Here is a 253,927-nt window from a genome sequence, read left to right as displayed (position 1 = left end):
TCAAAACTGCATGATGCTCGAAAGCTCTACGCTTTCTATGTCATATTAAATGTCACTAAAATTGTCCGTGTAGTAATTATAGTCGATGAGCCCAAGGTGAGTTAAAATAGGTGATCTAGTTTTCACAGTTTGTAGAACAGAAGTGCGCGGAACGATTGGTTAGCAACCATCGACGTTGTTTATACATTCAACAGTTTCCGCATTGAAAATTTCGGCGATCGTCAAGGGTAACCCAGCGGGGGTGAAAAACAAATTTGAAAGTCAGAAAACCTCTCTTGACTAACCTTGGATGAGCCAGACCGGACCGGACCAGTGTCTATACGAGCATGGAAAAACCAGTAAATGGAAGAAATTCCAAGAGATTTGTCGGGTTTTCCCATGTCAGTGGACTCTTCCTTTCATCGCATATTGCTAAGTAACTCATTATGAAAGATATTTGATTTTTTTGTGACGTAATTTTTTGTTAACCTTTACATCTCTTATCAAACTCTAACCCTACCCTACCGACTGGTTTGTCTTGAAAGCATATTTTAACAGTAAATAGAAAATTGTACTTGGTACGTGTGCCAATCCTTTTTTGGGTAACTAAAAGACTATTTTAAACCGTTTGCTATAGTACGGATTTAAATTAAAAAAAAAAAATGCGATTCAAAAGCCGTTCCGACTGCGCTCCGGGCATTTAATAGTATTAAGTCAGTAAATTGTGCAGCCAAAGTGGACTAGGTTTCAGAAATACATTGTTTGGTTTAGTTAAAGTGGACCATCTACACATACTAAGTCATGTCATAAACCGCTTTTATTAGATTTTAAAACACTAAATACAAGACTTTGTTAAGGCGTAACTAAAATTACAGAGCTTGAAAGTTTGAATACGGTTTAGTTTCAACCAGAAATATGTATGTCACTTGGTCCGTTCTGTTTTGACTTAACACCCACCAAATACGACATGTTTACTATTATTTATTACAATGAATCAACTCTTAGTAGTTAGTAAGATATTCCAAGCGAAAGACACGATAATATCGGAGCGTGCCTGCTAATATTTATGAACTGGAAAATGATTTTCCGTGTAAATTCGATGATATCATCATATTTTACGATAATTATTGTCGAGTTGACTAAATGGTTGTCAAGTTTGTTCTTGGCACACAACGTCGTTTTTCGTTTTAATGTACGAGACTTCTAACCGAATGGAGCGTCACCCCGAATGCAATCAAGGATCGGAATAACCCCCATTAACAAGTGAAAGTGTAAAAGTACCGCCTGGATAAGTCCTACCATCTGATGGCATAAGAGCGTACTGTCAGAATGTGCGAGGTCTAAGGACTAAAGTACGACCTGTTCCTTGCATCTAATGACTGCAGCTATGGCCTAACCATGTTAACTGAAACCGGATTAGATGGCTGCATCAATTCCCTTCAGCTGTTTGGATCCGCCTTCAAAGTTTATTGATCTGATCGTAGCTCGAAGAATAGTCACAAAAGCTATTCTGGGTGGCGTATTAATTGCCGTTGCTCAACAGTTGCCTAGTTCGATGGTCGATCTAAACCATGGAAGCTGTCTCGTACAAGTTTGCGTTTCTGCTGTTGTCGGAGGCACGAAGTTTTTGCTTGTAAGAGTTTACATCCCTCCCGACAGAAGCAAGACAGTCAGGTTCATAGACGTGCATATTCTCTGGATCCCTGAGAAAGAGGCTTCTGATCAAAGGATGGAGTACACTACAGGCTGGTAAACGGCTGAATATTGCGTACCGTCGGTGCCTTGTGCACGTGTAGGCATAAAATAGACCCTACAGTGGTTCATAGCCTCTTATTCAGCAACTACTATTCCTACCTCCTCGTGGTACCAGCCGGGATACGAGCAACCTTGGTGGAGATCGGGTAACTAACCCCGGTGGAAGCCAAGGTCGTATGCTGACAGGAAAGGAGGGTTCTTTCGAGCTTCGTTGGTCCTCCGGCGAAACAGGGGGTTGAACGAAGAACAAATAAATTCTCACTGGAACAATCGGAATAGACCAACGCGACTAAAAAGGACTATGGATTGGAAACTCGGGACGAGGAACTGCCGATCTCTCAACTTCCAATGGAGCACTCGAGTGCTCTCCGACGTATTGAAGAGCCGCTAGTTCGACGTCGTAGCGCTGCAGAAGGTGTGCTGGAAGAGCTCAACGGTACGTACGTTCAGAGATGGACATACCATCTACCAGAGCTGCGGTAACACACACGAGCTACACACACGGGTACAGCTTTCATAGTGATGGGCGAGATGCGGAAACGGGTGATTGGGTGGTGGCCAATCAATCCTCGAATGTGCAGGTTGAGAATCAAGGGCCGATTGTTCAATATAAGCATCATCAACGTGCACAGCCTTCACCTCAGAAGTACCGATGCCAGAAGTACCGATGAGTTACGCGCAGTTGAAGAGTGAATACGACCGTTGCCCGAAACATGATATCAAGATCGTCATCGGGGATTTCAATGCTCAGGTCGGCCAGGAGGACGAATACAAACCGGTGATTGGTAGGTTCAGTGCACACCCACGGACCAATGAAATGGGCCTAAGACTTATCGACTTTGCCGCCTCCAAGAATATGGCCGTACGTAGTACCTTTTTCCAGCACAGAATCCATCACAAGTACACCTGGAGGTCACCAAATCAGACAGAATCACAGATCGACCACGTTTTGATCGACAGTCGGCACTTCTCAGACATTATCGACGTCAGATCCTATCGAAGCGCTAACGTTGACTCGGACCACTACCTAGTGATGGTTAAGATGCGCCCAAGACTCTCCGTTGTGAACAACATTCGGTACCGACGCCAGCCTCGGTTAGATCTCGCGCGGCTGAAGCAGTCAGACGTCGCCGCAAACTACGCGCATTCACTCGAAGCTGCACTGCCGGAAGAGGACGAGCTGGACGAAGCCCCTCTCGAGGACTGTTGGAACACTATAAAAACAGCCACTAGCAGTGTAGCGGAGAGCTCCATCGGGCATGTGGCCGGAATCAGCGGAACGATTGGTTTGACGATGAATGTAAGAGGGTGATGGATGAGGAGAACGCTGCGCGGGCGGCCAAGATGCGCAGTGCCACACGACAGAACGTGGAAAGACACAAACAGAAGAAGATGCAGCGAAACCACATCTTTCGGGAAAAAAGCGCTACCTGGAAGAGCAGGAATATGCAGAGTTGGAGCAGCTGCATCGTTCTCAGGAAACGCGAAAGTTCTACCAGAAACTGAACGGATCCCGCAAAGGCTTTGTGCCGCGAGCCGAAATGTGTCGGGATAAGACTGGCAGTATTCTGACGGACGATCGTGAGGTGACCGATAGGTGGAAGCAGCACTCCGACGAACACCTGAATGGCGCCCAGGCGGAGTGCCATGGCGGCGGGGAAAGCGATTTCGACGGTGCAACAAACGGGGAAGAGGTGCCAGCCCCAACGATAGGCGAAGTTAAGGAGGCCATCATGTAGCTAAAGAACAACTAGTTAGCTGGAAAAGATGGCATCGGAGCGGAGCTTTTTAAAATGGGACCAGAAAAGCTGGCCGTTTGTCTACACCGACTAATTGTTAGAATTTGGGATACGGAACAGCTACCGGAGGAGTGGAAAGATGGGGTTATCTGCCCGATCTATAAAAAGGGCGACAAGTTGGACTGTGAGAACTGTCGAGCGATCACTGTTCTCAATGCCGCCTATAAAGTGCTGTCCCAAATCATTTTCCGCCGTCTATCACCAATTGCGACTAGATTTGTGGGAACTTATCAAGCCGGCTTCGTCAAAGGTCGGTCTACAGCGGATCAAATATTTACACTGCGGCAAATCCTCCAAAAGGGCCGTGAATACAGAGTTCCCACGCATCATTTACTCGTTGACTTCAAAGCCGCATATGATACCATCGACCGGAAAGAGCTATAGAAAATCATGTACGAGAACAGCTTCCCCAGGAAGCTCATCAAACTGATTAAATCTACGATGGATGGTACACAGTGCTGTGTTCGGATTTCGGGTGGATTGTCAAGTTCATTCGAATCACACAGAGGGCTTCGTCAAGGTGATGGTCTTTCATGCCTGCTTTTCAACATAGCGCTACAAGGTGTTATGAACCGAGCGGATATCAACACGCGGGGCACGATATTCAACAAATCTAGTCAATTCGTCTGCTTTGCCGATGACATGGATATTATCGGCAGAACATCTGTGGCGGTGGCTGAACAGTACACCAGACTAAAGCGCGAAGCAGAAAAGATTGGGTTAAAGGTAAATAAGTCTAAAACAAAGTACATGCTGGCCAGCGGAACCGAGGCCGAACGACACCGCTTGGGCAGTAGTATATTGATCGACGGCGATGAGTTTGAGGTAGTCGATGAATTTGTCTACCTTGGCTCAATGGTAACGGCGAACAATGATACCAGCCGTGAGATTCGGAGGCGTATCATCAGCGGAAGTCGTGCTTACTATGGGCTCCACAAGCAATTGCGGTCGAGCAGACTAAGTCCCCGTACAAAGTGCACCCTGTACAAGACGCTTATTAGACCGGTTGTTCTCTACGGGCATGAAACATGGACAAAGCTCGAGGAGGAGCTGCGGGTGCTAGGAATTTTCGAACGACGAGTGCTAAGAACGATCTTCGGTGGCGTACAGGAAAACGGAGTATGGAGGCGGAGGATGAACCATGAACTCGCGCAGCTCTATGGCGAACCCAGTATCCAAAAGGTGGCTAAAGCTGGACGGATACGATGGGCAGGGCATGTTGCAAGAATGCCGGACAACTACCCTGCAAAGATGGTGTTCGCCTCAAGTCCGGTAGGTCCAAGACGACCAGGAGCGCAGCGAGCAAGATGGTTAGACCAGGTGGAGCGAGATCTGGCGGAGAGTACTCGGTGTCCGAGGAATTGGAGAGCGGTAGCCTTCAACCGAGTTACATGGAGAAACTTTGTTCAACAGGCTTTGACTTAGGACGGCAAGCCACCTAAGTAAGTAAGTACACTAGGACAATTTCCTCCTGCTTTCTACTGCTAGTGCTGCTGAGGTTGATGGATTCGAATTCCAAAACTTAAAACAAGTAAGCCCACTGAGTAATTACCTTGGACGAACAGTCGACCTCATTTCTTGCCTTCCTGATCAAGAGATCTCTGTGATTTGGGTAATACCTCTACTGCTTACCGTCGATCCTCACCATCCTCCACTGGATTTGTTTTTGCCTGTAGTGATACCAATGTCGGAATGGCACCTCTAAATTATCGTCGTATAAACTCTGAGGCACTTGATGAATACCTTTCTTCCCTGGACTGGGTCGCATTGCTGAGCGAGACGGACGTGGATGATATGACATTACAGTTTTGCGATACTGTCTGCACTTGGCTGAATGGAAGTCTACCTAGAGTAAAGCCTCCTTTAAACCCTGCCTGGAATAACAGTTAGCTGCGCAGCAGTGTTGCGAAGCCCACACTCACTCGTGTGGTCTAAGTTTCTCACACACGCGTACTCATTCTAACGAACACGCCGCCATAAGCATCCCTTTAAAACTCCCACTTTTATTTCTTCGTGCACTTGCGGGCTGATAAAATATAGGTGATCACCTCACCTCATTCCTTGAGGAAGTGCCCACTTTTGCCTTTTTTCCCTATTTTAACATTTTTTACCCTTATTGTACTAAACCAAACAAGGCTTTAAGAAAACAAAACTTAAAAACCTAATAATTTTGTGTAAAGGATTTATCTCATAGGATTTATCTCATTTAGTTTAGAGAATATTAATTTTTTTAGTTAAGTTCTCGTTACCAAACGGACCATACCAAACGGGAACTCAACCAGCAAAAATATTGTACTTTAAACTAAGCGAGATAAATCCTATTCGACTCTACGGACCTCTTTACATGCGGATTCTCCGGAAAATTTTACATAATATCACCTATATTTTATCAGCATGCAGGCCGTATCTCAATTGCGTTCGTTTTTGGCTCATTTCTGTCTATAGTGCAATGATGTGGAGTGAGTTTATCACCTATGAACCGACACGACACGGGCGGGCCGGTATTTCTTTGAATATTTCACAAGCAGATGGCTAAAAAGTACTTTTGACACTAGTCTTTCCTACGTGCTTCTAGTCAGTTTTTACCATTGCCTGTCGGTCACGTAGTCAGTGAATAACATTCTGCCGAAACCGTTTTCTACTTTTCCAAGAAAAATGACGTTCAACGTATCGCAATTACAGAAACAAAATACTCTAAAAAAGCGCTATCGTTCCTAAAAAGCTTATTTTAGATTGAATCGTTTCGGTGTGTCCGGCGGATTTATTGCTTGGCATATAAAGAAAAAGTATACCGAAGATACCGAAACGATTCAATCTAAAATAGCTTCTTTATGAGCAACTAGCTGATTGCCCGATCTTACTCGGGACCTTTTGTCTCTCAACCAGTTATACATCTGTTATTGTAACGAAAATTCTCTTAAATTTCTACCATTTGTCAGCTCCTCCCTCCTGTTGTCCCCCAGCCACTTATAAATCTGTCATCTTTTCGGAAATCCCTATAATGCGAGATAAAACCTTTTTTTCAGGTTTGGAATTTTCCTCTTGTCAATGATCACCCTATTCCCCCTTTCAGAGGTACCCTCTAATAATGCAGCCTCTTGTACAACTACTACCGTTCCTAATACAAGACAGACGCACCTCTTTACCCCATTTGAAACTTCTTCCTCCCCCAAGATACCACTCATGTACCCCCAAGATCATGTGTACTCATGACTGCGACCAGTATCTTTGATCTATTGTGATATCACCCGGGTGTTTGCTGTATGACCCGCACCGCATTTCTTTTTGCCATAATCGCTATTGAGTAAACGATATGCTTATTAAATTTTATGCGTGCTTGTGTGTACTGGGGTTTACCCTTCCTCTAAAGTTTGCTCTTCTTTACCCACTCGTTCCTCGCTCTCAGTACTATCCCATATTATAGCCGTCCCTGCCGAGGACTCATTCGTTCCTCTGACCAGTACACGTAACCATAGAAGGGACCTTTGCACTGTCAAGAGGCTTCATCGAGGTAATATAGAATTCTGCATGAAGGAAGGGTAAATCAGGGGCCTGAGAATAAGCCCATGATAAAGTCACTTGACATCGAATGGTTTGATTCTACTAAGATTCGAACCCACGATCGTTGTCAAATGTCAAATTAATGTCCAAACACATACGTGTCAAATTTGATGAAGAACCGTTCAGGGGTTCCGGAGTTATGGCGGAACATACATTCATACTCACACTCCTCGTCCACCCCGTTGGCTCCTTCCCAGGCAACTCTGCCTTCAGCCATGTAGCCAATTATGCATCTGTTTATTCTCTGAAAATCCCTATAACGGAAGAGAAACAAAGCTCGTGTTCCATATATCCTTCCTCTGGTTCCAACCCTCATTATTCCGCCTTTTGCCACCCTGCCACTTGCGCAACAACAATCGAACTAAATGCAAGAAAAAAGCGCAACATCTTTTACTTATTTGGAACTCCCTTCCTTGATTTGGACACCCCCCCCCCCCCCCTCTTTGTCAATTACTCAATGCAGAATGCCCTTATGTCAAGGAACATGCATGCCAAGTTTGGTGGAGAACGGTCAGGGCGTTCTGGAGTTGTGGCACAACATACAAATATACACTTTCACGTCCACTTGTATTCTGTATATAGATTACCATTTTGATTCACATTTTCGGACGCATGTTTTCTAAGAAAAATGTATGGAATGTCACGTCGGTTCGTCGGTGAGTTGACTAGGGGATAATAATCAGTTTCTCAGAAATCAGAAATTATCAGTTGGCAAGTAATTCAAAATGATTACAGAGTGTCGGTACACCTGTTTGAGACAGAACAAAACAACTGAGCTTTGGTTGGGATTAAAAAACTGTGGTTGTTATAAATGGAATATATGTAAGACTGCTGGTGAAATGGGTAAATTGCACATTTGAACAAATGAACAAGGAAGCGTGTGCAAGGCAATTTTTGTTCAACTAGACAAAAGGTGAAGGTATAAGTTATAGCTCTAGAAGAAATGAATCCTAACGTTTAGGTTGAATTTCAGGACGATTAGCTTATTGGCCGTGACGTATTGGAACGGCTGTGAAATGTTGGCTGGTAAAAGATTGGATAATGCGTACCGTCCATCGGTACCCTGCGCACGTGTAGACATAAAATAAACCCCATATCGGGTTTCAGCCTCTTATCGCCTCAGCGTCATAAACGGTCTTTACGTGGTCCTGAAAGTGTCAGCAACTCCTATACCTACCTCCACGTGGTACCAGCTGGGGTACGAGCAACCTTAGTGGAGATCGGGTAACCAACCCCGGTGGAAACTGAAGTCGTATGCTGATAGGGGGATTGGGGAATACTGGTATCAGTGTGGGCCGCTAAACAGAACAGCCACGATGGTCCTGACCACTACCTTTTGATGGTTAAAGTGCACCAAAGACTTTCCGTTATTACCAACATTCGGTTGCTCGCCACTACACAATCTGGAACGAATCAAGTTACCTGAAGTCACTACTGAGTACGCGCAATGCCTTGAGGCAGCGTTGTCGGGTGAGAGAAAGTTCTTCCTTTTGCCGACCCGAGTACTGCTGGGATAGCGTTAAAGCAACCATCAACAGTATAGCGCAGCGGAAGGTACCATTAGGTTCCCTGAAAGAAGTCGACTTAACGACTGGTTCGACGAGGAATGTCAGACGATGTTAGACGAAAAGAATGTTGCGCGGGCTTTAATGCTGCAGCTTCCTGCTCCTGTCAAAACGTGGAACGATATAGAAAGTAACGAAAACAGGAAAACTCAGTTTTTCCGAGATAAGAAGCGCCACCAGTAAGAAATGGAATATGATGACAAGGAAAAACTGGTGGAAACACGCAAATTCTACAAGATAATTAACGTATCCCGCAAAGGCTTTGTGCCATGAGCCGAAACATATCGGAATAAAGATGGACGGATCTTGTCGGATAAACTTGAGGTGATCGACAGGTGAAAGCAGCACTATAATGGCCAACTGAGTGATGCGAAAACTGAATATCAAGACTGCGCCAGTACGGTGGATGATGTTGATGTGCCGACCCCCACAATAGGTGAAGAGATCGAAACCATCAAGCATCAAGAAAAACAAGGCAGCTGGCATCACAGCGGAGCTTATCAAGATGGGCCCGGATAGGTTGGATACTTGTCTCTCCAGCTGATAGTTAGTAGGATCTCGGAAACAGAACAGTTATCAGAGAAGCCGAAGGAGGGAGTCATGTACCCAATAGGGCCCTATTCTGTAAGTCACGTCGAGTGTCACTTTGCTCGACTAGTCGACTTTTGGTATTATGTAAGTCAAATGCGACCCGATTTTGTCGAGTAAATCGACTGAGTCCACCGCCAAAAAGCTAGTGACTAAACGGTTAGCAAGTGACGCTTGAGCTAGCTTTGTTTTGGTCCTGCATTGAGTCGCTATGCTGCCCGTTCTTCTTGCACTCGACACTCGACAGTGACTGAGTCGAGTCGAGTTGCTCGACGTGACTTACAGAATAGGGGCCATAAGAAGGGCGAGAAGTTGGAATGTGGGAATTACCGAGCGATCACTATTCTCAATGCTATGAAATGCTATCTCAGATCATATTTCGCCATTTATCGAGGTTAGCAAGTAGTTTTGTGGGAAGTTATCAAGCCGGTTTTGCCGATGGGCGAGCGACAACGGACCAAATCTTTGTGTTCCGGCAGTTCCTCCAAAAATGTTACGAATACAATGTCCCTACGCACCACCTAATAATAGATTTCAAGGCCGCGGATGATACTACCGACAGTGCTGTTTGAAGATATCAAAGGGACTTGACACGCAGGGGACTTCAACAAAGCGATGGTATTTCCTTCCTCCTGTCCAACATCGTGCTAGCAGGTATTATGAAATGCGCGAGTTTCAACATGTGGGGCACGATCTTTAATAAATACAGTCAATTTATCGCTGACACCGTAAACATCGTCGAAAGGACGCCCAAGCTGAACCCAATAGAAGTACGAGAACATGTAACGAAGAGTGGTTAGGTTTTGCACACTTATAAAGCAAGCATTTTTCTATGGATTTTAGAGATATTTGCATCAAACGATAAGAAATTTTTCTATGCAAAGATGCATACATTGATTGATGTTGAGCATTTAAGAAGCATTTGTCAAATCACTATTAAATGAGCATAAATAACAAGCATGCTTTTACATCTCACGCCCGCGACGGTAAATCGATGGCAATGCATGTATCCTTCTAAGATTCGTCTGCAGATATCAGGTTGTGCACCCGCGGTGTCGGATTGGAGACTGCTTATCGGTCGGTTCAAACTCCGAGTACTCATCCCCATCCTTCAGTACTGTATCACTACTGGAAATAGGACGTTCACCTTCGGAATTATCTGCACTCCCGTAAAATTTCAAATAGTCCAGTACAAAAATCAGAGGGGTTGTGCACAAGACACGACCGCATAGGTCACGTAGGACCACGTAAGTCTCTTTGTAGCGATAGTAGGATGTATCAATGTATGTTATAATACGATTCTTCATGTATACAACCTACATACGTAACGTTTATCAAAGTAGTAACATTGTATACGTTCAATCCACAACCGATTTTGGAGTTATATCCATGAATTGATTGAATCTATTTTATTAAACGAAACCAAGTCACTAACTAAACCAAACAGTAAATAAATTTTTATCATCTGTTTCTACGTTGAATAGTTAATCGGTAGACGGTACACGAGAGTTTTCAAAAAGTTGAAAATTTTGCGCAACTTTTCTGCGGCTTACAAAAGAACACTGATAATAAAGCATTAACAAGCTGCAGACGTTTTGGAAGTCACAGAAAATGTGGCGCGTGACCAGAAAACTTATTTCCGTCATTTTTGTTTGATTATCATAACTCCAGCTTGCAATAAACTTGCACTAACGCACTTAACGTAATTCTCTGTTCGGTAAATAGTACCGATAACCGCTAACCAGGCACGGCTAGTTGCAACGGACCAGCCGGAAAGCCTCAGCAGCTATGCGATCAACTAAGCCGTTCGAGTATGATCCTGGATTACAATGAAATACCACTCCAAGTGGCCAACTGCAAGTGACATGGGATGCTTCTGGTCGTTTTGTTGTCGCGTGCAGCATATTTCCTGCCAATTTCAGAACTTCAGCAGCCAGATACTTCATCACGGCAGCGAAACGAGTGCTCCAGCTCCAACACACGTTCAGCCAATTAGGTCAGCATACTTTACTTGCCTCAGCAGCTGATGAACACGACCGACCGGGAACTGCAAACGTGCACGAGTCGAGCGTGACTTTCGTTTGGCCTGGCAAACGATGTTGGCAGTAGCTTAGCTAGCGTTTGAATAATGTTGTTCGCCGGCTTACCTCGTGTTATGTACCAGAGCAAGCGACAATAATCGGGCACACCTATTTTTCATGGTCCTTCATTCTATCATGTACGTAAATAAAATGGAGCATTTCAATTTCAGTTTGAACAAAAGAGCAAAGTTACCAGTGAGCCGTTCGCCTTTTGCTGCCCAAGAAAAATTACTCTACGTATTATTACTGTAGCATTTTTTTATGGGAGCCTGGACCACTGCGACCATTAGTTAGATCTATCTACTGTAGCATTGGTGATGGATAAATTTGTGTTGCTAAAGAAAACCGAGTGAAAAGCCCTAAGTTCCAAGTTTCCTAGGTTTCATCAATTACTGAAAACCGTTCTTTGAAGAACGAACAAATTCTTATATGAAGATGCAAAAGATGCTAAAACTATTTCATTTTATTAAACCCATGGTTTTATGCATTTTGACGCTTGACCGAACACATTTATTTGGAGCTGGTATATTTGTTGGCTGCTTTCCCAAGTAACAACTTGGGTTTTATTACACTATTATGATGGTATTTAAGACCAAAATTGGTCTTGAAGACCACCATAAGAGTACAATAAAACTCACATTGTTGCTTGGGTTGGTACCTTCCGAGACGGGCAACTCAACCGGCAGCAACAAGCGAACAGAAGCGCGAGTGGTGATCGGTTAAAATTATTTGATTAGAAGCGAACGATTAGAATCAATCGAATTAAATAGAATTCAAATCAGTGAGCGAAAATTCCTCAAATCTTCATGAACATTATGTTTCGTCCTTAAAAGAACATTTTGTCGACGTGACGTGATAGCCTTCTTTTCCGTCTTCTTGGGCAGCAACAAAACAGTTTGGATGTTCGGAAAAACACTTCTCTGAGTAGTGGTGACTGGTGACACCGGACAGCAATTTGTTCAACTCTTCGTTGTTGTGAATGGCCAGCTGCAAGTGACGGTAATTCTGGTAGTTTCGTTGAAGCGAGCAGCATATTTACTGCCAATTCCAGAACTTCGGCAGCCAGATATTCATCACGGCAGCAAAACTAGTGCTCCAGCTCCAACACTCGCTCAGCATACTTTCCTTTCCTCAGCAACCGATGAATACGACCGACCGGGAACTGCAGACGTGCACGACTGCGTCACCGCTCGTATTGCCGTTGGTGGTACATCTCAATAAGGAATTTTCAAGCCAATTAGCAATCAACGAGAAAGGGTAGGATTCCATTAAATTCTCTTGTAAGTTTGTTATAGTAGAATTACATGGAACTTTTCATCAACTTTCTCGGTGCATCCTGAATTGTACCAAGACTTGTTCGATAATAATTGGAAATTATTCCAACAAATCACAAAGCGACAATTTCTAATACGACCGAGTTAGAGTTATTTTAAATTTTTCAATGACGCGCATTGAAAATCAATAGTTTTCTATATTTTCAATATTTTCCAAATCGATTTTCCGATCAATTGGTGTAAATATCTTGGAAATCTATTGAAAATTGACTGAATTATAAGCCGAAGCGTGAAAACGCGTTTCTACTTTGATGACGTCATTTCCAACAACCAATCACGAAGTGAGAATTCTGGTAAAACATAGGTTCATTATTTTAAATTTTCAATAGTTCAGCATCAAGAATCAATGTGGGTCAATTCTTAGAAGATTTTCCGATCGATTGGTGTAAGGATATTGTAAATCGATTGGATAACCGCTGAGCTATTAGCGCTCAAAACCTATCATTTTTCGTGACGCTCGCATTTTTCGAGTTTTTGGAATGACATCCTATCTCAAAACTTGCCGTAAGACGTAGTCCTACGTCAAAAAGTTGATTTAAAGTTAAACGAGCACGTGAATTATCAAAACAACAACGACACAGGGTCTTGAAAACACTGCCGAGTCACCGGCAACGCAAGTGGACCAAGGCACGCTATGACTGTTATGCGTTTATTCTCGCTGATTCAATCACAAATAAACGCAAGTCAGTAAGTTCTGTAGTTTTTCTAAGTTTTGGGACAAATTTTAAGTCACTTGTGATCAAATTGCTTGTAAAAGTATTCTGTTATGTTATATTAGTGATTATGAAGGTTTTGACGATTTGCTACCAAAATCGACTCAATATTAATAAAGAAAAATTGTAGCGGGTTTTAACAGTGTTTTTTGCAGTTGCAGGTATTGCTCGATTATTTTTGGGATAAAATGACTGATTTCGTTTTAAATTCATACGCATATGTTTGTTGCAGAAAATCGTGTTAAACACACCTCTCCAATTATTATGCTTCAAACGATATATATATATAAAATTCGTGAGCTTATCTAAAGATACTTGTAGATATTATAGTTTAGCTAGTAATATGAGCCGAATCGACTCACAAAACACACTGTTCCAAAACGGTCAGATTCAAATTTAAATCAATCGAGAGTGAACTGAATTTTTCCACTGCCTCGCTTTCGGAGGGAATCTATAACACATTCTACAGAAATCATAGAGACCGCAAACATGAAACAGATAGAGGCAGGCAAAGCACCCAATCAAAACATCGTAAAAACAATCTGAACGCTGCGCTGTTGGCGACTCATCCAGAGCAGACGAACTGAACACAGTTGCTATGTGGTGAGAATGTGCCGATGGTGAGGTGAGCGCAATCAAACTGCTGCATCGGGCGAATTTTAGTACCTACCTACCTACACTAATTAAACAAGTCTTGCTGTGATATTGTTCCGGTCGCAGAAAGATTATTGTTATTTGTTTTTTTTTGTTTAACTACAGTTGATTTCATTCGATTATTTTTGCTTAGTATCAGAGTTTATTTACGGGCTCTTCTTATGGAAACGGTTGTGCCTTTTGTTTTCCGCCGGATGAGAAATCGATTTTATGCTGGTTTTTCGGTTTCGCTTTTACTATTTGTCGAGTTTTTACTGCTTTCGTAACTGCGAAGTAATAATGATGATTTCGTTTGCAGTTTGCACTTTTTTTTATGGAAAACATTGCTGGCTCTGTCGTTTTTTTGCTTATTATTTTTTTTTGTGAATGTGTCACTTAACAATGATCAACGATGTTTAGGTGTTTGAGTATTTAGTTTTAGTGTGTTTATAATCATGAGTTTCGGTTAAATGTGCTGTTTTACTTTTATTTTCCGTTTTGTGTGATTCGTCGCTTATTGAGTAGTTTTTTCCGTTTTATAGACACTACATGCATTGATGTGAAGTTTACCTATTACTCAACCGCTTAAGAATGGTGAATTTTCTAACGACTTTTTTATAATAACGACGAATAGAGTTGGTTCCATTCGGACGTGTGTAAAAATTGGATTTCGATAAGTCTGTAATAATAATCAATATCAAATTCCTTGATTTTTGTTGTTGCGTTATGTTTTAAAGAACTGACGTGTGAGATAATCATGAGAGACGCTTCCAGTTTAAAATGTTTTAGGAATTAAACGGAACTTTAAAAGTTTCAAATACAAAACTTGGTAATTGCTGTGCGGCTATCAGTTTTACGGATGATTTCCCTTTGTTGTAAAAATAAGATTCGAATATATATGACTAGAAAACTGGTTTCCGTAGAAAGTTTGTTCCTTGATTAGGTAAAAAGTGTATTACAATTTGGTTCATTCTTTCTTTGTGTAGAGATGTTATCCGTTTAATCAAATTTTGGCGGTGGATTTTATTTTTCCTTTAGTTGAAATCTTGACGGGTATTTTTAAAATTACGGGAACGAATATTAATAATGTATAAAACATAAATATAAAAACAACATAAACATTTAGAAGAAGATAGCTGCAGAAATAGTCAATGATACAGAACAGAAAAATGAATTAGAAATTATATAAAGAAATCCCTCGACGAAATGCAAAATTAGATTAGATAAATTAAACACAATAATAAATTCATAAAATAAAATATTCAATTTATTTTCCCTTATTTTGTGTGTTGCTTTGAATAGTTTGGTTTCAATTTGAATTTTGTTACAGGTTATTTTAGCATTTCTACAGTATAAATAATAAATACATTACATTTTACGCGTAAGTTGCAGATACGCTGTGTTGTTTTTTTTGACAGCCTTACCACCTAATAGCTTGTAATATTTTATAATTTTTGCTTTCTCGCCTCCGTGTGTCGTTCAGCTGCTGCATAGCTAAGATAGTGCTACATGCTCAGCATAAAACAAGCCAGATCGGTCCGCATGGTCCTCCAGTGCAGTGCGGTGCAGTAATGGGTGTCCATGGCACTTCCTTAGCTTGCTTCGCTATTTTCAAAATAAGTCTCTTCGTTAGCCAGTTCCGTTGTAAATCTTCCTTTCTTCTCAATGATTGGAATACTTTTTTTGACACTGATAATAGTTTACTGTACGGTTCTCAATATTACACGCTACACACTGAAGGAAACTGTACAGTGACATGAGCTGTATTTTCTTCAATTTTTAATCGATTGTGTAAAAACATAACTACATGTGATTTTTAGTTTTCCACTTATCAAATACACTTCTAACAAGTTTGTTTATTTAGTACAAATTCTAGAATTCTACAGTTCTTGTGTGTAGCATTTAACTACTAATCGCAGAGTCTACTTAAAATTGCTACTAGACTGCATTAAAAACGATAAATGGCCACCGCACTTCCTAGCGGAATGCAGACGAGAGTGTTTTTGCTGTTGAGTGTGTTATCGAAAATAATTAATAATTTAAGCTCACACACAAATCAAACGAAAAGCAATCCCCTCTAATAAGAGGCTACCGAAGGTAAACGAAAACGATTGATCAATAAACGCTAGGCTAATCCTATGTAATGTACAGTAAAACGAGACAATCTCTGTACCCTATCCAACCTTGGAGTTGCCTGTGGCAACTCTTTTTCGGGACGGTATCTACTAACTAATTATTGTGTTTGCTTCTCGGTTCACACCTAATAATATGCTGTTTTGTAAAATTCAAAAAACTTCTCTATTTACTGCTATATAAACAAACTATCTAACAAACAAATTTGTTGTAAAATAATTTAAACAAAAATATGAAAATATCAAACAAAAGACTCAATCGACTAAGTTTCTACTACAAGCTAGAATTTAGTTCCTGTTCATGGTGGAGCAAACTAGTTCAAAAGTTCTCACCACTGCGTCGTTATACAATATATATAAAATTTAGTAATGTATTTGATGTTTTAGTTTTGTATCTATGCTGAGATAAATGCACACGTGTAAAGTCACCCTTTTCTAGTCCTGCTGCTTTATTCATATCCATCCATCCTTTTACTTCTTCTTTTGCTGCTTCTGATCTTTTTCCGCTTTTTTCTCGGCCTTTTTAATCTGCTTCTCGCGTTCCCGCCGTTCCTTCTCGTTTTGTTTGCGTTCCTTCTCGTTGAGGCGTCGAAGCTCCTTGATGTTACGCTTCAGATGCTTCTTATCTTCGCCACCGACGGCCAAAATTTTAAAGTCCGGCTTTTCCAGCTGCAACAGAGCTCCGCCCTCGACCGAGTGCTTCACAAAGGCCGGAATGTGATGCTCGAGGCCGATTCCCAGCAGCCACTGGCAGACCTGCCGATTGAATGAGGAAATTTAGGGGTTTTACTTCGCTTTATACTGCTTGAGAAAGCAGTTGGTTAAGGTGATTTCACGTAACAAGTCTGAAGACGGACTTGATTGTTACTTTGTATATTTTGTTTTCCTAAAATTTGTCTAAACTGTCATTTGCTAAGCGTGAATTTTGTTGTCGCTTTTTAAATAAGTAGGTATATCTACAACATTTAAGTCAAATATCACTCCGTCAGTCGTAAATTTCAGTTTTTGCAATATATTTTCCATCTGCATAGGATCTGTATTTTATTCATGTTTAATGAAAATACAAAAGTTGGGAAAAATGAGCAAAATGGGATACTTTCTGACAGGGCTGGCTTGCTTTTTGTGCACCGGCTTTACTTATTTAACTGTACTACTACCTCAGCTAAGCAACATTTGAAAAAGCTATGTATGGGTCATTTATAGAGCTATGCTAAACTAAGTATTGTAAATTATTCTATCTTATGTATTTACGACGTATTCTTGGTTCAACCCCGTTGGTGCAAAAAAGAGCACTCCTTGCATTGTACTCAGTGTAAACGGGGAGTGCGCCGTAAATACCAAAGATAGAGGAATACTTAATTCAACCATTTTGTAAATAATAATAAGCTCTATAAGTGCGTGATGCAAAACTTTTCAAAATTTAGTAAGGCTGAGGTGGTACGGCCAAACGAAGTAAAAATAAGTAAAATCGGAGCACAAGGGCAGGTCAACCTTGCTTTCGGATGATAAACTGAAATGTGGTGTGATTCCACGACATTTTTCACATAAGAGCAGTTTATTTTATCAATTGACCGGCCAATTCTTAATTAAACTCGGGGTCGGGAGGGTCTCGGCACACGTTGTGATGCACGAAAGCAACTGGCGTTAGCAAATATTAGATAGCAGTTTCGGGGAATATATTTCACCGTTGAGCACTTTTGCACAAGTAGGGTCCGTTGTAGTTTGTGGTGTCGTTCGAGTGTATCTAGCTCAAGTTCCAATCGATCTGGTGCAGAGTCCAAATATTTTCAGCTTTAGGACGTACAAGTGATTAGTACAAGGCTTTCATGCAATGAGGATCTTTGAAGTCGCGTCCTATTTTGGCGATGAAAGTTGTCTACTAGCTTTAGACACGATCGCCGTACGATACCTGTCAAGTGTCAAATTTCGGTCCAATATGATACCAAGAACATTAACGTGATCAACTCTGCTTAACGCTTGCCCATTAATGGCACACTCGAAGAGAATTTGCCTTTGAGTATGGTGAAAAGTAATCACTTCACATTTAGCTGTGCTTTTAATCAAAAAATTCAGTTTACACCCTTCATAAATTTATTCAATAAAGACGGAAACCGATAGTAATCCTCGATACTATGAATCGTCAGAAAGATTTTAAAACCATCGGCGTTAATTAGTCTGAAACCATTATCTATGGCATATGCTGTCATTGAAGAATAATAATGAAAAGAAGAGCGCCAAGAATGCTACCCTGGGGTACATCTGATTTGTTTGAAAATACAGATGATAGGTCCGATCCAAGCTTGAATTGCAAAACTCTGTCACACAAGAACGATTTAAACCACACGACAAACCGGTGGGACACTGCTAGGCGTAGAATTTTCGTAAGCAGTATATTGCAGATTGCAAGAAAAATCCTCACATCGCGGTTATCTTGACTGTTGAACCAAACCATCAAAAGATCACCGCAGAGCAAATTTCTGCAATTTATTACATGAAAATCTACTAAATCAATTGTTTTTCATCAAAACCATGCTACAAAACTGTTATTTTGTAGAACTGCAAACCATAAAACCTAAATTTTAATATTGCGTTTATCTCGCGGTTATCTCCTGAGCGCGTTATCACCGCCGCTGCATGCGGATTTTTCATAACCGCCGCAATATGATGATAAATACGTCTACTTGTGCTTTACCTTCAGTTTTCAAAACGCAGTTTGATACGAAAACCAAATAGTTCGTAGTAGACACGGAATGGCCAAGGACAAATGGTGGGACACGTTCCTCCGCCTGGGTACCATACTGGACATGCAACTAAATTTGAAATTATACTTAAAATGGTACTTGAGGCTTGATCTCAAATTAAACTGGAAATCGGACTTCGAATTGAACTCCAATTGGCCTTGAATCAAGATTTAAATTGGATTTGAAATTATTTATTTATTTAACATATTTGCAGATTAAGAATACTAATATTTTTTGAAACGGTGGTTCTACAAAGGTGAGGAAGGAGGGGGGGGGGGATTATTGGTAGCTACGCTTAACAAGTTGTCGTTGAGACTCCTACCTTTTGTCCAATGCTGGAAAATGCATGGGTCGAACCAAGCTATAATCTGAGACTGAGGATTCGAACCCACAACACCCGCCAGGGCATGTGGCTCGCTGGTACTTGTACCTTTGAGCCATAGAGGCGCTGGACAAAAGGAGACTGCGCAACCCTCCTTATTACGGTAGCGACATGGGTTAGGTTATTTTAGACACAAATTGTGCCTCTTCCTCCATCTACTGTAGAACCACCGACCGAGAAGTTTAATCTTGCTTTGTGTTTATTGGCGGGACGACGGCACTACGCAGGCCCTTGGGACTTTTGTTTGTATACGACAGACTTCACAGCCAGCTGTGAGTGCAGTACAACTGCGGGACTAGCACTACGATCCTATTTGACTCTTACAGCGTCTCTCAGTCGATATTCGAACTATGCCGTTACTGGCTTGTTAGGCTAGTGTCGTACCTCGAAGCCAAGTGGGACTGCCCATAAATGACAAATTGGCTAATATGCCACCGACATGAACTTGAGAAAAATGCAATTTTATTACTTTTGTCTGTAAAAGATGTTTTACGCGGTAATGGCAACCTGTTGAATGTGCATATTACCCCTCATACACGCCGAAGCCACACCGTTGAGTTCAAACAGCGATAGATGTGGCCAAATTCCCTCCGCCGGACGTTTTTAACACAGTAGCCAGTTTTTCATTTATAAACACAAGTAGAATTTACAATTCGGGAGCAAATTTGGCTAACGTCCATACGTTGTGAATTATCTCGTGCTAGCGAGTCTACAAAATGGCTTTGAACTACCTAAAACAGTACGGAAGCACAAGTGAAGACGAAGTGGACGACGAAACAAGTAATCCGTGCACCCCGGACAAGTTTGGCAACGAAGCGTATGCTTCAAGCGCTTGAAACCAGAAGGAAGAAGCAGCTACTCCATGCCGTCATTAATGGAAGCTGCGAATCCTGGCGTCTTGATTGTAAAAAAAAAGATAAAATGTGAAAAAATAACAAGATTCGATCCAAAAACCTTGCGATTGCTAACCTTACGTCTGAAACCACCACACCACATGATCAGTTTTAATGGGTGATGGAAAAATGCGAAATAAGAAAACATCGGTTGCTGCGCATGCGGTTTGAAATCATTATGGATATTAGCCAACTTCTCATTTATTTTGGATATTAGCCGAAATTGTTTCACGTCCTGTGCCTCCAAAAATACATTTTTTTACAATCGGCTTCCGTGGGAACATTGGTTGGAGTGTAAGCTATCATGTGATATTATGATCTCAATGTTGGAAAAAATGGCATATTAGCCAATTTTTCATTTATGGGCAGGGGAGACTATTAAGGGCTCAGCAACTACTCAATTAATAGCTCTCACGCTTGCGTTATTATTTTGGTTGATTGTTCAAAAGTTCGTACGGTCATCTAACTAGTCGTAACTTCTCAGCTTTCTCACTGCTATATTCCGTTCTTCAACACACAATCCACAGAATGGCTTCTGGACCACCAAAGATAGTATTTGAGTCACATCTGGTAGCCCCAACTGCAAGTTGTTCTAGGCCTTCTTGATAATCTTGATCGAAACGTCCAAGAATACAGTACAGATTTGTTGATTTTTCGTGACTAAAACGGCCGTAAAACCTTCAAGTACCGGTTGTCCATCTGAGAAAGTCGCAACTGAGTTTCAGGCTTTTACTCATAACAGAAATTTCTAACACAGTTTTGTTGTTCTTGCCAAAGAGGTTTTCGGTCATTGGATTTCCATCAAACGGGCTTCTAAACCTTATGGATTCCCCTATGGCTATGGTTTTAACCTGATTTCGGTATTACACGGATTTTACTGGATGTTATTATTGTCTACAAATTTGTCTAACTTTTGTCGACCAAGTCCTGTCAAGTACTTCATAAATTGATCGCAAAACATGCTGACGACAACTAACCTGCTCGTTGGACCATTCCTCAACGGGGCCACTCTTCCACTGGTGTGAATCCCTGAGCCGGTCGCTCGAGAAGCTGGACGTCGACCCGGACAGATCCAGCGTGCGGCTGGGTGAATACGCTCCCGGCGAGGTGGAACCACTGCTGACGCTGGACGGCGACGGAGGGCCTTGCGAACCGGTTCCACCCTGCTGGCCGGCGGCCGTTGGTTGCTGCTGCTGCCACGGGCTGCTACTTCCTGGAGGAGACAGATTTTGTGGAAGAATGTTTTTCACTGCGAGCGTTCGAAGCAGACCGGATGAGACGAAACACGAGAAAGAAAAGAAAAACACCCAAAAGAACTACAATTATCTTTTGGCTCCTACATTCATCACGAAAGCTAAGCAAGGCACTAAGTCAAATATTTAGATGATTTTTATCATAATTAGTTATGGCACATCGCACATTCACTGAGCAATCAGGTAAAATTCAAAACACGTACCTTTTGGCTGGGCCTCATTTACTGCTTTTTTGATTTCGACTAGCAAATTCTGCGATAACGAAGCGGCTGGACTGACGTGACGTTGGTTGATTTCGGAGTAATCATCACTGGAGTCCCGTGACGAACCATCATCCAATGTTCGACGTTCGGCAAGTCGTTCCTTGAGCTGTTCTGCGAGCATGGGAGGTGTTATACCCTTTAATCCCTTAGGCCTTCTGGACGGATACATCCAGCTTTCACTCGAGACACCACTGTCCTTCAGCTTATCGGTCGAAGAACCAAGATCACTATCATATGAGGAAGCATTCAAATCGGAACCGTAACTTGAGTTCAGCTTGTTATCCGCTGAAGTATTGCGGTAGATATTTGGGATGGTAGAATGCTGTGTCTGTGCTAAATTGTGATGGTGGTCACTGCGTTCTTTGTTTACCTGTGCGTAGACAGGAAGACCTGCGTTCTCTTGGTTTCCATTTTTGATGTTGTTCAACTGTCGGTTGATGATCTGAGGAGTACTGTACAGTCCGGTGTACTCGTGGGACACCGAGGTGGAGTCGGTGATTTCCTCTTCGCTTTCGTCGAGTGCGCAATCCGATCCGCTGTTGCTGTGGCTCTTCTTACCTGGCAGACGCTTGGCCAATCCTCCACGCGCTACTAGATCACTCTTGCCCTTGTTAAGCGAATTATCCAGCAGTTCATGCTGTGGAACCGCTGTATCCAACTCGTCGTCCTTCTGAACAGGCAGTTTCCTCTCGACAGTGGCCGTCTTGCCGTCTTCGCCTTCACCATCCGGTGAGAGATCGGAGAACTCGGTATCGGACAGCTCGGTTTCGAGTTTTTGGAATACCGGTTTGGGCGGCTGTTTGCGAGTCATTTGTGGCGTCAGCTTTAAGCTGGTACTGTCATAGGGCAGAATTACCGGGAATCCAGCTTTGCGCTGGGTTTCCTGCAGTTCCTGTTCCAGGTGGATGACTCGGTCCTTCAGTTTTTTGACCAACGCGTTATACTCGGTGTCCTTCTCCTGTAGGTGCTGGAGGTAGTATTCTTGGAATTGGATCTGCAAGAAGAGAGGTTCAGTGTAAAATGCTGAAACCGATGAAAGAAAACCTACCATATCCCGCTCGCGGTGCTGATAGTCGCGCAAAATCTTCTTGACTCGACCGTACTTTTTCTCCAAAGCTGCATATTGGGTTTGACTTTGCTGGAGCATGTTTTGGTAGTTATTGGCTTCCTTCTTGATGTTGGCTAATTCCCGTTCCGTTTGTTTCATCCGTTCCGCTAGCAGTTCGGCCTCATTGCAACTCTGCTGGTACTTGATGAGCTGGTAATGTTTGTGTGCGTGTGTGTGTGTTTTTTTGGGTGGGTAGAGAGCATAACGTTAGATTTGGGGTCGTCAAACGTACCGGCTTTGTTTAAGCGTTTAGAGTAAGAAATTATAAAAATCATATTTCTGATCGCATAATCTAGCAGATTTACATGCCGTTTTTTGGGGGGGGATTTATAAGAGGTGATTTTGTCTTTTTGGGGGAAAATGAAATGCCAAAAACTGCTTAGGTGACAGGTGTTTTGGACACGGAAATTACTTACGCATTCAAACCTCATCTGAATGTGTTGTGTTCTTTATTGCTTTGTTGAAATACGGATTGTGTTTTTAACTGCTTCAATTGAACATGTGCGATTGAGTGACACGTAAAGGGACAATCACAATGTGAACAAAACGTTGTTCGGGGGTCACTGAGAGGGAATTACAGAACAAAACTAGAGCACACAACACACGTGGAATGATTGACAAGAATTTTGCAGAAGTGAGGACAGGACGCGGCACTCGGGTTTAACTTGGTTAGTATAGAAAAGCGCAACAATTTATTACCTTTAATCTGTTTGGTTAATAATTTAAATAAATAAAAATTTGGAAAACAAGACCCGGATTCATTTTAGGATAGTTCCAAAGAGAAAAACAAATTAGACGAGTACAAGTTCAAATCCCACTTACCTGTTGCTTGAGACTTAGGATATCGCCCTCATGCAGTGCAATGGTTTTAAGATTCTGGAAATTTTATATTGCAGGGTGTTTAATTTCAGTACAATCAATTATATTCAGGGTGATAAAAACATTGTAGTGAAAGAGGGATCTTTTGGGAAGATGCCGATTCTTTCTTACAGGGTAAGGGATTCATTATGAATATATCTCGGAAGATCTATGATTCAGTACAATTAGTCAAATTAGGATGAAAATACGATTACCTATAAAAGGTTTTGTTGTTACATGCATACATTTTTAGATGTAAAAATCAATCAATAAATAACTATAAGTAAAATCCATTAGCCAATAATTCAAATAAAGTCTGAAGTTTTTTATCGTTTGGTTCGAAGTGGCGTTAGCATCTTGAGTTGCTTAATACCTGATTCTTCCAAACTTCTGAACTTCTACATTGTCTCTATAGCGTACAATGTCAAACAGAAATTGTCATGCGATAAGTTGACCTAGGCCCCCAAACTCTTGATGTTTGAATCAGGAATTGTCGGAGTTCTTCCACTTCATTCAATTGTTTAGGAAACAAAAAACGTTAGTTTACGATTGCAGTTTTATGTCTATGGACCAACAGCATTGGATTTATGTTACAGCGTCAATGAATATTGTGGGCTTACAACAGTATTAGAATACTGTGTAATTATCAGGATAAGCTGCCTAATGTGCGCAAAGTATACTCATGCAAAGCCGGTAAGTTACATTGCATGAAAGAGGTAAATGGATTCTCCACCTTACCGTTCTATTTCGTAAAGTTACTGATGAGTATCCGGTTGCAATCGGCATTGTTTTATTACAGGATTACGACTCACATTCAGTGCATAACAGAGCATAAATATTTACCATGTTTACTTGAAAAATACAAAAATAAAATTCAAAAATCTACAGTCTATAAGCAGTGTAAGAAGTTCTGTTCAAGGGTCAAAACAATACGGGGTAGGTATGTATGTGGACAAAAATGTTGAGTGAAGATTTTTTTTTTGGGTGACATGTCGTGTCTACACTGAGAAACAAAACAAAAACATGCTAACAGTAAAACATAGATAAACAATAAAAACAATCAACAGTTGGTTGCAATGGAAAGCATCATGTTAAAAGGAGCAGTTCGCAGTAAAAAATGACACAATGAATGAATAAATCAATTACCGCTTTATGCTGCCAGCATTCCAATGACGAGGCGTTTAGTAGAGAACGAGAAATGAGAACAAATATGAACGAAAACTGCAGCCACAAATGGTTCAAATTCAAGCACATTGAAAAAAATTGTTCAAATCCTACTGAAACTCATTTTTTTTTTTTTGAAAACCGTTCAACTCACAACCCGTCATAATTGCTGTGATGCTTGCTTTTTATCTTTAAACATGAAAAGAACGCCTTTTTATGAATGATCATAAGCTAAGATAAAAGTTAAATAACTCTAGCTTCAACACTGAAATCGTCAAAACAGAAAGAAGGAAAATATATTTTTCGTTTTCGCTGGTAATAAGATCATTTGTTCGTACTATGTTTATACTGGGTTGATGTATGGATGAGAACTTAATGAGAGAATCAGAAGGAAACAACGCACAACTTACCTCTTGCAGAATCCTCCGCAGCGATTCTACATCGCTGGAACGTGCCGCTTCCGTTTCGAAAAGCGATTCGGCTTGCGCCGCCGTAGGACTGACCGGTCCCTCCGACACGCTAGAGTTGGCCGAGACCGGCAGTGTAGAATCTTCCGAGATCTCCGTATTACGTCGGAGGTAATCCTCCAACTGTCGCTTGACACGCTCCTCTTTCTCGCGGTCCGCTTGAAGGCTTTGCCTTATAAGTTGCGCTACTTCGGAATTTTCCGGATCACGCTCTCGTCCGATTTGGAACCGCACCAAACCGGATGTGTTACGCAGTACGGAGGCAGCGTAGGCCTGCGTAACACCGACTAGACTTTTTCCATCGACTTCAATGATCTGATCATTGACCTATGAAAGTAATGGAAACAATCATGAAATCTTCGATGTGTTCTATAGGTCTCATAAATTGACACATTACCTGTATTCTTCCATCCCGGGCAGCTGCCCCGTTGTCTGTAATAGTCTTGACGAAAATTCCAAGCTTTTCCAAACCGGCATCAGCACCCACTCCCATCCCTAGAAAAATCACAAATATTTAGTCACACCAAACTCCCACACGAGTTCCATTCAAACTTACCAATAATACTCAGCCCCAGGCCCTCGGGGCCTTTCATCAACTCGACCGGGAAAACATCCATCTTCTCGACGCGCTTTTCCAGTTCATACTCCGCAGACGCGGCCACCGGATCGACATCCTCATTCCGCCGATCGTAATCGTTAACCGAGAAGGTCGAGAATACTTGCATCGGTTTCGTGCTAAACTTCACCTTCGTACTCTTCTTGATAACCCGACAGTCCTCCTCGTCGTCGTCACGATCTGAATCCAGCAGACCGGGAACTTCCATCCAAAAGTTGCCATCTTCGTAGAAGTGTACACCGTCCTGGTTGACGAATACCTCCTTGCTCTTCACGGGCGGATACTCCGGAACAAGAAAGCCGGAATTGTTGCTTTCATCGCCGGACACATCGGCTTCGGCATCGTTCGTTTGCTGTTCTTCCTCTGGTTTATTATTGCTCAGATTGAAACTATCGGAGGTGGTTACACTTGGCATTGAGGAGTCTGCCGACACGTATGAGTCTTGTAGGATGGACGATGAATCGAGAATGGTTTGATTGAGCAAATCGGTCGTGTTGTTACCAAGGCTGGTTTCCTCGATCTGACTAGTGGAATTATTACGACTTGGCGGTACCGGTGGTTCCGGTAATGTGTTGGCGCTGCCATTCAGTTGACCATTGGTGCCATTGGTAGCAGTGGGAGCATGTGGCGGCGGCGGAGGAGGAGGCTTTTCTCGGGTTGTAGCTGTTTTGGGCGCTTCCAAAACATCCTGCAACCAGTCCGGTTCATCTGCGTTGGGTGGAGGAGCTGGAGGTACCGAATTTGCCGAATCGGGCGGGGACAACGGGGGCGTTTGTTCGTTGGTGGTATCTAGGGGAGGTGGTAGCGGCGGCGGAACTTGACGCTTCTGTTGTTTCTCTGTTTCGGCTTTGGCTTTGTTGTTGAGCAAAATCTGTTCTACTTCTCGGGCTTGTTCATCGGAAAGGAGCGGTTGTTGTCTGAGTGGGGGTAGAAGGCAACTTTCGTCAGTTGATGGTTTATTAGACGGTAATAGTTAATAAATAAGTGAAATGTGTTTTTTCGACAACTGTAGCATAATAACCAGTTTATTTATATACAATACTTATGCATTATATTTACATGAAGTGTCAAATCAGATCGGTTTCATTACGGGTTACATATTCATTTGCATTATGAACAGTTCTGCAAGATGAGCGATCTGTAAATGGGAGGCTAACAACAATACCTAATGCATAACAATACATTTTTTCCAAATTACAATAATTAAGAAACGACGCAAAACTTGCTATGAAATGGGTCATGTCGTGTGCGAATAAACCTGACGTCTCGTTGGAATCCAAGTTGACCGAGTGGTTTGTTGATACTGTTGATTAGACTAGTCCAGCGGTTCCCAAATGGGGGTTCGCCAAAACTTTAGTTCGCTGCAGAGTAGTATAGGGAAATTCGTCAGGGGGTACGCGAACCGAAAAAAGGTTGGGAACCGCTGGACTAGTCTCGTGTTTTTGTCAAGCATATAATTGATTTTTCAACGGTAGTTTAGTTCCAATCGCCGGAGGGGACGATATAGGACAGTAATGAAATAAAGGTGAATAAGTAAGACACCGCCTCTAGTTTCTGGTAAAAAAGAACAGAAGTTGGTGCTAGTGTTTTATCATGCACCATGCGTGAGAGTGTGCTTGAAACAATGTTCCCCTGTTGAATACAACAGATGTCGTTACTTTGTAACGCATATTGTACATATTGGAAACAACCCAATTTTGCGCGACAATAAATTTATTCAGCGCAGCAACAGTACTCTCTCATGCATGTCAGTTTAATTTGTGTTTATCGCTAATACCAATATAACATTCGACACTTGAGCCAATAAATAGTTGTTGAACATTGTTTATCGCGTTTATGTTGCGAAATTTAATTTCTTCGAATTGAAATGTCGCAAACATATTCAGCTCCCGGCTCTCGTACGGTATCAAAATCACTTTTCCGCATTTAAGGAAGAATGGTAGTAAGATGGTATGGAGAGGTATAGAAAAATTTGTTTTCCATCAAAATTAGGCAGAATTTATGAAAATTAAGCATAACAGAGTAACTGTACCACAGATAAAATGTGATTAGTGATAGTTTTTAAGTAGGTAAACATAGATACGTGAGAAATTTTGATTTTAATACCACTAGAAAAGCGGAAAATTAGGTAAATGAGGGTCATTGAAGCAACGCAAAAGAAGTTATGTACCGTTCCAGTTTGGGTAAAACAATGTTGCGAAGCCCGTACACGTGTGGTCTAATTTTCACACACACGCGTTCTCGTTCTTACAAACACTGCGGCGTGAGCATCTCTTTGGGACTCTTGCTCTCATTTTTTCATGCACTGTGACGAGTTTTTGCGAGTATATAGTTAGCTGTCAACCACGGTGGTCATTTTTTTATCATTGCAATTCAAGCAGCCGAGAGCTCGCACTCTCAACCATGTTTGTAAAGGAGGGTGTCAGATGAAGAAAAAAGAAGCCTCACGGGCTGCTGGCTGCTCACGATTTGCTGACCTCATGAGCAGGGATGTCACATATAATTCTGTGTTTTTGTTGGAAAAATCTAACAATCTGTACGGTGAGGAAAAATATCTGTGCAAAAATCTGTCCAATACAAAACAATGAGAGTGAAAGAGATAGAGAGTCATTTTACTGAATATTTCCGTATCTTTCACTCTTATGTAAAAGCTCAAACATCTGTTTAATCTGTGTAATTCGGCGAAAATCTGTATTCTATGCATACAGATTCTGTACAGGCGATTTCTTTTAAATATCTGTTAAACACAGAATAATCTGTGCATGTGACAACCCTGCTCATGAGTTAGCTGTGCAGAAAGACGCTACGAGGTTATACGCTCGCGAGTGTGTAGGTAGCAGAATGTACACACACAGCACCGGCGGTTGTTTGTCGTACGCTTGCGTCAATAGTGTAAGCTTTGGTTGTTATGCTTCTCCCACTCGCACGCATGTGAGTGGGCATCGTTTGTTTTTCGGTCGATAAGAGGATAAAGAGATAAAGAGGAACGAAATGCCACTTCTTAAGTGCTGCTTCAATTACCCTCCATCACCTAATTTTCTGCTCTTTCCCCTTCACGTAGGGGAGTAAGGGACAAGCTTACTGTTTGGATTCAAACAACACCTTTATTTCATTACTTTCTTCTATCGTTCCCGATCGACAACGGTCCAAATCTTTGTACAGTGACAGATCATGGAAAACGGTCGTGGTGAAGAGCTATGGAAAATTAAAAACGAACACGGCTTTCCCGGGAAGCTGGCAAGACTGAATAAAGGGCACGATGGATGGTGTTCAGTGCTGTGCGAGGATATTGGGCCAGTTATTAAGCCCGTTTAAAACAGGCAGGGGACGACTTCGACAAGGCGATGGTATTTCCTATCTTATGTTCAACATCGTGCTAGAAGGAATTGTTATGAAAAGTGCGGGTTTTAACATGCGGAGCACGATCTTCAATAAATCTAGCCAATTTATCTGTTTCGCTACCGACGTGGACAGTATCGGAAGGATGTGCAAGGTGGTTGATGAAATTGTTTACTTCGAGTTCCTGATGACGTCGTATAACAACTGCAGCAAAGAAATACGCAGAAGTATTCTTGCCGGAAATCATGTTTACTACGGACTTCATAAGACCCTAAGGTCTGCTAAGCTCCACCTCCGTATCAAATGTACCATGCACAAGACGCTATTAAGACCGGCAGTCCTCTATGCGCACGAGACTTGGACAATGCTCGACGGGAACTTGAAAGCACTGGTCGTTTTTAAACGTCGTGTGTTTAAGACCATCTTTGGCGGCGTATGTCAAAACGGTGTATGGAGAAGAAGGATGAACCACGAGCCGGCGCAGCTCTCCGCGGACCCAATATCCAGAAAGTTGCAAAAGTTGGAAGGGTTCAATGGGCGGGACATGTTGTGAAAATGCCGGACAACAACTCCGCAAAAATGGCGTTGGGCTCGGCGTCAGGTTGATGCTAGATTCAAAGGTTCGCAGTGTGCTCGATGGTTAGATCATGTGAAGCGAGACTCGGAAAGCGTGAGACATTCGAGAAATTGGAGATGGACAGCCATGGATAGAGTTTGTAGGCGGAACATTGTTGTGTTGTCGTAAAGGACATCGCACCCGGATAAGTAAGTAAGTAAAGTCTTGATGTTACATTCCGCTTTCGGAACTTGGCATTCTATTGTTATACGAAAGACTTTAATGCGATAACACCGAACTTAACGCTTATAGGTCGTGCTAGACATAATAGATCAGAAAGTCTTTAAACTAATTACATTACTAGTGAGATATTATGCACAGTTGTTCGAATTTGCAAAACTTAAACTAATCTTAACAGTAGATATAAATTCAATTGCAAAAAATTACCTTATTTTGTATTCCAAAATACTACACACACAGAGAGAGAAAAGTCAATAGCGCAGTCACAATCGAGCAGGAACAGTGAGGCAGTAAATGAGTATCATACAAGTGTGTGTGTATTGTTTGGATGTGGACAGATAGCGGTAACAGCATAGGCAGTAGGTTTCAGCAAGCATATCGGTGATGATTTGTTCATGTTGTGATATAAAACGATAGAACATAGGATACACAAGGTAGGATAGGTACATGCACGTTTTTATACGAGTACAGGAAGAACAGCGAGCATGTTGCAGGAGGGGGGTACAGGAGTCAGGCGAACGAAGAGCGCGAGAAAAGCGCATTCCGGAAATGATAAAATAAAATTAAATTAAATAGTAATTAAGTGTGAATGTGCACATTCATAACAGATGAAGAGTGATAGCTATATGACTACCTATTAAATACTAAAATTTAATTTCCACCAGTACTCTAACATTAGGACTAATAAAACCTGCTGGTAACAGAGGTTTACAGCCAAAATGCATTAGACAATTTCATACAACACCTTAATTGCACTAGCGGCTTGAAGGTACATTACACAGAAACAGAGTGTCCGCGCTTAGCATTGCCTAATAAGGAAGAAATATGTTTAAACCAAAGTCCAGTAGCTGCTCATTAGCAACCGCTAAAAATACTTCTATTCCTGGCAGTGCTTGCCGGCATACACGGGTACACAACCTAGGATTAGTGCGTCTGACTTGTATGAATATACTGATTTCGCGTACCACACTAGAATAACATACGTGTTCGACCATGCCCGCGCACTACCAGCTAAGCTAATGGTTATTTATTATATTTACTTTGCAGGAGCAGCATAAAACATGCAGTGCGCATTTCGGTCTAACCTAAACAGCACCCAGAGCGATCCCGTCGACCACTCGCCAGGCTTGTCAGGAGATTTTCCTATGAATATGTGGGGAAAATTTGCACATTACACTGGACAACAAGGGGAGAGGCAGCAGAGCTGCAGAGTGTGGCAGCATTACCGTTGGCAATGGATTCTATGTTCCGTAAGTTGACATCCCGTGCTAATTGGATAGCGAAACATTTCACTTGCTTTCGAATAATTTCTCATCATCGTCTGAATAGTGTCGCAATCAACTTTTTAATTGAAAGGGAAGTACGAAACATATATTAGTTTGCAACTTTTTGTTCGGTAGCAAAGGGATTATTAAACTAGCGTAAGCCGTGAAAATAAAACCGATAATTTAATGTAAAAGTATCATAATTTCGAAGCTCAGAAATTATTGTGTAACAATTTAGTTTCATGATTTCGACAAGGAATAAATTCAATGTTGTTCCTGGCCCACTACCAGCGTTTTTCTATCATAGTATCGAGCTATCATAGTATATATATCAAAAATATAATAGCAATGAAAACGGTAATATTCAAACAACAGGAAATTTTACAACAATAAATATAATTAATCTGATTTTTCACGCAGCGAAATTTCACTAGAGGAGGAGAGATAAATTAAGTCGGTTTCGTAAACCTGCTTAGCCTTGAAATGAAATGTATTACATTTACACGATTATGTTGCAATTTACCTCAACGGTTTATATTCCGATTATGTTTCAAACGCAAGCCGCGCCAAAAAGATAAACAACTGCAATGTTTGTTGATAAATTGTGTAAGAGCAGAGTAGGAAAGACACCCAAAGCGCCGTGAACCTAATTAATCACGTATATTAACAACGGCAGCTGTTAACGTAAACTAAATGCGCCATAAAAACCCAACAACATTGTCTTATAATGTTTTCGATCTAAACCCTATTCAAAGGTGAAAAATTATTACCTTCAGTAATGCAATATTTTTCGCGAAGGCTCTCTGTTTCTGTGATTCTTTGATACCAGCAAAAATTATTCAGGTACATAACGCCAAAGCACGGGTTCTAAGCAAAACGGGCAAGCCATGCGCGCTTTCTGGTGGAAAATTTTGTTCGACAATCTATGATACGTACCTAGAACTAAGTAGCCGTTCTGCTTCGTCCGCCGTCATCTCGTCGGGCAGTACTAAGCTGTCGTGTTCGTTGTCACTGGCATCCGCGTATTGTACATCCTGTAAGTCCAGCGGCGGCCCTTCAGGAATTGGTGGAGGACGCATGGATGCCAGCGAGGGCGGATCTGGCAGTGTTTTGTTGCTATAATCATCTTCGTACTCCGTTAATGTCGGTCGTGTCGGATCGAGAATCGTCTGCGGACTATGGTATCCTTTTTCGCCCTCACTGAGCTCGTCATAGTCTAAGATTTTAGCCTCATCTTTTTCCACGTCCATGAAAGCCAGCTCACTGCTGGTGGTAATGGTCGAGGATGAATCTCCGGATGCGGTCGGAACAATTGATGCATAGAGGGCCCGATCCGCTTCCTTCGTTGGCACATCGTCGGCCACCAGGCCTCGATTGTTGTTAGTATTATAATGAGATCGAAAATTGTTAATAGCATTCCTACTTTCTACGCTTGTACCGTGGTCTAAGTCTAACGCTGATTGATTATTAGAGATAATACTGCTGCTATTGGCACTTCGATAGTCCTCCATTTCGCCATAGATCTCGTCGCACTCCGTACCATCCGGCCGTAATCGGTACCCGAGATCGACATAGTTGAGCTGTTCTTCCTGTGTGCCTATCAGTGGCTCCACGACATCGCATATCGACTGTGGCTGCGATGCACTACCGGCCCCATTGATCGCAGCACTAGACGACCGCCGAGGAGGAGAAGCTGGCAGCTCCGGTGCAATGGAATCGAAATCGTAAGCCGGCTTTAGCTTGGCTTTGATCTCCGGTGATGGCTCGTTGAAACCACCCTCGTCGGTGGTGGTACTGCTGCTAATAATGCTTGGTGGACGGGCACCGAGACCGGCGGCCGGCATCTCGAAGCAGATGCTCGAAACTTTTTTCCGCCGGGTGACATGCTGGCCGGTATCGGTTTCTTCGGAACGGGAGGATTTTCCTGTAAGTAACAGAGATAGAATCGAGTGGTTACTTTATGACTTTGAAATTAAGTTTATAGACATCATTTACAATTCGTTTGTTTTCAATTTTTCATAGTTTTTCAATTCTAAAGAATCATTTTTATTGTGCAATGTAAGGTTACTAGTTCAGAATCGAGATTTCCATTTAATATAAGGACAGAAGACTAAATAAGTGAACCACAAGTACCATATAATGTAAAATAAAAATACACAAATATATTTGAAAAAAAATCACACAAGATTACAGAACAATTTGGACTAGTGACCGTAACGTTTGTGTTCTTCAATCTGAAGCTGCAATTTTTTGTCCAGATAGCCCAAGAGGAAAGCACGTTTCTGTTTCTCGCCGAGCTGCTGTAGCTCGTGTCCCATGGGTTTGTCAGCTATGTGAGCACGAAACTCGGCCATTAAATCCTCCAAGTACTTATTATCGCCAGGGACTGCCAACTGGACCAGTTCCTCCTGAATGGCTAGTACCATTTCTTCGGCAAAATCAATGAACTCGTCGGAATCGCGATCTTCTTGAGACATCAGCTTTTGATAAGCTTCGTCGATTTCTTTATCGAACTCAGATAGCAGCATTGGCTTTCCGCTACCCATTTCAAACCACTTGGGTTGTTCACCTTCATCAGCCACGGAAACCGCTAGATAAAGACAAACTCCCCTTCCGTTCTCAAGCTGTCGTGAACACACGTAAGTAGAAAAGTCCTTGGCGGTTCCGGGCGCCATCGCTGCAGCAGTAGCTTCAAACTCCTTCAACCACGGTGGTTCATCCATGTTGGACGGAGCAATCGTTTGTGGAAGCGGCTCCAATGGCCCATCGGTAGGTTTCGTTAGGAAAGGGTCCAACAGAACGCCCGACTGAATACACGTCACCAATTTTACCAGGTACAGGTTTCGCATCCGTTTTGCATCTATCCCACGGTACACCTCCAGGCAGAGCTTCTCGAACCAGGATTCAATAAGGGCTTGCTCCACCGGTCGGGTTTGGAATAGGTGCATACCATTGCGGGCAAAATTTAGCACGTACAGAAAATCTTCGTCCAATTTAAAATCAAGCGATGACATTTTGGTTTTGCAAAAAGGGGACGTTGAAGAATGGGGTTTAATGATGAATCAATGGTAACTTTGATTGTGTTTTAAACTCTCTCGCAAGGTGAGTTAAAATAGGTGATCTAGTTTTCACAGTTTGTAGAACAGAAGCGCGCGGAACGATTGGTTAGCAACCATCGGCGTTGTTTATACATTCAACGGTTTCCGCTTTGAAAATTTCGGTGATCGTCAAGGGTAACCCAGCGGGGGTGAAAAACAAATTTGAACATCAGAAAACCTCTCTTGACTAACCTTGCTCTCTCGGTCAATTGTAAATGGACGTTGTAGGGTAAGAAGGGGTAAGAAGGCCCGGCGGGGTAAGAGGGACCACATCGATTTCGTCAAGAAATCCTCAAATTTTCTACAAATGCCCCAGTATGTTTTGTTTATTAGCCTATCTAAACACTTTCGAGACAACCTGTGGCACTCGGCCGTATCCAACGTCAAAACTAGAATCAAAACAAACTTTTCGTTCGCAGTGTCTTCATGCGATATAATTTCAGCAGCAACAAATTTAAGGTTTTTCAGCAAAAAAAAGCTAAGTATTTTGACGTTTCTCTTACCACTGACTTTAATTGGGCAATTCTTGTTCTGCGTGTGGCGAAAAATGTATATAAAATAGTACGGATTGAGAGATAAATGCAAAATAATGTAAATTGTTAGGTAGGGGTAAGACGGGCCATTTTTCACGGGGTAAAAGGGCCATACGTCATAGTGCTCATAATTGGCTAAAGTTTTTCTGTTTAGTATCTTAATAGATTTTAGAAATATTGAATGAAAAAACCAACCTTTTTCCTGTTAAATTTGACTAACTATTTTATTATTCTGATGGATACGCATTTCGTTTACGACTTGCAGGCTTCATCAGTGTCTTTTTCGAAATAGAGTACACCTGTAATAAAAATTATCCCTGAATCTGAGATCTGTCTAACACAGAGCCTCTCACGTCAAAAGAAGCCAACAAGTGCCATTCGAATGACATAATCAATGTAAATTTGGATCTAACGAAATCAAAATTCGATGATTCCAATTCACTTAACGTTGCCTTCTTTACCTTCACCTAAAGTTAATGGTATTCGAAAAGTAAACGTCCTGCTGACAAATCAACAAAAATAACGCCAAGAAAAGAGTAAATAAAAACCAGTGGAGTAAAATAACGTCTACTCTTATTTTCAAAGTTGAACTAGTAGTAAAGTTCCTTCTTTTAGCAGGTGTCTAAATTAAACTATACCTTCTTTTAGCATGTACCTAAAAACCCCTTAAGAACTTGTTCTTACTTAGGTAATAATATTGAAATTGTGTTTACAACTCAAAGAAACCTTCAAATCTGCCATAATCCGCCTTATTCCGCCATGGTCCGTCTTACCCCTTTGGTGGTCCTTCTTACCCCGCCTGATTGTGAACGAGTAATTTTTAGACGTTTCGAAAATTGATGAAAAATCACGGAAAAATAAACTAATTAATTCTTTATATAATTTTTAATGGTAGATAAATGAATGCTTTTCCATGTGTGGAACAAGAAAATGTGAATTTTCGTACACATTTTATGCTAGCAATTTATTCGCTTAGGGGGGCCGTCTTACCCCGTCTTCCCCTATGTATATGAGGACACGCACGACTGCAAAACAATTTATTGTTCACTTTGTTTTGACATATTCTAATTATTATACAATTCCAATGTAAAATTGGCATGCATACGATTTAATGTGAACTTTTTATTACGATCTTGTATTATCTGGCTGGGTGTGACCTGGATGAAGCCCCTCTTGTGGACTGTTGGAATTCCGTGAAAACAGCCATTAACATTAGATATACCAAACCAATCATTTTGATTGGTCGTGCAATTTCAACTCAAAATTCCTGCAACAAGTAACATTTGCATTGAGAAATAATGTTATGGCTTTGGTAACTATAAATAGAGAGTACATTTTATATACCTAATGTTACTTTCTATAGATTAAAAAACATTTATACCGGTGCCAGTCAGAATGACTAAATAGCATGGTATATCCAGTGTTAATAGCATGGCGAAGAACGTCTTAGGCCGTGTGGTACCGAATCAACGTAACGAATGGTTTGACGAGGAATGCCAGCAGATATTGGCTGAGTAGAACGCAATGCGGGTACAAGTGCTGCATAGTGCCACCCGCCAGAATGTGGGGCGATACAAACAGAAGCGGACACAGGAAACTCTATCTTCCAGGAGAAGAAGCGCCACCAGGAGGAGACGGAGTGAGAAGAACTCGAGCAGCTGTACCGCTTTCACGACACACGGAAGTTCTATCAGAGACTCAACGAATCTCGCAAAGGCTTTGTGCCGCGAGCCGAAATGTGCAGAGATAAAGATGGAGGTATCTTGACTGACGACCGTGCGGTGATCGAAAGATAGAAGCAGCACTACGATGAACACCTAAATGGCGTGCAGGCGGAAGACCAGCGGAGGAAGTGATCACATTGGTGTAGCAAGCAACGAAGATGTGCCACCCCCATCGATAAGGGAAGCCATCCAGCGGCTGAAGAACAACAAAGCAGCGGGAAAGGATGGCATTGGAGCGGAAATTATTAAAAAGGACCCGGACAAGTTGGCCGGCTGTCTGCTTCAAAGATTTGGGATATGGAACGACTACCGGAGGAGTGGAAAGACGAGGTTTTCTGCCTCATCTACAAGAAAAGCAATAAGCTGGATTGGGAGAACTACCGAGCGATCACTATCCTGAATGCCACCTACAAAGTGCTGTCCCAAGTCATCTTTCATCGACTATCGACAATGACCAATAGATTTGTGAAAGGTTACCAGGCCGGCTTCATGGAGGGTCGACCAACAAAGGACCAAATCATCACCCTGCACCCACCCAGATCCTCCAGAAGCGCCACGAATTCCGAGTGCCCACGCATCATCTGTTCAACGATTTCAAAGCCGTATATGATAGTGTAAACCGACAAGAGCTATGCAAAATTTCGGACGAAAACGGCTTCGGTCAGCGGAAGTCGGGCTACTATGGACTCCACAAACACTTGCGGCCGAACAAACTGAGCCCCCGTACAAAGTGCACATTGTACAAAACGCCAATTAGACCGGTGGTCCTCTACGGGCATGAAACATGGACACTGCCAGAAAAGGACCTACGAGCACTCGGAATTTTCGAACGGTGCTAAGAACCATCTATGACAGCGTGCAAGAGAACGGTGTATGGAGACGAAGAATGAACCACGAGCTTGCGCGTATTTTGGGCAGGACATATTGCTAGAATGCCGGACAACTATCCCGCAAAAATGGGTTTCGCATCGAATCCAAGAAGAACAAGACGAAGAGGGGCACAGCGAGCGAGGTGGTAAGACCAGGTGGAGCGAGATTTGGCGAACACTGGGTGCCCGCGGAACTGGAGACCAGCTGCTATAGACCGAAATAGATTGAGAAATTATACAGCGCCTTATTATTATGGCCTTGTCATAAGACGTTAGGCCAATTAAGTAGGTAAGAAATGTCTGCCCGAGCGTATCATTACATAAAAATGCTGCCACGTGCCCAGTTTTGCCCTGCCCAGTAACTCCTACCCATACTTTCCATGGTGACAACTGGGATACGAAGATCGATTCAGCAACTCCCGCTAGAACCTTGTATGTGGAATCGTCGTCGTCCGCGTGCCAATCTGGGACGCTAAACAGTGCTGTCACAATGGTGCTTCGGCAAAACAAGTGTTGGTGTAGGGCTTACAGGGGTTGGTGTAGCGCAGCTATTAAAATACCAGTTCAGAAAGCAAAAAATGTATATACGGGTCGGTCAAATTACCTACATTCGGCACAGTTAGCCACCATGGTACAACATAGAAGGATTCGAACTACCTGAAGTCGCAAATGAGTACGCGAAAAGCCTTGACGTATTGCAGTTGGGTGAGGGAGCGCTGGCTGAAACCCTTCTCGAAGACTGTTGGAAAATCGTTAAAGCCGCTATCAGCGGCGCACCAGAAGGTACCACTAGGTGTCATGTTGAGAGAAATCAATGTAATGGTTGGATGGGCAAGGAGCGCTTTAAGACGAGAAGAGTGGTTCAATAGCTTGGGCTCATCAAGGCTTACAGCAGTACAAGCAGAAACGATTGCTATCTCCTACGTACCTACGTCATTCAGGATAAGAAACACCGCCTTAAAGAAATGGAGCAACTGCAATAGAAAATACGTAAATTCTACAAGAACCTATTAACCTATCCCGCGAAGGATTTGTGTCGTGAGCCAAAACGCTTCGCGATAAAGTTGAAGGAATCTCAATGGATGAACTTGATGTGATCGGAAGTTGGAAGCGCAGAGCCGGAATACTGGGACGGTGGAAAGAACGACTACAACAGTACGACAGATGATGCAAATATGATGATTTTTCCTATAGGAACAAGATTTTACTAACTTGATAGTATAACAAGGCCACTGGCAAAAACTCTGTTGCCGCGTCCGATATAATAGAAAAAGGACGACAAGTTGTTATGTAAGAATTACCGTGCAATCTCTATTCTTAACACAGCATGCAAAGTGGTTCCTTAAATCATCTTTCAGCATTTGTGGGAAGTTATCAAACGTGCGGAGACGAATGAATCTTATCATTTAAAGTCTCCGTTAACAAATAAAAAAACGAATGAATCAAACGTGTTTTAAAACGGGCGATCGATAACGGGCCAAATTTTTGCGTTATGGTAGATGCTTCAAAGGTCTGGCGGATCCCTACGCCTGACCTATTCGTCAATTTCAAGGCAGCTTAAGATACTATCGACCGTGAAGAGCTAAAGAATATGATGGACCAAAACGACTCTCCCAAGAATCTGACAAGACTAATTAAAGTCACGGTGGATGACGTGCAACGCTGCATGAGGGTGTCATTTTTTAAGTTGACTTGCCGTCCTAAGACAATGCCTGTTGAACAAAGTTTCTGCAATTTATTCGGTTGTGGAGTATCACTCTCCAATTGCTCTCCGCCATTTTCCGCTTTTTCTCCTCCACGCCTGGTCCCATTTTGTTTCGATGCCCTCCGCTGATTGTAAAAAAACTACCGTTATAAAAAAAATAATTAAATGCCTGACCCCATTGTAAGGTCAAGACAAAAACACCAGGTTGGTCTATAATTTTAGTGTTGAGTGAGTAAAATTTTGAAGCATTGTTTTAGACGAATTTATTAGCTAAAAAATTAGTTACAACTCAGAAAAAAGGCTTACCTTTGCAATCGATACAAAATCGTCGAATACTTAAGCACATAGCTTATCGTCCCTACTGGGACCAGCACGGAAACTGCTGGGTGCGAACCGTCTTCCAAATATAGTTTCTACGTCGGTAACTGTCCCACGACTCACTTAGAAAACATTATGCTTCCAGTTTTAGTTCACTAAATCGTTAAGAATCATGTAATTAAGGGGTATTGCTCAAACACCTCATCATCCTCACTTGATATTGCAACGATTTGCTTCTCAGTAGTAATGGCACCAAGAAATAATCACACACTTTCGTCAAAGCAAATGACTAGAGTGAACGGTTTTCGCCGAGCTGTCGGTCGTATAAATTTCACTATTAAGTGCAAATCAGATTAACATCGTATACTATTTCATGGTCGCGGTTAGTTTTAAACTGCAACTATTGGAATCACTCGCTGTTGAAACCCTGATTATTGGTAGTTTTCAATGTTAGGTCTTTTGCGAATCCAAAATGAGAAAATTAAAAAGCCCACATTAAAAATGCAGGTAATTTTTTTTCGATAAAAATTTAGTTACCTACTAAAGTGCAACTGTGTTCTTTCTTTAGCGAATGAGTGATAATTGGCAGATTTTGTATTGGAGCCAAGGAACGATTTTGACATTTGTGGTTGCATTGTAACATAAATTTTTTTTGTTATTATAATAAGTGTCCACTTTAGAAATGTTAATGTGAAAGCTGAATGAATTCAGTACCTAATAGAAGGTGATAAATCGTAAACGGTTTTGAAAATTCCCCACTTGTGGTTGATTACTCAACAAATTCTATTAATAAACAAAGAGTACATAAATCCATCGAGCCAATATGGTACGATACAAAGAGGACGCGTAAAAATAAAATAAATCTACATAACGAAACCGAATGACAAAAGTATCGCATCAAACTTTGAACTCTCAGTGCCAAATGGCTCACTAACTGCGATATTTGAAAGCGAAAACAAGTATTACTTGCAAGAAATAGTGCAATGTGACGCTTCCGCACCCAAACAAAGCATCTGACAAAAAGTCTTCATATCGGTTTTATAAATTACTCGTATGGAACAATGATTAAATTACAGAAAACCCTGATTATGGGCGACGATACAAGACGTCGAGTTTATACAACTAAACCAAATCAGTTCGATATTCTACTCGAAAGACGAACAACAATTTGCATGTGGTGTATAACCTAACTTGTGCCGAATAAGCAAATTTTGAGGAATCATGTTTCATTCAGTAGATTCGGATGTCCAAGCAGTATGGCAGCGATCGATGATGTCAACATGCCGAGAGCAAACGGCGTCTCGTCCCGTCTCGTCTGGGTTATTAATACAAACAAATTCGTCAAATGACAAACCGCACCGCGGACGCACACGTTTGCGGCGAAGAAGAGTTTATTTTTTTGTCCACAACCGCTGCCAGTTCGTTTTAATTTTTATTTAGTTCATACATATAGGTATTTTTGTATTTTGTTTTGGCAACTTTTCGGTTGGCTCAAAATGACGGGATTTCACTTTCAGCACACTGCAGCGTGACAAGACATTGGCCGTAGTCATTGTTTTAGTCGTTGTCCTACTACTGCGCTGCTGCTGGCTGGTCTGGTTACTCAGAAGCGGATTGACGTGGTCGACACTTGCGAAAATTGAGGGACACTGATAAAATCAGCGGCATGTTTTCGTTGAAGATGCTTTGAGTGTTTTGTTTGACCAAGATAATTTAGGATTCCTAATGTCAATGAATTTTACGGCCATGGAAATTGAACAGAATAAAGCTATGTGAACAAAGCTACCACAATGTTTCCAGAAGATTGTGAACATATGTAACCGGTAATCAATATCCATAACGTAATTCAATCTGTCATTTGTATACACAGGTGATGCAAGCAATGGCATGCTTTCCTTCAAGAATGCTGGTTGGATAGTATATAGAGATGAAATTAATTTATCCTACAGAGAAAATCACATATTCTTATTAATACCTTCGAGGGATTCCACGCCAAGTGACGAAAAAATAACATATTTTTTAAATAATCATTTTTGATTTAGCTGAAACTTTGCATAGCTGTTCTCCTTAAAAAATGGTGTCATTTTATCATATCAGGTATATTTTTAAGATGTCGACTGCTTTTTCAAAAGGGCCTAACCAAAAATGGTGCTAATCCATTAAATATTTTATATTCGAAAAATAGTTTAATTGATCAAAATAGTGTCTTCAGCGAAGTTGTAGATAATAAAATTGCCATTCCAAAACAAATATGTGCACTGTAAAAAAAAATTTTTTGTTGAAAAAAAAGAACATAAAACTAAAAAGTTAAATAGGTATCTAAAAAAAATGAAAAATTGAAAAAAAGAAATTTTAAAAAATGCACTTTTTTAGATATTTAACCTTTTAGTTTTATTTTTTTTCACCAAAAACACTTTTCTCTGAGCACATTATTTTTAGAAAGGCAATTTTATTATCTATACAAACAAAACAAAATTAAAATATGAAACCAGCTTGCCAGGATTGGTGGTTGCCAGGTAGTACAACAGGTATGTTCTCGCTTATTAGGTAGAAAAACTGGTAGGTTAATTTTCCACATAACTAATTATTATATACTTACTCACGCAGTATTTGACCTATACAGGTAAGGATATTTCTCATACAAGGCCGAGTTTACGATGAAGTAGTTAGTTACTTACGAGACTCGCATCCTTGTGATATCATTACGAACTAGGTGTTGATTTGACCGGTTTTTTCATCTTTGAAATTATTTCCTGGAAAGTGTTTGTAAAACTCTTCTACAACTCGTTATATTTTGGATACTCCAGAGAAAAACGAATTTGTTAGCATAGCAACACAGATGGACAACAGTGACTGTAGTGTAGAGCCTGGATGGGCCAATCAGGCCCAGGCACTAGAAGACTCCGATATGGTGCCAATTTTTGATCTGAGCTATATGCACCAGGAAGCCCCACTAGCAGACTGCAAAACTGAGCAGACGGACTTCAGCAGTCCGTTGTACGACGATTGCAGCACGGAACACGAAAATGAGCTCAAGCCGGTGCACATCTTTGATCCGAGCGATTTTTACCAGGAAGCCCAATTAGCAGAAATCAAAACTGAGCAAACAGGCTTAGGTATTCCGTTTCCGAAAAAAATTGCTCCGACCTATTTTGATCTCACGATTGCGCTGGTGCTTCCACTAAAAGATTCCGGGACAGAGCAGATGAACTTCAGCATTCCGGTGAACGACCACGAAATACCAAATGAGCTCGAGCACCTGGTAGATGCCGCGGTTGAGCCGGTGTCAATCTTTGATCCGAGTTATTTTCACCAGGAAGCCTCATTAGTAAACTCCGAGACAAAATACAGTACGGTGCAGAAGGACTACAGTATTCCGTTGCATGTAAATTGCAACGAGCAGCTTGAAGTATCAAATGAATTCAAGCCGCTGGTAGAATCTGATGAAAAACCAGTGGAAATCATTCACCAGGAATATTCCATCATCGGTACGAGAAAACGCAGGAAAGCTAATCACAGTACGGCGCATAATAGCTCGAAGCGAAGAAAACTTTTTACAGAAAAACTCGAACAATTTTGGCCATTGTGTTTAGACTAATTTAATAAATAATTGACTTGATATGTTTAAAACCTAATTTGATTTAATTTGATAATAAAATCAGTTGTTCATGAAAATTCGTCATGAGTATTTTGATTTTCAATGTGTATTGTATCCAACTTACCGCCACCAAATCCATTCTAGATCTACTGACCTCTTCAGTTGGGTCACCCCTGCGAAATGGTACTTTCCACGAAACCATTTGCCGTGAAATGGTACATCCCGCGTAAGGTTTTTCACGAAATGGTATTCTGCGAAACTCTATATTCCGTGTTATGGTAAACCCAGAATTGGTGTTCCGCAAAATGGTATTCAGCGAAATGGTTTGTAGCGATGGCGAATGTTTAAATGCTGTCCGCTTTATTTTATCAGCCTAAGCAATGTGGGGGGGGGGAGTTGTTTTCTATTTTACTGCGAGGAATATTTGTATAGTAAAATACTCATGAACTACTCAGAAACTTGCAAAACTCGAGATTGTGATAATCTGAGATTCAGGATTTATGTACAACACAATTTAATTTGTAGCAATGCAAGTTTTTCGGGTCAGCTAGTACAATATACAAACAATACAAACACCATCGTATTCCTCAGATTTTTTTTACATAAGAACTATTCAAAACCACGAGGTGTTCTTTGCCGATCCAAAGTTACAACGATTTGAAGCAATCAATCCCCAAAAAAAAGCAAAGCGTGGGTGCTAATTCCGTTATCGAAACTTGACCTTCTGTTTTTATACGACAGACTTCGCAACCAGCTGTTAGAATACATGACAGTGCGGGGTCAGTGCTGCGATCCTATTGACTCCAACAGCCTCTCCCAGCCGAGATTCGAACCTACGACCACTGGCTTATTAGACCAGCGTCTTACATCGAGTCAACTGGAAGCAAGAAATCCCCGGTTGTTCATAAATAATCAAGAGAAAAATTACATTTCATTGAAGCAGTGAGTCTTTATGCCTTGTAAAAAAATCAGAGAGGTTGTGTACAAGACACGACCGCATATATAGGTGACGCAGGACTACGTAAGTCTCTTTGTAGTGATAGTAGCATGTATTCATGCTTGTAATCATTCGATTCTTCATGTATACAAGCTGTATGCAACATATATACATGCTACATGCGTTGTATGTAACATTTATCAAAGTACAGTAGGATTTAGAATTTGGCAACAAATGCGTGTCGCCTGTGTTGCCAAAATCGAAACCGTGCCAAAATCGAGACCCTTTTTCGATATGAAAAAATTTAATGTAAATGCTTTAGAAGTTGGCTAAGTATCATTAATCAACGATTGCAACCATTTTATGTTTAAAAAGTCCGACAACGATAATAAATAGATTTTAATAGTGTTTTATTATCATTGGAGCTATCCGTCCGGTGCAAATAACTTATTGACACCCTGCGGTAAGACGTAGTCCTACGGCAATAAAAATATTGTTCGAAACCACATAATTTTTTTACATGAACATACTCAGGGCATCATTTTTTCGTCATTTAAAGCATGTATGCGGTAACTGATTGATATTTAAGCATATTTTGGGCAGAGAAATAACTTGTGTTGCCAAAAACGGATACTTTTGTTGCCAAAATCGAGGCATGCCAAAATCGAACCATGCCAAATTCGAAATCCAACTGTAGTAACATTGCATACGTTCAATTCTCAAAAGATTGTGCATTTGAAAACAATTTAACAAAATCAAGAACACAAACTATTACTTTCCTGCTACCTTACTGAAATTAAAGATTGTTTTTGGATTTGGAACCCTGGATAAGGTTTCCCACGTTGAAAGGATACCAATTCAATCCTGTTTTATCAACAGCACATCTTTTCACTACACTTCTAATGAAACGGCAAGCATGCGTATTCATACAAAGTCGTATTATAACCGAACACTACAGCTGTAGCACATTTTTCCAACACAGATATCAAATTTGCCGAGGTTTAATCGTCTCGCAGTAAAGAATTTGCGATCTGTTGTGACGGCGAACTTGTGACATTTTTTCTGGCACACTTCCCTAACACAGACATCAGATTGGACTAGGTTTACTCGCGATCGTAAGAAATCTTTTGGCACGAGGGGGTTTTGTTACTCTCTCTGGCGTACTTCCCAACCAAGGACATCAAAATGGTCTAGGTTGAACTGCGGTGTTAAGAAATCTTGTTGAAATGAGGAAACTTTGTCACTTGTTTTGGCTTACTTCCCAAGCACAGATATCAAATTGGTATAGGTTTAAATCATCGTAAAGAATCTTCCAACCAATCACGAAGCGAGGACTCTGGTAAAACATAGGTTCATTATTTTCAATTTTTCAATAGATTTTCCGATCGATTGGTGTAAGAATATTGAAAATCGATCGGAAAACCACTGAGCTATTAGCGCTCAAAACCTTTCATTTTTCGTGACGCTTGCATTTTTTGATTTTTTTGAATGACATCCTATTTCAAAACTTGCCGTAAGACATAGTCCTACGTCAAAACCCTATGCGCTACCGAGGAAGTATATATACAGTACATATAAAAACGTTTTTGTCAACATTCCATAAAAGCGTTTCAGTCGGGAACCAGTAAGGTTTCGCTGCAAATGAGTTACATACTCGTAAATAACGACTTAATCCGTATAAGACGTTCACTGAGCAATTCAAAGCAACTGCGATTTTTCAACCAAATAAGGGCAAAAGTTCCAATATTTGAAGACCTCGTGTTAGTAGTGGTCCCGTTTCAACGAAAATTACTCCTATATGGATACAGTCAAGCATAGGAAAGGGTTACCGTTCACTTTCAGGACATCACTTTGGACTAGATTCAATGATTAAAGAAAAACTCGGTTGAAAAAAGGGTTGATTTTATGCTTATTATTAACTTTTAGGACATCAAATTGAACTAGGTTAAATGTTCAAACGATAATATCGGTTGAAGAAGAGAGGCGGTTTTGCACTCTAGCATATTTCCCAAGCACAGATATCAAATTGGTATTGGTTTAAATGTCGTAAAGAATCTTCGAGCTGTTGGAACGGGGAGTTTCTGTCACAAAAAAAAACACATTCAAACTTTAATGGCGTCTTTTCCAACCAGGATGCGGTGATTTCTGGTTACTTCATTATTCTAAATTTATCTATAGTGTACACTTATGAATTAAAAGCGTTCTTCATTTGGGCCAATGCGTAGTACCATGTCAAAAAATCAAGCCATAGCTCACATGTTGGCTGCAACTATGACACCCCACAGCAGAGGGAAATACCGAGATGCTAGAGCTGCCGAAAACAGACTTGACCGTCGTCAGAAACGCCAGTACTGGGATCGCGTTCTTGCGACGGCGGAGAATTACTTCGAGAGGCACAATGCGCGAAGCTTCTTTAAAACGATCAACAGAATCAGAAACTGGACCGTGTCAATAACTGGTATGCGCAACGACAAGAAGGGGACCCTGATTACCGAAAGATCGGAGGGTAAAATAGCAGCTAGAAAGCTGAAAAATGGCGAATCAGCTGCAAAGCGAAAACAATATTTATCAGAGAACCTGTTGCCTAGTTGCTTTACCGGTACACTACCTAGTACAAGACTAGGTAACATGTTTCTCTCCCTAGTTAGGCAGATAGAATGACAAAAGTAAAAAAAACTAATCTCGTCCGTAACTAATTTACCTATTTTTTACCGATATTTGGACCATATAAATTTTACGTGAAACCGAAGTTATTTATAAAGTACCACATATTTTGAAGACTCCAGAGAGGAACAAATTAGCTACCAGGGCGACACCGATGGGCTACAGTATTCCGTTATATGTCGATTGCAGCATGGAATACGAAATACCAAATGAGCTCCAGCCACCGGTAGGCGCCGATGCAGAACTGCAGGTGCTAATCATTGATCCGAACTATTCCCAAGAGAAGGACTTCAGCAATCCGTTGTACGACGATTGCAGCACGGAATACGAAATACCAAATGAGCTCCAGCCACCGGTAGGCGCCGATGCAGAACCGGTGCTAATCATTGATCTGATCTGAACTATTCCCAAGAGAAGGACTTCAGCAATCCGTTGTACGACGATTGCAGCACGGAACACGAAATATCAAATGAGCTCAAGCCGGTGCCCATCTTTGATCCGAGCGATTTTCACCAGAAAGCCCAATTAGCAGAAATCAAAACTGAGCAAACAGGCTTAGGTATTCCGTTTTCGAAAAAAATTGCTCCGACCTATTTTGATCTCACGATTGCGCTGGTGCTTCCACTAAAAGATTCCGAGACAGAGCAGATGAACTTCAGCTTCTGCATTCCGTTGAATGCAGATTGCAACCAGCGGCTAATAGTACCAACTGAATTCTAGTCACTGACTGAAACTGAGGAAGAACTAGTGAAAACAATTCATCAAAGCAATTTTCAACAGTTGTACCGTGCCGTCCTCGGTACTCAGTACGGTACGGTATTTCCTTTATTGAATCAGGAGCGCATCTCAGCTACGGTGCAGGAGGACTGCAGTATTCCGTTGTACGTTGATTATAGCAGTCGACAGCAATTGCGCGCGAACTGATGCGCTTGGGTTAGCTGTAACTCACCGTTGGCTCACAGCGAGTCGACGCTTAGTACTGGTTGGAGTATTCCAACATACTGCCCCCCTTGGAAGCCGTAGGGTTTCAAAGTTATCCCCTTCTGCAGTATGGACCGAGGGCTTCGAGGACGGGAGCACGAATTTGATTCCGTCAACTACTATGCAGCCGGCGTCGATAAAACATGTCCGCGAACGACTCCGCGCGTCTCGCTATCCAGAAGTATCTTCCTTCTAGAGTACCACCAGGCATCGTGGAGCTGGTTTTGCAGAGGCAGTTAAACATTTGCTTGAGCTGAGTCCCCTGAGGTCGATGAAAGTGATGTCCCGGTTAGAATACTAGTTGCACGAAGCGACGTGATCGAAGTCGCTGCACATCTCACGAAGCGACGTGAGATGTGCAGCGATGCGAGATGAAATGCGATTCTGGATACAAGTTCGAAGCGATGACCAAGTCAGGTGGTACGATGTCTGCAGGCTGCGGTGCAAGTCGGAAGCGATGACGTACGGAGATAGAATGTTCAAGCCGGGCAGAACGAAACGATGAAAGGCTGTTTTGTAGAGCTGTAACGTAAGCTGAGTCTTACCGCTTTGCATACAAGAAACTACTTAGCTTTACTGGGAGGTAGGGCTGCAGTTCGGTCGCCATGGTTGAACGAAACGCGCTGCCCCTCATGCTTTGTTGCTGGGTTCTGCTTGTCACGTTTGGCGTGTAACTTACTGGAGAGGAATCGGCACAGGAGACGCTTCGGCGCTCCGCATGATAAAGTTGAACTGTGGTTGGATATTCGATGCGCAGTTTGAGATGGCGGAAGCAGGTTCCGCGAAGGCTGGCTCTGCTGGTTCTCGTAGACAGAACGTTGAGCTACTAATTGGTTGATGCGCAGTTTGAGATGGCGGAAGCAGGTTCCGCGAAGGCTGCTGGTTCTCGTAGACAGAACGTTGAGCTACTGATTGGTCGATGCGCAGCTTGAGATGGCGGAAGCAGGTTCCACGAAGGTTTACTATTGTTTTTCGTAGGTTGAACGAAGTGCTGCTGGTGAGATGTAGAATAGCTGTGCAGAATCGACTGCTTGAAGCAGGACTGAAATGGCTACCGCGTAAACTGGTTGCATTGGAAATTACATAGATGGCTACTTATCTCGAGTTGGTGGTGGGATGGCGGTTCGGTCGCCACAGTTGACCAAACGTGCCATCCCTGTTTGCTTGGGTTGCAGGAACCGCTTGGCCACGTTTGGCTTGTGGCTCGATGAAACTGGAGATGACTGAAGCAGCAAGAAACATCGTCGAGATTTGTTGTTTGAAACACTGTGCTGATTGTAACAAGGCACCGGAATGCTGGATTCGTTGAGTTGCTTCATTTAACCACACATTTGAAGACACTACAGTTGCTATTGCCTTAATTTATTCACGTACGGAAAGTAGCGTTTGGACTCATAGACGAATCGATCACCGTGAACTCTTCTCCATCTGCAACCTTTCTCCTATATAGTGGTTGAGCATGATGAAGCGTGCAAGGTGCAACTTAAACACCTGTCTCTGCTGAAGCACATTGGATTGTCAAGCGTGAAGTCGCGGTTAGTAAAGTGGGCAGAACAGAACTCATGGTCAGCTTCTATTTCGACGTGTGTTTGTTCTCTCGACGAATTGGAATGACTTCACTGAGCGGAGTAAATGCTTTTGAGTGTATTGTTCACTGTATTGTAACGGATATAAAGCAGTGAATAGTAAGATTAACGACCTTTCGCCGAGTCGTAACGAAGGGCGTACAGCGCAAGTCTTTTCATTTCACGTAGAGCAACGATCGGACTGATGGTAAGCTTAGTACATCTTATCATATGGGTGAACTTGCTGTTGCGCGCGTAGTTGCTGCGCACACACAGGTCGTAGAATGGCAGCTGATGACGCTGCTCGTCTAATTGCGGTGGTCGTCGGACGTAGAGCATGCACACAGGTCGATAACAATGTGATGACGAGAATGGTGGTTGAGTACATCGACTGTCGAATACGGTGATGATTCAGCCGTTAGAACAGCGCTTCGTCACTTTCACAGCCCATACGAGAATTTATTTCAACAAATTTACACGCAAACTGTTCTTAGGCACTTAAAGCCGTTGGGATTAAAGTCCCGGTTAGTATAACGGCTTACGCACTTCGTCTGCTCCCCAGCTTTGGCGAGAACTTGATCCATGAGATTTTAAACGATGCATGCTCCAAGGCGCTTTGGGTCGTTGGGATTGAAGTCCCGGTTGGAACAACAACCCGTACAGCATTTCACTATTCGCTGTGCGTGTTACCCGTTTCTCAGCAGCGGCGGGTTACTCCAAACAAATGCAGCCGGTCCCTGGAGTTCGACGGTTTCCGGAATTGGTAAAATCCCTATTTGATTCCCATCGTCAAAAAAAAAACTACAAGAATGCACCGTACTGCTTCCAACAAGACTCTGCACCGTCTCGCCAAGCGAAAGCTACACACGCTTGGTGCGAGCATAATTCTTCGGATTTTATTTTTTCGAAAATGGCCTGCCTCTTGCCTGATTTGATTCCTCTCGACATCTATGCATTACATGCTGGGCAAACTAGGGAGTACCAAAGGATTGACTGTGGATAACGTTTGGAGAAAATTTGGGATGAAATACCTCGAGGTATCGGGCGTGCCGGTTGTGACGCTTTTTAACATTGATTACGACTGGTAATTTTAAAGCAAAAGGAGAAAGATTTGAATTGAACTAATACGAGACAAATGTTATGGATATACTTTACACGAAATAAATTCACAATTAAAAGTTATTCAAGTGTCTAATTTTCGTGACCATTCACTTTACTGACAGTTATTCACTCTGTAAGGTCTACATCCTTTCTAACACCGAAAAATTCACTAAAAGTTTTAGTGACTTGACAACTAACGTGACACTAACAAAAACACGGGGTTTGTCTACTTCAATAAGAATTTGTTTTAACGGAAATAAATTTCCGTTACTAATTGCAGCATGATATAAACCAGTTATGTGGCAATCATTAATCGTTAGGAACAAAAAGTAAGGCTACCGTGATAATGGAATAATTGTATGTTGTATACATTAAATTGAGAATTAAAAAAAACAAATGGCAAAATGTGTTATGACCCTAATATATCTTTGACATTTGATTAGATGCACCTTAAAGAAAAATATCGCATATTTTATCAATTCTAAAAATACAATTCTGAGGCTAAAAATTAACCGAGCGTAAACCATATTTATTTACTGACATTAGTCAACGGATTGTGCTATTGATTTACATTGAGCTGAGTTAAGAGCTCCGTGCAGGACCGTGTCTGTCGATAGAAAAGCTTGGCAAACCATTTCGGTTTGTTTATCGAACAAAGACACGGTACCACAACAACTAGGAAATATTACTGATATGAGTAAAATCATTTTAAAAGATGCTTGTCCAGATTGTTGGCTCAGAATTTTCAACAAATCAAGTGAGAAATAAAAAAAAGTTTCATTCAAAGATGAGAGTATGTTGAATACATTCATTTTCGACTAAAATAGGGTGGGAGCTTATTATTTACACTTGACTAGTTTGCTTGGTAACGGAAACGCCAATTCAATTCTTTCGAATAATTCACTGAAAAAGAATTAATCATAGTAATATTCAAAAAGTTATTTGATCAAGACGAAACCAAAAATTTCATTCTTTTTACTCCTTACAGTAGGATTTCGAATTTGGCAACAAATGCGTGTCACCTATATTGCCAAAATCGAAACCGTGCCAAAATCGAGATTCTTTTTTGATGTGAAAAAATTGAATGTAAATGCTTTAGAAATTGACTAAATATCATTAATCAACAATTGAAACCATTTTATGTTTAAAAAGTCCGCCAAGAGCAATCCGTCCGGTACAAATAAGTCATTAACACCATGCGATAAGACGTAGTCCTACGGCAATAAAAAATTTATTGTTCGAAATCACATAACTTTTTTCATGAACATACTGAGGGCATCATTTTTTCGTCATTTAAAGGATGTATGCGGAAACTGATTGATATTTAAGCATATTTTTGGAATTGAAATATCTTGTGTTGCCAAAAACGAATACTTTTGTTGCCAAAATCGAACCGTGCCAAATTCGAAATCCAACTGTATTACTCTTCAATTGCAGCTTAACGAAATCACGAAACCCACTTATGGATTTAGAAATTTTTGTTTCTTGGTTGTGGTGAAAAGGATTCTACAAAACTGCCAATCTCACTGAAATCAACGCCATTAATACTGCGAACTTGAGCATATTTTTACACTTTCACATTTTCACGTAACGAGTCAACCATTTTCCCCTCGGTGACACAGGGAAAACGAATTATACTCTTTTTACTTTCGCTTCATAAAACAACTCTTCACTTCCTCAGAAGAAAAAAACGCCAGCACAAGGCGAAATTGAACATTTTCCCATTCACTCCGTCACGAATCTTCTCAGTTCTGTAAGACTTTGGCTTTCACTTGTCAGCAATTCACGCATCGTTTGTTTTCTTCTTACAGTGACTTTTCACGATCTTCCACGCCATAAAGTAAACGCTATGTTGTGGTTTATGCTGTTGTGGTTGCAAGGGAAAGCCATTTCACACAGACTCTCTCAACCGTTTCCCTCGGAAACACTTCTTCGGAAAGAGGGAATCAAAATATCGTCACACAAATGCCTGCTTTATTTTAACGAAACGCAGCAGCAGCAGCAGCACAGCCTGTCCATCACTGGAACGAAATAGTAACCCTCCTTACCGAATGCGATCGCACTTGCATTAAACATCAATCTGATTTCAATTGTAAATGTGCTTCCCCCCAATGTCGCAATGCATCGACAGAGAGGAATGTCAATCAATTTCACTGCGTCGCTTGCCACCCACGCCGAACATCCCGACGATCTCCGCACCGCTGATCTTAACTGAAAGTGATCACACACCGCAGGTTCCGGTGGCACACAAATAGTAACCGGAAAACGCTGAACCGATAGCACAGAACAAAATACACGTCCAACCGTGACCAGAGCTCAAACGCGAAAACTTCCCAATACACTTGGCGAGCGTGCTGTTCGGAGTGAATTCTTAACGTACAACAAGATCACCGACGCCTTGGAGTTCACCAACCAGACAGCAGGGGGAACTCACTACGTCGGCTTTTTGCATGCATGCATATACAGAACGAACGATCACGTTCGCGATCTCGGCGTTTGTTTTTATTCCACGCTAATGTATTGGTACGTTCTCGTCGCCAGTCTAGCCGCCTCGACACACCAGCCACCAGACTTCGAACAGTTTACTTAGCCGAATGGCAGAGGGGAGTTCGTCCGTTCGATGAAAATCGGGGGCGGGTAGAGTAGGTCGGACAAGGGAGCGATACTAATAAATTCATTCACGTACGTGCTGAACGAGACTGGATTCTCTACCCACGTCAGTCAGCAGAAAGACGATGACGGCGGCCACCGGATCATTCGCATGTGTTCTGCGTCGCCACTAACTAAAATGTTGCACGCATGCATGAAAATTTTGCCCCAATCTATAATCTTAATGATTTATTCTTGGATCCGTGCGAGTCGCCCGTAGTTCATCCAACGACGAGGCTTGCGCCCGTGGAATAATTAAACTCAAGATGCCTGTATACTGCAAAGGAATCTGGATAGGAATCTAGAGAGAAAAAATCGACTGACATACAATTTGCGATTCTAATTTGCAGAGTGTAGAGTGCTTGGGGTTCATGCACCGAAACAATTGAAGTCAATATATCGTGTGTACTTATATGCTTGTACATTTGAAAATAATAAAATGGACGAAACCAGCGTTGATTTGAGCGAACTTTCATTAAAATCAAAGTTGTTATGATTTGGAATTTGATGAAATACACATACTACTGACGTTTTCTCGCTTGAATCTCATACACAATGGGCATTATAAAATGAACACAGCTAGTGATTGTAATCCAAAATTGCGCATGCGTGTATTTTTGGGCAGTTATTCCAAGCCAAGCCAGATGGGTTCATAGGTTAGAAGTTTGCTCGGTTCAACCGCTCAATGAACAGAGGCAAATAGGAAGAACATGATAGTACTTTAAAGCCAGTGACATGTAAAACGAAGTTTTGGAAAACAAGAATAAATAAGAGGTGAAACACTTATCTTTAGAATACTAACTTCATTAACAGAGAAAGATTTGGCAACGAAGCAAAACAAACACTCAATTTCTTCTGGGGAACTCATTTTTTTTTCAAACCGGGAATGAATAATATAAGATAATACAAATGCAGAAAGACTATAATTAATTTGCGTTGGCATTTCAGGCAACGGGGACAAGAATAATTACAAGAACTTGTTCGTAAATAACGTTTTTTTAGAATCATTATAAATTATTTGCGAGCGTCGTAGTAGAATTCACAAACAAACGGGAAATTTTGGAAAAATTCCCTTTAATTCAACTACCTGACGCGATTTTGACAGATACGCGTATTTCGATTACGGTGCTACACTGGTGAAGGTTACAAGTCGGAATCGAAATATGCATATCTATGAAGATCGCATTAAGTAATAGATCTAAATTTCTCTAAATTTTTCCTATTAAGGTCCGAATCACATGGTTGGATAATGCGCATCATTAGAACCTCGTAGTCTTCGTGCCGAGGGATGAATAGTGGGGGGAGGCGGGGAGTTCAATAAACACCTAGCCGCTAACAGGACCTGTGGAATGCTGGGGCTCCCTCCACAGTAATCTGCCCTTACCGCATCATGCGGGGCTCTTTTGCGGCGGACTCTTCTTTCCCCAGCATCTCATGGGACTTATTATGGATTTCTTTAACACAAAAAATTTAAAAACTTCAGGCGCCGGCTAACAGTGGGACGGGTTTAAAAATAGTGAGACATAAGTATTAGCATCGAAACCTTAAGACATAGCATAATAATTGCTTCAGAAAAGTTTCTTCATTCAAAAAGCACTTTCTAGTGGGGAAAAAATATTCGAACTTTAGGGTGTCCCTAATCAGATACAAAAAATACTCTATTTTAAGTCAGAAATGATTGTTACCTACAGAAAAGTTGTAGCTAAACTATTTTCAAGAAACTTTGTTGAATACTGAAGATTTCTATCTCTTACATGAAAGCAGTTATAGAGCCAAACTCTTAGGGACACCCTTCAAAACAGTTTTTTCGATCTAATCTTTAATCTTTAATCTTTAATAACGCTTCGTATGCTTTTCAAATGTTCTAAGAAATTATTAATCACATTAAATTGCACATTTTCGTCGAAGACAGTAAAGCTCTATCTATTTCCCTTTAGCAGCTATCACTGGTTTTTTCATTTTTACATGCATTCTTTAAGGGGGTGTATCTCGGAGGAGAGCAGCATGAGCAGCTAGTCTCACTTATTTTTTGTGAATCAATTTATGCTGTATCCCACCATATACAACTTAGGGCGGAACACTGTGGAACATCTGAGAAAAGTTACCATGAAGGCAATCGTTTTTAAAGCTGAAAACTATGGAAACCATAGTTTTGTACCACTTTCGCATGTTCTCTGAATTAAATCAGCAAATTTTGTAATGGTAATCTGGTGACCAGATACAAAACCTGTTTAGTCAATTGTTTTTTTCGCGAAAAACTAGTGATCGTCAAAATATATAACCTACGGCAAAATGTAGGTAGAGTTTGGCTCTATAACTTCTTTCATGTAAGAGATACAAATCTTCAGTATTCAACCAAGTTTCTCGAAAATAGTTTAACTACAACTTTCCTGTAAGTAGCAATCATTTCTGACTTGAAATAGCGAAAATATTTTTTGTATCTAATTAGGGACACCCTAATGTCCGAATATTTTTTCCCCACTAGAAAGTGCTTTTTGAACGAAGAAACTTTCCTGAAGCAACTATTATGCTATGTCTTAAGATTTCGATGCTATTACTTATGTCTCACTACTTTTGAAGCTGTTTCCACTGTGCGGCCGTCCTACAATGTCTGAAAAAAAGGGAGTCACATAACTCCATTGTGCGCGATTGTGAGAAATCGCGAGCAATTGGTCAGACGAAGGAACAAGAGCTGGAGGATTCAACCTCGACAACGAATCGCAGTATGGAGAACTTTCAGTATCGTCACTGATGCTGAATTCCCCAAATGAGAAAGTAGCGAGTCATACGGGTAATCTTCCCGATTCGACGAGGCGGACAGACGGCGACGGAGCACTAAAGTGTCTCGTGTTGCGCTCAAGCGGTTCTCCAGTGTCAAAAAAGGCGATACAAGTTGTATCTCAGTGAGGGATGCCCACAGGAGAGGCCCTTCGTTCTGTTGATCAGCTAGCGGGAGCACTCGAGCAGAATAAACGACAATGTCGTGTCGCCAAATAATAGCTCAATCACAGCTGCGATCCACAGGATCTGGGACGAGAAGTCGAGTTCGAATCCGATTATAATTAACTCCCATTATAGCTTCGGTCAATCAGCGTATCCCCCAGTTTGGGTAAAGAGGAACGGTACACTTCTCAATAAGCGTTGTTTCAATGATCCTCGCTTACCTAATTTTTCGCTGTTTCCCTTTCACGTCTTGTCTCAATCTGTTTAGATACTATAACACATTTGTTATGGACGTTCCATATGAGGTGATTGAAACAGATCGCTCAATGTGGAATAACAGAGGGCCCGATCTTCCATCTGGAACTATCTGCTTTTTTACAGATGGTTCAAAAATGGGGGTCTGCACAGGCTCCGGAGTCTACGGACCCGGCATCAGGGAAACTATCTCATTAGGAAAGTGGCCCACCGTTTTTCAAGCAGAAGTATATGCAACCACATCCGCCGTGAAAGGTGAACTGATGACATGGGAAAAGCTAGAAATAGCATCCCGTTGGAATCAAACACAGGGTTGTAGACAAGCCAAACAGTTTATCTACCCAAACCCTGCAGTAACTAAAAAACTACTCCATTTAACTCGTAGCGAACTACGCACAATCACGGGACTCCTAACAGGACACAGCCCCGCTCTTTATCATTTAAAGAATATCGGCAAGGTATCATCCGACACCTGCCGCTTTTGTAACTCTGAACCTCAAAGTTCAGCGCATCTGCTCTGCTATTGCGGAGCTCTTGCATTATCAAGGCACAACTTCTTAGGAAGTTTCCTTCTTACTCCATATCAGGTATGGAGCCTAAATCCCAAAACGGTCATTAGCTTTATAAACCATGCAGTACCGAATTGGGGCACAGGATTACAACTATTCCACTCAACTCCATCAATGAGCGGGTATGAGCGGTCCGTAAACTGTGTATAGCAATCGGGGCCTGTCACATAAGACGATCATTAAGACTGTCGCAGTGGCCTTTTAACCCAATGCCCTTCTGGCATACAAAAAAATAACATATTTGTTTCTTTACTTTCATCTACCGTCCTTCCGTTGATTGTTTAAACTACCGTTATAAATATTTATTGAATGCCTGATTTTATTAAAGCTCAACGCACAAACACGAGGTTGATCTATCGCAATCACGTCAAATGATCATGCCTCAACGATACTAATGCGTAATGAAATCCTAAACTGCATTGCGGAACAGGACCCTCCAGCCATACGGCCAAAATTCAGGAGCTGTTAACTCAAGAACGGCTACGTTTCTGATTTTGTCGACGAGAAGACAGCAAGATAACAGGGGACTACGCTACCGACTATAGATGCTGCAGCTGCAGTTTAAAGCTAAAACCTTTTTTGCAACCGGGACCAGATGGGATACAATCAATCATCTTCAAGAACTGTGCAGATATGTCATGTGCACCCTTAATCGTAACTTGCAACTTAACGCTGAGTCAGTCATCCACGATGCCTGGCAGGAGTCGTTTTTGGTTCCTGTTTTCAAGAGAGGCGATTGCACGGCAGTGAAAAACTAACGAGGAATTACTTCTTTATGCGCAGGATCGAAGCTACTGGAGCTACTCTATTACAAGATGTATAGCGTCATATCTCTTGTGACTAGCATGGATTTTTTCCATACTGTATGGTCGACTGCCACAAATCACACAGAGTTCCCATCATTCTGCATCCAGAACATGGAAAATGGCACTCAAATAGATACTATTTACACAGACCTGAAGGCGGCCTTTGATCGTGTAAACCATGATGTGCTTTTTTGCCGAAGTAAAACGGATGGGTGCTGTACCGATCTTTGTAGACTGGCTGACATCATCTTTGTGTGAGACAGTATTTTTGTAACCGACCTAGTGCCCCGCAAGGTAGCAATCTTGGGCCTTTGCTGTTTTCACTATTCTTCAATGACGTATGCGCTGTGTTACCTCGAAGATGTAGACTTCTATATGCGGATCTTCTTGAGTGTAAAGAATATTGAAGGTTGTCGCGAGCTTCAAAGGCTTCTCAACACCTTCGTCGACTGGTGCAAAACGAACGAGCTCCTCAGCAGTATGCGCAAATGCACGAAGTTTCCGTTATGACCTCGGTGTACACCTGGACCCTGGACGAGAAGCTCCCGTTCCGTGAGCATTACCCGTACATAATAGCGAAGGCCAACCAAAACTTGGAATTTATCTTTCGAGTCAATTTCGGGATCCATATTGCCTGTGCGCTCTTTACTACTCTCTTGTGCGATTCATAATTGAATGCGCAGCTGTGGTATGGAGCTCTTATACAGGTATTTGGTCGTCCAGATTGGAAGTCATCCAATGCAAAGTCATTCGATACGTGCTTAAATATCGTGCAAGGAGAAACACATACAATCTGCCACCGTACCAAGACCGTTGTCGTTTGTTGCATATGGGTACTTTGGAAAGAAGACGATTAATTGAAATGGTTCTTTTCAATACAAAGGTTTTAGTTGGCGAATTGGATTGCCCTGCGATCCTGGCTCAAATCAACATCAGTGCCATACCAAGTTTTCTACGAAATAGAGAGGACTTCAGACGCACCGAATATGGCCAGTATGAACCCGTTCGTGTAATGTGTTCTTTGCTTAATAGTGTATACAATTACTTGATTTCCAGAGGTGGGCACCGCTAACCGAAATTTTAGCTTCGCTAACAGCTAGTCCGCTAATTCAAAACGTTAGCTTCGATAACCGCAAACCACTAAAGTAACCAAAAATTTAGCGGAAGCTAAAGCTAACCGCTAACCGCTAAATTGGGTAGTAGCGCAAATTTGGCAATACTTTGATAAGCGCCAATTTTGGCAAAAACGAAAATGTTCATTGCAAAAGCCTAAGATAAAGTATATATCTGGAACAACCATGAAAAAAATCGTTCGTAAAAAATGTTTTGAAGAACATTTTCACATTGAAAATAGAAGAGATAGAAAATATTTCCAAGAGACAGGCTATGGGTTTTTCGATTATTCTTTGCAGTTTTCTATCACTGTGGAATATTTTGTAAAAGATTTTTCCAAATAATATTTTATCCGGATTGTCAATGATGAAATTTGCCAATGAGTCAATGGCCACATTTGTAAATGAATGACACAAGTACAAGAACAAGAAACAATAAAAAACATTTTGGAAATTTTCCATAAGATAGAGTTTTTCCAAGTTTGCTTTGGAATTCCGCAGCCATAGAAAATTTTGTGAAAAATTGTTTTCCAGGCGTACAAAACTTTACGAAGTTTTGAGATTCGACTCAAATCTTTGCGATAATATTGATAGATAATAGTTCAATAGCAGAATTAAAAGAAAATTTTTATATTCCTCAACAATTTTCCTCCTGCTAAAAAAAAGTTAGCGGTTTATTTAGCGGTACAGAAATTTATCGGAAACTAACAAAAACGCTAACGGTTTTAAAAATTAGCGAAACCGCTAACCAAAATGTTAGCTGAGCTAATTAGCTGTTAGCGGATTAGCGGAAATGTGCCCACCTCTGTTGATTTCCATGTTTTATGTAGTAGATTCAAGAAACAACTACTTTTAAGAGCTTTTAGTTGAGGCAGGTAGTTAGTTTTTATTTACGTAGACAACGGCGTCAGATGAATTATTGAAATAAATAAACCCTCAAACGCTGCTACGAACATATACTATGAAGGACCTGGTCGAACATATACTATGAAGGTCGTGGTGCCTCAAGCGAGAGAATCCTCCGTCTGCTCCAAAATCAAAGCGTAGGCGTCTCTACATAAGAGTGGTGAGTACTTCGTCGCAGCGTGACATGGAACCTCCCGCGGAAGTTCCGCAACCTCCTGGCACGTCGGTAATGGTTGCGAAGGTTCGCATGTTCCCCGCAAGGGGGAACTGCATGAACCACCAACAAACGTCCACAAGTTAGCGGTGGTTGCAAAGATTCTGCGAACAAGGTTTTCTGTAAGGAAGCTTATCAACCACAGAATCCAACGAAGTGCTGGTCGTTGTACGATCTCCTATCGCCTGCAACCACTGAAGTCCTTAGATGTTGGAAAGCACGGTAATCAATAAAGCGTTCATGCTACTGGCTGCCGTCCACCATCGCACTGTCTTACCGCAGGGTGACATTTTAAGATTTGGATTTGGGTCGGTGTCACAAAAAATGAAAGATTTTGAAAGCTAGTAGCTCCTCCAATTCAGAACGGATTTTGATGGTTCGCATACTATTCGATTTAAGATTATTTTTCAATCGCTAGGTAGTGAAAATTAACAAAAACTTTCAGGGCCATATTTCCCCACACATTTTCTGTTTGAAAATCATGCTTCCCAAGCACGGACGACTATTACATACACCAAGCGTTTATCTGTCTGATCTGCTGCTGCTGGTTCAAGAAAAATAAAAAGAAGAAACTGATGACGATTACGTAACCCCGCCTTCTTAATATGTAGAGACTACTGAAATGTCATTCGCTGCTCGACTTCCGAGCTGTCTGTTCAACTTTTCTTTTCGATCCAGGCTTACACCAATTTGATGAAATAGGTATACTCGTTTGTAAATTTAGGGTAAGGTAAGGAACAGATTGATTTTTCTGAAACTTTTGTACGGAGGATACATTTCCTGCATTGCATTGCATTGTTACAGTCTTACAGTTTCATTAAGTCATGTTTTACCCACGAAGTTTGGTTCAACAGCAGTGAATTTTTCAAATAAACGATGTCCGAGAAAGTCGAAAAAATCAATTTGTAGTCGTAAACTTCTATCATAGATACTTATATATTTTCTGATCTTGTATCATTCGATTCAAATGATAGACCACCAAGGAAACAAACATTGATAGATGAAATATACGTCCGCCTATACTGAGCAACAAAATTAATATTGTTGGAGAATTATTTCCAAGAAGAAAGTTTACTCTGCCAATGCACAACAAGATTGCAGAAACTGCATCACGCAAACAGTAAATATAGCCAATAGCGAGGAAAATACGCTGAAACGGGGTGCGAAAATCAGTGAAAAATGATGACTATCATCGTTTCCATACTTTAAACTGGATCTGCCGGTTGCATCTATCACTTACGAACAGACGAACGGAGGTCGTCTGAACGGAATGGTACAGCAAAAAACTTATTCTGTCAACAAAGCGTTCCATTTTCTCCTTTTTTGTTACATTGTTGAATATATATTAGAGATAAAAACTGTCGGATTAATTTAATATCAACTTGTCCTATGTATTATATTTTTATCTCAATCAATCCAAATTAAGATTTCAGATTAAAGTGCCTAATCATGGTTTCAAATTTGATGTCGTTTTGCTTTCCATTCCTGCTCGAGTGATGCTGTAAACTCCGGAGCTAATCCGTCTCAACTGATCTGAAGTGAACTGTCGATTGGGTGTACTTTTCTTCCGCCAGGCCATGTGGGGTTTACATACATCAACCCAGTTCTCTCGTATACCGAACACTGCCCTGTACGGCAGTGAGCGAGCGGACGAACGACGCATGGATGTCGTCGTATGGTGGCAACAGAATGCAACTCGATATGGTGCATCTAACGCCATAAATATGGAATGAGGGACGTGACTTATGTTTGCCTTGTTTGCACGAAAGTGAACCCCTGAATTTATCCCGCTAGTGATTGAAGAGCGTGAGTGCTTTATGATGGTTGGTTCATGCTTGTTAGGTGTTGACCGTTTAATGACCTGCCCACAAGAGTTTCGAAAAATTGAATAATTTATTAGTTAAATTGCAAAGGGTTTGTTACGCACAGCAGTAGCATAGCAGTAGAAATAGCATCAAACAAGAGCGAATTTTCCAAGTTCGAACTCAATCAGTAATTTTATTTCCTAAATAAATAGGAAATGTGCCAAAGTTTAACAGCCGAATTGGCAGCTCAAATAACCCCGGCAACCGGTACAGTATTTTAGATTGAGCACGTGCCATCTGCATGCCAACATCGTAAACTATTTCTTCCGTATGAATTCGTACGATTCTCCATAGCCAGAACACTAAATAGTTTCGATTTCCGTATAGGCTGGAACTATTATGAGTATGCACTTAAGCACGTTGGGGTGTGCACTTTTTGGATGTAATTTGAGAAATTCCGGAAAGATAATGAAAATGGCAAAGAATTTAATTTCGAATGATAATATTAGTGAACTGAAAACTTTCAAAGCTTTTCTACTAACAAAATTTCCCATGAATGGAGAAGAAATTCGAAGTACAAGCGTTTTGATTGCTCAAATCATCGCTTAATCATCCCCGTAAGCAAAAGGGCGTGGCACTCGCAGGGACGTGAACGAAATAAATTGCTATTTGGCTATTGGTTTCAACCCAAGCCGGAAATAGTGATTTATGTCATCGGGTCGGAGTTCAGCTATGGTTTATCGATCAGATGAAGAAAACTTCATCAATAAAACTGAAAACTTGGCACATGCAATCCATGATAGATGAGTTGAGTTGAGTTCATGCCTTCGTAATTGTAACCAGCTGATACCAAACAGCAAATTTTTCTTAGGAATTTTAAAAATTTATCAGCTTTAGCACCGTAAGAAAGACAGGAAGTTAAAGAAGGAATTCTCCGCTCACTTGAACAAACTTGAGCATTTTTTATGTTTTCTCGGACCATGCTACTACTGGTAGAGTAACTGGTAGAGCAGCTGCTTTGAGTTGCAACATGGAACACAAAACCTTAAGTAAAATGCTTGGGCACGTACATTTTATGCCCAACTAGAGCCAAAATTGTTTGCTCGACGTTGTTTTCAAAGGTTGTAGCCTACACAAATGTCTGTTTTTATTGGGTTTTCGTTAACAACAACCAGCTCAAAAACTTTTTTTTTAATAATTACGTAATTAAAATTTCACCGGCAGACCACAACTCAAGGTTCGATTGAATTCCAAGGATAACACAAAAGAATTTCTACATTCTACCTGCACGGAATATTTCCACCGAACAGAACTGGGATGAAGCTACTCAATCAAATGCCACCAAGGTAGAACTATAGATGCCTTGGGGTTATAAATATCGCAAAACCGTGCACCAGAAATGATTGGTAAATGCAACCATGTGCTTACTATGTATGCCTGGCATGATATGAAAACATCTCAGCACAGGATGCAAGAATCGCTTACGCGGCATGTGTGCCCCGGCCCGGTGATGGTATGGAGTATATTGCGGGTGCAAGATGGAACTGAAGTAGTCTGCGCTAGATTGGCTCTATTATTCCAATTTCAAACAGACGTCCTTTTTGCTCTCCTCCTGGGATGCCTAGGAGGGATTTAAATCTATCTATACCTATAAAGAAGGATTTCTGTCTGTCTGTCTGTCTGTCTGTCTGTCTGTCTGTCTGTCTGTCTGTCTGTCCTCTGTTCCTTATAGAATCAAAAACTACTGAACCAATCGGCGTGAAAATTTGCATGTAGAGGTTTTTGGGGCCAGGAAAGGTTTTAGTGATGGTTAGAGACCCCTCCCCCCACTAAGAGGGGGGGCTCCCATACAAATGAAACACAAATTTCTGCATAACTCGAGAACTAATCAAGCAAATAGAACCAAATTTGGCATGTGGGTGTTTTCGATGACAAGAATTTATTCTAGGGTAATTTGAGACCCCTCCTCTCTTTATAAGAGGAATTATAACTCCTCTCCCCTTTAAGAGGGGGGGTTTCCATACAAATTTCCTCATAACTCGAGAACTAATCAAGCAAATGGAACCAAATTTGGCATGTGAAGGTTTTCGAGGGCAAGAAAATTTTCTATGTTGAATTAGGACCCCTCCTCACTTTAAGAGGGGGGGCTCCTGTACAAATGAAATACCAATTTCCTCATAACTCGAGAACTAATCAAGCAAATGGAACCAAATTTGGCATGTGGGTGTTTTCGGTGACAAGAATTTATTCTATGGTAAATTGAGACCCCTCCCTCTTTATAAGGGGAATTGCAACTCCTCTCCCCTTTAAGAGGGGGGGCTTCCATACAAATTTCCTCATAACTCGAGAACTAATCAAGCAAATGGAACCAACTTTGGCATGTGAAGGTTTTCGAGGGCAAGAAAATTTTCTACGGTGAATTAGGACCCCTCCCCACTCTAAGAGGGGGGGCTCCTGTACAAATGAAATACAAATTTCCTCCTAACTCGAGAACTAATCAAGCAAGTAGAACAACATTTGGCATGTGGGTGTTTTTTGTGGTGACAAGAATTTATTCTATGGTGAATTGAGACCCCTCCCCTCTTTATAAGAGGAATTATAACTCCTCTCCCCTTTAAGAGGGGGGGCTTCCATACAAATTTCCTCATAACTCGAGAATTAATCAAGCAAATGCAACCAAATTTGGCATGTGAAGGTTTTCGAGAGCAAGAAAATTTTCTATGGTGAATTAGGACCCCTCCCCACTTTAAGAGGAGGGGCTCCTGTACAAATGAAATACAAATTTCCTCATAACTCGAGAACTAATCAAGCGAATTGAACCAAATTTGGCATGTGTGTGTTTTTGGAGACAATTTTTTTTTTCAATGATGAATTGGGACCCCTCCCCACTTTAGAAGGGGGGGTCCTATACAAACGAAATACAAATTTCCTCATAACTCGAGAACTAATCCAGCAAATGGAACCAAATTTGGCGTGTAGGTGTTTTTAGAGGCAAGAATTTTTTCTGTGATGAATTAGGACCTCTTCCCACATTAGGAGGGGGGGCTCCAATACAAATGAAATACAAATTTCCCCATAACTCGAGAACTAATCAAGCAAATAGAACCAAATTCGGCATGTGGAGGTTTTTGGAGGCAAAAATATTTTCTACGGTGAATTAGGATCCTTCCACACTTCAAGAGGGGGGGCTTCTACACAAATGAAATACAAATTTCCTCATAACTCGAGAACTAATCAAGCGAATTGAACCAAATTTGGCATGTGTGTGTTTTTGGAGACAATTTTTTTTTCAATGATGAATTGGGACCCCTCCCCACTTTAGGAGGGGGGTCCTATACAAACGAAATACAAATTTCCTCATAATTCGAGAACTAATCAAGCAAATGGAACCATATTTGGCATGTGGGTGTTTTTGGAGGCAACCATTTTTCCCATAATGAATTAGGACTTCTTACCTTTTTAGGAGGGGGGGGGGGCTCCCATTCAAACGAAATACAAATTTGCTCATAACTTTAGAACTAATCAAGCAAATGGAACCAAATTTGGCATGTAGGAGATTTCTGAGTCTTGAATTTATTTTATGATAGTTAGAGACCTCTCACCCCTGTGGTAGGGGGATATGGACTCTCATACAAATAAAACAGAAATTTTTGCGAAACTCAAAAACTAATCCAACTCGAGAAATTCGAGACTCTTCCATAAAACATTAATCAATAACAAGACCACAAAAACTATCTATAGTAACACTAGATCATTCAGGACGAGCCGGTCGCGAGTGTTGCCGGTGACCCGCCGTCGGAAGCGCCGCCCACTGGGGGGCTTGCAAAACTCGAGAAGTGACAAAGATCATCCGAGATTCATGATTTATGTACAACACAGGTTAATTTGTGGCAATACGAAGTTTGTCGGGTCAGCTAGTAGAATATAAAAGAGATTGAGACAAATTTATGCCGTCGATTCTTTTGAATGTGAATATTCTCAGTTCTCAAACAATGCGATTCGACGCCAGAGTATAGGAAACAGAAAACTTGGAATACATATCTCATAGCATTACATAGCAAGAATACAGTAAGAAAAAGGAAATCTATTGCTACTTTATGTTCAAATTTTATTATATTACCCAATTTTTCTATGCTAAAATCAAATCTCGCGTAACTTTTCAAAAGGACTTATCTAACAATGAGAGATTCTCTATGTGCCTCTTTTCATCCTCTGGTCACGATGATGCAAATGTCTTGCATAAAAAGGTTGTTGGCGTCACTAATTTTAGCTAAACGTTAAGAAAATTTTCATTGAAATGCTTTTATGATTAATATTTTTTGAAACAGTAGTTCTTTTACAATTGACGAAGGGACGGTAGAAGAAAGTAAAGAAATTTAGCGTGAACGAGAAAGAGCGACAAAAACACGTGGTTGGTCTATCCCATAGGAACGAAGCCTTCAACCCGGAGATCCGCGTTGAGAATCGCGGCTAACGCGCTAACGGATGAACAATGTCACGTGCAGTGCTACGATGGTTCAACAATTGATGAAGGGACGGTAAGGGAAAGTAATGAAGGATTTTTTGGGAATGAAGGGGAAAGAGTAGGAAGGAAGGGGGGGGGTAATAGGTAGCTTAACAAGTTGTCTTTGTGACTCCTACCTTTTGTCCAATGCTGGAAGGTGCATGGGTCGAACCAAGCCAAGTCGAATCTCAGATTATAGCTTGGTTCGACCCATGCACCTTCCAGCATTGGAATAAATGTATAATTCTCGTTTGACCATAACGCCGAATATAGAGTTTCGCAGAATTCCATTTCGCGAAAAACCTTACGCGGGATGTACCATTTCACGGAAAATATTTTCATAGAAAATACCATTTCGCAGGGATGACCATCTGAAGGAAAGTAATAGAGGTCAGTAGATCTAGGAAAATAAATAAACCTAGATAGATGTGATCTTATCGGGGGGCTGTCTCCGCAGTGCTCGGCGCTTCCGACGGCAGGTCGCCGGCAAAACTCGCGGCCTGTGGCCGTCTCGCGCTGAATTATCTAATGTTACTATTGATAGTTTTTGGTGGTCTCGTTATTGATTAATGTTTTATGAAAAAGTCTAAAATTTCTCGAGTTCGATTAGTTTTTGAGTTACGCAAAAATTTCATTTGTATGAAAGTCCTACCACAAAGGTGAGGGGTCTCAAACCATCATTGAAAAAACTCCTGCCTCCAAAATCCTCCACATGCCAAATTTGGTTCCATTTGCTTGCTTAGTTCTCGAGTTTGAAATTTGTATTTCATTTGTATAGGAGCCCCCCCCCCTCTTAAAAAGGGAGAGGGGTCCTAATTTATCATAGAAAAAAATCATGCCTCCAAAAACACCCACATGCCCAATATGGTTCCATTTGAATAATTAGTTTTCGAGTAATGAGGAAATTTGTATTTCATTTGTATAGCAGCCCCCCTTCTAAAGTGAGGAGGGGTCTCAATTCACCATGGAAATAATTCTTGTCTCTAAAAACACCCACATGTAAAATTTTGTTCCATTTGTTTGATTAGTTCTCGAGTTATGCAGAAATTTATGTTTCATTTATATGGGAGCCCCCCCTCTTAGTGGGGGAGGGGTTTCTAACCATCATAAGAACCTTCCTTGGCCCCAAAAACCCCTACATGCAAATTTTCACGCCGATCAGTTCAGTAGTTTTCGATTCTATAAGGAACATACGGACAGACAGACAGACAGACAGAAATCCATTTTTATAGGTATAGATAAAGTCTTTTGCCAGGGCAAGCTATACGAGTGGTATACTTCTAGAGTGTGTCGATTGATTGAAAAGTGAATGTTATAAAGTGGACACTTGCTTTTCGACGGTTTGAGGTTAATTATTTACGAGAAATTACGAAAAACCATTTCAGTGCTAATGTTGCAAATACTCATTTTTGCAACACAACTGATAAACATCAAAATTAATGCGAATTTCAAGAGCATGGCCATGGGTAGGATCATAAGGAAGTATAGAGAAGCTTATACTGCAGAGGATTAACCGAAAACCCGACACAGAAAGGTAGACCAGTAGACCAGTAGAATAAGGAGCTTAAAATTGTTCACTTCTTAAAATCAAATTGTACGCATTCTGTTCGTAATATTACTAAAAAATTGACCTAAGCATCAAAACTGTAGCATATCTCAAGAAGCGCCATAACATCAGAACCTACAAGAAAAAATGAGCAGCCAATAGGAATCCTGCACAGCAAATTTCCTCGAAGAAAAAGACACGGTTTAGTCTTCTCCTCGAAAAGTCCGATCGATGCGTTTTGATGGACGATGAAACGTTCGTCAAATTGGACACAAGTACACCTCCGGGTGCGAAATTTTCAGCACTGTACAAGGGATAAGTGTTCCCGATGATGTACGGTACATCCAAACAGAAAAGTTTGGAAAGAATGGCTTGGTATGGCAAGAGATCCGCTCGTGTAGATTGTAAAGTTCTTCGCATATCACAATGGGCACGATTAACGGTGAGAACTACTACAGGAAGGAGTGCATTAAAAAATGACCAAAATCACACAACCCCTCCATTGTTATGGTCGGATGTAGCATCTGCTCACTATTAAAAGCAGTAGTTATTTAGTAAAACATTCGGGTACCAACCGAAAGAACATGGACAATATACCGAAATGTTCTAGTTCATCCAGTTTATCATTCTTCGCAGAATTTTGTCTATCGACTTTTTAGCAAAATGGCAAACTATAACACATATACCGTATGGGAGGGTATTTGCAGTCTACTTCTAAGTTCGGTCTATATTATTTTCCTTTCGCTAAATAAATACTTTGCCGAAATACAACTTTGATTCCAAATTCGGTAGAACAATGATGAAATTGAACAATTTATGATTTGATCTACATTTTCGCCGGTCTCAAAAAGATGCTAAAAGCTTGATGAGATATAATTCGGATTGATGAAAAGTTCCAATAAGAGTGACTGACAAAATTAACTGATCCGTAACGTAAATGTCTAAACACCTGCCCGTCTCGTTACAGAACGATGCATGCATCACTCTACCTGTAGGCGAATAAATGTGAGCAATTAACACGTACCGAACCATTCAATCAATCACGCTCGTAAACAAGTCAATAAAAGTTCTTACGGATCGTGACTGGTTGTAGTACGGTACCTACCTGCAACCCCAGCGGAATCAATCACGCTACCAGCTGGTCAGAGTAGGTTGCTAATAGTAAGTGCATGCGGAACATTGTAATCTAATAATTCAGTTGTCACCGACCGCCCCAACGTAAGTAAAGTACGACAGGTACGGTTTCAAAGTTTTCCCATGCCGGGGTGTCGTGCAGTATAGAATTACCATGTCGTTTGTTATCCACCGACTACTGGATAGACAGTAACCATTTTGAGAGGAGCGCTTACATCGGACGCCTACGACACGTCACGATTTATTACAAGCCCTGTCCACTAAGATCAGAAATCGATCAAAGTGTATTTACAGCTTTTGCACCACAAGGCTTAACCCACGTCTGATTTGTATAGTGAAATTTTCTGAAGTGGTTTTTGATTGGTGCCCCGTCGTATGAGCCAATTTTAGATAATAGTTGATCCATCGTGTGGCATACATCTAAAGCTGGAGATCACGCTTTTGTGACATTCCTTTTTTCGAATTGCGAAGCTTAATAATCTTGTTGTATTTTAATTGAACAAACGAGGGAGTAGATTTAAATTAAACGTCCGATCTTTCTACTAGCCACACCTGTCTGAAACATAGTGAATGAATCATTGATATCTCTAGGCGTTTAAGTAGACTTTCCAAATTTTTCGTATAAAATTCCAGACCCATTGACGGACAACTGAAACAATTGATAATCATTTTCGCCTAAACATTTGAAATATAAACGTGAGTAAATAAAGATTATACCCCAGGCAATGAGTTAATCGTTTTTTTTTCAACACCTTTTGTAAAACCGAACCTGTATATTAGACACATACGTCAATTTGACTTTACTCTGCTAAAAACAACGAGCGTTTCCGTATCAAAGCGCTATTAAAGTTACATAAATGATTCACACTTATATTATCGGAATGCGGCTGCGACTCGGAATGGAAAAAATATTTACAACCTAATTACTGATTACGGTTTGCAGCAGCTTCATCATTGGCTTTCGATATAGGGTGTACTCCTGTTAGTTATCACACCACACACAAATTACTAGCTTTAGTTTTCTTGATTCCGAATTAGATATTTTGATCGCTTTTCTTTAAAGTATGAACTATGAACTATAAGTACTTACTGCTTTTTTCCTCTGCCGCGACGCCTTCATCTTCGTCCAGCTTGCTGCTGTCAGCACCGGTGGTGTCAGCTGCCTTTTCCGTCGGTTCGCTTTCCTGCTTCTCGTCCTCGGTATGAATCGGAGACGATGGGCCCGAACTGGCACTGGCCCCAGGACTGGGGGACGAGCTGATGGCGTGTGCAGGCGAGGTGAGCCCGCTCGCACCGCTATCCTTTTCAGTCGATTGTCTCCGAAGGCCACCCAGTTCGGGATATTTGAACGATTTTGCCGTTGGTTGTTCGTCCAAAGTGGTTTCGAGAGATTTCTTGCGGGCGCCCTTCTCCGGTGGTTCATCCGATTTATTCCGAATTGGTGCAACCGGAGGTAATGTTGCAGTAGTGGGTACCGCTACCGGAGGAGGTTCAGCTTGGCGAGGAGGAGATTTGAGCTTTTCTGGGCTAATTTTCGTGGGGCTCAGCGAACTTGGATCGGTTGCGTGAGGAGGAACTGCAGGAGGAATTTTCGTTGGTGATGGGAATGAACTCTGACGAATGTTTCTAGGTCCCTTCTCCGGCGGTGGCGGTGGAGGAGTCTGTCTTTTTGGAGGACTAGGTGGAGGATCACTGGGTGACTGTATTCTGTGGGGTGCAGGAACCGGTGGGTGGTGAATCTCTTGTCGTTGATTGTTAGATTCTTTGGGTATTTGCACATTACTGCTTCCGTTGGTAATATGGCTTACTGAAGTACCACTGCAATTGGCCGGTGTTCCTGCACTGGCGATAATCCCTGTTCCGGGAACGGTTCGTATAATGTCACATCGATTGAAATCGCCGGAACCTTTCGTTGTTCGCGTCTTCGAAAAGTGTGATGTCCAATTTTTCTGCTTTTCGATCAACTCCCTGGAGTTGAACTTCCTTTCAGGTTTTTCGGGTTTTTCCGGCTTTTCAGACTTTAACCGTGATTGGTTCAATATTCTATTGGAATCAAGCTTGCCAATACCGTTGGTAATGGGATGATGTTTCCTTTTCGGGGAAGGAGATCGATCCTGTTCGGAACCTACCTCCGACAGATTGTCCTCTTTGCTATTGGAATGTGACATTTTAATACTGAATGGCGGAGGCCTATTGACACGTCCTTCGCCCAATTTTTCAAACAAGGCTCGAGCGTTATTAAAACGGGCTGCGTGGGACTCTGTTCGCACCACGGTCGCGGTTGGAGATGGCTGATTACCCGACAAATCCTTGCCAGGGTCCTGAGCTAGTTCCACTGGTTTGCGCTGGAACAGGTTGGCTATTTGAGAGACTTTAGGCCCCGATGGACCTCCGGATGCTGATTTGTCCATCTTGCGGCGAGATTTCACAAATTACCGAAACCTAAAAGTGAAGAGAAAAACAAACATTAGATTACGTGATTAGCTCATAAAAATGTCACTACTGATAAGCAATTACGACTGCATTCTAACCATTTTTGCAAGTGCAAACGTGTAACCGACTATATCCGAAAAATTAAAAGCAATTTGGCAAAGCCTGAATTGAACAGCAAAGCGCATAAAAGCTTCTTGTTAGCCAGCAAAACACCATTCACCTCCAATCAAATGGAATTCTCAAAAAACACTACAATCAAACTGCGGTTTTATCGCCTCTTCTTGACCACACGACGATGTCGTCGTACCGCTGCCTGCACTGGTAGCTGCCGCGTCTGAACTCTAATCACCAATCGTCGCTGGCGTCGTCGAAATAATTGGCACGGAGGGAAAGCTCGGTGATGAAATTGAAGCCGGAACTGGCAATCGGCGGACGCAAATTATCCCTAAGTGCCTCGTTTTCTTCTACTACGCTACGAGTGCCAGCCGAGCAAAATAGCATCCAGTCGGACACAGCTACACCTCATAAAACTGATAAGATATGACGAACCATTCTATTCTTATCTGAAGCCCTAGAGAAGTAGACCCCATCAATGAGCAGTGGTAGTCGTGCAGACAATGCACGTGAAACCTACGGAAAGTGCTTTTGGCTTCGTATATGTGTGAAACGCAACTATTTTCACGGGAACATTAACATTAGGATGTAATGGCTTTTTCGTAATTAGTGGCAAAAAGCCTGTAAGATTATCACAATAGCAGCAGCGGTAAAAATAACGATGTAAACCACCGTTGTTTTCGATAAGCTGACAAACTTTTTCGCGCACGTTTGAGTGGGCATATGTCGTTTGTTTCATATGTCGTGTGTGAGAGCATCGAATAGAGTAATCAGGTGCATTTATAATTTGATCATAAAAATTATCAAAATGATCATAATTTCCTACTTATTTGCACACGCATAATACAGACATTTAAGAAGCAAGAGTTTGCATTGAATTTCATTGGAATTTCCACATTTAACTTATAACATTTTCGTTTCAAGCTTTCACTAGCTTAGAAACATTTGAAGATAATATTTCTTCTGAGAAACTGAAAACAGAAAGTTGCAATCTCCTAGGTGGCCAAATGTCGAGCACCAGCTTTTCAAAACATTTTTGAGCTTGATTTTTTTTTGTTTTTAGTGGAAAGGGTGTACTGATTACTGAACATAAAAATACTGATACCTATCTATACCTACTTATTTTTCTAAGCCTAAATATGATATGGTGGTACACCACCTTTGGGCACCCCAGTGGAAAAAAATATGTGGTAAACCTTGCTGGTGCTTCCTGAACATTGGTTAAAAGGTGTTACGATAAAATTCTGTTCAAACAAGAAGGGAATTATCTCCGAAATCCAAAGTAGCTAACGTTATTGTGTTAATCCCTCTAAGGTCTACATCATTTAGGCACGGCAAAATACACTGTCCGGAACCTGAAACCGGAATGACTACTGAGAGACATGCGGTGAAAGCCAATTGTTTTTCTGTCGAGTGCTAATATGTTTTCATGTGCGACATTACGTATATTACTGATGTCGAAATGTCCCTTCATGGAAACCGGTTCCGGATTTTCCATGCCCCCGTGTTTTCGATTGGGCGGTGCTCTGGCGTGCTAGCCGCAAGTTTACCGGGTCCTTGACAAGCGAGTGTTCACCGGTTTGAATCTTAGTAAAATCAGGCCATTCGATGTTAAGTTACTTTATCATGGGTTTATTTTCAGGCCCCTATACAATCTTCCTACTGAATTTTACGTTTACTAACAATGAAGCCTCTTGACAGAGCAAGTTATAAGAATGGTTCTTGCTTGAGGTGCGAATGGAGTCTCTTGTTCAAGGGCAAATTATAAATTGTTCCACTACCTGGCTTTAGGAACGAGATTGTTAATGCAAAAGTAGTAAAGAAAAACACATGCACACATTGTGTGGACATCTGCTTTACCGATCATGACCTGACTAAAAGTAAATTTGTACGCATATAACATTCTATAACTCGGGACTGCAGTGTCGTAGAAAAACCCATAAATGACTGGATTGCAGTATTTTTATTGAGCTTTAAGTTTCACTGTAATACACCATTGCATTCCACTGGTTCTAATAAATTCTCGAACTTTTTTCTTTATAGAACTTATCATACTCGGCACAGTTGAAGATGCGACTGAATTAGCATGTTTCTTGCACTTTGAACGCATTTCTGTAGCACTGTACTCTCCCCCAGCTTCGCCGCAGTCGTTGTTTGATAATTGCCCATAATTTTTCAATGGGTCGAAACTCCGAAAAATTTGGACGGTTCATTTTTTTGGCACGAAATCGACGAAATCATTGGCTGCATACCACTCTCCAGCACCAGTTTAGAGTAATGCCAGCTAGTGAAATCAGGCCAGAATATAACGTTACGCTTATGTTTACGAATTAATTGCAAAATCCGTTTCTTCAAGAATTCAAGGTTCAGTCTTCAATCCACAGCTACATATTTCCTTGCCAGATCATGGCCTTCTTAACGAATTTATCAGCACGTAAGCTACATCGCCACGCCCAGCTTTCGTCGTCCACTGAAATACAACCGTTGAATTTCACCAAAACTTGCTCGTACAAACGCATAGCACGCTTCTTAGCTACCAAATTCTGCTTCAAGTGCCGATTCGGATGTTTACTGATACTGTAAGACCTATAGCCTTCTCGGATGAGGATATTCCACGTAGTTTGATCATCGTACCTTCTAGGCATATCCCGAATGGAGATGCCAGGATTGGACTTAAGCAGCTCAATATCTTCCCCCTCAACTTTCGGTCCATAGGTCCGGTTATCTTAGAACTCCTTTGTCGCCTTTTTACGCCTAGGTCCTCTTCATAACCTTTTAGAACATAACACACTGTTGATTTTGGCATTTTTAACACTTTCGTCAACTTTGATCCAGACCAGGTTTCGAGGTGTTTGTGCAAGATTTTTTTACGTCGTTCGAGTGCTACTTTGTACTGCTCTGCAACGTGATGGAATATTTTGACGAAACTTGCACCAGTTGTTCTTCATAAACATATAAATCACAGTGCAGTTCACTCATTGCAACGCAAACAACTACAGTCAAACAAAAATATACTCGCGCTGGGTAGATGTGCGAAAGAATGCTAGAATTAGGAAAGCGTAACAAAATCTTAATTCTAGACTACAAAGCATAAGACGCCCTGGTGGTGTAATTGGTTAAACATCACGCTCAACTAGAGAATGAGAACTGTGAGTTCGACTCTCACCTTCGCTAAGTCTATATTTTCGGCCTAATATTAAGAATTTTTCAGTTTGCCTAAATCTACATTTTGCACATTATACATTTACTCTTCCACAACATAAAAACAAAGCTATCCCAGGCAACAATTTGAGATTTATTGCAGTCTTATTGCGATTTTTATGACCAATTTGGTCAATAGAACCGTCATAAGTGTGTAATAAAACCAGCATTGTTACTTGGGTATGTTAAATGGTTCCAGTTCCTACCACAAGGGGCGTGCCGGTGACGCACGAGAGGCGTCCGAAGTTACTTTTACCTTTAGGCTTTAGCCGGGGTTAGATATAGAATGGTACTTGCTCGAGGTGCGAATGAAGCCTCTTGTCTAAGGGCAAATTATAACTACTCTCCACACTTTCTAGGTCTAGAGTGCGAGATTGGTTGAAAAGTAGTAAGAATGAAAGCATAAAAGAAAAAAAGGGGGAAAACACCGACGCCTAAACACGGATAATAAGCAGTTCGCCCACTCTATAGCGATACTGCAAAAAGAACGAAGTGCGGAATATAACACCTGGATCATATCACAATATATCAAAATGACGACCAGCATTGACACAACGAAAAAAGGCGGTTCTTGTCTTTTGGTACCACCAGCGCGTTGTTGGTGGCATATTACTTTATGGCCTTTGTTTCATAATGGTAGAGTAACAAAAAAATTCATAAATTTCCAGATTGATGGTTCCGGTTACAATCAACATTTTACTTGTCAAGCTACTGGTACAGGTAGCTTTCCAAACTCTAAGCGAACTTCGACAGTTTCATATGTTTGAACAAGTCTGTCCTTTCCGGCTGCAATAAAATACCTACAAAGCTATTTGAATTCTGCCTTGACGTAGGTGTTGTCATCCAACATCACATAATTGGACTTCATCTGCATCATCGAGCACAACTTCCAGGCTCCTGTTTTTGCCACCTTGTTTTATTTATCGCAGCTATTTGCAGTCACCTTTTCATGGTCAATCCGACCATTGTCCGACTCGTTTTTTAGCTCGATGCATGGATGTAGGCTTGTTAGCAACATCTCGGAAGGGAAGGTTGGGATTCCGGTTGAAAATACTGACCTCTCTTTTTGCCGGCGATGCGGCCTTCCTGGCTGTAGAAAACTTTTAATACATTGATGATAGTTTATTGGGAAACTTTCAAATCCTTGATGTACGAGCAGTTCAGATTTTAGCACAGAATTTGCATGCGTTGCTCCCCTTATTTGGGCGCCATTTTGATATCTGAAGAGCAAATGTAAAAATCACAATGGAGACATCAACCTGCTCATGCAGCAACTTTGCTCAAAATATGCTCAATATGTGCTCAAAACTATCGACGGGCAAAACCGTTCTCTGTTAAACGTTGTGCAATTAGACAATCCGTAAGTTACCGACAACTATGCGCGTCTGCTGGGTAAACGTCTACATTCCTCTGTGTAGCTAGATGTTTCGACTCACGAAGACAGATGAGGTAGAATAATTTGGCAAGAGGAACCACTGCAGAAGTGGAAAGAAGGTGTGACTTGAGCTCGTCCCATCTGCAAAAAGGGATATCGGTTTGATTGCTGAAATTACCGCGGCATTACGCTGATCAACTCCCGCTCCTCAAGGTCGCCCTCGTAGATCTTGTTACGTCGTCTATTCTCGAAACCAAGAAATTTCGTAAGACAGTATCTGACGGGCTTTACGGGTGCCTGCGCAACTACGGATTAAATATTCACACCACGACAATTGACAATCCAGAAATGACGGGAGTACAACATGTTCACATATTTTCATGAATTTCAGGGTAGCTTATGATATAGTCAAGCGCGCTTGACTATATCATAAGGGGATTTGATAAATAATACAAACAAGAGAACGGTTATCCGGACATACTGACGAGGTTGACCAAAGCTACCTTGGGGTACGTGGTGAGATAGGTGCGTGCTTCAGGGGAACTCTCGAGTCTCATCGAATTGCGCAGATAGTTGCGGCCAAGGAATTCTATATATTATTCAATATCGCTATTGAAGCAATGATTTAGCGAGCGGGCATTTAAACTAGAGAAACGATCTTCTGCCAAAGTAGTCAACTACTAGATTCCGCCGACTACTTTAATTTTATTACTAAAAACTTTGCGACGGCCGAGGCTATTTACTCCAGACTAAAAACAGTGGCTAGCAGAATTGGGCTACAAAATAATACGTCAAAAACTGAATAATTTTCAGAGAACACAACGTTCGCCTTCCATGGACAGTGACTATTGACGGCCATGAACTAGGGTTGGTTGATGAGTTCATATATTTGGGATCTCTGATAACCGCCGAAAATAATACGAGTAAGGAGATTCAAGCTGGATGTTGGGTCTACTTCTCCCTCCGCAAGGCGCTTCAATCAAGCAGCATGCGCCGCCATGCAGCGCTGACGATGTAAAAAACACTAATAAGCCCTGTACGGACTTGGGACTGTAACTTTACTTACTGAAGATATACGTGCATTTGCGGACTATTTTCGGCGGAGTATCAAACGGAAGGCTTTGATAAAGCGGGGTACGCTGCTGAAAAGAAAACAGCTCAAGAAAAAATCTTGCTATTTACCGAAGAAATTTTGACAACTCCAATGCAAGCAACCACCTGTCATTTTTTCTTGTGGTAATAATTGCGCCGGATATTATTCCGTACGGAAAAGTGACGTTTTAATTCACCTGCATGTAAAACTACGCCATCTGAACGTGAAATAATATTTCTTATGAAGTGCGTACTGCTTAAGAAATCGTAAACGAAATCGATTTCTTGAGCATTTTTTGTCCTATCTTTTTACCCATTACTTTTCAGCAGCGTACCCCGCTTAACCGCCGAAAATAATACGAGAATGGCGCATACGTATGAACCATGAGCTGTAGGCATTACTTAGAAAAATTCACGTCCTAAACCTGGCGAAAATTGAGAGACTACGGTGAGCCGGCCACGTCGCAAGAATGCCGGACGACTATGTATTGAAATCTGTTCTCTTCAAGAACCCCACCGGCACCAGGAATAGTGGGGCCCAACGTGCTAGATGGCTCGACCAGGCTGAAGGTGACTTGCGTGTAAACGCGAAACGCTCAAAGAATTGGCAATGAGTAACCCAGGACCGAGTGCAGTGGAGAGGGATTCTTGATACAGCAAGATCCGGCTGCTGGAAGAAGATGAAGGTTTTTTCCTGGTGGAATTGAAATAACTATTAGTTGACTCTACATTATAAGCTCACTTTTTAATATAATAGAAAGTATGAGTGAGGTAGATACCCCTTCTAATCCACCAGCAATCGAGTGCCAACGCATAGGAAAAACTGCGATATAGTGAGATAACGTTTTCGATTGCTGCGATAAAGTTGTCAGTTATCAATTTGAGCTAGTGCAATATAGCATCAATTTCCTATACTGGAGTTCTGCTGGAAATGGGAAAGCTTGTCAATAGTTTTCAATTATTCGCTGTTATAGTTTCGGCTAGCCCGCTGAGAGCTGTTGCCGTTCCATGTGATAGTATTTTCGGCTGTATTGGACAAATTAAATGTGCTCCGGACGAATACTGGGCACCGACCGCTTCCCTCGGTGGGTGTTGTCCCGGTTGTGTGAAAGGGCTTGGGCTGCAGCAGACCGGTTGTGATATGGGTAACCCTTGTGCACCAGGGTTACTATGCACCAAGGGAGGAGTTTGTCAACTAGATAGATGTGAGTATCATCAGCCTGTGTGTACTGCGGGTTTAATTACTCATAATGGTTATACTATCTCGGCACAATGTTTCAATGTATCAGAAAAATTATAGAGGCATATTGAAACGAATAAAGTACTTTCAAAAACTCAAAAAGTTAGTTGGAAAAATCACTAAGAAAATGATTGGATGCTTGACTTCCGTATACATCAAGATCACTCGTCCGTCAAATTAATATAAAAATTTTAATGTTTCGCGGCCTTTAACTATCCCGTTGATCACTAACATTACCTCCGTTGTTACGAAATACATCAAAGGCTTACTTTCACCCACGTGTTTAAAGTCAATCATTTTTGATTACCTACTAAACATCACACAGCAACCTGTTTGGCCACAAACCACATACCGCCGAAGGTCTCGTGGAAGCCCAGCTGCGATGCTGCGGGAATCTACCAGCCGAAACAGTGCCGCGGTGATCTTATGTCCGGCCGCTGTTTTTGCTACTCCTCCACCGGAAATCGAATCTTCGGCTGGGATTGGCGCGGCAAAGCCAAAGATATGACCTGTGCTTGCAGCCGTCGCCGCGCCGATCTGGAAGCAACCGGTAGGAACGATGTAACACTGCATTGCACTTCCAACGGAAACTATGAGCCGCTGCAATGCGATGGCGGTGTTTGCTGGTGTGCCGATGCGAAAACTGGCGAACCTTGGCCACGGGTACCCGGCGTATTGCCAGCAATGTGGAAGAAGCTGCCCTGTTGTTAGTTGCCTTATTCTAGCGGATGACGTTGAATGGTTAGTTTTACTTTCTTATTACAGATAACAGTTCCCTTCATGGTGATCAGTACTTGCGACAATGTGAAAGTGAGTCGTTTGCACAAAATTTAATTGAAAAAAAGTTTGCCATCCACGGGCAAATGGATGTGACCCACACGTACACAGTGTGCGACTACGATGGAACATACGGAAAATACGAAATAGAACGTGGCATGTGAGTACCCACATATGGCATGTGAGCATATGCGGATTAAAAAATTCGATTTCAGCGCATATTGCACCTGGCGTGATGGGAACCGCATTACACCGTTTCAAACGAGCAGCCTGAAACTGAATACGATGGACTGTAGTAAGTTGAAAAATAAAAAAACTGACTTTGTCTGTCCGCAGTCAGTCGCGAATGGTTAATCGCCTACAAGTATACTTTGTGCTTCACATTACAAATTGACCAATGTTTACCATTTCGAGTTCACTATCACTTTGTGTGTTTACTTAGCCATCCGTCATGTTCTTCATGTTCAAGCAAGAAACGATTTGACTTAAAGTAAACATTACCCCTCGATGCACACGCAAATACCGATGCGGTAGCGGTATATTACGTCTGCTTAGCGTCACAGTGCGTTTGCAGGTGACTTTCTTCATGAGATTGTTGATTTTGTTGATTCAACTTCGCTGCACTTTTCACACCTTTATGAATTATTATGCAGAGGTAACTTATTCGGTTTATACAAAAATAGTTTGTTTTCCACCGTAGATTGTGCCCGCGATCAGAAAATATTCGCTGCTGCCGGCATCGATATGGTTCTACTGTGCGAAGGAAGTGGAAGCTACACACCGCTGCAGGATCGTAATGGGGAGCTGTTTTGCGTTGATCGGCATGGGTTCGAGGTAGCGTCGCAGGTAACAACGGAGACCGATTGCGCCGAATACATGTTCATGTAATTTGTGACGACCGAAAACCTTGTGTAATGTATGACTGTCAACCACTGGCATTCGTTGATATATATCGTATCAAAATTTACCCTATTTTTATCTAGAATAGAGACCATAAGGAGGATGGCAAATATTTTAAAGCTTTTAACTGTTAGAGGAAACATAAAAAAGCAATAAAACTATCGCTAAAACAAGTTAAATGCTTGTTTTAATCCCAAGATTACTGACAAGCATATGCTTGGGGCACGTGCCCAATCTTCCGTTTATGCCTGGTGCTAGCTTTTTTAATACTAAGCAATATTTAACAATACATATTTAACAAATTTAAAATTAACAAAAATTTCTAAAAAACTAATTTTTTCAGACAACATTTATTTCCAAAATTTGTGAATTGCAAAAAAATTACTCAGCAATCAGTAAAACATATTAAACGAATTTTATGGGTAGTATTTTCCTAAAATACAAACAAAATGGCGAAAATTTTCATAAAGAGAAGTGCCTGCTTCAAGCTTGATAAAGCAAGTTGGAGACGAAATACACATCTGTCAACAACGCTCATCACTCACTCAAAAATACACAAAAATGAACAAATGAACGTAAGTGACATACCAATGACGTCATAATGAAATAAAAAGTGACATATATAGAATTAAAAATAACAAAAAAATGGTTCAAAAACAATACAAAATAATCATACCAAAATGATATAAATTGATCATAAAAAATAATATAAAAATAACGCAATAACGAAAAAACACAAACAGGACCAAAATATTAGCCTAAATAAATTAAATTACTCAAAATGATATGTGCAAGCATAATAGAAACAGAAACTGTCCAAATATGATGCAAAAATGGCCGAAAATATGTCTCACATTAATACAAAAATTACGAAAAAACCCGAATTAATCCACCTAGCGGCGTGACCTAGCCTTTCTACTGCCATAATAATCATTATTTAATTTCTCAGGAACGTCTATGTATAATTAACTTGACTATATTTTTAAATATCCGTTCCGTATTCCTCAAAATCCTTATTTGCCAGTAAAATTACCAACGTATTGCGTAGAATAATTAAATTTTCTTTCCTTGGGTGCGTAAATACTTGTAAAACCTTATTTAGTTTTATAATCGGTCGGCCTTAACTTTTGGGCTTCAGAGCCATATACGAAACTTGTTTTGAATTGACAATATGAAATATGTGTTCATAACAGATTTTTTGATATTTTGATATTAATACCATACGTTCAAAAGTTAGCATCTTTGAAAAACAAGAGTTCAGAAAAATTATTATTATACTTCGCTTTTGAAGACAAAGGATATCGACAACAAAATGATTAATCTCAAAATTTTACTATTAGTTTGCTTGGCTTCAATTTTGCGATATATCTGAATTAGAAAAAATAACTGAATAGAGCATTAGATATGAAAAAGAGAAATTGAACTTTTTCTTAGCTGGCGCTCCTTCAGATAATTATTTTTGCATGAAAATCAAAACTTAAGCTTCTTTTCAATGTACTTTCATGAAAAGATAGTCATTAGCTTGATCGCATCGTTTTTACAATGTTAGAGGGTTAGGAAAACAAGATGAAGTCGAAAAATAGTGCAAGCTGCGCCTTAAACATGCTTGAGAATAGGAAATATGATCGATATGATTTCCAGTGCTTGTCATTTTTGATTTATTTGTTGAAACATGATACATGACATAAGACATCTGTCCTTTAAAATGTCATTAACGAAAACAAATCTTACAAAATTACTACCGTGCAACGTTTACTTCCTATTTTTCATATAACATTTCTAAGCTCTAGTATCTATTGATTAAAAAGACCTACATGCTTAAATTAACTGCTTTTCTTCGCTGTTTGCTTTTCTTGTACAATTGTGAGTAACAGCAAGTGAAGAAAATGACAATTGAAATCTGAAATCAAAGAAAAGCAAAAGCTTTTCGATTGAATCCCACTATTTAATATTTATTTGCAACAGATACGTAGTTCGCCTACGACGTGCAGGCTTCATCAGTGTCTTATTTCAAAGCGTATACGTATCTGTCGCGAATAAATATTAAATAGTGGAATTTAGTCGGTAAAAGTTTTTTCTTATCTTTAATTTCAAATTTCGTATTCCACTAAGAGGCTTCAAAAACTTCAGACAATTGATTCAGAAAAGTGAGAAACATCTTTTCTTGAATTTCAATGCAAATTTAAAAATTGCAAATTGTCATCCCAAGTAACAATTTGAGTTTTATTACACTCTTATGATAGCATTCAAGACCACAATTGGTCATGAAAACCACCATAAGAGTACAATCAAACTCACATTGTTGCTTGGGATCACATTCACACATACATACATACATACATATATACATACATACATACATACATACATACATACATACATATATACATACATACATACATACATACATACATACATACATACATACATACATACATACATACATACATACATACATACATACATACATACATACATACATACATACATACATACATTCATACATACATACATACATACATACATACATACATACATACATACATACATACATACATACATACATACATACATACATACATACATACATACATACATACATACATACATACATACATACATACATACATACACACATACATCACACACATTAAATACAATCAACATTCGTTTTTTGATTTCACACGTTTTAACGGTTTAATATACGGTGCTTAAGTGTTAAAGTTTAAATAACTTTTGAATGAACCGTCAGATTTTAAATAACTCGGTTTCGTTTGATAGATCTCAGCAGTTATTTTCAAATAATAATAAAATGTGTGATGTTTTTCATTGAATTAATGCTTATATGTTACAAAAATATGTTTTAAATACTATTTTTTCACATTTCTTTATGTAACTTTCAAACTACAAGCCCAATCGTCATGAAATTTGGAAGTTAAGGGTTTGCAAGGCTCCTCTTTCATATGCAATCAATTTTGTTCAAATCGGTTAAGGGACCTATGAGATAATGAAGTCCCATATTTTTCATATTTTTATACATAACTTTTGAACTAAAAGTCCGATCAGTATGAAATTCAATAGCGACCAATGGGACACCTAGACCTTTCATTTGACACTAAGAACATTAAAATCGGTCCAGCCATCTCCGAGAAAAGTGAGTGAGATTAAAAGCGTCACATACACACACACACATACACACACACACACACACACACATACATACACACACACAGAAAATGCTCAGTTTTCGAAACTGAGTCGAATGGTATATGATATTCGGCCCGCAGGACCTTCTTTCCATTTTCGGTTTTCCAAGTGATTTCTATACCTTTATACTATATATTTATATAGTAGAAAGGCAAAACGATTACAAAATCTATACTTATAAAAATGAATTTCTGTCTGTCTGTATGTTCCTCATAGACTAGGAAACTACTAAACCGAGCGAAGTGAACATTGGCATGCAGGGGTTTTTGGGGCCTGGGATGGTTCTTTTGATAGGTAGAGTCCCCTCCCCCTAAAAGGGGAGGGGGGCTCTCATACAAATGAAACACAAATTTCGGCTTAACTCGAGAACTAATCAAGCAAATGGAACCAAATTTGGCATGTTAAGGTTTTTGGAGGCAAATTTTTTTCTATGATGAATTAGGACCCCTCCCCACTTTAGGAGGGGAATTATGACTCCTCCCCCCTTCAAGAGGGAGGGCAAAAATGAAATACAAATTTCCTCATAACTCGAGAACTAATCAAGCAAATGGAACCAAATTTGGCATGTTAAGGTTTTTGGAGGCAAATTTTTTTCTATGATGAATTAGGACCCCTCCCCACTTTAGATGAGGGGGCTTCCATACAAATGAAAAACAAATTTCCTCATAACTCGAGAGCTAATCAAGCAAATGGAACCAAATTTGGTATATGGGGGTTTTAGGAGGCAGAATTTTTTTCTATAACGAATTGTAACCCCTCTACTCTTTCAGAGGGGGGCTCCCATACAAATGAAATACATATTTCCCCATAACTAGAGAACTAATCAAGCAAATGGTACCATATTTGGCATGTGGGGAGTTTTGGAGGCAGGAATTTTTTTTGCCAACCTTCCATCGCATTTTGTTGTTTGAACACTATACAAAACTTATTCTAGAATCTAGATTATACGAGAAATCAAAACAAAAACAAAAAAAAATCATAAAATGGCACTAGAAATACAACAAAAATATAATTAAAATGAAAAAAATAATAATTCCAAAAGGCACAGAAATATTAGGAAAACAGACATATAATTTTATGTAATATAATGGTACAGACGTAATACAAAACAAAATTAAAACTTACAACACAAAGTTAAAAAAAGAACTAAGAGGGGAGGCTCACATACAAATGAAACACAAATTTCTGCATAACTCGAGAACTAATCAAGCAAATGGCACCAAATTTGGCATGTGAAGGTTTTTAGAGGCAAGAATTTTTTCCATGGTGAATTAGGACCCCTCCCCACTTTAGAAGGGGGACTCACATGCAAATAGAACACAAATTTCCTCATAACTCCAGAACTAATCAAGCAAATGGAACCAAATTTAGCATGTGGGTGTTTTTGAAGGCAGTTTTTTCCAATGTGAATTGAGACCCCTCCCCTAAATGGTGCTAAACATGCAACAAAAATATAGTTAAAATGACACAAAACGGGGCACAGATATAACAAGAAAACCGACACAGAAATGAAAAATGATACGAAATAATACAAAACAAACCTAATAATAATACAATGACAGAAATATAATAAATATTAATACGATTAAGAAATTACACAAAAGTAAACATGATACATACAAAACAGGCAAACATACAAAAAATATATAACGATGCCGAACAATACAAAATACATAAAATGATATAAAAATATACCCAAGTGACAAAAAATACACATGTATAACACAAATATTGGGCAAAATGTGAAAAGTCACGGAATATAGAGGTAAAATTCTAACTTAGAAAACTTATTTTTATTTTATTTTTATTTTATTTTATTCAACTTCAACGGACTGAGTCTTCTTGAAGTGTATCTGTGGGAAAAGCCGATTTGAGTTGACAACTTTAACATCATTCTCAAATCGGCATAAAAACCCAGCATTTTTTCATTCACAGTATAATAAGATTTATTAACATAAATTACAAAGATAGTCATCGTCATATACAATTACAAACATACATTGTCAACTATAAATTTCACAAACTTAACCTAGAATATCACACTGAAGTATTTTATATTTGAAGTGGTCTGATGACTGTTGAAAATCGAACAGGTGGTAAACACTATTAAATATTCTACATATTTCCTGAACTGGCTCATGCTTTCCGTACATAGTGCGGTGGAATACTGGACGAAAAAATTCTCGGGTTCTCAGAGGTCTAGGTGCAATATTTATGTTCAGCATTGATAAAATTTCTGGCGCGTCAATTTCACTTTTTAGCAGCTTGGCAGCGAAAACAGCTCTCGATGTATCCCTCCTTTTAAGCAAGGTGTCGATATTTATCAGTTTACACCTATTTTCGTACGGTGGAAGATTTGATGGATCGGACCATGGAAGGAATCGTAATGCATGCCTAACAAATCTTCGTTGCACAGCTTCAATTCTTGAAATCCAGAGACGTGTGTATGGGCTCCATACAACTGAGGCCGTGTCCAGAATGGATCGCACTAAGGAAAATTAGAGGGCGCGTAGACAGTACGGGTCACGGAAGTCCTTAGCTAAGCGCATAATAAACCCCAAGTTTCGGTTTGCTTTAGATATAATACTGGAATAGTGGTTTTGAAAGGTGAGCTTGGAATCCATTTCCACTCCCAGGTCTTTTATGTTAGCGACACGCTGAAGAAGAGATTCGTCGATCCTATAATCATACATAATTGGGGTTTTACTTCTAGTGAAGGTGATCACTGAACATTTGTTGACGCTTATAGTAAGGTTGTTCAAGCGACACCAGTCCGCGAATCGGTTAACTAGGTCTTGTAGTTGTTTGCAGTCCTCTACAGATCGTACAGCAAGGAAAATTTTCAGATCATCCGCATATAGTAGTTTGCATCCCGGTGGAATAACGACACAAACGTCATTGAAGTAAATTATGAAAAGTAATGGTCCCAAATTGCTTCCCTGTGGGACGCCGGACTTGTTGCAGAAATTGAACGATTTGGTAGAACCTAGCTTCACTGATAGGCTGCGGTTCGTCAGATATGTCTGGAGCCAGCAGATAAATTCGTTGGAAGCCCCTAGCCTGTTGAGTTTCCGTAACAGTAATTGGTGGTCGATGGGATCGAAGGCAGCCTTAAGATCAGTATATACTGTATCAATTTGAGCAGCACTCTCCATATGACGAAGACAGAACGAGCTAAACTGCAACAGGTTTGTGTTAATAGAGCGTTTTGGGAAAAAGCCATGTTGTTCCATCGAAATGTATGACTTCATTTTGCTGAATAGAAGCTCATACACAAGAATCTCCAGTAATTTAGAGCCGGCACATAGAGATGTAATTCCTTTGTAATTTTCAACGTTGCGTTTTTCTCCTTTTTTAAATACTGGAAAAATAAAAGATTTTTTCCAGCATTCTGGGAACTTATTTTGTTGAACAGACATGTTGCAAATTAGTAGCAGAGGTCTACAGAGCGCGGCAACACATTTCTTCAAAACTACTGATGGTATTCCATCAGGACCTGCGCTAGATGATGTTTTTAGCTTCGAAAGAGCAGTCATGATGTCTGATTCACAGAATTCAATAAAGCCAATGTTAATACTTATACTTATACTTATACTAAATTAAGATAAACTTCAATTAAAATTAAACTGGTTAGAAACAACTTACACATAAACGAAAAATTAAATTCAGATAAACAGTTACTAATAAAAAAATATTAAATAACATGATGGTTGAGAAAACAAAGTCCAAAAACACAAGGGAATCTGTTTGAGTCATTGAAATTAAAACAAAATTAAAGTTGTGTTGTATTAATCAATATAATTAGCAAAATGGTTCTACTGATAGTGTAATACTAAAATTTGGTGTGCCACTTTCTACCAAGGTCCGGACACGCTACAGATCATTGCCGTTTTCTGACTTGCAGAAACGTAATAAATTGGTGTTTTCCTTCTGTTATTGTCACTACAATGTTTAATGATTTTCGGTCATTTCTCACGCAAACATGGCAGTTAATTCGAAATTAATGACCGCAGACCAGTGACCCGTCGAAATGGTATACAATTTGTCCTCACGGCAAATTAATTAGCATGAAATTTGCGTGAACAACAGTTCTTATTTACATAGTGGCCATCCCATTTATGTATGTACGTTGCAGTTGTGCCCAACCAGTGCAGCAGCGACAAGATTCCTTCTATGGATGCACAGATCGTTCACCTACGTTATTCAGCGCTCAGAAAGATCTGTATCTCGCCTGGTGGCTGTGAAGTCAGTGAATTTAGGTAGTAGAATTACCTTGATTTCAAACAGCCCTGGAGGCATTCTTTCTTTCGCAAACTGAATCCTCGTTGCCTTTGTTTTAAAATGGCTAAGCAATGTTTGGAAGCATATAAAATCCAAGCTCAGAGTGTCCCATTTTGTGATATTAAAGTAACCGTTTGAGTCATCTCTTTGAAATTAAATTCTGTACCTGTGTGAAGCAACTGATTTTAACTGGTGTTATATTCGTCAGTATTGATTTTTCTTTTCCTTTATCATTTTGTCACACCTACAGTAAAGTATCAGTAAAGGCATGCAAACCACAAGCATTGGATTTTGTGTGGTATTTTAAAATTTACTGAAAACAAGAATAGTCAATTAAAAAGTACTTGCTACAATGTTCTTATCATCCGATACTTCCATCATCGAAACCACAAACCTCATCACCCAAAAAGCTTCAGTCAGTTTGGAAACATACACGGTGACAACCAGCAATGTTGCAAGTCGTGTCGTTGTCACTTGGGTTTATATTTTTCGTTGAGTTTGCATCCGGTGATTCGATCACTCCTCCACCAAGCTGTGATGGCTTTTACGGTTGCATATCGTCAATGCGCCAATCCGATTGTCCAACCGGTGAAATATTGATTTCCGGAGAATCACTAAGCGGATGTTGTCCTGGTTGCCGCGGTGGTCAACAGCACATGAAGGTCTGCAATGTGAATGTCGCCAATCGGCGGTGCGCCCCGGGGCTTAAGTGCGTCGATAGGAAGTGTCTGTACGATCGCAGTAAGTGACGGCACACGAACAGAGCAGATTGGATTGGAGGTGTATCGATAAATCATCTCTTCTCCTCCGGTAGCAACCTGTCTCCACACGATTCACATGCAAGAGGAGGATGAGTTGGCTGGTTGGTACCCACGATGCAACACCGATGGAACCTACGCCAGCAAGCAGTGCCGAGGTGATCGGCTTTCCGGACGTTGCTTTTGCTACAGCGAAGACGGTCGGCGTTTGTTCGGTTGGGATTGGTACAAAAACGCAGCCAAAATGACATGTGGTATGAAAATCTTACGTTTATTGAAAAGGTAATTAACTAAGATGTCGATTGGTGCAAATCACAGCCTGCAGTCGACGTCGTGCGAAACTGGAAGCTGAAGGTCGCAGTGGGGTTACCCTTCATTGCACCCAGAATGGTAACTACGAGCAACTACAATGTGATTCTGGAGTTTGCTGGTGTGCTGATCAGTACAGCGGTGATCCACTGGTTGGTACAACGGTAGTTCATGGAAGCCTCTGGACGCTATTACCTTGTTGTGAGTTGAAAAAAAGTTACTCTTCAAAAGCTTGCGGAAGTAGAATTGATAGCGTACATGGCGAAAAACCAAAAATAGAGGGATTTTCGCAACTGTTATCTTTGAACAGCATTAGTTTTTTTTCTGAATTTGTCACTTTTGAGTTAGTGCCTTTCGCAAGTTAGCCTTGTTTCAGCTTAATTTGATGTTTTATCTACGCACTACGTTTACATTCGACTTTTTTTTATCAGATAACAGCACCATTCACGGCAACAGCTACCTACGGCAGTGTGAAAGTGCCGCTTTTGCGCAAAAAGCGATACAGAAAAAGTTTTCCCTCCGTGGAACGATTGGCGTTACGTTCAACGAAATTCAGTGCGACTACGATGGATCGTTCGGTAGATTCAAAGTTGAAAACGGAATGTTTGTATCCCAATCTTGCGAGTTAACCGAGAGTTGCTAAACAGAATTATAAATCTTTCTTATTCCACCAGAGTTTACTGCACGTGGAGGGACGGGAAGAAAATCGGCTCCTTTCAGGTTCGATCCAGTCTGCTTTCCTCTGTAAACTGCAGTAAGTGCTTACAGTGCCTCGAGTAGAAACCGTCAGTACAAACTCATATTTTTGCTTTATTTGTGCAGATTGTGCCCGTGATACTCTCATCTATCAGGAAGCAGGAATTCCCTTTACTCTATCCTGCGGAGGCAACGGAAATTACGAATACGCCCAGGATCAAAACGGAAAACTGTTTTGCGTTGACGGTGACGGATTTGTGGTTTCCACCGATGTCCGCCCCGGCGAGAGCTGTGACAAGTATATATACAATTCAGAATTTTACGTAGAGGACTAAGTTTACTGCTCAGATCACAAAGTTGCAATGTGAATTTTGCTCTGCCATAGTATATCTGGGTCATCACCGAGAACTTGATAGGTTTCATGTTAGGCATATTTTACCGTTTCAATGTGAATTAGAAATAAAGACGAAGGGCTGAAATGTTTGTTTCAAGGGAAAACGTGTGTCATTTGTTTCACTGAAAGCAAAAATGGACAGCACTGGTTTTATATTTTGTTTTGCATGTATATTTATAGTTTAATTGAAGCATGTTCTAAACATGTGACTCAGGTGAGAACCCTTCGTGTGGGCAAACGACCGGACACCGTTTGTTGTTCTTTGTTTTTTGTTATGTTGCCAATAACAACTCAGACGGGGAAATTCATTTTACAAAAGTGAGAAATAAATAAATTATCGTTTATGTACTGATGTGTTCTGTGACTCTTGTAATATAACTGAATAGGTTAGTTTACAACGTTATATTTGGGTATACTATTTACCATTTGTCTCTTGTAATTATTAGTAACTTCTGTGAATTGACTTCTTTTGATGCAAATAACATAATGGAATGTAAACGTTTCTGTGCCCTTACGGTGGGAATATTTCATTTGTGGAACGACAAATTATTTTTCAGCTTATATACCTACTACGAGAATAGATAGAGAGTAGAGATTTTTTTCCAAACAACTAATGTTTAGGCTGGAATTGTATCGAATGATTGCAGTGCCGGATGAAAAATTGTCGACGGATCTGACTGCCGAAGACCGCTGGAAGAATACTTCATAACTGTTAACATCGCTGTGATTAGTTTCTATAAATTGACAACTATCTAGTATTTTTGGAACACAACCACCGACACAGAACTTCGAAAAATTTATTAACATTATTGCAGCTACCACTACCATTAATGACGTTTAACATTAGCGTGAAAAATTAAACGCTTTTAAGAATCGAACAAAAGGGTCTATCACTAGCATTTATAAATTAATTTTGTTCAATAACACCATCTTTTTCACCATCGCACAGTGGTCCAATCAGCGAAATACGTGATCGTTTGATATAGCGCCGAAACGTGAAGTGTTTCGCATATAGTGTCTTTAGGAACATTTCTCGGTATAATAAGCCCCTTCTTGTGAGAGAAATCTTTGAGTGATTAATTCCCTTAAAAGTGAGATACGAAATTTATTTTCTCGTATATTCGAGATACAGGTTTAGTACTTTCAGCAAAAATGTAGTAAATATCAATACAAACAACTTTGTCAAAGACACCATACTTGTATCTCTTCATGGAAATTGTCTATGAAGCGTTATTCATGGACAAACCCTTCAAAGCAGTTTTTAAACCCTGAGTTATTTTGGTCAACTTTTACGTGTTCATAGTGTTCTAGAAAGTTGTTTATCTTGCTAAAATCAACGTTTTTGTAGAACATTATAATACGTGATTTTCTGAAGTTTCGGAGATATTGAGCTTTTTTGAAGAAAAATAGTACTTCTTTGAGCTTAAATATTTCCCAAGGTGGCAAACGGTGGTAGATCAAGCTCGTACTTAAAAGTATAACAAAAAATTGTGTTGCTTATTTTATTTTTTGTTTGAGTAAGGTTAATTGTTAACTGCTTGTCAATTCGTGTTTTCCATTCATCCGAGAAAATTCGGTCTTCTGCGACTGTTATTGAAATTCGGCCATTTGGATTTCGACCATTCGTGATTCGACCATTTGTGTTTCGGCCATTTAGTACCAGCCATGAGCCAAGAGTGCGATCTTTTGAAAAGACATCAATCGAAGGTATTGAACAAAATAGGCTTAAGTCGGTTATTTGGAAGCTTTTCTCTTATTAATTGCGTCAAATAATTTTAAGTCTACATTCATTTTCGACTCGAAAATAGGCGAAGAAATTGATGGTAACGCAATTTGCTAGAAAGAGATTGTCAACATAAACAAAATGGCGTTTATTGCATCCGAAGTACATATTAATTTTTCGATACACATGACTGTGATGGATTCTTAAAACAATTGTAACTTTTGAGGATACAAACAGATACAGTCAATTGACACTTACTTTTACAGGTTTTTTATTGTACTTTTAGGTAGGAGTTGTTTGATCTGCCACCATTTGCCACCTTGGTAAATATTTAAGCTCAAAGTAGTACTATTTTTCATCAAAAATGCTCAAAATCTCCGAAACTGCAGAAAATCACTTATAATAATGTTCTACAAAAACGTTGATTTTAGCAAGATAAACAACTTTCTAGAACACTATGAACACGTAAAAGTTGGCCAGAATAAGTCAGGGTTTAAAAACTGTTTTGAAGAGTTTGTCCACGAATAACGCTTCATTGATAATTTCCATGAAGAGATACAAGTATGGTGTCTTTGACAAAGTTGTTTGCATTAATATTTACTACAACTTTGCCGAAAGTACCAAACCTATATCTCGAATGGACGAGAAAATAAATTTCTTATCTCACTTTTAAGGGAATTAATCACCCAAAAATTTCTCTCACAAGAAGATGCTTATTATACCAAGAAATGTTCCTAAAGACACAATACGCGAACAACTTCACATTTTGGCGTAACATCACACGATCACGTATTTCGCTGATTGGACCACTGTGCATCGTAGCAACTGGCCCTGCAATTGTCCTGCACTCTAACAGCTGGCTGCAAAGTCTGTCGTATAAAAACAGAAGGTCAACACCACCTTTTTATTGCTTGAATTCACACTATTTTTCAATTTCGGGTCACTTCATTTTAGCGAGTGATACCCCATTGGGCATACGGACGTTCGGCATGCAAAGGTTAGGCATAATGAACCTTAGGAATAAATACGTTTGGCATAATGGATGTTAGTCATAATGGACGATAGGTACAACGTGTGGAAGGCATAATGTATGGTAGGCATAACAGACGTTAGGCAATTAGCCGTTCGTTAGCTTGCCAGCGGTCTAATCGACTCAGTGTAAGGAGAAATGAATCGTTATTGATTCTGTAAATTTCAAAAGCAGTTTTTTTTGTTTAAAACAAAAATTCTGTTCATGAAAATATATTCTCTGTATTCAAATTGATAAGAAGTGTGCAGTGAATACATATCTAAAAGCAGAGCCCCTGTATTAGGCCCAAAAACTGCGTCTGAAATTGGGCTTTCCGACGAAAAGTTAATGAATACTCATTTCGCCTTAACTATGCATTGCATGTAGGGTGAGTCGGATTTTCTACGAATGGCTGAAACACAGATAGCCCAACCCAAAAACCCAAATGCCCGAATCACGAATGACGTATTCAAGCAGGACATCGAGTCTACTTTGCCCTTCGCAATACGGTACGATCAAGAGGCATAAGCCGCCGTACGAAGCTGACAATGTACAAACCCCCTACTAGACCGATAGTTTTTAGGGATTTAACAATGCGCGCTGAGGACATACACGCCCTTGCGGACGATATTTGGCGGAGTACAAGCTGGAAGTGAAGAGTGACGCAGGTGCATGAATCGAAGGACACTACTTGAGGAGACTACCAATGGTTTTGGCAATAGTCAGCAAGCTACGGTGAACAGGATACGTCGTAAGGAAAACGGTTATATTCAACAATCCCACCGTCACCCAGAACAGAGGGACTCAACGTGCGATATGGCTTGACGGGTCTAACCGACATTTTTTATTTTTTAAAAAGAAAAAAAATCTACAAGTTCAGAAACGCCTGCGAAATGAGCGACGAGTAACCCAAAATCAAGTTGAATGAAGCTTAAAACAGCACGAACCATCCCGACTCTAAGCTGCTGACGAGGATCGTACAACGAGCCCTGTAAATTTTCTTGTGCTCTAAACTAGGACCCGGCATAGTCGAAACAAATAAATGAAGCTGACTTTCTCTCAAATTCGCATCATACATGAAGCGACTAGTTTCATTTATTGAACAGAACGTTTCAAGCATGCTTTAGCTGAAGTTGGTGACTGTTCCAAGTGACGACAACTGAAAGTCAAGCACGAAAATTGAATATTACATGCGTGGACATATATATAGGAAATGTTACGCAAATACACTTCATTTGCGTTAAAAGTTACTGAACTTCTACTGAATATTTGATAGAAAAGTGAAAATGAAACTTTAAAACCGATCGTCATGCTGAAGTGAAACCCGTTTTACTGACACTGATTGAAGAAGCTTCATTGCTTCATTGTCGAGTGACGATTTGCAATTGAAAGTGACGTTGTCGGGTCCTCCTCTAAACTGATGGTTGTGAAATTTCAGGTTTGAAAATGTAGAACAAATTTTCTTCTGGGGGGGGGGTTTGAACCCCCAAAACCCCCCCGTCGCTACGCCCATAGTACAATGGCCTAGCTGCTACATTCCGTGCTACCTACTTAACCTACGACCGATTTTATACGACAGATTTCGCAGCCAGCTGTTAGAGTACAGAACAATTGGGGGACTAGTGCTACGATCCTATTGACTTTAACAGTCTCTGCGAGCCGAGATTCGAACATGCGACGACTGGCTTGATAGACCAGCATCATGCCTCGAGGCCAACTGGGAAAGGCCCCCCCCCCTCCGCTTCCGACTGCGGCCGTCTCGCGCTGAATCAAACGTTTGCTACTGACATGGTAAATAGATGGTGCATCTTATCTGGCGTTTTACGCGCTTTAATGGCGGACGCTATAAATTGTGTTCATAATATGCGAGCAATCTTTTTGACAACTCGACATCCATCAAATCTGGGCACTCTTCTTCTGTGTCTTCTTCTTCTTCAGTGTTGCACTTTCTATCGTTTACGAAAAGAAGGAGAGCAATAGTTTTGTTTACATTTCGCACATTTTTGCTATCCTTTCATGGCGTAAATGAAAGAAATAACATCTCTGCGGTACAGGAAAAGAGTGCCAGATTTGATGGATGCAGAGTTGTCAGAAAGATTGTTCGCATATTACGAAAACAATTTATAGCGTCTGCCATTATAGCGCGTAAAAAGCTGAATAATGAGCGTAACTCATTTGCGCTTAAGAGGTAGGAAAGATGTATCATGATCAAAGATGTATCAAAGATGAGTCATGTATGCTCTATCTTTTATACTACAAATATTTTCAGAATAAAAAATAAGGTGCACAGTATGTGCATCTGAGACTAAAAAACCAGTATTTTACGAAATACGTTTTTCCTTCATTAATATATATAGTTTCCTTGTTATTTTTCTAAAATGCATGAACATATTTTTTAAATTATTTAGATGGTAGCTTAAGCAGTTTAACGTTGACCTTAAAACATTGTTTTTATCAACAAATATTATTCAAGAAAATAGTTTTCGGAGAGATTCAGTTAAGTAGGGGTTCAGCCTTTCGTGTTTAGGTTTTTTGTAATTCAGCCAAATAGCGGTTCGGCCACTCGTGCTTCGGCCAAATAACAATTTCGGCCTTCTGAGATAGTTCTTTAAATTTGGTCATTTAGATGATTTTGGTTATTTGTTATTCGGCTATTCGGTACAAACCCGGTGGGTCGATTCGAGGCTTAGAGATAAATAATCGAAGTTTGGAAAAAAAATGTTTAACGTCCATTATGCCTAGCGTTCATTATGGCTAATGTCCGTATGCTTATCGTTCGTATGTTCGTTTTAAACAAATCATTATAATTTACAATTAGTAAGAATAAGTTTTTTACGATTGACTTTCTACGATGCCATTCTCCATGAAAGATTTGAAGAAAAAGGAAAAAATTAATTTCTACTACTCTTCGTTTCTACGGCCGAAAAGATAGATTTTTGGTCAAATTTTCCAGTTCATCCAATTAATCATTCTTCGCATCAGACAATTCCTCCCTTTCCAAAAATAGGTTACGCCATGACCGCGTATAGTCATGTGCTATACGAGCCAAAGATTGTTGTTGTCGTTATTAGTTTATTAGGACTTTTTAAACGCAATGTGTTCATTCGAGTCCTACAAGCCAAAGATGCTGATAGTCATATACAAGTAAATTTAAAAAAGTGTTAAAACACACGCGGTGGTACCGTGACGAACGTCGGTAACGCACTGCTCTGCATCATCACATTGACCAAGTAGATAACAGTCTATCTTCTCGGTGGTAAAAATAAAGAGCAGTCATACAAATATCGTCGCATGGGGAAGTATGTGATGCGTAAACAGGAATGTTATAATTGGAAGAATAAAACAAAATGAGATATTAGACTACCTAATAAAGCACGACGAGATGAACCAGCCCACGGCTGAAAATCTCGATAATAAAGAAAAAAACCTATAACCTAATAAAGCGTGTGGCGGTAGTTTAGGTAGTAAAACACTCGGGTACCAACTGAGAGAGCGTGGTTGCGAACCACACCTGCCTGTTTCCGGATATATTTTTAGTCAAAACCTGTTTTTTTTCATTTCATCCGATTAATTCTTCGTTTCGCATTCTTCGCTTCACACTCCCTACCTTTCCAAAAATAGTTTACGTCATGACCGCATATAGTCATTAGGTACTCAAGTTTTTTTTGTAAAAGAAAACCGTTTAAAAAATAACCCGCGGTAATTCTAAAAATGTTGTAGAAAAACCGCGTTAATTCAATCGTCATAAAAACCCCCGTGAATTCAAAAATAACCGAAAAACCTCTTTAAACATCGCTGAAAAAACCGCGTAATTCCAAAAACGATTTAAAAAACCGCGTTAAAGGGTGTCCCACATCAAATTGCACCACGGAAGAAATGGTGTAGAAAATTACCCATTGGGTATTTTCTCTTGAAAATTTGAGTAGAAGTAGTTTAGAGTGTATTGTTTACCCTCTATTTTTATCGCGGTCAGTTTTTCGAAAATTGGAAAAAATGGCGTCACCCGAAAAGCAACGTCGCAAATATATTTTGCGCAAGCACCTGGAAAATCCTCAACTCTCTCATCATGAATGATGAGACTTACGTCAAGGCGGACTTCCAGCAGCTTCCGAGGCTACTGTACTTCACCGTCCAGCACAAGTTTGATGTTCCGGAGGAATTAATGATGCAGAAACTTTTATCGTTTGCCAAGAAATATATGATTTGGCCAAGAAATACATCATGTGGCAAACGGAGTACGTCGTTCGTGACTACCGGGACTGTAAACGGGCAGATCTACCTCAAGGAGTATCCACAGAAGTATCTGCTTCCTCTGTCGAAGCAACACGAGGACCCTTCGATCTTCTGGCCGGATCTACCTTTGTGCCAATATTCTAAGGATGTATTGGAGTGGTACGAAGCCAACGGAGTATCTTTTGTACCCAAGGACATGAACGCCTCCAACGCACCGGATAAGGCCCATCGAAAAAAAAGCATCCCAAGGAGCTCAAGTCTGATGAAGACATGAAGACCAAGTGGATTTCCGTACAGATGAAGCTGCAGCTAGGTTGTACAAAACTTTTTGAGTAGAGTTAAGCGTAACGTGTGAGCATACGGGTATGGTATTGAAGTTGAATGAAACAAACGTTCCAAAAGCTTACTAATGGGTTATATTTTCTTGTCTGAAAGTTTGAAAAGGATCGGTCAATTCGGTAATTTTATACAGAGTTTCTTCCGTGGTGCTGATTTGATGTGGGACACCCTTTAATTCGAAAAATGATGTAAAAAAACGCATTAATTCAAAAATCGTCATAAAGAACTACGTTAATTCGAAAATCGTTAAAAAATGTGCAAAAAAAGACTTGAGTTTACAAGTAAATTTAAAAGAGGTTTAATTCGTTCTTAGGAGCATTATTTAGCATCAATCCATTATCCATTATCCATAATCCACAAAGCATTATTTAGCATTATCCAAATTATGCAACTTATGTTCTGCGGACTTTACGTTGTTTAGGAAAATCGAGTTCTCCGGCGATAACAAAAAACGCTATCTAGAAATTCTTATCACTAAAAGATTGAAAATTAACAAATTAGGAGAGTTTGGAGTTTCCACCACCGTGGAAAATTATACGTGGAAATATTTCCAGAAAACAATTTCTCACGTAGGAAATTTCATAAAATTCTAAGGCCTTCCGGCCCATTTCGTACAATAAAGCAATAAAATTAAAATAGTGCATATCAACAAAAACAAATAAAAACATGTAGTTTGCAGTACAAACCCGCTAACTTATGTGGTTTATCGTAGCCAGTTATTAGTACTCTTTGTGTCACACTGTTTGATGGTTTACGGATGGTCCAAAGCTGAAATAATTTATATATAATTTTTTTTATTCAAAATATCCAAACTGCTATCCATAATTTAGCATATTCCATTACAAAAAATAATGTATGTATGATTAAGAATAATGAATTGACAAACAATATTGGATAAAGCACCATCTATTATAAATAGAACATCACAAAAATGCCGTACAAACATTGTTTTCGTCATCTAATGGTTTGCCTTCCAGTCCGGTTGAACGGATGGGAGGATGTTTTCATTTAGTAACTCGCCAAATAACTCGGAAGCAACAAGCAAAGCTGGCGCGTTTTCAATTTCCTTTCCTTGTTAGAGACCCCGATATAGCTTTCAATCGTGACACAATGGAATCGAATCGCCAGATCAACAAAACAGCACGATGCATTCATTCATTCATTCGGCACGTTGGCGATAAGGTTCGCGTGTAAATTATTCCTCAGCACTCATACAGTGCCTGTACCATCGCATCGACTAAACGAAATCGAAAAACACAGCTATCGACAGTTTCAATTTCACTAGTTAAACTTTCACTTATCGTTGTTTTGATTCCGTCGAATAGGGATGTCCCTGTCTAATAAATTGTTCCATGCAAAATACGCAAACTCTATCGATACATTAGGCAAAGGAATTTTGACCTCGAAGAAGCGACGCGATTGAAATAACTAACGAGCTACAGAAAAGTTCACTGACTCACCATTAAATTATTGTGAGTGCAGTATGAAGTTGAGAATTATGGTGTCACAGAGAAAATTGAAAAGTAATACTACAGAAATAACGGCGTTTCATTAAACGGAGAATTATACAAATTCGTTATTAATTCCATGAAACTTTTTTGGTTTTCTTTTCTCTCGTTGTGATTTAAAAGTAAAATGCTCCAAGCCAGATGTCGTATCTTCAAGATCCTAACAAAGGAAGAAGAAAAACAATATCGTTCCGTAAAGACAAGATTTCCCTCGAGGGAATAAAGTGTCACGCCGAACAGCAGTGGATTATCTTTAGTGGATTTAATTGAAAAAACTTCACATTTTATCGAAAAAAAAATATTTTTTTGAATCATATGTTTCATAAAGTCGTGAAAAGAGGTTGTTAATAAGATTTCCAGAAATAGGATAAGTATTTCCGTAAACGAAATTTACAAAAATTGTTTGCCTTTTGCCATTCTAAAACAAAAATTGCGAAGCAAATTTTCAGCTTCAAAACATCCAACTGACCAGCGCTTTTCCTATCATTTATTATTCACAACAAGCCGGCGCCCCCAGCAACGACTCTGAGGAGGGAAGCGATATGAATATAACTACAAGTTTTTTTTGTGCAATTCAAGTCCAAAGGAAGCGGCGTATAAATGAGGCAAGATAAACCGAAGCAGAATAAACGCGGTAGTTCATCAGACAGTCTTCTCCGCTTCGAAAAAAATAGGCCATCCCAGCAGTCAGTCATCGTGGTGGAGCACGCTGGGGCTTTCTATACATGCTGGTGTCACTCGATGTGGGCTATTGACCTGCCAGAGTGCCAGAAGCTATTTCATTTAACACAGTAATCTTAAGGTACCAGTACACTGTTTGCTTTATCGTCAAATTTTCTTCCTGTCAGAATTTGGGCAAATTTTGGTATTTGACAGACATATTTGTCTTGCCCAGTACACTGTTTGTCAAATTTGATGTCAAAAATTCGATCTGAGACGTTACCCGTGTTACAAAATCAAATAAATTTTGACATATTTTGTGGGGCCAGTACACTGTTTGCAAAACAGCATGAAATTCGTGAGATTATCAAATACATTCGGCCCGAAAATGTTTGCGCCAGCAGATTTCTGTGCAGATCAAACAGAGCAAATACGCAAAAAAAAGTACGCTCGCAAAGTGAGGCAATTCATTTAACAGGAAGCTGAAAGCCATTTTAATTTTTTTAAACACGTTTTAATACAGGCATTATTATTAATTCAAAATAATTAATACAAATTACTGCGGTATGAAAAAATGCAATTTATATACACTGAAGTCGCTTTTTACGAGATTTTTTACGCGACTATTTTCACGCGGTTTTCGGAATTTACGCGGTTTTTTTTACGCGGTTTTCGGAATTTAGGCGGTTTTCTGAATTTACGCGGATGTGGTCAAAACGTCTATTTTTACACGTAGTGTTGAAATCCACAGTTTTTTTACGCGAAATTTTGTTTTTTAAGCGGAATTTACGCGGTTTTTTTACCGCGGTTTTCGGAATTTACGCGGTTTTCAGAATTTACGCGGTTTTCGGAATTTACGCGGTTTTGATTTACGCGGGAGGTATCCTTCGCGTAAAAAGCGACTTGAGTGTAAATTCAATTTCTACATTTAGTGATGTCCGGTAATTTCTCGATTAATCGATTACAGCATGGAATAATCGAATAATTTGTAATCGAATACTGCCGACACGAGTAATTCATTAAGCGAATAGTTTAAATAAGATTAAAAAAATGAGAATAATCCCCATTAATCGTTCATAATCGAAAGATTAATCGAATAATTTAACGAAATATTCGAATATTTATAGTCGAATACTACTAGCTAGTGTTCGACATCGGAACGAAAATTGAAGTCCGGGTTCCGGTTAAAAGGCGGCACGAACTTTGTTATTCCGACTATAAAGACTAATGATCCGGTCCGATTTGGCTCTGCTCAGGTTCCGGAACCGGAACCGAGCCAAATCGGACCGGAATAAAGTCGGAATAAGAAAATTCGTGCCGATTTTTACCGGACCGGAACCCGGACCTCAATTTTCGTTCCGATGTCGAACACTACTACTAGCACGAATACTGAACTAATCGACCAGTGCCTACTCGATCGATTAATCGGCAATCGAATAATTAAAAATTTCGGACATCACTAATATCAATACCAATGTCAGCCGTGTCGCTGATATTGGTATTGGAATATCAGCCGAATTGACCATTTTACGAACCATAACAACATTGCTGATATTGATTTTGCTTCACAGCTCCCAGAAATACAGATATTTGTGCATGCATAAATTTGGGACCCTACCGTTTTCTCCGGAGTATTTAATTTTCTCAATCTAATCTTTTCAATAATTGCTTATTGCTATTTAATGTGGTTTTAACCAATTGGTCATTCACCAATTCTTTTAAATAACATAAATAGTTTATGGACTACTTTAAAATTCAGGAACATTAGTAGCGCCAGGAATCACAGCAACTGAAATAATTGATGGGTCCCAAATTTATGTATGCACAAATATCTGTATTTGTGGCAGCTCTGTTTTGCTTTCCCGTGGGGCATCTGCGGATTGTCAAAGTACCAGCACAGCACAGGGAAAGCGCAACATCGATATCAGCAAGTCAGCATGTCGCTTTGTCACGTAAAATGCTCTTTTTTTTACGAGTTGGGAAATCTGCTGAGCGCCTTAGAAGATACGGTACTATCAGACACCTGAGAAGATACCTCAGGGAGTGGGGTTTAGGTATCCCGACCCCCCTAATGGGGCGTGAGGATCCAGACCCACTAAAACCCTACTCGAGTCTCCAGCCTCAATCCCCCCTGGCACCACCTTATCGGTATTACTTCAGGGAGGGGTATTGTGCTTAATGCACTCGCTTAGATAACTACTGGACTATGGTAGTTAGGCTGTTTATTCGCCGTTGATCGGCTCTCCAGTGGGTTTGTAGCTCGAGTACAATCTGGGTAGCAGCCGCATTGACCGCTCCCCAGATGTCCGAGCTGGAACACATCTTTTGGACTAAGTTATCCGGAGTAGTGTCCTGTCCGCTCACTGCCATCATGCTGCTTCTCGCGCCCGCGAAATGAGGGCATATGAAGAAAGCATGTTCTGCCGTTTCCTCAACATCCACGCATTCGGGACAACGGGGGACTCCGCATGCCCAAACTTATGCAGATACTGTCTGAAGCAACCATGCCCTGACAGAATCTGTGTCAGGTAGAAGTTGACTTCGCCGTGGCGCCTGTTGACCCACCCAGATAGTTCCGGGATAAGTCGGTGTGTCCACCGACCTTTTGTGGAATTAGACCATGCCCGCTGCCATGTGGTCATCGAGGCCGATCTTGTGGTACTCCGTATGCCTTTAGTTCCTCGTTGGTTGAAGCACTCTACGTCTTCGCTGATGATAATGCCAATAGGCATCATACCTGCTAGGACGCAGATTGCGTCATGTGAAACTGTGCGATACGCACTCGCCACTCTCAAGCACATGAGACGATAGGTGCTTTCCAGCTTGGCTAGATAGCTTTTGGTACCTAACGCCGATGACCACACCGGCCCGCCATACCTAAGTATAGACTGGACCACGTTGGCTAATAGCCTTCGTTTGCTGCCATATACCGCAGAGCTATTAGACATTATACGAGACAATGCCGAAATAGCTGTGGAAGCCTTCTTGCAGGTATAGTCGACGTGGCTCCCGAACTTGAGCTTGTCGTCGACCATGACTCCCAGAAGTTTTAAGGACCGCGTTGACGAAATAGTGCAGTCCCCGACGCTGATCTTTGCTTGCTGTACCGACTTGCGGTTGTTCACCACGATAACCTCCGTTTTATGATGCGCTAGCTCCAGTTTCCTGGATCGCATTCAATCTTCAACAATGCTTATAGAGTGGGCAGCCGTCAACTCAACCTCTCTGATAGATTCACCATAGACTTCCAGGGTGATGTCATCCGCAAAGCCGACAATCACCACCCCTACCGGGAACTTTAGCTTCAACACCTCGTCATACATGACGTTCCACAACACCGGGCCCAGTATGGAACCTTGCGGAACCCCTGCGGTGATTGGAACGCACTTCTGACCCTCCTCCGTGTTGTAGCATAGCACACGATTCTGGAAATAATTTTCCAGGATCCTGTACAGCGACACCGGCACTTGGACGTTCCGAAGCGAGTTGGCTATGGAGTCCCAGCTAGCGCTATTAAACGCATTTCTCACGTCGAGCGTGACAACTGCGCAATAACGAATACCTGTCCTCTTGGGCTGGATTGCCACCTCGGCTGTCTTAGTGACAGACAAGATGTCATCCACCGTAGATTTGCCTTTTCGGAAGCCGAATTGGTTCCTTGACAGACCGTTTGTACCCTCAGTGTACTGTACGAGTCTGTTAAGGATAACCCTTTCCAACACCTTGCCGGCAGTATCGAGCAGACAGATCGGCCTATATGACGAGGGGATACCCGGAGGTTTTCCCGGCTTCGGCAATAGGACCAGATTCTGTCGTTTCCATCTGTCCGGGAAGTTGCCAGCTTCCAGGCATCTACTCATTACTGCCCCGAATAATTCGGGGGTCTCCAGAATAGCCGCTTTAAGGGCCATATTCGGGATTCCGTCTGATCCCGGTGCCTTGCTCACCTTTAGGGATTTAGCGATCTCAATGAGTTCCTCGTTCGTAACCGTTACTTCCTCCCCGACCTCTAAACCACCGTCGCCCACGTTACTTTGGATGTTCGGCACGGAGACCGACCATCCTACGCTATGGTCTGAGATACTGGAACGTCGGCCGTGGGACGACTCAGCGGCCTGAGGCCAGGGCCTTGGCTCGTGGCGCGGAAAGAGGCCCTCAATGATCCGCTCCAGCATCTCTGGCGATCTCTCTGCGGGTGCCATCACGCCCTTGGCCTTTGCCATTACGATCCTGTAGGCATCACCCCACTGGTTCGCATTGGCACTGGCACATAACCTTTCAAAGCAGGCTCGCTTGCTAGCTATTATCCCACTCTTAAGCGCTGCGCGTGCAGAAACTAGTGCTACTCGACATTCTGCTCTGCCCTCGTCCGAACGAGCTCTTTGCATAATTCTCCTTGCACGAAAGCAGGCTCCGCGGAGTTCCGCAATTTCTTCTGTCCACCAGTAAACCGGTGACCTACCATACCTAGGTCGGCTTTTCCTAGGCATGGTGGCGTCACACGCTCGCGACAGCACCTCAACCAAATGATCAGCGTTCGGATCGGGCATATCGCGATCACCGCACTCTCTTCGGATCGCTTCCACAAATACTTCAGGATCGAAGTATGATGTCTTCCACCCACGGGTGGTTGGAGTGTTGGTTCTACCCGCCGCCTGCCGCCTCGTTATCTGACCAACACCATAGCGGACCGCCTGATGGTCACTGTGAGTGTAGCCATTGTCTACCCTCCAGTCTCCTATCAGACCAGGGCTGCCGAATGTCACGTCGATAATAGACTCTGCACCATTCCTGCTGAAGGTACTTATGGTGCCGACGTTGGCCAGGTCTACGTTGAGCTTTGCCAGAGCCTCAAGCAGAATCCGACCCCTATGGTTCGTGCGACGACTTCCCCACTCAACCGCCCAAGCGTTAAAGTCGCCCGCCACAACCACCGGCCTTAGACCAGTCAGCGCAACTGATACTTGGTCTACCATCCGCGTAAACTGCTCGATCGACCAACTCGGCGGAGCATAACAGCTGCAGTAGAACACTCCACCCATTTTGGCAACCGCAAATCCCTCGTCTGCAGTTGACACAACCTCTTGAACCGGGAACCTGCTTGTCGTCCATATAGCCGCCAACCCGGACCTATCCGAGACCCAGTTACCGTTTCCGGCAGGGATGCGGTATGGGTCCGAGATGATGGCAATGTCCGTCAACGACTCAGTAACTGCTTGGTATAACAGCTGCTGGGCCGCATGGCAGTGGTTCAAGTTTAGTTGTGTTACCTGCACTACGCCCGTGTTTTAGTCGCAGGCGCGCCTGCCGGGCACTTTGAGCCTCCTGTTGTGTGCTTAGCGTCCCGTTGGCCTGTACATATCAGGCACTTAGGCGGCGCCGAACAGTCCCTCGCTATATGGCCCGTACCGCCACATCTTCTACACAGGTGGCTTCTGTCAGGCCCCTTACAGCTCCAGGACTTGTGCCCTCGCTCAAAGCACCGGAAGCAAGCCTCCGGCTGCTGGAACACGCTCAGTGAGCATACGGACCATCCCACCTTCAGCTTGGCCGCCTTCAGGGCTGTATTCCCGTCTACCAGTGGAAGTCTTATTGTAGCTACCTGGGTTCCCGCCGGTCCCTTGCGCAGACGAACTGCTTCGGTAGTCACCACCACGTTACATTGCTCCTTGAGAGCTCGTGTCAGTTCGACCGCTTCAGTGATCTCGTCCAGGTTTTTAAGCTGGAGAGTCATCTCAGGCGTCAGTGCGCGGATCTGTATGCCATCACCAAGGACCTTTTCTGCCAGCACTTTGTAGGCAGAACCCTTCTCAGTGGCATCCTTTTTGAGCTCAAGGATCATGTCGCCGGTGCGGGAGCGGCGGATACTCCGTACATCCGCGCCAAGACCCTTCAGCTGCTCATCCCCTCTCATGGCCTTCAAAACTTCTGCATAGCTCAGCCCCTCAGTTTTGAGGATAAGGGCATCGCCTTTGCTCCTCTTTTTTCTGGCCACTTTCGGTGGAGTTCGATCCTCCTCTTTCTTCCTGGCCTTCTTCTTTTTCACTGTTTCCCACTGATTGTCGGGAGCTAACTGCGTCTTATTACCCTCGGAGGGTTTCACAGTTTGCTTAAAATGCTCTTTACATAAAGGCATTGCTTGGTATATAATAAGTTCGGCACAAACTTTTCAAAAGGTCGTAAGCAGATGCCAGATATATGCAACAAACATTTCTGTTGAATAACAGTTAATCAAGCGCTTATTACCCGGTAATCTATACCCCTACTATTCAAGAAAAATGAATACTGCGGAAAAATAATGTCCCAAATTTATGCATGCACATAAATTTGGGACATTATTTTTCCGCAGTATTTCATTTTTGCAGTCTAATTTTTGCTATAATGTACATAGTTCATGAAGTACTAGTACGTATTATAGAGATTGCTGACATTTACCGCACGCACAGTTCGCCGCGTATACGTATACGCGGTTTGTTTGCATCTCCAAATTTTTTTTCGCTGCGAAAAATTTTTCACGATGCACACAAACACTGTAACACGATGCACTGTATTAGTCGCACATTAGCAATCCTGATACCGTCCGTTATTATGGCAGATGGTGTAAAAAGCTGGATAGCGCATCACTGTGCGATTACAGCGCACTTCTTGCGACACACAAAACCAGAATAAAATTGAATGTCACACAGCTATCCACCTATTCACGTGCGTAATGACGGCTAGTGGATACAACTTTCGGAAAACGTTAGCATGCTTTTGGCTTTGTTCACGTTAAGTTAATATTTCCAGCCTTAATTGTCGTTGTAGAACTTTCAAGCATACGTGAGCGGAGTTCCCAAAAGCAAATAAACATTGTCGAAAAATGTACCCACTAGCCGCCATTAAGCGCGTGAAAAGGTGGATATGCATACAATTATTGTTCATATTTTCTAGTAAATTATCCATGTTAACAGAAACAGAATGTAGCCTTTCGATCCTGAAATGAACGTTTACATGCTGACTATTTACTAGATTTACTAGAATAATGTTTCACATATGTAGTATTATATACGTGGTAGTGCCTAATTTTAGAGGGTATTTAAGGTGAAATTAGTCGTCATCGATTCTGCCAATTTCAAAAGCAGTTTTTTTGTTTGAAACAAAAATTCTGTTAATGAAAATATATTCGCTGTGTTCAGATTGGCAAGAAGAAGGCAGTATTTATATTTTTACAACCAGACCCCAGCTATTGGGTCCAAAAACTGCTTTCGAAATTAGGCTCTCCGACGAAAAGTTAATGACTGCTATTTTCCCGTTAAACAAATCATGTTCGAAAAACAGGTCTATTAAGTGATCTCCTCATTATTCATAATCTTTTTAACTTTTCACTATTGATTTAATAATGTCCTGATTTTTTCCAGTGTCATTTCCTTTGCAAAACTCCCTTTCTGCACGATTTTTCCTGTACCAAATTCGATTTTGACAGCAGTTCAAATAATAAACATTGTGAGCTTTTTTGATAAGTTTCAAGCAAACAAACCGGCGAACAGCGCAAAATGTTACGAAAACAAATTTAATTTGATTGGCATATTACACTGTTTTACAAACCGCCAAATTTTATTGGAAAAGCTCGGCGACATTTTGAAAAATAAAATTTGTTCGAATATTTGGTTGGATCAGTACACGGGTTTTCAAATTTATTTGATGAAATAGATCAAATATTGGATGATTCAGCAAACAGTGTACTGGTACCTTTACAGTAAAGAGAACCTTTGTTCTTGTTTAATATTTATTATTTGATTTGATGACAATCTCAAATATGCATTATCAATAGCAGTGATTTTAGGAATTGAATCAGCTAAGCGAAGCAGCGAGCTAATAGAAAGTCATTAACCTCAATAAACTATTTCGATTGTTTGCCACGCGTTGGCAGTAGCGGTAATGTCATTATCGCCCGTTCATTTCATGGTGCCGCCTTATCGTCTTTGCTACATCTTTAATTTCGATCGCCTATAGGCCTCCGACCTGATTAAGCAAACCGGTTCCGTGTAGAAAGAATTGAACCCACGATCATCGGCCTGACTGCGACTCCTATCGAGCAGGCAGGAGTATCGAAGATAGGCAATTTAATGAAAATGAAAGTGAAGACATACTTGACTTTCACAGCTAGCGTCGTTTGGCATAACTTCGAAACGGCACACAGTAATCCAGAGGGGAAAATAAAGAAGAATTTCGACTTTTTGCTGAATCTGCATGAGCTAGTCTCATATAATATGAGTGAGTAATTCTCGATGAAACGGGGCCACTACTGGCGCGAGGTCTTCAAATATTAGAACTTTTGTACTTGATTGGTTGAAAATGGTTAAAAAATGAGAATTGCACTTTTAATACCTCGAAACAGTGAACCCCTGGTTCGCCGAGGGGCCACCCGACAGTTTAAAAAATGTGGATTTTTTAGCGAACTTTGAGATCTATATCATGATATTTTCTAACTAACAACTAACAAATTGCACGGTTCTGTAAAGAACAAGTACTGGCTTTTCAAATAGAGTAAAAAATTTTTGGCGGCCATCTAGGACTTGGATTTTATCGAAAAGTCGTTGTTTTCGCCATGAGCTCTTAAACCGTTTTTCTTTTTAATTGGGAAGCTGCTAAAAATACTATAGAAACATTCATAAAATTAAGTGTACATTGGCATTAACTAAATAAAACAACCAGTTATCTGTAGCAAGGTTCACAGTTTTCATATAATTATTGTGATATACCCACAATTTGCAATGAAATAAACTACAAATTTTGAAAAGGTGAAGGAAAACAGACACTGAGGAAGCCTGCAAGTCGTAGGCGAAATACGTATCTGTCGTGAATAAAATATACATAATAGAATTAAATTGGATAAGTTTTCTTCTTTTTATTTAATTTGAGGACACGGATTAGTTTAGCATGAAACGGTTGTTGTTGAAATAGATTACTTTTGTTAAGCAGATTTCGAGTTTTATTTCATCTGCTACTTATGACTTATCCCACTGCGATCTGGAATATCTCCGGGAAATCGGCTGGCTCAAAATGCATCCAAATGTCCACCCAAGAGTATTTCACCCTTGGTATTTCACAGTCGTCGTGCTGTCACAGCAGATTCCTACTTCGACTCACTCTAGCTAGCTTCTGTCGATGCGTTTATCCGCTGGTTTCTGTATGCTTTGAGCTTCAACAAAACATTTTTGATGATATTCCATACAAACATACAAATATTCTGCCGCTGATCGCACGGGTTCGATCTATGATCGTACTTGTGGATCAACTGCTACAGTCGATCTCGCTCAACTGTATCGTACACTGCTTTAAAATTGAGGAAAACATGATATACCATGATATACATACCGGAGGATCCACTGGTTAGTGCAAATTTGATTCGTAGCGGTACAAACATCCATGAGATTTTCTTCGTAATGTCGTATAATTTTTCTTAGCATCAGTGACGTTACAACCAATACTTTTGCTGGATTTGCTGAGAAATTTTGCTAGCATTTTCATGAAAAAAAATTACGATGCTTGGTTTAAGAGCTATGAATTTTTGAAATGGGCAAGAATAGTCCGACAAACTTTTCAAATATTGTTTTTGCTCACAAATTGTAGGACTCTTCGGCCCATTTACTTACTTATTAAAAATTTATATCTCACGAACCAACCATCATAGAGCAAATATTTTTATAAGAAAATATAAGTAAATTTTGTCAGCAACTCAGGAAAAATATTTATTTATTTATTCATCTAGTTGCATCATTAGTTTCACAGACTGTTTACTAAATTAATACCTTAATTCTAACTTTGTACCTAATATTAAACCTTACAAAGTTAGTACCTTACAGCCTTACTAATATTAAAATCAAATATACTTGACGTTTCACGTCAAGTGTAAAAGGTCTCCAGAACATAGCCCACGGTTCATTGTGACCATAGTTGGTACGGTGGGGACGATGCCATAGCAGAGTGTAGTTATGCAGTTGCCCGTGAGGGGCATGTATCAGGCTAAGAAGAGGACTGCAGTCAATATCGCCGCTAATTAGTCCGAAAACAAATATTCACTAAAGTAGTTTTCTCCTGGCTGACAATGTATCGATATCAATAAGCCTGCATCGTTCGACGTATGGAGGTAGATTCATTGTTCCACGGGAGGACACGTATCTTATAAAGTTCTTTTTGCTGGACTCAGTTTGAGACTGCAGGCCACTGTGTCCTAAACTATACTCGTAATGCAGGGGGTCGCGTAAGCGGTTAAATGATATAACCCAGCATTTTGAAGCATTGATTTCCATACCGTTCAATGTACACCAGTATAGAAGAGAACGAATATTTTCCTGGAGGGCGCCGCAGTCAAGTGTGGTTTTGATTTCACGATATATCTTTAAATCGTCTGCGTACATAAGCCTAGAAGAGCGCAGTTTACTGCACAGATCATTAATGAAGAGAATAAAAATTAGGGGCCCAAGATGGCTACCCTGAGGGACACCCGATGGTATCATAAAACTAAACGAGTTAACAGCGTTGATGTTGACAAAGGCTGAGCGATCAGTTAAGTAGGACAACATCCACTGAGTAACCCAGTTGGGCAATCCCAGGCATTTCCTTTTGTAAACCGCGAGCGCATGTGGAACCGTCGAAGTCCTTGCTAAAGTCATCATAAATCGCATCGACTTGGCGTCTTTTTTCGATGCTGGAAATTAGCGAGTTTACAAACACCATCAAATTAGTTGTTGTAGAGCTTTACAAAGCCGTGCTGATGCTCAGAAATTATTGGTCGGACAGCACCAATAGTTTAGTTTTAGGAAGACAGCTTAAAATGAAAATCCCACGGTAAACGGTATCAAACAGAAGTCGGACAAACCTTTGGATTTATAAAAGTTTTATCTCCCTGTTTCTTTTATCCTTGTGTGGATTCTATCATGGTCATGACGTAAACTTTTTTACGGCAGGAGCAAGAGCAGCCATGCAAAAACAATATTATCGCTGAGTAAGTTTGTGCAGAATGATGAAGTTAAAAGAGCGAAACGAAACTAGATATCAGACTACTTTATAGAGAGGTGAAGCGGTGGCGCAAAGGTTCAATTCAAGTCCAATTTCAAATCCATTTTCACATCCATTGTCAAGTCCGGTTCCAAGTAAAATTTCAAGATTAATTTTAAACCGATTTCAAATTCCGATTTTCATGTCTGATTTCAACTTTAGTTTTGAGTTCATTTCATTCAAAATCTAGTTTCAAGTGAAATACAAAATTGTACTTTATATTACTAGTAAACTTTCATGTCAAGTTTCATGCCCTAATCTAAGTCCTATTTACAGCCCAATAAGTTCATTTTAAAGAACCAATTCCATGCTTAATTTTAAGACTGATTACGATTCAATTTTATGTCAAATCGATTTCGGTTTCAAGTCTAATATTCAGTTCGTAATGTGGTAAAACTTCAGCTTAAATTAATCTAATTTCTAATCCAATATCAAGTCCAAATTTGTGTCCGTTTTGCAACTTTAGTTTAATTCCAATTTTAAGTAAAATTTTATGTCCAATTTTAATTCCGCTTTCAAATCCAATTTAAGACCAAATCCCAGTTGAGTATGTACGTACAAGCAGTAATGCTTCAAGCTCAAATTAATCTTAATTGAAGTCTAATTTCAATCTAACTTTGTGTTCGGGTTCGAGCGGAAGATACTGTAAACATCACTTGGCGGAGTACAAACTAAAAGCAGAGAGTGACGGGGACGAGTGAATCACGAGCTACATGCACTACTTGGAGAGATTCCTATCGAACGTCTGGCAAAAGTCAATAGGCAACGGTAGGCCGGGCACGTCGTAAGGATGCCGGACGAAAACGCGACGAAAACAGTTCACTTCAACAACCACACCATCACCAGGAACAGGGTAACTTAACGTGCAAAATAGTTCGACAAGGTCGAAAGTGATTTGCGACTTCTGAGATGTTTGGGAAATTAGCGAAAAGTGGCCCAAGATCGAGTTGAATAGAGATGACTGCTTAATAGTGTCACTTCGAGCCAACCCGGCTCTAGGCTACTGATGAGGACGGTTAGTCTAGGTACGTCAGAGCACATGACCGATCGATTAAATCAAGTTTTTATATGATGACTAAACTAGTAGCGAGACTTTTTGATTTAAACGCGAAGGATCCAACCATGAGGGTCCGGAGTATCACTTAACTTTTATTAACAAAAATACTCCTAACGAAAACAATGTTACAGATAATCAGAACAGTTGGTACGAGATGTCTCTGTTTTAGCCCCATGTTGATTTTAAACTGCATCTAGGTATCAATACCTTATTCATACAAGATTTATTTCGTATTATCGTCTTTGCGGCAATAATTCACAGTCGGTATGACCAATTAAAAATTTGCAATATATCTGTCTATATTAAGACAAAAGAATAATTAAAAATATCTCTATGATTGGAAATAATCAAAATTATTTTCAGGAGTCCTTTATTGTGACTTTGATGGTACTCATAATGATAAAAATAAGCATAAGATAGCTGAACTTGTAACAAAACTGCGCTGAATGATTTATTAATAAAAAAATAAAAACTAAAGACTAGAGTGCAGAATTAAAAACATAACTGTAACGCAGGTAGTAAAATTCATGAGAAATATAATCGAACTTATTACTCACCTCCCGAAATGAAGCGACCGGTGGCTGACGAGCGCAAAATGAAGTTGACAGCACTCCGGTTTGTCTGATTCCTCGTTCGATTATCCAATAAAACGGTTTCTCACCGAATCGTTTATCGACTTCGTTCGATTCTCCACAAAAGGGTCATCGTTTATCGGGACGTCATCATTGCGATTGTTCGGCACAATGTCTCCGTTGTTTTGGGGACCACTAGCTATATTACTGCACGCCAGAAACTGCACCTCCGCCGCTAGCCGGCAACAGCTGACACATCAACTGGTTGGAAAAACCCACGGCGTAAAACATTTGCTGCAGCCTTCCCCGTACGTGCACGAATCTACACACTTGGGCTCATTTTGGCCTGTTTTTCGCAGGTTCAGAAACACGAACTAGACACGCTCTTCATCGCTTAGAGGCCAAACACAACACAACAAACCACCCATTGTTTACATTATTGCAATTTTGCTGCTTCCGATATCGCTTACTTTGATTACGAAACGAGCAATGATTACAAGGCTCCGTCCTTCCTTCCGTGAGCCTGCTTTCCACGCTTACTGATTTCAACACCTCACGCGTGCTAGTTACCTGTGGAAGGAGAAAATATACGGTTGTTAAAAATTGTATGATGTTTAAAACATTAAAAGTAGGTAATTGCAAATGTACTTATACGGGTAATAACAAAGTATCAGGAAAACCGCTTGAAAAGTTTAAAAATTCAATTATATTGAAATGCGGCACAGGAAAATTGAAACTGCTAAATACTCATAAAAGTTGATAGCGTTTTACAAAATCTGATCATCTAATTTGTTCACTTGAAAACTCGGTATAGTTTTTGTTGGTATTTACAAATTGGAATTTGGATAGGAAAATGCGCGGTTTGCACCCACTAAGCTTCATTGGATTCTAAGGAGATACTTTCCACCATTACCGGTAGTGCGAAATCCGCAAATTACCGCAATGTACCTACATACCACAAACTAACGGAAAAGAAAATATATTGAAACGAAAATCGAGTCTATGGAAAATGGAAATTCATTCACAATCTATGGCCACCGGAGCACAACGGTCGACCGGTGAATCCGTGGAAAAGATTTAGCAGATTAAGTACTCCCGCATTCGCAACCCCAACGGAAATGTGCAAACGACGACCTCGTCGTAACTCGCTGTCTCTCTGTAGTGGATCTGCACATTCAGCCATAGATATCTACACACGTACCTCCTATAGGTTGAAACTCCCCCTTGGTTAAAGAGGAAAAAAATATTTAAACCATAAAATCCGTGTAAATTATTGTGTGTCTTCTACTTCTGCACTAATGACGCTTTCGTTTTACCTTCTGGGAGTGAGTCTTTGAGGGGAAACCGTTGAGCCGCATTTGGAAATCTGTGATGTAAACATGTAAGATTGGATTCCGCGTCTTGGCAAATAGCAGAAGGAATGACGTTAGGAGGAACGATGTGATAGGTACTTGGACTTATTTTTGAAATCCGATTAGCGTTGGCTTTGGAGAAAATTTCTTTTCATCTGTTGCATTGTACATTTGAGATAACACCAATGATAGTAAATTTAAGAATATAACAAATTGTTTTAATAGAGAGAAAGGTAATAAACAAAATTTATGATTGAACCAACAATGATCCATCATTTGAACACTCGAATGAAAAACTAATCAAAAAAATGTACCGATTATATACATCACCAAAAAGGGGCTACTTAAACAAACACGATAATATCATCAAGACTATCACTCAGTTACAAGTGCCCCGAGGTAATTTGATGATATAATTCCTTCCGATTACAGCAACGGATACGCAAATTTTCCTACTCAACTATCCGGCAACGATTGCAGACGCTCGAGAGAGAGCTCGGCGTGAAATTCACCAGACTGTGATTAATCAAATTTCACCAAATCGTGTTCTTCCCACCAGGATAGCGAATAGGATAGTACTGATAAGGTTTCCAAGTGGTTGCAACATTCCTGTCGTTATGTGTCTTCGGTTAAAAGTAAGCCATTAATACCACTAAGTATTATCGTAGGAAAATTGCAAATTGTCTACTAACTATAAGAGAAATTTTCAAATGAAAACAATTATACTGTACTCGTGCTAGAATTATCTATTCTTATTTTTCCTTCGTTAAATTCAAACTCAACTCTTCCCCGTCGTCCGCCGCAGCCTGAGATTTAAGCATGAAACAGATTTACATGACCAAGTCTACGAGAACGGTTTTCTCTCTGCTTCCGGATAGATTTCCGAAGAAGTGAAAGGAACAATAAACTTCCTACAAAATATAAGCTCTAATGGTTGTCGGTATGTACGTCATTCCGAGAGCACGGGACGACGCACGTACCAGCCGCCGAACTCAAGGGTGCTTTTATGCGCCGCTTTATGTATAGTGTTGAAAGCAATCCAATAGAAGAGTTCATCGGTTGAACGACGCGACGGCTGCTGGCTGGCTGACTGGCTGGCTGCCTGGCAAGGCTGGCATCGTCGGGCTGCGTCTTCAATCGGCATGATTACGTTTTCTTTGCTTGCCTGCTCGGTGGGGGCTCAGCTCGGCACAACACAGAACTTATTATTTACGTCGGCTTGATTTCCATTGTGGATCCAAAAATAGCTCATTCACGGATTTCTTTGACACACTCGATGCATGGTATTGAAAGGTCCGGATGTGACAGTTTTCATCGTATGAATGAATTCGCAGCAGTGGAATAAAAAGTAATCCCTCTGTAGGTGTTGCGACAGAGTTGCTACATTCTCTATCCCGTTCGTTGATAGCTAGTAGCTTCAGAAAGGGGAATTCGAACTCAATGAAACTGTCCCTTCAGACTATGTTTTGTTCCAACCTAAAATTGCCTTTGTTAATAGAAACAGTTCAGCAGACAGAGGAGGTTCATGATTGAAGATCAAACGAAAGTGTTTGAATTGTACGATTTTGACTTTTGAACATTACTGAACCGAAGTCTATTATGTGTTTAATATAGTCTAATTCCATATTGAACTATAACTTCTATCAATAATTTTAATCAAATCGGAGATTATCTACTAAAATTAAAACTAAAACACTAGGTGCAGTTTAGGCGCCCTTATATTAGTTTCAGCTTTGTGTAAAGCGTGTAATGAGCTGCGATTCCACGAAAACATGGCGTCCTGTCATGGGCCTCGTTTTGGTTGCAGATCCAACTTATATAATAGATTATAAAAATTTGAAATATTAGGCCGTATGAATAAAAGAGTCGGCTTTTCTTCTCCTATAAGATTTGCACAGCTGATAATGAAAAAGTTAATCTATCACTGCGGACTACAATTATCCATGAACGTAGAATGGGTGAGTAAATAACGCACAAAATCATAGAAGTATAACAGTTTTTTGGTCTTCAAAACCGAGCTATTCGCTATGTGAATCGGCAATAATAGAACCGCCGGAATAGACCAACTCCTTGCAGAACTCTATAAAAGTGGTCAAGAACCGCTAGCAACTTCACTTCACTGTAAAATTTCAAGGATTTGGGAAGAGAAGAAACTACCGGAGAAGTGGATGGAGGAAGGTGTGGTTTGCCCCATCTATAGTGCTCTCCCAGATTTTGCAACGTCGTATATCCCCAAATATCAAGAGCAGCACCAGGCGGGCTTTATGAGGGCCCGTGCTACTAGGGATCCAATTTTTACTCTCCGACAGATCTTCTAGAAATATCGATAATACAACGTACCCACGCATCATAGTTTCGTAGATTTCAAGGCAGTATACGATACAATCGAGCGCGAGAGCGATATGGCAGATAATGCGACGCGGCTGATCAAAGTTCCCCTGGATCGAGCGATGTGGAACGTGCGTGTTTCGGGGACACTCTCGAGTCCTTTCGAATCGCGCAGAAAATTGCGGCACGGGGATGGACTGTTCTATGTGTTATTTAGCATCTCTATTGAAGGTGTGATACGGCGTGTGGGCCGAGAAACGATATTCAGTAAGAGTAGTCAGCTTCTAGCCTTCGCAGACGACATCGACATTATTACTAGAAAGCTTGGGACGGCGGAAGTAATCTACGCCAGACTAAAAACGGAAACTAAGAGGATTGGATTACAAATCAATGCGTTGACAACCAAATATATGGTAGGAAGAGGCTCCAGAAAAAAACAACGGTCGCCTCCTTTCGACTATTGACGGCGATGAACTAGAAGTTATATTGTTTTATTGTCTTCTAATCACTGGAAGTGGTTACTAAGCTCATATATTTGGGATCTCTGGTAACTGCCAACAATAATACATACGAGTAAAGAGATTCAACGACGGATTCATTCAAGGAAATCGACTCTACTTTTCCCTTCGTAAGACGCTTCGATCAACGCACATACGCCGTGGCACAAAACTGACGATATACAAAACTTTAATCAGACCTGTCGCAACAATCTGTTGCAGTGCACCTTCGTCAATGGTACCCCAATCCGTTCCTAGCATCAGCTAACCTGTGGGACTAAGGAGAAACGTCACTCAAAGAATGTAAACAATGGAAAGCGTTTCGTGAGCTAGCGAAAATTGAACCTTAAAACTAGTGAATGGCAGATTACTTTACAATAAAACTATTACAATTTATACTTGGCTCACCTCTCTAATATAGATATTGTGTGCTACAAACAATACTTGCTTGGGTGAACTAATCGTTGTTTTATAAAGGTTTGCTAAAAAATATATTACCGTGAACGTACCATATTCTGCGCAGTTAAGACATTTTGATGATTCTTCCGCTAGTATAAGTATTCTGGACTTAAATTAATAACGGTGATAGCAGCAACGTGCAGTGCTACGGTCTATAGTATCTGGGAAAAAAACATGGGAATTAAAAGTCGACCAACAATTGAGAATATTTTTTGTTTTGTAAACTTATCCACGGTGCCTAATTCTGCGCACTTTCTTGCCCATGTTCCTAATTCTGCGCATGTTTGTTCCTAATTCTGCGCACCCAAAAAGTAACAATAAACACTCATACCATGTTTTTTATGTTTTTATACGCTAAAAGCACGTCAAAAATCCGGCATTAGCCATTACCATAAATAAATCTTGGTGTTCTTGTGCTGTCCAGGTGGCACAGGAATATTGTTATCATTTTGATTGGCTTATTTTAAATATTTTATTGTCGATAACATAAAGGGCGAGTTGATTCGGGTTTTCTGCATACTGAATAATACACTTTAGACAAATATTAAAAATTGTGTTTTCATGTATAAACCACTTCGCCACTGCCTGACAGCTCCATGGACATTAAAAAAATCAGAAAACATGGTTCCATAAATTGGCGCTCGTATGTTCGGACCCCGAGTCGCAACACAGGATCCTAATCAATGCAATTTAAAAGTTCTACTTGAATTTTCATGCCTCTATACGTCAGCCATTTGGCTGAGGTATTCTTTCGCGATTTCTTCGAAGGATACATTACTGCGCAGAATTTGGAACATGAATAAAAAATCTGTGCCTAAATCTGCCCACTACTGCGTCGCATTTTTCCAACGAAAGCAAGGCATGCAATCACTCTTTTTGTCTAAAACATGACTAAAACTAATTATTCTTTCTAACTATGCTGGGTAATTTGATCATTGCAAGGAATTTCGATCATAAATTTGTTAATTTTCTAGCATGACAGTTTTAGCGTTGGTGCTAACGACGTTGTTTTCTGACATATAAAATACTTTTAGTTTCAGTTTAATTTATTTCACTATCAAATATTATGGCCCTGTGTGTAATATTCAATAGGCATGTATAAAAAAATAACTCAATGGTCATAGTTATGCGCAATGTTAAAAAAAACATATACTAAGAAAAATGCGCAGAATTAGGAGCTGCACAGAATTAGGAGCGGTCTCGGTATATCTAAATACCACCTGAACAGAAACTATGCCTACAGTACGGTCTGTGAACCATTTAATACGGTCAGGATCTGTTGTTAAAACAGAATTGAGCCAACTAATGCGAATAAGGAAACTGGAAAAGCACTAAACATAAGTGTTAAGAAAAGTTATTACTCGGTCGTGAACTCAATAATACTGAAACTTAAAACAATTAAGCATATGTATGATAAATTTACTAATTATTACCTAAGTAACAATTTGGGTTGTATTAGTTTCTTACAATGGCATTCAAGACCAAAATTGGTCATGAAAACCGCCAACCCACATTGTTGCTTGGGTTCCATGTTATATACCATGTTATACCTGGTGAAAATTAGGATGCTAGGGGGGGGGGCTAGCCACGTCGCAAGGATACCGCACGACTATGCAATGAAATTCCAGAACTCCACCGGCATCAGGAATGGATGGGCCCAACGTGCTAGATGGCTCGACCACGTTAAAGCCGACTTGCGTGTGTGGAGACGCTCAACGAATTGACGCTGGATCGAGTCCCAGGATCGACTACAGACGCTCAACGAATTAGGCCCAGGATCAAGTACAGTGGAGGGCAATTCTAGATTCGGCAAAAGCCGTCAAGTGAATAGTGAATAGCCACCAAGTAAATGGTGCTTTCAACTATTTTCGAAGAAATTGCCGAGAGCAAATCAGCGCTGTAAATGATAACCCAAATTAATTGATGTTGTGTTTAACAAAAAAATGTACGTTTAATGACAAATCTATACCTATAAAAAAGGATTTCTGTCTGTCTGTCTGTCTGTCAGTCTGTCTGTCCCTATGTTCCTTTTAGAATCGAAAACTACTGAACCGATCGGAGTGAAAATTTGCATGTAGGGGTTTTTGGGGCCAGGGAAGGTTCTTATGATGGTTAGAGACCCCTCCTCCCACTAAGAGGGGGGACCTTTTTAGGAGAGGCTTCCCATACAAATGGAATGCAAATTTCCTTATAAGTCGAGAACTAATCAAGCAAATGGAACCAAATTTAGCATGTGGGTGTTTTTGCAGGCATTTTTTTCTATGGTGAATTGAAACCCCTCCCCTCTTTAGGAGGGGAATAATGACCTCTCCCTTTTAACAGGGGGGCGCTTCCATACACATGAAATACAAATTTCCGCATAACTCGAGAACTAATCAAGCAAATGGAACAAAATTTGACATGTGGGTGTTTTTGGAGACAAGAATTTTTTCTATGGTGAATTGAGACCCCTCCCCACTTTAGGAGGTGGGGGGGGGGGCTTCTATACAAATGAAATACAAATTTCCTCATAACTCGAAAACTAATTAATCAAATGGGACCATATTTGACATGTGGGTGTTTTTGGAGGCATGAATTTTTTCTATGATGAATTAGGACCCCTCTCCCTTTTTATGAGGGGGGGCTCCCATACAAATGAAATACAAATTTCCTCATAACTCGAAAAGTAATCAAGCAAATGGAACCAAATTTGGCATGTGGGGGGTTTTGGAGGCAGGAATTTTTTTAATGATGGTTTGAGACCCCTCACCCCTGTGGTAGGGGGATAAGGACTATCATACAAATAAAACAGAAATTTTCGCGTAACTCAAAAACTAATCGAACTGGAGAAATTTTAGACTCTTTCATAAAACATTAATCAATAATAAGACCACCAAAAACTATCAATAGTTACATTAGATAATTCAGCGTGAGACGGCCAGAGGCCGCGAGTGTTGCCGGCGACCTGCCGTCGGAAGCGCCGGCGACTGTGGGGTCAGTCCCCCGTAGAGATCACCTCTATCTAGGTTTATTTCTTTTCCTGGATCTACTGACCTCTATTACTTTCCTTCAGTTGGGTCACCCCTGCGAAATGGTACTTTCTACGAAACGATTTTCCGTGAAATGGTACATCCCGCGTAAGGTTTTTCGCGAAATGGTATTTTGCGAAACTCTATATTCCGCGTTATGGTCAACCGAGAATTGGTGTTCCGCAAAATGGTATTCGGCGAAATGGTTTGTAATGATGGCGAATATTTAAATCCTATCCGCTTTATTTTATCAGGCTAAGCAATGGGAGGAGTTGTTTTCTACTTTACTGTGAGGAAAATTTGTATATTAAAACACCCATGAACTCCCCAGAAACTTGCAAAACTCAAGATTGCGACAAAGGTCATCCGAGATTCACGATTTATGTACAACACAGTTTAATTTGTGGCAATACGAAGTTTGTCGGGTCAGCTAGTATTCTATAAGTTATTACTAAACTAGTTACATTGCCGTCCAAATAAAGCCACCGGTGAAAGGATCGATTCAGCCATCCACCGAGAAACAAGGACTTATTCGACTTCCTAAAACACAAAAGATTAGACGAGTTGCAAACAATCAAAGATAATAATTTAATAAAAATAAACACTAAACTATGACAATTACAGAATTACTTACAATAATTTTTGGTATATAATATTGAAACATTCAATTGTGCACGTTTCATAGCTCTATTTTCAATGTTTTAAAGTGCAAGATCAAAGTCTAACCTTAACCAGCTTCAGGTAGTACAGTTTATTGTTCGCTAATTGTCCAGTTCGGGACCGGTTTTTCATTGGTGCGGCATTAGCTGATATATTCTCCATCCAAGTATGAAACAAACCAGCATTCGGTAGCGGAATGTTTTTTGCTCTCCTTCAGCAAACCGCTATCGATAGTTTTATTTCTCGCTTTCGTTTCGCTCCACAGTCCTCTATACAGAACGGGTGTGTTGTACTGGCAGTTGAAGAAACTATACCTACAACATGTACCTGCATCCCTCGGTTCAGTATTCCACCCCCTCGCTCTCGTGACCGGACCATACCTACACCCAACGCAGACAAAGTTAGTTCAGAAACTAGTTCACCGACTCCGTTAGAATCGTCACGTCTTTGGCCTTGGTGGTGCCGTTATGCAGCACCAACATTGAATCCTGTCCAGCTCTTCAACGGAATTTGTGCCGGTTGAGATGCTATTTCAATAAAACAAGCTGTTGCTCCGGCAATGCCGTCCGTCCTACCGCGGTAATGCAATACGGAAAAGCAACTCCCCGGCATCTGTGCTCATTACCGACAGAATGATGATATTCAAGTATGATTTCAATAGGAATGTCTGACTCGAAGTTTCCGGTTTGTGGTCTGGTTTGTTTTGGAATGTCATTGAAGTGAAAATTGTTGAACTTTTTGTTTGCTAAGGGTTAAATTAAGTTCATAGTCTCATTCTTTTTACGCCAGGTTAATAATTAGACTTCTCACAAAGTTTTGTGGATTAATTGTGAAAATGCACGATTTTATAGAAAAGTTATTAGCAACAGCAGATTATCGAATCCTTTTTTTTCTCAAAGAAAAAATGAAGAAAATTCCATATTTTTTCGATATGAAAAATAACAGGCCATTATGCGCACCGTTAAACCTGATCCAGACAACGAACCAGTTGCACTAGTATAAAGAAAATAAAAGTATCAGACTAGATACTTTTATTATGAACTATCAGCATTCCAAAGTCGAGCGAGGGAATGAAAATGTTTATTGCTGATGTGGAAAGCACCTATAGTACCCAGAGGCATTTCTGAAAGTATAGGCTCATCTATATTGCTGTAAATACATAGCATCAAACTAGAACTGCAATCCATTCAACCGATGTTTTCCGCTTTCGCTACAATGCCTGTTTTTATTATCTACCAATTGGAAATACTGTATAGCTACTGAAGCTTCACCGACTGACCATCTTCATTCAGCTCCTTTGTTCCTCGTGAATCACTGGGTTCATCCTGTAACAGTTGAATGGTCGATGTCTTAACGGACAAGTTTGATCCAAATTGCTCCGCACTTCCTTCAATTTCCTTGATGGTCGTAATAACACCACTGGCGGATACTTTCAGTTTGGACCGTATTCGAAGAGTTTCGTTGGAATTCATTTTAGATGATCGAGCGGCTGCCAAAGCAACAAACTCATCTGTTTTCAACGCGCGTAATTTGGGCACATCCATATACCAATCTGCTATTACCGCCTCCTGCACGGTCCACCGAATGATGGCGTTCGGTTCCAGTAGATTGCTCACAACAGCTTTCACCTGACAGGAAAGATTCTCGCGAACCCTAGACCGAAACTTCCACTTTCTTCCCATTTGCTGTTCGTAAACCACTTTCGTGCGTCCCTTGAAGGGCATAGACTTGTTCAACATTACGTACAGCAACACTCCGAAAGCCCACATATCGGAAGCTTTCGGGTCATAGGGTTGGCCCTTCAAAATCTCTGGTGCCGCATAGTCGAACGAACCGCAGTAGGTACTACTCAGCTCAACCATGCCGTCCTTCATGACGTATCGTGAAAAACCAAAATCACTGAGCTTTACGTTAAAATTAGTGGTAATAAGAATATTTTCACACTTCAAGTCCCGATGGGCCAAACCACTTTCATGCAAATACTGCAGAGCCAGTGCCACCTGCCGGGACCAGATACGGGACTGGTTCTCGCCTATCGGCCCGTGAGCCAATATGAACGTCAGCAGATCGCCCAGTTCGGCGTATCGCATGAAAATGAAAATTTTCGAGTGACATTTCACAATCCTATGGGTTCGGACGATGTGCGGATGCTTAACCCTCAGCAGAACGGCCAATTCTCGCGGTAGAAACTTTCGTCTGAACTTTGCACTGCACGTGGCCGTATCGATCAGCTTGCAGGCCAGCTTTTCGATCGCTTTCGTGGTTTTATCGGTAAATTCGACAAGGTAAACCTGGTCAGAAGCTCAGATAAGTGTTTGTATTCGATTTCCGTTATCAACACAAAATACCTTGGAAAAAGTGCCTTCACCAAGGCGGGCCACAAACCGATAGCCTAGTGTCTTGATGTGTTCCTGTGCGGTTCGCCGTCCCGAAATGGATTCTAATTTAGAGCACATAATTTAGTAATCATGTTTGAATTTGATTGAAAATTTTTCAAAATTCACACAGAAAAAACAAAAATTTGCTGAATTTGTCAATAAACTGTTGCAAGGCGGTTTACTAGGATCAGCTTGTCAACAGAATGAAATAAATATAAATTTTATAGGTACAATGTGACGTTTACATAGCGTATGCCTCTATGTTTTAGATTATTTTTCCTAAAATCCATACCAGTTTAAAACAGTTTTTTATTGCATACCAAAATTGTAGCAGTGTAGTTTCGCTATCATCACCGTAAACCTTGGCTTATCACACATGCATTCATCAGATATCACTTACATGATTTCGGTAAATCGAGCTTTGGCTTATCGATTTTAGGAAATACGTTACATGACTTTTTCTTCATTGGGTAAATAAGAAGCCAAAACATTTTACTGGCCTTCGTCAAACATTTAAAATGACACTCAAAAATATATGTCCCATATATCCTTCGATAAATTAACCATTCATACAACAAGTCTGACACTTCCTTGCTCAACAACCCCATTTGTGATTAAAAGCTGCTGCCCATTCCGGTTCTTCGAATTCCCGAACAGTAAACCATCGGATAATGAATACTTGATGACCCACTTTAGAAACCTCTGGCTCTGGCTGGTGCCCGGCAGCATGAATGGGGAACTTGCTTCTGTGTCTACATACATCCGTCGCACCGTACCGGTCCCGGTGGTCGATGTCACCGGTTTATTTTCCTATATTGCAATAAAATAGTAAAATACCTTACTCGTTTCATACGGCGTAAAACCCAACTCGGTATTACTGTGACATCCGAACGGCATTTCAGATTTTTCCCCTCAACAACGCTCGGAGAAAGGCAATTCCAGCCAGTCAGCAAACGCGGTATCAATCTGAATTTACATTTTCTGAAGTGCAGAATGGCAAAGCTGTATAGTACTATCTAGCCTTCAGCCACAGACGACTGAACCGACTCATTCCTACTGTCAGAACCGGGAGTTGTTTACACTGCATTTACCGAAGTGTGGGATGGCTTATGCAATATCGATTTTTACCTTTTCAACCCCACGGCTGCACACCCCTTTGGTGGTTGCGATACCCTCCCGTACTCGGTTCCGGTCGAAAGGTGTCTTTTACTCTAACGTTTCACATGATGGCGAAAAGAGCTACGTGAACTTTTCCGAGAAATTCTGACTGCTAGGTAAAGTTCGCAGCGAAGAAAAAATCGAATGCCTGATATAGAATGTTCTATCATTGAGGTAATCGCTTTCCATGCAAAGACAGAATTGAATTTCTCTTGTTTATTGCATTCTGTGGGAAAACTACTACCACCATTTATCCAACAACTGTCTACGAACAATGGCGCTGTGCCGGTTACATTGTTTTATGAGGTTGTAACGAATTATTATGACTTTTCAAGGCAATTCGATTATACAAAGCAATGCGACTGTGATGTGATGAAACAATAGAAATTAATAAATAATGAAGTCATTACAAGCAGTCGACGCCGACGGTAAGAAAGCATATTTTTTGTAAATCTATTTACCTTTAATTGCAGTATGATAAAACCTTAAATTGCATCCGTGAATACTGTTGTCTCTTATCTCCTTATCGCAAAAATAGACACAGCACAAAGAGCCGTCAATTTTCGATACGCATACGTTAAGATATGAGCTTCCTAGCTAGCTAATGATTATATTTTGTTTCGAAGGTAAGGGTGACCCTGCTTCTCTTTTCATGGTGGCGGCGGAAAGTCACTAACTAATGATGACATGATCTTGCGATGTGAAATTATTTCCCACAATATCTGCGAAGGTACCCACCGTTACGACTCTAACGAATCAGAGAAGGACAGTGCTGTAGCATGAGGCACTCTTCCCATGATATACGCAATAAACTTCTACACTTTTGTGGCGTAATCACGAAATAGCAATGATAAAAACAAATTTCAGTCAAACCCAGCGCGCTGGGTCACCTGATTGGGTTGGTTGATTAAGTGAAACTGCAATAAGTCATTTACCGAATCAACTGTATGCGAGCGATGAAAATCTCAAAAATTGCAAAAAAAAATACAAACAAGCTTTAAGAGTCGGTTCTGGGATAATTTCTGGAACAAAATTGATGATCTTGATCTCACTGCTTGAAGCGGCCTTTTTAGAGTTTATGCTAGCTAGGAGGCTAATGTAATGGAGATTTAGGTCAACTCTTTCATTTTGGCAAATAAGAACAGGAAATGTAGTGGTCATCACCGAGCGTCACGAACATTAATTTTGCTGTCTCATTTACTAATTGTGTGAAACAATGTTTAACGGCCTTATCTAGAAGAAGCCTAATTACGGAGTCTACATTTATGGATTAGACATGACGGATTAGACGGATGTTAAAACCAACTTTTACGTCTCCCTGACGTCAAAAGTTACAAAACTTGCTATCACAGTTTCGGTTCTACCTCCGTTATTCCAGACGAGCGCTTTTACGAACATTCAAATTCATTTTAAAATCTGATGCTTTGAAATATTTGGGACCAAAATTGATTTGTTAAATATAGCAAGCTACGTATCAAATCATACGATTTTTCAAAAAATGCGTACAATACGTTATTATATTATAGCGTGTGGTTCAGAGCAACTCGTTAATAAAAATACGGCCTATCTTTGCATCATTAGGGTGACTATATATCCACCTACAAGGACAATGCGAACTGAGTTTTTCAAATGCGTCCAAAAATGTAGATATTTTTGCAGAACATATGTCTTTTTTAGTATTTTTTTAATTTTCCTCTCTCCCTTTCTCTGTTTCTATTTCTCTCCACCCCCCCCCCCCCTCTCTCTCTCTCTCTCTCTCTCTCTCCTCTCTCCCCCTCTCGTCTCTCTCTCCTCTCTCGTCACATAATTTCAAGTAAACCTTTAAGAAAATTTTAATAATTTTTCATTGAATGTCCGCACTGGGTACGATCTTGAAATTTAAGCTCGTTGTTCTGATGCTGTCCAATCCTTTTCCATCCCGTCCGAGCGAGTTATGTCCAAATTCACAAGCTGTTACCGCGACCGCGGAAGTAATTTACTTACTTATCCTGGAGCGGTACCTCTAGGATTTTACCTCACTTTGCACACTTTCTAGGTCTTGCTCTAACCATGAGACTGTTGTTCGGCATCCTCACAATATGTCTCGCCCATTATATCCTTCAATCTACATTCGCACCATCTCCTCGTGACTACACGCCCCATGGTGGTTAATCACACGTAGACTTGCCGGAGCAGCTGACGGCAACGCCCTGCCTGTTTCTATCGCACTGAACGAGTAAATAACAGTCAATCTTCTCGGCGGTAAAAACAAAGGGCAGTCATACAAAAATAATATAGTTGTAACACGAGTGTGTTATGCGAATGTAGAATGATAGAATTGGCAGAATAAGACAAAACTAGGTATTAGACTGCTTAATATAACGGGCAGCAGTAGTTTAGTTAGAAAAACAATCGGGTACCAACCGAAAAAGTGTGAGCACAAATCTCACCTACCATGGCACAACCTAATATATTACTGGTCTATAACAATTCGCCTCGAATCAGTAGATTCGTGGGAAGTTATCAAGCCGGTTTTGTAAACGGGCGATCGACAACGGGCCAAATCTTTGTGCTGCGACAGATCCTCCAAAAGTTTCGCGAATATCAAGTCCCTACGCATCATTTATTCATAGATTTCCAGGCCGCCCACAATACTATCGACCGTGAAGATCTATGGAAAATAATGGACGAAAACGGTTTCCCGGTAAGCTGGCAAGACCAGGGCTTCAACCGATCCTTTTTTCTACCGCAGTCACACCAACGCGCATTCAAGTTCGCACCGTCCGTTTAGTGGTGGAATACGAACGCTATGCATAACAAAACTGGCAGTTTGCTCAGTCAGAACGCAGTAGAACGAACGCGCTCTAAACCTTTTTAACATTATCGTTTCGATCAAATTGCCTTTACTGTTTGGAGCAGCGAATGACTGCAAAACAGTCAAATGACTAGCAGTCACCACGTTAACGAAAAGCAACCGCACTATCGTATGATTCGATACTACAAAAAAAAAACAACCACTACATGTGCATGGAAGGAGTCGGTCGGACTCCGTCCAATACAAACAAACATTTTGCTTGCGTCGAACCGACGTCCGGGTGACCATCTATTACTGTAAGCAGCCGATTTGAAGGCAAAAAGAGAAACGAAAAAATACGTCACCGTATGCTTCCAGTCAGTTTTCAGTTTATATTCTCAAAGCGCAAAGCAAAACGGGAGATCGACTGTTTGCTTTTGCTGAGAGGCCGCATGAATTGTAAGACGGCAGCAGCGCAAGCGGCAGATTGACTGGATTCAAAAAACAGCCAAATGATCGTTCAAAAAGCGCAGGTTGAATGAGGATAGCATACGCATTCATGGCAGTCACATTCAACTTGCGATCCCTTTTCAAGCCCTGGGTAAGACTGATTAAGGCCATGACAGATGGCATTTGGTGCTGTGTGAGGATTTCGGGTGCGGTATCAAACCCGTTTGAAACATGCAGGGGACTTCGACAAGGCGATAGTATTTCCTATCTCCTATTCAACATCATGCTAGAAGGTGTTAAAAAACGTGCGGGTTCTTCCACTAGCTTGCTTGCGAATAGTTGTTGGGCATCTTAGGATATGGTAAACAGCCGAAGCCGTAACATATTTGCTTTTTAAATGTTGTACCGTATACTTTTTGCCGAGATTTCTGTTGCAGTTCATTGAAGTGTACAACGCGCTCCCGGAATGCTTCTTGCTTCGACGCCATTTTTAGCAAAACTGGGCAAGCATAAACAAAACAAAAAATATTAACAAAAAGAGGAGAGAGAGAGCTAACACATACATACTCTCATTTCTCTCTGAGCTCGTTTGTTGTTGACCATAAGGGCCGCGAAAAAATTCCCAAATTTTAGTTGCCACCCGTTACCATATACAAAGCGAACCCAGTATCCAGAAAATTGCTAAAGCTGGAAGGGTACAATGGGCGGGACATGTTGTGAGAATGCCTGCTAATAACCCCGCAAAAATGGTTTTCGCCTTGAATTCGGTTGATACCAGACGCAGAGGTGCGCAGCGTGCTCGATGGTTAAACCAAGTGGAGCATGACCTGGAAAGTGTGGGACAGTTGAGACATTGGAAACGCACAACCATGGACCGAGTTAGTTGGCGGAACATTATATTGCAGGTGAAATCCTCAGGGACAGCGACCCAGGATAACTCTAACTCAATTAATAATTCTTCGCATCAGATACTTCTCCCTTTCCAAAAAAGAGTTTCCACATTTCAACTTGCCGCCCTTCTTATATATTGGGTATATTACCCCTTCGTTCTGCACCTCCGGTAGCTGACCTGTTTGTTAGATCCTGACTATAAACCGATGCAGACCGACAGCCAGTCTATCCTACCGCTCCTGATAAGCTCCGCTACGATGCCATCTTTGCCAGCTGCCTTTTTGTTCTTGAGCTGCTTGATGGCTTCGATGACTTACTTCACATGTTGTGCGACAAAATCCTCTTGTCTTTATCCCGATATGTTTCTGTTAGCGACACAAAGCCTTTGCGGGATACGTTCCGTAACAGCTTGTAGAATTTCTGTGTTTCCTGAGAGTGACACAGCTCTTCCAAGTCCTCGCACTCTATTGCTTCCAGGTGGCGCTTATATCTTCTTGTAGTTCCAACCAGCCCAGGTGGGAAAACTAAGCTCGATCGCAGACAGAAAAACAGGCGCTCATACGAATGCTAAGTGTTAGCGCGAGAAGGGCCTTACCAGCTATACTCGGGCTTGGGAGCGGCTCACAACAGCGTCATATCAAGAGTGGACGACCAAATTAAGAAGTGCGTTGTTTCGGTCCTTCATCACTTAATCACTTGAAAAGTTTTCTCGAAAATTCGTGAGAAAAAAACCCGTAAAGTCCGAAATTCGCGTAAAAAACCGCGTAAATTCTGAAATTCGCGTAAAAATAGTCGCGTAAAAACACACCGCGTAAAAAGTGACTTTAGCGTATTTACTTTTTAATGGGGCTTTGAACCAGTGGTTGGTTCACCACAAGTTACGAGAACAATGTAACATGTAAAATGGAAATAATAATAGAATAATAGCAAACCAAATTAATACAGAATCTACACCATATAGAGTCTCAGGTTTCAGCAAACTGAAACGAGTATCATAATGATTCGAAATCATGATCCCTCAATTGTAGGAATTTTATGATCCCTCTGCGAAAACTGCGACGATAAGTTATCTAGACAATTTTCCATAAATTTAACAACTTTTGCGTCTTTGGTGGATTGCACCAGCTGGTCTAAATTCTACGGATTGTATATTTTACATTTATTATAGTCAACAGATAGAGTATAATCCTAATGACAAATATCTAATTAAAACATATATGAACTAACCTAGCACAAACATCTTTTAAAACAACGCTTATTGTTTTCACGACACGCATTAAAATCAAACACTTCATAGCAGCTATTAAAAACCCGGCACATACTAAGTACTGGTTCGGGTAACCCATAGTTAGTTCTTGAATGTCTATTGGCGAGAAAGGCGTGCGAACGAAGATCACGTCTTCTAGTGTTCGATATTTCCTTGAAGGAGATCGCCGACGAAACACGCCTTAGCCACATTGCGCCTTCCTTCCAGCGGTTCTAAATTAATCAGCTTGCAACGGCTTTTGTAACTCGGCAGGTTACGTGGGTCACGCCAGCGTAGATGTCGCAGAGCAAACCTAATAAATTTGCGCTGAACTGCTTCAATCCGATGAATTGCATTTTGGTAAAAAGGTGACCAAACAATGGCGGGGTAATCCAGCATAGGGCGAACCAGCGAGCAATATAGAGATTTTAAGCAATATACTTTCTTGAAGCTTTTCGCAAAGCGGAACAGAAATCCTAGTTGCGAGGAAGCCCTGGATACAACGAAAGAAATGTGGTTCTTGAACGTTAGGTTCGAGTCAAGCAAGACTCCCAAATCTTTAACAGTTGTTTCGCGCTTTACGGCCGTCTCACGAAGGGCGTAATCGTGCAGATACCTGTTACGTTTGCGACCGAAGGAGATGACTGAGCGCTTGGACACATTTAGTGACATCTTGTTAATTCGGCACCATTCGTCAAAGGTCTCCAAATCCTGTTGCAAGAGATGGGCGTCATTAGGACTTTTTACTGTACAGTACATTTTCAAATCGTCAGCATACGATAATCTCGAACATTTTAGGATAATGTTCACGTCATTCATGTACAGCAGAAACCAGAACGGTCCCAAATGACTGCCTTGGGGAACGCCGGAAGTTGCTACGAAGGGTGACGATACGTAATCGCCGATTTTGACTGACATAGTTCTGCCGATGAGATAGGAGCAAAGTCAAGTCAGCAGATTGTCGTGAATGCCCAATTCGTGGTATTTAGAGATGGCTATCTCATGGTTTATACGGTCGAAAGCTGCAGAAAGGTCCGTATATATGGCGTCAACTTGATTCCTTTCTTCCATTGCACGGATGATGAACGATGTAAAGACGATTAAATTGGTTGTTGTTGAGCGCTTTGGTATAAATCCATGCTGGTCAGCAGAGATGCAGTGTGAGCAATCTGGCATCAACTTTTCCAGAACGATTAGCTCAAATAGCTTAGAGACAATGATATATCGAAAACCTTAGCTAAGGGCAATGCAAGATTATTTAGACAGTGTTTCAAGACTATGGAAGGAAATTAGTCTATTAGCCAATCTAGGGTCATGTCTGTGTCATTATGAACTTACTTACTTACTTATGTGTGCATGTCCGCCGGTCCGGCAGAACAAAGGGATGAAATCAGAGATCTCCACTGCTGACGGTTACCCGCCATGACTTTCACCTGTCGCCAGGACAGGTTCACGTCTACAGCCCGGATGTCGTTGGCTAAGCTCCGTCGCCATGAGCCTCTGGGTCTGCCTCTTCTACGCACCTACATTCACTAATTTCTGTGGCTATCGGCCGTTGATGACACCGACGATGGAGTTCCTCATTAGATATCCAGTTATCAGGCCACCAGGCACGAATGATGTATCGCAGGCACCGGTTACTGAATACCTGCAGTTTTTGCGTTGTCTCCGCTGAGACGCACCACGTTTCGCAGGCATACAGCAGTACGGATTTAACGTTTGAATTAAAGATTTGGGTTTTCGCACGTAGAGTGATCTCGTTTGAGCGCCAAATGTTTCGCAGACCTGCAAAGGCACCTCTGGCCTTCCTGATCCGTGTGGCTATATCAGGTTTGCTACCACCATCGGGCGTTGTTTGGCTCCCAAGATATTGAAAGGCGTCTACCTGCTCAACTTGTTGTCCCGCTACTGTGAAGTTGGTGGAATTGTCAGTGTTCACTACCATAGAGTTCGTTTTCACATTCACTGTGAGACCTGCTGCCTGGGAGCTCTCGGCCTGGGAGGTCATCTAACTTGCTCTGCATATCATTTCGGCGTTGTGCGAGCAAGAAAATGTCGTCGGTTAGGTCGAGGTCATTTAGCTGCTCCATTGTTAGAGGATTCCAAGGCAATCCTCGATTTGGTCTACTGTCAATTGCTCCAACTAATATCTCATCCATAACGATGAGAAACAGAAGCGGTGATAAAATGCAGCCCTGTCTCACGCCAGCAGTAACCCTTATGAAGTCGGACAAGACGCCGTCGTGCAAAACCTTGCACGAGAACGCCTCGTACTAAGCCTCGATGAAATGGACTAGCTTATCTGGAACTCCTCTACGCCTAAGTGCGCCCTAGATGTTTTCGTGGTTGAGTCGGTCGAACAGCTTTTCGAAGTCAGCGAACACCGGGTGACATTACGAATCTCGTTTCGAGTGATTTTGGTTCGAGTCGCCCATTCGTTTAACGTGTTCGAAAGGAACCAAAGTCACTCGGAACGAGAATCGCAATGTCACCCCAGCAGAAGAGAGCCCTGGAATTCGTTGATCTGCTCCAATATAATGCGGAGCGTTGTGATATGGTCATTATGAACGCTGATGAATAACATCCCAAATCCAATCGAATTTATAAAAAACAAATGCTACGACTATGTATGTTATTCATGATTAACTTTACTCTTTCCATCAATCTTAAAGATTAAAAAGTTTTACACTATTGTGAAAAAAGTGAAAACTGCATAATGAAATTTGTGAATCATACGCATTTCTTATATAGTTTTCACTTTACTTAAGTCGTAAAGTTGAAGAGCCTTCCTCGGCATTTACAAGCAGTCGTTTCAGCAACCTTCGTTTAATACATAATGTCTTTCTTATAATCAAGATGAACTCCAGTGGTTAATGAAATTGATTTAAAACCTGATTACTGCTCGAACTGTTTTGCCGGTAGAAGCATGAACTTTAGTCGATCAAAACATAAAATAACAAATAGAAAGTAGCAATCGCATCCGAACGAAACGCACCTTAATTTGCATATTCAAAGGCACTCGGGTAGGTTCCCATTTCTATCCGAGTCATCGACAGCCGTTCGTTGCATAATCTCGATTGAGTTTATCTTTTGAAAGTTCGTTAGTCCAAATACTCTTCACAGCAGTGATGCTACTTCTTTCGGATCATATTTTACCTCGCAAACAAAATTCATAAACAACTCAGTCTCATTCAAATTCATCAATTCAAATTGTTACCACAGCAGACACAATGTTTTTTTTCTCATGTTCGTTACACGTTCCACGAATTATCAATAGCACCATTTGTTAGCACAACAGGTGTTTAATTCTATCCTTTGTTTACTGCACTCGTGGATGCAACTGTATAGGTTTCTCGCGCATAATTTCACGGCACCGCACTGCACCGGCCGAAAGAAAGTGACTTCGTCCAGCGAACTTTTACTTTCCATCTGCGTCGTCAGCTGGAATAGTTAGCATGCAGCAAATGGATTTGATTTTTTCGCAATGCAGACGAGTGACGCTGAGGAATCACTCCGAATGGTGGAACGATGATGAGTTGACGCGATTAGCAGCTGCATTTAATATCCGGACTGGTCGTGTCGGCGCTGCTGCTGTCCCGAACAATCAGCTGAATGCGAAAAATCAACATCTTCTGGCAACAACACCACACAAATCAGCTACGATTGATGATTACGGCGATGGCAAACAGCGGTGAAAACAGAAAAAAATTGATGCAATCCAAATTACAACAAGAGCCGTGAGAGAGACGGTGAAGCCGGTTGTGCTGGAAGGTAGGGTACCATTCGCAGCAAAGAACAACACTGGCCGGTGCAGTAATCAATGAGATCATAAATAATTACCGCCAAACGAGAAGCCAAACACAACACCGCGAAAAATGAACGAGTTTATCGGTTTGGAGTTATAATCTTTTTTTCTTTGCTTTTTTATGGCGTCTGACGAATACCGTCAGAGGGTGAGGAGTTGGGCGAAAGTTTCGTTTGCGTTAAGATGCTAACCATTGATTTATTTTAATAAAAATGTATTCATAATCAAATCACGCAACTGTTATTTAAATTATAACACTAAAATTTAATATAACATGAAATTTAACTTATTTGGCAAAAGAATAGTTGCAAGTAACGTCCTTTACCGGTTTCTCACACTCAGGAAGAATATCTGCAAATCAGTAATGACTATTTGATGTCCGACAATTCGCCCGCGCGGAACTGCTTAAGCGTAGTTGCTTATAACCGCATCGTTGAAATCAATAAACGCTTCGTTCCGCTAATCGTTTTTTTCCTGTGCAGCTCCTTAAACAGCGATGAAACAATATTTTAAATCGCTTTTTAACTGATCATTTGAAAAAGTTTAGTTTTTACCACGCAGTCTGGCAGGGTTATTCACTAGTAGTAAAAATAAGAATGGGCTCGAAATTCCAGTACCTACTATCAAGGACAGACTAAAACTCTAGCGTTTTTTTGCCTCAGCAGTGTTTCCGCAACGACCACACATAAAACAGTGTTTTATGCTGGAAAATGCAACCTTTAACTTCGATGACGAACGACAGGTACCGAATGATGCTCATGCGCCCAAATGGAGAAGCCATTCGGAATACCCACGTATTCTGCTGTCTCTGTGAGCGATGTTTCATTGAAGCCCCAAAGCAACCCACGTATTTCCAGGCAAATGCTTGAAGCGAATAATCAATCGGCATGACGAATAATTTAAGTAGCGTAAGTGCTGCTACAGCGACAGGAGAAAAAAAACTTTGACACAAATGTTGTTTGGAGTCCCCCCTTGTGAATTCGAGGCCTTTTAAAACTATTTTTAAAACTTTTCATCGCAAATCACTGTCGTGCAAATCTGATACAAATCTACCATACAAACACGCAGTCAACTCAACAACGATACAACCGCTATTTATCTCCACGGTAAGGGAAATGATTACTCATTTGTTGGATTAAGTTCTCACAGAGGCTTAGATAGAGAAGCACAAAGGACAAGTGAAAAGCCATACAATACAGTAAACAGGTCGAACACGACAGTCTACAGGTATCTTGTTTCACCTAGCACAAAGTGTGCGGTTTAGTTAACGGATATCGTCGTTTTTGTTTCTCGCACTGCCACCACGACGGACGACCACCGACCGGAAGCTTCCGTGTCACATGCTGATGTTGTATTATCTTACTAATAGGTACGACGTCCGAACCTTCATGTTAAAATACTGTTGCTGGCAGACATCAGCTCAGCAGAATAATCAGCCTGTGAAAATTTGTGTGATTTTTCAGGTACCGGTTTATTGGCAACAAACCCAATCATGTTGATCTAGTGACATTAGGTTATACAATTTTTTTTCAGAGGAATGTTTCACTTTTTTTAAGCATTATGCAGTTAGTAACTTAGTCTCCTTTATATTACTAATGATTTTACAAGTATTCAGGTGAACAGTTTACTTGAGATGAACATCACTTATACGTCAAAGCTCTCTAACATTGTTCATTTAATGACTGTATTGTTGTTCCAGCCAAACTTGGCGTTTTCTACATCCACGGCAATATCCCGTTTTGATTTGTGCAAAGTAAGCGTGCCAAATCGAGTACCAGTCGTCGCGTTATATACTGCTTTGGAAAGACCATAGCACGATGCTCAATTTAGGAAAGTTTAGGGTGGTTCAGAAAAGTGCTCTAAAGTTAAAATTTTTAAGTTTTTACGAAAAACTGCCTTATTACATTTCTCAAATTGAGATCTAGCGTAAAAAATAAACAGAAATTATTTTAGAAAGTTTTCTATCCAATCAGGTGTGAGCCCAATTTTAGGTAACGCTGCACAGTACAACGGACTGGCGGAATTCCATACACTATTTAGTTACGAGCTAAATATTTTACGAAACCCTATTCGAAAAACGCTGCGTTAGAGTTTGCAAATAATAATGATCTTCAATGGTACGAATCGACAGTAAAGTAAACTGCACCTAATTTATATGGAGTTAGCTGCGGCATTTAAAAACTTGTAAAAAGGAATGGGCAAGGAATGCTACCCTGCGGTGCACCTGATTTGTTGGCAAAGGTAGATGGTAAATCCTATTCCAGCAAGAATTGTAATATTCTGTCATTCTGCATTAGAAGAAGGCGCGCTAGTAGACGCGATATTTAAAATTTTAAAGATTTAAAAGCCGCAGTTATTGTCGACCACGAAATATTGCTGAATCGGATGGAGAAGATTGGAATTTCTCCTGCATTCACAAGATGGTTGAGGTATTGCCGGTAAAGTAGTTTATGCGTCAAAATCGGCCTAAAAGAATCCGAATTGTTTTGCAATCTATCGACAGTTCCTCAAGGAAGCAATTTAGAACTTTTACTATTTTACATTATTCATCAACAAGCTGTCTAAAATCTCACAAACTGGATGGCACTTATTTTAAGCTGACGACGTTAAGAAATACTTGCCTATAAAAACCGTACTTAACTTGACTGCTTGAGACTACAATTAATGATCAAATGATTTGAAGCATGGTGCACGAAAAATTGCCAAGTTCCTTGCAATCAACCACGTACTTACCGTTATTAAAAAATAAAATAGGTCATTCAACCGGTCAATGCCAGTTGATTTGTATTGCCATCGTGCACCTCTGAGCCAATTTTTAAAAAAAGTTTTGAGTTACGCCCTTTTGAAGATTTAAGGAGCAGATTGCTCATACAAAGTAAATAAAAATCTTCAATGACACTTCCAAAATGAACGTAAATCACAGCCGGTATTGATTTGACGACCATTTTAGGAGTTTTACGCTGTATTGGGACTAACCGGAAATGTACCGGATTAAGTTATCGCTGTCGGAAATCATCCCAAATCACGACAGAATTTAAAAACTAGATCAATCAAAGTCAGATCAACTACCTAGCACCACGTTGGTTATATCTGGACAAGTTCCGGGGACTTCCGGGAACACTAAGACAAGTTTCATCCATGAACAAAAACTTATCGTGCGACACCTTAAATCACACTAGAATTCAATAACTAGATCAATGGAAGCTAAATCTGCTATCTAGGGTCAGGTTTGGTATATTTGGTCATATGTTTGGGGGACTCCGGAAACTCCTAGGAAATTGAAATTCCGTCGGTATTTGAGGTGTCGCATGATAAGTATTTGTTCATGTTCGATACTGGCTATTTCTCACAGCGATGACTTCATCCGGAACATTTCCTATTAGTCCCAATACAGCGTAAAACTCCTAAAATGGTTGGCAATGGGCAGGCTTGTTATTTCCTCACTCATTGTGCAAAAAGAGCAACTTTTTTGTTCAACACAATGAGCAGAACTGCTTTCAGAAATGAGAAATAAATCCACACAATGAGAAACAGATTAAACACAATGAGAAAAACTGACGGGCAGAAAAACTTCTTAATGCGCTCTTTAAATGAGCAACTTTCGGTTTTGCTCCCGGTCCTCTCGGTAGCTACAGCAGTAAACGTGAAAACAAAACAACCGGTGCGCGTACAGCAACTATAGACTCAGAGGCGTCAAGACAACCAAAAGTCGTTAAATTTTGAATCTTAGCGGGGAATTGCCTTTGTTTATAATGGGACTTTCCTGTTGGTGCGCGTCAAGAAGCAAATGTATGGGAATTCAAATGTTGCCATATCTAAATAACATTTTTCGCACTGTTGCCGTTGTGACATGCCTAACCATATGATGCAGTTGCGTTCACGGGTAGCCAAACTCAACTGAATATACTAAATGTAAGAATCATGATTCAACTGCATTAATGGATTAATATTTTTCTGATGGCAATGATGGCATTTTTCTCAACGCACTACCCATGTTAAAACTACCCGTAGTTGTCATACGTCAGCGCATCGCATCAACGTATTCAAAGTGTATTAACATTCTCCTCAATGAGTAGCACAGTGTGCGGTTGCTCATACAACTGCGTTCAGCAAGAAAGAGCACAGTTAAAATGAAACGGAGCAGAATAAATCGCGTTGAAGACTGAGCACAGTTTGAATTTTTCTCTTCTCTTTTTTTCTTCTGAGGAGGTGCCATCCCTGGCAATGGGCATATGTTGCACATAAAATCAATACCGGCTGTGATACACGTTCATTTTAGAAGTGTCATTGGAGATTTTTATTTACTTTCCTTATATTTTATTTACTTTGTATGAGTAATCTGCCCTTTAAAACTTCAAAAGGGTGTAGCTCAAAAATATGTCGATTGATTTTTTTAAAAATTTGTTCAGAGGTGCAGGATAGCAATACAAACCAACTGGCATTGGCCGTTTAAATGGCCAAATGGTCAATTTATTTTTAATAACGGTATTTTGAACACCGTGAAAACCGAACAAAATTGCTATCTAGAGTTTTTTGCTCGCGAATATTTAAAAAGACTTCTGTGTGACTAAATCATCAAATCCACTGTGGAAAAATGAGGCATTTTACACAGCAACTGAATATTCTTTATTTATACACAAATATCAAATACCCAACAGCTGCGAATACGAGGAAGTTTCTAAATACGAAAAGGCTAACTATGAAAGTATTAGACGTAGATTAAACTATGTTAATTGGCAACTTATTCTCAAAAATGAAGAAAATGTCGACGCTGCTGTAGACATGTTTTATAAAATTTTATTAGAAATAGATAATGATAAACAGCATACCGTTGAAGAAAAGAAGACGTCAAAAAAATACAAAAAGTCCGGTATGGTATAACAGCCAGATTAAGAATCTAAAAAGTCGCAAACAAAAAATCGCTAAAATTCATAAAATAAGCACCCCAGCAGTGATAATTTAGTGATATATTTGGATATATGCAACCCACTAAATTTGGCAATTAGCAAAGCATTTGAAGAGTACAATTCAAAAATTGAACTTGAAGTAACTTGAAAGGACTGAACTCCTAAAAACTTCTTTAATTACGTGAAAACAAAACTAAAATCTGACATTTTCCATCCATAATGCATTTTGATGAAAGTGTTAGTTTGGAAAAGATTTGAAATCTCTTTGCAGCATTTTATCAAGAAATCTGAACAACAACATTTTCTGAAGAAGATCGGAATTTTCTATGGATATAGGCGTCAACCAACTTCATGGTGTGGAGACCTAAAAAAATTTAGATGCCTCAAAAGGCCCTGGACCTGACGGAATCCCTCCAGTTTTCATACAAAATCTTGCAATGGAGTTTACAGCTCCTTTGTTTTGGCTTTTTAACTTTGTCACTGGAATCCGGAATCTTTCCAAAAATATGGAAATGCTCATTTCTAGTGCCTATTTTTAAATCGGACCGGAAATCTGACGTACGTAATTGTCGTGGTATTGTCAAAATCTCTTGCACTCCAAAACTTTTCGAAGCAATTATTAATGAAAAATTGAAAACAGAATGACCTACAGAAATGCAACACAGTTTCTTCACAGGACGCTCAACTACGACAAAGTTACTTGAATTCATAGACTATTCATTGAATGCAATGGATAATGGAAATTATGTAGAAGCTCTTTATACGGACTTTAGCCTGAATGGCCTGAATCGTATTTAACTAATCGCCAAAAATTAATTAAATTTAAAGGAAAGAACGCGCATCCAATTCAAGTAACTTCGGGGGTTCCTCAAGGCTCTCATTTGATGACCTCTTCTTTTAATTTTGTATGTAAATAACATTTCCTTCATTGTAAAGGAACTTAACGGGCAAATTACCAGTCATTAACTTTTCGTCGGAGAGCCCAATTCCGGAAGCAGTTTTTGGGACCAAAAGCGGGATTCTGTTTATAAAAATGTAAATACTGCATTCTTCTTGCCAATCTGAACACAGCGAATACATTTTCATGAACAAAATTTTTGTTTTGAACAAAAAACTGCTTTTGAAATTGGCAGAGTTGATGACGACTAATTTCACCTTAAAGTGCTAATATATGACGACGACATGAAGCTCTTTTTGGGAATAAGAAATGAAGCAGACATCAATGTATTCCAGAATGAATAACACATATTATACACATATAGTGGTGTAAAAAAGCCTATTAGAACTAAATGTAAAAAATGCAATCACAATCTAATATCATTTAGCAGAAAAAGAATTACTCCAGAAATCTCAAGTAGATTAAGAAAACCATGATCTAACATTATCAAACACACATTTCGTTTGGCTGATTCATACGCCGCTTTAGAGTCAACAGACAGACGATGAATCTGCGAATTGTACTCCCTGTAGTTGTCTGATACAGGGTAATCATCTGATCTGTCGTGGAGCGACCCTCACGAAAACCAGCTTGGTATTCGCCGATGAAGGACTCCACTTTAGATTCAAGTCCACCACCTTCGAGGTACGATGCTGGTCTAACAAGCCAGTCGTCGTATGTTCGAATCTCCGCTAGGTGGTGCTGCTGAATAGAATCAATAGGATTGTTGCACTAGCCCCGTAACTGTCCTGTCTTCTAACAGCTGGTTGCGAAGTCTGTCGTATAAAAACAGAAGGTCAAATTTCGATAACGGAATCAGCACTCAGGTTTTGCATTGCTTGGCTTTTTTTAGGATTGTTGCACTAGCCCCTTAACTGTTCTGTACTCTTACAGCCGACCGCGAAGTTTGTCGATAAAGAAGGCTAATGTCTAAAGACGGTTATGCCTAAGACTTTGCTTTGTTTTAGGAAAAAGAGTAAAAAGACTAGTCAACCACTGCTTCAGTACGTATTCTTTCGCCCAGATGTTGATAACGATCTGGCGGATTACTTCGTACAGCCCCTAACGCGCCATAGAAGTTCAATACGATAACATCGTTCACAGTAGTTTTGCAATTAATTACCTAATTGCTTTCTAAACCTGTGTTAGTGGCTCCCCAGCGTACCCATCACTCATAATTATTATCCTGTTCCTATTATTTTCTATGATTACTCAACAGCTCCATTCAACAGCGCCTGGAAGTGCGCGTAAGTGCAATTGTAATCTGAACAATCCTTCTGCTAATGTATTTCCCGCTTCCAGTCTGAGATCTCCACGTGCAGGGAGTTCTGTTTTGGAACTTTCTGTACACGCCAATGACACAGATGGTATTTACGTGAACTATCAGAATGTACAAGGTTTAGGGGCTAATATGATGTAGTCATACTAATTGATGGCCTTTGATGGTTGCATCGATTCCATTCAACTGTCAGTACTCACATTCAACATGTGTCGTTGCGATCATAGTTCGAGTTATAGTGACAAAAGTAGTCTTGGTGGCGTATTGACTGCCGACGCTCAACAGGTTCCTAGTTCACTGGTCAATTAAAGCCATGGAAATTGTCTCGAACAAAGCTGTGTTTCTATTATTATGAAAGGCACGAAGTTTTTGGTTGCTGCAGTTTATATCTCACCTGATAGAGGCAAGATTGTCAAGTTTAGCGACGAGCGTATCTTTTCAATCCGTGAATTACGTGACAAAGGGTCTTTGAACGAACGAATTCTCATTTGCGGTGACTATAACTACCCGTAAATTTCATGGTATAATGGGCAGCATGGAATACAGTACGACAATTCTCTCTCGCTTCCTGCTACTAGTGCTGTTATGGTCGATGGATTTGAATTACTGAACTTGAAACTTTCACCGCTATTTTCGGTTGACCTTCCGCATCCTCCACTGGATTTATTTATGCCTAAACTGGTACGTCCCATAGAAGTTCCAGCTGTTAATTACGGAGTTGAACCTCTAAACTCTCGTAGTATTAATTTTGATGCACTTGTGGAGCACCTTACTTCTTTGGATTGGGTTGTATACTCGCCGATAGTGTTTCGGCCATAGTTTTCTGTCCCCGCCGCGCCGTCGTGCTCCTAAGTCGAATTTTTGCAAAATCGTTTGAGCAACAGAAATTTCTAACGCTGTGAAAAGAATCCTACATGTTTCGTTTATTTAAAAAAGGAGAAAAGCGAGACGTAAGAGACTACAGCAGAGGCATTTTCAATTTTTCTGTCAGATCAAAGCTTTTTGAAATCAACATTAGCAGTGTAATTTCGAACAGCACCAAAAACCAGTAGATCCGCATGATTTTATGCCGGGCCGCTCTGTGGCAACTAACTTGATGCATTTCACTAGTACCTGCATCTCACAGATGGAAGCTGGAAATAATATTGACGCTGTGTATACAGATATTTAGGCCTCTTTCGTGTATCTGATAAACTGACTTCAAGGTTGGGCTCATCTTTCGGACCGTACTTTATGATTCTCGTGCATTCAGTAATACTTCTAATGTTCCACAAGGCAGTAACATGGGACCTTTGCTATTCAAAATGTATTTCAACAATATTGCCTTTCTGCTTGGTTCCGGATGCGCACTAGTATTTGCCGAGGATCTAAATATCCAACACGATGTGAAATCTATCCAGGATTGCAACGAACCGCAAGCATCGTTGGACACCATTACTAACTGGTATAACAGAAAGAAGCTTACAACAAGCATCGCTAAATGTGTGGTTTTAACACTTCAGGGTTTCGCTCTGAGACATCTTTTTGCTTTGGAGATACTAGAGAATTATCGGAGGATGCAACAAGCAACTTTTGTGATCAAGCTTCTTAATTACGAAATTGATACCCCGGCTCTGCTGTCCCGTATTGATTTTTGAGCTTCAAGCAAACAGTTTCGTTCACCGGATTTACTGACAACCAGATTTCATCGGATAAAAGCTTGATTATATTTTTTGAAACAAGCAAAGCAAAATCTAGGTGCTATATTACGATGGGACAGATTTGGAATCGGTTTTTTATGTTTGACCGACTTCACAATCAACTGTTAGTTTACAGGACAATTGCGGAGCTATAGCTCCGATCCCATTGACAGTCTCTACCAGTCGAGATTCGAATATACGACGACTGGCTCTACCATTATACATTTAGTAGAAGCTTTCCTGAATTGAACAACTGCCGCCTGCAGCTCAGCCCGATATGGGATAATGACGTAGATCTGACCGAGTAGTAAATGCAATTAACAACACTCGACAGTAGAGCGAGTGCTCACATTTTCTACTCTCGCTTGAAAAGATGCAGATCGAACAGTGGAAAACTTCAACGACGATTTATAGATATATCAGCGCTATAACACTTTACTCTCACAGAGTTTGTGAAATCTACCGTGCGAGATCAAGTAGTAAATCAATCAAGTTGTAATCAATTTGTAAGCAACTTGAGGATCAAACGATAGCAGCAAGCCGGCTTGCCGGCCTGATATGTTTTATTGAATATTACTCACTGCTGAAGTGGCTCTGAAAGATCGCACGTACAAGAGCATAGAAACGTCGTTTTATTATTTGAGGAAAAAGAAACAGGTTTTCCAACAGAAGCGTCTACACAGCTTATTACTTTAACTTATTTTTAATTTTTCAATCTACCGTACTGATTAGTACAATTATATCAAAATCGATGTTATGAATATTTTTAAACAGTCGCTAATTGACGAATACCGTATTCGACAAAGTTAATTATAAAACTATTGCTATATCGCAACTTGTTCCCACAGATGAACTAACAGCTAATGCTCCATTGATACCGGCATGTTTCGAACATATATTAAACTTCGAATCGAGTCTCCGTGGGATAGACACACACATGTCGTGGGCGTCAGCTAAACCAAATTACATTTTACACAACTTGTTGCCAGTGTTGTGTATCAACACTCGCTGCTTGCCCACGTTACTGAAAGAGGCTTATCTTCTTGCAAGATGTTAGCTTTCGGCAGCAACCTCCACCCGCACCCACCGACCCCTTGCAACGCAGCCTCCAATCTATGTTGATCTCAATGCGTTTTCAGGTTTGCTTGCATATACCAAGAGCAACTTTCAAGCTGATCTCGAGACTCAGTACGCAATTGTTGCTTGTTGATAATTAACTTTTCGGTTCGTAGCATTATCCAATGTGCCGGCAGCACGGCAGGGCACATCAATCGATGCGGGGACGGTTGCGCCCAGGTATAATAATGAATGGATAGCAGATTACACAAGTAAACTTTTCGACTTAATGAGATTACTGGTGCATGAATGGCTTTGTTTTTTGGTGCATTGCCAATTTACGAAAGCGCTTTGAAGTAGTTTAACTGGCCACACGGTGCGATATGCGTTCCGTTATGATGACCCCGTACGAGGGTAGGTGTGAATGGGTTTTCGAATGACTCTGCTGCGCTCCGGTGGGTGACGAACGACGAGAAAGTGCCGCTACTTGCTTCGCAGTCAAGTGCGTGTTCAAAGTAAGTTCAACTCAGCCGCCGGAAAGATAAAGTTCGGCTACTTTAAAGATCCGTTTGGCAGCTGGACTTATTCAATGAGCAACAACATTGTTGCACAACATTTCAAAGACGCAGATTAGATTTTTCAATGTTCTTCTGATCCAATAAGTTAATTTGCAATGACGTTTTATCAAAGCGATTTCCCTTCATTGCACAATTTCATCATAAACTACACTCGCAAATACTAGATTGCCAGCGATATGTTGCTCAACTTTCATTACCGGTCGGATGATGACGCAAATTCGAACTCACAAGTAGAGAGGCAATCACATTAGGTAGTAGTTGTCAGCTTCGCTCAACCACTGAGCTGGAAAATTTTGTTACGTTAATTATATTGATTTTGTATACTAATTTTAGCAATATTCCGCACACCGGGCGACAACTGTCGCATAGAGCAGGGCCCTACCGCGGTTGTGTTGTAATATCGAAGTCATTAAATACACAAGCCTGCTCCAAGCCATTCATTGCAATGATCGATACAAACTCATAACCTTGCCGATTGTGTCACGTTTCAGCGAATTGGAACTCATTATGCTGATTAACGATAACCCCCTTCCGTCCGTTCCAGACATGTCGATAGTAGGTACCGCTGACGCTGAGAAAATTCATTGTGAAGACAGATAAGAACGCCGGCGAAGGCGGTTGTTTCGTAATTGCAAGAAAACGCCAACTTTTGCCTTTTGCTGCCGCCGCCGCGGAGAAATAAGGGTGGTACTAATCAACCATCATCAAGCAAGAGGAGCTCCAAAAGTGGAACTCGGCTCGGCAGTCGCATGCGCGTTTTCAAGTTTTATTTTTTAACACTTGTTATTTTTTCTGCAATGGTGGTAGCGCAACGTGAAAAGCGTTTCGCACCTCCTCTACGATGCAACAACATTGCAACGGGGAGAAACTCGCCGAGATATGGTAGCGATGGTTTTCTTTTCTCCTTATTGGGGTACAGTTTTTTTCCCGCCAGCTTCCCCTGTGTGAGTGTTGAAAGGGAGATGAAAAACTGTCGTCAGACAGCTTGGCGGCTGGGAAAACAATTGAATCTGATGCTTCCTCCTGTGGGGTTGTAAGAATTACTCGTCTGTGTGCTTTAATGGCAAAACGCAAGTTTAGTTGAAACAAACCGAAAAAACAGAAAGGATTGTGTTCTACACAACGCCGCGTCGTAGTGAAACGAATGACTAATCTCAAATGCACTTCATTGACGGAGAATGTTGCGTTTACACACTATCCCTTAAATGTTCTGTAAATGTTTGTTTCCATTAGTTTTCTACATTAAAATACTAGAATAATTAGCTGCCTATATATGAAAAGACCCTATCTGTCATGCAACAGTCATTTTACAATAATCATAACAAATAAAGTTCATAAAACATAAATTTTTTTGAATGCTCAGTTTCATATTTTCTTAGCCCTTAAATGCGCACGCTGAAAAAAAATCATTTAAAAAGAAAACTTACTTATCTAAAGGCGGTAAACATAATTTACTTTGGGGATGTTTTTCACTATGGTGTTTTAAAGCAACATTGCGCATTTAGGGGTTAAAATAATAAATTTTGAGAACAGGCTTATCACATTGAAAAGCTATTTTCGACCGATTCCCCCTAGGAAAAATATACCGTTAAAGATTGCGAAGAACTAGAACAACTGTTTCGACACAATGGCAGAGACTATGATGGCCGAAAGTAGTTCTTCGATGAACACCTCGGTGGCGATAAAACAGAAGGAGGCAGAAAGGAAACCAATTTGTGGGAGGACCCACAAACGATAATGGAGTACCAGCTCTGCCTACCCGCATAGAAATGCATGACGAATATTAATGTAAAAACATTACGGTTACTATGAATTTTACTGTTTACAACACTTTATGCTGTAACTTCACTTTTCATATTAATGTAAAAACTTTTCGATTACAATGAATTTTACTGTTTACAACACTTTATGCTGTAACTTCACTGTACCGTTCTTGGAAAATTTTTCATATAATTTGGCAACAATGCAAATTGTTTCGAAGCAGGAAATAATCTCTATCTAAGGTCCAATCCTTGGCAGGTTGAGTTGTAGACACAAATTGTGTCTCTTCCTCCGTCTACTGTAGAAACCATCGATCGAGAAGATTAATCTAATTCGTTTTACTGACGGGACGACGACACTATGCAGGCGCTTGCGACTTACTTGTTCGTCTGTCAACATATTAGCCGCGATTTTTAACGCGGGTGTTCGGGGAAAGGCTCCGTTCCTATGGAATAGACCAACCTCATTCTTTTTACGTCTTGACATCGAATGAGGTGTCAGGCATATAATTAACTTTTTATAACGGTAGACTTTACAATTGACAGAGGAAACGATAGAAAACAGTAATGAAACAAAGAGTCGATAGGATCTAACAGATTGAGATAAGGCGTGAATGGGAAAGAGCGGAATTTGTTTATGTAGTTGTACTGACCTCTAATACTTTTCTAATATGAGCGATGAATGCGGATCGAAAATCATAATAGTTCGAAGCCTATCAAATTCATTGTCATCATATCTTTTCAAAAACATGAAATACCGTAATTAATCAGCCGGTTTTATTTTGTCCTAATAATCCAGAAGCCTACAATTTTTTTTGCAGAACTTACCTTAAATTTCATTGTAACTTCGTTGTAAAACAGTGTAAAACTTATAGTGAATGTACCATAAATTTTACTGTTTTTGGTTTTTATTTATATGGGAAAAAGCCGAAAAATTTAGTGTTACATCACTTAATCACCCCCTTATTCGCTGTAAAATTGGCGGTTTCCATTAAAATTTACTGTGAAAACAGCGATATTCATGGTAACTTTACAAAGATTTTCCCTGTTTCAATGTGGTTTTTCGAAGTTTTTCAATGTTTGTAACAGTGAAATTTAATGTTTTTTCGCTATACATTTTTATTCGGGTACCTATCTCGAACAGATTCGGTGGAGAATCGGACTGCTAAAGACTTATAAAGTAACCAGAAAGGGCAGAACTCTGTAAGCGTAATGAGGATCGGCACTTCATTGGATAATTTCCAGGATTTGATGGGAGTATAAACTACCGGAGAAAGGGAAAGAAAGAAATGTTTGTCCCATGTGAAAACAGGGTGATCAGCTTAATTGTAATTTTCGCAGCATAACATTGCTCATTGATCTCCACGATTTTGTTACGTCGTTGAAGCATGAATTTTTCACAGGACTGACAGAAACGTATTGCTCGAGCCACAAATACAGATACGTCGTCTATCCTATATAGCGAAAGAACTACAGGGATACCTCGATATAAGACAATTTATAATTTCAAAAAGTTGTCTTATATCGAAATTGTTTTATATCGAAACAAGATTTTTTCAAGCATTTTTGCATTATCACTCGACAATTTTGCTCTGTGTTGTGTGTTTACGTTTTTTGAACTATTTATTATTGTTTGAGCTAGTAGTTTTTTACAATTTTTAGCATTATTTAGAAATAATGAACAATTTTATGGTGAACAATTTTATGGAATCAACACCAGGAATAATGTGTTGGGTATGCTGGTGCATTGAGATCTCTAAAGCAACGTTCAAACGTCGTATTGAACGGTTTGCTCATCAGCTTCGTATACTAAACTAAATTCGTATTGCATATGCGTCGGTGCAAACGAAACTATGAACGAGTGATGAAAACAATTTTGTCGGGCTGAATTTTGTTGCTTGTCCTATGAACAGGTTGAACATGCGGACGAGTCACCACTGAGAAAATTAAATACAGTAATGTTCCGATTTTGTCGGCTCCCGATTTTGACTAGCCACGATTTTATCAGCGTTTTATCCTGATTTTGTCAGCCTATAAATTTTGTTTAACTTTTAAACATGATTTAGCTTTTAAACATGATCTATAAAACTTTTCAGTCCGCACGAAACAATTCTGAATCCCTGGGGAGAGTTTTTGAATAAAATAATGCCTTTTTTGCGAATAATTCAAGTCAAAAGGGTATTTTTGTATTAAAAGTTCTGCTGTTCCTAAACAAGCAAAGATAGGGGTACCGTCATCCGGGGCGAGATTGTGCCAAAAAAGCATATGTTTCGGGTCTTTAGCTCAGTATACACACAATTTAGGAACTAATTTGATTTCAAACCTGTCAATATATACTAAATTGTTCAATTAACAACTACCGTAGAGATAGTTTAGTTACAATGAAACCTAATTTTACTGGAAGTGCATGAACTTTGGCACAATCTCACCCCTTCTAGGGGGTGACATTGTGCCAAAAACATAAAGTTGAGCTAAAAACCTAAACAGTGAAGATTAGCATGTTTATAAACAATACACATAAATATCAGTATAAAGTAGTTCATATGGGGCCGTCCATGAGCTAAGTGGACTATTAGGGGCAGTGGGTCGGCCAAAAACAACGCTTCATGAAGAAAGTATTAACGAAAATAACCCGGAGATCTGAAATAACTAAAAATTAGTTCGCAGTCAATGGACAGCCTTTATATAGCCAGTAGTGTTTCTAGGGTTAACAAGGGGGAGATATATGAAGGGCGTGTATCCTAAGGGGCATACCTATTTGATCATCTAACAAAAGTAACCATTACTTCGTTCGAGAACCCGCAGCCGCAGAACATGTAACCCATCCCACCTCCCTCCCCCTTCCTTAAAACTGGCAGTTTATACACGGTATAATATATTCGTCTTATATTAGAGTGTTTATTCAAAGCATTTGGAATTTGCAGAGAAAAAGTACAAACTAGTTTAAATTATTTACCGACCTATGATTCTGTTTGCTCCAAAATAGATGATGCAATCTAATTTGTCAAAATATTGTGCTCAATAGTAAAGAATGTGAGTGTACTGGTGTATACTGACGTATTTTTGTTGTGTATGTGAAATCCACAAAATGGGTCGATCATTATGGCTTGGCACAATCTCACCCCCGTGAAGCTCGAAAAGTACAAAGTTTCGAAAAATATTATTTTCGTAATCAAAACTTATCCAACGTATAAAAACCTTTCAGTACATTGTAAATGATTAGTTTATATACCTTCAAAATAGCAAGTTGATGCGTTTTCTTGTTTGGGTTAGTTAATGGGAGACATTTTTTACAAGCGTTATTTCCGAGTATTTTTGATCGCGATCTTTGAAACCCTGTGTAGACTAAATAGTTTGCTAATATTATCTGTGTTCCATTCGAAATTATGAATAAATATGTTATTTTCATCATCACTTTGAATTTAAGTCACCAGTTTCTACAGATACAATAAATTTTCACAAATAAACATTTTTGGTTTTTGGCACAATCACACCCCCGTGGCACAATCTCACCCCGGATGGCGGTATACTATATTCAGCAATGTTGTGTATTTTCACTATTTGTACAACTTTGTAAAACATGAAAAAGTCATACAACAACTACAAAAACAGCTAAAATAGAAAAACTGATTTTACCGATTTTTCTTATATGAGAAATAGGATTTTTCTATCTTTGGTGAGGAGATAGAAGATTACTGTCTTCAGCAAAATTTCTGGCTACAAAATATTGCAGAAAACATCAATGTGTTATATTAAAACTAAAGAAAAATAAACTTTTTATTACCCTTTTAGGGAGATTAATAAAAATTTGAATTCCACTAGACGATAGAGTTTTTAATTTTAAGAAACTCTTCCCAAGGTTCTATAAACTTAAACCCAAATTTTCTCACTCAAAACTGCGCACCAAAAAAGGTTCTGGACCAGTGTTTTGTTCCCAGTTGATTAGATTGCGTTGAGCTTTCGATTGATCAATTGAGGGTTAAAATTTAATTTTTAGTAGATGTCTTTGACATTGCAAGGTCTTTAAAAATTCCCGATTTTGTCAGTTTTCCTATTTTGTTAGCCCAAAATTCAACATGGGGCTGACAAAATCGGAACATTACTGTATGATGGAAATGAACGATTGATTCTGGCAAAAATGAGGTTTCAAATCAATATTAATCCACAACTGTGGAATGACTGTACAAGGTATTGACACATATCATATGATACAGTCAACGGAAACAGCAGTGGCCGATAATACATGTGTGCGTATTGCAGGACAAACTGACGCGGCTCATTAAAGCTAACCCGAAACGTATGATGTGCTACGTGCGTGCTTCGGAGAAACTCTCACTCAGAGGGTTGTGACAAGAAGATGGACTATCGTGTATATTATTAACCAGAGGCACGATTTTCAACAAGAGTAACCAAATTTCAGGCTCTGTCAATTTTTTGTCTTGCCAACTTTCTGTTCTGTCAACTTTCTGTCCTGCCAAATTTTTGTCTTGCCTCTTTCTGTCTTGTCAACTTTCTATGTTGCCATTTTCTGTCTTGCCATCTTTCTGTCTTGCTAACTTTTTGTCTTGCCATCTTTCTGTCTTCCCAACTTACAGTTTTTGCAAACTTTCTGCTTTGCAAACTTTTTCTCTTGACAGTCTTGCCATTTTTCTGTCTTGCCAACTTTCTGTTTTGTCAACTTTCTGTCATGCAAATTTTTGTCTTGCCATCTTTCTGACTTCCCAAATTTCTGTCTTGCCAAATATCTGTCGTGTCATCTTTCTGTCTTGCCAATTTTCTGTCTTGCCATCTTTCTGTCTTCTTCTTCTTCTTCTTCAGCAGCATAGAGCCGGGGTGGCTCGTGCTGTTTCAAGCACTCGTCTCCGTTCAACTCGGTCTTGGGCCACTCGTCGCCAATTTCCTAGTCGTCTCAGAAGTCGCAAATCGCTCTCGACCTGGTCAAGCCATCGTGCACGTTGGGCCCCCCTTTTCCTGGTGCCGGTGGGGTTGTTGAAGACGACTATTTTCGTCGCACTATCGTCCGGTATCCTTACGACTTGTCCGGACCATCGTAGCCTGTTAACTTTCGCTAGATGTACGATGGGAGTCTCCCCAAGCAGTGACTGTAGCTCGTGATTCATACGCCTCCGCCACTCTCCGCTTTCAGTTTGTACTCCGCCAAATATCGTCCGCAGCACTTTCCGCTCAAACACGGCAAGGGCGCGTATGTCCTCCGTAAGCAGCGTCACGGCTTCAAGTCCATAAAGAACTACCGGTCTAATAATGGTTTTGTACATTGTTAGCTTCGTCCGGCGTCGTATGCTTCCTGATCGTAGCGTTTCACGAAGGACAAAGTAGGCCCGATTTCCCGCTTGGATGCGCCGCTGGATCTCCTTACTAGTGTTGTTGTCCGCGGTCACCAGCGATCCCAAATACACGAACTCCTCTACCACTTCTAGTTCGTCGCCGTCAACGGTCACCGTCCGTGGGAGGCGCGCGTTTGTTTCTTTTGAGCTTCTTCCTTTCATGTATTTGGTCTTCGACGCACTTATTTTTAGCCTAATTCTCCTAGACTCCGCTTTCAGTCTGGCGTAGATTGCCTCCGCCGTCGCAAAGTTCCTGGCAATGATATCAAAGTCATCTGCTAAGCCTAGAAGTTGGCTACTCTTGGTAAAAATCGTGCCTCTCGTTTCGATGCCCGCTCGTCGGATCACCCCCTCAAGAGCGATGTTGAACAGCATGCAGGATAAACCGTCACCTTGTTTCAACCCTCGCCGCGTCTCGAAGGGACTCGAGAGTGTCCCAGAGATGCGTACGAAACACATCACTCGATCCAAAGAAGCTCTGATCAGTCGCGTCAGTTTGTCCGGAAAACCGTATTCGTGCATTATCTGCCATAGCTTGTCTCGTTCGACTGTATCGTATTCTGCTTTGAAATCAATAGAGATGTGATGCGTGGGCACGTTGTACTCCAGACATTTCTGCAAGATCTGTCGGATAGTAAAAATGTGGTCCCTAGCTGCGCGAGCCCTCATGAAACCCGCCTAATAATTCTCTATGAAACCTTGTGCTATCGCTGACAGCCGGCGTAACAGGATCTGGGCGAGTACCTTGTAGGTGGCGTTTACCAGTGTAATACCACGATAGTTGCAGCACTCTAGCCGATCACCCTTTTTGTAGATGGGACAAACCACTCCTTCCATCCATTCCTCCGGTAGCTTGTCCTCCTCCCAAATCCTCGAAATAACCCAATGTAGAGCCTTTGCTAGCGTTTCTCCACCATGTTTATAAAGCTCTGCCGGTAGGCGATCCTTCCCAGCGGCTTTGTTGGTCTTCAGCAGCCCGATTTCTCGTTTTACTTCTTGGAGATCAGGTGCTAGGACATTACTATCTTCCATGGGCGCTCCTAGGTTAATTTCCGTTCCGCCTCCTTCTGCGACTTCGCCATTGAGGTGTTCATCGAAGAACTGCTTCCATCTGTCGACCAGCTTGCGCTCGTTTGTAATTAGACTTCCTCCCTCGTCCCTACACATGTCAGATTTCGGTGTGTAGCCCTTTCTTTCTGTCTTGCCAACTTTATATCTTGCCATCTTTCTGTCTTCCCAACTACTCTCTTGCCAACTTTCTCTCTTGCCATCTTTCTGTATACTCAACTTTCTGTCTTGCCATCTTTCTGTCTTCCGAACTTACTGTTTTGCCAACCTTTTGTCTTCCCAACTTACTGTCTTGCTATCTTTCTGTCTTACCAACTTTCTGTCTTGCCAACTTTTTTGTCTTGCGAGGACCTTATAATTTTTGAGATTGTCAATGCAACCACCGACTGTCAGCTGCTACAAAGTCATTGAAAACTTTTAAAACTTCTTCTAAAGATTACATGATTCTAGGGCGGCCATTAGCGTAGCGAAAAAGAGCGCTCTTTTTGCTACCAACTGCATTGCTGCCCTAGAGCGCCGTAAATACTATAGTGTTTTTCCAAGTTTTATGAGTGTCATTGAAACGACGTTTTGTTAGACAATTTGTTCGAAGTGTTACGTCTGTTAGTCTGTGGATATACGTTATATATGGAGTCTTTGATCCATTCAGGCGTTTTGGTCATATATTCCGGTTATCTCCGTTATAGTGAATCTAGATTATCACAGCAAAACAAGTGTTTTTAGTCAAAGTTAGAGAAAATTTGGTTAAGTACCACCGATTCTCTCTCAATTAGACGCAAGATGACGCATGTGGGCTACCGTTAGTGTCTTATACTGCCGCTACTTGCATAACATTTGCATGCATTTTTTTTGCCGAATGTACTTGATTTAACAATTCTACGTTAGTAGAGTTCTTCCTGAAAAAATCTTTACAATATGCAGAAAGATCCTGTCTGATCTGTAACATTTCTCTGAAAATTTCAACACTCAACTGGCACGAAAACAAGAAAGCTAATTTCCTGAACTGTGGAAATCCTCATTTATGTTTCCTGTTCACAAGAAAGGTTACTGCTTACGTTGAAATCACGTCTGGAGTGCCACAAGGCAACCATCTGCGTCTCCTGCTATTCGTGATCTATCTCAACGATCTGAATTTTGCACTGAAGTGCCAAAAATTGCCATATGCTGATGATTTTAAATACATAACTTCCAAGCGTAAAAGATTCCAGAGATGCTACGATTATTGGTATGGACAATTGTTAAATTACATCTCTTGAATTAGATACCGACTTTGATATTAAAATTAGTTGATGTGATTGACGTAACAGTGAAGGTATCAAAAATCCTTATGTTGTCATTAAATCTTATAAATTAGTCATTAGTTTTAGTTTAATCTGTGTATCATTTTGATTTCTGTAATCTGTTGATACAAAATTGAGCTGGCTTTTGCCAGTTTGGGAAAAATCAATTGTGGAAGACTGATATATTCAAGTCGCTCATTGATTGAGAAGTTTCGATCTGATAACCAAATCAATGTAAAACAACAAAAAATCAAACGAGCTGAATTCAAGTCAGTAAGCTTTATTTTTTATGGTCAACTAGATCCAACTAGACTAGATTTTAGATTCCGCTACACAATCAGTAGTGTTTGTTTCTCGGACGGCACTTGAAAACGCGTAATGATTGCAACGGGAATATCAATTAGTAGACTGATACGTTGTTCGGTAACATCATCATCACGCCTGCATGAGCAAGTTGCATAAATGCGTATTAATGGAACCAGCTCGAAAGGAGAAACTTCTCGCTTGTTCGGACGTATTATACCAGTACAGAAGCAGTTACGTACAGTGTGTACTTCACAGTGCCTTGTTCTGGTCAGTGACTTCGTTCGTTCGGTAGTGCAACATCATGTTCCGACAAACAGCGCGGATAATTGGGTTAAAGATCGAACATGACGACTTCATCGTGCATAGACACGAGGCAGAAAAATCAATGCAAACGAACGTACGACGGCCAGTCGTCAAGCCGTCAACCAATGCCACACACTCGTTTTCCTTCCAAGTTCAGATTGCTGCTTCCTGCAAGGCAGCAGTGCCCCACAAAAGCCCAGAACCGACCGACATACTTTCGCGATCTTACAGCACCGTGGGAACGCCTAGTGTAACCGATGAAAGCAAGAGGGCGAACTACCCGTGTAGAACGAGGAAAACAATAATTGGCCCTCAACAGTTGTACCCATACACAAAAATAATCCCACGCCACATGCACACTGTTTAAGGTTTATTGGTTTAACTACAAGCATAACCGCGCGGTCGCGCGCGTATGCAAAATCGAACCGCCGAACCGGAATGGATGCTATCCGCAGGCACAATGATTAAAAGGGCAATAAAAAAAAGAACTTCAACAAAGGGGAAAAATATAAACAGGTTATTTTTTTTCAGCTTAATTTTGCTTGGAAAGGGAAAAGTTAAAATAGTGTACAGTTAAACTGCGACTATTTTAACATCATACAGTTTAGTAAACTTAGGAAACTAAATTGTGCGTTTTTAGTGTCTCTATCTTCCGATTATTACGGCAACAAAGTTGTATATAACAGTAAATTTTCTTAAGACCGGCAACCGAATCATGCCAAGCTGATGTGGTAAAGTGCATTGGTATCCCCTTGATAACCGAAAGAGGGGATAAACGAACGACATCTTTCATTGTTACTTACGTTCTTTTGCAAAAGTATTTGAGAATTATGGTATAGAGCATATAGAACGAATAATTCTAAATTATCAGTTTCAACTCTTATATAATTTGAGTTTCTTGATTTTTTCGGTGAAATATAGACCAATATCGTGTTTTCCGCGGACGTTTCGACCTACTATTCGTAGGTCATTGACTACACCTAAAACATATAACCTTTATTGAATAATTTATGCAGTAGACATTGAACAATTTTCTTCGGCTGTTACCCACTTACGTTAACACGTATATTCCACTTTCTCGTTGTAAATTGACTGTTCTCTCGTTTCCTCTAGCTTTTATGTGAAACATTTCGGCTGCTAATCTCGTGTCTTTGTTGTTTATTTGGTCTAAAATCCGCGTTTTGCTAAAATCAAATATATGACCTTCTTGTATTGTATGTAAAGCTAACCCTGTTCTTGCTTCTGGTTTTTGAGAGTCATTTTTATGTTCTGCTTATAATTCGCTATTATGTTCAACACTTATAATTCGCTCATCAATCAGCACGAAAAGAACGAAGGTTTGAAAGCATTATCTGCTATGACAGAACAGTTTGAATAATAAAGGTATTTTAATTAACAAGCAATACAGTTAATGGACTGCCAGTCCAACGATCATCTTGCACTTTGCAAGACTGAAGACTTGCAAGGTTTGATTGCCAATAGTGAACTGGTGCAGCTAGAATTTCAATGCAAACAGCCTAACGTAAGGAATGGTTGCACACTTTACAAACACATTTTACGTTCAGGACATCATATTCATTTAGGTTGACAAGAAAGAATATAGTTCGTGAACTGTTGGAACGGGATGGCCTGGTTTTACAGAAATGGAAATGAATGCAATCGCAGGTATATATGGTTGTGGTCCCATAGTTAGGAAACAAAAATGTGCTGGCACGTAATTGGGTAATACATCAATTATAACAACGCTTGACGTTTATGCATTTATCAATCGTAAACATTCAATGTGTAGAAAGATTTCTGACCGATTGTTAATAGGCCCTTTCAAATTAATTGAGAAATTAACGAGTTATTAGCGCTCAAATGCTATAATTTTTCGTAACGTTCGACCTTTTAGATTTTTTGGAATGACACCCTACCTTCATTACTTTTCATGGAGCCGTATTTACACCATTTTTTCCCTAAAGATACAGGTAGTTATGCGTTTTGTTCAGATTTACCAGAACACCAGATCATATAATAACAAAAATTGAGCACAAATTTCTAGAAGGGCACGAAAACGCACTTAACTTTGTTTAGTAAACGATTTTCTGCCGAAAATCAATAAAAATCCTAAGCACGATTACAGCAAAGAATACGCCCCGACATATAATACCACACTACTACGACTACAAACTTACCGGAAGCTGTCTGGTCGAAAGTACAATTCCGTATATTCAACGGATCAGATCAACTATCTCAATTATCTTTATCCGCCACCTTCACTTTTAGCTACATACATGGAGAAAAAAGCGGCTTTAGGCCCATTCCACTGCAGGTTGTACAATTACGTTGGCATACACTTCGCGTACTGCAAACGATCAATGAATTTTATTATCCAACGAAGACTTAAATATGCACCAGACCAATTTGCGCAACACTGACGACGCGAACTTCTGGTTTGCCGCAAGTTCGATTCACACTCAAATTTCCTCAATCTTCATCACAATCATGTATAGTAGGTACACTTCGGCTAATTACTTTTCAATGGTTCACCAAATAAAACAGCACATATCAGAAATTAACATAAGAAACCACTCGCTTTTCCTCCATCCGCAATCGAATCGACCAACAGCGACAGCAGCATACCGCACTCACACACGCATTTCCCGACTGCGGATTTGTTGTTGTTTACATTTGCAAGGTGAAGCGCGGTGCAGAGGCAAGATGAAAATGATGTAGAGACCAACACACGCCTCCAACTAACACTTTTTTGGTTTGATTTTCTCCAGAGAAGCAAAGCGAGAGTATCTGCAAAAGTCACAATCAAAAGCGGCCGATCCGTGAGTAAATACAACTTTATATCAGAAAAGGCCCTTCACCTTTTACTTCTAGACTGGTGTTTGGCCAACCGCTGCGGCCCGAAAGAGTGCGATTTATAATGGCAGCTGCTGCGAATCTTCACTGTGTGAGTGTTCTGGCTTTGCCAACTAGGATTTTTTCTCCAGGCGAGACACTCCTTACCGAGGACGGCCCTTCGGAAAATCCGACTTTTCCAGACACGGATTCTTTCAAACAGCTTTTAACTACTGTTTTTCTACTTTTCTTCAATTAATTTTTCATTCATAAGAACAATTGGTATAGGCGCATCCTTTTCGCACAATTTCGAACTAACACTAGAGCACCTTGGTTGAAGTTTTCCTGATGCTGAATTATGTCGGTGCACATTCAATTTGAGCAAATATTTTGCACTAAACTTGTGAATAAGAAATATGTCTTCCAATAAGAACAATAAAATATCAGTACAATTTGCGGTTAGTTCTGTTATTTAACTTTATTAAATCTCGTCGTTTACGCGACGCCGATACGCCATCACCACCGTTCCGTGAAAGCAGCTCAAAAACGACTGCGAGAAAATCCGCCGTCTAGAGGCTCTTGCTTGCCAAAGCCAAAGCACACACAGTGACACAACTAGCACTAGCAATTGCACGCACACTGCCGGCGTTTCTCTCCCTACACTAAGTACGCTACACAATGTTCCGTATTATACTATACCTACGAAGTTTTCATTCATTCTGCAGTGTGCAGACATCTTAAATATCATCATATGAAAGAGTGGCATTCGTCTAACAGCTCTTGTGATCTTGTGAACGTGTTCCAATCGGCAATGGCCATATAGACTGGCAGAGAGAAAGCCATGAATTTTGCACGTTTATTCTAAAACAAATCTTAAAGGGAATTCATAAAATTACCTGGTTCAGATCGATCGGCACTCAATTGTAATCGAACTACTGTCAAAGAGTTAAAAAATCAACCGAGTGTTGGACTGGAACAAAGATAACAATATTGTTTTTGTACCAAAACACTTCAACCCATCCAACTCGCCAGAATTTCGTCCGATAGAGAAGTTTTGGGCCATTCTTCCTGACCTGACCTGAAATGTAGCAGCAGAGCTGGTTTTGAAGAAACAGTAAGTGAAAGTATCAAAAGAAGGCGATCCTATACCATTGCCCGAAACCTTATGCCCTCATCCAAAGCAGCACCACTTGTTACTTGAAGGGTTACGCAACTATAATTGAAACATTCAAATATGGTAAAAGTTCGCATCAGTTACTTTTATCGAACTGTTATGTGATTGAAAAAGCGCAAGAAGTGGAGCCTATATGCAAGCATTTGTTACACAGATGTTTTATGGAACATCAATGCGCGTTATCTATCCATTCGCGACTACGATACTAAAAGAGATTTTAAGCCTATTCACACTCACACGAAATCCTATGTCACATTGTCAAAACTTGCGACTACGATATTAAAAAAACTTCGTAACTTAATTAAAACTTCGTAATCGCGAATTATGTTTAGTGGGATCCGGGAAACGAATTTCCTCTCTGGTCTCCAAGACGAAAATTATTTACATTAATATTGCTGATTGCAACGAAAATTGTACCATCCAAAGTGCGATATCGCTCATAAAAGTGCTATTTTGCATTAAATCGTTTCGGTATCTTCGGCGCACTTTTTCGTTATATTCCAAGCAATAAGAGCGCCGAAGAGAGCGAAACGATTTAATGCAAAATAGCACTTTTATGAGCGATATCGCACTTGGGATGGTACAGTTTTCCTTGCAATTGACAATATCCTTAATGTGAAACAAAACTTAAGGTTTTTGGGCTTATTATAAGCTAATCTTCATGCCATTCAAAATTTATCGTGCAATATAATTTTGCTTTGTATTATTTGATGCGCCTCGTGAAAGTTATTAATTTATTAATTTTCAAGTTTAAAGAATTAAACCAGCCAGATTAAGAATTCGTTTACAATCGAAAAATGCGGTGTAAAATCGAACTAGATATTGTAATCAAATAATATTTTAGTAAATGCCATGGATTTCTGATGAATGTTCGTGTAATTATTGTTAAAATAAAAACATTTCTTCGTTGAAAAGTATTTTTTTCATAAAAATATGGCGGAATATGATGTTACGTTGATTGTATTTGTTTGGTTACATTTTATTTAAAAATATGTCGTAATCAACATGATGAAACATCATGTGACATTATTGTTTTGCAATGACATAATAACACGATGTTGCGATGAAGTTTCATGTTACTAGATATAGACTAATATATTTGTGGCAGCTAGTATAAGTATTGGATAACCTGAATCCAACGTATTAATAACATGAAGTTGCTTATTTGTTGCGTGTTTCAATACGGTAACCGGTGAAGTTTTTTGCAATTTAAACAAGACTTAATATCAATATGGAAGTGCTTGCAAGTGCTGCTTGGGTATAATGACCGAATAGTTAGTTAGGTTAGTTAGAATGGTTAGAAATCTAACCATAATGCAGTTTATTCCTATAAAGATTGAAGGTCATCCGGTTTGAAATAGATTTTTAGCGATCATTATACAAAGTGAGTAGTAATAAATGTTAGTCAACTAAATGGTCACAAAAATAAGACGCATAAATTTTAATTTTAAGTGTATGACGTGTAAAGTACATCCATAACATGGCTGGGTAATTTGTAGCATCGGTACCGCGCGTACCTGCAATTAAAAAATAAACCCCACAGTGGTCAATAACCTCTTATCCAGCAACTCCTCTCCCTACCTCCTCGTGGTGCCAGCCGGAATATGAGCAACTTTCGTGGAGATCGGGTAACCAACCCCGGTAGAAACTACGGTCGTATACCGAAAGAGAAGGAGGCATCTGCTGAGTGTTGGCAAACGGAACAGCCTTGCCAGTCGTGAGCGTCTGACTCCAGGTTAGGGGCGGCTCACGACGGTGATCCCACAGCACAGTGAATCGCAAAAGGAACTACAAAGGAAAGAAAAAGGACTACGATTATTGGAAACTTGGCACTTGGAATGTCAAGACTATCTATGTCGTATAATAAGCAAGACCCGGTTGTCCAACGTATTCAAATCAAAGCCAACGAGGAAGATACGACTGAACATTCGGCGGTTATCAGCGGAGGGAGTTACTGCTGAGTACTCTCGAAAAACTGATAAGCGGATCGGTGAACAACTCGGAGAGTACCTAAACGAATAGTGGAGACACATCCACGACGCGATCAGTACTATAGCGCGGGAAGTGTTGGGTACTACTGCTGCAGCTACTTCCAGTGAGTGGTTTGACGCAGAGTGCCAGCGAGTGACTGATGAAAAGAATCGAGCCAGAGGTCACATATTGGTTGCAACTGTGACACGCCAGAGCAAAGAGATACCGAGATGCTAGAGCTGCCGAAAAGTGACTTCACCGTCGTAAAAAACGTCAGCACTGGGATCGCGTTCTTGCGGAGGCGGAGAATTGCTTCGAGAGCCACGATACAAGAAGCTTCTTTAATACGATCAACGGAATCAGGAACCGGACCGTGCCAACTCCTGTTATGGGCAACGACAAGGAGGGAAACCTGATTACCGAAAGATCGGAGGTGACTAGGCGTTGGAAACAACATTTAGATGCATTTTTGAATGGTGAACAAGATGGAGCGGTCAACAGAAACAGGATAACGATTGAGGATGATGGACAAGCTGTGGATCCACCAACTTTAAACGAGGTTAGGAAAGCAGCGAGAGCTGAAAAACGGCCACGCAGCTGGCAAGGACGTTATCCCCGTCGAACTTTTGAAAGTCGGGAGCGAACAGCTGTATTGTGCAATCCATCAGGTTATACTAAAGGTATGGGCTGAGGAGGAATTACCTACACTGAGAAAACTTTTTGTATAGTTTCTATATGTCCCACGTACAGATTTTTGCAATGTGCCCAGTAAATGATCTTTATGTGCCAAACAGTTATCATTTATGTGCAAGCGAAAAATTAACACATACTATTCATATGCGTATAATTTTCACGTGTATAATTGCACATACTATTCATAGGCCTATAATTTTTATGTGTATTTCTGGGAGGATTGTGTTGACGGACTAAATGCTTACCTTGCGGCAGATCCTCGATAAATTCCGGGACTTCAACTTGCAGACTCACCATTTGCTTACAGACTTCAAGGCGGCTTACAATTCAGTTAAACGAAATGAACTGTGGCAGATTATGCTTGAACATGGTTTTCCAACAATAGATACTGATTAGGCCGATTCGTGCTACCCTTGATGGTTCAAAATCAAGCGTCAGGATAGCGGGTGAGCCATCGGACTCGTTTGTGCCGTTAGATGGTTTGAAGCAAGATGATGGACTATCGAATTTGCTGTCCAACATTGCATTGGAAGGTGCTATTCGAAGGGCAGGCGTGCAGCGAAGCGGTGCTATCTTCACGAAATCTCATATGCACTTTGGGTTCGTGGTCGACATTGATATCATCGGTGTTAACCGTATAGCTGTAGAAGAAGCGTACACGCATGTTAAGGAGGAAGCTACGAGGATAGGGCTTATTATAAATTTTACCAAAACAAAGTATATGGTAGCTGGTAGAGAGCGTGGTAGCCCTTCGGGTGTTGAACCTGCGGTGGTGACAGATGGAGATACTTTTGAATTGGTCGACGAATTTGTTTACCTTGGTACATTAGTGACATGTGACAACGATGTGAGCCGTGAAGTAAAAAGGTGGATAGCGGCTGCCAGCAGGGCCTTCTACGGATTGCGTAGCCAGCTGAGGACCCGTAACCTACAATTCCGTACAAGACTTACACTCTACAAGACGCTAATTCTCCCGGTGGTACATTACGGCCACGAAGCGTGGACGTTGAAAGAGAGTGACCGACGAACTCTTGGCGTTTTCGAACGTAAGATCCTGAGATCAATTCTTGGTGGCGTATTAGACGAAGGAGTGTGGCGCAAGTGCATGAATCATGAATTATACCAAGTATACAAAGATACGGATATTGTGAAGCGATTAAAATACTGTAGGCTACAATGGGCTAGCCACGTAGCAAGGATGCCGGATGAGATACCAACAAAAACAATATTTAACAGAAAACCCGACAGAAGCCGACGACTTCAGGACAGACCCAGTACCCGTTGGATGAGCGCTGTTGACGAGAATGCTAGAACAGCGGGTGTTAGGGGCGACTGGAGAGCGGCAGCCCAAGACCGAGTAATGTGGAGTCGGTAAGCGGATTGTCGCCGAAAAAGTAAAAGTAAGTAAATACATCCATAACATCCCAAGTAACCATAAGCATTAATCCAAAACCGTATATTGGGCATAAGTCTGCATCCCTAGTGCCAAACTTTTGTATATTAGCAATCTTAATGCTTATAAAACGTATATTAACATTGTTGATGCATAGAAGCATTAACGTAAAACAGCATTAAAGACAGCAATATATGCGCATATAACGTAACAATATGATGCATTTAGTCAATTGCATTAAAACGAGCCGTAAGTGTTGATAAATGGCTTATACTTGACTTCTTATTTTGCTATTCTATGGCCACTATTCGGGCCCTCTTCCACCTAATGGATGCCGTCTTTTTCTACCCTATTGGTAATGCAGGACAAGTAGCTATGATATGAGAGGGAATATCACCAAGATTTAAATACGACTAATTTCAACTCACTCAATCACGTCCGCTATGGTTAGGTAGCAAAGGTGCAAGGAAACGAATGAGATTGCATGACTAACTCCCGGTTCGAGCCACTGTCTAGCTAGGTGGTAACAATATTCAGTATTTCAAAAAATGCTTCTGTTTATCCTGCTCCCCTTGAGACGCTGCAAAAAAATCGCTTGCTTTAGTTTTTTTAAATCCTGAGCGAATTTATTTTCATTTTCCATAACTAGCAACGATGACGATGGGAAGCAAATGGAGCTTTAAAACATTATCGATCTAATAATTATTGTTGATTACACCAGGTACAGTAAACAACAGTGGAACCTTTAAATTTTTGGAGAAACATCCCGATAGCATCACCCTGGAAACATTGTGGAACCTTTGAACAGCCAGTTTGTCTCGAGGAATATCAGAATGATGTGCTGCATATATCCCATCATTTTATTGGTTGTGGTTCTCCTGTAGCAGAAATTTTTTTCCACAATCACCATGTGGAGTATTTTCCTAGAACCGGTTTCCTTGTATCGATAAGATGAATCTTTTGTTTATTCCTAGTGACTGCTTCTTTAAAATATCATATGGTCGAAAAAAATTGAAAGCAGAATTATCACAAATTCGAAACAAACTTGCAAACTGTTACTGTGTTGACATTTGAATACACTCTAAACGAAAAATATGCAGACACATGCAGTCAGAAAGCAAAGTTATGGGTATGAACGTCCTTAAGAACTTGACTCTTCTTTATCGACAGACTTCGCAGCCGGTTATTAGAGTACAGGACAATTACGGGGCTAATGCAGCGCTCCTACTGAGTCTATAGCAGCACCACCCAGCCGATATTTGAACATACGACGACTGGCTTGCAGGTTTGGCATGCAGTTTTTGCGTCGATTATGCTCTTTTGATAACTGCACCTCAGCCAAGCAAAATTTGAAAAAGTTGACTTGTCAAGTTAGCATCGTTCCCCGAAGTTAACAAGGCTGTTCTATCATCTCTAATAACAGAAGCTATTTTTTGAAAACTTCTCAATCGAAATAAAAGATTACCATTAAGGGCATCGTGGAGTCGAATCGGAGAGAAAAGCTGCTCTATTAAATACTCCTCTGCCATCGGCGAAGAAAATTGTGCCTGTGGAAGCCGATTATGAAGCCGAATCGTGGTCGTACATTGAAATAGATTAAAAAAAAAGTTACTTGAGTTTATTTCTAATTCCCGTCGTAGTAAAATAAGCCACTCTGATTTTCATCATTTCTTAAGTGGATTTAATTAATACCCCAAAGGTTCTTGTGCTGATTGGACTCGAACACATTTACCTTCCGATCCGTGCACGTTGAATTCACTAAAAAGCGATAAGCAAAGCATTTTATTAAAATCACGCAACTGACTTTATTTCTTAAATTCGTCGTACCGTTTTAAAATCCATCTATCAAAATTTTTCATCGTCCAAACTAAAAATCACAATAATGCTTACGAAGCTAACGCGCATGTATTTGTGTAGGACGGCATGAGAAATGTTATTCTGCAAAATTTCTGCCGGTCATGGAAGTTTTCCCGGCTGCAAAATAACGACAATGCGTTGCGTGTGTTGTTTTCATTTTATGAATGACGGAAATTGAAACGATTAGTCGACATTTTCTTTTCGTCGCACAAAAAAACGTAGGAAACGTAGAACTCAGCTCACTTTGATTGATCGCGTATGATAGCCAACAAACTAAAATATTAGGGAATAATTTTGCATTGTGTGTCATAAAAATTGCGGATATTTTTAATAATTCGTGTTGGATAGGACGAGAATAAGCAATTACGACGAAGCAGCAACATACCCTATCATATTTCTTTTTTTTTTTGTTAAGTTGTTATCGTACTCAATAAATTGTTTTGTTCGTGTCGTCTACCTGGGTTCGGCATTTTTTCTGAGGAATTCGCTATGTGCGCGAAACGGTGCTGCCACCTTCCCAAGTTTGTTCTATTTGTGAAGTCTGTGCACAGGTTTGTTAAAGAGTGAAAAGGATAGACAAAACTTTGCACCAAATCTTCACAAACTTTCCATATGGCAGTTCCATGAGAGTACAAGAGATCGATTTGTGCTTACATAGCGAATCAAGTCAAATTACTGTTTTCAATCAAGCATGTTCACTCAGCAGACACCAGTTAAACGTATTATTCGATGGGACACGAACTGTGTGGATATGTTTGCCATTATATTGCGGTTGGGTTGTTTAAAAAAGATATTGTAGTGTAACTATTTATTTGAAATTGAGTTTGTGAGTACTACGGTACTTACTTACTGAATCAGGAGCGAAGACTACAGAACTCAAGACGGTGCTTGACTGTTCGTCCATGTTGCCAAACCGGTTCGTGGCTGTTCGATCCATGTTTCCCATAGTGGCTCTCTTCACCTCGTTCCTGCTAGGCTTTTGTTGAGAACCATTTTCATACGGTTTTCGTTCGACAACTTTTCGGCACGTCCAGTCCATCGCAGCTAATCGATCTCACTCTCTTTCTCTGCGCACTGATCCTGTGTGAGTATGACCCATATTTCATGGCCGTGGAGAACTACCGGTCTCCACCGATACTAGGAATAGAGGGGCCCAACGGACGGGCTAGATGACTCGACCAGATTGAAGCCTACTTGTGGATGACTATGCTGGACTAATCTTGAAACACTGACGAACTGACATGATACATAGAAGAAAATCCTTCAAAAACCATCGTCCTACACATTTTACTTGCACACTAGCACCCTGTGTTATGCATGTTGCGGAGTAGCTTGCATTTGCAGGATTTTATCCTGTTGGATTTTTACATTTGTATGGTTTTATACTGAAAACTCGAAGCAACACTTGAGCGCTGCGGTATGGACATGTTGCGAAACACGCTTTTTTGAAAAATGAGTGGTTTTTGATTGGACGATGGGATTAACGTGAGTGTCTCGTCTGCTTGTCTGTGGTTGAAATTTGACTGACGATATTCTCCGCGAAGGTTTAAATCGAGCACCGAAGGACTGCAGGATCTCCCTCATAGTTCTAGATCGTTGTCTAGAACTATTTCTGACCTGCTGGTGCTTTCAAATATTACGTTCAATTTGTAGTCCAAAAAATTTTCGGTATGGAAAAGCTTTGGCCGAGCACTTGAAAGGCCTGGATAAACCGTGCATTTTGTAAAATTCACTTTCCAAGTCGGTTCTTTTGTTTTGTTTTTACTATGTGACTAAATTGTATGTTATACATATCATGAAGCAAAGGTACTACAATCCGTTTTCGATATTTGACCTTCTGTTTTTGTACAATCTACTTCGCAGGCAGATGTTTGAGTACAGGACAAATGTGGGGCTAATGCTACGATTCTATCAGCTCTAACAGTCTTTCCCAGTCGAGATTCATACATACGACGATTGGCTTGTAATAACTTTAATAGAAGGCACAAATCATCCATATGATTGTGAGGAACGTGCTGCTAGAGCCAAAGACACTGAAAAAGCAGTTAAACATCAATTTTGCCCAATAACTTTGCACACGATTTTGTACTGCTTTTAAATGTTCTACAAAGTTATTCAGTATCTTAAAATGCGCATTTTTACGCAGTCATGAAATATTTTTTCAACAAATAAGGCCATTACAAATATTTAAAAAAGTTTTTGTCCCTCCGGTGTTGGGCCACTGAAGGGGGGGGGGGGCGAAAAAAAAACAAAGTGAATTTTTTAATCGAGCAAAAAAAAAAAGGATTTGAGGTATTTTTATTTTAAGTTTAAACGTGAAAACCAAATCTATTCTTGCTTTTAATATATACGTTGTTAATTTCCATGCAAAAATCTACGAAAAAAGACATAAACGAAAGAAAAGTTTTTTGGCCGATTTTCGGAAATTCCACTGGTTGAATTTCCATTTCTATTTCGTGCTAGAAGCGTTAACTCAACTCGAACACTCATTTTTCAGGTTTTCAGCCCACAGGCAAATGATTTTATGAAAAAAATTAACTCATATCCTACAAATTATTTTTTTCCCCCCCGATTTTTCAAGCCAATTTCCAAGGGGGGGGGGTGACAAGAACTTTTAATATGATTTGCAATGGCCTAACGCACTATTCAATACACCATATTTTTTGGGCGCATTTTGAAAAAACTAAAATTTGTATCACTCTAACAGGGTAACGATGTAAAAAGATTTGCAATTTATTACTAGCTGATTGCCCGATATTACAGCTGCTTATAAATCACCCTTTTTTTGGTAATCGATATAAATCGAGACAACGCCTTCTTTACGTTTCTGGGCCTTCCCCTTGTTAATGGCTACCCTATTTCCCTTTTCAGAAATCCCCTCTTGTCACCCAGCACAACTGCATTTGCACAAATGCAAGAGAAACGCATTTTTTTATCCATTTGAATCTTCCTCCTCGCCTTGTAAGAGGCCACCCCCGCTACCCTACACCCTCAGGGCTGATTCTTTTGTGTCAAAAAATGTGTGCCAAGTTTGATGTGAAACAGTTCAGGTGTTCCGTAGTATGGCAGAGCATACATTCATACTCTTGTTCTTCATACCTCCTGTTGGCTCTCTCCCAATCAGCTCCCCCTTCTGTCGCGCCATGTTTTCGATGCCAACACGTAGGCGTTAGCGTAAACGAGATGTCATATCATCGCAACTCTTCACGCAAATTAGCTCTTCGACTGTCAGTGGGGCCCACGATACCTGACCCCGCAGTGATGTTAGCTCTTGTCAACGCGGAGCAAATGAGATAAAGGTGTTAGTTAGCTGATCTATTCACTTTCTGAAAATCGCTATAATGGAAGGGAAACAAAACCCTTTTTCCATATACCTTCTCGGTGGATCACCCCCTCTATTACCCCTCGCTTTCTCGTCTCCCAGTCACTTGCGTAACTCAATAGAAGTAACTGTAGGAGAAACACAGCCCCGTTTACTTATTTGGACTTTCCACCATTGTTAGGGACCACCCCTTTTTGTCAACCCTCTGCGCGATTCCCTTATGTCAAGGAACATGTGTGCCAAGTTTGGTGCAGAACGATCAAGGCGTTCTGGAGTTATGGCGGAACATACATACAAACATGACATTCACGTTGACTTTTATATATACAGATTTAAAAATTAGGCAATGGTACGCTACAGAAAACTATCGCGTTTTGCATGGTTTCGTTCCGCTGTGCATTGTACGGATATGAGGCGGCACAATCTCCACTATGAGTTATAATATAGTCATTCCGACTTTTCTTTGAAGTTTTCTAACATGGTGAAACATTATGTAAACATCTTTCCCAGCTATTTTTCTAGGTTGATGAAAAAATTTGCTTACATTGCTATAAAAAAAACTTCAAATCACACATCCATTTGTATACGAAATAGTGACGTAGGACGTAATACTTAGTTTTAGTTGTTTTCAGTTTATTTTATCAATTTACTAGAATAATTGATTCTGCAAAAATACAAATTTTTGCTATCAATTATTCAAGAAATGGTTCATAAAGTAATTTGTAGGTTGTATTAGTTGTAAATCGACATGGTTGAAGCCACGCAGATTATGCAATTCTTTTAAGCATGCTGTGTAGCTTTGAATGATTAAACAGAAACGAAATAATAACTAATAAACCCCGTTATGCATTTCTTCGAAAATTGTAAATTCAAGTTGAATATACAGTTAAGTTTTCAGGGAGAAATTTATTGTGACAATAATTTGTAAAATTTTTACTTTCTAAGTAATGCGCAAACCTGATAGCGAACTAGTGTAGACCACCATTAAGCGAATATTAATTACATCTTGTAAGTTTCCTTAATTCTGTGCCCTGTGTCAATAGTTGAGATGCGATGTTCTTGAAAGTGGGTAAACAATCACCAGCATTCAACCGGAACGATGAACCAGAATAAATGCCTACAATTATAAAATGAAAGAATAGCTTGCTCGTTTCACGAATATAGTCGTACAGTCATTTAGGTGACTGGAGACATTCAGGACCGTAAATTGTGTTCTAACCTATAAAATTTAGGTGAATTAACTGTGAGAATGGGGGCCTTGATTTTTTTTAAATAAGCGTTGTCCTAGCTAGTCGGAAATTTTTTTCTTGGGGTTTTCTGAGAAAAACCTCAAACTTTTTAAATAATGTTTTCGTTTGTTCTAAGTTGTGCCCGCAAATGAAATTTCATAGAATTCTTAGTCCCTTCGGCCCGTAAAGTTGATGGCATTCTGAAGAAAATTAAAGATGTTTCAAGACAAACCTGCACAATCACATAAGTTCAGGGTTTTATGTAAAAATGATTTGGCCCTCCCTTACCTAGGTTTCCGCTCTATCCACCCTGAGATTTTTTTTTCCTGTATGGACTCATCACTACGACCAGTATTATGGTTTGATCTATTGTGATATCCCCCGGGTGTTTGCTGTATAACCCGCACTACATTTATTTTGGCTATAATCGCTATTGAGTAAGCGATAGGCTTTTTGAATTTTATGCGTTCTTGTGTGTAATTGAGTGACCCTGAGATACTCTATAAACACCTTCTTTGTTTCATTACTTCCTTCTACCGTTGCTTCTTTCTAAGCAAAGCCAAGGGTATAAACGTCCTTCAGAACTTGATCCTTCTTCATCGACAGACTTCGCAGCCGGTTATTAGAGTACAGGAAAAGTACGGGGCTAGTGCAAAGATCCTATTAACTCTGTAGCGGCCCCGCCCAGTCGAGATTCGAATATACGACGACTGGATTGTTAGGCCAGCATCGCACCCCGGAGCTAATTGGACGAGCGCTTCGTTACGTCCTTCTACCGACTGTAAAAAACTGCCGTTTTAAAAAAATTAATTAGAATTGTTCATATGATCTACGCTTCAACGTTCAAAAAAGTAATGTAAACTGATTGTTTCAGACACATAAAAAATAATAAATGCCTGCTTTTTTGAAGAAAATATTACAAGAGATCAATTAAAAACTGATATCTAACCGAACATTTTGTTAAACAAAAACAAAATTACTAATAAAAAACGGTTGGTATGTGACTACTATAAGGAAATTGCTATCTTTACTTATATATTATAACAGCTTTCAAGAGCACATAAGGGTACTGAAAATGGACAGACACGTTCGGATATGAATGACGGGTAAATCTTGCGTTTGACGAGAAAAGTTTGCTTTCCTTAGCACAAAAGGAATTCTAATCTGCTTCCGGAAAAAACAAGTTTCATTACGTATATAACACAGAGGTACACACATTCTCTCCACAAAAATATGGACTAGTAAAAAACAGTTATATTACAAAAATAGTTTAAGAAACCACTGTTGCATTCTCATGTAACATAATAAATAGAAGTATAATTTTCCTTTGTATAAAAACGAACCGTAATCACTGTCATCAGTCTCGAGTCGGAAATTGACTCTGATGGGCTTCCCACTTAATACTTTCATCACGTTCTCCAGCTCCATTCGTTTGTGGAAGTTGAACCATGTATCGGTTCATATCGCAGTCCGGTGTCGCGGTGCCTTTTAAAAGCACCAGCACTTTGTTTTGCGGGTAGGAAGCTGGTTAGGATTCACAGAATCCAGATAAACTTCTTGTCAGCTCGCTCGTTAGGCATGCGTACAAGTTAATTAGTAAACTAGTAAAAGTACAGTCTCTTAGTTTCGACGATTTGTGTTTTGCCACAACTAATCAGTTGCGATAACTGTGTTACGATGCAATTATATAGAAAAAAGTCCCACTTGATTGCAAATTTGGAAGTCCTTTAAATTTCACCACATTCACGTTGTCGTTTCACGATTCCTCTTGTTGTCGGTTTCGGAAGGCTTTCTGCTGCTAAACGCAGACAGGGGGCAAGTTGAATTGCTTTTGAAAAGTCCAGTAATATAAGTGCAGTACAATTTATCACATTTTAATTTTTTTTACCCCGTCCGTCCGTGGTTGGTTTCGCTCCTCGTCAGCAGAGAAAGCAAAAACAAATCACCAGCTCACGATTTCTTTGGTTGTCGCACTAGTTTGGGAAAAAGTTCATCTCACTCGGTTGGGTTGTTTGTTAACCTTTATTAGATTACTAGTAAAAGTTCATAATTTAATTTTCTCTTTGCTTTTCTTGTCGATACATAATTATGCACAGTTTCTTCATATAGGGTATGTAAATATCTTAGCTTATTAGCAGTAGTAATAAATGTAGATTTGCTTTGCTTTTCATTTTTCTAAACACAATTACACAACTATTTTTATTTTTGTCGATTGTCTGTTAACACACTTTTTCGTTTAGACGTTCTTCACTGTGTTCTTGCATTTTCTGCCATTTTGTCGACAGACAATCACCATTTGTTGTATCAACTTTTCTTCTTATCATTGTGAGAATACTTCTTTTGCGTTTGCCTAAAACAGACTTGCTTATAACTTATCTGCTAGGAAAGTTCTTCCCAAACTATCTTGGCTTCTACAAAAAAAAATCCATCATTGCCACATCTAGCACTTGCTTCTAATAATACCGCACTTTTAATAAGAGCCTAAGTCCATCAAGAGGAACCGTCCAGCTTATTTGGCGCCATTCAGACGAAACTTCACTAGCACTGCGTAGCAAATGTGAACACTCGGAAACAACACTGTCTTCTTCTGCTACACAAACGACAACGACGCCAACAAAGAGATCACAAATTTCACCGCAATCCAAGTAATGGTCACTATCTGCTACAACTGCAGGTCTCTGGTTTCGAAGTAGACACCTTTCCACCGCAGTTTGATTATATCGAAGCGATGTTGATGACGATGCTATTACTGCTGCACAGTAAAGATGGATTTTCATTTTTTTTTCGTAAAATGGGCTGCATTTCTATAGTAATTGCATCTGGTTAATGAAAAACTGTCTCTCCTTGGGAATCAGCTTTTTTTTGTCAGGAAACAATAAATACGCACGACTTAGCCGGTGCAGCCTAGCGATATCTGTCTGCTAGCAGCCGGCGTGGTTGAGAACAAACTGAATGTATCGTGAAAAGAAAAAAATGGGTTTTAGTTTTTGGTATATAAAATCTCTTTAATTGCTAAAAAATGTACATTGCATAAATAGGCCGTATGAATAAAAAAGCTTTTTCTGTTTAAATCGTATGGGAGCATTTGCTCTAGCACTTTTATTCATACGGCCTAATGATTTAATTTTGGGTACTTAGCATTCTATTTGCAAACGAAATGTTTGCTTTTCCAACACAGACGCCACAATTTTAACCGTGATTTGCTGCCACTTCTACTAATAGCAGCACTGAGTAACTTGATCTCCATACGCAAACAAAACTTTAATTTGAACTAGATATACCCTATACAACTTACTACCATCAATATACCATCAATTGGATGAATTATAAACAGCAATTAGCCCACACAAATAGTTGCTATACGTATTGCAAAAATTTACTGCCAGCAAGCAACAGCTTTATTTCGATTTACTCACCTTCAAATCATCGACGATCTCGATTGTTGTAACTCCTACCTCCTCGCTGGCTGCGATCGTTTCGGTGATTTCGGTCGCGATCGCGCTGACCATCAGAACGATCATTTTTGCGACCGTGGGACGGAGCTGATGGTGGGGCTGTTGGTGGAGGAACATGATAATTCGGTAACGGTGGTGGAGGTCCTTTCATGGAGGGTAAACCAGCAGCTCCGGCAGTCGAAGTGGGTACGGCGGCCGTACCAGGAGCTCCTGGCGGTGGTTTCCACATGAAGTCATCGTACTTATCGTAACCACGGGGAGGTGGAGCTCCTGCAGCACCGGTTACGCTTCCAGGAATAGCGCCGGGTGGGAGGGGATATTCCGGAATAGGCAAACCTTCGTAATAACGTGGTGGTGGTGGTAAGCCTTCGTATGGTAGAGGCATACCAGGAAAACCTGGCGGTGGAGCATACGGCATTGGAGGCAGCTGATGCTGCATTGTGCGCATATAATCTGCAACGTACGCTTCGGCGGCGGCCGTGCTGCTGTACCGTTCCCATCCATGAAAACCGGCGGCCGATGCGGCAGCGGCTGCCGCTGCAGCTGCACGATCTACCCCAGGGTGCAATCGAGGCGCGTGACCATGGCCACGACGCATATCTTTGCGGTACGGCGGAAACATCGCCGGACGTCCGCCCTTGTTGTGAAACATCTTTCTGCGGCCACCCCGAATCGGTCCACCACCCCCAGCGCCACCACCAATACCTCCTCGTCCACGAATTACATTTGTGGGACGTGCAAAATTGGGTGGACGCCGGAATGATTTCGATGCAGCTTTCTCTTTCATTTGTTTAGAAGCTTCTTTAGATTTCTTCAAGATAGGTGTCATTTCAACAGAAGTGTCCTCCGGGAACAAACGACACAGCTCTTCAGCTACTTTCGGCTCAATTTCTTGACCATCTCGTCCAATTTTGACCGGCTTGTTTTCGTTCCATGGATTATACAGATGGGTTGTACTTGTGAAAGGTAATTCTTTTTTGCAGACCCAATCGATTTTGATTACACCTCCCAGAGCTTTAGCGGACATACCTGGAGGGAGAACCCATTCTACTGCAGGGAGATCTCGGCGTGCTTCCGCTGCCATCCGAGCAAAACCTGCAAATTTACCACTCTCTTTGACGGAAAACACTAATATAACATTGCGACTTTCACGGAAAGCCTGATTAAGATTAGCTTCATTTGGCGGCAGTGTTGACCAAACGCCTTTAGTTTTTGAAATTGTGACATTCTCGGTATTATTCGATTTGATGAGGAAGAAGCGGGTCTCCCGGAAGAGATAGTTTATTTTTGTAACATAGTCGTATGACTTGACGGAGTTTTTTACGGTACTGTTTTTAGTGCGACTACGCTTCGTATCGGTGGCCGTGGCCGTGGTGGCCGTTTGTGGACTTCGGCTGCGAGATTTTCGCTCCTTCTTGGTACTGTTATTGACCGAAGAGGCCGTTCCACCGCCATCTTTTTCCCCATCTTTCTTTGACTCTTTCTCTTCCTTCTTCTTGTTGCCTTTCTTCTTCTGCTGAGCTTTCTTGCTGGCAGAATTTCTGCGCTCGATATTCTCTTCATCGTCGTCGTCCGATGAATCCGAGCTCACATCGCTGATACTGGGATTGGTCGTCGTACTGTCCGAGCTTGCCGCTGATGCTTCACTCCGCGTATCGTAACTATTCTCCAGTTCCTCAGCGATATCCCGAGTTTCGTCGAGACCGAGATTCACTGCGTCCAGATCAGCCATCTTTTCTGTGGAAACACTTTTCTATTTCTCCCCTATATGCTGCTAAGCTATTCTTTCTTCTCTTTGTGTGTTTCTACTAGGGCAGCACGTACATTCACAAAGCAGCCTATTGCCCGGGGTACACTGTACGCACACAGCCGTAGCGCGGCGAAAAACCCGTTTTCTCTGGCTGCAGCTTACGAAATTGCAAAGCTGAACAAAGTGTTCCAAGCGACCGGTCGGTACCAGTGTTGTCAAGCGGGCGATCAATTTCTGAAAAAGAAAGAAGGAAACGTTTGATGTTGTGCATTGTGAACAGATTTAGTCATTGTCCCAAGTTGGAGATTGAATAGATTGCTTTCGAACGAACGAATAACCCAAGGTGTTAAAGTGATTATAATTTAACAAAAAAAAAAATTTTGAAGACAAATTCTTGGGGCTAAATCTCATTTTCAGAACTTGACCTTTTGCTACGATTCGACTTATTTCCCAGTCATTCCCACATCTTCTTGACCCTACACGTTATTCTCAGATTGGAATATACGACTGACTTTGTTACAAAACTGTCTCGTCTCGATGCCAAGTTGGCTGACTGTCCCGGAAAGATGATTGAATTTTTATTGTGCCTATTGAATGTTAAAATATTGAGAGAGACGACAGGTGACACAGAATTTTTCGGATAATTCTGATTCTGATGATAAGTTTTTTAAAGACTCTCAGCTTGAAAATAGGAAAATACCTACATAATTTTGTATTTGAATTAAGTCTAACAGTCTAACTTTCGTCGGAAAGCCCAATTTCAGAACCAGTTTTTGGGCCCAAACGCAGGATTCTGTTTCTAAAAATGTAAATACTGCATTCTTTTTGCCTATCTGAACACAGCGAATATATTTTCATAAACAGAAGTTTTGTTTCAAACCAAAAAAAAACTGCTTTTGAAATTGGCAGAATCAAAGACGACTAGTTTCACCAGGCTAAACATATTGTAATTGCGAAACATCTAATGATAAAGTCTTCTATTTACGATAAAAAATACTCACTTTTCAAAGAAAAAAGTAGCACTGATTCCCTTATGAGAAATACTTTTGGCAAATAAATAGTTCTTCGCCGAAATGCCGATATTATATCTACTTAATATTTTTCTTACAGAGGAAAATTTGAGATTGTGTTCAAACTTTAGCTAAAAAATACTTAGTAAAGGTTCACCACTGACGAGCTGACATGACACTTAGAAGAAAATCCTTTAAAAACCATCGTCCTGCACATTTTGCTTACACACTAGCACCCTCTGTTATGCATATTGCGGAGTAGCTTGCATTTGCAAAGTTTTATGCTGTAGGATTTTGTACTTTTGAATGGTTTTATACTGAAAACTCAAAGCAACACTCGCGCGCCGCGGTGTGGCCATGTTGCGAAACATACTTTTTAGAAAAATGAGTGGTTTTTGATTGGAAGATGGAATTATCGCGAGTGTCGCGTCTGTTTGTCTGTGGGTTCACCAAACTGTATCATTTCGTTCATTTTTATATGCCGGCCCAGCAAAAATAACTCACACAGTTTGTCTACAGGTTGGACTTCGACCCTAATGAATTGTTGGTCTTCAATAATTATTATTGTTTCCATTTAAAAAGGTAAATAAATTCTCCCTGTGTGTCACAAACTATACCAATTTTTAGACTACAAAATTTAATTGTATTTGTAACACATTACGAGCATAACGTTCATAAAATAACGCAAACAGTAAATATTTTTCCATTTTCCACCAAAAACTTATATCATGGCAGCAATATATGTACACTGAAGACGCTTTTTTGCGGCACTTTTTTCACAAATTCCGGAATTCGTGCGGTTTTTTAAGTAACTTTCGAAATTAACGCGGTTTTACGGGTTTTTACGCGAACCCGAATTTAAGCGGAACGTGTCCTTCGTGTAAAAAGCGACTTAGATGTACTGATAATAAAGGCAAATTCACTTGACTAGTTCATTTGAACAGCTTTTAAGTATGTGTAAAGTACTTCATATCTCCATTGTTACCATTAAAAATTGGTCGACTCAAAATATCAAAAATTACGGTATATCAGGAACTATTAACGCGCATATTGTTATTACTGATTCACAAACCAAATATTTCAATACAACTCATCGTCACTTCCAGCGGCAACACTTCCATTCTACTACCAGCAGACCAACACCGTAACGAACAACGAAAAAGAAAAGCGTTGCTCTTTTACTTTTTTCTTCACTGCACAAATTTCTTCTTCCCAGCTAGAGGATTGACCCACCCGACTTGAAAAAAAAATCCCATTCAATTGCTACACTTTTTTCGTCAAAACCCGAACAGTTTCACACTCACATTTTATTTACTTTTGCAGTACATGCAGTTATACTTCTATCACATTTATATTTCACGAATTTTGATCTATTTTAATAGCTTAAAAATTCACCGTAAAATCGAAGGCTTTTTCATGCGTTCAATTTGATTTCGCCAACACCGACCATCACAGAACATAGACCACGAACACGAACGATCAAACTCACACTATCACAAATCAGCGCACGAACAACGAACAAATCGACCGCATAATTTTCAATGGTGTGAGTGGATTTTGGCTTTTGGCAGTAAACAGCGGCTGATCTAGAGCAATATGTTCGGCCCATGCAGCAAACGAAATTGAAAGCTGAAAGTTTTGTTCGATCATATTTAGTTTCTTGTTTGTTCACGAAGTTGTATTTATATACGATTCGTAAGTTGACCAGATATTAGATTATCGTGAAGAAACTTGGTGCATTATAGAAATAAATTATCAGTTGTTGGAATTTTAAAAATAGAGTATGAAACGCCAGAAAAAATTTGATAGTGAAAATGGTTTCGAAGCATGGGTGAGTAACCAAAATAAAATACGCGCGGATTTTGCATAAAAATTAAACATATACACTCTAAATTTTGAATGGTTAACAAATAGGATAGGGTACAAAGCCAGACCCATCAGCAGGTTTATGATTTGGGCCTATACACTCTGTTGTCTAATGGAAAATTTATATTGTTTCAAGCCACAAGTTATATTAGTGAAAGATCGCGTCCGTCAGTGTTATTCTGACAGTTTTCCCATGGGTTTACTGTCACATTGACGCGTTGACGCAGCATTCTGCTTGGGCCTTTACCGTCCTAAGGGGCCGTGCACTAATTACGCAAGGGCTTTTTCCTCATTTTTGACCCCCCCCTTCCCCCTGCATAAGATTTTGTAAGATTTTAGCCAATTCCCCCTCCCCCCCCCCACCCCGTGAAAACTCAGTAAAGTTTTTTGAAACATTAAAATTAAGTTTCATTTAAAGTTAGACATTGGAAGTCCTCTAACCAGCATGGACTTTATTTCAGATGTATTTATATTTATATTTTTTATGCGCTTAATCTTCGCGCTTTAGTCTGGTGTGTCGCCCTTATGTCTGGTTCAGACACCGCATGATTTTTCAGTCGATGGTGTCATATGCGGCTAGCAAGGGGTTTCCAACAGCAATGTTTACTACGCACCTTCAAAAAAAGTTACTTTTGATTACTTTACTGATTACCAGTAATCAATCTTTTGTGATTACTATAAATTAATCATGATTACCAATGATTACTTAAGATTATCATTGATTACTCTACTGATTACCATTGATTACCTAATTAATTCGCAAATGATTACAAAAGTAATCTCTGATTACCACGCACTTATACGCCTTACCCCTAGGCGGCTAGTAAACGTATACAAATGGTGCATAGGAACACTGTACACTCAAAAAAATATAAACGTATATGCTATTGGGATACACTAATAAAACGGTGCAATAGATTATACCCGTTACAATTTATTATGCTACACATACAAAGTATTATTTTTTATGCATCAAATAGACAGGACGTCCAACCATGATCCTTATGTGTTCCACACATAACGCAAATATGCTTTACATTTATTAAGGATTACATAACATCTCATCACCTATCACATAAATATTTACCTTTTAATGGGTATCAAAATTAATATTACGTTTCCGTGCATATAAATACAGAATTTAATATTATAAATTATGAATTGCAACGTAATATTCAACGATTAAAATGATAAAATGTAAGTTGATAATTCATTTGCTGTATGTAATATTACATTGAATGTGATATTAAATTATATCAAAGAATAAAAATATAATTTAATAAAATATAATTATTAAATATTATTTTTTTCTTTATTTTTGAGATATTATCAATAAATTAATATATAATTTAATAAAATATAATTGAAAACATTATTTATAACAAGGCCACTCCAATGGTCCATATTGGTGGGCTGCAATCTTTTAATCAAAGCACTTCGATCAAGCTGGCCACTTTAGCTTTGATGTCCTGTTATCGCAGGGACCTGCTGAAGATTGTGCGGAGAACGCAGCGGGCAACTTTATACGAGATGTGCAGGACGTCCCGACCTCCTCGTGGTACCAGCCGGAATACGAGCAACCTTAGCGAAGATCGGGTAACCAACCCCGGTGGAAACTAAGGTCGTATACTAACCGGGAAGGAGGTATAGTGCGTCTCGGCACTATGAGATGGCAGCCCCATCGCGAGACTCGGTAGTGTTGCCCCAGTACGGCTACACACCTAAACTAAACTTAACTATCAACATTCAAGCATATTCGGAGCGGAATATTCGGCATCGACCTAGGCGACGAAATAAGGACGACGAATGGAGACTCGGGACTTGGAACTGCAGATCGCTAAATTTCGCAGGTTGCGAGCGGGTGCTGATCGAACAGCTGGAACCCCGCAAACTCGGCATCGTAGCTCTGCAGGAAATCTGTCGCAAAGGAGAGAAGGTATGGAAGATCCGTGGCGGAAAGGCCCAGTTTTACCAGAGCGGTGGCGCTACCAACGAACTGGGAACGGGCTTTGTAGTGCTGGGCGGAATGCAGGATCGCGTGATAGATTGGAAGGCGATCAACGAGAGAATGTGTGTATTGAGGATAAAGGGCCGTTTCTTCAATTATAGCATCATTAACGTGCACTGCCCGCACGAAGGTAGACCCGACGATGAGAAAGAAGCGTTCTACGCGAGGCTGGAGGCTACGTACGACAGCTGCTCGTCACGGGACATCAAGATCGTCATCGGGGATATGAACGCCCAGGTCGGTAGGGAAGAAATGTATAGACCGGTGGTAGGACCCCATAGCCTGCACACCAACACAAACGATAACGGCCAACGATGTATAAACTTCGCAGCTGGTGATCCGAAGTACCTTTTTCCCGCGCAAGGATATCCACAAAGCCACCTGGAGATCACCTGACCAACGTACAATGAACCAAATTGACCACGTTCTCATAGAGGGCCGGTTCTTCTCTAACATCACGAACGTACGCTCCCGTGATGCGGATATTGATTCTGACCATTACCTAGTAGCAGTACATGTGCGCTCAAAGCTGTCCACCGTATACCGGACACGTCAAAGCCGCCCTCCTCGGCTGAACATCAGGCAGCTAGATAACCCACAAGCTGCCGAGAACTACGCGCGAGTACTGAATGAGGCACTGCCTTCTTCCGAGGAGTTAGCTGCTTCAAACCTCGAAGACGGTTGGGGCAGAATACGCTCGGCCATCGGAGAGGCCGCTACCGCGGCACTAGGTATTGAGCCTCGGAGTACACAAAATGATTGGTTTGATGGGGAATGCCAACAAGCGGTGGAGGAGAAAAAAAACGCTTGGAAAAATTATCTAAGTATTGCCACTAGAGAGAACCTGGCCAAGTACCGACGAGCTAGGAACCAGTTGACCACGATCCTGAGGAGAAAAAAGCGCCAAAAGGAGGACAGAGATCGTGAAGAATTAGAACAACTATTCCGAGCTAATGACACGCGCAAGTTTTATGAGAAGGTGAACCAAACTCGGAAGGGCTACACACCGAAACCTGACATGTGTAGGGACGAGGGAGGGAATCTAATTACAAACGAGCGCGAGGTGGTCGACAGGTGGAAGCAGTTCTTCGATGAACACCTCAATGGCGAAGTCGCAGAAGGAGGCGGAACGGAAATTAACCTAGGAGCGCCCATGGAAGATAGTGATGTCCTAGCACCTGATCTCCAAGAAGTCAAACGAGAAATCAGGTTGCTGAAGACCAATAAAGCCGCTGGGAAGGACCGCCTACCGGCAGAGCTTTATAAACATGACGGGGAAACGCTAGCAAAGGCTCTACACTGGGTTATTTCGAGGATTTGGGAGGAGGAAAAGCTACCGGAGGAATGGATGGAAGGGGTGGTTTGTCCCATCTACAAAAAGGGTGATCGGCTAGACTGCTGCAACTATCGTGGTATTACGCTGGTAAACGCCGCCTACAAGGTACTCTCCCAGATCCTGTTACGCCGGCTGTCACCGATAGCACAAGGTTTCGTAGGGAATTATCAGGCGGGTTTCATGGGGGCTCGCGCAACTACGGACCAAATGTTTACTATCCGACAGATCTTGCAGAAATGTCGGGAGTACAACGTGCCCACGCATCACATCTTTATCGATTTCAAAGCAGCATACGATACAGTCGATCGAGCCAAGCTATGGCAGATAATGCACGAATACGGTTTTCCGGACAAACTGACGCGACTGATCAGAGCTACATTGGATCGAGTGATGTGTTTCGTACGCATCTCTGGGACACTCTCGAGTCCCTTCGAGACGCAACGAGGGTTGAGACAAGGTGACGGTCTATCCTGCATGCTGTTCAACATCGCTCTTGAGGGGGTGATCCGACGAGCGGGCATTGAAACGAGAGGCACGATTTTTACCAAGAGTAGCCAACTTCTAGGCTTTGCAGATGACTTCGATATCATAGCCAGGAACTTTGCGACGGCGGAGGCAATCTACGCCAGACTGAAAGCGGAGTCTAGGAGAATTGGGCTAAAAATAAATGCGTCGAAGACCAAATACATGAAAGGAAGTCCGCTGGTGACCGCGGACAACAACACTAGTAAGGAGATCCAGCGGCGCATCCAAGCGGGAAATCGGGCCTACTTTGCCCTTCGTAAAACGCTACGATCAGGAAGCATACGCCGCCGCACGAAGCTAACAATGTACAAAACCATTATTAGACCGGTAGTTCTTTATGGACTTGAAGCCGTGACGCTGCTTACGGAGGACATACGCGCCCTTGCCGTGTTTGAGCGGAAAGTGCTGCGGACGATATTTGGCGGAGTACAAACTGAAAGCGGAGAGTGGCGGAGGCGTATGAATCACGAGCTACAGGCACTGCTTGGGGAGACTCCCATCGTACATCTAGCGAAAGTTAGCAGGCTACGGTGGGCCGGACACGTCGTAAGGATGCCGGACGACAGTGCGACGAAAACGGTCCTCTTCAACAACCCCACCGGCACCAGGAACAGGGGGGCCCAACGTGCACGATGGCTCGACCAGGTCGAAAGCGATTTGCGACTTCTGAGACGACTAGGAAATTGGCGACGAGTGGCCCAAGACCGAGTTGAATGGAGACGAGTGCTTGAAACAGCACGAGCCACCCCGGCTCTATGCTGCTGAAGAAGAAGAAGAAGCAGGACGTCTGGCGGAAATGATACCATTGCCTTCGATTTTCCCGAAGTATCACCACATAGTTGTGGAGATGTAGCATACATTCCACCATTAAAGTTGTATTATAAGACTGTGTGAGAAAAAAGAGATCAAAATCATATATTTTCCTTCAGTCCGCCCTGCGAATGGCTGGACTTGGTGCCCAAGCCGCCTGATGATGAAGCTTGTGATAGGATTTGCTGCTAAAGTCATTAAACGACGGTTGATTCTTAATTTGCGATGCTACCGTGTTGGATTGGTATATATTATCCTATTTTCATCATGTACGTGTACTTTTTGGTCCTCTAGGAAGTTTTTCTGTACGTTCGTCAACGTGAAGTGCATTTTTGGTGCGCACACAATCAATTTTGCTGACAAATGTTAAATTTGTTTGGTTGGCACCTGTTAGCACAACGAATTGGTAATTCTATTATCTGCGGTAACGTTCCGGGAGTCCTTCAAATTTCCATGCCTGTATTACATTACTTATCCAGAGCACTAGCACCGAAGAATTGCCTCCAAGAAACATCACTTGAATCCAGAAAATGACAAAAGAATCAACTGCCATTATACTGAAAGCAGCAAGAACAACAAACCGGAAAGTCGCAGAGCACCACGAACCAAAAATGAATTTTGATTAGTTATTTTTAAATTATAATTACCTAAATCAACCTACCAGCCCGAATGCGGTTGCTGATTGATACAAGTGATGTTTTACAGACAATCCGAAACCGAAATATTAACGAGGATGTATTTTATTTTATTTACAACGCGGGGAAAAACGGAAAAGCACTGACTGTACTCGCGCTGCGCGGTCTGACTTGACAATGACGTTTTCGGTAACCCTTTAAAAAATGTGGCGACCAAATTCAGCAGAAATGGTACCAAATGAATTGTATTGGATTGGCGATAATACATTCCATAGATGGCACACATAAGATCAATATGTTTTAAACCATTGCACAGATTTGTAATGATTTGCTAATAATAGTTATAAGTTTAGTCAATTAAACTATATGCCTTCATGTAAAATGCTATTTAATACCATAGGCATTTAACTAATATGTTTTATGGCAATTGATTATTATTTGAACAAAAGAAATAACGATAATTTGTTTACCAAATGCATTCTATAAAATGAATTATTAACATATGTTTTATAGTGAAAATAAGTGAAAGTTATAGCGATGTACTAATAGGATGCATGTTTGTTTTGTTTACGTTTAATATTCATTATTACATATAATGTAAAAATCAATGTAAATAAACAGTAGTCAGTATTCTCTCAGCCTTCGAAGTGGGCGGATGCTTTTCATCGATAGTATCAGAAGCAATTGTTTAGTTATCGAAGAGTGTTGAGCGTGCATTTGCGTTTCGCAGGAGTTAAGCTCTTTTTGTTCTATACAACTCGGCATATCTCCAGTCCTAGAGCATAGTTTTAGCTAGTTTGACTTTCTTCGACAGACGTATGTCTGGAGAATCTGAGGATGACCCCTTGGAAGGATTACCCGATTTACCGGACAATGAAATCTGTGATGTGAGCATGGAGGATAGGCAATCTGGAGAAACTCAGAAGGATATGGAGACCACGGTGTCGGCCGCTGACGCCGAGTCTGCCGGCGACAAGGAAGGCAATCGTTCATCTCGTATCAGGATATACCCCGAGTCAGCCAGAGAACCATTCGTAGTGTATTTTCGCCCCATCAAGAAACCATTAAATGTGGTGCAAATTTCGAGAGATCTCACCCGCAGGTTTCCATCTGTAATGGAAATTAAAAAAGTGGAGTCCAACAAATTAAGGGTTACTGTTCGGGAAATAAAGGATGCTAATGCCATTGTTAGCTTCCAATTGTTTCGTCTTGAATACAACGTATTTATACCAGCCCGTAAGGCCGAAATCGATGGGGTAATATCTGAATACGGCCTTGATTGTAAAGTATTATTATCACAGGGGGTAGGTAGATTCAATGCGTCGAATGCGTTAAATGCGTCGAAGACCAAATACATGAAAGGAAGAGGCTCAAAGGAAACAAATGCGCGCCTCCCACGGACGGTAACCGTTGACGGCGACGAACTAGAAGTGGTAGAAGAGTTCGTGTATTTGGGATCGCTGGTGACCGCGGACAACAACACTACACACAGAAAAATTTCATGGTAAATTCTACCATTTTAGGGGTAAGCTTGACCAGAAAAGTATGGTGGTTTTCAACCGACTGGGAAAACTGGTCTAGACAACATTTTCATGGTTATTTCGACTATAAGCTTGAACAATGGACGCATGGTACGGTTGACCACGCATAGTAGGCATAACTATAATCTGTCTACCATAAAATTGTCATCATTACAATGCTTTAGTTATCTTAACCACTTTTTGTATAGTTTTACTGACAAGAAAATAGTCATCTTGGACAAAAAAATAAACGGAACTAGCTGGTTGCAGTGACAATTTTATGGTAAAAATGACCATGTATGGTTGGGACAACTATAATTTAAAACTATACAATTGTCATCATGACAATGGTTTTGTTATCATGACCAGGTTTTGTATGATATTGCTGACAAGAAAATAGTCATCTTAAACACGCAATGAACGGGACGAGTTGGTTGTCGTGACAATTTCGTGGTAAAAATGACGTTATTAACTATTGTTGAAATAACCATGAACGTAGTCATCTCAACTATAAATTTTATAGTTTTTATGATCATTTACGTTATACTTACTCCGAATGAATCAAACGAATCTTTTGCAATAAATGAATGTGGTGCACCTGCAGGTATACTTGCAGAGAAACTTTCAAGTATACTTGCAGATGCACCACATTCAATTATTGCAAAAGATTCATATGATTCTTTCGAAGTAAGCATAATGTGAACGGTAATATATAAATAAATTAGACGGATTTCTCATTATTTCACAATCCAAATAACAAACAATCGGTTATGTCTATACATATATATCGTAGATTACTATAATTTTAACAGGAATTTTACGTACGTTTTTGGTGTGGCTCTGCAGTGTAGGTTTGCTGACTGTGGTTACCTGCATTCCGAGTATAGATTCATCCGCGGCTAAAACCACAATTTGCGATGTTCAGCCTGCAGCAGAGCCGGTCAAATCTGGCATATTTAGCTGGAATATACTGAAGTGAAACCACTGGCTACCTATTAGTTTGAACTGCCTGAACATTAATCGAATGTGGCATAGACTTCACGTTATCCTATTTGGGATGAGAAGCGGTTTTAGACGTGTGCTAAACTAACACATACAAATATTTACCTCAAAGTTGTCGAGCCCGTGTAGCTACTACTCTAAAAATCCTTATCATGATGGCACATCCAATGACGATCATCGGTTATTGGGACTTCGAATAAATTGGAAACATCTCCCGGGGGCATTATGCAGCAGAATCCTGTACGGATGGGAAAATCGATAATCCTGGAAATAGTTTTCTGGACATATGCCGTATTCTTGACTGCAGACAACACGTCTAACTTAAGCCTATCCATGATGCCAATTAACTACAGGATAAGATTCTCCACCGTGCACCATGCATTGAAAATATTGTTATTTCAACTGTTATAAACGGCAAGCAAAGGTGATCTCCGTCAAGTGATTTAACAATTGGTTTCTGATCAATTTCATCAGAACAGGTTGGTACAACCGACATAATTAGCATTTTATATATGTTCGGTTCTAAGGGAAAGTCTGTCATACGGCAATCTAATTATGCCGGCTGTCTTTCGTTGTCTAATGCAGATAAAGAGTGCAATAGGTCTGAAGCAGGCAACAGTAATTCAACTAGCGGAGCATCCATAAAATCAAACTGCAGGAAATCGTTAATTCTCAGCTGAAATATCATTGTGGTCAAATCGGTACGCTAAATTTTTGGAACCAGCATCGGAAGCGTTTTACGTTCCATTCTAGTTTTTGAGATGAAGACTTTTTGCTCAACAAATCCTGGATTAACCACATAATAAATACCATCGACTGTGAGCGATGTTTTCGTTATGTCCGTTCGTAGTGTGTCAGCAACTTGAATAACAGACGACTGAAATGAACAAAATTGAATAAACATTGAAATACGACAAAAATTAAATACTCACTTCGTTCGTTCGTTGGATATGCCGTAGTTTCGGGGTAGTTTAAAGGCCGGCCGAAATCTTCCGATCAAGTAGGACGTCATAACTGCTGGTAGAAGTAGATTTTACGATTGAAATATTTCAAAGTCTCGGAGTTGCTAATTGTGACTCTGATCGGTTTTAGAAGTCTATTGTGCTCCAGTGTCTGCTGACGGAAATAGTTTGACGATGGTCTAGCTCAGTGGTGGCCACGGTACAAGCATATTGCGGGCTAAATCAGATCTCCCCAATAGATCCGCGGCCCTAAATGACTTCTGACATTAATAAATTCAACCTATAGTGTCCGTCCGCCATCTATCAAACCAGTTCGCGGGCCGCAAAGGCCAAATTCAAGAGCCGCAGTTTGGCCATCACTGGTCTAGCTGGTGTTACATAGGATGTCATTTTGAATTATTCGACTGAAGGTACCGAAAGTGTAATCCTCAATTCCCGACACGAATCAGCCATCGTTGGCAGTTCCAGAACCTGCTTTTTGTTTGTACGTGTGGCAGGATGTTCGAACTGGTTTGTCTGATCATCTGGATGCTACGCTTGTTCCGCACCTGCCACTCTACCGGTCAGGAAAAATATGTACTAACTTTTGATTCCTGTCGGTCTACTATATTGCCGCTTTCCTCTGTCGAAACGTATTTACTTCTGTTTTTTTGCTGAAATATCCAGTAAAACACTGTACCTGGAAAACAACATATTAGCCTCAACCGTTTGAAACAGTCCTAATCGAGTTCATTGCTGGTCCTAAAAAGAGTTATTATGGTGTATTTGAAGATAATAAAAGATGATTTTTCTATTTCTTTACCTAAAGCACAAATGGTGCTTCCTGTAGTCCGTACGGTATGGAGTTATGATGACGGCGATTAAAACTTTGGATTGATTCTTTTTTTTTCACTGGCCTAATAAAATAAAAAGTTTTACTGGCCTGTGGATTCCGATATAAAACATCTGTTGGTGAGCAAACCGTGATCATTGTATTGTATTTACGACGAATCAAGAAGATCTATGACGTGGATCTTGGACCCGGCAACAATACCGTTCGCACAATAGAGGCTAAATGTTGTGATTGCTGGATGGTGTTGGCTCATTCCTAGTTTTTGTAAAGAGCTGCAATCCGGTTATGTTCGATATTTCGAAAGCAAGTAACAGATGCAAATTTTCTTAAAAATATGTTGCGGAAAATATAAAGAAAAAGAAAATATTGTACCCAACAAATATTTTTGTTATATAACAGCTTATCAGGCGTTTGCTACTCGGTATTAGCTATACAATGGTTTTAATAAGGTATACTATTAAACAAAAATGTTTGTTGGGTATACAGAAAAATGAATTTTGTCTGTTCTGCATGTGCCTTATAGACTAGGAAACTATACTAAACCGATCGGAGTGAAAATTTGTATGCGGTTTTTAGGGCCAGGGAAGGTTCTTATTGTACTAGCTAGTGCTGCTAATGAAAATACGTCTGTGCCGCCCAGTGGTAAAGTTTGTACTTCCCAGTATGTATATTAAATAGCATATCCAAGAATCTATGTTTACTAGATCAACGGATAATAGAGTTTATAAATATTTTACTATACTACACAGGGTGGCTCCCATACAAATAAAACCCAAATTTTACATATCTCGAGAACCAATCAAGCAAATTGAACCAAATTTTGGATGAGGTGGGGTTTTCCCTTCTCTGGAAGGGGTTGTACTCACACAAATAAAGCGGATATTTTTGCAAAACTCAAAAACTAATTGAACTCGAGAAAAATTCTTCCATAAACATTAGTCAATATCAAGATCACTAAAAACTGCTTATATACACTAGATGATTCAGGGCGAGACGGCCGCAGGTCGCGAGTACTGCCGGCGGAAGCGCTGACCACTACGAGGGGGGGCAGTCCCCAGAGAAAACACCTCTGTCTAGGTTTATTTGTTTTCCTAGGTCTACTGCCCTCTATTACTTTCCTTCAGTTGGGTCCGAACGAGCGACGGCGGGTAAGTGAGGATAGCACCCGCGAAATAGTACTTTTCGCTAAAAGGGTTTTCGCGAAATGGTATTCCGCTAACACTATATTCCGCATTATGGTCAACTGAGAATTGGTTTTCCGCGAAAATTCGGCGAAATGTTATATAATCACGGTGAATATTTAAATACTATTAGTTTTATTTTATCTGCCGTAATAATAATGGTGGGAGCAGCCACGTAGCCAGGGGGGCCTGGCGGCCTTGGGCCATCCCCCGAAATATTTTGGCTCACATTTTTATCGCGGCACTGCAAGAGATCTGTCGCAAAGGCGAGAAGGTGTGGAGGATCCGTGGCGGTAAAGCCAAATTTTTCCAGAGCGGTGGAGCGATCGACGAGCTGGGAACGGGCTTCGTAGTATTGGGAAAAATGCAGGATCACGTAATGGACTGGAAAGCGATCAACGAGAGGATGTGTGTGTTGAGGATAAAAGGCCGTTTCTTTAACTACACCATCATAAACGAGCATTGTCCATACGAAGGTAGACCCGACGACGAGAAGGAAGCGTTCTATGTGCAGCTGCAGGCAACGTACGACAGCTGCACACGACAGGACATCAAGATCGTCATCGGCGATATGAACGCCCAGGTCGGCAGGGAAGCAATGTATAGACCGGTGATCGGGTCCCATAGCCTGCACACCGATACGAACGACAACGGCCAACGATGCATGATCACCAGCGATGGTGATCAGAAGCACTTTCTTTTCCCACAAAGATATCCAAAAAGCCACCTGGAGATCACCTGACCAATGAACTTCGAACCAAATCGACCATATTCACATCGAGGGCCGGTTTTTCTCGAATATCACCAACGTACACTCCCTACGGGGTACGGATACCGACTCGGACAATTACCTAATAGCAGTACACGTGCGCTTAAAGCTAGATGCTTCGACCCTCGAAAACGGGTGGAGTATGATACGCTCGGCCGTCAACGGGGTCGCAACCTCGGCGCTAGGAGTGGAAACCTCGAGCGGAACCAAAAAAGTGGTCTCTAGGAAACTCCGGTAATATACGTGGGAAAGGCGAGACCACACGAAGCCAGCTCCCCCTCGATCCAAAGTGTGTTCGGCTACTGGTAGTAAGAAAACTACGGCCTCCATGAGGCCAAACCTCCGGTAATTCCGTCTCTCCTAAATGCCAGTGAGCGGAAAAATCACAAAAATACAGTGCAGATAAACCTTCCACTTGCGAAAGCTGTTTCGGGCGTAATTTTCAGGAGGTTTATCGAACACGGTGTGGACCTGGCCCTGGGGTGACATTGCGATTCTCGTTTCGAGTGATTTTGGTTCGTTTCGACCACGTTAAATGAATGGGCGAAACGAACTAAAATCACTCGAAACGAAAATCGCAATACCACCCCTGATTCAAGAGCCCTGGGTCTACAAAGGAAGAATACAAGGTATTCAAACAAGAACATGTAAGTTCTTCTATGATGACAAATATGATCCTCCGAGAGCTGCTGTCTTGGCCAACGCAAACATTAATTGTTTGCCCATTACAGAGTTCATCAAACGAGACATAGTGGCGATCAGAGTTGAGGTATCAATCGCCAAGGGAAATCCGATATTATCGTAGCATCGCCCCATTTTCCTGGAGACGTTCCTAAGGTTGCAACTCAAGAGGTTGCGGCGTTCGTCAAATTCTGCATAGAAGTCAACAAAGACTGTATTATCGGCTGCGATGCCAACGCTATCGCATTTTGTGGGGAAGCACCGACCAGGGGTGTGAAATTGTCAAAATTTTGCGGACTAAACATCCATGAATGGCGACAATTTGGAACCAGCCAGCGTATCGAAAATAACAGCTAATAGTAAATTATAACTAAAAGGCTACGTTTAACTGCTTTCTAATTAATTTCAGTTGTTTTAAAACGAATCAACCTTTAAGTAGGTCCCAGCACCAAAGGTATTAAAACCAATGAGTGGGACATGGACAATGTATGTGATTTGACAGCCACACCACCTCGCTGGCACCGACATCAACAATCGAGATGAGTGTCTTTTAGAATTTCTCTCGTTAAACAATATCGACATTGCTAATAAAAACAATGAACCTACATTCATGAATGCTATGAGGCAGGAAGTCTTGGACCTGATCTTGTGAGAAGCTAAGAGGCAAAAGGTTTCGAATTTGTGGGTTTTGCTGATGATTTGGTCATCATGGTTCTTTGAAAATTCGACGACGTGATATCGGATAGAATGCAGAGGGCCTTGGTGTAGTAAAGAAGGCCTGGGCATCAATCCCTCTATAACAACAATTGTTTGTGTTGTTTCACTAGGAAGAAGAAACTGAAATTACAATCTCTACACCTTAAGGAAGAAATTAAATGTAGAGTCTCGTCTCAGGAGTAATCCTATACGCTAAACTATCTTGGCACGCACACTTAGATTTAATAATTAGCAAGGCAGACTGCCTTATGGGTATGTTCTAGACTGGTAGGAAAAAAATGGGTCCTCAAACCAAAAATGGTGATGTGGGTCTATACCGCCGTTGTGAGACCTAAGATAGCTTATGCCTCGTAGGTATGGTGGCCAAAAACTAATAAAAGCCACAGCTATTGAAAATTTGAACAAACTTCAACGATTAGCATGCATGGCCGTAACTGGAGCAATGAAAAGCACACTTTCAAAGGTTCTAGAAGCTATCCTCCACTTACTACCCCTGAACCACCATGTTCAGTTAGAGGCTAAGAAAAGTGTCCTAACACTTAAACGATTGAAGACAATACTCGACGGAGATAAAACCGGTTACTTGAGTATCCTGAATCTTCTACCTGTTTGTCGGTCCAGCTGCGGAAATGAATAGTGATTGGATGGAAGCTAGAACCAACTATGACATCCCATACACATTAAACGAACCCTCACGTTCGGTATGAGTTGGGGAGGGACCTAGCCTCCACAGTGGTTCAATCAAGTTCTATACCGACAGGTCAAAAATGGAAGTCAAAATGGGTGCTGGAGTGTACGGTCCCAGAACAAGAATATCTGTAGCTATGGGAGACTGGCCCACAGTCGTCCAGGCAGCGATAACAGCTATAATAGAATATAGGGTCAGGTGGAGCAAGACGGGTCACCTAAGGAAAGTACCCGATGCGTTTTTCTACGAATTCAATTTTAAGCAGCTTATCATTTATTTAGATAAATCACTAATAATATAAATCCAAAAATAACCAAAATAAATAAAACGAAACAAAATAAAAGTTATATCAGACAAAAAGTGAAATGTCGGAAAACTACCCTTTTGCCGCATTAACTGTTTTGAGGATAAAATATATGCCGGGCCAGCTAAAAACTTATTTAATAACAACAATAAATAAACTCAAAAATATAGATATATGGACAAACATAGAGTGCCACACAAGTCTTTTTCAGTCTAACCCATCTTGCCCCTATTGAGCTGGTAGAACAAAATACATGTTTATTTAAAACTTTGTAGTATATAACAAACTAGCTGACCCGACAAACTTCCCCCATTGCTTAGCCTGATAAAATAAAGCGGATAGCATTTAGATATTCGCCATCATTGCAAACCATTTAGCCGAATACCATTTTGCGGAACACCAATTCTCGGTTGACTATAACGCGGAATATAGAGTTTCGCAAAATACTATTTCGCGAAAAACCTTACGCGGGATGTACCATTTCACGGAAAATCTTTTCGTAGAAAGTACCATTTCGCAGGGGTGACCCAACTGAAGGAAAGTAATAGAGGTCAGTAGATCTAGGAAAATAAATAAACCTAGATAGAGGTAATCTCTACGGGGGGCTGCCCCTCACAGTGGCCGGCGCTTCCGACTGCAGGTCGCCGGCAACACTCGCGGCGTGTGGCCGTCGCACGCTGAATTATCTAATGTTACTATTGATAGTTTTTGGTGGTTAATCAATAACAAGATTAATGTTTTATGAAAGAATCTACAATTGCTCGAATTCGATTAGTTTTTGAGTTACGCAAAAATTTCTGTTTTATTTGTATGAGTCCTTATCCCCCTACCGCAGGGGTGAGGGGTCTCAAACCATCATTAAAAGAATGCTGGCTCCAAAACCCCCCCACATGCCAAATTTGGTTCCATTTGCTTGATTACTTCTCGAGTTATAAGGAAATTTGTATTTCATTTGCATGGGAGCCCCCCCCCCTCCTAAAAACCGAGAGGGGTCCAATTTCATCATAGAAAAAATTCATGCCTCCAAAAACACCCACATGCCAAATATGGTTCCATTTGGTTAACTAGTTCTCGAGTTATAAGGAAATTTGTATTTCATTTGTATAGGAGCCCCCTCTCCTGAAGCGGGGAAAGGTTTCAATTCATCATAGAAAACATTCTTGTCTCCAAAAACACCCATATGTCATATTTTGTTCCACTTGCTTGATTAGTTCACGAGTTACGAGGAAATTTGTGTTTCATTGGTATGGGAGCGGTACTAAAAGCCTTTAAAGTTTTTAAGTGCTCCTCAAAAATTGTCTGGGATTGCAATTGCTTCTTACGGCAACTAAGCCAAGTGAACTCGGTAAAATTGTACTAGGTTCCTGGTCATTGCGCTATAGAGTGGAATGAACTTGCAGACGAACCAGCCAGATGTGGATCTAACCCTCCATTCACGGTTCCAAATCCATTTCGCTGCATCCCTGACTGTGTGCTGAAAAGTGAGCTGACACAACGGGAGAGCCGAACAGGCATCGCCAATTGGATGGCCGTACAATCCCTCAAACAATCAAAAAAATTATTAACGCCGTGTATTAGGGTTACTCAAAAGTTGACATCAAGAAATCTCAGCACGCTTACCGGTCTTGTGACAGAACATTGTGCGAGTAAATACCATCTTCGGAATCTCGGTTTCGTACAAGATAACATTTGTCGCTTGTGTAATGCCGAGCGTGATACCTCGGAACACTTGCTCTGCAATTGTGGAGCACTAATAGGACGTAGAGTGCAGTATTCCAAAAATGGTCTACCAGAGCCAAGGGAGATCTGCTTTGCATCGCCGATCAAGGTAACAACGTTCAAAAACCAAGTCATCCCTGATTGGTACCTGTCTCGCTCCAGCTACGAGCCTATTACTTACTTAACAAGTGATAGGTAAGCTTGAAGCGTACAGTAAAAGAAATAAACGGGGCATAGCACAATAGTTCAAAATAATGGACGCAGTGGTAAGAGTACTCAACAGAAGAGGGAGTTTCATAACGCAATTCTTGACAGTTATTCAAGATCAGTGTTATCGCTCAGAAGTACGAAAAATCGAGCAGATATAGTATAATGGGGACATGGCAATCGTTCGCATTATTCCAATTTTTCTCGGTGACGGTAATTGCGGCTTTTAAAAGTAGAGAGTGTTGGTTATTGGGTTATTAGGTTAGGTTACATGCTATACATGAAACTAAAACTGGCGGTTGCTGAAGGACTCAACAAACCACCTACTCATGGAAGAGAAATTAATGTATCTAAAGTAATTGCTCAGATTGAGTAATTTTTATAAAAGAGAATTTGAAATCAAAGCATATTAATAGCTAATACAATAAAAACATTAAATGCATACCTGTCTGCAAGATTCTTGTGTTTCGCAACTTTTGATGCAATTTGCAATCTATGTTCAGTAATGATTCTCTGCTCAATCGCTTGCGATAGTGCTTTTCCACTCGCGCCTCCACATATTGCGATCTCTCTAAGGTCTAACTCAAGAGCATGTTTGTCGCTTAAGGATTACTCGATCTGTATAAAACATTTCAATTAAATTATGACTATTAAATTTTCAACCGTTACTCACCAGGTCATTGACTAATTCACAAGGGTATATTTTACGCTCAAGGATTGCAATTGGCAATCGTAAAGCCATAGCTTAGCCAGTACATTTCCTAAAAAAGTTATTTATCACAATTTGCTCCTAGTAGTTTACGTCTCATGTGTAGTAATCCAAATATACCTGACGAATATTAAAGAAAAGATAATACCAATAATTCATACAATCAAAAAATATCGAATACTACCTATAGATGATGGTCTGCATGCAGATAGGATATATAAATTGCCTTTATTACAGTTCCAAATATACGTTTCCAACAGTCTATCCCGCAGCTCCCTCGCCGCAGTCAAGTTAAAAGGAAATATTTGGACATCATTTCGCGTTTTATCCAAAAACACTTCACGGACACGTCTAAACCACCGATTGAACTGTTTAGAGCGGAAGTCCAGCACTATCCGCAATTAAAAAAATAAAACAGACAAGCTATAAATAACACCGATTACACCATAACAGTTTAGCAGTTTGTTTTTGTTAGTACACTACACAGTAAAATAATTCAACCTGTTTTCACGTACACAGAAAATAATTTAATACAATTTGTCACTTAAAGATTAGATTTTTTTTATTATTTGTTTTGCACTAACAAACTGTTCATAATATCAAAAAAAAAATTAATAAAAACAAAAAAACTCACAACTAAGCACATCACTCGTGACTCAAATTTTTCGTAATGGCGGTGCGGTTTCAAATGACAGAAAGAAAAAGGGCAAAATAAACATAAAATTGTCATCAAGAAACGCGTTTCCATAGTCGGTTGAAAAGCACTAAACTTATACTGTTACGATAACCCATAAAAATGTTAAAACTACCATAATATTCTTACAGTTAGTAAGTTACCAATTTTATGGTCCTGTTGACAATTCAATATTGTTATATCAAGCTGCAAAAATATTGTCATTAGAAGTATAAGAGAAAAGTCAATTTAACCACGGAAATAGTCAGCGATTTGCTTGTTGTCATAGTAGTTTTAACCACGAAACTTCTCAAGTTGACAATAATCATGGTAAGCGCTACAATATTGCAATATAGTTAAGATGACCATGCATACATGTTTCGCATTACCATGGTTTTTTTCTCAGTGTAGTAAGGAGATCCAGCGGCGCATCCAAGCGGGAAATCGGGCCTACTTTGCCCTTCGTAAAACGCTACGATCAGGAAGCATACGCCGCCGCACGAAGCTAACAATGTACAAAACCATTATTAGACCGGTAGTTCTTTATGGACTTGAAGCCGTGACGCTGCTTACGGAGGACATACGCGCCCTTGCCGTGTTTGAGCGGAAAGTGCTGCGGACGATATTTGCCGGAGTACAAACTGAAAGCGGAGAGTGGCGGAGGCGTATGAATCACGAGCTACAGGCACTGCTTGGGGAGACTCCCATCGTACATCTAGCGAAAGTTAGCAGGCTACGGTGGGCCGGACACGTCGTAAGGATGCCAGACGACAGTGCGACGAAAACGGTCCTCTTCAACAACCCCAATTGCACCAGGAACAGAGGGGCCCAACGTGCACGATGGCTCGACCAGGTCGAAAGCGATTTGCGACTTCTGAGACGACTAGGAAATTGGCGACGAGTGGCCCAAGACCGAGTTGAATGGAGACGAGTGCTTGAAACAGCACGAGCCACCCCGGCTCTATGCTGCTGAAGAAGAAAGAAGAAGAAGGTAGATTCAAACACATGGTTTCAAAAGATGTTCCTATTCTCGAGTGCAAACGATTGTTCTCAGTATCGAAAATCGGTTGTGAGACGAAACTTACAAAGCTCAGATTAGAATTACATTCGAGGGAGAGGTTCTCCCAAACTTTGTTCAAGTTGAGAAAGTGTTGATTCCGGTACGATTGTTTTACCCTCGACCGATGTATTGTTCTAAATGCAAACATTTCGAACATACAAACAAATATTACAATGGAAAAGTACGTTGTAGCAAATGTGAGAATCACGAGGATGATAACTGTGTGAGTAATGAAACTACGACGTGTATTCACTGCAATAACTCTCATTCTTCTCTTCGAGAATGCTCAGTTTATCAGGAAAAATTTAAGCAAGTTAAGAAATCAGTAACTAATCAAGCGCGAAAGTCATATGCTGAGATGGTTCGTTCAACTTCAGAAAATGTGCTCTCACAAAACATGTTTGAAGGTTTAAACGATGCAGATGAAGATGAAAGCATAGAGATCTCATCAACTCTGTTTCCCAAGTTAGGTGCTAAACGAAAGCGTGGTGCATTTTCTCCCCAGCTACCTAGAAAAAGAACAAACATCGACCTTAGTGATGATCCTGGTGAGGGACCATCTGAAGTTCAGTCCACGGACAGGGTTAGGTTCACGAATAAAGCTACTCCGCCTGGTTTTCAGCCAGCTAAACCTTTCACTGAAAAGGTTAAGAAAACAGCTGGCTCTCAAGAGACGAAAACTTGTCGCTCCGTAGCGGCTATTGTGTCGTTATCTGATTTATGTAAACTAGTGTTGGATTTACTGCCAGTATCTGAAACAGTGAAAGAGCTGGTAACCAATCTGTTACCTCTTATTAAGACCCTCGCTTACCAATTGTTGGAAAAATGGCCCCTTCTTAGTGCTTTAGTCGATCTCGATGGCTAATGAAGTAAATACCAGTGATATCTCAATAGTACAGAACTGTCGCAGTTTATTATCTAAAATGGAATCTCTACGCAAAGCTTAAGCTCATTGACAAGACCGTAGACCCCTAGAAAAATAACTCTTCTTTAATCAAAGAAAAATGACTTGTTTAATCATTTATCAAATAAAATATAAGATGAAGAGTCTTGAAACTCGAAATTACAAGATCACATTGGTATGGATCCCGCCTCATTCCTGGCAATGAAGCTGCGGATCAACTCGCCAAAGCGGGATGCAGTAGTGAAAACATGATTAACGTATTATGAGTATTACAGCTTGGCACAAAATTTAGTACTATTCAGTCTTAAACAAGGCCTCTAAGTACGCTTGATTCAGAAAATCTGATTTTAGCAGAAGCTTCATCATCATGGTTAACCGGCTGTTAACAAACCATTATGCACTAAACGCACATTTGTATAGAATTAAGGCAGTGAGCAGTAACGTTTGTCACTATAGCCAAGGCTAGCAAGATGCACATTAAATGATTTGGTTTTGCCATAAGTTTGTCGATTGTCGAAAAGAATTGCTAGAAAATATAGTCAATTTATATAGAGTCCCTAGAGTTCCTACCAGAGATATTTTAGCAGAAAAAACATGTTTGAAATCTACAAGTTTTCAAAAGAATTGATTTGCGAATTTGAATGTTGCACAGGAAAGAAGCTGGATTGGTAACCGGAAGACTCAACAGGATTTATATGTGAACTAGTTCTCTTAGTATTTTTAGATTATCTTTAAGTAGCATTTAAGTATTCTCAGCTCTGAAATGTAAATTTACGATGGAGCCCAATAAAGATTGGGCTAAAAAAAAAATAAATAGTAATATTTTTCCGGTATGCTTTGAATGTTCCGTGCATTATTGATTTCAAGAAAAATAATAATAATTGATGTGTTATGGGAATCATGATTCAAAAATATAAGGGGGATGCTTTAAATTTATATGTAGTAGGATTACGGATCAAGTAATTTGTCGGTATAAAACATCCCAAATCTTTCACATGAAAGAGATTACACGTTGTAACATGAATAAAACGTTTCGATTTTTTGAGTGTACTCACGGCCCTTTTGGAGGATGATCCATTGTAGACCGTTCTTCGAAGTAGTCGGCTTGGTAAGCTCCCACTTATCTGTTCGGCGGAAAATGATTTGCGACAGCACTTTGTAGGCGGTATTGAGAACGGTGACCGTTCGATAGTCCTCACAGTCCAACTTGTCGCAATTTTTGTAGATCAGGCAGATAACCCCATCTTTCCACTCCTCCGGTAGCTGTTCCGTATCCTAAATTCTAACAATTAACCGGTGCAACAAACGGTCAGGTTCTCTAGTCCCATTTTAATAAGGTTCGCTCCGATGTCATCTATCCCAGCTGTGTTTATCAAAGTGCTGCTGTTACATCGGTTACCTCACGATCGTCCGTCCGAGCGCAATTCTTATCCTGACACATTTCGGCTCGCAGCACAAAACCTTTAAAGGATTCGTTCAGTTTCTGTTAGAACTTTCACGTTTCCTTGCATCGCGCTTTTTTCCCCAGAAGATTTGGTTTTGCTGTATCTTCTGTTTGTGTCTTTCCACACTGAGAGGTGAGGCACTGCGCATTTTAGCCGCCCGCGCAGCGTTTTCCTTATCCATCACTCTTATCATTTATCGTAAAATCAATCGTTCTGCTGATTCCGTGCCATGGCAACGTGCCGTGGCGACGTCTGGCTACTTCAACCGCGCGAGATTTAAGCAAAGCTGGCGTCGGTACCGAATGTTCACGACAGAGACTTTTTGATGCATCTTAACCATCACTAGGTAGTGGTCAACGTTAGCACTTCGATAGGATCTGACGTCGATAATGTCTGAGAAGTGCCGACCGTCGATCAAAACGTGGTCTGTGATTCTGTTCTGTGATTTGGTGACCTTCAGGTGTACTTGTGTAGGGATCTATGCTGGAAAAAGGTACTACGTACGGCCATATTGTTGAAGGCGGCAAAGTCGATAAATCTTAGGCCCATTTCATTGGTCCGCTGGTGTGCGCTGAACCCTCCAATCACCGGTTTGTGTTTCTCCTCCTGGCCGACCTGAGAATTGAAATCCCCGATGACGATTGTAATGTCATGTTTTGGGCAGCGGTTGTATTCACTCTCCAACTGTGCGTAGAATTCATCCTTGTCGTCATCGGCATTTCTGAGCTACAGGGCTGTACACGGTGGTGATGCTTATGTTGAAGAATCGGCCCTTGATTCTCAAACTGCACATTCAAATATTGATTGGTCACCACCCAATCATCCGTTTTCATATCTCGCCCATCACTATGATGGCGGTGCGCAGGTCGTGTGTGCTGTTGCAGCTCTGGTAGATAGTATGTCCATCTCTGAACTAAATTATTTCTTAGATTTAGGTCATGAATAGAAATAAGAAGTACAAGCTTATGATGGTTAAAATTGTGCGTGACCCAGATAACCAATAAGCATTAACATAACCAGCAAATCAGCCGCTTATTGGCGTATCTGGCATTTTATACTGCACGTTGTTGTATATTAGCTTTTTGACTGCATAGGTGTTGTAAATTGGCATCCAATATTCTATTCAAATTCTTCGTCAGTAATCAGCTGCAAATGAACATTGTCAGCACTATAAGAAGGTTAGCGGTAAAGTAGCCGTATATTTTGCCAAAATAGCATTCAAAGTGACTTAAATGCTTATTGGATTGCATGTGAATAGCATTGGAAATGCTTATTGGTTACCTGGATAGGCTCCATAATATGGTACGGGTCCGTTACTGGTAAACACGCAATATAGTGGCGTTTTATCTATATGTTTGATAATTCAATAACTTGAAGTATGAAAAATATATTAAATGACTTGTTTAGCGAAATATTTTTGTTAATTCTTAGCAATAACAAGACAATTCATAAAGCAGTAATTTATTTGGAAACTTACAGGGTGATTATATGGGCGCAAAAATTTCCAAACTAGAGGAACAATTTCGCCACTCAGCAGCAAATGCAGAAGAAAAACTGACAGATCTTTTCGCTGGTATTTCGATATTTGTTAACGGCTATACAAATCCTTCTTCCGACGAACTGAAGCGTCTAATGATCCAGCACGGGGGAGTCTATCATCATTATAAACGTCCGACAACGACTTACACCATCGCATCCAATCTTCCAGATGTGAAAGTAAAATCGATTACATCCGAAATTATTATCAGTCCTCAGTGGGTGGTCGACTGTATAGAAAAAATGAGCATAGTTGATTATACAAAATATTTGTTGTACTCGAACCATAAGCCATCTCAGCCAAAGTTGATGTTTGGAAGAGTCGTTAAAACCGGTGATGTAAAAAAATCGAATGAACAAAATGACATTAGTAAGGTAGAGGTTTTGAGTTTGATGAGCAAGCTAACTGTACTAAATGAAAAATTCAAAGGATCTGATTTCAATGATAATACAACGTGTGAGCAAGATTCGATTTCGCAAAAACCGATCAATGATGCTGTCGAAAACAAAAGCTTCAGTGCTCAAGCATCAACAAGTACATCGGCTTTATCTGAAAGCAATATAGTTACAGATCATGCCATCGAAGACAAAGCCAGAATCGTTGAAGCTGCTAGTTCCTTCGATCTACCTAAACGTAATGCAGTAGAAATAGTAAATGATCAGCATATTGCAAAAATCGAACCAACGAGTGACCCGAAAAAGCCTACGAGAGCATCATTAACAGCAACTGATCCAAACTTTCTTCAAGAGTTCTTTAATAACTCTAGATTACATCACATAGCAACGCTTGGAGCTGGTTTCAAGCAACACGTGAGTGAATTACGTGAGAAGCACGATGGATTTTTTCCGGAAAGAGATATCCTACGCCAGAAGGTTAGCAATTCGGGAGAGTTCGGGACCGAAGGACCGTTTATCATGCACATCGATATGGACTGCTTCTTCGTTTCCGTTGGGCTTCGTAAGAATCCGCATCTTCGAGGGCATCCGGTTGCTGTGACGCATTCGAAGGGCTCCGAAGGCGGAAAAATGCAATCTCGTCCGGGACAGGATCGGACCAAGGAAATCGAACTGTACCAGAAACGACTTGAGGAACGTTTTAAAACGCCAGACATTCCGTACGAGTCACGATTGCTTAACATTGATGACAACAACTCAATGTCGGAGATCGCGTCTTGCAGTTACGAAGCACGCAAACTGGGTGTCAAAAATGGAATGTTCGTCGGTTCAGCTTTGAAGCTTTGTCCGAATTTGAAAACCATCCAGTATGATTTTGATGGTTACAGAGAAGTTGCCTTCACACTGTACAACACTATTGCCAAGTAAGTATGTGCTCCGAAATGATCTGTTGTATCTTTATGTTGCAGTTAAGCGTGATTGTTCTAAATTGTGGGCTTGATTGATTATTTAAAAAATAAGGTGTTCAATATATTTCTTCTATACTAGGTATACGCTGAATATAGAAGCAGTTAGCTGTGATGAAATGTTTGTGGATCTGACCGAACTGATTAACAATACGAGTGTCAATGTGATGGATTTCGTTAGCTACGTTCGAGCAGAGATTAAAGATATTACGGGCTGTCCTTGTTCGGCAGGGGTCGGTGCTAATCGTTTACAGGCACGCATGGCCACGAAAAAAGCCAAACCGGATGGACAATATTATTTAACACCCGATCACGTTGAAGAGTATATGAGGAACATACCGATTGCAGATTTGCCCGGCATCGGACCCAGCACAACTTATAGATTAAAGCAATTGTCATGGAATACTTGTGGAGACTTGCAACGGATTTCTGGTACTATTCTTCAGCGTGAGTTCGGAAAAAAATTCGGTGAAACCATATATCAAGCGTGCAGAGGCATCGATAATCGGCCTTTAGTGTATGAAAATATAAGAAAGTCTGTATCCGTCGACGTCAATTATGGTATCCGATTCAAGGACGATGCTGAAGTAAAGCGTTTCATGAAGCAGCTTTCTGAAGAGATTCATAAACGACTGAATGAAATAAAGAAACGTGGAAAATTAATCACTGTAAAATTGTTAGTCAGATCTCCAGAAGCACCAGTGGAAACTGCAAAATATATGGGGCACGGGTTATGCGATATAATAACCAAATCGGCACCGTTGAAAGAGTACACTTGTGATTTGAATGTTATTGAAAATACCGTACATTCTCTTATGAGCCAAATTGCCGCACCTCCCCATGAGCTTCGTGGCATAGGATTGCAAATTTCTAAATTCGAAGATAGTAAAAATCATGTCGAGACGAAGAATTCTTTGAAAATGATGTTTCAACGAGCTGAAGCTAAAATTGAATCTTCCAAAACTGCCCAAGAAAACAAGGGAACTAGCATTGTATCTACGTCTGAAACATCTCCGGTCAAGCCATCTGTATCCAAATTGGAGGTAACTCCTACTAAAATACTATCCATCGAACCTCCAATTGCTCCGAGTCGGGATGTATCCTCAAAGAAGAGTGACTCGAAATATAAAAATTCCGCCCAAAAAGTTGGGAAAAGTCGAGGTCGTCCACCAAAATGTCAGGTTACAAATAAACTCAAGCAAAGTAACGACATGTTGCGATTTCTCAAGGAGCCTAAGATTGAGTCTCAGCAAGAAATAATTCCAGAAGGTATTGATCCTAAGGTACTAGCTGAACTACCAGATGACATACGTGCGGAAGTCTTAAAAGACTATAAATTTAGAGCTAAACCATCCGTTGCCAGTGACAAAAAATCAAATCTACTACCCCAAGAACAATCCGTAGCATCATCATCATCGTCATCAGAATCAATATCTAATCCAGAAAAAATAACTGTTGATCTAAAGTTTCTTCAAGCTCTTCCTGCAGAATTACGACTGGAGGTCGAAAAACAAATCGAGTTGAACAAGGATACCATGATGGTAACAAGCAGTGAGCCGGAATTTAGTGAACACCTACAGGTTACTCCAGAGACAAGTCCGATAAAAGATGCATTAAAAGTATCTCCTGCAGTACCAGAAACGGAAATGGTGTCAGAGCCGGAAAACGTTTTGCTGCAGACTGACTGGCGTAAAACGCTGCAAGCTTGGGTGGATAGTTCCGAAGAACCGGAACAGGTAGATGTAGATATTATTGCGACCTGTGCGAGCGAGCTAGTCGAAGGAAAATATTTAAGTGAGCTGCATTTAGCCTTAAGATATCTTTTCAGAATTATAGAAGAACGAAAATTATGCAGCTGGCACCGCGCATACTTCCGCATTGTAAATTCAACGCAGGCTTCTATGAAAAAGCTCTATCGCGGTGAGCTAAATGTACAGGGTGACTTTGGCTGTGTCAATAAGAAATGCTCCGATTTAAACTAAGTGAAATTAAATGTTCTATAGAACACTAATCAATAAATGCAATAAACATATGGCTAAAATATTGATTTTCTCTACGAAGTATTTAGGGAAATTCCGACATACAGTCATACAGTATTGGTTGCTGGAGAGGTAAGCAACATTAATTTTCCATGTGTGGGTTGATCACTGCGACTAGTGTCGTTGATCTATCGTGATATCGTCCGGGTGTTTGCTGTCATAACAAAAATTGGTCACAAATAGTATCATAAGAGTACAATAAAACTCATATTGTTACTTGGGGGCTCATTCTTCCTTCAAATATTGCTCTACCCACTGGTTTCTCACTGCCAATATTATCGCCAATTATAGCCGTCCCTGGCGAGGACTTTTGCGTTCCGCAGACCAGTACACAGTGACAACGGTGGAGAGTACATTAATGCAGAATTCATCGCATATTGTGAGAATGCAGGTATTAGAATGGAACCAACTGTGCCTTATACGCCACAGCAGAATGACGTTGCCGAGAGGATGAATAGGACTATAATGGAACGGTCGAGAGTTATGCTAGATGATGCGGGATTCAAACGGTCGATGTGGTGTGAAGCAGTAGTGGCAGCTGTTTATACAATCAATCCTCGGGTAAACTTTCAAATAGACCTAAGTGACAACGAGAGATTCTCTTCGCGTCTCCTCTCTTCCGTCTTCCATGGCTACATAAATGCATAGAAAAGGAAATTTCCAAAACATTAAGCTAACTAGTGACTCTGGCAACCGTTTTATGCAAAGCTGATGTGTTAAAATGCATTAGGATCGCCGTAAAAAGCGGAAGAGAGGAGACGCGAAGAGAATCTCTCATTGTCACATACCTAGGTCTATTTGAAAAATTACCCGAGAATCGTAGTCCAACATCTGCACTCCCGGAAGTGAAAACACCTTACGAAATGTGGTTTGGGCACAAACCAAATGTGTCGAAATTGCGAATTTTCGGAAGCAAGGCGTTCAGTCACGTTCCAAAGGAAAAACGGTCTAAGCTTGAAGCCAAAAGCCAAGACTGCTTTTTGGTTGGTTATGGTGTTAACGGATATCGACTATGGAATCCAACTCAGCGGAAAATCGTAATTGCTCGAGACGTAATTGTTGAGGAAATTAAACCAAAGTTTACACAATGTAAGGAAATCTACATGGATGATCATTTAGTAGCAGATCAACTGCCGATGAATGGTGATGGCTTACTTGGCTTAATCAGCTCCAGGCCGTGGTTTCCTCTGCTGTACGAAGAAGTCGTCTCCATTCTACTCGGTCCATGGCCGCAATTCGCCAGCCACGTAGTCTACGTAGGGTCCGCAGGTCGCCTTCCACTTGATCGATCCATCTTGCTCGCTGCGCGCCCCGCCGTCTCGTTCCAGTCGGATCGTTATTGAGAACTTTTTTAACCGGGCAGTCGTCCGACATCCTCACGACATGCCCAGCCCATCGCAGGCGACCGATTTTTGCAGTGGCAGCGATGGGTGGTTCCCTAAGCAGCTGATGCAATTCATGGTTCATTCGCCTCCTCCACGTTCCGTCTTCCATCTGCACTCCGCCGTAGATGGTGCGCAACACCTTCCGTTCGAAAACACTAAGGGCGCGTTGGTCCTCCACGAGCATAGTCCATGTCTCATGGCCGTAAAGGACTACCGGTCTAATCAGCGTCTTGTAGATTGTTAACTTCGTGCGGTGGCGAATTTTGTTCGATCGCAGCGTCCTACGGAGTCCAAAGTAGGCACGATTTCCTGCCATAATGCGTCTTTGTATTTCTCTGCTGGTGTCGTTGTCTGCGGTAACCAGTGAGCCCAGATACACGAACTCTTCTACCACCTCGATTTCATCACCGTCTAAATGAATTCGGGGAGGGAGGTCAGCATTCACTTCTTTAGAACCTCTTCCTTTCATGTATTTTGTTTTCGATACATTAATGACAAGTCCTATCCGTTTGGCTTCAGCTTTCAGTCCGATGTACGTTTCCGCCATCCTCTCAAAGGTACGTGTAATGATGTCAACGTCGTCAGCGAAACCAAGAAGCTGGACGGACTTCGTGAATATCGTGCCACTCGTGTCTATACCCGCTCTTCTTATCACACCCTCCAAAGCGATGTTAAACAGCAAACATGAAAGCCCATCACCTTGCCGTAACCCTCTTCGAGATCCAAAGGGACTCGAGACTGCCCCTGATACTCGAACAACACACATTACTCGATCCATCGTCGCCTTGACCAATCGCGTTAGTTTATCCGGAAATCCGTAGTAGTGCATAATCTGCCATAGCTGATCTCGATCGATCGTGTCGTACGCCGATTTGAAGTCGATGAATAAATGATGCGTGGGCACGTTGTATTCGCGACATTTCGCGAATGGTGATGAGCTGAATCAAATTACCGGAAATACGCAGCAACGGTTGGAGGAAGCTGGTACTGATACTGCTGAAGAAGTGGATAGTGATACGGATCATAGTGCCGTGGAAGAAACTGTTTCTGTTTGACGTAGTCTGCGAGTTCGTGGGCCTCCCTCTCGTCTGGCTGATTATGACATGTGTGTTGCTTTCGCCCTAAATGCGGAAAACTTCGTGGAAGCGTTACCGGAAAGCATTGAAGAGTTGCAGGAACGCGATGACTGGCTGATGTGGAAAGCTGCAATCGACGAAGAAATGCGTGAATTGGAGAAAAACAAAACATGGAATTTTGTAGAACTTCCGGAAGGCAAAAGAGTAGTGCCATGTATAAGTGGGGTTTCAAAATCAAAGCAGGAGTTCCACATCCTAGATACAAAGCACGACTGGTAGCAAAAGGGTGTTTCCAGCGTTATGGTTTCGACTATCATGAAACTTACGCTCCCGTTGTGCATGTAACTACTGTTCGAACGTTGCTCTCAGTAGCGGTACAGCAAGGTCTTAGGTGCAGCAAGGTAATAAAGTGTGCAGGTCAAACAAATCACTGTATGGCCTTAAACAAGCACCTCGCAGTTGGAACGAATGATTCCACAGTTTCCTGTTAAGTCTTGGGTTCGAGCGGTCGCAGTATGATACTTGCCTGTAGCAGTGGCGACTCGTGGTGGTTTAGCTTACCTGTTCAACCAGCAAAAAATACAAATTAATACGCAGCTTTTTTTATTATCGAAATTCTATATTTTATTCATAAAACAAACATTAGGTGTATTCACGTAGCGCTTGCTATGTTGCGTAAACGGTGTATTTCGTGTATATGCCGCCGCAATTCGCATAGCAGTTCCGGTTTCTATGGAAGCAGCAGAGTAGCGGCAGTATAAATATGCAATACTCCGTATACGCAACATAACAAGCGCTACGGGAATACCCCTATTATTTAAATAACAACGGAATACGGCGGTTTACTTTACCAGCAAACCCGTCTCTGAATTTTAACTACGAACCTAAGACTTTCCGTTCAATTTACCTATTGAACCAAATTCAAAAATAACCACCACACGCACCACAAGCAATATGCGTAAGTTGTTCAATGCTAAAGATGAACGAAGTAATGAGAAAATTTTGCGAATAATGCATGCCATCCCCTTCGTACCAATACATTGTCCTGGTGCTAATCTCTAAAGCAACGTTCAAGCGTCGTATTGAACGTTTTGCTCATTAGCTTCGTAACTCGATAAAATGGAATCAAAGCGCAGGCCATAGGAATATGAGGTAGTAAGTTGTTCAATGCTGAAGATGAACAAGTAATGAGACAATAATGCGCCCGCACCTTCGAGTAAAAACTGTTTCACATTCTCTTTTTATCTCCTTCGTACCCAGAATCAACACCAGGAATAATGTGTTGGTATATGCTTGTGCATTGAGATCAAAGCAACGTTCAAACGTCGTGTTGAACGGTTTGCTCAGCAGCTTCGTAAACTAAACTAATAATTTACCGAATTATTCGTATTGCATGAGCGTCGGTTCAAACGAAATCATGAACTAGTGATGAAAAAAAATTTTGTCGGGTTGAATTTTGTTGCCTGTCCTATGAACAGGTTGAACATGCGGACGAGTCGCCACTGCCTGTACGTGAAACAGTCGAAATTTGAATTCGAAATGAAGGATATGCAGGACCTCCAGTATTTCTTTGGTTTAAAAATTGAACTGGATAGAAGCAAAGGTACGTTGTCGTTGAATCAAACCAAATACATATCCGATCTGCTCAAACGTTTTGGAATGGAGAATTGCAAATCAGCTGCTACCCCGATGGAAGTAAATTTGAAATTGAAGAAGCTTGAGGAAAACGAATCACCAACATGTCATCCTTATCGTGAACTTGTTGGGTGCCTGACGTACTTGATGCTGTCAACTCGGCCGGACATCAGTAGTGCGGTGAATATTCTCAGTCGTTTTCAAGGTGGTGCGTCGGATCTTCATTGGACTCATCTCAAACGTGTGTTATGCTATCTGCAAGGAACCAGAAACTACTCTCTGACTTATCAGCGAAGGGACGTCGTTTCACTACTTGTTGGATTTGCTGATGCTGACTGGGGAAGCGACGTGAACGGTCGACATCCGGATGTTTGTTCCAGATTTTCGGAAACACGGTTTCGTGGACGACAAGGAAGCAGACCAGTGTATCGTTGAGTTCTACAGAGGCTGAGTACATATCCATCAGTCAAGCAGCATGTGAAGCGATCTGGTTGAGGAATTTGCTGTCAGAGTTTAATGTCGTTTTGGAATCTCTCACGGTTATATTCGAAGACAGTCAATCGTGCATTTACATTGCAACCGAATCACGAGATCAAAAACGAATGAAGCATTTGGATATACGTTACAACTACAGCACTCGTTCGCTAATTGCACGAATGAGGCGATGCGATTAGCGAATTTCGTTTTTTAATTGCACGATAGTTGCCAATATTTATTGTAAAACGTGATGCGTTATCACTGTAAAGAACTCTTCACATGCATTCACACGTACGCTAAACTTTGGGAAGAACATCTAAATTTTTACAAACGAACTAAAAGCTTAATGAATATGTGTTCAATTAGTCAAAGTTTAGCCAAATTTGCATGAATTTGTTTGTAATGTATCTACGTAATGCAGAGATAGAGAGTTTGCATTCGGCAACGCTGCATTTTTGTTTATAGCAACCACCTGGAAAACCACGTGTAGTTTGACAGATAACTGTTTTTTAGTTGCACGATCGTGCAACTAGCGAACGTGCAATTAAAAGACGGTGCAGTTAGAGGACGTGCAATTAGCGCACGAGTGCTGTATATTCGCGAGTGTGTCCAGAATGGTTCTATATCGATAGAGTTTGTTTCTACTCAAAAACAGCTTGCTGATGTGTTTCCAAAAGCGCTTCCCGCAAATATCTTTAACAAACACCGTGCAGCGCTAGGTCTGAGAGGGGGTGTTGAAATACAGACCCAACATTAGTTTTGTAAACTTAGCAACCTTTGATTACGTTTACTATAAATACGACTAGCTCTGGTGTGAGTCTAAAGGCCCAAACACTGTATACGGGTTTTACTACGTTGCGGATATTAGGCAGAAAACCCATGGAAAAACTGCCAAATTGCCGCAACGTAGTAAAATTCGTATGCATTGTGTCTGGGCCTTAACTCTTTGTTAATAAACCGTCACTGCGTTAACAAGTCGTGTTTCTCTACAGAAACAAAACGAAATTTTTGTTTCTGCGTAAAATAACCATAAATATGATTGAAACTACATGTTTATTCTCCGTGAACCTATTAAAAAAAAAGTAACGTAATGTGTAGACGTTCCCTAAATTGTTTGCTTTCTGCTGCTGCAGTGGTCTCGCTTGTTCTTGCGCTTGTTATTGCTTTGTCTCTGACAAACTAAAGAAGTTGTCAAATTTAGTTCGTTAACAAAAGCAGAAGGGACGAAGGGTTTGTCAAATCAGCCAAAAAAGCGTCAATCAATTTGGCAAAAAAGCGTGAAAGTGGTTGACTGCTTTGGTTATAAGCGTTGTTTGCTGTTTCGTGAATGTTTTCAATTGGAAAGTGTTAAAGATTTAAACAAATCGACATTTTCGCGTGTCCCCATGAACTATTCGCAAGTTATGATTACTAGTGGCACTATTTGCTAAACAGGATTTTATTGTTTTGTTAGCTAATTACATAACAAATCGCAAACGGATTTTGGTGTCCCGGCGTGTTGTGTAACCTGTTGGACCAGTATGGATTTAATGTGCAATTTTTGTCTCTGCCGTAGACCAGATATATCTCTAGAGAACAAAATTCTTCGCGCAAAAGTGGATCAAGTTTTTTACTTCGAGGTAAGGCTGCTACATTTCCGATGTAAGGAATCATTTTAACAAACTAGGTTTTTGTAGATTTTTCGTCGACATGATGATACGGCAATGATTTGCACGACGTGTAAAGATACCGTCGTACAATTCTATGCCTATGCAGAGCAGGTGAACAGAAATCAACAAACTCTGCGATTAACCGGTCTTCCGTCTACGAGCGGGCATGATGCGACTCAGCGGGAAGCCGATGGCACTTTGGTTAAGCTTGAATGCTCGTTGGTAGATGACCATGAAGAATATGAAACGGAGTGGGTAGATGTGATGGAAAAACTTGAAACATCGATTCATCAGGAATCCAGCATGGAGGAAGATTCAAAGAGTCAAATCAAACGAAGACACGATTCTGATTCTGAAAGCGAAAATGAACAAGACGACGACACAACAGGTGATGGAGAGTGGGAAGCACCTGCAGTAGAAGAAGACACTGGAGAAACATCTCCAAAACCTAAGTTGAAACGAAAGTATACCAGAAGGAAGGTAACACCAGTAAGACCTTCGGTTCAGAAGAAAAATTCCACGCAGTATGCAGATGAATCGTATAGTGAAGAATCAGTTCTTCAAAATTTCAATCTTGTGTGCGATTTGTGTTCCAAACCTCTAGAAGATTTTAATGAGCTACGCGAGCACTTCAAAGAGGCTCATGGCCAGCAGGGATACATTAAATGTTGCGACAAGAAGATCTTTAAAAAATGCTGGATGATCGAGCATCTGCAGGTCCACCTGAATCCGGATACATTCCATTGTGACATTTGCAATAAGAGTTACAGTTCGAAAAGAGTGCTAAATGATCATAATAAAGAGGTTCATGCATCGGAAGAACAACGGGCTCTGAAGTGTGAAGGTTGTACCAAACGTTTTGCATCGAAACGTCACCTCAATGCGCATATGTCGATGGCCCATGGATCTTTCCCATGCCCACAATGCCCACGGACACTGGCATCGCAGGGATCACTCAAGCATCATATTCTAACAATACACGGCGAAGGAGAGCAATTCATTTGTGACATTTGTGCGCGTGTTTATCGCACCAAGCGTTGTCTGGAGACGCATGTCAAGGGTCATTTGGGAACCCGTCAAGAGGATAAAGTTCAGTGTACGGTTTGTGCTGTTTGGTTCACCAATAAGTATCAACTGACAAAGCATATGAATCGCATTCACATTTTGCCGGAGCAAATGTTGGAGTGTACCTTGTGTGGAAAGCAACTGCGCAACCGAGAGGCACTTAACGGACACATGCACCGAGCGCACACCGAAAATCGATTCGAATGTGAATTTTGTGCCAAAACATTCAAACGGCCACATCATATGAGGGTGAGTACAAGATCGTGTCGTGATTGTAAGCTCGATGTTATTCTAACGGTTTATTTTCATCAATAGGAACATGTGGCCATTCACCACACCGGAGAAGATCTTTACGGTTGTAACTACTGTGATGAACGCTTCAATTCGAAGAACAAGCAGTACACGCACAGGAAAAATGTCCATCCTGTGGAGTTTGAGGAGGAAATGCGGCGGCGTATTATGAAAGACTAAACTGTCATACGAACTTTAATCTCTTGCATTGTGTGTAAGGAGGCACGTTTCTGGAGCGCTATCTGTGTGAAAGATAGGACCTTGACATTTTTTTATACAGTACTGACCAATCCAATTTGATTTTGTTCATTCGTAAAATTTTACTGAAAAGTGACCGCATGCTTGATTTTTTTGCAAAGGTAAGGTACCGCCATTGAACCAATGAAATTATAATAAAAATAATGGTAAAGTACCCTTCTACTGAACAATTTATTCTCAGGAACCAAAGTTCTACCACCGAACTGATCATTTGCAATCTTTCACACAGGTATCTAAATAGACTTTTCACGGTTGGTTACATGTAAACCGCTTAGTTTAGCATTACATTAAGTTTTGAATAAAAAGTATGGAAAGTTCTAGCGTACACCGTTATCAGTTTTTTTTTGACGGGAAAAAAGTTTCAAGTTTCAAGCTGTATGCAAAATTGATCGAAGTTTTTCAACATTTTCTCTAAGAAGGACAAAACATCAAAACTAAATAATTTTAGAAAAATCAGTTTTGCAACTTTGAGTGCGATTTTCTCATTTTCGTGTTTTGTAACATGGGACAGATATGCTTCCAGCGGCAGTAAAGCTCACAGGTCCCCTAGTGTGACACCTGAATCATATTGACCACGTTCCGTTCCGTTCTCTACGGGGTGCGGAAATTGACGCTGTTCATCATCTAGTCATTGTCAATCGTATATCCGACACGCTAGAGATGGTCATACCATCTACCACAGCTGCGGCAATACCCACGAGTTGGGCACAGCTTTTATGGTGATGGGCGAGCTGCAGAAGCGGATGATCGTGTGGTGGCCGATCAACACCCGAATGTGCAGATTAGGAATCAAGGGCCGATTCTTTAATATTAGCGTAATTAACGTGCACAGCCCTCACCTCGGAAGTACCGATGATGACAAAGCCGAATTTTACGCGCAGTTGGAGCGTGAATACGTCCGCTGCCCAAGACATGATATCAAAATTATCATCGTGGACTGTAATGCTCAGGTTAGTCCGGAGGCGGAATTCAAACCGGTGATTGGACGGTTCAGCGCTCACCCACAAACGAACGAAAACGGCCTAAGACTTGTCGACTTCGTCGCCTCCAAGAACATGGCCATACGTAGTACCTTCTTCCTGCATAACCTCTACCACCGGTACACCTGGAGATCACCCAACCAGACAGAATTACAAATTGACCACGTTCTGATAGACGGTCGGCATTTTTCAGACATTATCGACGTCAGCTACTATTCGGGCGCTAACATTGATTTGGATCACTACCTAGTGATGGTAAGGATACGTCAAAAACTATCTGTTGTGAACAACATACGATACCACCGTCTGCCACGGTATAATCTAGCGCGACTGAAGCAACCGGAGGTCGCCGAAAACTACGCGTCATCTCTCGAAACCGCGCTGCCGGAAGAGGGTGAGCTGGATGAAGCCCCTCTTGAGGACTGTTGGGATGCCATGAAAACAGCCATTAACAGCGTAGCGGAGAACGTCCTAGGCCGTGTGGCACCGAATCGACGTAACGAATGGTTTGACGAGGAATGCCAGCAGATATTGGCTGAGAAGAACGCAGCGTGGGTCCAAATGCTGCGTAGAGCCACCCGTCAGAATGTGGAGTGATACAAACAGTAACAGAAGCGGAGGCAGCAAAACCGATTCTGCAAGGAAAAGAAGCGCCACCAAGAGAAGAAGTGCCAAGAACTCGAACAGCTGTACCGCTTTCACGACACACGGAAGTTCTAGCAGAGACGCAACGGATCTCGCAAAGGCTTCGTGCCGCGTGCCGCGTGCCGAAATGTTTCTGGTCTGTTTCTGTTTGCAGCACGAGGTGGGCCAGTTAGAACCAAGTCTGTCCAAGGCTGAGTGAAGGTGGTTGTGATAATGATAAAAGAGTCCTTGCGGACAACGCTAGCGCCATAATGCGTTGATGATGATGAATTGATGAGTACTTGACTCTATGCAGATCCGCTACAATTGTATAAGCAATAACAATGAATGTACTTATCTTGATCTTCTCCTTCCTTTTGTTTATCCACTTCTCTGTCTGTGTCAGTCTTGTCGTACCTGTATATTCGTAATAACTTAGGGCCTACGTTGACTGCACGTCGTCCGCTCCAACGTCTTCAACCTGTAGCTGATCCCTCGTTGCCCCTTACGACAACGTTAGACTCACCGTGAGTAACAACGACCGAAATCAGACAACGAAAAAGAGAAGAAAAAGAAAAGGGGGAAAATTTTAGTCAACATGTTGATTGCAATTTTCGGGTTAGTAATATCACGAGAATTCTATGTCTGTCCGTCTACCGTGATAAGCAGGATTGTGAGAACTACCGAGCGATCATCCCGAATGCCGCCTACAAAGTGCTGTCCCAATAATTCATCTTCCATCGACTGTCGCCAATAACCAATAGATTTGTGGGAAGTTACCAAGCCGGAGGGTTATGGAGGGTCAAATCTTCACCCTGTGGCAGATCCTCCAGAGGTACCGCAATTCCGAGTCCCCACGCACCACCTGTTCATCGATTTCAAAGCCGCATATGATAGCGTAAACCGACAAGAGCTATGGAAACTTTTGGACGAAAACGGCTTTCCGGGTAAGCTTATTAGACTTATCATGGCTACGATGGATGGGATCCAATGCTGTGTGAGAATCTCAGGTGGATTGTCGGACTCATTCGAATCTCGCAAAGGACTTCGACAAGGAGATGGTCTTTCCTGCCCGCTATTCAACATTGCGCTTGAAGGTGTTATCAGACGAGCGGCGATCGAAATGCGGGGCACGAGGACTTTTGAATTGACTGACGAAATTTTCGATTTTAATGAAACTACACAGCAATTTGTGACGAAACTTAAGAGATCTAGTATTATATAAATTTGACGCTAATCCATTTATTAAGAACATTGTTCAGATAAATTATTGTAATAATAAATAAATAAATAAATAAATAATAAATAAATCCAGTAAATTTATCTGCTTTGCTGACGACGTGGATGCTGTTGGCAGAACATTTGAGGCGGTGAAGATCAGTACACCAGACTAAAACGCGAAGCAGAGAAGATTGGATTGAAGATAAATACGTCTAAAACGAAGTATATGCTGGCGGGCGGGACCGAGCGCGACAGGGCCGCTTGGGCAATACCGTGGTAATCGACGGGGATTACTTCGAGGTAGTCGACGAGTTCGTATACCTTGGCTCACTGGCAACAGAGGACAACAATACCAGCCGTGAGATTAAAAGACGTATTATCAGCGGAAGTCGGGCCTACTACGGACCCCACAAACACTTGCGGTCGAACAATCTGAGCCCCCGTACAAAGTACACACTGTACAAAACGCTAATTAGACCGGTTGTCTTCTACGGGCACGAAACGTGGACACTGCTAGAAGAGGACCTACGAGTACTCGGAGTTTTCGAACGGCGGGTGCTTAGAACCATCTTTGGCGGAGTGCAAGCGAACGGTGTATGGAGGTGAAGAATGAACCACGAGCTCGCGCGTCTCTACGGCGAACCAAGTATTCAGAAAGTAGTTAAAGCTGAAAGGATACGTTGGGCAGGACATGTTGCTAGAATGCCGGACAACTATCCTGCAAAAATGGTTTTCGCATCAAATCCGGTAGGAACAAGACGAAGAAGGGCACAGGCAAGGTGACAAGACCAGGTCTAGCGAGATCTGGCGAGCACTGGGTGCCCGCAGAACTGGAGACCAACTGCCATGGACCGAAATAGATGGAGAAATTATACTGCGCAGGCCTTGTCGTAAGACGTTAGGCCAATTAAGTAAGTAAGTAATATCAGACACGCCAAAGCCATCCTCCTTGGCTGTACATTAGGCAACTAGATAACACGCAATCTGCCGTGAACTGCGCGTAAATACTGCATGAGGTACTGCCTTCCACTGAGTTACACTCGGCTATCGGAGAGGCCGCTGTCGCGATTCTAGGTGAAGAGCCTCGAAATATACGAAATGACTGATTTGACTGAGAGCGCTAACAAGCGATGGAGAAAAAAATATAAATGATCTTAGCATTACCACCAGGGCGAATTTAACCAAATACCGACGAACAAGGAACCAGTTGACCACGATTCTAAGGAGGAGAAAGAACCAAGAGGATCCAGATTATGAACTATTCTGAGTTGCAATCTCGTAAGGGCTCGTGGGTTCCCACGATAGTGGGAATCTTATCACAAATGAACATGGGGTGGCCGACAGGTGGAATAAGTTCTTCGATGAATACCTCAATGGCAAAGATGCAGAAGGACAATGGACATGGAAGTCAAACTAAAAATCGGGTTGCTGAAGACCAACAAAGCCCCCAGTGAGGACCGCTTACCAACGGAGCTTAACAAATATTCTCAAAATTAGAGAGGCGAGGAAGCTAGAGGAGGAATGGATGAAAGTTGTTTGTCCTATCTGCAAAAGGATGATCAGTTCGATTGCTGCTACTATCGCACGATCTTGGAGCGCGTGCAGAAGACGACAGAATACCAGCCCCCGACCTCCAGGAGGTAACAGAAGAGATCGGTCGGCTGAAGAACAATAAAGCGGCTGGGGCTGATCAGTTACCCGGCGAGCTGCTGAAATTCGGTGGTACCGCACTGGCTAGAGTGCTGCACTGGGTTATTGTCAAGATTTGGGAGGAGGAGCTACTACCGGAGGAGTAGACGGAAGGCATCATGTGTTAGTTGGATTGTTGTAATTACCGCGCAATCACACTGTTGAACGCCGCCCACAAGATACTCTCCCAACTTTTATGTCGTCGACTACCTCCACGGATCGGATTTTCGCGCTTCGGCAAGTGTTGCAGAAATGTCGCGAATACAACGTGTCCACGCATCATTTATTCATCGGCTTCAAATCGGCGTATGACACGATCGATCGAGATCAGCTATGGCAGATTATGCACTACTATGGATTTACGGATAGACCGGAGAGAACCACCCATCGCTCACACCGCAAAAATCGGTTGCCTGCGATGGGCTGGGTACGTCGTGAGGATGTCGGACTCGAACGAGACGGCGGGGCGCGCAGCGAACAGGGTGGATCGATCAAGTGGAAGGTGACCTGCGGACCCTACGCAGACTACATGGCTGGCAAATTGCGGCCATGGACCTTGTGGAATGGAGACGACTTCTTTGTACAGCAGAGGAAACCACGGCCTGGAGCTGATTAAGTAACAAAATGCGGAAAGTGTGAAGCGACTAAAACACAGCAGGATGGGCTGGCCACGTAGCAAGGATGCAGGATGAGCGACCAGCGAAAACAATGTTTAGCAGAGAACCAGACAGAGAGCGACGACTCCAAGGCAGACTCCGTATTCGTTGTATGAGCGCTGTGGATGCTAGAGCAGAGGCTGTTAGGGGCGACTGGAGAGCGGTAGCCCAAGGCCGAGAAACGTGGAGACATCTCCTGAATTCGGCATGGATTCGATAAGCGGATAGTCGCCGAAAAAGTAAAGTAAGTAGGGTGCAACATAGTTTTGAGAAAATGTTAGAAAGTTGATTTCTTAAGCATATTTTTTCGGCAACGCGGGTATTTTTTGACTTATGCGCCAAAAGTTAGCCGCGCGGAAGGCACTTCACGATAGGTAGGTATAACCAGTCATATAGAAGGAGTGTGATATCATTAAGAAAGATACAACTTTATTTCTACTTTCGGAGGCGATATACGTATCTGCCAGTTTAGGGGACTAAACTGAATTTAAATCATTTTACTCCAAATCTATACACTCATTGCCAATTGAAACCTTTTAATAGCGCAAAAGTCACTCTTATAGTGAAGTGACTGATCAGAGGAACGTAATAAGACCTTATCAGGGACGGCAAAAGACGAAATATATACTGTCATATAACACATATTTATAACGAGTGGGTAAAGTAGAGTTTGAAAAGATTATTACATACAAGCACTTACAAAATTAATGCATATCGCTCACTCAAAATAGGGGTTATAGCAAGAAGAAATGACAGGTAATACAGGAAAGACCCGGGCGGTATAATCGATATCACAGTAGATTAACTTGGCGCAGTGATAAGTGCTACACATAAAAAAAACTCTTAGGAAGTAAACAGAAATTTATTTCTAATGTAGTTTCGAAAACTAAGCTACTCTGGAAGCTTGTATTTAGAACACTTACTAGGGTGGCTTGCCGTTCTAAGACAAAACCTGTTGATCAAAGTTTCTCCATGTAACTCGGTTATGGGCTACCGCTCTCCAATTCCTCGGACACCGAGTACTCTCCGCCAGATCTCGCTCCACCTGGTCTAACCTGGTTGCTCGCTGCGCTCCATCTTTGCAGGGTAGTTGTCCGGCATTGCAACATGCCCTGCCCATCGTATCCATCCAGCTTTAGCCACCTTCTGGATACTGGGTTCGCCATAGAGCTGTGCGAGTTCATGGTTCATCATCCGCCTCCATACTCCGTTCTCTTGTACGCCGCCGAAGATCGTTTTTAGCACTCGTCGTCCGAAAACTTCGAGCACCCGCAGGTCCTCCTCAGGTATTGTCCATGTTTCATGCCCGTAGAAAACAACCGGTCTAATAAGCGTCTTGTACAGGGTGCACTTTCTACGGGGACTTAGTCTGCTCGACCGCAATTGCTTGTGGAGCCCATAGTAAGCACGACTTCCGCTGATAATACGCCTCCGAATCTCACGGCTGGTATCATTGTCCGCCGTTACCAGTGAGCCAAGGTAGACAAATTCATCGACTACCTCAAACTCATCGCCGTCGATCAATATACTACTGCCCAAGCGGTGTCGTTCGGCTTCGGGTCCGCTGGCCAGCATGTACTTTGTTTTAGACGTATTTACCTTTAACCCAATCTTTTCTGCTTCGCGCTTTAGTCTGGTGTACTGTTCAGGCACCACCACAGGTGTTCTGCCGATAATATCCTTGTCATTGGCAAAGCAGACGAATTGACTAGATTTGTTGAAGATCGTGCCCCGCGTGTTGATATCCGCTCGGTTCATAACACCTTGCAGCGTTATGTTGAACAGCAGGCATGAAAGACCATCACCTTGACGAAGCCCTCTGTGTGATTCGAATGAACTTGAAAATCCACCCGAAATCCGAACACAGCACTGTGTACCATCCATCGTAGATTTAATCAGTTTGATGAGCTTCCTGAGCTCGTCCATGATTTTCCATAGCTCTTTCCGGTCGATGGTATCATATGCGGCTTTGAAGTCAACGAATAAATGATGCGTGGGAACTCTGTATTCACGGCGCTTTTGGAGAATTTGCCGCAGTGTAAATATTTGATCCGTTGTAGACCGACCTTCGACGAAGCCGGCTTGATAAGTATTTAGAACAAAACACTATGAATAAACACTTTTGGTACGAGTTGGTGAATCGAAGTAATGAATTAGAATTTGATGTTGATACACAGTTCGCGTTCAGATATCGCTATGAATTATATGCAGCGGTTGCAGTTTGCGACGTCAGTGAAATTCATATTTGGTATAATCCTTTTCATTTATCACTTTGTTTTTTGTTTTTGTGTCCAAGTATACAGCCAAATGCAGCAAAGCTTTTTAACAAATATCAAAAACTGACTCCAAATGTGCGACGGTTGGTTTTCCTAATCATTAATATGTTATTGATTCCGGTTTTGGTCCAGTTTTTGACAATAATCGCTTGCGCAAGTATTCCTGAAACTCTACTGGATGCACATTTTTTCGATGAGTGTAGTGCTTGTTCTGGGTAAAGAACTGCTCGTCACAGTAGCTGCACTTGTACAAGTATTCTCCGGTATGTTTCAAGGCCACATGTTCCTGTATAGAAAAAAACCCTACGTTAATTAATTTGCAGTTCTTTTCCTTAGCAAACCTTTCTTACCCTCATATATCGAATCATTCGGAATTTCTCGTGGCAAACCTCACACTCGTACTGCAGCCTTCCATGAAAGCGATGCTTGTGATGATGGTAGGCCTCCCGACTGCGCAGTTGCTTTCCACACGCGTTACATTGATGTTGTTCATTTGGATCCGGTACTGCGTGCCTTCTCTTAATGTGCTTTGTCAGCTGATATTTGTTGGTTAACCATACCGAACAAATAGTACATTGAGCCCGATCCTCATGCCGCGTCCCCATGTGTCCTTTCCAATGGGCTTCGAAACAGCGCTTATCTACGAAACTGCGGGCACATATCTCACAAACGAACTGCGCACCGTTACCGTGTACAGTGAGCAAATGCTTCCACAGTGACCCAGGAACGAGTTGTTTGGAACACTTCGGACAGCTGGTTGTAGAGTGAGCTTTTTGCTGATGCGTTCGGAGGGCACCCTCTGAGTAAAACTCTTTTTCACAAGTTTTGCATTTTAGTTTCTCGACAATCTTGGCGGGTTTCGGCTCTAGGTGAATTTCTTTTACATGCTCCCGAAGAATCTTTTTCGAGTTGTAGTTCTTGCCGCAAATATGGCATTGGAATGCGTTTGGATCCAGGTGTAACTGGAGATGCTGAATCATTCGGTATTTCTTGTAAAGTTTCTTTTCGCAGCAAACCAGATAAGGTTCTTCATTATGAACAGACTCAAAATGCACTCGTAAACTTCGGAAATCATCGACCGATTCGTCACATATATCGCATGTTAGTTTATAGTGCTGCAGGATTTTATCATCTATGGTGGGAGGTGCTCCTTCTTTTTTAGGCTTATAATTTCGTTTTACATAAGCTTTTCGAGTCTCCCTTGGTTGGTGGTGTTCCTTTTGATGTTCCCGCAAAACTCGTCTCGAGGCGTAATTTTTTTTGCACAGTGTACAGCGGAATGCTTCCGGATCAATATGTAGTTGAAGGTGCTGCACCATCCTGAATCGTTTGTAATATTTCTTACCGCAGCAGTTGATGTATGGAAGTTGGTTATGTACTGATTGAAAATGCAGCCGCAGCGCCCTGAAATCCTTGACCGGCACCGAACACAAATCACACGATAGTTTGTGATGTCGTAAAACTAGTTCATCTGGTGTTGGTTCCGGTGATTCTGGTAGAATTCGTTCGACCATCATGTCACTATTTTCTGCCGATATTTCCCCATTTTGGGTCACTTTAGGCAAGCATACTTCTTTAACGTGCTCTCTAAGTACTTTTTTTGAACTGTACCTTTTGTTGCAATATTCGCAACGGAACGCATTCGGGTCTATGTGCAACTGCAGATGCTGAACCATGCGATATTTCTTGTAGAGCTTTCTGTCGCAGCACATCAGATAGGGTTCCTCTCCGTGTACCGTTGTGAAGTGTTTGCGCATTTCTATGAAATTTTTCAGCGGTGCGGAACACAAATCGCAAAACAATTTATGATGGTTCAGTACCATTCTATCCAATGCACTGTCTGCCGGTATACTTTGTTGGTCTTTCGGTACAATAAGCGGACGTTGTGCCAACCTTCGGCTCTTCCTTTCAATTTGACTTTTATCGTCATTGCCCTCGTCTGCCGAATCTACTTCTTCCTTGTTTTTAGCGTCATCTGACTGTAGCTCTGGATCCGATTTGATTTCATTTCCAATTTGACTTTCATCCTCGTCTGTCGAATCTACAACTTCTTCGTTGTATTGTGCGTCATCATCTGACTGTAACTCTGGATCCGATTTAACTTCATTTCCGATATGATTTTCTTCCTCATTATCATCGTCTTCCGAATCGATACCTTTCCCGCTGTGTTCTGCGTCATCTGACTGTAATTCTGGGTCCAATTTAACTTCAAGTATATCTTCAGTGATATCTTCGACGCCAATGTCGTCCCGATCGAAAGCATCATTCGACGTCTCTTCAAGCCATTCGGGTTCGTGAGGTTCGTCTTTGATGTCGACATTTATAGGGTCAATTTCGACGTCCGAGTACAGCACCTCTGGTTTCTCCGGATCATACTCTTCAATGGGTGTTTCATTTAAAATTTCTTGATTTTTCAACACCTGCTCAGCATACTCGTAGAATTCAATAACTGTTTTCCGACACATATGACATATAAAGGTCAGATAAACTACGCTGCGATTGATCTACGGAACACATTCTTATTGCAGTTGGTACTTAATTTTTATATTTAGATAATACTCACCCGAAAGTAGAATAATTTATCAATTATCTCGCGAAGCTCACAATCTTCCAGTGTCACTGGAACAGTGTCCGACTTCAGTCTCAAACATAAGCGACAGATTTCTGTTGAATCCATTGCATATATAGAAGAATTAGAAACAAACAGAATTCGAGCTACAGCAGTATTTCAATTAAAATTACAACTGTTTAATCTGCACTCTAATCATATGTCATGCTTAACTGCACAGTGCACAATATTTGAAGCAACAACAGGAATATTTTTTTTGCAACCGTATCCGTATATGACGTCGATGATGAAGAAATATGACAAAAATAATATTCTATGCTCTAATCTCTAAACGCTTTTATGTTGATCGTTTTGTTTTATGACGTTTTGTTAGCATAATTACGCCCATGCAGCAAAAGCTCATGTCGCCTGATTTTGTTCAGAGTGCATGCATATACGCTATCTATACCTATAAAAATGGATTTCTGCCTGTCTGTCTGCCCCAATGTTCCTTATAGAATTGAAAACTACTGAACCGATCGGCGTGAAAATTTGCATGTAGGGGTTTTTGAGGCCAGGGAAGGTTCTCTCGATTGGCAACAGACACCTCCCCCACTAAAGGCCCAGACACAATGCTTACGGATTTTATTACGTTGTGGCAATCTGACAGTTTTTCCATGGGTTTTCTGTCAATTATCCGCAACGTAGTAAAATCTGTATGCATTGTGTCTGGGCCTTAAGAGGGGGAGCTCCCAAACAAATCTTTGCCTATAAAAACGGATTTCTGTCTGTCCTAGTGTTCCTTATAGAATCGAAAACTACTGAACCGATCGGAGCGACAATTTGCATGTAGGGGTTTTTGGTACCATGGAAGGTTTTTATGATGGTTATTCCTCCCCCCACTAAGAAGGGGGGGGGGCTCCCATACAAATCTATACCTATAAAAATGGATTTCTGTCTGTCTGCCCGAATATTCCTTATAGGATCCAAAACTACTGAACCGATCGGCGTGAAAATTTGCCTGTAGGGGTTTTTGGGGCCGGGGAACGTTCTTAAGATGGTTAGAGACCCTTCATTAAGAGGGGGGCTCCCATACAAATGAAATTTCTGCACAACTGGAGAACTAACATATAAACAAGTCAGTCCATATCACCCAAATATATTTACACCACACACTAACCAAGCAAATGGAACAAAATTTGTAACACCCATATTTAGAGACAAATTTTTTTTCTATGGTGAATTAAGACCCCTCTTCACTTTAGGAGGGGGGGGGGGGATCCTATACAAATGAAATACAAATTTCCTCATAACTCGAGAACTAATTAATCGGGAACCATATTTGGCATGTGGGTGTTTTTGGAGGCATGAATTTTTTCTATGATGAATTAGGACCCCTCTCCCCACTTTAGGAGGGCTCCCATACAAATGAAATACAAATGTCCTCATAACTCGAGAAGTAATCAAGCAAGGCAGGAATTTTTTTTAATGATGGTTTGAGACCCCTCACCCCTGTGGTAGGGGGATAAGGACTCTCATACAAATAAAACAGAAATTTTTGCGTAACTCAAAAACCAATCGAACTCGAGAAATTTTAGACTCTTTCATAAAACATTAATCAATAACAAGACCACCAAAAATCAAAAATCAATAGTAACATTAGATAATTCAGCGTGAGACGGCCACGGCCAGTCGGAAGTATTGGCCACTGCGGGGGGCAGCCCCCGTAGAGATCACCTTTATCTAAGTTTATTTATTTTCCTAGATCTACTGACCTCTGTTACTTTCCTTCAGTTGGGTCACCCCTGTGAAATGGTACTTTCTACGAAAAGATTTTCCGTGAAATGGTACATCCCGCGTAAGGTTTTTCGCGAAATGGTATTCTGCGAAACTCTATATACTCCGCGTTATGGTCAACCGAGAATTGGTGTTCTGCAAAATGGTGTTCGGCAAAATGGTTTGTAATGATGGCGAATATTTGAATGCAATCCGCTTTATTTTATCAGGCTAAGTAATGGGGGGAGTTGTTTTCTACTTTACTGTGAGCAAAATTTGTATATTAAAACACCCATGAACTCCCCAGAAACTTACAAATACGAAGTTTGTCGGGTCAGCTAGTAATATATAATTATATAAAGCAAGCAATTAATATAATTATTCACTATGCACAAATTTATTTGGATTTAAATTTTATGTGTTGAATTCATCTTTATGAACAAAAATAATGCATATTTGCATATATATGCATATGCATATAAAAAACGAAAACAATTTTTTAGAAACTCAAAAAAACCGGCAGCTCTTCACGAACAATTCCCAGATTCCACACACAGCCACAGCATAACACTCGTTGTTTTGTAAAATTTTTAGTAATAATTACTTTCGTGGCTGTTTCTAAGTTCTAGTTTGAAAAAAGTTAATACAGTTCACCTAAAATATCAAATTTTGTTTTATTTCTTGTGTTGGTGACCATATAATTACGTAACAAATACAGTTTTTGGCCAAAGAAGTAAACGTTTGTTTACTTTTTTAACAAGGAATCATCCTGGAGTACATACAAATCGATTTTCCTGAGCTTGATCCGGCCGTGATGAACATGGCCGAGATATGCCGGTTGTGTTTACGCCAGAGATCGAACAATGTAGCCGTTGCATTAGAGGATGACGATTTGCGGAGGAAAATCGATCGCATTTTTTACTTCCAGGTGTGTAGGTAATGTGATTACTGAAAAGGGTAAAACATTAAACTGCTGCTCTCACAGGTTATGCGGGATTTGGATCTACCGAGTTTGATTTGCAATACGTGTAAGCACACCGTTGACGGATTCTACGAGTATGCCGAACAGGTACAGAAAAACCAGCAATTTTTGCGTACGTCGCTGGTTCCTTCTACTTCGTCATCTTCGCATAGCTTAAACATGTCACGGGAATCGCCCGGCTTAGATTTGAGTGTAGAAGAGTCATCCGTTAAAATCGAAAATACTATCAAGAACGAACCCGACGAAACCGAATGGGTTGCCGTAGATACATACTGCGAAACATCGGTTAGTAATAGGCAAGTGTCCACAACAACACCAGTGGTATTAACGGATAATGTTCCGCCCGGTGATATGGAAGCGAAATCCGATCGGGATTGGAAAATGGACGAGTCCACAGACGATGAAAACGATAACGAGGATTCTGACGAATCAGAGTTATCTGATGCCGTAGACGGTACTTGGAACGACGAGGATGAGTCGATGCAAGAGGCGAAACCCAAACGAAAGTATACGCCACGGAAGCAGACAAAGATGATACAAACTGTTAAATCGGAGCAAAAAGAACGAAAAGTACGGATCAGGCCTGATGGACCTTCTATAGATGAGTTGGTACTCGAACACTATAAACTATCTTGTGATCTTTGTGCTGAACCGCTGGACGATTTCACCGAGTTACGCAAACACTACAAATATGTTCACGATCAACCGGCCTATCTGAAGTGTTGCAATAAGAAAATCTTCAAGAAATGCTGGATGGTGGAACACATACAACTGCATTTAAATCCTGATGCATTCCACTGTGACATTTGCAATAAAAGTTACAGTTCGAGCAAGGTTCTGAAAGAACACACCAAAGAAGTGCATTCCCCCAATGAAAATCGCCCCTTCAAGTGCGAAACCTGCCTGAAACCATTTGTTTCGCACGCTCATCTAAATGCGCACGTCATGGTGGCTCATGGCTCCGTACCTTGTCCTCAGTGTCCAAAAGTATTGGCTTCGCAAGGGTCGCTGAAAAAACATTTGGTCGCGATGCACGGCGACGGTGAGCAGTACGTGTGCGACGTGTGCGCCCGTGTCTTTCGTTCCAAGCAGTGCTTCGATACCCATGTTAAGGGTCACTTGGGGACGCGTCTGGAGAACAAGGTTCAGTGCAGTGTTTGCTCGGTATGGCTGACGGATAAGTACTGCCTAACGAAGCACGTGCGCCGGATGCACGTTGCACCGGAACTGCCGCTCTCGTGCGAGCTGTGCGGCAAACAGGTACGCAACCAGGATGCTCTCAACTGTCACATGCGGCGGACCCACACGGAGAGTCGGTTCGAGTGCGATATTTGTCATAAAAAGTTTAAGCGACCGCATCATATGAGGGTAATGCTGTCACTCGGAGGTAATTTTCGGATCGTGACTTTGAATTCATTTGGTTTTTTTTGGTATATTGCAGGAACACGTAGCTATCCATCACACCGGAGAAGACTTGTACGGATGCAACCACTGTCCGGAACGTTTCAACACCAAGAACAAGCAGTACATGCATCGGAAGACCGTTCATCCCGTTGAGTGGGAAGAGGAAATGCGCAAGCGAATCATGAAAGTGCCGTGATTGTAGGATTTTTTCCACTTCTATTATTTATTGTCATACAGTGTTGCAGAAAAGGTTTGTGTTGGATTGTTTTACAGCCGACAAATTCGAAGCAATTTGAAAAAAAATGTGGTGAGTGGAATTTAGCTTCAAATTAATCTATCCTTAAAATGTTCAGTGAATTTACCAAAGTACAGCGAAGAAATTGTAAGCAAAGTACCTATTTCATTTTTTTTTGAAAGAAAAAACGCACTTTATTCAATAATAAAAGAATACATAACGTAAATGTAATAATATCACATTAGAACTATCTAGTTTTATCGGCGGTCGGTAAGATAGATACGATCCAAGGTATCGAGCAGCTCCTTGGCATAGGTACAGTTGGCCACTGCCTGCATAGCGGGTCCTTCGATAGTTGTACAGAACTCGTCAATCGCTGCACAGTCCCGTTCGCAGCGTTGCTGATAGAGCTCCTGGCGAGTAGCGCGTTTTTTTGCACTCACATCTACTTGTCCAGCAAACGGCTCCTCCGGCGGAGTGCGCTCCAGTGTGTCCAACAGTTTGAGATTCTTCAGGTGGGCCAGAAAGCGCGTTCGCCACTTTTTGTATCTGCATTTTTGTCCGCTGAAAACTCCCACGGTTCGTCGTTTGCTAATCAGCTCGCACGTGTCCTCGTCCGGCGTGATCGGGCAAGAACAGGAGTCCGGAAGTTCTTTCATTTGAGCTTTCGTTCTGCAGGACATTGTAGGTTCTTATATATCGGTCGTTTCCATGGGTAGGGCGTGTCTTCAGTGATAGATCGTTACTTGAACTTTGTGAGGTTGTGATGTTAGACAATCTGTAATCTACCACGATACGTGCTTTGATAGCGATGAGTTTATGTATTTCGAGGTTTTCTAGAGCCAGTTTGAAGTAATAGGAGCTGTAGGGTAACCATCTGCAGAATCTATTCTTGAATTTGATTTTTTTTTTCAATCAAAAACCTTTAATTAGAACTTTGGATGAAGTTCCAACAAGTTGATTGAGAACGACATAAAACAAAAACTAAAAGTAAATATAACATATATATATTTGCTCATAATGTTCCCTCAATTTGATTTTTAAAAGTTGTTTCGTCATCTCAGGCATGCGAAAATCTAATATAAGATCTATTGGTAAATTGCGGTGTCCCATAAAGGGATAAAAAACTATTAAAACTCGCTTTGGGCAAGACATATTTTATAGAGATTTACAGCACAATTTGATACTTCAATTAGCGATCAAATTTTACTGATAAAGTGATAACATACCTAAGTGTAACAAGTTGTGCATATTATCAGTTAAGAATAATTTAAAAAGGGTCGAACAATAGAACCACAATATAAAATAATACAAAAAAATTGAAATAATATATAAAAATAATAGGACATTTGTAAGGTTTTTATCAATAGATGCAATTGTTAGGTGCATAGCTCGTGACATCATCATGAAAAAACGTCCCTCAGCAAAGCACATGGTTTTGAAAAACCGTTTTTATTTGCAGTTGTGATAAAACGGCTAAAACATGGAAAATTGTGAGTATACCGTAAGATTTTAAAATAACTTTTCCAATAAAAATGATTAGCGATAATTTCAGCATCACAAGATGTTATTGAGTCTTCTCAGAAATGCAAAAAACCGGGTCGGTGGCTGCGGACGCGTGTTTCGGCTATATCCGCAACCAAGATAAGGCGCTCACAGCGAATTTCGAGAGCTAAAATTACGAAAGCGTTGGAAAGTCAAACTGATACTCCGACCAGTTCCGCAGAAGAATATTCCGCCAATGTTTCCGGTAGTCTTTTCGACGGGCAACAGGAGGTTCTCAAGCAGTACCGGGATCACGACCAAGTATTGAAACAGTACGATGTCGTTCTGGAAGAAGTGCTAGAGCAATCTCGGAAAGCTTACGAGAAAATGCAACTGCAAAGCGCATCTCGAGATGTTTTTAGTGTGGAGGCCATTGAAATGTCGAAAAAACGAGATGATACAAATGGGAACAACCTTTCTGGCCAGATTGCTTCGCAAAATGAAGAAATAAACTCAGTTCCAAATCGAAAAGATGTCGCTGTTCAAGTAGATTCCATGGAATCAAAACCTTGCGCACTTTCAGTACAAGCTGTACCAACTGAAAAGTGTTACAATCAACGCAAAACTTCTACAGTCTCCACGAATACCGAGCAGATCAGTTTTAAAGACGCCAGCAACCAAACGAACCGCGTAGAGAGCCATGACGTGGGAGTACAGAAGTATCACAGCACACGTTGTCGCGAGGCATCCGTGCAAGCAATGATTGGCAAACCACTCCGTATTACGGCCAAGCGTAACGTTTGCATTCAACGTTCGTCCAGATCGTTGGATTTGAATTCCGAATGTGCGCTTTACCTGGCAGAACAATTGAAATGTGATCCGGCCCGTTTGCTGTGGTTGATGCTGCAAACGGCTGCCAAACAGAATTCTCTCAACGATGAATCCTTACGTAGCACTCAATTGAGTGTGGAGTTTTCCAACGAAGATCCTTATTTTGTATCTGCATTTTTGTCCGCTGAAAACTCCCACGGTTCGTCGTTTGCTAATCAGCTCGCACGTGTCCTCGTCCGGCGTGATCGGGCAAGAACAGGAGTCCGGAAGTTCTTTCATTTGAGCTTTCGTTCTGCAGGACATTGTAGGTTCTTATATATCGGTCGTTTCCATGGGTAGGGCGTGTCTTCAGTGATAGATCGTTACTTGAACTTTGTGAGGTTGTGATGTTAGACAATCTGTAATCTACCACGATACGTGCTTTGATAGCGATGAGTTTATGTATTTCGAGGTTTTCTAGAGCCAGTTTGAAGTAATAGGAGCTGTAGGGTAACCATCTGCAGAATCTATTCTTGAATTTGATTTTTTTTTTCAATCAAAAACCTTTAATTAGAACTTTGGATGAAGTTCCAACAAGTTGATTGAGAACGACATAAAACAAAAACTAAAAGTAAATATAACATATATATATTTGCTCATAATGTTCCCTCAATTTGATTTTTAAAAGTTGTTTCGTCATCTCAGGCATGCGAAAATCTAATATAAGATCTATTGGTAAATTGCGGTGTCCCATAAAGGGATAAAAAACTATTAAAACTCGCTTTGGGCAAGACATATTTTATAGAGATTTACAGCACAATTTGATACTTCAATTAGCGATCAAATTTTACTGATAAAGTGATAACATACCTAAGTGTAACAAGTTGTGCATATTATCAGTTAAGAATAATTTAAAAAGGGTCGAACAATAGAACCACAATATAAAATAATACAAAAAAATTGAAATAATATATAAAAATAATAGGACATTTGTAAGGTTTTTATCAATAGATGCAATTGTTAGGTGCATAGCTCGTGACATCATCATGAAAAAACGTCCCTCAGCAAAGCACATGGTTTTGAAAAACCGTTTTTATTTGCAGTTGTGATAAAACGGCTAAAACATGGAAAATTGTGAGTATACCGTAAGATTTTAAAATAACTTTTCCAATAAAAATGATTAGCGATAATTTCAGCATCACAAGATGTTATTGAGTCTTCTCAGAAATGCAAAAAACCGGGTCGGTGGCTGCGGACGCGTGTTTCGGCTATATCCGCAACCAAGATAAGGCGCTCACAGCGAATTTCGAGAGCTAAAATTACGAAAGCGTTGGAAAGTCAAACTGATACTCCGACCAGTTCCGCAGAAGAATATTCCGCCAATGTTTCCGGTAGTCTTTTCGACGGGCAACAGGAGGTTCTCAAGCAGTACCGGGATCACGACCAAGTATTGAAACAGTACGATGTCGTTCTGGAAGAAGTGCTAGAGCAATCTCGGAAAGCTTACGAGAAAATGCAACTGCAAAGCGCATCTCGAGATGTTTTTAGTGTGGAGGCCATTGAAATGTCGAAAAAACGAGATGATACAAATGGGAACAACCTTTCTGGCCAGATTGCTTCGCAAAATGAAGAAATAAACTCAGTTCCAAATCGAAAAGATGTCGCTGTTCAAGTAGATTCCATGGAATCAAAACCTTGCGCACTTTCAGTACAAGCTGTACCAACTGAAAAGTGTTACAATCAACGCAAAACTTCTACAGTCTCCACGAATACCGAGCAGATCAGTTTTAAAGACGCCAGCAACCAAACGAACCGCGTAGAGAGCCATGACGTGGGAGTACAGAAGTATCACAGCACACGTTGTCGCGAGGCATCCGTGCAAGCAATGATTGGCAAACCACTCCGTATTACGGCCAAGCGTAACGTTTGCATTCAACGTTCGTCCAGATCGTTGGATTTGAATTCCGAATGTGCGCTTTACCTGGCAGAACAATTGAAATGTGATCCGGCCCGTTTGCTGTGGTTGATGCTGCAAACGGCTGCCAAACAGAATTCTCTCAACGATGAATCCTTACGTAGCACTCAATTGAGTGTGGAGTTTTCCAACGAAGATCCTTATTTTGCAAATTATGATTTTTTCATGCGGGAAACACCACATTACTCGGAAGACACTTGTACCGTAGATTATAATTGTGACCGAATGACAAGCTGCTGTGTTGAAGAGTTCGGTGAATAGCTCGTTGTTTGCTTAACTATTATACCTAGGAGTATTCTTCACTGGAAACGTGATATCTAGAGTAAACCGACTGAACTTTTCCCAAATTTGGTTGAAATCAATAAATATTATTGTAACTTTTGTCCGTGGCAAGTGAATGCCAATTTACCCAATATTTCAACACTAAATAAAACATTTCCAACTTTTCTCACAATCTTTACACAGCTCTTTAATAATTTGCTTAGCTACTCTGCTCACATTTCCTCGACTTTCCCATTGTTATTGATGATATATTATATTTTATAATGCCTACCAAGAATATGTACATAACAAGGTAGTTGATTCTTAACTTTTGCTACTATCAAGGAAGTTTCAATCCACTTTGAATTGGATTGTAATTATGTTTCTACAGATTAATGCTCTTTCAACTCACTAACTCAAGTCTAGGTAGTTTATGTTGTCGTCTACTATTTGAAAGGACGAACTAAAGCGAAAATTCTACACAGAAGTGCTACACGAAAAAACGTTGTCCATTGTGACAATTAAAATTTGTTTGTTCGGACCTTCTACAACAAATTAGACGATAGTTTGGTTTTGCACCTACATTATTCAATTGCGGGTTGGCGGCTGAAAAAGAAAATGAACGTTTTTAATACGGTTAAGTGCGCCAACGCCTTCTTCACTTACATGAATGAAAACCATTTTGGGCATCCACCGTTTGATTAGTGAGTCTAGTTCTGCCTTCTGCTGAGCGTCCCGGGTCTCTTGGCTGAGCTGGTTTTCACCGGCTTCCCCTGGTTGAGTATTGCTGCTGAATTCGCTTGAACCTACGGGGACACTAGCCGGAACTGGGGTTCCTTTGCCCCCCGTTGGTATTACGGACAATTGCTGACTAGCACTGGTCGACGTGAGATCCGTCGGTCCTGCTGGCACTACATCTGGGTGGTTGACGTACAGCAGTTGTAGCTCCGGTAGTGGTTGCCAACCGGCTTTCAGAGGATACAGGTTGAATAGCAGATCGTACGTGGAAAAGGCGAAGATCGTCACGTTAAGCTGTGAAGGTAGTTGATTTTAAATGGGCTATTATTATATACGCTTTAAAATTATTATATTGTAAAAATTATATTAGCCAGGCTAAATTGACAAACTGCTATTAATCCAAAAACCACGTGCCTCAGTTAATAACCAGTATTTATTCGCGTAACGGTTAATATATCTGAAATTCATAAAGCAGATAACGTGGCATTGTAGATACAAAGATTGTCGTGACCGATCTGCAGTCAGTACTGAGGGAGGACCTTTTTCTTTTAGCTAAGAAATCTTTCAAATGTATGGACAATTATAGCTTGCAGTGGTTCTTTGTATACGAGAATAACCATTGGCAGGTCTATTACAGGCGGAAGAGAAGTTAATCTCTACAAAGCCGCTGGTAACGACCGCCTGCCGGCAGAGCTTTATAAACATGCTCGAGAAACGAAATTGCGAGGAGAAGAAGCTGCTGGAGGAATGGATGGAAAGCGTGGTTTGCCCCATCTACAAAAAACGTGATCAGCATGCTGCTGCATGCATAACGCTGGTAAACGCCACCTACTATAGGGTTTCGTAGGGAATTACCAGGCGAGCTTCATGGAGCTCGCACAATTTTGGACCAGATTTTTACCATCCGATAGATCGTGCAGAAATTTCGGGAGTACAACGTGCCCACGCATCACATCTGTACTGATGTCAAAGCAGCATACGATACGGTCGATCGAGACCAGCTATGGCAGACAATGCGCCAACACGAGTTTTCGGATAGACTGACGCGACGTGATCAGAGCTACGTTGGATCTAGTCATGTGTTTCGTGCGTATCTCGGGGACCCTCTCGGGCCCCTTCGAGACACGACGAGGGTTGAGACTGCTCAACATCGGTCTTGAGGGGGTGATCCGACGAGCGGACATCGAAACGAGAGGCATGATTGTCACCAAGGTTTTGCATATGGTTTTGATATTTAACTTCCGACGGCAGAGGTAATCTACGCCAGACTTGAAGCGGAGATTGGGCTAAAAGGAAATGCGTCGAAGACCAAATATATTAATGGAAGAATGCGTGCTTCCCACGGACGGTAATCGCTGGCGGCGACGAACGGTTCGAGCGGATGGCACTACGGAAAGAAAGCGGAAAGTGGCGAAGACATACGGGTCGTGAGTCATGAGGAGAGATTCCCATCGTACATCTGGCCAAAGTCTGTAGGCTAAGGTGGGCTGGACACGTCGTAAGGATGCCGCACGATATTGCGATGAAAACACTAATCTTCGAAAATCCCATCGCCGCCAGGAACAGGGGGCTCAACGTGCAAGATGGCGCGACCAGGTTGAAAGTAATTTGCGACTTCTAAGACGATTGTAAAATTGGGGACGATGGCCCAAGATCGAGATGAATTGGGACGACTGCTTGAAACAGCACGATTCCCCTCGGTTCTAGGCTGGTGAGACGACGACAATTATGGGGCTAGTGCGACAATCCTACTGACTGTATTTAGCAGCAGCGCCTAACCGAGATTCGAACATACGACGATTGGCTTGTTAGACCAGCATTGTACTTCGAAGCTAACTGGGTGTCGCCAGTGTGTGGTTCGGCAGTGAACGTTGGGTGATCCCTCTGAAAGTGTGATCCGTATACTGACAGGGAAGGAGGGCAACACAGACGAGCTGGGTACAGATTTCATACTAATGGGCGAGATACGGAAACAGGTGATTAGGTGCTGGCCAATCAATTCTCGAACGTGCAGGTTGATAATCAAGGGCTGGTTCTTGAATATAGGCATCATCAACGTGCACAGCCCTCACCTTAGAAGTACCGATGATGACAAGGATGAATTCTTCGCGCAGTTGGAGGGTGAATACTACCGCTATCCAAAACATGATATCAAGGTCGTCATCAGGGATTTCAATGCTCAGGTCGGCCAGGAGGAGGAATACAGACCGGTAATTGGAGGGTTCAGCGCGCACCAGCTGACCAATGAAATTTGCCTAAAGTGCCAAACAAAATGGCTGCGTCAACGCATCCGTCAGCATTATACGTAGTACCTTCTTCTAGCACAGACTTCTACACAAGTACACCTGGAGGTCACGAAATCAGACAGAATCACCGATCGACTGTCGGCACTTCTCAGACATAATCGACGTCAGATCCTATTGAAACGCTAACGTTGACTCGGACCGTTACCTAGTGATTAATTTATATTGTTCCATAATTCATCTGACGCTGTTTTTTACATGAATAAAAACACTACTAGCTAACTTAATTAAAGACTCTTGAGAGCAACAGTTGTTCTTTGAATTTACTACATGAAACATGGAAGTCAAAATAAGTATATACACTGTTAAACAAACAACGCATAACACGAATGGGTTGTTTCTGGCCATATTCGGTGCGTCTAAAGTCTAGTCGAAGAAACTATTTTGTAAAAGACTTGGGATGGCACTGATGTTGATTTGAGCTTGATACGGAGGCAGATCGTATGTGTTTCTCCATGGAAGATATTTAAGTGCGTATCGAACGAATCTACGCTGGATGGCTTCCAACCTGGACGACCAAATACCTGTATAAGGGCTCCACGCTACAGCTGCGTATTCAATTACGGATCGCACAAGGGAGTATTAAAGAGCGCGCAGGCAATATGGATTCCGAAATTCCTTGGTGACTCGAAAGATAAATCCCAAGTTTTTATTGGCCTTCGCTATTATGTACGAGTAATGCTCACGGATCGAGAGCTTCTCATCCAGGTGTACGGCAAGGTCTTTGATAACTGAGATTCTATCCAGCGACTCGCCATCGATAGTGTAGCTCCATTGAATGGGTTGTTTTTTTTTGCGGTTGAAAGAGATGACCGAGCATTTACGCACACTGATGAGGAGCTCATTCGTTTTGCACCAGTCGACGAAGTTGTTGAGAAGCGTTTGAAGCTCGCGACAATCTTCATTAGACTTTACACAGAGGAAGATCTTCAAATCATCCGCATACAAAAGTCTGCATCCTCGAGGTAACACAGCGCATACATCATTGAAGAATAGTGAAAACAGCAAAGGGCCAAGATTACTACCTTGCGGAACACTAGATCGATTAGAAAATTGATTCGAACGTGCTCTGCCCAGTCTCACAGAAAGACGCTGAATAACTAGATATGACCTCAGCCAGTCTACAAAGGTCGGTACCGCACCCATCCGTTTTACTTTGGCCAGAAGCAAATCATGGTCCACGGTCCTTCAGGTCTGTGTAAATAGTATCTGAGTGCCGTTTTCCATGTTCTGGATGCAGAATGATGTGAACTCTGTTAGATTTGTGGTGGTCGACCGTCCTGGAAAAAATCCATGCTGGTCACAGGAGATATGAAGCTTTACTTCCTGAAATAGAAGCTTATTGACGAGAGTCTCCAATAACTTCGATTCTGCGCATAAAGAGCTAATTCCTCGGTAGTTTTCCACAGCTGTGCGATCGCCTTTCTTAAACACAGGAAACAAAAATGATTCCTTCCAGGCATCTGCGAATGATGATTGACTCAGCGACAAGTTGCAAATTGCGGTTAAGGGTGCACATAACGTATCTACACAGTTTTTAAAGATGATTGGTGGTATACCATATGGTCCAGGTTGCAAAGACGGTTTTAGCTTCTTAATTGCAGCTGCAACGTCGGTTTCGGAGAAGGAAATTATTCCTTGTGTTACATTTCGGAGAGCTTCGTCGATTATTCGTGAAGCAACTGGTTCAGTCTTGAATACGCTAGAGAAATGATTTGCAAATAAGTGGCAGATGTCATCTGCAGAGCTCGCTGTATTTGTCCCATGTGACATTATCGATGGAAGCCCTCGCTCTTTCCGTTTACCATTCACAAATGACCAGAACCGTTTGGGATTCTGCTTCAGGCTATTTTGAGTACGCAGCACGTATAAGGTGTAAAGCAATTGATTGTAGCTTCTGTAGCTGTTACTGGCTGACACGAACACTCATTTCGTATACGGGTTGCAATGGTTAGAGTAGTGCCGAAGAGCTTTAGCACGATCTCTTTTTAATGCTCGTACCCTCTTATTGGCCCATGGGGGATTCCGTTTGGGACGAGTTGCAGGCACGAGTAAATTGAATAATCCATTCAATGTGAGTATCAAATAGTCAACCGCTTCATTGATATTGTTGGCACTATACAAAGGGACCCAATCGACCATCGCTAAAGAACGCCCTAAGGTAGCAAAATTAGTTCTTCGGAAGTCAAACTGAAATTCTTCCTCAGGCTCGGTAAATGAAGCAGGCATGGAGCATTGCAAGGTGGTCATTATAGCTGGATGGTAGAGATCAAGGTCTACAAGCGGCTCAACAGCTTCGGATACAGCGCATTCACGAACGGAACAGTCGTTGACAAATAATAGATCGAGTATACGGTCTCGGTTGTTGACGACCGAGTTTATCTGCTTCATATTCAGTAATGACATACCGTCGATAAGAACTGAACTGGGACCGTTGAATAAAGATGTCGATGGGTCCGGGAACAAGTAATTGTTAGTGATGGTAAAGCTACGCCCAAAACTCCGTTGTGAACAACATTCGGCACCGACGCCAAGCTCGGTTAGATCTCGCGCGGATGAAGTAGCCAGACGTCGTCGCGATCTACGCGCACTCCATCGACGCTGCGCTGTCGGAAGAGGACAAGGACTGTTGGAACACCATCCAAATAGTCATGAGCAGTGTAGCGGAGAGCTCCATAGGGTATGTGGCACGGAATCAGCGGAACGATTGATTTGACGATGAATGTAGGAGGGTGAGGGTGAGGAGAACGTTGCGTTGGCGACCAAGATGCACAGTGCCACCAGTCAGAACGTGGAAAGACACAAACAGAAGAGATGCGGTGAATCTGAATGGCTGCAGAAAGCCGATAGTGCCGTTCATGCTGTAATAAGTGCGACGAGGTGCCGTGGCGGGACATTCATGTTAATCTGTCCTTACAGCGTGGGGCAACCAATTCTCCCTTCTATGCTATCCGCAGTAAGCAGTGCTCTGGATTTAGCCCTACGAACACAGAGAGGTTGTTCTAGATCGATTAATTGGCAGCGGCTTTCATAGCTGGGAAGACGGAATGGGTTTCTGCATGGCAGCTTTCGCAAAGCGAATCTAAGAAATCGACCACGGACTCAATTCTCTCAGCGCTGTTGTTGTAGTTGGGATTCCAGACGGACGAACAATATTCTAGAACTGAACGCACCACGAACAGTATAGCGATTATATGTCAGAGAAATAAAGCTTGAGGACCTTGAGGCTTTGGCGACAATATACGAGATATAAGATGCTTGTACGTTAAGTGCGAATCTAAGATAACACCTAAGTGTTTGATATACGAAACACGTTCAGTTACTGTGCGTTCGAGCTTATAATAAAATAGGATCAGATCTTTCTTTCGGGAAAATGTGATTGCTGAACAGTTCTCCGGATTCACTATCATACTATCATATCAGTTCACGTTGCACCAAGTGGCAAAGGCGAGGCAAAGGCTTCGAGTTGATTTTGGAAAAAGTAACAAGTGACAGTCGAGCGGATCCGGAAGTACAGTTTAAGATTATCGGCATACGAGAGCCTAGGGCCGTTAATGACCAAATTAACGTCGTTGAAATAAAGCAGAAAAATCAGACGGCCTTGGTGGATTAAGCTCGTCTTCATCTATGGGGACCCATCGGGGGGGAAGTTGCACTCCTTGGAACCTCTTATCCATTTATTAGGTCGTATGAATAAAACAGTTTACTATGCTTTTCCCGTTTAAACCGTATGGGAGCATTTGCTCTAACTCTTTTATTCATACGGCCCCTTGTCTGACGCATTAATCGTATCAGTCCGATTCTTCAAGCTTTCGCTGCCAGTCTGGTACTGGAATTCTCCACTGTAGCAAAGCTTCGTGCTATATGCTATGCAATATCGTCAGCGAAACCTAGAAGTAAGGCCTAAAATATACTTTTCGTGTCAATGCCCGGTTTCCGTTTCACATGACGACTGGCTTGTAAGACCAGCATCGTTCCTCAAAGCTAATTTGGGGTTCTGAGTTACTCGCTGATTTGTTGAACATCTCGACACTTACAAGTCAGATGCGATCTGGTTGGACCATTCCAGCGTTACCTTGCAACATCCACTCCGCTTTCAGTTTGGTTTGTACTTCTTTCGTTCGTATAAGGCACATGCACGTATGTTTTTCAATCCTAATCAACCGTCACAAACGCTAAGAGGACTACTGGTCAAGTTAGTGTTTCATATAATATATTATCATCAGATTCATACGGTGGCGAATGCTTTTTTTGATCGAGGGCAAAGGAAGCGCTATTTCCAGTTTGTATGTGTCGTTGAATTTCCTTATTCGTCGTATTGTGGGCAGTGACAAGAGATCCCAAATCACCCCATAGACGGTTTCAGCTTGGGATTTAGATACAGCAACAATAGAGGTGGATGATGCCTACAATGCTTGACGAGTGGTGTTGGGGCTTAGAGAACAGGAACAACGTTGCCCTAATTCTTCACTGACGAAACACAGATCAAGCAAATGGTTAATTCCATGCAAAATTTCAGTCCGGCTGTAGCAAGCAAGGACAGTGTATCTGGTCGAAAGGACGGGGAAAGGACTGTTTTTAGCAATGGAGATGAATGAAAATGCACGTACCTATATATTGTTGCTGAAACTGGAAGCAAAAATGTACTGGGATGACAATGCTTGACGTTTATGCATTTATCACGAGTAAATACTTTAAAATGAATTATTTTCATTATATCGTTCAATGCGTAGAAAGATTTCTGACCTGACTGACCTAAATAATCTTTCAAATCGGTTGAGATATACCCATGTTATTAGCGCTCAAAACCATTTTTCGTAACGCTCGAATGTTTTGATGTAAGACAGGAAGGTGCCCGGAAAATGACCACCGTAACTTACCTGCTTATGCCCGGAGAACATAAAACTGTCCGAGCTGTTTAGCAGCGCTTGCAGATGTAGAATTTTTCGTGTTGGATTTTTTAGCGTAATTCGCAGTGTCATCGGTATGCGAACGTACATCTTTTCCTCAAGATAGCAGTACAAATTAAGCGCTGGATCTATCACCTCTGCAAGCACAAGTGATTTATTTAGCCAGCGTGGTGCGAAACTGCTAAGAGTTAACTTACCAATCCCGTTGATAACAAACTTAGACTCATTGATCACGTTCGGTGAACAACTGCGGCACCATCGAATGCAGTAAATACCGAAAATGAGTGATTTGTCCGCCGCAGACTCACTGGTCTGTAGCGTACTTAGACCAGCATTAATGAACCCGTTTCTTTCGTTGTTGGTCAACTGAACGCAATCGATTGCTTGGTTGTAGATGTTTTTCACCTTCGATAGTCCTTTGGTAAAATCATCCCGCAGTAGCTCATCACCGGCGGCACCGCCAATAGCATTGGGAGTGCCAACCGGTAGGGGTCGTACTTTAAAATCATCTGCGCTTCCCGCAGATGAAGTCATCAATCCTGGTTGGGGCAACGGTGAGGATCCCGAAAGGGCAGCATTATTAGTAGAAGAATTGGACGAAGCAGCGGTTAGTGGGAGATTTAACTGATTTGTTAGATTGGCATTGGTGCTACCGATAATGGTTGCGTTAGTTGGAAGCTTTGCCAGCAAGCTTCGGTTGAACTGCTCGTCCGAGAGGGCGACGCGAGACTGAGGCAACGTTGTTCCTCCGCCGCTTACTTGGTCCGGTGTATGACTACGACTGAACGTAAGCCGGACGTCGTTATTCAAGTACTCGCTTTGCTTTATCCAGTCTTTGGTGCAGTTCAAGGGATGCAGTATCCGCAGGTCTTGAAACCGGCTATTTTGAGTAAGTTTTGTTCCTACGATTCGCTGGTTGCCTTTGTAAGGCTTTTCTAGGATGTTATGATCCTAAAATAAATTGTTTGATGTTACCCTAGGTTGTTATGAAGAGAGTAGAATTATACTTACACTAATGAACTGCGTCTCCAGAATATCCACACTGTCCGGGGCTTTGACATCCATGGTTATCCTTAAAATAAAATCTTCGTTTCGGAATGCCTTACCAAGGGGCTCTCGGCTTAATGCATAGAACCGCCCACTCAATTTGATCTCTTCAACGCAGGGCACCACAATGGTGTCCTCTTTGATCTTGCGCACCTGTTCCTCATTTAGGTATTCGATTTTAACATTATGATTGTTGTTGTACTTTATAGTGCTACGCTCGTTAGCGATCAGTTTGGCCAGGTCTTCCTTTTCACTGTTCGGAGTTGAAGGAGAATCCACGGTGGCCGTGGTTACCGGTTTCGTTTGATGGAGGTTTTCCGTCTGGTAGAAAAGTCGCTGGCGCAATTCGATGTTGCCCTCGATCAGACTAGTTGCATAATACGAAATTGATGTCGTTGACTGCATTTGCAGTTCGCCAATGTCGATCTGGACGTGGGAATTAATCTTTTGCAGTGGATGACTTAGATCAGTCGTTAAAAATACTACAAGAATAAACAGAATCATTCCACGATCAAAGACCTAGATAAAAATAGTATTCAAGCTTACCATTAGTCCGTAGGTTTTGAGGCACACTTATACTGACTCCAACATTCTGCAGGCAAAGATCGGAATTGTTCATTATTTTTGTCGTTATTTTGTAAAACTCATTTGTTAACATTGGTTGGTTGTTCTGTTTAGTCTGTGATCCAAGGTGAAACCTATCGAAAAGATATAATTTCAGTAGGTACTTTAGAAACAACTAAAAAATCACACTCACGTTGGTATGATATAACACGAACTAATAACCGATATCTTCTCCATACAGTCCTGATGCGGATTGTAGTGTTTGAATACTCGTTGAACGTTTAGCTTTTCTCGCTGCGAAAGAATGGCATATGTGCGGTCCGATCCCATTTGTACTTCCAACCGAAAAATGTGCACGTTTGCATTTTCCATAAATTGATACCGCTCCCCGCTGAATAATATACGGTAGCACTTGTGCGGCTCCAGAATGAATTCTTCTATTGGCTTTGTCTGCACGGATTCACATCCCTCAGGAACATATTCGCAATACTGAGAGGCCGGCACTCGAACAGAACTAGATTTCAGATCTGACAGTAAAACGGAAAAGTTTTTCAACTTCAATGGAACCTCTACAATGGATCGGACGTACAATTGCAGATGCAATTTTTCATCATTTCGTATCTGTCGCTTTTCAAAGCTAATTTTGCATTCTAGCAAGTCATTCAATCGATCGAGATCAAGCTTTATGGGACTGTTGAATGATGATAGTGCAGTTTGCCAGTTAGCCGACAGTTCCGGTGAAATTTGACTGCTCGAAACCGGGGAAACATTGTGGAATACTTTCCAAAGGTTTTCCAATACTAAGATGCGATCGGATTTTTCCATAGCGATCCGCGGCGACAGTGCTTCAATGCTACATGTAACAAAATCCGGTACCGAGGCGGAAAGATACGCAGACCGAAGAGTTTTCAGCAGAACCTCGGTGAATATCGTGAACCACTTATCCATCCGATAGTCGGACAACATCAACGAATAAAGGGTGAGAGCTTTCGAGTGGTCTCCACTTTTTAGATACTCTTCGGCCATATCGATTGCTAGTTTCTTGCGGAATCGTAAGCATTTGTACACTTTATACTGAGCCATAGCTTGTCCCAGCAAGGTTATGACGGTTGCCGAATGGTTGTGGGATTTCTCTATTTCCTGTACCAGACATATTACTTGTTGCTCCGAAACCGGTTCGCCCGTTTTTGTGCCGCGTATACCGAAAAAGTCACTGTACAGCACTGAGTTGGCATTTGTAGAGGAAGTCTGAAAGTGAAGTGGTTTATTAGTTACTTTGATAAATTAGCTGTCCCTAAATTAGTCAGTTTTCAGAAACTAACCTGTCCAGCTCCGCTGAGCTGAGTCTCATTGGCGGGTGCCAGTGCGGAGCACTGCAAAAATGCTTCCTTACGCTTGCCCACATACTCGGCCGCCTTATGAAAGTAAATACCTGGATGTTGGGTTTGTAGCGGCGCCAGTCCGTTCTTGACTGCGTCACAGAATAGCTCACCGAAGGCACTGTACTGCACACTAAGCCACGCGTAGTGTTCGAAGAGGAGCTCCTTAAAACCGGTCCGGCTGCGATATTTGGCGATGTGGTTCTTGAAGTGGGAGATCGAATCTTTCGGGTGGTTCTGTTTGAAAAATAGCCGACAAATCTTGTAGTTAACGAAACCGGCAATGGTTTTTACTTCGAGACAGTTGGTGTCAACGATTCGGATTTCATCCAGATTGACATAGGTTTGCCGATAATGTCGTAGGGCATTCGATTGATCCAATTTCAATTCGGAAATAAAGCCAAGTTTAAATTGGTGTCTGATCTTAAGTATTTGATGGGAATCCGTTAGTTGCTCTCGGTGCAATCGAATTTGTTTCATCATTTGCGTGTAGTACGCTTGCGCGAGCTCTAGAAAGGCGGATTGCAGCCTAAGGATGTGGCCCATCAAATGATCGTTATGAGGAAGCACAAATAGCATTTTCGCGTTAATGTCACATGTACTAGTCAGGTGCGACGCCCTTTCGGAAGCAAGCAAATCATCTCCGTGAGGTATGGCAGCACCTTTTTGTATCAAAACCACAGCTAATCGCGTGTTACGTCCTTGAAGTGAGTTTTTCAGGGACTGAATGATGGAAGCACACTGCAATTGCTTATCACTCCACTGTGGATCGTTCCATTCTAGATCCTGAAAGAGAACTACGACGGCCGGCAAAACGTGCAGATGCTTCAACATCCAGTTTCGTTTCAAGATACCTTTAGGATGATACCATTCGTAGGATTGATGTTTGGGTTTCGATACAGGAAACTCATAGTTGGGCGGAAGGAGTTTATACTGAATAGATTCGCTGAAATCGAAACAAAATAAACTGTCCGCAATTAATTTGATTGGATAAATTTAAGTACCTTTCAGGTTTCTTGCCATTGTTGAAAGCATCCCATATCGTTTTGTGGATAGTATTCCGCTGCACATCCAATCCGGACAGTCCAACCAGCGGTTGGGCGGTGGTTACCAGCTCCGACGGCAGAACACTGGCATCCAACGTCATTCTCCGGCACTATAGTATATTATTCGGGCCCTGCTCGAACAATTCTGTCAAATCGCGACACGGTTTTTTATCAGCAGCTCTCGCTGCTAGCCTAGCCCGCAAGCAAGAAATTTCACTTCTGTTCCTCCGCTTTTTTTCACCCGCAAACATCGGCGCTCTCACTGTGGGCCTGATTTACCAAAGACACCTCACCCGATGCCCACAGCAGGAAATGTTTTGTTTCTAGTAATGGACACTGACAGAGTCCCCGAAAACGACCGATATGATTAAGTTCAAGGCAAAAATTTTGCACGATTTTAGCCAAATCCGAGATGATGACAAAATTTTTGCAGGCAATCTTTTGACAGTTTCGGATTACGCTGTCAGGTGGCATATGCAAATGTGTGAGTGCGCGTTTATGCACTTGGTGCTGGCTAGTGATGGAAGCTGATTTCTTTAATTGTGTTACACACAGGGGGCTGATATGACGTCACATTTTCGTTGCTCACATGAAAAAGGCGGCAAACGCAAAGCGATTTCACAAAACGAATTTATCTAACCATTTTCACAGTTTCATGTATTTCGCATTAATTGTCTGCCTGAAATTGGCTATGTGATGCTAAAACCTTGACTAAAATCGAACTAAAACTAACAAAATTTAACAATTTATACATCCGACTCGGTTGTCAGCTTGAGCCCATCTATGAAGCTGTCAGCTTGGGCCCGCTCTATGTTGGCTACGTTTTTTTGTATAGGTTGGTATTGGAAGTGTCATTCCCGTGGTTACACATTATATACAGTGCAGTTTTTGAAAATATACATATTGGACAATAAATTTCAGAGAAATCGACAAAAAACTGTCAAAAAATTGAATATTGAGGTATTTTTTCCGTTTTTAAAACGTTACACCCAAATTACACAATTTTGTAATCACAGAAAATAAAAAAAAATTTCTTTAAAACTATAATTTTTACCCATGTTTGGCATCTCTGGTTTTGATATCAGAAGAGAGGGCGGCAGAAAACTGGTGAAAGGGGTGAAAGGGAGGCCCAATGCAAAATCGTCGCTGTTATGCTGCAGTTGCATGAATGGGAATGTAGGTACACTGAAAAAAATATGCGCGAACCGTGCGAACTCTTTTCAGTAACTCTTATTAGGTACTAGCTGACCCGACAAACTTCGTATTGCCACAAATTAAACTGTGTTGTACATAAATCGTGAATCTCGGATGACCTTTGTCACAATTGTAGGGAACGAGCCGAGTTAGATGAATCAGCGTAAAACAAATCTAATGAAACTGAATTATTTACTTGAGTGTTACTGAAACCCCTTGCATAGGAAGAATACCGTCATACGAACGATGAGAGACAAGGAGAGAAATGAATCGTTCAATATGAGACTTACGCATACTGTGGCATGATATAGCATGCTCTAAACAAGTCAGTTTTTGGACGAACGTAGACTTTGACGGACGTTGTTCCGTATTCCGGAGGGCTCGGTTGGAAATAACCGACGGACACGACATTGGCGTAGTGCTCCCAAATAGTGAGTATAGTAAATTGAATATATATAGTGGCGTCTGGTAAACGCCTATTCCAGAAAATTTAAAAGATGCTTGTGCGCATCTGGTTGTTTGCCGAACTGCCTCTGTGAGGGCTATTTTTTGTACATACTTGTGTGTATGATTCGCGTGCCTCTGGGAAGGCAGAATAGTTTACTAAAACACGCTGGTATGCGTTGTTTGATCGCCTCTGGGAAGGCAGCGTAAATTTGTTTGTACGCGATAGCTCCCCTGAGAGGGACTTTTAGCATCTCGCTTGAGCGCGTCTGACTATTGGAATGATTGGAATACGCTGATGTGCGCGTATTAGTGGCGTCTGGCAAACGTCCATCTGAGAAAGTTGAAAAGATGCTTGTGCGCATCTGGTTATTTTTTAGCTGCCTCTGTGAGGGCTACTTTTGGCATATGCTTCGCGTGTATGATTCGCGTGCCTCCGGGAAGGCAGAATGGTTTACTGAAACACGCTGGTATGCGTAGTTTGATCGCCTCTGGGAAGGCTGTGCGAAATCGTTTGTGTACGATAGCTCCCCTGAGAGGGATTTTTAGTAACTCGCTTGTGTGCGTCTTACTATTATTGGAATACGCTGGTGTGCGCGAATTAGTGGCGTCCGGCAAAGGTCTATTTGAGAAAATTGAAAAGATGCCTGTGCGCATCTGGCTGGTTTTTGAACTGCCTCTGTGAGGGCGACTTTTTGCACATGCGTATTTTTTGCGTGTGATTTGCGATTATGATTCGCGTGCCTCCGGGAAGGCAGAATGGTTTACTGAAACACGCTGGTATGCGTAGTTTGATCGCCTCTGGGAAGGCTGTGCGTAATCGTTTGTGTACGATAGCTCCGCTGAGAGGGATTTTTGTAACTCGCTTGTGTGCGTCTTACTATTATTGGAATACGCTGGTGTGCGCGAATTAGGCGTCTGGCAAAGGTCTATTTGAGAAAATTGAAAAGATGCTTGTGCGCATCTGGTTATTTTTTAGCTGCCTCTGTAAGGGCGACTTTTTGCATATGCTTTATGTGTGATTCGCGTGCTGAAACACGCTGGTATGCGTTGTTTGATCGCCTCTGAGAAGGCTGTGCGAAATCGTTTGTGTACGAAAGCTCCCCTGAGTGGGACTTTTAGTAACTCGCTTGTGTGCGCCTGCCTTTTCGGAATACGGTGGTATGGGCGTATTAGCGGTGTCTGGTAATGGTAATTATAATGGTAATGACGAAATTGATAGTGGTAATGATTAAAACGATGCGGATGTCAAAAATGATGATGGTCATAAGATTTTTTTTGGTCAATTAATCAGAAGAGTAGAGGAGGGGGTGAATGTAGGGAACGAGCCGAGTTAGATGAATCAGCGTAAAACAAATCTAATGAAACTGAATTATTTACTTGAGTGTTACTGAAACCCCTTGCATAGGAAGAATACCGTCATACGAACGATGAGAGACAAGGAGAGAAATGAATCGTTCAATATGAGACTTACGCATACTGTGGCATGATATAGCATGCTCTAAACAAGTCAGTTTTTGGACGAACGTAGACTTTGACGGACGTTGTTCCGTATTCCGGAGGGCTCGGTTGGAAATAACCGACGGACACGACATTGGCGTAGTGCTCCCAAATAGTGAGTATAGTAAATTGAATATATATAGTGGCGTCTGGTAAACGCCTATTCCAGAAAATTTAAAAGATGCTTGTGCGCATCTGGTTGTTTGCCGAACTGCCTCTGTGAGGGCTATTTTTTGTACATACTTGTGTGTATGATTCGCGTGCCTCTGGGAAGGCAGAATAGTTTACTAAAACACGCTGGTATGCGTTGTTTGATCGCCTCTGGGAAGGCAGCGTAAATTTGTTTGTACGCGATAGCTCCCCTGAGAGGGACTTTTAGCATCTCGCTTGAGCGCGTCTGACTATTGGAATGATTGGAATACGCTGATGTGCGCGTATTAGTGGCGTCTGGCAAACGTCCATCTGAGAAAGTTGAAAAGATGCTTGTGCGCATCTGGTTATTTTTTAGCTGCCTCTGTGAGGGCTACTTTTGGCATATGCTTCGCGTGTATGATTCGCGTGCCTCCGGGAAGGCAGAATGGTTTACTGAAACACGCTGGTATGCGTAGTTTGATCGCCTCTGGGAAGGCTGTGCGAAATCGTTTGTGTACGATAGCTCCCCTGAGAGGGATTTTTAGTAACTCGCTTGTGTGCGTCTTACTATTATTGGAATACGCTGGTGTGCGCGAATTAGTGGCGTCCGGCAAAGGTCTATTTGAGAAAATTGAAAAGATGCCTGTGCGCATCTGGCTGGTTTTTGAACTGCCTCTGTGAGGGCGACTTTTTGCACATGCGTATTTTTTGCGTGTGATTTGCGATTATGATTCGCGTGCCTCCGGGAAGGCAGAATGGTTTACTGAAACACGCTGGTATGCGTAGTTTGATCGCCTCTGGGAAGGCTGTGCGTAATCGTTTGTGTACGATAGCTCCGCTGAGAGGGATTTTTGTAACTCGCTTGTGTGCGTCTTACTATTATTGGAATACGCTGGTGTGCGCGAATTAGGCGTCTGGCAAAGGTCTATTTGAGAAAATTGAAAAGATGCTTGTGCGCATCTGGTTATTTTTTAGCTGCCTCTGTAAGGGCGACTTTTTGCATATGCTTTATGTGTGATTCGCGTGCTGAAACACGCTGGTATGCGTTGTTTGATCGCCTCTGAGAAGGCTGTGCGAAATCGTTTGTGTACGAAAGCTCCCCTGAGTGGGACTTTTAGTAACTCGCTTGTGTGCGCCTGCCTTTTCGGAATACGGTGGTATGGGCGTATTAGCGGTGTCTGGTAATGGTAATTATAATGGTAATGACGAAATTGATAGTGGTAATGATTAAAACGATGCGGATGTCAAAAATGATGATGGTCATAAGATTTTTTTTGGTCAATTAATCAGAAGAGTAGAGGAGGGGGTGAATGTAGGGAACGAGCCGAGTTAGATGAATCAGCGTAAAACAAATCTAATGAAACTGAATTATTTACTTGAGTGTTACTGAAACCCCTTGCATAGGAAGAATACCGTCATACGAACGATGAGAGACAAGGAGAGAAATGAATCGTTCAATATGAGACTTACGCATACTGTGGCATGATATAGCATGCTCTAAACAAGTCAGTTTTTGGACGAACGTAGACTTTGACGGACGTTGTTCCGTATTCCGGAGGGCTCGGTTGGAAATAACCGACGGACACGACAACAATCTTGAGTTTTGAAAGTTTCTGGGGAGTTCATGGGTGTTATATAAATTTTCCTCACAGTAAAGTAGAAGTCGGGCTTGGGTTGCCAGTCTCCAATCGCGCCCCTAGCACATGCTGTACATTACATCCTCGACAACTACGCATATCTAAGGGTACGGAAGCTGTCTCGAAGTTGACGGCCTCTGTCGGATTGATTGATTGATTGATTCATCATATTCTAAATACAATACGCGAATACTGGCGCGATAACCATACCATGGCGGTAGAGGAAATGCTTCGTCAAACACGTCTTCGTCTGTTCACCAAGGGGGTGCGGCTCAAACAACGACTGTTCTCCATGTTAGGGGCGGCTGATTATTATACCCGTGCTCGTGCCAGCAGGGACTCTAAACAGTGCTGTGCACGATGGCCCTCCGGTGAGACAGGGGGTTAGGGGCAGGCCCAACAAGCCGTCGTGAAAAACAAAAAGTTAACAACAACGAAGAAGAAAATAGGAATCGGAACAATCGGCGTCGTCCTACGCAACGAAATAAGGACTATACGATTGGAAACTCGTGACACGGAATTGCAAATCGCTCGGCTTCCCGGGTTGCGATAGGATAATCTATGATGAACTACATCCCTGAAACTTCGAAGTCGTAGCACTGCATGAACTTTGCTGGACAGGACAGAAGGTATGGAAAAGCGGGCATCAAGCGGCTATTTTCTATCAGAGCTGTGGCACCACCAACGAGCTGGGAACCGGCTTTATAGTACTGGGAAAGATGCGCCAGCGTCTGATTAGTTGGCATTGATTAACGCAAGGATGTGCAAGTTGAGGATTAAGGGCCGTTTCTTCAACTACAGTATTGTCAATGTGCATTGCCCTCACTAGCTGGAGCAGGTGTATGATGGCTGTCAGCGACGGGACGTGAAAATCGTCATCGGTGACATGAACGCGCAGGTAAGACGGGAAGCTATATACAGATCGGTAACCGGGCCAAACAGCCTGCATGCCGCCTGCTTCCCGCGGTATGGTAGTCCGAAGTGCCTTCGTCCCCCGCAAAGATATCCACAAAGCCACCTGGAGATCACCAGACCAACGAATAGAAAACCAAATTGACCATATTCTAATCGACGGTAAATTCTTCTCTGATGTTATAAACGTTCGCACCTACCGCAGTGCGAATATAGATTCGGACCATTTCCTAGTTGCAGTTTGCATGCGCTCAAAACTCTCGACGGTGTATAACACGCTTCGAAGTCGTACGCCGTGACCCAATACCGCGCAGCTAGGAGACATCGGAGTTGCCCAGGAATTCGCGCGGTAGATGGAAGCAGCGCTACCAACGGAAGAGCAACTTAGCGCAGGCAACTCTTGAAGATGGTTGGAAAGGCATTAAGACCACCATCGGTAGTACTGCTCTAGATACAATGGCACTAGATACAATGAATCCGAACCGGAAAAACGATCGGTTCGACGGCGAATGCGTGCAATTAGTGCAGGAGAAGAATGCAGCACGTGCGAGAATGCTGCAACACCGTACGAAGGCGCGAATGTGGAGCGAACAGGCAAAACTCGGTCTTCCGGAGGAAAAAGCGCCACCAGGAAGAATGAGATCGTGAGGCGATGGACGAACTGTACCGTGCTAACGATAAATGTAAGTTCTACGAGAAGTTAAACCGTTCATGCAAAGGCTATGTGCCGCAGGTCGATATGTGTCGGGACTCAGACAGTGAGGTGAGGTGAGGTGATCGAGAGGTGGAAGCAGTATTATAACGAGCACCTTAACAGCGATGTAGCTGAACATGAAGGCAATATGGCAATATATCTTGGAGCACGTGCAGAAGACGACAGAACCCCCGGTCCCCGACCTCCAGGAGGTAGCTGAAGAGATCGCTCGGCTGAAGAACAATAAAGCGGCTGGGGCTGATCAGCACCCCGGTGAGCTGCTGAAATACAGTGGTTACGCACTGGCTAGAGCGTTGCACTGGGTCATTGTCAAGCTTTGAGAGGAGGAGCTACTCCCGGAGGAGTGGACGGAAGGCATCGTGTGTCCGATCTACAAAAAGGGCGACAAGTTGGATTGTTGTAATTACCGCGCAATCACACTGTTGAACGCCGCCTACAATGTACTCTCCCAACTTTTATGTCGTCAACTATCACCATTTGCAAAGGAGTTCGTGAGGCAATATCAAGCGGGACACAGGGGTGCCCGTGCCACCACGAATCAGATTTTCGCGCTTCGGCAAGTGTTGCAGAAATGTCGCGAATACAACGTGCCCACGCATCATTTATTCAACGACTTCAAATCGGCGTGTGACACGATCGATCGAGATCAGCTTTGGCAGATTATGCACTACCACGGATTTCCGGATAAACTAACGCGATTGGTCAAGGCGACGATGGATCGAGTAATGCGTGTTGTTCGAGTATCAGGGGCAGTCTCGAATCCCTTTGAATCTCGAAGAGGGTTACGGCAAGGTGATGGGCTTTCATGTTTGCTGTTCAACATCGCTTTGGATGGTGTGATAAGAAGAGCGGGAATAGACACGAGTGGCACGATATTCACGAAGTTCATCCAGCTTCTTGGCTTCGTTGACGACGTTGACAGCATTACAGGTACCTTTGAGAGGATGGCGGAAACATACATCGGACTGAAAGCTGAAGTCAAACGGATTGGACTTGTCATTAATGTATCGAAAACAAAATACATGAAAGGAAGAGGTTCTAGAGAAGTGAATGCTGACCTCCTTCCTCGGATTCATTTAGACGGTGATGAAATCGAGGTGGTAGAAGAGTTCGTGTATCTGGGCTCACTGGTTACCGCAGACAACGACACCAGCAGAGAAATACAAAGACGTATTATGGCAGGAAATCGTGCTTACTTTCGACTCCGTAGGATGCTGCGATCGTACAAAATTCGCCACCGCACGAAGTTAACAATCTACAAGACGCCGATTAGACCGGTTATCCTTTACGGCCATGAGACATGGACTATGCTCCTGGAGGACCAACGCGCCCTTAGTGTTTTCGAACGAAAGGTGTTGCGCGCCATCTATGGCGGAGTGCAGATGGAAGACGGAACGTGGAGGAGGCGAATGAACCATGAATTGCATCAGCTGCTTAGGGAACCACCCATCACCCAAACCGCAAAAATAGGTCGCCTGCGATTAGCTGGACACGTCGTGAGGATGTCGGACGACAGCTCGGTTAAAAAAGTTCTCAATTACGATCCGACTGGAACGAGACTGCGGGGCGCGCAGCGAGCAAGATGGATCGATCAAGTGGAAGGCGACCTGCGGAACCTACGCAGACTACGGCCAGAGGAAACCACGGCCTGGAGCTGATGTACAACCCATGAAGATGGAGGCCTTTTGGCCGACGATCGTTCGGTGATCGAAAGGTAGAAGTAGTGCTTTGTGGAAAATTTGAATGACATGTAGGCTGAAGACCAAGATAACGAAACGAGCGAGTGGTCTCGGGTTCGTATCTAAGTAGATTCAGGTTCTTTGATGTTATGTGACTTACACATGGGTTTTTCTCTCAGGCTCCTCCACATTCTTCCTTCATACTGGTTTCTGCATTTACCATTGAGAATGTGCATACAGAAATAATAAACGTAAGTGGATTACCACGGAAGTTAATTGGAATCATGGCAATAAAGAATGGAATTCAGTGCTATTTAGGATGGACTGTTTGATGGACATTCAAATCTCGCAGAGGACCTGCTTGAGCTAGCAAGGTTAGCCTTCATACAAAGTGATATCAACTAAACCGGTTGTCCCCTATATGTATAAAACATGGATACTGTTCGAAGAGGACCAGCTGGGTAGGACATGTTTCGTGGCGGACGAGGAGGTAAGATAAGGTAAAGCAAGATCTGGTGTGAAATGGGTGCCCGCAGGCTTGCTTTGGAGACTAGCCGCCATAGAATAAGTGAGTTTGAAGAGTTATGTTTGAATAAGTAACTATTCAAACGAAAGGTTTGTTGCGTTTACTGCCGTTTCTAATACTAACTTTTCATCCCCCATCGCAAATCGCATGGGTTAATAGTGAAGAGCTACCATGATGCAACTTAATAATTGACTCAACTCATCGCACACTAATTTCGGGTATAAATGGACACAAATCCAAAGGGCCTTTCTCAGAATTAAAAGTCTGTAAAACTTTGGCTCAACTTAAGCATAAGACTCGCTTGCATTGACTCGACGCTTGGTAAAGGATACTCAACATCCGATTCATATTCAAATGCGATTGAAACAGAGCCCCCTGTCTTTTGAATAAGATCTTTACTTTTATGTTGTAGGTTTACTGAAGTATAGCTGCTTAGCAACACCTTGGCTGTTGAATCCAGAGATATTATGAAGCGAAAAGAAAGAAATTAAAAAGTCAGTTAGGCATCCATCGACCGATTCTTTGGCCCAACACCGTTCTACGGAGTGTCATTAAGTGCAATTGAATCGGAACTTGAAGTATCGAAACATAAGATAATTTCTAGCGTTACGAGATGCCGAACAATAGCCGACTAGAGGTGATCAGCAGAATGACACCTAATTGCAAGCTGTGATATTACCTGTATAGAACAAACCATCACTCTGCTTTCGGGAATTTATTTAATTTTTTATTTACAAAAAATGTCTTAATACTACAGTTAGTTTTTTTTTCTTTTCTTTTTTCTTTCCATTAACACTAAAGAGCAGCTTTAAATATAGTTGCTTTTTAATTTACGTTCCATTAAAACGGCATCGCTTTTTCTTTTAGTGTAAAGTGAAAAGACAAAATAAAATTTGTTAAAAACGTTCAATTATAGAATCTGCTTACAACGTCTCTTCAAATAACTTGACTGATGACTATTTTTTGCTCAATTCTTAAAAGATATATTTTTTTCTCCTTTTCATTAAATACAATTAGCTTACAATTACAACTAGTTTTTCTTTCCTTGTATTGACTTATGATGATACAAAAGCGACCGCTTCCTTCACTAGACATTTTGTCATATGCTTTTTTGTTGTGTGATGGTATTATGATTGGATCGTAGATTTGCTGGCAGTAAAGTGACAAAAGTTTGATAGTTTTCAGCGGCGCTGACATCAAAAAATTGCCAATTTACCACAAACTAATCCGTTGGATTTTCAGAGCATGAAAACAACTGAAACAGTTATGAACATACATTCTATTATTGTTCGTCTTGTCATGTTCGGCTTTGATTAGCTAAATGTGTGTTTTTATTTCGTTTTAAACAAAACATTCAGTGACTAATTTAGAAATGCGTTCAATACTTGATATCGGACTTTTGGTATGTTTCGGTAGTTCACAACGCTGTTTTTTTTGTAAATCGGAACAAATCGCCGCTTATGGTCGCGATCATTATTTATAGGTTTTCTATTGCTGAGAAAAAGTCATAACTATTAAAACGCTACTTATGCTTTTGCTCATTCTGTCCATCTTGTACATTATCTGTTAGTTTAAAATACTAAATCTTGTCCACCGTGGATACATTGACCCGATCACACAAGCGAAGCAGGTTTCGTAAAACATAGATTAAAAGGAAGAGATTCGGTATGAGTTGGAATCAGTGACAAAGAGAAAATTGAATGTTTGATGAAAATACGAATATTAAATTAGACCTACTGTCACTGCACTGGTAGGAAGCTATAAAACGACAGTCCTTATTCATAGTAAAACACTATGGATCATATTTTGCCTACAGTTTGAAAGGAAAGTACCTAGTTTTGCGATTTCTCGATTGTTCACAAACTTTGAACCCACAATGTTCCTCATACTGCTCATACTTCAGTTACGAATAATTTGACTATTTCCACTGTTTTATTGTTCTTAATGTTTACAATTTAACTTGTTCGCGTTCAACATTACTTTGTTGGCATTCCGTAAATAAAGGTCACGCATCTTAGTTTTACTTACAATAGTTGACTGACTTATCTAGTTAGTAGACATGCCACTAAAGCAATATGCTCGCGTGATCGTTTCATCAAAGTAGGCCTTTTCGGTCTGAATGTTGTTGGACTTGAGTTAGGGGGAAATGCATTTAGGTTAGAATAGTTTCAAATATTTGAAAAAGACGTCGTTCTAAATTTTTCATTACAGATAGCGTAGAACATTTTTCGGTTTTTCTTTTCAGGAGCGATAAACTCTAGGTTGGCGGAAAATATAATAATAAAAGACGTTTTTCTTGTCATCTATTCATTTACTTGTTACTAGGGTTTGTCTACTTTGGCAGCCATGTTTTGCTTTTCGTGACTCTTGTTATCTTTTTTTTTGTGTCGGTGTATGATGTGTATACTTCTTATTTCTTCTCCATGATGATGCTCTCGGTGACAATGGAAGGTAACTGCTGAGATTTACAAGAGAGATTTCATTTCCTTTGCCTTTTTACACTTGTAAAATTTCGCTTAGATGGCGACTGTACTCGTGTTCGTTAGTGAACTCGTAACCACTAAAAATGAAAATATTTAAATTGAGCAGATTAGTTATTATAAGACGCTATATAAATGTAAATTTTAATTTATTGTATATTATCTTGTTTATTAATTTAGAATGCAACAAAAAAACTTTACTGATTTCTAAGACGTCAGGGACAAAAAATTAATAACTGAACCAATAAAGTAGGAGCATATTATTCCGAAAAGAGCCGAGAAAAAATTGAAAAGTGGAAAGATAGATTCGTAGAAGGATGGACTGGATTTATTTTGATCGTAAAAAGGGTTCATAAGAACAAGTTCCAAAGGTTAATGGATAAGGAAAAACAACTTCAAAAATTTTGTTTAGATTCCCAGAAAAATTGAGTTTATATTTGATGACTGAATATGAATAAAAATCTAGGAAGAGATAAATTATTTGGGTGATCTTCAGAAGCAATATTGAGCATCTGCCTATGAAAAGAATATGCAGTTGTTTTATTCATTGAAATTGTGATGAAATAACGTTTACACGTTACACCAGTGTTGGTGAAAGAATAGAGAAGTTAAATGCATGACGTGCATACTAAAACATTATTTTAGCGTGTATGTTTTGCATTTAGGTAGCGAAACTGGTGGTTAATTAAACATTCCAAAACAATTTCGCCGTTTGCTCTGCCAGAAAGCATCCAAATGTTGGATAGATTGGATAAATTGAAAGATCTATTCAGTGTGCAAATCTGCTTCAATCAAGAAGAGACCCACCAAAGTGTATGCGTTCAGCATCAATCACATCAGTCGAATTCCAAAGCCACAAAACCCTTCAGTAGTTTACCAATTGTGTGGAACCATCAAGTTGGACTTGAAATTCCACAAATCACTTCCACCGTGCGAGAAAGTCCTTCCTTCCTTTCCCCATAGCACCCGCCCACCCCATCCAGGGTGGTGCTAGAGTTGTCGAAAATAACTCTGCTGGAACGTTACCTACCTACTGACGTCGCGCTTCCGCCGTCGGTCCTGGGACAGTGCCTCGACGCACAGCACCACGAACCGATTATCACAGGAATACCGCTCCTGATCGAGTAATTTATTGCCGAGCAGACTGCTCGCCAGCCCGACCTTGTCCGGCGACCCGGAGTGCCAGGCGTCGCAGTACGTGTCCATCGCGCGCTCACCGAGCGTACTGGAACCGTGCCACACTAGTTTCTGGGGCCTGTTTGGAAAATGAAAATAAAAGAAAGAAAATGCAGGTCAATTTTCTACATCTCTTAGTTGAACTGGACCTAGGAGACCTTTTATCTGTCACGTTTAACGGGTGTGTATGATTTTACTTGTTATTGTTGCGTAGATCTAGCAGAATAAAGTATGTTTTGTAACTGGGCCCTGTGTCCGTTTGCAATAATAGCATTTATGTGAGTAAACGATCTATGAGAGTTGGAATAATAAACAGAAAATATAGAATCAAACCGGTATGTACACCCTCTCCCTTCAAGGCAGTTCCATATAAACGTGTATATAGAAAATTTTCCACCGGGTAAACCCTGGCACAAAGGTTTTCTTTTCATTTTGTGACTTTATCATTTTAACCGTTGGCAATGTAGCTCACGTATACGAGATCTAAACATATCCCGGAAGGTGCTGCGTGTGCTCGGTACGACGATCTCGTTAGATGTTGTTTTTCCTTTCTTGGACGAAAGCTCGACTTTTTCTTTCAGAAAGGGTTTCTATTCTAGCACCGAGCTCACATGCAGTATTCACTTTGAACATGTATTTTCAAAGCATATTTCCATCCTGTTACGCAACCGGAATGGGAGAGTCTAGATTGAATTATTATCAATTTATCGTCGTCTGTGGGCAAATTGTTTTGGTACATCAGCGATTTATATTATTGCACGCTTGATGCACGATATTACGAAGAATGCATTCTATGAAGAATGTAAAATTGGAGAATAAAGAGATCCATTCTTCCTTGTTTTGGAATCAAAAATAGTAAAAAATCTTGTCCGCTCTTTCATCTATATATTCTCTATATATGCATTGTACATTAAATTGCGCATATTTAATAAAAAAATGTGCCAGAGGGCCTCGAATCTATTAAGAGGTGCATGGAACGCTAAATGGGTGGAGTAGTTTAGTATACCCTGTCTTTCGTTTTACTGTTACTGACTTTTTCGCGGTCAAACGTAAACTCTATTTTGATTAAAGGAGGAGCGTTTGGTGCGAAAAATGATAGACCGAATACTTGGAAAATTTCGATCTGCGGCTAAAAATATTGGGTTTGTTTGTGGCAGTGGGACTCCAACCCACAATCTCTCGATTAGTACTCGAGTGCTTTACGCATTTAAACTATACCACACCATCTATCTTCTCGGGGGTAAAACAAAGGGCATTCATATTACAAATAATAACCGTCAACGGGGGAGCGTATGTGTGCATAAGATGGAATGCTTGAACTGGTAGGGACAAAACTAGATCTGGGACTAATTAATACACGGGTGTTTAAA

The 253,927-nt window shown here is 41.2% G+C and overlaps 11 protein-coding genes across 31 annotated transcripts in view; 5 read left to right on the top strand and 6 right to left on the bottom strand.

Moving 5' to 3' along the window:
* Positions 1-15,286: 15,286 nt before the first annotated feature.
* On the bottom strand, positions 15,287-156,575 carry LOC128737669 (neurabin-1). Of its 15 annotated transcripts, XM_053832348.1 has the most exons (14): positions 156,101-156,575; positions 155,420-155,758; positions 111,725-112,309; positions 69,912-71,263; positions 32,222-33,209; positions 30,228-30,248; positions 25,826-26,802; positions 25,667-25,764; positions 25,213-25,596; positions 23,603-23,656; positions 22,721-22,930; positions 21,613-22,666; positions 21,134-21,405; positions 15,287-16,896 (listed from the first exon to the last, which is right to left on the bottom strand). In XM_053832348.1, exons 4-14 carry the CDS (start codon positions 71,230-71,232, stop codon positions 16,612-16,614), a joined length of 5,664 nt encoding a protein of 1,887 aa, XP_053688323.1. In that variant the 5' UTR covers positions 71,233-71,263; positions 111,725-112,309; positions 155,420-155,758; positions 156,101-156,575; the 3' UTR covers positions 15,287-16,611. The 15 variants fall into 15 exon arrangements, with proteins under 15 accessions (XP_053688323.1, XP_053688322.1, XP_053688325.1 ...); XM_053832347.1 differs by having other exon boundaries at positions 155,420-156,575; XM_053832350.1 differs by lacking the exon at positions 23,603-23,656 and having other exon boundaries at positions 155,420-156,575.
* On the top strand, positions 77,968-79,941 carry LOC128736407 (uncharacterized). Its single transcript, XM_053830890.1, has 5 exons — positions 77,968-78,241; positions 78,602-78,982; positions 79,042-79,213; positions 79,269-79,348; positions 79,754-79,941. The coding sequence occupies exons 1-5, from the start codon at positions 77,968-77,970 to the stop codon at positions 79,939-79,941; spliced, it is 1,095 nt and encodes a 364-aa protein (XP_053686865.1).
* LOC128736406 (uncharacterized) lies at positions 87,891-89,539 on the top strand. The gene is made up of 6 exons (XM_053830888.1): positions 87,891-88,182; positions 88,256-88,453; positions 88,518-88,709; positions 88,940-89,111; positions 89,183-89,262; positions 89,331-89,539. The coding sequence occupies exons 1-6, from the start codon at positions 87,891-87,893 to the stop codon at positions 89,537-89,539; spliced, it is 1,143 nt and encodes a 380-aa protein (XP_053686863.1).
* On the bottom strand, positions 121,300-129,857 carry LOC128736405 (testis-specific serine/threonine-protein kinase 2-like). Its single transcript, XM_053830887.1, is given in 3 exon segments — positions 121,300-122,334; positions 122,392-122,520; positions 129,381-129,857. Coding segments are annotated over 3 exon segments (1,641 nt in total).
* A 12,354-nt stretch (positions 156,576-168,929) lies between the features above and the next one.
* LOC128733936 (YTH domain-containing protein 1) lies at positions 168,930-175,345 on the bottom strand. 2 transcript variants are annotated; one of them, XM_053827816.1, is made up of 4 exons: positions 175,233-175,344; positions 173,920-174,059; positions 171,130-173,152; positions 168,930-170,661 (listed from the first exon to the last, which is right to left on the bottom strand). In XM_053827816.1, the coding sequence occupies exon 3, from the start codon at positions 172,898-172,900 to the stop codon at positions 171,137-171,139; it is 1,764 nt and encodes a 587-aa protein (XP_053683791.1). In that variant the 5' UTR covers positions 172,901-173,152; positions 173,920-174,059; positions 175,233-175,344; the 3' UTR covers positions 168,930-170,661; positions 171,130-171,136. The 2 variants fall into 2 exon arrangements, with proteins under 2 accessions (XP_053683791.1, XP_053683790.1); XM_053827815.1 differs by lacking the exon at positions 173,920-174,059 and having other exon boundaries at positions 175,233-175,345.
* A 304-nt stretch (positions 175,346-175,649) lies between these two features.
* On the top strand, positions 175,650-201,360 carry LOC128736404 (DNA repair protein Rev1). The gene is made up of 4 exons (XM_053830886.1): positions 175,650-175,759; positions 197,961-198,626; positions 198,681-199,336; positions 199,461-201,360. Exons 1-4 carry the CDS (start codon positions 175,712-175,714, stop codon positions 201,358-201,360), a joined length of 3,270 nt encoding a protein of 1,089 aa, XP_053686861.1. The 5' UTR covers positions 175,650-175,711.
* Positions 201,361-207,272: 5,912 nt separating this feature from the next.
* On the top strand, positions 207,273-209,559 carry LOC128733877 (transcription factor grauzone-like). Its single transcript, XM_053827726.1, has 3 exons — positions 207,273-207,609; positions 207,667-208,953; positions 209,020-209,559. Exons 1-3 carry the CDS (start codon positions 207,511-207,513, stop codon positions 209,173-209,175), a joined length of 1,542 nt encoding a protein of 513 aa, XP_053683701.1. The 5' UTR covers positions 207,273-207,510; the 3' UTR covers positions 209,176-209,559.
* Positions 209,560-216,797: 7,238 nt separating this feature from the next.
* LOC128734763 (zinc finger protein 808-like) lies at positions 216,798-219,497 on the bottom strand. Its single transcript, XM_053829101.1, has 3 exons — positions 219,263-219,497; positions 217,050-219,203; positions 216,798-216,985 (listed from the first exon to the last, which is right to left on the bottom strand). Exons 1-3 carry the CDS (start codon positions 219,374-219,376, stop codon positions 216,800-216,802), a joined length of 2,454 nt encoding a protein of 817 aa, XP_053685076.1. The 5' UTR covers positions 219,377-219,497; the 3' UTR covers positions 216,798-216,799.
* Positions 219,498-221,635: 2,138 nt separating this feature from the next.
* On the top strand, positions 221,636-223,789 carry LOC128735617 (transcription factor grauzone-like). The gene is made up of 3 exons (XM_053830101.1): positions 221,636-221,951; positions 222,009-223,373; positions 223,447-223,789. The coding sequence occupies exons 1-3, from the start codon at positions 221,838-221,840 to the stop codon at positions 223,603-223,605; spliced, it is 1,638 nt and encodes a 545-aa protein (XP_053686076.1). The 5' UTR covers positions 221,636-221,837; the 3' UTR covers positions 223,606-223,789.
* A 4,398-nt stretch (positions 223,790-228,187) lies between these two features.
* On the bottom strand, positions 228,188-240,580 carry LOC128733558 (trafficking protein particle complex subunit 11). Its single transcript, XM_053827215.1, has 9 exons — positions 240,121-240,580; positions 239,060-240,062; positions 237,931-238,985; positions 237,720-237,871; positions 237,138-237,655; positions 236,324-237,077; positions 236,097-236,263; positions 228,842-229,207; positions 228,188-228,781 (listed from the first exon to the last, which is right to left on the bottom strand). Exons 1-9 carry the CDS (start codon positions 240,261-240,263, stop codon positions 228,764-228,766), a joined length of 4,176 nt encoding a protein of 1,391 aa, XP_053683190.1. The 5' UTR covers positions 240,264-240,580; the 3' UTR covers positions 228,188-228,763.
* A 9,796-nt stretch (positions 240,581-250,376) lies between these two features.
* The window catches only part of LOC128738885 (collagen alpha-1(XVIII) chain), a 591,219-nt gene continuing 587,668 nt past the window's right edge, over positions 250,377-253,927 (bottom strand). For all 6 annotated transcript variants that reach the window (XM_053834344.1, XM_053834348.1, XM_053834349.1 and 3 more), the window contains 2 exons: positions 252,412-252,636; positions 250,377-251,461 (listed from right to left, as the gene is read on the bottom strand). In XM_053834344.1, coding sequence (XP_053690319.1) covers positions 251,398-251,461; positions 252,412-252,636 — 289 coding nt within the window. In that variant the 3' untranslated portion in view covers positions 250,377-251,397. The remainder of the gene's footprint in view (positions 251,462-252,411; positions 252,637-253,927) is intronic.

Source organism: Sabethes cyaneus, chromosome 2 (genome assembly GCF_943734655.1).
Source record: "Sabethes cyaneus chromosome 2, idSabCyanKW18_F2, whole genome shotgun sequence".
Lineage (NCBI taxonomy): Eukaryota > Metazoa > Arthropoda > Insecta > Diptera > Culicidae > Sabethes > Sabethes cyaneus.
The sequence above is the reverse complement of the archived record's forward strand: the minus strand, read 5'-3'. Positions and strand labels throughout refer to the sequence as shown.

What these genes read in the sequence shown, in the direction of transcription:
- LOC128737669 (XM_053832347.1), bottom strand. Translation starts at nt 71,232, where the DNA reads ATGGACAAATCAGCATCCGGAGGTCCATCGGGGCCTAAAGTCTCTCAA. An exon ending in GAACGGCTACTTAGTTCTAG is followed by an intron (nt 30,249 to 32,221) that starts GTACGTATCATA and finishes CTGTGTGTGTAG; the next exon opens with TATTTTGGAATACAAAATAA. An exon ending in CCCGGGATGGAAGAATACAG is followed by an intron (nt 25,597 to 25,666) that starts GTAATGTGTCAA and finishes TTACTTTCATAG; the next exon opens with GTCAATGATCAGATCATTGA.
- LOC128736407 (XM_053830890.1), top strand. Translation starts at nt 77,968, where the DNA reads ATGGGAAAGCTTGTCAATAGTTTTCAATTATTCGCTGTTATAGTTTCG. An exon ending in GTGGAAGAAGCTGCCCTGTT is followed by an intron (nt 78,983 to 79,041) that starts GTTAGTTGCCTT and finishes TTCTTATTACAG; the next exon opens with ATAACAGTTCCCTTCATGGT. An exon ending in TACGAAATAGAACGTGGCAT is followed by an intron (nt 79,214 to 79,268) that starts GTGAGTACCCAC and finishes ATTCGATTTCAG; the next exon opens with CGCATATTGCACCTGGCGTG.
- LOC128736406 (XM_053830888.1), top strand. Translation starts at nt 87,891, where the DNA reads ATGTTGCAAGTCGTGTCGTTGTCACTTGGGTTTATATTTTTCGTTGAG. An exon ending in TTCAAAGTTGAAAACGGAAT is followed by an intron (nt 89,112 to 89,182) that starts GTTTGTATCCCA and finishes TTATTCCACCAG; the next exon opens with AGTTTACTGCACGTGGAGGG. An exon ending in GCTTTCCTCTGTAAACTGCA is followed by an intron (nt 89,263 to 89,330) that starts GTAAGTGCTTAC and finishes TTATTTGTGCAG; the next exon opens with ATTGTGCCCGTGATACTCTC.
- LOC128733936 (XM_053827815.1), bottom strand. Translation starts at nt 172,900, where the DNA reads ATGGCTGATCTGGACGCAGTGAATCTCGGTCTCGACGAAACTCGGGAT.
- LOC128736404 (XM_053830886.1), top strand. Translation starts at nt 175,712, where the DNA reads ATGAAACGCCAGAAAAAATTTGATAGTGAAAATGGTTTCGAAGCATGG. An exon ending in AAGCCAGAATCGTTGAAGCT is followed by an intron (nt 198,627 to 198,680) that starts GCTAGTTCCTTC and finishes GTAAATGATCAG; the next exon opens with CATATTGCAAAAATCGAACC. An exon ending in CTGTACAACACTATTGCCAA is followed by an intron (nt 199,337 to 199,460) that starts GTAAGTATGTGC and finishes CTTCTATACTAG; the next exon opens with GTATACGCTGAATATAGAAG.
- LOC128733877 (XM_053827726.1), top strand. Translation starts at nt 207,511, where the DNA reads ATGGATTTAATGTGCAATTTTTGTCTCTGCCGTAGACCAGATATATCT. An exon ending in ATCAAGTTTTTTACTTCGAG is followed by an intron (nt 207,610 to 207,666) that starts GTAAGGCTGCTA and finishes AGGTTTTTGTAG; the next exon opens with ATTTTTCGTCGACATGATGA. An exon ending in AACGGCCACATCATATGAGG is followed by an intron (nt 208,954 to 209,019) that starts GTGAGTACAAGA and finishes TTTCATCAATAG; the next exon opens with GAACATGTGGCCATTCACCA.
- LOC128734763 (XM_053829101.1), bottom strand. Translation starts at nt 219,376, where the DNA reads ATGGATTCAACAGAAATCTGTCGCTTATGTTTGAGACTGAAGTCGGAC. An exon ending in ATAAATTATTCTACTTTCGG is followed by an intron (nt 219,204 to 219,262) that starts GTGAGTATTATC and finishes TGTGTTCCGTAG; the next exon opens with ATCAATCGCAGCGTAGTTTA. An exon ending in GAATGATTCGATATATGAGG is followed by an intron (nt 216,986 to 217,049) that starts GTAAGAAAGGTT and finishes TTTTCTATACAG; the next exon opens with GAACATGTGGCCTTGAAACA.
- LOC128735617 (XM_053830101.1), top strand. Translation starts at nt 221,838, where the DNA reads ATGAACATGGCCGAGATATGCCGGTTGTGTTTACGCCAGAGATCGAAC. An exon ending in ATCGCATTTTTTACTTCCAG is followed by an intron (nt 221,952 to 222,008) that starts GTGTGTAGGTAA and finishes CTGCTCTCACAG; the next exon opens with GTTATGCGGGATTTGGATCT. An exon ending in AGCGACCGCATCATATGAGG is followed by an intron (nt 223,374 to 223,446) that starts GTAATGCTGTCA and finishes GGTATATTGCAG; the next exon opens with GAACACGTAGCTATCCATCA.
- LOC128733558 (XM_053827215.1), bottom strand. Translation starts at nt 240,263, where the DNA reads ATGACGTTGGATGCCAGTGTTCTGCCGTCGGAGCTGGTAACCACCGCC. An exon ending in AATGGCAAGAAACCTGAAAG is followed by an intron (nt 240,063 to 240,120) that starts GTACTTAAATTT and finishes TTTCGATTTCAG; the next exon opens with CGAATCTATTCAGTATAAAC. An exon ending in GTTTGTTATCAACGGGATTG is followed by an intron (nt 236,264 to 236,323) that starts GTAAGTTAACTC and finishes TTGTGCTTGCAG; the next exon opens with AGGTGATAGATCCAGCGCTT.